The sequence below is a fragment of the Aythya fuligula genome, chromosome 2 (assembly GCF_009819795.1).
Source record: "Aythya fuligula isolate bAytFul2 chromosome 2, bAytFul2.pri, whole genome shotgun sequence".
NCBI classification, from domain to species: domain Eukaryota; kingdom Metazoa; phylum Chordata; class Aves; order Anseriformes; family Anatidae; genus Aythya; species Aythya fuligula.
Window position 1 is genome coordinate 126,564,234 of NC_045560.1, and position 288,358 is coordinate 126,852,591.

Genomic DNA, 288,358 nt, shown 5'->3' on the forward strand with positions numbered 1-288,358 from the left:
TGTAGTAAAGAACTGTCAGGGAGATCAAGGGCTTTGCTTACTCTTCAGGAAGGGTTTGATTTCATTGTCATTTCAGGCCGAGCAGAAGGGGATTCCATATTCCCACAGTCATCCATCTCAACTACTCCCCTTGTGATTTTTGAACCTGCTGTGGCTCAGCCCCCTTCCTCATGCTTGAGAGTGGAGAGATGGCAGAGGGAACAAGAACCTGCTATGCAAATACCTTTTAAAAATGCTGCTGATGAACATCAAATCTTTTAAATCCTGTAACTATAGTTTCAATCAGGTGAGATTACATGCTGGTATAATTCTCTGGTGAATTCAGTGGGGACTATAGCTGAGGGATAAATTCATCCCCATTGTAGGTGAAGGCTGGGGTGGCTGGGGAAGAGCCCCAGAAATCTGTAGTATCCTCTTCTTCAGCTCTGCGGCCCTACTGCTGCTGTGTTTCATATTTGTTGGAGGCAGCACATCTGTCCTTTTGGAAGTCAGTGCCGCATGTGTCAAACTGAGAACAGAAATTTCCAGAGTGTGTCGATTTGTTGACAGGCCAGTGTGCAACTGGAGATGATAACTCAGATATAAAAGTAACCATCTGAATTCTTGTCCTTCGAGTCGTATCAGATACACTCATTCTTCCATGCGGCTTTTCCTGTGCAAGTCCTTAAGTCACTGATCTCCAGAAGGTGTTGAAAAGATTTTCTGAGAGGATACCTAAGGGTCCTATTTTCTCTTAAGCATAATTCCTCCCGATTAATGAGGGTTGTAGATTCAGGACTGATGACAATTTGGGTTCTGAGTGCTTAAAGTAGAGTTGAGCACAGCACTCACCACAGTGCCCTCTGTAGTCTGCTGGATAGGCATTGTTTCCAGCCTTGTTCCCAAGCACCAGTGTGCCCCTCAGCTCCACATCTGTAAAATATGGCATTGCTCATCTCTGAAAGTGCTCTGGGATGGGACATGTGGGATGCATGCTAAACTGGGAAGTAAACTATTCTCAGTTCCTTGCAAACAGAGGATTGACCAAGTCTCTACCTCAAACAAATCAAAAATAAATAAATAGAAATGATTAACTTCTGTCAGAAAACCCAACTCAACCCTTTTAGAACTAATAATAGCATTTGAAACATATTTGAAACATATCCTTTTCCAGTGTTCATCACTAGCTAATTATTAAACAAAGCTAAATAGAAACATTGTTTTGATCCATGTGCCAACTCTTATCTGAATTTGGGAAGCAAAATCAGAAGAAAAAATATGGGCTGCTGAAGGAGAAAGGGAAGGGAAGGGAAGGGAAGGGAAGGGAAGGGAAGGGAAGGGAAGGAAACAACTGCTTTTTAAATCACTGGACATAAGTTCTCCCTGGCAGCTTTCAGATGCTGCCAGCTCAGGAACTAAGAACAGCTGTGAACCAACAGGATCAGAGATGAGCCCACCGGCTGCTGCAGCATCTCTGGTACAAGAATCTTCCTTGGGGTCTCAGGAGGTTGCTAGCGATAGTGCCAAACTACATTTAAAGTGCATTTCTGCACGTGTGTGAATACTGCAGGGTTTTCAAGAGAAACTTCTTGTGTAGGTAGACGGGCTGAAGCCTCTGCCCTGAGACAGGAGCCTCGGAGCGCATTAAGCACTGAAATGCCATAATGGAGATCAGGTGTGGTGTCTGATGAGCTCCATACTATGGTCTCTGTGCTCCCCTCCGTATCTGCAGGGAGCAGGAACTCTTTCTTCAGATTTATGTCAGGAAAAGCTCTGTCTTAGCCTCCACCAGAGCCTCTTTGGTGAGGCTTTTAACCTGTGGCTTGGGAGGTGCTTTAAAACTGCCATCTGTGTGTGCTTTTCTTCAGGCTGCACAAAACTGCCTGACTTGCGATTACGACAATCATTAGTCAGTCCCCTATTTGGAGAGTAGTTAGAAATCCTGCTACTATATGGCCCCCTGATGTTTCTGTAGTTTCAGAGAAGAACAAGCACCACCACCTCCCTCCCCACCCAGTCACTTGCCTTGTTTTTTGCCAGAGTGAGGATCAGGCATGAGTTTGACCAGCAAGAGGACCTGAGATGATGATGGTTTCTTAGAGATGACCTTTCTTTATTGTTGCCTCAAATGGAGGGGGCTGAATGAGCCACCTTGCACCTAGACAGCCAGATGCCTGCATTTGGTCTCAATTTGCTCACTCAGAGTGAGGAGAGCTCCACCACATCCACTGCAGCAAGCCCCATGCTCAGTGCAGAGGCCGTCTGCCATGAATACAATCAAGCAATAACCTGAAGATTACTGGACACATTTTTGTGGCTGTGCCGGGGGAATGGCACCAGGTTGGTGGGGTCAGAGGCAGGTGAGCACTGTGATGCTATTGCTGACACCTGTGCTGGAAATGACAAAGGCTTTGCCATTCCTGCTGTTGTGGAGCATGGGAAGCTTTCTTCTACTGTGACTGAGGATCAGTGGGAGAGAAAGTATCAAGCTGTACCTTCAGCTTCCAAACAAACCAGTACAAAGTACATTTGCTAAAGTGTTTCTCTGTGGTGACTGTAGTGGGAACACACTACAGAGGCGCTGTTAGTGCCAAGGAGACCACACTGGCAGTCTCCTTGTCACATTCTCCCCAGCAAGCTCACCCTCTTGCCCTGAGGACAGGGTCTTCAAGGAACCTGTTTGTCCTTTCTTTTGCTCTTGTTCCCCATGGGAGGAGGCAGTAACACCATTTGTATTTTGTGTGCTGGAAGGTACTGCTAAGGCACAGACTGAGCCTCCTTCTGAACTTAGCTGGCTGCTAAGATGAAGGAGCAGAAGAATTTCTGCTCTTGTTGCCATTTGGGCAGGTAATGTATCCCTGAGAAAGACAGTGTGCAAGAGCTAAGTATTTCTGTATTCTGCTACCTTAATAACTTGAGGCTGCCAGGTGCCAAATGCCTCTGGAAACCTTCCAGTTCTGTGGGAACTGACAGGCTCAGCTTGTTCCCGACTCCTTTGCACGCCACAGAGTCAGACCCTAGAAAAACTGCAGACTCTTAGCACAAAGGCTCCTCATCTGTTGCGGGGAGAGTGAATCATACCCCTGAGAAACATGAAATAGAAAGAAGAACTCCACATTTTTTAGTGACTACTGACTCTGTAAGAACATGATACACATTACTCTGAACGCCTGTCCCAGAGGTGAATCAATGGCACTGTATCTTGCACCATTTCCTTACAGTGCTGCATGAGTCACTTGGGTTTTGAGCCCTGGTTTACACACTTCTGAAATCTCGTGCAACGTTGTCATGGCTGTTAGGCAGTGCTTCTTTATGTGTTTATTACAAGGGGTTTACAAGAGGTATACATCTATTTTGGATGAATAGATGATTTAAATACCGTGTTGACTGATCTAACACAGTAAGTTTGTAGAAGGTGGTGACACGGGGAAAGGAAGGTTGAACACAGGCTTTGGCATGATAGCTAGTTGTTCATTCGTTTTAATTGCTTTTTGTCTTTTTTTTTTTTTTTTTTTTTTTTTTTTTTTTACCTCATTCTTTTAACTGCCTACCTGTGAATGATAAAGAAAGAGACGACACTGTCATTGCACACATGAACTGATGTGGTTTTACTGCATTTGGCCACACACTTCAATGAAATACGCTGGTACAGAGTGCAGCCACAGGTCTTATCTCTGCTGCTACTCCTTTCACAAAAGAACACCCTTAACATCAATGTTTTTCCTTCCTTAGCTTGATAATGTTGCAATCATACCTTTTGCTGTTGGTCAGAATGCAGAGATTAAAAACACTCAGTTGATGCAAACAGTGGGTCGATACAACACACAGAATGGGGTGTAGATGTGCTTCACACAACAGAGAGCAGAATCGAAGGGGAACATGTCACTTGGAGGCAAGACGCCTCTTTAATTGATTATGGCAAGGAAAATCAAATACCATATCTGCTTTTTCCTGGAGTATATCAAGACTGATCATAACTAACATCTGTTCATGTTAAGCAAATACTTGTCATGATTTCAACTTCTGTTTGCATACAACTCTGAGTAGTGCATCTTAAAGTCATACATATTCATATAGAATGAAGAATGCATAATGTCTGCATAAAAAGATAAGCTGTATGACTATATATGAAGACAACAACTACAATTCTCACAGCACTGTCATTGGTTAATTTTAAAATATTCAAGCATTATTTAAAAAACAGTAAGCTGAACTTAAAACTACACTACGAAAAATTGTATAACTGAACCAATGCTGACTTCCTCAGTATTAATCAATTTTAAAGTTTCCTTTTTTTTTTTTTCTTTTTTTTTTTCTTTTTTTTTTTTAACCTAACACTTTTGTTAATTAGTTGTCATTTTAACCTCCACTAACATGATCAGATTTCTTCTGCCTCTGGGCAATTGAGTTATGCTCTGATCTTGAGTTCTAAGGGAAATGTTCAATTTTATTTTTTTCCACAGTTGAATAAACAGTACCATGTATACTATCTCGTGTTAGAATAGTGTTGTCTTCACATAAGACTCAAATAATGGTATTAGTCATTCATTTCCTTGTACACATACACCCTATTGCGTGTTGACAGGTTTATAAGGATGCAGTGGCAGCCGTGGGTGCTGGGAAGCTCCTAGACGACAGCCTTTGAATCCTTGCAGTCCTGAGCAATGGTGCCTGAGTTAGTCTGTTTATTGTCTGCTTTCTCTCCCAGATGCTTGACTTGTCTGAAAGATTAATACATTAACAAGAGTGGTAAGGTCCAGGGTTGCACATCTTTAAGACATGTTTATTAGCAGATGGCACATGAGATTCAAAGGTCACTGTGGAAGGTAACATTTTAAAGTGAAACAACAATATTTATGTTCAAATACTATGCTGATGAGATCATATGGAAAAATGTTTCTGATTAAATTAGTTTATAAATAACCACGATATATCTATCGAAGACTCCAGATGCCACTTATAGTCTTCTTTCTCCTATTCTATTACACCCTAATTTATTTAGTAATACCAGACTTTCTCTTTATATAAACAGACTAACAGCTGGAAAACAACTTCTATACTGGACAGACAATCCCACTTTCCTAAATAATTGAAAATCCAGTGTGAAACCTGGGTCTATTTTCTGCTACTTAAACCTAATATTCCATATAAGACTTTTTAAGACCTGAAAGGATTTTTAACTTACTTTTAAATTCTCTAGGGTAAAATTCACCTTACAGACATAAGGACTTACTGGCAGATAACTATCCTATTTACAGGCAACATCATGTTCTATAACATTTTGACAAAAATCATCTTTTGCTACTTAAAAAGAATCCATACAATAAACAGAAAATCCTGTTCCTTAGGATTTCTATAGGAAGATTGACTGTCTCGTAGTCCATTACCAAATATTATCAGTAACGCTGAACCTGAAATCCTGTTTATCCTCTCAAATTGTCAAAAACTTTATGCAAATTCGAAAGGAAAATTTTTGCACAGGTTTAAAAGGGCAGCTAAGCTCTTAATTAACATTTCTTATCTCACATGCCACACAGGCATTAAAATGCAGAGGATTTAAATGGTACTTACTTTTCAAGTGATCCATTTTCAACTTTCATAGCCCCTTCCACTGGATCCAGTCCTTGTTCTGAAAACTGTTTCAAGGCACTTAATGCTGCCTAAAGAAAAAATGAATTGTTAAAGAAAACACTAACACAGCTGTATTAAAAGCAAACGGAGAAAGGTGTGTATTTTGGTATTTTGCATCTAAATCTTTTCCTGTATGTAGAAACTACTTAGACTGCACAGCTAATAAAGAGGGTACAGAACAGTGCCGTGATAAACAGCTGTGTTTGTGCATAGATTTGGGGACACCTTCTTCCTGGGTACACGAGTGACTTCCATTTGTGTTAATGAAAGCTGCATTACCTACACGAATAACATGATATACTTTTAGGATTCTTGCCTTTGTGCCCTGTAAAGTCTCTCCCGCTTCCTCATGTGTTTTCCTAGAGCTTGCGCTTCCTGGAGCACCTATGATGCCTGCAGATGATTGTGGAAGTGTGGGCAACAGGGCAGCAGGGAACTACCCCAAGACTGGATCTTGAACAATACAGAAGAATGATGTCTTATACATAGGCCAGTGAACTGTACTAAGCAAGGTGAACCAATATGGATTGATTATGAAGCACCAGCAACAGAAGAGTTATCAATTTTTAGCTTTCATTTTACTGCATGATTGCATATTTTATTAAGCAGCTTCTCTCTCAACTTCATGAGTCCTGCTTTAGCTCTGCAAAGCACATTGCTCCTCTTTCCCTTAACTGCTTTGGCAACAGACAAATGATTTTTTGTAATGAATTTAGCAAAGGTTGGTTATGAAACTGTCAGACACCTTGTGCCTCACTTTGAAAACACAGCCAGCACAATAAAACAATTGAAGTCCATTCTGTCTTGAAGGTGAAAGGCAAAGCAGAGTTGAAAACCAGATTTTTCTATTTAATCACTCCCACCTAATTTTAAAGTATTAATCACAGGGAAAAAGAAAAAATAGACACTGCCACCCAAGGTAACAACACAAACACTGGAACTGACTGCAGGCCATGTGGCGTTGTTGTTCACAGTGAGGCCAGCAATTGCTGTTTAGAAAATTGGAAGTCGTTCTCTTTTTCGTTGTTGGGATAGAAAGAATCTGTCTCTATCTTCTTTTCCCATTCCTTTTGGGCAGCAGGGGCTCTGTCCGAAACAGGAGCTGCCATTGTAATGAAGAACTAGATTTGCTCTCATACTAATTCTTTGCCTGGATTCTCTCAACAGCTCCTTCCCTTGAAAGGTATGTTTATACAACTTAAATATTATTAGACAATGTGTATTTTGGCAAGATGAATAACAGTGCAAAAATTGCCAGGCTGCCCTAAACTAAAAGACCATGCATCCCGGATTTGTCTATAGTAATGACTAGCTGCTAAAGCTACAGAAGGCTGCATGAGGTACTCCCACCCATAATGTGTGAAGGTGGAATCCTTCTAGTCTGTAAGGCTTTATGTTTTTTGTCCTAGTAAACAAATGAAAAGCTAAATATTTCTTAAACTGTCTTGCCAAATATCAGATTATTGCTGTTACTTACTCATCCACTCTTCCTTTGCCATGTGTTCTGGGCCCCCTGTATCTGACAGCAACCCTGCATTCTACTTGCTCCTTATTCCCATCCATTCACATAATTATTCCCTTCATTTTAAAATCTCTGCTGCCCACATCTTACTTTTTATTACTTTTCCATGCCATTGCTTGACCCATAAGGGCTGAAGGAGCGTCAGCCCTTCACCTCAGAAACAACTTCTGCCACTAAAGTATCTATCAGTTTTATCATCCTTCAGATTCTTCAATGAATAAATTCTTCTTTTCCTCATTTTTTTTCTGTTTTTCTTGACATTTTGATATATTTGCATTTTCTTTTGACATCTCTTTCTCTACCACCGCACAGTGTCTGTTGCAGTTTCAGACGTGTATTCTCAGCTCCTATAGGCTCTGATCACCATCTGCCTTTCCATTCTTGATCTTGACTGAAGGGCAAAATCACTAGGTTTGCTCTAGTCAAACAATTCCTCCCAGTGGCAACAAGGTTTTTCATCTACTCTTAACTTCTGTTTGTTCCAGTAACACAACACCTTTCTTCATCCTACTTTCTCCCTTCTGCTCCTCTTCTTGGGATTCTTCTCATCACAGTGCAAGAACTACTCAGCAAGTGAAGATGGGGGGATTTGGGCTCCTGTGCTTCCTTGCACAGGACTGCTTCTGTGTTGTACTTAGTTGATCATGGGCTAGCAATGGTCTGCACCAAACAAACCAAGGAGTAAGGACTGGCACACAAGAATCTCCTTTCTTCTCAAATCCATGTTTCATGATCAACATTAGCAAAACAATCAAATCTATAAGATTTATTCTTATGTATGGTATAGCCCAGAAGGCATTCCTAAGCAGCAGTGCAAAGAGAGAAGGAAGCTAAGACATCTGCTCCTCCTACACAGCATTATTGCTACCTCATCTGTTTTTCAAACCCACCTTGTTTACATTTTTAAATACCCATTCTTAGCTTCCTGGTCTGATGTGTGAATTGTAAACTTGTGGAAGAACTGTTTGTTCAGGTTATTTGTTTGTAGAGTGGCTTAGATGGAGAGCCCCTAATCATAGTAATAAGTAGTGTCACGATTTGAGATTAGGTCACAAGGTGATTATGTGAAATGCAGAACAGACTGATGTTGATCAGTGGTCACTGAAATACACAGATCATCAAGAGATTAATTGGACCAACACAATCCTCCTTTCCAGAATTGCTTTGAATAAACACATTTGTTACTTGTTTCTGCTTTACTCATAGAACAAGCTATTGCAAGGCAGATCACATAAATTACAGAGCAGCCTTCATGGTTGCTTTCCAGAAAAAATGCTTTGGAACATCCTGGAGAAACATGAGCCAATGTCTCAACAGGAACAGATCATGAGGGCATCTCTTTTCCTCCTCCATCAAGAAGGGAAGTGCTGAAACACAAAATAATGAATTCCTTTGCCTGTAAGCACAGATTTTTATTATATGGATGTCAAGGATGTAAATATGGAACATCTAGAGGAAATATATAAAATGAAGGTAAGATTCAAAGTGCTGTCTTAATAAGACAACAAGCATTTTTAATAACAACACAACATCCAAATCCTAATGCTTGTAAGGTGTGTCGCCTCGTTTCTCCATCTCACACTTTTTCAAATCATGTCCTTCCCAAGCTCAAATGTTAAAAGGTAAGATCTCAGATATATTTCTGAAACTAGATTCTAAAAGGGGCAAGTAGCAGGAAAGCAGTCCTGCACCTGTATCCCTGATCTTCGAAGTGGAGGTGTCAGGGTGTTTTTGTGAGCTGTGCTGAAGAGCCAGCCCTCTACATTGTCCTTCATTGCTGGGTTTCTCACCTTTGCTGCGCTGGAAGCTGATGATCTCTTTGAAAGCTCAGGCTTCTCACTACTGAATCCCCACTCTCTATCTTCTGCCTCGGTCCCATATCTTTTCCAAGCCATCCCAGTGTCCCTGTTCTTCCCTTCATTAATATCTGCTCCAGAGTTCTAACTTCTTTCACAGCAGAGGAAAAAAACCTCTATTTCTCCACAAATTTCCCTCTGCCTAGGCCCCTTCTTTTTCCTGCTCCTAAATGCTCTCCCATGCAGGAGCTCCAGCTGCTCCCAGCTTCCAGAGCTAAGCTGCCCTTCCTCAAGCCCTCCCAGCCTCCTACAACTTACAGCCCCTCTTTATCTTCCAGTTTCCTAATGTATTCCAGGTTTACATGAGATTTGATTTCTTTTGCATGGAAAAATGTCTCTCTCCCTATAGGTCACCTGTGGTGGAATCCTAACTACTTATATCCTGACTTTTGCAACAACATTCGAATTTTGGGAAAGTTCCTTTCCTTTAAAATGTCCATTAATGGGAGGTGACTTATGGGCAGTAGAGGAATGATAGAATGGGCCTTACAATGCCATTAAAACTCCCCCTTTTCTTTGTTCCAGTTCTCCCATAGCTCGTTCATATCTGGGAGGATCAGCAATGCTGAGAGAGGTAATTAAACAATACTTTGAACCTTAACAGATGTCCTTAATGGTACTCCTTGCCCTGTTGTACCCCTAGACATACATGAAGATGCTGGATTCAGGAAGGAAGCTGGTAGCAGGGAGGCTGTGACCTGAATAATCAGCAGAGTGACACAGAGCCCAAGTAATCCGCAGCGAAGAAGAGTTACAAGCAGACACTGGGCTAATTTAATCCATGATTCAGTTCTATTAGTCCCAACAGATTTACACAACTTGGCTTAAATATAACTTGTGAATGGCAGATAACTTAGGTTAAATGAAAAGGAAAGAAAAGAATGGAACATTTGACAGTGAATCTGGTGAACAATTTCCTCTTTTAAAGGCTCAACACTTCCTTCCATTGATATTTTTCTTACAATAGAGCATCTGCACAGATACAGAGAAATTTTTCTCTCCCCCAGAAGATTTTACAACTGTTTTGTGAGAGAAGCCCCATAGGTTACAGAACAGATGTCCTTACACATTTCTTGTATCACTTGTTTTCTGTGTAGCTACAACAGTGCCAAAAATACGATGCCAACAGGATGCACTGCACTGCTAGCTGTTTGTCTTGGCTGCCATTTCCACTATTAGTGTGTGTGTGTGTGTATCAGGATGGGGATGGATGTTTCCAGTCATTTTTTAGCTTTCCTCAAGTCAATTGGCAATTAGTAAATAGAACTGAAACTTGTGAATATTCTTCCTGTTTCTCACCCTGGGGATTAAGTGTCTTGTAATGACAATCTAGTAACATTAGATCATACTTTCAGCAAGAATTGCAGACAGGCACTATACTACTCCATGTGCATTTAAGCCCACATCCTCGTGATAAATTTTTCATGTTTGTTTTAGTATGTGGCTTGTGTTTTTCCTCTTAAATCTATATTGTATTTCACATTATTCTATGAAATTGAACATTGTAAAAGTTTGTTGTTCTCTGTGGCTCTTCCAGTTGACTTTACCAACGTCTGAGACAATCATAATAAATACTCTGTTTAGTATTGTTAATTTACTGGTGAGATGTCTCCTAACCTCAGTTTTCTAAAAGCATGAAAAAAAAAATATTCAGCTTGGCCTTAATCAGTGTTTTCTGAAGACGTAAAATTAGAGGCAGAAACACTTAGTGGTTCAACACTGGACGAAGTCAGGGTCCAGAGTGGATAATGAAGTACAAGATTTTATTGTATTTAGTTGCTGGTTCTGTATTCAAGGTTGAATCTGCAAATGACTCAGTGTGATCATGATGCCTGTAGCCATATGACATATGCATGAACAAATCTCAGGCTGCACTGAAAGCTGTGGTAAAAATGATAGGCAGATAAATCCCTGGTCCTTGATTTCACTTTCAAGCCAAAAGCCTAGACAAGAGCAGAGTTAGTGCACGAACTAATCTCCCAACTATTATATTTACTCAGTATTCATATGCTTTCTACACTAAGAGAAAAGATGTCCTTCAAAGCAAAGAGGCTCTTCCCTGCTCCCTGACATTTGAGGCCTCAGAAGACAATATCATCTACGAAATAACACTGCAGCAATGCTGCCTGCATCAGTAATGAGATGCACTTCATGACTTTTTAATATGAGGCTTTAAATTTCACATTTAAAAGCTATTGAAAAAAATAATCATCAACAACACAGCTGTTGAGGTGAGTTTGAGGACTTAGTGTCCCAAAGCAAAGCAACTGTTTAAATTTGTATGTATTTAAAATTATTGTTCTTGGTGATTGTTTTTTGCTTTCTCTTGGTGAAGATATTTTTGACCAAGCCTCTACTTTGCTTTAACTTGCCCACACCCAAAATTGCATGCACACACAAATGCACAAAAGGAAGATATATTTACACATGTAGACCTAGATACATACACACAAAGTAGCTAAGATTTGACTCCTCCACACCTACATTAAATCCTCCTTGACTTACCAGGTTGGCAACATAAAAGCTAGCCAGAAATTAGCTGGCAGGTATTGCAAACAAATTCCTTTTCCCAATGGTTTCTGCTGTAAAAGAATTCACTACACTGCATGCAGTAACTTTTGTTAAGAGTTCTTGTCACTTTCCTCATAATGTGCCGTTCTCCCCAGATGATTAGATTTCATGTGAACCAATGTTAACATCTGTTTAAAAATAAAATTCAGAAAGGCTTTTCACACCGTACAATGTAAACCTTAATTAAATGACTTTAAGCCCTTTCCTCACACATTTTATGATATGCATGAAAAATGGAAGGTTATAATCTGATTAGCTCATGTAGTTTACATGGAAGTAGCATTTTCCAAACTGATTAATCTTTCCACAAAGGAACAGTCACCTGATAGGCACTAGAATTAAGGCTACTGATTGCACCTGTCAAAAGAAGTAGGTTAGAGGATAGAAGGAGCCCTTCTATCTTCAAATATCTTCAAATGAAGAATGATGATTCATGGATGTAGCTTAGAACAAGTCCCACGCAGTAGTTAATGCTACCCCCAGGCAACTCATGCAGCCAGCACTTAAATGACACGCAATCCACATAGAGCCTGACCTTGCCAGCTTTCTGGGGGGTAATCCTAACGTAAGGATTAACTGTTCTTGAACATATTTTCCAATATATTACGCAGAGTTTCTATCAAAAACAGCCTGTATGTTACCTTCTTTCAACTAGTTTTATCAGACACGTGAATTCACAGTTTGAATTCCTCCATGCCTCTCAACATTCCAAGAAGTGGATGGAGTGAAAGGAATTCAACATGGAACTTGGTTTCTGTAGATCTTCATCTTCAAATATCTACTTAAGTAAATGGGCTGGTTGAATTAACAGTGGAGAGAATCAGGCACTTGTTTATTTCAGCATGTGAACTACCACGCTAGAAAACCAACCACCATTCTTGGGACTATACAATAATTCCAGAAGTAATGAATAGCAAAGCATTACATTAAAACCCAAGAAACAGCTGCATGATCATCTGAGGTGAGACAGTTCCATTGCTTTAATGGTGATTCAAGAGTTTCTAGCCATGAGGAGAGAAAACCATACTGAAAAGCATCTAACTTTTAAAATAATGAAAAGGCATGGTTTTTTACAATGAGTACGTGATTAAATAAAACTGAATATGAAACTTAATACTGAAATAAGACATTAATCTGGGGCAGAGAGGCTAGTCTATTTTCCAAATTTAGGTTTCATACCTATCTTCAGGTAGGCATAAGAGATGAAGGAATAGCTAAAAGATCTATAAGGCACTCAGAGGAGATGTTCTTAAATCTTTGTTTTCTCAGACACTTTTCTCCTCAAGTGTTCTCAACTGTGAGGAACAATATTTTCAAGTGCTAAAAAATGCTAACTTTGCATGATGGAAACCATCACTTCTTTCTGAACATCTTAGAAGAGTTTACTCTTAGAGTGTCTATTCTCAGAGTAGATAAAGTTTACTCTCCAAGTATTTACTGAGGTCTGTCTACACCCTCTAACAGTGAAGCAACATTTTAAAAGTTCAGCCGAAGTATCAACAGTTAAAATAAGTCCTGATCAAGCCTCTTTTGTCAGATCATTTCAGTACCTCTCCAGTCTTTACTGGATCTGATTGAAAAGTCTGGAAGTTCTTCTAAAGTGAATTTATTTCTCAATTCAAAACATATTTTTTCTTCAATTGTTACAATTGAAAGAACAAAGATGGAAAGAACAATGCATCATCACAGTTTACTAATCAGTACAGGGAAAACAATTTAAAATTTAACTTCCAAGCATTTAGACTTTCACCAAACAGCAATTAATATTCAAATCAATCTTGCTTCTAATTTTGTATCTTCAATCAGAAGCTATTTAAACACTAACTTTCAGAAGGAGGTAGAAACCTAGGTAATATAGGTGCTTTCAGTAATTAGAGACTTCCAAATGAGAGCATTTAGATGGCTAATTAGTGGATGGATAAGTAGAGGTAAATCATAGAATTTAGACAACACTAAAAAATGGCTGAGAAGCTGCAGACAAAAATTACAGGAGATTTTAAGGAACATGGCTTTAAACCTAAAACTGAAAACAGCAGAATGTATATCCTCAGGCAAAATGCTGCACCAGCAGGGAAGAAAGGCCATGAATCACTGTCTCTTTCATCACTGATGGCTGGAAAATATCCTTGTCAGCTGCGTTCTCAGAACAATTTGGTTTATTTAATTATTTATTTATAGGCATTTCTACACATTGCTGTGTAGATTTGCAAGTCCACTGTCATTAACCCTGTGTGGATTGCGGCAGAAATTAAGCTCCTGATTTAAAATAAGTGGACTGAGGTTTTGGCAGTGTAACATTTCTGGGTGACTTTGAAAATGCATTGGAACAGACAATCCCCTTCGTCAGTCTGACCGCCACAGTTCCATTCTGTTTTGAACATTGCTACAACAGCTTTCTCAACATAGCTAGCAGTACATAAATGGGGTAAAGACCCCACCATTCCCCACTAGGGAATGGGCCCTAACCCATATTAGTAGTGTAAACGTAGCCAGAACTTGTTTTAACAAAACAGACGAGTTTTAAACTGAGTTGCATTTTAACAAGATATAAGCATTTACTCTGTTATCTAAGCAGTTTTCTTAGGCAACTGCTGATTTAAAGTCATTTTTAAAAATGGCTATTAAAAAATTGCTATAAATTCTCAGAGAAGATCCACAGCAAAATTGGCATACAACAAAGTAATGTAAAAATTGTTATAGAAGATCCACAGTTAAATTAGTGTGCAACAAAGTTCAAACTATCAAGTGTTACTCAATGCTTATTTCAACATGGTTATATTTCCACATAAAGTAAACTGAATTTGTAAAACACACTCACTAGTGTTTAAATGCTTTTCATCTCTACTTGCAAGTGTCTTCTTCTTCATGAAAGAGTATGGCACAAAGGACCAGAGGTGTTTTTATTATTCTTGTTTTTAAAGATAAGGAAACTAAAGTAAAGGGAGGGTGCATCAGCACAAAAATATATGACCCAAAGGTCAGGCAAGAAAATAAGAAAATAAGAATCACTTTTAAAGATTTACATGCATTTTATCATAGCCTAACATAGACAGAGGGAGATCCTTAAAAAAAAAAAAAAAGGATGTAATGATGGAAAATAAAACCACAGGCCTCACTGTAGCCAGAACCTCATTCCTTTCACTACCACCCAGCAAGGTATAATCTTCCCATTAATGTTAAACACTTTTCACAACCTAGCAGAGAAAAAGACTCACTTTGAAGAGAAGCAGGCAGGTAAGAGCCTCTAACAAATTTAGATTTAGTTTAGACACGGGAGCGATTTCATAAATATCAGATTCCTTGGTTTTAGCAATTTTAAAATGAAAGAATGTTTGTTCTTTCATGCCAAGCCCATTGCCTTCGATTATAAGTGTGTGTCAGTCTAAACATGACTAGAAACCTGAGTTTGAAGACAAAAGCAACAGATTACACTTAATGCAAGGGGCTGCCCATTGGCTCATTCAAGCAGCACATTGCAGCTTGAACAATGGGGAGTTTAGGGCTGTGGATTCTTACATTACAACATCTCTAACGAAGTCCACATACTAAATTGCATGCTATCTCTGCTTCTGTGTAACTCTACTCCTGCAGCCTGCGTACAGGCATTCAGAGAAGGACACTTCCACCCTGAAAGCACTAGGGACCAATCCCCCTCTTCATTCTCCAAGTCTCATTTTACAAGTGTGCATGTATGTCCAACAAAGTACCAAATCTAGACTGACAGCTAAAAGTGTTATATTTAGCATACATGGCATCTAATCAGAAATTTGAGTGTTTCCAAAAGGCAAAAGTTTTTTTGATTCTGATCTCAGTGTATTTTTATACTGCTTTAGCTGGTATTTTTCTCCTAATTGAAGATGATCAGAGTCAGGCTCATTCAGCTACAGGCTGAAAATCTCATCTGAAGCAGTTCATAATGTAATTTTGTCCTTGCTGTCGATGGCTTGTCCTCATCCCATTTTAACCTACAACCATCAGCTCCTTTAATGGAAGTGTCTATAAAGATCTTCTCTAAAATATGCTTTTCCAGCACACTTAATGTCTTTTAATGTCTTTCCAATTAAATCCAGATGTGAAAAGCTTAAGGAACAGTTCTCAGGACTGAAAAAGATGACATAAATCTTGCAGCTGACAGAGATCCCACTGAGCTCAGTTGGGGAAACTCACAGAGGACTTCTTGTGGGCCAGAAAAGCTGCTGGGTATAAAGACAGATGTGTATACTCCTATTAAAAATTTTTAAATAAAAACTGACTCCTACAATGAGGTATCCACAATTATCAGGGACATTACTAACTGAATCCCTTAATGTGCTGAGCACATCCTGTGTGGCACAGATTTCCCTCATCTTTTGGGGAAGCTTATCAGAGTTGAAGGGGGTCACATCTGTTAAGGAAAGAGCACCTCACCTTTCAGGATTGCAGCTCTTAAAGCAGTGCAGGGACTGATTCTGGAAAATGCTGTCTGTCTTCATCTCATACTGCTATCTGCCAGGAGATAATGTGCTCAGAAAAGTGAAACTCTGAATTTCTGCCTCCTTTACCTCCTCCATAATTAGGTTAGCAGATTAAATTGTGGTTTCATTACAGAAGAGCCCTCAAATGTGCTATTAATTAGAAATTCTTACTAATCTGGTGGGAAACTGGGGCATTTCTAGTGACTAACTATCACTGATGGGCAAGTGCTGTTTGTGCAGCTGTCAGTTTGGGGGTTATTTTGCTGTAATCACATGTATACTCTCAGATATTTTTTTTTCTTTTCACAACATTACATTATCTTATTTTGCCCCTCCCCAGCTGTTTGTAAATGCGGGTTCAACTCAAGCCACATCTTTCAGACAGACAGGAAACCTCTCTACTCTCCCTCCCCCCCCCAGCTTGTGTTAAATAAAATTTATAGACAACTGCTCAATGCCTACAGTTTCAATACTTTCCTACCCCCTGCTAATTGTTTATTTTTGAAATTGGTAAAATATCCAGAGAGATCAATGATTTTTAAAGAGTTTCATGCTCATAAGAAGTAAGAGGAAAAAAAGGAAAAATGTTCCAGCACAGAAGAAAAAAAAACATTTCTAATTGAAGATGAAGTTTGGGTCCATGTTTATTAGTGACAGGGACATCAGTAGAGATTCTTTGGATAGTATTACTTAGTTTCACTTTTCTAATGTCCATAAAAAGGTCTTAGCACAGTTTGTTGTCATGAGTGAGTATGTGGAAACATGAAACTAGATAACAATTAATGGATAATCTTGCATACTCGTGTACAACAATAAACAATCAGATATGGGATTTAGACAATAGTGCAGGCCTAACTGAAAGTGTCAGGCTCCTAAACACCTGAACAAAATACTTGAAGATAAAATTCCTGCAGATCTCTGCTTGCTTTATTTTCCACAATGGCCAGCACTTTTCAGACCATCACTCCTGCAGGGCTGAAGGCTGGATCTGACTCCCACCAAATCAGTGTTTCATGACCATCACTCAGGAGACACGAGGAATGCCCTTCCCTTGGAATGAGCTGCTGTCTCCATGAGGATCCCAATCTTGGCTAGCTCGGGAATGAGCTCAAATCTCCTGTGCTTTGCTGCCAGGGACCACCAGGCCAGCTCTGATTTATTGCTTTTTCTTTGCAGTTTTATGATACAAGAATGTTCACTTGTAATTACAATAGCATTTTGTTGGCTCCCTGCCTTCACTTGGGTATGCACAACACCATATCCTTCATTCCAGCCTTTTTATGTCAAAACCCAAAATTTGAGAAGAAAAGCACATCAGAAGTATTATGAAGATGCTGCACATCTTGTTATTCCTCAAAGAGGTGACTTGTATGTATTTGTTGTTGGGGATGCATGACCAGCTGGATAGGACACTGAACTAGGTGTCAGGAGGAGAGCTGGTCAAAATTATCTCTCAGGAAAACACTGAATAAAGAAACAACCCTTTTTAAGAGAACATGTCAGTTTTGAGGAAAAACTTTCTAGGTCCTGGACAGACTCTCCAGTCAAAATATCACTGACAAGTGCCATACACAACCACTGGGCTGATGAGTATGCTTGGGGTGACACATTCATACTTGCTTGTTCTTCTGTGTGAAAAATTCCAGGAGGTCTCTAATTCACTTCAAAATGAATGAAAATACTTGAAATGTTGATGTGTTATGTGGGACAAAAAGTCTGTTTCATTCAAAAGAGTGACTCTGCCACTAATCTGCTATGTGACCTTGGAAAGCAAATTTAGCTAAATATTTGTCAGACATATCCTTAGCTCCTGACTTTGAGATCAAGTAGCATATTTAGATCTTTTTGTGTGTGTGTAAATTTGATTTTGTCAATTTCAGTAGAGGTATGCACTTCTTCATAGGAAATTCCAGGTATTTTAGATACCATTTAATAGTTAACTGTCAAACAATTTCCAAGTCTTTTAAACAAAGAATACTTCTGTGCTACTTTAATTTATAGTGCCATATATGTCCCATTTAAAGTGGCTGTGATTAAGAAGAAACACCGAGCTTAGATTTTTCTACTAAATGAGAAAAGTTTAAAGCCAATAAACTGTATCTAGGGTTTTAGCTGGGAGATGAAATAAAGGGCACATTTGTTCCTGGTCACTGAGTTTTTAACCTGGGTCTGTTGCTCCTGCTGTTAAGCTCCTATACATTCCTTACTAGCACATAGCATCCAGCAATCCCAGCTCTCAGAGTCTGGAATTAGAGGTGAACTGCAAAATAAAACAACGTTTGGGGGAGAGTTACTGTATGGCAAGTACTATTCATTCTGACAGAAGAAGGCAGCTGCAAAGGTTAATTTTAAAAAGAAGACTTTTTCCACAGACATTTTAAAACCTTAAATTAGATGTATAAATTCCAACTCACCATTTGGATCTGAAGATTCTGACAATATCTGGAAAATGTGGAATGTGCTGCTGAATCTGGTGGATAAAATGCCAGCTGTATTTCACCTAGCCTTTTAGTACAGCACAGGAGATGTTGTGCCTTATGTTTCTACTCAGGTTTCTACCTCAGTTGTGCAAATACCTTTCAAGTGCCTCAAAATTCATCTTTACTGTACAACAAGGAGGAAAGGGGAAAAAAAAATGGTTTTCTAGCAACAAAAGAAAGCTATGCAATTTTTCTACCTTGACCCTTTTCCATACTTAAATTTGTATTTTCAATCACATTCTGTTTTTTGTTTTGTTTTGTTTTGTTTTGTTTTGTTTTGTTTCAAATAAAATATTTTAGCCTGTCTTTTTACAATACAGGAGCAGTATCACTATTGTTTCTCCTTTTACCTCACAGTCCTGTCTTTCAAGGGTATTTGAGTATTTCTTAAAGGTGAAATAGAAAATGGAGAAAGCCTAGTAATTACTTCAGTAATTCATCATTTCAATGATCAAGTTAAATGAAAACATTGAAAAAAAAAAAAAACCCTCTAGTAAAGCATTTTTTCTGCCTAGTCCAATGCTGCCATTGTACACAAAAATTCAACCATTTCTTTAGCAAATGCATCTTGAGGTGAAGGACTAGTCCTCTACTAAAATCAGTATAAGTTATTTTCCCATTCATGTCGTGAAGTGGCAGATGAACTTTTTACCATATTATTTCATATTTTCTATTGTGTACAGCTTTCCTTTTTTAATGGAAATGCCAAACCTATCTGAGGATTCAACATCTACTTCCATTTGTATGTTGATTTAAGAAGGAATTGACTGTGTGTACCTGGATTTGCTATACAGTCATTAATTCCTGTTTCTGGCTATTACTGCAACATAGGTAGAAAGATAAAAAGTGTACTTAGTGGTGAGGGGTGGTGACTTTCAGTCACCTCCATGAATGCTGTCCTTCATCCTTCTCTGCTAAGAAGGGTATACATAGGGCACTATGTTGCCCATAAAGTGCTTAAAGTGAGACACTAACGAACAGGAACAAGATTTTCCCAAGAAATCTCACTTCTTAAACTCAGGAACTTCTCCAACTGGCAGCTCAGCAATGCAGATTAGGCACTCCTTGACTCTGATCAACTGAGCTCTGTAACTACAGACCTGCTTTTCCTCCATTTACAGTTACAGTCAGATATACATGTATATATATTTATATGTCCAGTAACTTTACTGAACAGCTGGCTTTTAGTCTGGAAGATCTGCTAACGGCTATTTTGTCATTTCATCCTAGCACCTATTATTAAAATACATTAACCACAGCTGTCAAGAAGAGCTTATGCAAAATCTTGCTAGTTACAAAATAACCTGTCAGGATCGGATTCAATAAAGAATTCAGGTGCTTACAAATTAGGCACTGTAAGAGCAAGCACATCCTTGGAATAAAATCAAAGATCTGAAGTTAAGTACTCGGTTTCTTTATTCAGTGTGAGACAAGAGTCGTGTTTGTCTGGAGGATGACCCAAGAAAGCCACATGCTGAATATGGAGCTACCTGCAGGCCATGAGGTTCTCCAAACCCAGAGGTGAACTCCTGCTCCTCGCTGGAGTTCAGCTGCAAAGACAAAACCACAAACAGAGGACCTGGGAGCTTGGTCAGACAGGATCTACAGACCCAATAGACCAGGATCTACAAAACCTCAAGACAGCTGGCTCTTCCAGGTCTTCTACAGACCAGGCCAGAGTTCACTGGTTTCACTGAAAAGATGATCCCCAGAGGAGGTGGTGGAGGTGAGAATCCCCTTTTTGTCAATGGCATGATATGGGAACACTTGTCCAGCATACAAGAGAGACAGATTTTAGTTTTCTGAGCTTTAAGCAGGAGACTGACTCTGTAGGCTAATGATCACAATGGTTAGTGAGGTGCCCTGGAGAGAATGCCATGATCCCCAGATAACTTCTGTTCTTTACCCAATTCTTAATTTAACACAATGTTCAGAAGTGATGAACGCAGAAACTGCAATCCAGTACTTCTGCTTTTAAGTGCCTTCTTTAACCTGTAGGACACAATAATATTCCTTATTTTGCTTTCTCTGTGTGATCCTGTGTATTTTAATTTATTTTTCTTTATTATTATTATTTTTGTTATACAGTGCCTCTGATTATCTAGGTAGATCGATAAATAGCTGTACTTGCCATAGAGAATCTCCTGTGTTATTATGAATACCTTCAGGCTGTGGAAGGAACAGGGCCTGAGTTCATGTTTCTTCAGTAAGTTTATGTTACTGTGTAGAACATGGAAACCACTAGCAACTTCTCCAACCACCACTGAAAATAAAAGCCTTCAGGATGCTATTTTGTCTAATATTTTTTCCGTATGATTCATTTTAATTACCATACTGCTGTATCTTAATAAGAGATTTTATTAAGATAAATAATTGTAATCCTTAATTAGTCAAGCTGTTTTTATGCAAATGAATTCCAATAAGCCTGCTCGTGTATTCAAACCCTATGAGAAGATTTCCAAGATCAGACTACAAAGAGTTTTACTCTGCCATGATAGAGTGGTGTTGCTTAAAATCAACACACTCACAGTAAAATATATATCTATATATAAAAAACTAATGTAACAATAAAAGCAAAAATACTAATGTAAATTAAATGGCACTAAGACATTATGCCCAATCTTATTTAGCTCTAAGATTTTAATACTTGTAGCCCTCACATAAACAATTCAGTCTTAGCATAAAGGAAAAGCTAGCTTTGTAAGGCTGCCACCAGAAGGGGAAAAAATACACTCATAACCATGCATATTATACAGCAATATTTCTCAAGCACAAATAAGATCTAACTGAAACCATGCTTGAGATAACTGTCATGCTATCAAGTTACAATAAAGAGAGAAGGAGATCAGACTTATTCTTTCCTTCACAATGAAATCAGTATAAACAAATCATATAATGTTTGGACACCAAACTCCTGAAACAAAGAAGCCTAGAAAATCTCTTAAAACCACCCACAGACTCTGCATGCTGGCCTGTGATTATACAACTGGAGAAGATCATCCAAACTGCGATGTAAACCAATGTCAGTCTGCAAATGATAGTACTACAATGGTTCTAACAAAAAGTAAAGCAAGGCCCTGGAACAGTAAGGAATACTTTTTATGTTTATCTAACCATTTTCCCCATAAATGAGGAATACTTTTTTAAACTTAGAGAAAGAAGACCACTTAGTCCCCATACTGAGGATAATAGCTCTCTTGTGTGTCTTTACTAAATTGCAACACACATCCAGCTATACAAAAAGGAGTCTGGGACCACTAGTAAAAGAGAAGGCTTCCTAATGCACTCTAGTGCCTATCGCATTTCAACCTGTCCCTCCGTGAAACCACCTTGTCCTCATATTTACCTGCTATTTGGGAATATTCGGTCTAGTTTTTAGAGATATATATGTGCCAAATAGCATATGTCTATCTCCTATGGCCTACACGCAAAAAGAGATGCTCAGATGATGAAATGCTTTCAGTTTTCTCAGGAAAATACAGTGTTTCTGTAGACAATACTTCCACTTCAGAATTGTAGTTTTTCTCCTTCCATGACAGCCAAAAGCAAATTACTCTAGATCTGAATAAACATGTCCCTGTCTAGAAGAGATGTGAAAGAGTATGGCCAATTCTCTGCCTATGAATATTGCTTTGAAAACATAAAACACTACATACTTCTCAGGTTAGGCTTCACAAGGTGAAAGTCATATAGTACTAAGGACTCTAAAGCACAGGATTAAACCAGTTGCCCTGAAGGCAGGGTCTGTGATCTATCCATTTTTGTCCTGTTTCCACTCAGTTTAACACTCTATAAGGCTGAAAAATATTTTACTCAAATCAGAAGTTAATGATATGACACGCCTACCTTCCTTTTCCCAAATGCTCTGAAAAGCACTGGCATGCCTTTCTTTCTAGCTATGCCACAGAGGAATTTTATCATTCATATATTCATATATACTTAGTAAAGAAACTTACTTCATTAAAATCAACCACCCCTGAAAATTGGTTAATAATTTATATTTCCTTAACATTAATCTCATTCTTGTCTTTAAGCTACAATTGACTAACCTGTAACTTGGTATCAACCATGGGTATTAATCATACAAAAGAAAACAAAAGAAGTAATGAACTGACAAAGCTTGTTAGTCTTCTCCAGTAAGAGTGCAACAATTAACAATACAGTAATTGAATATAATCATTCATATGCGGTAAAAAAATATCTCTGTATAAATAAAAGGAATAAAGAATGGTAGCTGACAAAAACTCAACCATCTTGAGGGAAAAAGCCAAGCCATTTTTACACTTAACAGACTGTGAAAAATACCTTAATTATTAAGAACTTATTATTTGTATTAAAATGAATAAATTGCTATTTCTAAGAGAGTATCTTCTGTGGTATTTACATAAAGGCTGTTCCCTCATATTGTCTTATATGCTTCTTATATTGTATTGCTCACATTTCATCTTTTCTAGGTCTTATTTACAATGTTGTGTACAGCTAAAAGTCATGCTGTTTACAGTAGCACATGTGCAACATGTACAACTTCCAGTTGCATGTTAACAATGCACTTGTATGAAGAGTGTTTTTCAGGAAACATAAGAAAAAGTCTTAGCTGCTCTTAGTGATCACTAATTCTCTTGTGTTTAATAACAAGAAAGCAAGGCATATATGAAGAGCTATAGTCAGTCAATTTTCCCCAGTATTTTGTTATTAATTTTTAATGTGAAATGCTAACTTATAATGCCTATAACTTGAATATAAATCATTTTGGATTCTAAAGGCAAAACAAAATTTAAAAAATTGTATTTTTTATGTTGCACATTTAGTCAGAATGTAATTCCAACCCTTCCCTAAAGAAGAGGCAAGAAGGAGTTTTCAATAAACTGTGACCATCGTATGCTGATATTTTTTGCATCGTAGCTACAAGTTCACAATATACACTGCATATTTTAATAAACAACATGCTTACTTTGCTAATAAGTTCTAAAAAGAGCAACCCCCTCCTTATAGCAGCTGCAGCGACCCAGATGCCACAAAACCAGAATGCCTCTGCTATGCAGGGGAGGGGCTGGCTTTTCCTTGGTGCCGGCACGTGGAGATGCCGGCTTGCACCAGCCATTCGCAAATACATTGTACAATGTGAGGTTTGGACACGGGGCAGGGCAGGAGTGTGTGCAGAACTGGTTTAACAAACAAGACAGAATTAACTTATGTGTTGATGTACAGATGGCAAAGGAGTCTCAGATCTGGTTGGCCAAGTGGAAAATGGCAGCTCCAGCCCTGTGCCTTAGTCTCTCCATTACACCACAGTGCAACTGCCTGGTTTTTCTGCTTTGGCAACAGGATTAAGCTCTAGCCCTGAAAAACTGATTCCATAAAGAATACGATGTGCACGTGCTGAATAACAAATTCCCATGTCATCAGAGTTGATTGTTTCTGATGAACAGCAAAGTTTGGCTGGCAGAGGAACTGCCCCTTCTGTTTGGCTTGTGGGAAGACAACATTGTCTATTGTTTTCTCCACAAAACTCTTAATACACTGTTTGACTAGCAAGAGCAAGCAACAAAAGCCCTGATCTCTCCTGGAAAACAGTGAAGCTTCTTCTTTACAAAGTGTTGTGGAAGGTAGTACTGGAAACTCCAGCTTTTTCAGGGAAGTGACAGCACAGAGCTGCTAGCCTCTTGCCATATTACTCTTCTCCTGCATGTTTTTTACCAAGTCCTTTCAACAGTGAAAAAACAGTCACCATGCCCATTTCTCTGTTGTGCCATCCATCTGCAGGTTGGCTTGGCTGATGCAATGGATATTACATGTATCCCTGGGCACTGAAAGAGCTAAGCACAAAGTCTAACTAATGAAGAGAGAAGAAGCAAATTTTTGCCCCTAACATCCTGTAACAAGAAAAGGGTAAGCAGAGGGTGAGCTGAGTTTTTCAGATCAGACATAAACTGATCTGTGATCCTCATCATGCAAATGAAGGACTTAGTCATGCAGCTTTCTCTTTGGAGAATGCAACCAGGCAGGAGTAACTTGACAGCTGTGCTCTCACAATAGCTAGGTTGGATTCCTGTACACTCTTGAATCCTGTGCATTGTTTTATTACTTTGTATTTAGATGTACAACACTCCATGCACCTGCACTACAGAGCATTAAACCCTGTATCTACTAAATCTGCCAACACAGAAGCCAATTCAACTGGCAGATTTATTTGATGTGGTTGTTCACTGGGAAGTGGAGTGAAAGCACAAACTTCTCTCAAGTCTACCACTGAGGAAACAACTGTAATGTTTTAGTGATGTGGGTAGGACCCAAGTGAGTGACAGAGTAAGGCCAATTTGCTGCAGTAAGTTATTTCTGAAACAAAGAAACAAAGTTCCTTTGTTCAGTTTTAACACTTTTCCTGACTTCTATTACCCACTTGCCTTTTCCCATTCCCAAGGAAGGTTCCATTAATCATCCCTCTAATGGAAACACTTGTGTCTGATCACTGAGCGGTGGACACAGGCATAGTCTTGGGCATGCACTGAACAAGAAGAAGCCCAAGGGAAGCCCAGCTGAAAAGTTTGGGAAAGCAAGGATGCCTTTTTAAAATAAACTTTGGAGAGGTCAGCAGGACAGCAAGGGGTCAGCACCAGGCAGCCAGTGGGTGGATGGCACAAGAGAAAGACAACAACACTTGTCATTAATTATATCTGTTGGAATGCTACACATTTTCCCCCCCAAGTGGTAGTACTTCAGACATCCAAGCACAATCTCTCCCACGTCCTACTCGACCCCAGGCAGGGCACATGCCAAGAAGCTTTCATAGAAGCCAAGAAGTAGCTAATACAAGCAGTGGTTAAAGAATTTAAATGTGTCCCTCCACTTTGAAACATTTCATTTCTAGTTTAAAGCTATCCCATCCTATCTGTCTCCTCTATCAGTGAAACACATTTTTTTTTAGAGGTAAATATGGCTAGATTTCTGTGCCCATCCTCAGCTAACAAAACTCTGACTTTCTTTGGAGAGGAATAACTACTGGAAACTGGACTGCTGGACTGCTGAGAACAAGAACTCTGCTCGTAAAACTGATCCTGCAAGATCCTAATACTATGTACCACTTATTCAGGTCTAGATGTACCTGATTTCCTTTTTTTTTCTCTTTTTTTTTTCTTTTTAAATTTCTACTGATGTCAGAATGCATCACTACATGCAATTTTGCATGCCTTTCTATTGCAAAACTTTGAACTATCCTTATAGTAATAAGTTATATCTTTGATTTTAATAAAATCCCCAATAAATTGTTGATGGGAGAAGAAATTGCAAGCTATTAATTCATGGATAGATCCATTCTCACTTTACCCTGCACTCACCAAGGACTTGCTCAAAGTTCATTGTCTTCTGTGAGCAGAGGGAGAAAGGTATCTCTGGAGCATGATTTATCACATCCCAAATAGGTAGATGGGACAAATCAAACTCTGGAAATGTATCTCTCTGTGCTTTCAATGCAGTAAAAACTATACAAATAGCCCAACTTAGAAGCCTTGCAGCTGAATGAAAGACATGCAAGACATTGACTATATAGCTTATGAGAAAGCTTCGAGTACTAGAACTTTAGCATAGTAGGTTTCAATCATAGCATGGTGTTACTTGTTCATATTGTAAAAATTTCTGCCCTTTTCTGCATCTTGGCCTGAAGTGTCTTAAAATCAGCTAGTGGGGTTCCTTTGTGTAGATGGAACAACAAAAAGGAATCTGGAGGGGATTGTGCTGGAGGAGGGTGGGTGTCCCCTGTGCACTGCAGAACCTTGTTTTGCACTAATGGAACTAGACAGAGATAACAACTTGAGCAGGATTGATCTGGATATGCTAAAGCCTGCTAATGGATTCAGATTATTATTGGGGAAGAAATGAAAAGACAGCACTGGGACCACTGAAAAGCACTGTACAATTCTGTGGCTTAAGGAGAAATTCCCCCATGGTGCAGGGAAACCCCTTACCCTAAATCCAGCTATAAAAATTGTAGCAGAAAACTATATGTATGTATGTATGTATATTGTAGAGAACAAGGAGATCTTTAGAAAAAGAGAATTCTTCAAGTAGGTTTAAAAAAATGAAAAGTGTGACTGTGTTTTCATTTGAATGATGCATCAAACAGTAAATATTCAGACTGAGTATTACAGTCTGTATGCTCGAGATCCAAGATGGAGTTTGAATCCACAGCTCCAGAGCCCAAATTCAACCACCATAAATTTTTGAGTTTTGTTTACCTCTTCCTCTGCAGTTTTCAAGCTTTCATATAGTCATAAAATGTGGGCAAAAATAGGTTAATTCTACAAACAGAAAAATATTGTGGAAGGAAACATATGTTGTGGTACAGCACAGTATCCACAGGAAAGTATTAATCATTTTTTACGGAAAAAAAAAAAAAAAAGCACACCACTACCCAGTGGTGAAAAGTAGTAGCACTCTGGAGTTATTTATCTCTGGATAAAGAGAGTTTTTTACCCTTTGATAAAGAACTCCAGAGTGACCCACACCTTTTGGCACTTAGAGGTTCAGCACTTATTCCCCGGTCAAATTATTGAATGAGAGAGTTAAGAATAGAGAAACAAAAGTTAAACATAAAAATTTAAAAAGCATCACTTCTTCTCTTCTCCTCAGAAAACAGCAGCAAACAAAACAAAGAATAAGCCTGGTTGTGCTTATTTAAACCATTTCCAAAGCTGCACTTGTGAGTTAGGCTTGTATTAACCAGAGACTGGATACCCAGCTTCCTTTCTTACTTTGAGAAACTCATCATATCTAGAAACTGCTTCTGTAGGAGATGGAGAGAGACAGGTCTAAAACACAATGCAAATAACTTGAATTCACTACTCAAAACACCAAAGGGAAGGGAAAAAGAGACCTGTCCAAATAATCAGTTTTAAAAAGAAGCACCTTCAGGTAGCAGAGTTCATTCCTCAGATTTCTTCTGGGACCTCACTATGAAAGCAAGTTGCCACCCCACTTCAACACGCTTCCTTCAATTTAGCTTCACCTCCTATCCGAAAATGTGTATTGATTTTACTGTGTTGTCCTACATGGGCCAGTGAAGGAAGTTACAGGTTAGTGAGACTTCTGATCCATAGTTACAAAACACATACATTAATTGATTCAGAAAGCCAGAAGGCAATCACAGTGTTAGTGCTGTCCTTGTGTGTTGACTAGAGAAACCCATAGAACCGCAGAGATGTTTAGCAGCTTGTTTCCAATGGTGAGCATTTTACTGCCCAGAATTCATTTTTGTCATTTGAATTTGAGAACCTACAGATTTGTGCTATTGGCTCTTATGCCCTTCTCAGGAAGATCAAAGTGTCCCTTAGCAGTCAACAATTTTTTCTTTGTAAGTACTTTGACAGAGTCAAGTCAGCTCCCTTTTTTTCCTTTAGAATGTAAATCAAATGAGCTTTCAAGTCTCTCTCTCACCAAAAGACATTTCTCCCCACTTCCTCTAGCAAATACTTTTTTTAGTGACTGTTTTCTGAACTTACCTCAGTGTTTCCATATCCCTTTAAAAATTGCTGACACCAGGACTGGATGAATTCTTCCACCATCAACTTAGCCAATGATATTTACATGGATATGTACCTTGTAACACACTTACTGTTATCCAAGGCATTTGTGGTCAAGAACTGTAATGGGAACCCTTATTCATTTACCCACCTTATTTGACTCCAGTTTGGTTACTTACTTTTAGGCTAAGATTCTCCATTCTGTCAGCACGACTTTGATCCCTTGTTCCTCGATGAATAATTGTGTGGTTAACTATGTCAGGATGGACGTTGTTTGAATCCACTAGGCTGACTGTGTTGTATTTTATGACTTACCATCATTTAACACTCTCCTGTTCTTGTGCTATCAGCAAACATAATTGAGAGATGATTTCATGCTTACTTCCAGATCACCGCTGTACATACTGCATATAACCCTAGACTGATAAGTAAAACTGAATTTTGAAGTGTTTATTTCTGTGTCGTGTTGAGAAAGAACAATGTCTTATGTACTGGAAAAGATTTCTCAGGATGACTGAGGAAAGGCTGTATAAAATAAAAAATAAAAGGTCAGGTCACATTGTTTAGCCCTGTCTCCAGTTTTGTGTAAACTAATGATAGGATTGAAATGGAGACATCTGCATGTGCAAGGAAGAGACCGCAGGTCAAGCTACTTTCTGTGCAGATTAGGTATGTAAATCTTCTGTTGTTAATTTATAATATGGCACACTCAAAATCTGTGGTCTTCTTGCACTTCTTGGGAAGATTATGCTTAAGGAATACATATGAGATCTTGCCTGTATTTTAATGCCATGAACAGTGTGCATTACTCTCCAGCATTCTCAACAGAGCTAACACAGGAGAAAACAAATAAACACTATACCCAGTCCACTACCCAGTCCACAACCTTGTTACAAAGTGAGAATAAAGTTGAATTTTGCCAGCAATGTAAAATATTAAACTCAAAGCTGGGAACTTTCAGTATTACAGCACCTCATTAACTCAGAATGCCTTATTATGTTGAGCTGAAAAGTTTGGAAGTGTCCAAAGAGATCTTGCTCAATTATGGTGGGTTGACCCCAGCTGGCAGCTAAGCCCCCTCCCAGCCGCTTGCTCACTACTCCCCAGCATTATGGGAGAAAGAACTGGAAGGGCAAAAGTGAGAAAATTCATGGGTTGATAAAGACAGTTTATCAAGTGAAGAAAAAAGAAGAGAACAAGTGATACTGAGGAAATCACTCACCAACTCCCACTACAGACCAACGTTCAGCCAGTCTCTGAGCAATGGCTTCCTTGGAAAAAGTTCACTTGGGAAAACTCTCCTCTAGTTGTTTTGCTGAGTGTATGGTTATATGGCATGGAATATCTCATGATCAGCTTGGGTCAGCTGTTCCAGCTATGTCCTCTCCCAGCCATTTGCCTACCCCCAGCCCCCTCCCTTGGAGGGCAGTGAGAAACAAACACCTTGACACTGCGAGCGCTATGCAGCAACAGTTAACACATCAGGGTGTTCTCAACACAGTTTTGGTCACAAATCTAAAACACAGCACCACCTGGGACACATGAAGGAACTTACCTTCACCCCACAGACTCAGTACACTACTTCACTACTTCACTGAACTTGAGCTGCTTTTTTAAAATTAAGTTTTTATATTAAACCATTTTTTTTCTCTATCGCCTTGTAGTCTTAAACTTTATACTCTGCTAGCTTCAGTATTTGAAAATCAATTATTTTGAAGAATTAATGTATGAAGACTCAGCAGAAAAGATTGCTCTAAAAAGATTGTTCAAAAAATTCAGGCTGCATGAAATCATTTAGGGTGGCCTTACTTAGATGTAAAAATAATGACTATCCTCACATCCTACTCTTTCATTAGCCTACCAGTCCATTTTAATTCTCAAAATTCACATACTTATATACTATTCACTGGATAGTAGCAGCCTGCACTGTCTCAATGACAGGATATTAAATACCCTGCACTCTGTTTTCATTTAGTGTAGAAAGGAATCTAGGTCTGTTGCATCCAGAAATGGAATTAAGTTATCAGAGAATATTGATTTCAACATTGAGAAATGTTGTGGCTCTCATAAAAAAAAATAACTGTGAAATATACTTAAAATAAAAATAAGATAGAATGTCATCTATTAATTTCAAAAAGAGTATTAGAAATATGAGACAAAAACTAAGTTCTGAAAATTCAGGTTTCTGTATCATCCTCCCTCAACTGTGATGTTTTTACTGGCCAAAACCACTTGGTTTTGTTCCCATAGCTTAGCCAGAAGTTTATTTGTTGATATATGATCGCAGAAAAATCATTCTCTGAGTTGGGATAGGAAAACAACTTAAACATCCAGCCCTTCATCTGGAAAGGTTTTCTAAAGGCTCCATTGCTTTGGTCAGACTTTTGTGTCTGGGCTCATAATCTGGGAAGAGCAAAGCCACGAATCCCCCAGAGTTATTATTTTACATCAAGTGACCTGTTCTAGCTGTTATTCCAGCCAGGGAGGCTGGTGAGAGAGATCAGGATTATACCTGCCTATACCATAATAGGTTCTTCCCACTAAACTACTGAAAGCTGAAACACTGTGGATTACGAATATCCAATTTAAGAAGGAAAAAAAGGATCAGGTAATCCATGTATTTAAGTGATGCTGAGATCCCATTATAAGCAGAAACCTTTGGACCTTCCCTGAGGTTTACATTCCATTGCCCAAAGCATTTCTTTGAATTATTTCTTGCAGAGTTCAGTGAATTGAACAATGTGATTTGAAGTTTGGAGGGAGAAGATTTGAATACAGTGGAGCTATCAGAGAAGTGAGCAGCAGACAGGAGAACGGCCACAATCCACATACTTTCAGTGCTCCTGAGGACCAGGTCCTGACCACTGCACTCACCTGGGTGACTTCTCCACAGGTCTGCATCTGAGCAGCTCCTGGGCTGCATATGACAAATGCATCAAGAGCAGGTACCTGCTCCGGACACCTTGCTGCAATCCTCCCCCAGGCCCATGGACCTGGGGAAGGGAGGCTGCTAGGCACCTACTTCTTGTCCCATAAAGCTGGGAGATTGCCAGTATATGAGTCTCAGGAGCTCAAAGGCACTTCTCAGATGTATTTTTCCAAACAGTGAAGTCAGATGCTTTTCCCAGTAGTTATATCGAATGGACAAGAAAGTTGGAGAAAGTAGGTGGTAGGGGAGCTTATTAGTCTAACTATACAGATTGAAAATTATAATATTATGAATTTTGCTCTTTTCTGGACCTGCCAGAAACAGGATATACTGCATCCCAAGTTTCCACGCATGGAAAACTATCAAATCACATTACAAATATTCAGGCAAAGGAGCTCTGTCTTATGATGAGTCATATTCAATTCTCATCACTATTTATCAACAGAGTCTCTCCTCAATTAGAAATTTTTGATTCATTGTTAAGTTTGAAGGAAGTACACAAGATGTTTTTGACAAATGTTTATTTGTATATACCTTTAATAATAAATCATGGTTTTATTTATTTTCCCTGAGTAAAGAAGCACCACTTCCTCATATTCTATTGAAATATTTTTCTCCTACTAGTTCTGATGAAACTTCACTGCTTCTGATGAAGGAGGAAGTGGAGATGCCAACATTTGATGCTGATTCAGAGGCACCCACCACATGTTGTAAAAGTTGTTGCCTAAAAGGGATTATGTGTTCCTTCAACTGTTATACGCTTAAGGAGATATGAATAAACTTCCAAATTCCAAAATGATTAAAAAAATAGAAATACTCCCACAGAAAAGAAGAAAAAAAAATCAAAAAGAAAGTTGATGAAATGGAATGAATTCATGCCAATTTTTGCCAACACATTTTATATGAAAAAGATGTCAGATGTCCTGGAGTTATTTATAAAACTAGTCTACAAACAAGAACTGTCAGTACCAGAAAAATGGGTTTCATCTGCTTATTTTTTAGTTTCAGAATATTTACAAACCTGTAGCAAAAATAATGCAAAAAGACTGTCGTGTTCAGTAGATTATATAATGAAGACTCAGAAGACTAGTTTGTTCTGGCACAATTTAGAGCAGCATTGAAGCTGATTAACTCATGCTAGAGACTGTACAGATCACATACATGATGTGCAGCCTTCTTTGACCTCATCCTCTAGGTTCTAGTTCAGAGGGTGAAACACATCTCAAAGGAGACCAAATCTTCATGGCTTTCTTAGACATATAAGGTCTATTACATAGATGGACATTTTCCACCGGGTATATTTTCACTGCCACTGTTCTCAATTATCTCTTTGAAATACATTTAATAGCTTCAGGTCACTAATCAGTATTTTTTAAAGTGTAAACTATTATCTCCTCCTTGCCTTGAATGGTTTTGACAGAAAGAAAAAAAAAAAAAAATAGACCTTTAACTTCACTAGTCCTTACAATTTATCAGAGGATTTGTTTTAATCAACAAAGAAGCATAGTGGCTGAAAAATCTGAATGTAACAAACCAGGAACTACTGAACTAAACTATTTCATAATATATTGCAGTTCAATTTCAGAATAACCCTAAGCTTTATTGCATTCTTCTCTTCAGAAGCAAATCTGCCTTAGGCATACTATTTTTGACAGTCTACAGTACATCCTTCATAAACCTAAATTCATATGGTAAGCTCTTATTCTTAAATCCAATTTTATCCTTATTTTGGGGGAAAAACTAAAGATAAGGATCAGTTTCTACGCTTGCCCTTAGCTGCTTCAAAAAAAGGGAATGCAAACTGACAAAGCTTCTTTATTTCTAGTTATTATTCTAATTACTTATCCACAGTTTGGATCATGATTGCTTCTATTTATACCAAGAGCCTACACATTGCACTATTTCTGCATGACTGCTTGTCAAACAGACAACTCAAACAACAATAAACAGCTCCCTTTCATAATTAGAAATTCAGAATTTTTCAGGGGAACCAAGAGACACATATTTTTTAGATAGAAGGCAACTGAGCTGCAAATTGGAGCTATATACCTCAAACTTAGTCATAGAGACAGCTAGAAGTAAAACACAGTCCTGAAATTAAATCAGGGCTCAGTACATAAAGTGAACTTTTAGTAATAAAGCATATTTGCACATGTGAAATATTCATAGTTTTTAACATGTTACGTACTATGCTGCTATGCTCTGTAGCCATACTTTAAGAGTTCTTCAAACAATCCTGTTCTGACTGAAAGGTTACCCACAATTAGCATAAAACTAATGGTTTCTTGACAATGTAGAACAACATTGAGTATAGGTAGCTCTGTCTTTGTTTTGAAGTGTAGCAAGAAAGAGAATGAACACGAAATAACAGCTTTGTTTTATAAACCAACCAACATCTTCGGTCTTGATATAAATCTTTTATACAAAATACAGGCTAGCAACACAAAACCTGCACATCGTTACATGTTAGGAAATGATGCAGTTAAGTAGAAGTGACAGTCAACTTTCCATCTAAAAATTAGGGCAGCTAATAGGGAGCATTGACACAAACTGTTTTTAGCTTCAGCGTAAGAACCTGACGTGACAGTGACATGCCCTACAGGTCTGACTCACAGGCTTCTCTGCATGACAAGCTTCCTTTTTCATACGCTGGAGAGTAAAGTATCAGCAAGGAATTACTCGGGAGAAACTTTGGCTACGCCTACAAATTTGGGCAGAAAGAAAGGCACGAATGATTTTACAAGAACAGTACTTGATTTCTGAGGAAGAGAGGGGAAGAGAGAGGTGGGCTGTGTAACATAATGCCATCCACCCATTAAGAGCCTGATGTGGCGAGGTGGTGAGAGCACTCCAGTTCAAGGGGATGCAGTCAGTGGGGGATGCTGAGCACATTTCAAGTTACGCCCTGACTCATGCAAGCATCCAATCTGCTCACAACAGTTCTACCAGTCACCCTGAAGATTTGCACATAACCCACAGCCACACAAAAAGAAGGTTGGAGCATATGGCAAGGTTTCTAAGTGCTCCAACTGACATCAGAGAACTTTACAGACAACTGCAAAACATTACACATCCAAATGCTTCAAAGCTGTTTGTAAAATATCACTATCATGCTGTGGGACTGATCCTGCTGTCCTTCTTCCATTTCAGTAAACTCCTACTGAGAATCTGTTTGAGAACGCGTCGGCCCCGCAGCTCCTCACACGATGGAAAATATTAAGAAATACCAGCGGAGAGAATAGGGAGTTGTAGTTCAGAGTTGCTGATGTAAATGTAACTTTTTCAGACACTAACAAAGGTATACTTATATACACTTATATATAATATTTTGCAGGTCCAGATTTGTCCTGTCATCTACAGAGTCTGTCTGCTTCAGCTTAGCGTTTCCAGTAACACGAACGTGCTCCTGAGCATGTGTTGGGACACCTGCAAAATTCCCCTCTCTTCCTCAGACCCTTCCTCCCCCATTCATACTGTGTGAACAATCAGCCCTGGCTATGCTATCTAATCCCAGAAGCTCCTTCTAGGACTGACTTACTGCCAGTTTTGGTCAGACAGCTGCTTTATCTTACCCTACTCTCAGGCCTCAGTCTCACCCACTTTGACTGACAACATGAAGCAAATTGCGTTGCTACTCTAACCTTTGAGATTGTCACAAAGATTCACAAAGTGTGGCATGTTGGGAGTATGGTTAAACTCAGACCTTCTGCTCGAAACGCAAATGTCCCTTGCGCTTTAGATAAAGGAAAACCTTTGCTAAGCCCTTACTACAGCAATGGGTATTTATGCTGATGCTAATATCTATTTAAGAAGTTCTCTGCTCCTTTTCTATCCACTCCCCTATTGCTGTTCCAGCCACTTTGTTACTCCATTAATTATGCTGCTACAACTGTCTATCGGGACATACCAGTGACCTGCCTACAAAATAATTCGCCAGGAAAGTAGAAATTATGTCTCACATTAGTCCGTTTTCCAATCTCATTCATCCTACAGGCCTGAACAGTTGAAACAAGACAAGGGGTGGCAATGTCAGGCATGCATATATGCAAGTGTCACCATTGTTGTCTGTGCAACCATGTCCTATGAACTACGTTAGAAGCATGATTCATTAGGAAGGTTAATTCAGTTACACAGTCTGACTTATGACAGGAACCACAGGTTTATTGTGGAATAGTGTAATTATGCACTATGAATCTCTACAGAACCCAAGGCTACTTTGAAAAGATGATGGCAAAGCCCATCGGACACCATATCAGTGCTAAAATTAGCTGCTCTATCTATCCCCTCCCACCCCAGGAACACTCGTGCTCCCAGTACTCCACCACCATGGGCACCTGATTGACCCCTGAGGGGAACCTGAGCCGGTGAAACCATGAGGTTGGGAGTAAGATGGCAGGAAAGGGATGAGACCACCTCTTCTGGTAGCAGCTAGCAATTAAATTGGTTGAGCTTCTGAGTCAAACCTCCCCATAATTGCCAGCATAATGGACTACTGAAACACAAAGAAGCACTACCTGTCTGCCAGTCATTCCTTCAGTGAGCACAAAAGGGTCCTAGCAAGGTTCATTCTTCTGGCTTAACCTGGTGGCATGTGTTAGAGCTGGGCAAAGAAAGTGGATTAATTTCTGCTGAGCTCAGAGTTTTGAGAGAATAACTGGTATGGTTCATTAGCTCCGCTGGGTGTAGGGGAGGAGAAGGTGGCTTTTCACCTGGAGGTTTAGGTAAATACAGAATTATGCTTAGAAGTGCTCTAAGCAGTCAAGCTTAAAAAGAAACATCAGACTGAAGATTATATTTTATCTGTCTTTATAACTAAGTGTGGAGATATATTCTATGGCAATTATACATACAGGAATAATTTTGTTTAGTTCTTATCCTTTGCAGGTTTTTACATCTGATACCCTTTCGTTGATTAAAGAAGGTTCCTGAAATTTAACTGCTCTCAGATGGTTGTTTGACAACAGAGGCTCTAGAAGTAATACTAGGTATAGAGTAAGCATCTCTTTTAGCCTGAATTTTCCACTTCTTATAAGTGTCTCAGCACTAAATGAGAGAAGTTAGGCTCTACAGGTGAAGAAAGTCTTGTAATAAAATAATATGGTGCTTGGAAATATGGTCTTCTGCTATAGACATGGACACAGGAAAAAACACCAAAACCAAACAAATAAATACAAGGAATTAGATTGATTTTTTTTTTTTTTTTTTTTTTGGGGGGGGGGGTGGAGAGTCGTCCTCTCAGATTACTTCTCTCTCTCTTGCCTTGCCCACCTCACAGCTTCAGCTGTGGAACAGCTCAAGATTCCCATAAACAGAGGAATCAAGTGCCTGACTCTGGAGGTAGGAGAAGAAAGATCTGGATTTCATTTTCCACTGTTAATACTTGTTGTGTATTTTATCCAAAGTTTTAAATTCTAAATATACAAACAGTCTTAAGTATTTTTAAGGTATACCACTAAGGTGTATTTGGAAATAAGCTACCATTTATAATACAAGACTGTGTATATGGCGAGGCACACAGCAAAAACTCTTTCATCTGACATTTAATCAGAACAACGCCATCTAAGTAGCACCTATTTTAAAACTGTTTTTTCTTTGTCTGCCTGTAACTCTAAGGGCCTGTTTAAAGTCAAAAGACCTGGTAAATTTGTTGCTAATCTTTGAGGACTGCACAAAACGTGGCAGGAACTCCTTCCACCCATAGGTCACATTCTGCATAGCTAATGTTACCTCTATGGACATACAGCAACAAGTTTGATGGGTATAACCTGAGAAGTCATTAAGAGCCTGTACAGAACACAACATGACAGGAGGAGCAACTTGTTTAGTTTTTCTAACCCCCACATAAGTTTACCAATATACTGACCACCCCTATTAGCTGCCTACAGCATTGCACTGGACTTGAAGCTATGTGTTTCTTCACAGATAACAGGTTTTCTCTCAAACAGGTTTTGTCGAGCCAGTTTTTCTTTTTAATTCTTCTAATCAAAGATTTGGGGCTACACTACTGCCATTATAAATGGAATGAGACTGTGACTTCTCTGCTGTGGAATCCAGCCCTTCAAAGTTTAGGCGGTAATTCCACGTTGTTTTCTTATCCAGTATTGCTTATTCACCTGTTACCAGCCCCACAATGTTTTCATTCAACAGAGAAAAATTCGCTTGATTCCTACCTCTCAACAAACAGAAATTAACTGGATGACTTGCAACCATGCATGAAGACATCAGACCCAGCTGCTGTACATCTACAGCAGGCCTTGAGTTAAGATTAAAGCAGTGCACAGTGCCAAGTAAATTGACCTAACCAGCAGTTTTCTCTGGAAAGCATACTGAACACAACTGTAATATACCTCTTCTAATTTTCTTGCGTCAGCACTACAGATAACATTAGATGCTTCACATCATTTACGAAGGAAAAGAAAAATGCATGGGAAAGGGTAGGAGCAAACAAACACGGTAAGAGAAAGGCCACGGTAAGAAAAAGCTATGGGCATTAAACCCTGTACTTCAGCATTACTTTCCCCATGGCTGCACAGCACAGCAACATTCATAATTAAAGGGAAGAGTGTGTTTGTGACAGGTTTTTGCCAGCTTTCCCTGCACGATTTTACCCCATGCAAGAGCTTGCACCAGGTATAGATTTCAGGCCTCTTCCCCATGCAGGTGCAGCAGTGGCAGGAGCAGCAGGCCACCATGTCCCGCTGCTGGCCTGGCCCACCACGCTGAGGCTGGACTTCCACTGCCACAGCAAGGCTGGCTGGCAGAGATGGCTGCCTTTGGAGGTGTGGGTCTGTGACACTGAGCCTTGCCTACCCAGGCCGAAACGTGCTGCTTCCTTCACAGGGCCCTCCTACAGGTTCGCCTTTGAACAGCTGCCACTGACCGGATTCATGCAGTTGACCTACAAGTGCAGTATCTTTCCCGACTAATCCCTAGTAGCCATGTAGGGCTCTCTTTTAACAATGCAAGTTGTCACTCTGCCAAACAAACATGATACTATTTTCTGGTTTTGAGGTGAAAATTCAGTTTTGTTTCCTAGTAATTATTTATGTCAAAGAACAAGAAGAGTGAACTGGTGACCCATCATATGAGCCCTCTGTTCCTCTGGACAACAACTGCCATGGGACTCACAGCCCTGTAGGGCCTGGCAGTTCCAGCGCCCCACAGAGCTGCTGCCTCACCCTGTCTGCAGTTCTGCTCTAGTGAGCAAAGAGCAGCAGGACAGACAGGCACCGAATGGCCAAGGAGACCAGCCACCAAAGGAGACTTCGAGCTCTCTGCTTTGGAGGTAGATGATGGGACAGGCAAAATCTTCCCGCTAACTATGTCTGGAGATAGCACCAGCAGTTGGGACTTCTTAACCTGTACTAAAATCACCTATAAGGTAGAAAACTGAAACAGAACATGAGCCTGAAAGTGCATTAACTTTTAGATGCTCATAGCTCAGCTGGTATGTCAAGCCAGGTACTTGCTCCCTTTGCCAATAAAATTATAAGGATCTAAATACATGTGAGATTACATGTGAGAGAAGTTTTAATGAATACAAGATGGCACCTTATTGTTGCTTATTTTGTATGACTATTGAAATAAAACATAAAAAACATTTAAAAATATAACTGTATTCATTCTTTGGGGAGATAAAAATATTCTCTCTGATGAAAAAAATAGCTTATGTGGCAACTTTTAGTTAGTTTTGGTTTAAAAATGAACTATGCACATATAAAAAAATGTCTTTTTTTTTTTTTTTTTTTCTAAAGAGAGACTTTCAAAGAGCCTTATGAAAATTCTCTATGTAATGGAGCCAAACATTTCACAAAAATAACTTGGAATCAAAATACTGGTGTTCTTTCTTGGATTACTCTCAAACAGAGGCTTCTGACTATAATAGTATGCAGCACTTGCATGATATGGACAATTGCCTTGGGACTGAGAAATCAATTCTGCAAAGCACTAAAAGTGCTGAAGATCAGCACTTTGCAGGATACTGTCAATATTCTTTCTGGGACCAGTTAGTTGCTAAGTGGAGAAACCCAAACTGACTTAGTGCTACTGATATATTTCAAACGTTAAACATGGTCTGAAGATCTGAATACTACTTTATTAAGTAATTGTTCTTTGAGCATCTACAGAGAAATCCTTTTAAGTCCCTCCTGCATAAGACCAGTATTTTTAAGTATTCAAAAATTCTTCAGGGAAAGCTGTGGATTAACTTCATAGGTCATGGTATGTGTACCATGCAAAACTGTTTTACTGGAGACAATTAAATCTGTTGTTTGAAAATGCATTAATTAATCTGATAGAGAAAATATTTAGGGAAAAAATCAGGTAGAGGTTTGTGGCTTAGATATAATCTAATGGTAAATAAAGGATGTCTTAGATTTTTTAATTATGCAGAACAACTTAATCACCAGTTTTTCCTATTCAGCTCCAATACTTCTTTAATACTTCTAATGCTTAAAGATGAAAGCAATGCTCCAGATGAGTAGCTAAAGTCCAAAAACTTTATGGTGAAGATTTTGAAAAGGATTAGTAAGAATAGTTGTCTCAGTGCTGGTTGACTTTCAAATACATACCCATGGCTTGATTTTTCAGAAAATATTTGCTCAGTTCTGAAAAATCAGTGTCTCTGATCACATTTTTGGAAACTGAAACATCTACAATCACTAGTCTCTTGAAGACCTATTCTTTCTTCCTACTAACACTTTTTGGAAACTGCATTCTTTACACTTCTAACTACCAGCAGTGAAACAGTGAAGAGAGAGTTTCTAAAAGCGAATCTTGTCAGCACATAAATCACTGGTATGCCACTTAAATAGCTTCAGTCTTGGCATGCTAAATTTTCATGCTCTGATAAGATTTTGGCATGATCCTTTAATTATTCTTGCAAAGAACACAAATAATTAAATCATGAAGCACTCAGTTTTCTTGGCATTGTTCCCAATCAAAGACAATATGACTATATGCAAAACATCACTACTGCTATTACAATGTAAATAAGGCAGTAAAACCCTAAGAAAGAGATAAAAAGTAAATCATTACAGTGTGTGAGCTCTTCAAAAACTAAGTGGTCAGCTTCGTCATCCGCTGAAAATGGGGAATAATAAAAACTGCTTTAAAATACTTATATAAAGGCTGAGAAGCTAAGCCACTTTCCTTACAGAGTTTCACAAACTCTTCTACAGTACAACTGGTTTTGTGTGTGTTGGGGGGAAAGGGGTCTGAAAGCTTCAAGAAATCTGGAAGTGTTGCAGGGGACTTGTCCCAGAACACTTTGTCCCTGGCTCAACGCCGCTGCACGGCAGTACAGCATAAAGGAAAGCATATTCTGAGGCCCCACAGTTGGTGCCTACTGGTGATTATTTTCTTTGTGTAGATAACCAGCACCCACTTGCTTTCTTCCCATAAGTGTCAGTGTAGGTGCGGAGAAGCACTCTTCACTGCATTCCTTCTCTATTGCCGTGCTGATATCTCTGGACACATGGATTAGGCAGAAAAGGCAAACACTCCAGGCCACAAACTACTTTGTTCCTGCACATAAGTGGGATGCACACATGGAAAAATCTGGCTTTTGAGTGGAACTCACCACCATGTATCTGCAGCTCTGAAGATGCTGTATAAATTTTGACCAGGTACTATGGTGTAGAAACAGATAAAGATGCCTAGTGTGCCCCAGGAACCAGGTCTGGGCAACTCCCTTTCCAGCATACTAATATATCTAAATTACTTTTCTGAGGTAACTAACTCTGCTATGCTGCTATGCCACCTATCTACTCCCAGGACAGCAGTCTGTGGAAGGGGACTGAGAACCTAGGTTAGCAACCTAAAATATAGTTATAGCCTACTTCATAGAGCTTAAAGTGCTTAATTAGATGTAGTCCATAAAACTGTAAAACTGAAGACTGAAGAACATCGAGGCATTGGTCCTGAGATTGCCTACGCAACCCTAGTGTGGTTCTTTATGCATGTCTATGATGCAATCTTTAAATACATGGTCATTCCATTCCTTTACAAGGATTCTCACAAGACAGATATACTGGAAAGATCAGCTCTTTTCCAAACTTTTCCCATCACAGACCCAAAGTTCTGTGATAAAGAATGTGGCAAATTGAAAGGATGCTCTGTATATAGTGGAAAGCAGCAGAGTCTGCTAAGTAGAGTACCAGGATTTATACTTCCAGGTTTGCTGCTGACATGGTGGCTGACTTTTAGTAAGATGCTGAGCATCTTCATGCCTCATTTCCTCTCTGTAATGTATGCGGAATGCTACCAGCTTTCTTGGCAAAGCGTTTGAGATATACTGGTGAAAAGTGCTATGCAATAAACAGTTCTCTCTTTTGAGAGATTGGAGTTACACACCTCATACAACCCTCCCTTGTCAGTGAAAAGACTGAAAAAACTCCACACCTTTCAGTTTAAACAAATCAAAACATTCTTAGTCTTTGGATCGCACCTGGAACTATTTATTACTAAGATCTGATCCTGTGATGGGATTAGTTCAGCCTCAGTGTTACAGTAACTCCACTGTGGTTTCATTCTTGTAACAGGGAATAAAAATACATACTTCTGGAGTTATGTTTCATATTAGAAGGTGAGTGTATTTGTATGAGCCCTCATTTTCCCATTCAGCTTCAGAGGATCCCATTACAGAGTTTTGTACGGTTATTTTCTACTTCTGCATTGGGTCAAGCTTTCCCCAAGGTACACTTCTAATTCATGGTCTTCTACATTATTATTACCCTTTTGACCTAAATGATTAGCCCAAGTTTGAGGCCCTGAGGGTTGTTTCTATTAGGACAAGAAAATTATGAAGTCAAGGATCTTTTAGGCATGTCTAGTTAAAAAAATAATTAAAAAAAAATAATAATAAAACCACCTCCAGTCACCCACCCCCAGCTTCACTCTTGTTTCCTTGAATGTAGGAGATACACAACAAAAAACCTCCCTGCCATCCCTTCTTGAAGTCTTTTCAGCCAGCATGCAGACCTTTGTGGGACTGTGATAATACTTATCTAATTCTTTTTTTTCACATTCTGTTCTTCTTTTAAGTCTTTTGCTATGTGTATTCTCCTGTTTTATGTGTTTTTCTTTCTCATTCTTTTGTCCTTCCCTTCCAGATATACCCAATTTCCATAGAGCTTAGTTGAACACCCAGTCATACCCTTCTTCCACCCAGTTTGAATGCCTGAGCATCCCTGCACATGCTTTTGCTTTGGGATAAGAAGTGGGCCTGAGATTAGGAGGCTGCTATTGTTTGAACAGGTACTAAAATGACCTTACCTGTTCTTTAAAAGACAGATGCAACACCCAACAAATTCCATAATATTGCACACAAAGACATCCAGTTATGGAATGCTGTGGAGAATCCCTTTGGTTTGTCTACCATGTCTCTCACTTAGCTGGCTTTGGGGTCTGCAGCCAAACCAACATTTCTGCTGGTCATGCCAGTGGTGTCAGTGAAGGAGCCAGTCCTGTCCTCCCCCATCCCCATCTCCATCACTGCTGGCAGGAAAAAACAGCTGCAAAAGCTCAAAGGAAAGAGTGGTATAGGGTCAGGAATGAGCAGCCAAGAGTGGGGGAAGACAGGATGGCGCTTTTGGCATTGGTGTCAGCACACCTGGCTTAAAGTATTTATCAGACTAGCCTTATCCACTGAAAACTCTGGCAGTTTTGTGCAAGCAAAAATACTTGTAAAGTAGACACCAGTAGCTGTTGATTCTAACTGGAGAGAATCTGGATATGAACTATATGGAAAAGCTGTAAATTTTTAAATGATGACAGCTACATAGTGTAGGCTCAACACTTTCTACCTGACATATTTAACTATCTGCCATATTTAACTACCTATCCAAACAAACTGGAGAACATAATGGGAAACAAGCTAAAAATGAACCCTACCCTGCACTGATATGATGGTTTTCTGGTATTTCATAGCCTTAGCATCTGGAGCCCTTAACATTTTAAGAATGTAATTATCACCAAAAGAACGTTATGAAAGAGAAGCACAGTTTAAAGGAAGAGTAAGCGACTTGCTCAATGTTAACAGTGATATTTGCAGCAAAGCACCCTTGTGCCCATCGCCCCATCTCCTAGGCTGCCTGATCACAGTACTTCACTCACAATGGGAGTTTAGCTATTATCTTCAAAGGGGAAAACCCTGTGTGAGTAAGCTGTAAAAATAGCTAGAAAGAAGTACATCAGAGAACGCACTGCTATTCTTGTCTCTCGCAGATGTACGTTGTCAAATAGATCCATAGCACCAGTTCTTGAGGCAATACTCTGAACTACTTAAGCAGTTGTGCTGTACCTATAACCCCAATCTGTAACACAAATATTAAAGCTTAAAAAGCTTGCATAAAATCTATATTACCACATTAATCTCAAAAGGACATTTGGCTAATATAAAATTCAGCATCATCTTCATTGATGGTTCAGGGAAATAAAGTTGTAATAAATTGCTGCAAGGGAAAGTACTAATGATTGAATAAGGCTATGCAATTAAGATGTAACTTTTTAAATCACCTTTGAGGTTAAATGTAGAAGAGTTATGAGTAAAAGGGCAATTAAATGCTAGGCTTTTCAATCTAAAGTCTCCTCATCAAAGATTCAGTTACCTAAATTTTTCTTTATTTCAGAGGAAGAGCTGGGTGTAACAATATTTCATCCCCCACAAGAGGAAGTAAAGAATACTCTTTCAAACAAAAGCATTACCAGGCTATCAAAATCTTTACAAAGAAAAATAAACTAATCAAGATTGATCTACTAGGGCTCTCAAGTTTCCAAATTCCTAAATGTTAACATTAGGTTATAAAGGGGAAAGAAGTGTAAAATGTAGCCATTACTACCTTTGTATCACCACCTCAAGTAATATATATCTTAATTCAATGTAAACGGCATGAGCAGTGTACTTGATATTTCTATAATCTGTAACTTTTTGTATAATTTTACATGCTACATTTCAAAATAATTTCCTTCTGAAATCTTTTAAGACATATTTTGGAGGACCGTGGATTTATTTATGATCTGATCCTGAAGACACATCTGACTGACTTTAGTGTATATAATGTCTTTATTGAGTAAAGATATTCAAATATAGATATTTTTAAGACAGTGAAATTACTTTAAGTTTTCCTCAGGAAACACATGAAAAAAATCTAACACTTTCTGACTGAAAAATTAAACTAGAGTAAAGCTACAGTTGTGCATGAATATTATTAAAAAGTACACTTTGCATAGTGTTTAAAATACTAACCTTTTTTCTGTGTTTTCTTTCTTTTTCCAAGTGATGATGTGTTACTATATTGGTCTAAAAGAGTATCAGAATTTTGTATTGTCATACCATTTTCCATCTAAAGCTTCCAGTGTATGTTAAAATGCAGCAATTTAAATAAGCTGCCCTTTTGTGAGTTACTGTGTCTCTATTACTGGCAGGAAACAAACAAACATATATAAGAAAACTGGTTTCTCATTCAAAGCAACTGTGACAAGATCAGGAACATTTCTGTTACTGAGCTGTAAGATTTAGACTACTAGATCCATATCATATAATTAAATAAAAACCTCACACAGTTTCCCTTGGGTAGAATGAAGAAGAGAGAAAAAGAAAGAGAAAGAAAACGCACATTTGACAGATGCTAGTCACATCACTTACTGCATGTCTGGAAAGCCCTTAAAAGGCATAACTATTCCAAAATAACTAAATAAATTCAAAAATCACACCAGTTTGTTACAAGGGCTCACAGTTTTTATTTTAAACTAGGAATGTGCCGTTTTGCTCTAACTTAAAATAGCCATGCACAATACTCCTTTAAAAAATACAGTGAAAAATATTCCCTTAAGATTGATTGATACAAAACTGATTCTCTTACTGATTGAAGTTAAACCTCAGTATGTCATATTAAAAATTTACTTCGAGTGTGAGTAAAAGTAGGATTTAGAAAGATGGGAGAAAAATAAGTTAATTCAAACGTGGTGCTTTATACCTTGTACATAAAGTATGCATCTTTATCTGCTCCTCATTTACACCATTAACCTTGTAGCAACTGCTGTATCTATACTGTACAAGTTTAATTGTACATCAGTTTAAACAGGTAACTTTACTTGCCGTTTGCGTAGGCACTGGGGTAAAAAAATCGAGTTCTCTGACTCAAAAAATTCACAAGCACCCTCTCAGAGCTGTTTACAATGCCCTTTCCATTTTAACATTTCTGAGATACACACACAGCTTTCCTGACACATGGAAAAGAGTGCAAATTGCTTAAGTATTTAGCATCATAAAACACGGTCACTGATATAAAAGCTGAAAATGTGCATACCAGCTTTTTATTGTGCGTTTACAGCCCAATTCAAGTTTATGAATAAAGTTTCATTAAGAGTTGAATTATTACATATCAGGTACACTCGCACTCTATTAACACTAAACTAAAAACCAGAATCAACTGCATTTCTACTTGCCATTTGCCATCAGACTTCTCCACATACATCTGCAATTTTTAGAAATTCCTCCTACTTCCACAACAACCTTCTGCTAATTTTCTTCGATTTTCTGCTCCACTAACTTAAAAGTCATTTCCTTAAGAAAACAGATGACAGACAACTTGAGTGACTGATGATATTGTGCCATCACTTTGTTTTTCTCTGAGGCCTTGGTTTAAGAGGATGGATGTTAGTGTAAATGACAGAAAGGGGAGCTTCGCATAGGATTTCACTTCTGTTCAAAGACAAGCTAATGCAACCTCGCCGAGGTGCAATCAACTTGACAAATGGATGCTGTGCAGCCCTGTGCCTCCCACTGAAACCCGAGAGTCTGATTTACACAATATTCCCCCTGTAAACCGAAGGAAGACCAAATTCCAATCAGACTTAACGCTGCTTGGCTGTATAATGGGTTGATCTGATAATTCGTCCCATATAATGAAATCTGATAATAGTGGGAAAAAACACATCAGAGAGAATGGAATACATTAATGAACTTGTAAAAATACACTTAAGTCTTAACAGATTTAATAAACAGAAGAGAAACAGCTCAAACCGGGAGTCTTCATATGTGGTCAGCAGTTCTCGGGTTTAACAATGAGGCTGACTGAAAATACAGAGTTTCTATTTACAATTGACTACATTCACCACACCTTTTTTCAGATGGCCAGGAAAAGAAAAAAAGCATTTAAATATCAAAGTAAGCTTTGTAATATGTTTACATGTCTTGCCTTGTTCTGCTTCCCCCTCAAACTAAACTAATTCTATGATACAAGCTGTTTTCTCAGGGAAATGTGAGTCAGATAGAAATGTTTTCCTACCCGAGAAACAGCGTTTCATTTACTAACTGGAAAAAATAGGAAACATTTGCTTTTAGACTTTTAAGATTTTGGGGGATTGAAAAACAAAGACAATTCCATTTCAAAACACTTTTTAGACAACTTCAACGGTTGGCACAGAAGTTAACTGAATGTTTACACTGGAAAAATGTCACAGAAATGTCTATTAAAATCAGTACTTTTTTGTGTATCATAATAAACTACTTAGATTGTCATGTGCTCTGCAAATAAACATTCTGCCTTAGCAACTACAACTGCTATCAGAAGCCATTCTCACACATACATGAACTAAGTAGTGCTGAAATTTTAGGGTTTTATTTATTTTGCTGTTGTCACAAATAAATGAAAAAAAAAAAAAAAAAAAAAAAAAAAAAAAGAACTTATACAAACATCTCATGCTGAAGTGAATGGATTTCAACAGCTGCTGATTTGGTGACATGGAGAACCCCGGTGGAGATGTCCCGCTGAATTAACGTCTTGGAAATGTTAAAAAGAAACTTCAAACAGCCCTTGTTTAGCAGGCGGTCGAAGCTCGCTCTCTGTGGGGATCATGTGAAGACTAGCAGAGCAGTCACTCAGTCATGAATCAGCCTTGTCAATAGTTGCCTATTTTCTCAACAGGTGTCTCAATCACACGCCATAATCCTTTCCTCTGTAGGCTTCTATTTAACAGAAATCACTATCACACATGACACTGTTTTTACTTAATGAGACGTATATCAATTTGTTAATAACTAATGCCTTCCTACTGTCTTGAATGAATGTTAGACTTGGTAGGAACACTTCTCTCTTGCCTACTGGGCTAGCAGGGAAAGTGTGAACTATAGCACAGGAGTGAGGACACGTTTAATCCTTTTGTTATAGCTGCAGATAAACACAGCAAACACTGAACAACCATTTTCTGTTCTGTCAGATAATTCTGAAATGCTGCTATATTGAGGTGCTTGTTACGAATCACTATACAGCAATCTTGGTGCTAGGACAGGAAAAAGTATCAGTGACATAAAAGACCTTAATGTAAATAAAAATGTAGGTTAATGTTTCATGCTAACTAGGATATATAAAAAAATGCTTAAATAAAAATCCAGAAAGCCATTTTGAAAAAAGATTTTTTTTCCTGACTAACTTTGTCATGAGTTTTAACAACATTTTTTTGCAAATTCATTTATTTCATTGTTTTGAAAACCTCATTTATTTTACAAGACTCGTACATATATGTAACTACAAAAGTAAATTAAGTGCTATGGGTAATAGCTATCAGATTCCTGACAAAATACAAGAATTCACAGAAAACTTTAATTTATATATGTTTTTTACTCTATTACAGTGCTTATCGGTATGCTTACAGATATGCTCTTTGAGCCACATCAGTGTTAAGCAACACAACAAAAAGATTGAGACTTTTTTCTGACAAAAAGCAACAAGCCAGTAAATATTCTTCAACACTTACTAAACCTGCATGAAACAGACCACTTACAATGTGAATTAGAAATGATTTTGTATCACTGAACTATTCTGGGCTTCCTCTTGTTACCCGTTTTCAAATTTTACCTATATACACGTATACACAAAATACTGATGATCTGATGTAATCTTTTGTATTTTCAGGCCAGTCTCTTCCTGTATCAGTGAAAGAAATACATTTGTAAAATAATGTGGGCAGGTTAGTAGCAGCATGTTTCACTTTTATAGTAACAGCTCCTGTAGAAACTACAGCTTCTGCATGACTCACAAATTAAACATAAAAAGAGATTTACCAAAAAAATATATCAGCTTTATGCAATGTTTTGAGATCATAAGTACCCTTGTATCAAACTTTATAAACAAGTTCCCTGAGGAAGTTAAACTCTCCAAACACAGCACACAATTTAATAATTTCCAAATACTTTTGAAATTCATGTCAACTGAAGTTAGAAAGTAAAACTGGTGTGGTTTGATCATTCCAGCTGTATGTCAAAATTCTTCCACATTGTTGGATAACATGAAAGTGCAGCACCAGTTCCTGTCACCCTCAATTTAAAAACTTTTGATATACTACCTCTGAGCATGGAGTTGTTTAAATACTATCTCTAACATCAGTAAACTGCATGTACCACCTGCACTGTGACTTGAATTACTGAAACACAACACTACACAATTAAAGAGATCATCTCAGATTTCAGCAGAAAAACATTGCACTGAAGACATTTATATCAAAAGAAAATATTTTAAATATATTTCAAATGTGAAATATAATTTGATTGCATATCTGATGTATACGCTGATTATTAATTTAAATGGGATACAGCACAGTGACAAGTTGTTTTAAGTATGTTGATGGATGTGTATGATCCAGGCCAGATCTTGAAAACCCTATGTAACTGAATGACTTTATGTACAAGTAATCTCTCTGAGTCAATTTTAGCTACATGCATAAGTGCTTTGCAATTAGACATATAAGTTTTTGTAACTTCCATGATAATGAACATAAAGTATATACATTACTTCCTGTGTTTCACAGACAGCTTGTGAATACATTTTTTTGTTCTGAGGTAATTTGTAAGAACTTTGTCCTACTCATAGACTTAATTTTATTTTATTTAACATTGTAGAAGTAGTTTGACGTAAGAGTGGATTAATAACTGTTTTCAACAGGACTGTTTAGATATCTGCCACTTTCTGCGGGTTCATAGACAGAAGACTTGCAATTTTAAAGCTTATTTTCTCTGTAATTTTTGACACTATGTAAGGTTATTATGCAGAGAATATGCCAGACAATTATTTAGAGAACACAAATACATCCTCAGCAAATGCACGTTTTAACGACATTTACTTATGAAACTCCCTGGGCACTGATTGATTGATTCTGAATGGGAGCCCAGCCTCACACAGAACACATTCATCAAAAGCATCCTAATCATACCAGCATATTAACATTTTGAACTTTACTGCCAGTACTGAAGGAATGCAACTCAGGAAATAATGAAATTTAGGGTAAATTGAATCTTGTTTACTATACGTAAAGACCTTCTGCTTTCAACACAGATAATATATTCTTGCTGCATTCTCTTCTTTCCTGCAAGCACAGAACAAGAATTAATAGAAAAGCAGCTATTTTGGAGCAACCCCCTGTTGTTGAGATATAAGCACAGTAAAAACTTGTAACAGGTAATCTGCAATGATTCAAACTCCACCTCATTCAGATGTAGCTGATTTATTAAAAAAAAAAAAAAAAAAAAAAAAAAAAAAGGACAAAGTGGGAAAAACTACACAAGCAAAAATAGCATAATGACTACAACAGCAAACCAGACCCTTAGAAACAAAGTCAGGTAATATCAAGAAACAGGAAAGTGATATTACCAGTACAGACATAATTGATACAGAATCACAGAATCGTAGAATCACTAAGGTTGGAAAAGACCTCCAAGATTATCTGATCCAACCATCGCCCTACTACCAATGTCACCCACTAAACCCTGTCCCTAAGCACCATGTCCAGCCTTTCCTTAAACACCCCCAGGGATGGCTGGTGACTCCATCACCTCCCTGGCCAACCCATTCCAATGCCTGACCACTCTTTCTGAGAAGAAATGTCTCCTGATTTCCAACCTGAACTTCCCCTAGTGCAACTTGAGGCCATTCCTTCTAGTCCTGTCACTAGTTACCTGTGAGAAGAGACCGACCCCCAGCTCCCCACACCTTCCTGTCAGGTAGTTGAAGAGAGCAATAAGGTCTCCCCTGAGCCTCTTCTTCTCCAGACTAAACAACCCAAGTTCCCTCAGTATACAAGTACCAGTCATGAAGACTTGTAAAAGAAAATCAAACAAAAAGGGGTTAAAAATACAAATCATTAATTATACTGTAGATATATTGGATATGGTTGGAAACTTCAACTTTCATGCAGTTTGGTGATTAAAAACTCACTGTAGGAACATCACTCGTACACGTACTTCTCAAGATGCTGTTTTACTACCATGCACTTCAGAAAGATCCCAACCAAAACAAAGACTGAATACTAAACTCAGGCAATGTAGCTACATTTGGCGTTTTACCTCAGATCAACCTCCATTCACATCGGTTGAACTTGCATTTCTGACTGTATGTATGCTTGCACAGACCAAGCATCAGGTAATCAGGGACTGCCTATATGCAGACCTGTTAAGTATGACAATGTTTACAGGATCAGGACATTCAGACAACTGAATTGGAAAATCCCAATTTTCTTAATGAGCTAGCAGTGTGGCTACTCATCTGGTATCATTATAAACTGAATGGGTAAAGCTCCTTCGAAAGACAAAGCACAATCTTTTAAAAGCTGTGGGTGCTCTTTGCTTCTGAATACTGTAGATGAAGGCATCTTAAGTCACAAGTCCAGAATCAGAGGGCATGTTTGAAATGCAGCCTTCAGTTTTTCTCTCAAGGCTTTTATTGGTACTCTAGACTTTGTCGCAGAGTCCATATTACTTTTTAAGCTTTGTGACTACCTTTTAACTTTGCTAAAACTGCCCTCATTCTGAGTGCTTCTGTCTTGTTACACATGGCACTGTCCTTTGGGCTGCTGACGGAACACATCTTGCCTAAATATCTCAACAAGTGATGGCCCTTGAAACAACTTCTAGTAGGTTGTTTCACCAAAGAGTTTAATACCTTCTCTTGCTTCCTTTCATTAAAAAATAAATTAAAAAAAAAAAAAAAATCTTTCAAGCAAATGGGAATATATATATATATATACTCTTTTTAATCCTGCACTTTCCTTTAAAATGCTACCAATTTTTAGTTAATCAAACCAGTCTTCAACTCACCTTAATCACTTAGTTTTTTTGTCCAAAGCTGTGGGTTTATTGAAAACAGCCAGTTTGCTCCTTATCACTTTTCTTACTGTTTAGTAATAATCAGATACAAGATGTTCCTTAAGATATCTCAGAATTTCATCAAATTCTATACTTCCTGTTTTTCCAACTGTTTTCAGTACTGTTCTCTTCTTCCTACTGCTTATTTTGTCACATTTCCCAATTTTTACTACAACTCAGAGCTTGTTGTATTGTTGTATGTTCTACAGGCTATTTAGACATGAAGAACTCTTGGCTCATTGTCCTAAAAGGCATAACATGTACACAGAAAATAATCTGCTTCTGAAGTTAACACTTAGCTTGCTCCTCTTCCTTTCAGTGGCATTTGCTGATGTTACATATAACCGTGACAATTTTATTTTTCATTGGCTTAATGTAGGTTATTTTGTTTTTTGACAGGTAACTAAAATATTGCTGCTTTTTTCAGAACTTGCCATCACTGTAAGACAGGAGGATGTATGTCTAAATATATTAAAAACCAGATTCATAAGGCAGATACAGTGTGACCTAGAAAGTGTATTAACGTGATCACTTCTCCAGCTGAAGAACTAAGATGTATTGTACTTAAAATTAATCTGTTGAGGGCAAGGTATGAACCCTTATTGCCATCCTGCTCAGCTGCCTCTTCAAGAAACTCCTTTGCTGCTAAATATGTATTCATACACTGCTCTCAAAAGTAAAAGCTACTTTCACAGAACCGATCCTGTGATATTAAAGCTGTCAGCCTTTGCTTTTCCTTTCCATGTTGAATGCTTCTGTTGGAACATTTGTTGAAAAACAAAAGCTGGGAGTCCAAGTTGTTAGATTTCTTTAAAATTGTCAATAATGTCCTTTACTGGATATTGGTCTTGTATCACTTGACCCTCAGAATCAATTTGACCTGAGGAGAGACACACAGCCACCAGAAATAGAAAGGATGCAGCCAAACTTTTATTTTTCTGTACACTATACATACCACTGTTACTGCAATTATAAGTCACAGCAAAACAGAGCTTCTGAGAAAAGAGGATTAATTTAGACTCTTTCCACCTACACTTGGCTCAGGTGCTACTTTTCCTAAATGGAAAATGCTTAAGTTAAAAGTATAACTTTCAATTTTAAACAAAAATACATATTGTCCCAAACAATTTCCTTACACTCTACTAAACACAGACGGGGATGGTTAGAGGCTACAAATCTTTAGGTTCTCCACTGATGCATTAACTAAACAAAAAAGACAACCTTACTTGTTTCAGAAAGCTTTATTAGAATAGGAATCTTTGAAGACAAACACAAAAGATTCTAATATGTTTAGATTTTATAATGTAAACAACTAATTTAATGCATCACTAGCACTACACAATAGTCGCCATCTTGCAACATGAATGCAAGTAAGAAACTGATGTAATCCATGAGATATTTCAAAATAATTAATTTGAGAATAAAAAAAGAACTTTTATTGTGTAAACTCTCCCTGTTTGCATTTTTTAAAAGGATCAAAAAACTGCAGTAGTTAAACCTTTGCTAAATGAAGGTAACAAGCAATCATTTGACCTGGCCTCTAAATTAAGAGCGTGTAATTGCATGAGAAAAGCTATTGGATCAAAAATGTTTTAAGTGTTACTTATCAGGAGAGTTCCACAGAACTCCACAAGAACCGGTTCATTTAAATGAGGGCCAAAAATCTTTCAACTTTTTGCAAATTTTCTCAAGGTAGTTTGACATGTCTGTGTTGTGTAATATTTCCCAGCATGTCAGACTTCTGTGCTGGTATTTTTGTTCCATAAGGGCAAAACAGGCTCTAAGCATTTTGAGGTCAAGCCAATATTGGATTCCTCCTTTTTACTACCTCAGCTCCCTATCAAACCCATATCTCCTTGCTTAACTACTTTGCGGCTTAGAAAGTTATACCAAATATTCTCCTCCTTTTTTTTTTTTTTTTTTTCCTTTTCTATTGTTTTCTCACAAGGATGGATGCATACATGATGACTGAAGAAGTTCTCTCACACACTGATCCCTGTTTATTTTTTATTTATTTTGAAAGAATGATCCCATTTTCTGGCACACTCCAAAATCAAGCCTGAGATCCTGCAGTGATGAACTGAGGCACCCTGTGAAGCCCCACTCGCATGAACAAAGCTTCATGTAGGTCCAGCTGTCCCACTAAATGAATGACAGTGTATTATTGTACCACTTTACATTAATGACAATGGGGTATTGAATCACGTATAACAACATAGAAATCTCCTCATTTCATAATTTCATACAGCATGCTGTGCTAGAAAAAATAAATAAATAAAATTTCCCCAATTAGTTAAAATGATGTTGAAGTATGAAATAGGACTGATTTGTTGAACAGCCCAACATTTTGAAGTAATGGGTGAACAAACTTTTCACCCAAATCTCATAAACCAGCTGAAATCTTTAAGTTACTGGGAGGGTCTTTGTATTAGCAATAGGTTTGTTTTTTATGTGAACAGGTGAGGCATGACAGTACAGCAACTGCTACCAGCACACCAACAATCCCACCTTCAGCATTAGTCTTACTTCACCACACTGTCAATATCACGGATTCAGCAACAAATGTATGCCAAGATGTCCTCTAGAAATCCACGCCATGCAACTAGGTTTTAAAAATCCTGAAGTAAATATGAAGCTTTTTTATGGTGATGAGGAAGGGAAGGTTTCATCTTGCCTGCAGGTTATGCTTAGAGGAATTACAGAAGGGAGGAAGATTTTGTGGGTGCTGCTGGGGGAGCACAGTGACTCTAGCTGAATGTGTCTTACTACCTGAAATTGCCTTTGTAGCTGGATCTGGCAGCCAGGTGATCCATGTGGCAACTTCCAACCATTACCAGCACATAGCTGGGAGGTTTGGACAATGCCGCCACCAGCTGGATATGTACTGGTGGCAGGGATGTGGCAGGTTGAGAGCAAGGTAAGCATATTCTTCCCTAAAATACACTGGAACAAGCAGCTTTGCATTGAATAAATCTGCTCCCAGAGCTGGGACAAGTATTTTGCAATTTCAGCTGTAAATAGTGTAACAACTTTGGAAACTTTGAAGTTATCTGTTACGCTTTCTTACCTTTGACCATTCGCAGCTAAAAAAAGGTCAAGATTTACCAGATGGCCAATAGGTAGGAACTGGACTGTAGAAAATCATGGCTTAAGGTTCTCTGATTTGCAGGAAGATCCCAATCATTCTCAATTTTCAGAACAGTGCCCTAGCCACTCTCTTGTGGGGTATTACAAGATAAGGATGCCCAAACACATCTGCTCATGTGGATGTGCTGATCTGCTCATGTTCCTGTTTCTACCCAGTTGTACTGCTCTGTAGCATGAGGCAGCGATAGGGACAGAATAAAATTTACATCTTCTGGACCTTGTGCGAGTACCTGAACCATTGAGCTGTTGGGCAAAATAATTCATCATCTTTCCCACCAGTTTTGTGAATCCCAGCCATTTTCCTAGTTTCACAACAAAAGCCCAAGTAAAAAAAAAAATAATAATAATAATATTTTTTTTGGCTAGGACCATTTTTTTCTTTATTTTGGACTAATTTGAACTGTTTTTTTGAGGGGGATGAAGGATGAGACAGGAGATTTTGGACTGTAAAATCAATTATTTGTACAGCCGTACAGATCTGTGGAAAACTAGGTCTCACAGTCTCTCTAATGATGGGAAAGAGAAAGAATGAATATAAAGAAATACGTATGAAATTTAAAGTTTAACTTAGTAGTTCACTGTTTTGGTTTTGTTTGATACCTCCATTTTAGTGTTTATTATCTCAACTACTGGATTCTTGAGAGACTAAATTACTTGGAAGCACTCTTACATCTAGCATATGTGAAGGATCTTGCTGGAATGAAGCATTAGTATTGGAAGAGGGGCCGTCTGCACTGTCTGTAAAGCTATGGAACGGAGAACACGAGCATGCACAGAGCTTGTGGGGTTGCAGTAACTCCTGTATTAAATGAGTGTATCACACATTTGATGCTTGGAAGAGAGAATTGGTTGGTGGCTCCTTCTTTCTGGTCTCAAACAGGTCAATGTCCTCACTCAGTGATTTGAGAAGCTCATCATTACAAAACATTTGTACATGAAATAGTTTGGGGGACATGAGAGGGACTCAGACTCTATGTTAGAGGAGTTCCAGGAAAGAATATAAATGCCTCCTTTTTCCCTGGATATGTCTGACAGTTTCTCTAATCAGGGCAGCAATGGCAACAGTAGAAAAAATGTAAGTGAAATCATTTTCCCAGGTAGGCCACTAGTGATCAAGCTAGGGAAAATCTTCAACTCTTTCTTGATGAGATATTTCTGCTTAAGAACACAAAAAACATTAAAGGAAGCAAGCAGGAAGTTGTTGCACAATGGATGTCTAGGAACTGAGTTTAATCTTAGTGCTCCTAAACATAACTCCACAACTTCCTCATTCGCAGCAGAGACCCAGACCTTTCTTTCATGTACCGATTCGTGTCACAAGAGGCATAGCCAAGAGACTATCTTTAGAACTGAACTTTAAGTGGGACAGGAGCTTGCCACAATCTGCACCAAGTCATGCATGACTACTTTCATGCTCTTCCCAATACTTGGCTATTCCTTTGTTCTTCTGGAAATCCTACCTCTGCCCAGAATATACACGACTTTGTCAAGAAGATTGAGAAAAGTGCTTCAGGACTACAAACAAGGGCCAAACTACATGCAGATGAGTGCTTAAGCTTTGTAGACACAACAGATGATGGGAGTTTGCTATGGGAATGTGGTTTGCTATGGGACTGAAGGGAGTTATCTGTTTTGTTGTTCCAGTGCTTGGCTATCCCTTTGCAATTATTTATAAAACCCAACCTCCTTCATTTCCCTTCAAGTCTGTTGTCTGAAGATTTATTATGAGATCCTGGCCTCTTTGAAATGAAGGGGTGTAGGATGTCAAATTTAGTTTCAACCTGCACTATGTAGATCCAGTGGTTGTATGATGACTATGCAAACAAGAAACTATGAAACTTAATTTGTACTACTTGAATGCATAATGCCAGTCATGTTATTTCTAGAGGAGTGAGAAAACTAGGTGGCAAACATAATTTTGGCAAAAGGACAATTCTTCAGATGCAACATGTGCAAATCATTATTTTGTCCTGTAGACCTGTTAAGGAAATGTATGTTGAATTGCCAATTATATAATTAGTGTGTTAAGCAACTTCATTGAATTACAAGTTGTTAAATGCATATCAACAAACAGACATGGAATTACTTTGATTAGTATGCAGAACATAACTGGCAAGTACAGGGTGGGCAATAAAGTGTATATTTTCCTAATACCATTTTTGCCTAAAATGGAGGTGCCTATAAAACAGGCAACCAGTTTCTGAGTGTTAGCTTTAATTCAGAAGGTTTGAAAAATTTTACCAGACTGAGAAACTGAAATGAACATAGCTATTAGTCTGAAAACACTGTATATCAGAGGTCAAGACGAAAGATCCAGGTCCTTGTCAATTCCAACTGCAAGACAAACTACTAGAGGAGTCTGCTTTCCCTTAATTTTGGGTTCCATCTCTGTCACCAGCTTTTGTCTAGTGGGTGTCTGTCTATCCATTTTTAACTGCTGAGTAGGAGAAGAACCTACCTCTGTTGTCTTCCCTCTGGTTGTTCCTGCCAGGGAAAAAGCTGTTAGATTTCTTGATGCTGCAAGTGGGCTGAATCTCCTGCTGCAGTGTGATGAGGCAGAAAACTAACTGACACTTTTAGCTTTTCCAAGCTTCTCTAATACCTTTTGTGTTTAATCTTCTTGCCTTCCCTAACAGCAATAGCAGCAGCAAGAAAATTCAAGATTTTTACATTTCACCATTGGTCAGATAAGCATAAAGTAACAGTAAAACAAACCAAACCAGAAACACATTACAAAAGATAGCAAACAGCTGGCCTGTGATCCACGAAGGTTGGCTCACTGAGTGTTGCTAATGCCTTTCTTTTCGTTTCCACATGTTACACTGCACTGAAAGCCTGGTAAGGTATTTTAATAGAAGCAACTACTAAGGGTTCAGTTCTAAAACAGCTAAACTTCTCTAGGTCAGGACTGCCACGATCATGCTCTTCCTCTTTCTGTGAGCATTTCTGTTCTTTATGTCAGATCACACTACTGCACAGAGAACAGGTTTAAGGGTGCTGAACAAGCCAAACATTTCAACAATGAAATCACTCTTTTGTAGAGTTATTTTTTGTCTTATCCTCATCAAGTGACATTTTACAAGAGTAAACTGATCTAACAGCTTGCTGCTGTGAATGGGGGATGCCCACTTGTCTTTTCTAGCCTGTCCTGCTGTCTCCCTGAGTTTGGCTCTGGTACTCATCTCACCCCCAGTGGGACAGTTGAACTCACTCAGTAGGCTAAAAACTTGAGCTACTTTCTCCCTGATCCATGGTTTAGGAAGCAGAAGAGCCAACAACTGGGGTTGGAGACAAAGTCAGTGGGAAAATGTGGAGTCTCCCTCCTTGGTGATCTTCAAAAGCCTCCTGGACAGGGTTGTGGACAACCTGCTGTGTATGTCCCTGCCTGAGCTGGGGGACCAGGCCTGATGACCTCCAGACGTCCTTACCGACTTCATTCAGTGATCCTGTGAACCTTACTATTCTTGTGAAAACTCACCTAGAGTTGTCACAGGGATAATTCATGATATATATATATATATAGTTTTTTTAGCAGAGGAGGAAACAGCCCCTCAAATACAGGCAGTTGTCATCGTTTACATGACAAGCATCTAAGATACCCACAGACCGCAACAGTAGCATTTTATATCCTGCTGACATTACTGTGTAAACAAACATACATAGAGAGAGCAGTGAAAAATCCTATTCTGCATCTTCAGAAAAAGGCAGTCACATTAGGAAGCTGCTTGAGAAGCCCCGAATGAGAGCACTGAAAGGGTCTGGCTGGGAGACAGCAGTGCCTTGGTTTACATTTTGTTCCCATTTGGCAGTTAATTAGTAGCTCACTTTTTGAAAATGAAAGATTACACATTCTGAACAAATACAAGCGTTTGATCTTGGGCTCATCAAGGAAAACTTAAGCAGCTGCCAGGGAAAAGCAAATGTTCTGTCACGTACGTCCAGACTGAGTTAATGTGAAACAGAAAATGAAGACTATGGAGAGAGCGTACTAACGCTTCCATACAGACATGGGGAGCACAGCAGACAAGGGAAAAAGTATGAAATAGCAAACAACGTAGTGAGCCTAACCAAAACCTGCTGGGATGACTCCTGACTGCAAAGTCAACATTGAGACGTGCAAGCTTCCCGATGCAAAAGGAGAAGAGTGAAGCTCAGTGCTATATATCAAAAGCAGTTTATATTTCTGTCACAAGTGAACTGTCTCTCTCAGAGCTCCAGGCACTTAGCTATGGCCATGCCTGACCCGCCCTGAAGGTTACGGAGTTGTCAAGGAAAAGGCAGCAGCCAGCCAGATCACACCGGCAGGAGAAGGAGCCTTAGTTGCATGAGATGTTTTTACAAGATCAGGTAGAAGTCCTGGTACTGAAGGGGCTGTGAAAGAACTACGGAGCTTTGGAAAAATGGCTAGAAGGCTTTTACTCAGTCAAATTAAACTTTACTCATTTTATTGGAGAAACCACCTCAAAGAGATAAGAACTGAACTGACAAAAAAATAAAGCAGAAATGAGATGACAAGGGAAACACATAATACCAGTCAAAATAAAAATCGCATGCATTTTTTAAAGAAAATCCTAACATTTCCTCTTATATATATATATATGTCCCATACTAAAATGTTTACTGTGAAGTAAATCTGAACATCTATAAAATACTAATTTCACCTTCGAATTAAATCAATTTTAAGCAGGATTTAATGTAGTATTCAGTCAAGAACCTTTTGTTTTATTTATTTATTTATTTTCTGACATGGAAGGCATTTTAACAAAAATCTCAGTTTATTCATCTTCTTTGGTTACAATATCGGACAAATTCTCATCCACTGTTTACTCACTGACTGCACCAGTTTTGTTTTTCTCAGAGTCAGTGACTCCAGCTGACATAAATCCCCTAGATGATGTCTTCCTAAGCCTGCTCTAAACGCTCAGAACATAACAAATATAGAGATGTGGACCTTTACATGTATTAAGTATTTGCTCTTACAAGCTAAATTTCTTATACCTTGTCGTAAGTTTTGATGCCTCAAACCTGCTACCCATCTCTAAAGTCTTTTGTCCCTAGAGAACTACTTTTTCCTCATCAGGAGCTGCTTACCTCTGGACATCACCCTAAGCCCTTAACCTTGCCCAGGAACACCTGTTTGCAGGCCAACAGTGATGATTTGCTACATAGCACGTTTCGGTTTGTTTGCTACTGCTGTCTTTCAAACTTCTCATTAGCAGTTTCTGAAACTGTTCAGTGCAGCATCTTCCTTTCAGTACAGCCCCTCCCTGCTGAGCTCCCTCACCAAGTCTATCTCTTCAGTAGGTCTTCCACTCCTACAATTTCTGCCCCCACTTATTCTTTTTCCAGCTATTTTTATACTGGAAAATAAAAGTGATAATAGTGGTAGACTATATATAACGTTACAAAATTGTTATCTGTCCTAGCAAATAAAACTGTTCTATTTTATACATTGCAATGTGTAGGAGAGTTCTGAAAACATGATCTAACATATCACACATATAATGGATAGGATAAAAAAGCATAGACTCATTTTAACAACACATGCTATGGAGACTACTGGGTGAAGTGAGCACTGGGTGAAGTTGGCGACAAATAGGCATTATTGCCAACTCCAAAAAACATAAAATCACAGAATGGTTTGGGTTGGAAGGGACCTTAAAGATTATCTAGTTCCAACCCCACTGCTATGGGCAGGGACACCTCCCACCAGACCAGGTTGCTCAAAGCCCCATCCAACCTGGCCTTGAACACCTCCAGGGATGGGGCATCCACAGCTTCTCTGGGCATCCTGTTCTAGTTAACCTGTTCTTAATCTATATCTCCCCTCTTTCAGCCCTTCCCCCTTGTCCTATCACTATACCCCCTGACATAGAGTCCCTCCCCAGCTTTCCTGTAGGCCCCCCTTAGGTACTGGAAGGCTGCTGTAAGGTCTCCCCAGAGCCTGCTCTTCTCTAGGCTGAACAACGCGGGCTCCCGCAGCCTTCATAGGAGGGCTCCAGCACCTTGGTCATCTTCGCAGCCCTCCTAATACTTCCATGTCCTTCTTGTGTTGGGGGGCCCCAGAGCTGAACACACTGCTCCAGGTGGGGTCTCATGAGAGCAGAGTCAAGGGGGAGAACCGCCTCCCTTGACCTGCTGGACACACTTCTTTTGATGCAGACTTTAAACTTTCCACAATTATCAAACAGTATTTAAATAATAAGACTTGAATAAAATACTCTTGTCTGAGCTTTCTTTTGAAATCTGCATGGAGAACTGGTAACCCCTCAATGAACATCATGTTATTGGGGGTTAAAATTTGAGTTATAAAGGCAGAGTATTCTATGTCAAGTATTCAACATCTCAGGATGGGCCTAATCCATTTTTCCCTATCACCAGGACTGACCTTAAAATTATTTTATTTTTAAATGAATTTTCATACTTTAAATTTGTCTGCTTCTCTACAAGCCTTAAGAATGCAGACAACATTTTCTCACTGCTATGAGAACCACAGTGGCATTTACACCCCTGAAGTTCTACAGTTACTTAGAGCTGGAACATTCATAAAAAAAACACCAACCATTATATAGTCACAAAAGATGGTAACATTGCAAGTTTCCAAAATATATATGCAGACATGGAACCTGTCTTTGACATTATTTGTTCAAGATGAAGTAGAAACATTTTTTACCTAAACCATGCTAAATTTGTCTTCTTGTATTTCACAGAACATCAAATTTAATCTCGATACTATTATAATGAGTCCTGTAGTTTGTACTGAGTGAAGAACATCTCTAGTATCTTGATGTTATTGACTAAAAGTGGTGACTATTTTAACTAAACCTGAGTTCCAATTAAAAAAAAAAAAAAAAAAAAAAAAAAGAGAAGTTCAGAAGGATGCTTTCAGATACTGAGAAATCATATAGAAAAAGAAATAATTTGTAAAGAAAATAAAATCTAAAAATCATTAAATTTCTGCTGAGGGAGTTGGCAAACCTGAATGCAAAACCCAACAAAACATGTGGCAGGCTAGACTGCAGCAATAAATACTATAGTCATGTTTCTCTCTTTTTACTGTTTGCCAAAGGAAAGATGAAAGTCAAAGGAATAGCTTAAAAAATACTGTTTCATAACCAAATAAGTCATACCTTGTCATTTAGACATTTGGAATAGACACTAATTAGTGTACCAATATGAAATGTTTATTTTAATCTGCAATTGCTCAAATGGATGAAGCATTAAAAAAAAAAATTACACCTATTAAAATCAGAATCTAAGCCAATCTAAAGAATCAAAAGATGAATTTCCCACAGTATACAGGAAAAGACAAAATGACTTGGAAAAATTCAGTGTTAAGACTTATTAAATTTTAAAAAGCAAGATAATATTCTAATATAGGATTGCAACCACACTGGTATCTATTGGGTAACAAATCTCCCACTAGATGTGAATAGTGAGAGAGATTCCTATACTACAAAAGATAAGTCCAATCTACAAGGTAGACTATAGTGGCATCAGAATCCTGATTTTATTTATTTATTTATTTATTTTGATCAAGGTATTTGGTCAGTTATAGTCCTTCTGCCACAACACGGTGACAATTCTGGTGCAGAGCTGTTTTATTTGATGCACTCACACAACAGATTCTACCACTTTCCCACAGACACTATTCCAGAGTCTTAGCCAGCCAGTCTATCCCTTAAAAATAAACAACCCCCAAAAAATGACCACCAGAATTTATAGAATTTATGTTTTAAAATGAACACAAGAAAAATTATCTTCATAAGCACAGAGGTAGACAAATCCTGAAGTCAAACTATGTCAGGCCTCATAGCTGACACAAATCAGCACACCTCCACTGAAATTAGAGGTGTTCAGGTGACTAGCCTGTCATATTTACTATATAGTACAAAAGAGATGATGTGGAATTAACAGGTGACTTAAAGAAGAGTTTCCAGTTTTACAGCACTATATGGCTACCCTGCATTTATTCCATTTGAAACTTTAAAATGAGGACAATTCAGCTTAACAAAGGTACAGCAGTTCTGCTTTCTATTTTTGTAAGAATAAGGGTATCATATAAAGCTGCCTCAAGGGAAGTTGTTGGAAAAAAAAAAAAAAAAAAAAAAGCAAATTCATACCAAATCGCGCAGAAAGAATAAAGGAAATGGATCTTTTTTTTTTCTAATCAGTCCTTTAAGAGATCTAATTTCATCATTAATTAATTTCAGTGCCTGAAAAATACTCGATGTACTTTGTTTGCTAATGGTTCATTTTTCTATATTTATTTAGGTGATGACAAATAATGCTTCAACATAGTCTTGCCATTCCTCTTATCAAACATAAACAGTCAGTAGCATCCTTCTTCCCCTAAAAGAGGAATGCCTTTCATATTTAGAAAGAGGACAAGCAGAACTTCGTGTCTGCTGACCTCTACGTGGATCTGTTTTGTGACCAAAGGGTTGCCAGTTGACTTTTAGATGATTATTTTCTTCTGTTCCCAGTTCAGATTAAATCTTTGCACAAGTAATGTGGGTTCAGTAATGCAACAACCACCCCATCATGCAATGATAAAACATTTTTCTCTCCTTTTTAAAAACTGTGTGGAAAATTACATAACTAAAAGAAAGAATGAAGGAACAATCTTTAAACAGCAAACCGAAGAAAGATTAGGAAATTCTAGCTTCAGAATGGCCCAGACAGACTTAACTTTACCCATTTGTGTACAAGCTATGCTATAATCTTTAGCTACATGGTTTGATGCAATTTATTTCCTCCCAAAAGAACGTCCTGTTTGGAACTCTGAATGGGTCCACTTGGGATCAAACTAATGCTGCAAATAATCTGAATTTCCTAATTTCTAGGTGCTTGACTTTGCAGACTCAGTAACACTTTTTCTTTTAGACTTCTTAAATGTATAATTATTTAGATGGCTTAAATGTGCTTTTTGCTTACAAAGTCTTTTTCTGTTTACATATCATACTCTAGCCTAAATAAATGCTAAGACAAAGGCCAAGCTGGCTGGTAGCCCAGAATGTAGTTGTTACCAAATTGACAGGGACCACCTTATATTCATGGAAATGTCTAAATATTGTATATGAGATATAAGTACATTTTAAAAGGTGATCTTTACTGAAAGAAAAACTGAGCAGCTTTAGGACAGCGTAAACAAGTTGCTGGATGAAATGAGGACTGAATGGAATACGTCTGTCGAAGTTGTCTGACTTACCCCAGCTCTCCATTACTGTAAAGCACCAAACATTAAAGACGGGAAGTATCTTCATGTTACTATGTAAATAACTAATGGGCTTAGTTTATGTTAACAACTAACTTAGAATCAGAATCCTCTAATATAAGAAAAGAAAAAACAGAACAAAACAAAACAAAACAGCCTAAAATGTGGGTGGGTGTTTGAACCTTTTCCACAAAGATAACAAATTCTGGTAATTCTTAAGGAGACTTTTCCTTTTTTCTTACAGAATCTTACATAGAGTAAGATTTAATCAGACTAAAGACAGAGTCTGATTAAATGTATAGTGAATGTGAGCATAGTACAATGTCAAGATAGCCCACAAAAGTAAATAAAAATGCTATTTTTTCCAACCTACTGAAGATCTGAGAGGTGCAACGCTTGGTTTAAAGTTTTCTACTACTTGACTACTTGTTTCCTTTTTGTTTTGAAAACTTGTGGAGTATCAGTGTTTTGTCTTGTTGTTATACATAAGAGTGTTGGAGGACAAAAGGCTAGAATGGAAGTCCCCCTCAGTTCCCATCTGAAGCAGCAGGGTGATGAGTGATTTTTTTTTTTCCTCCTGGCTATTTGCCAGAAGCTTGATTTAAGCATTTTAAGAATAGCCAAACAAAATGTGAGTTTTAAACAGCCTGACTGAAAATCCTTTTTCTTTCTGAAATGACAGTTTCTTGTGACAGGCAATGGTTAGAGATGGTGGCTTCACTTCTCTGTTCTTCCAGCTACCCATAATCTTCCAGCAAAAATAGGATAGACAAGACCCGATATATATACGAAATTAAACAAAACTTTTGCAGAAACCTTACATCTGACTTTAAAACCAAAGCAAGATCTTCAGGCTTTCTTAATATGTCTTAAAAATCTGTAAAAGGCAACATAGTTTTGTCTCCTTTTTGGGTCACTCTTTAGAGATTTGGGATTTCACTATGGAGAGATAGGCAGATCCCATTGACAAGAACATGCCATATGAAAAACACAATATGTGTCTAAATTTATAATTTAGTAATGCTGACATTCTGGCCTTACTAGATATTAATAAAATCACAGCAGTGTTGGTGAAGGTATTATACCTGGTCATGGCTGGCTTCAATGGAGCTTCCGATACCTTGGAAAGTCATCTGCACAGGAGACAGTGTCAAACAGGTCATACACTCTTTGCCATTTTGTCTATCACTGTAGTGTACCTATAACAGAATAACATACGTAATCTGCTAAACACCAGGTTTGTACAAGGGAGTCATGCTAAAATACTGTCCCTTTTCAACAAGTTTGTAAGAAGAATTCCAAACATTTACATTGAATTCATCTTTAATATAAAACAAGGAGTGTGTAAAATATTCTAGATAGCCATATACTATACTGGGGCCAAATTTTCTGTGAGTTGTCTGTTGGATAATTTTTGTGCTATGTTCTCCAGTTCCTAGGACCCTTTAGACTGAATGCAAGATGTTATATCTACACAATTACAAGAACCTAGTTTCAAGTTATAGTTTCTAACCTAGATGTCAAAAAGTTTTAACAGTATTTTGTAGCTTAGATATAAAACATTCATGTAAGTCATTATACCTCCAAAAAGCTGGCAACAACAGTTTTAAGTTTTCAGTTGAAATGCCATTTCTACTAAAATTCACTAACTTTCTTGACATGGCTAAACAAGGTTGTATATTTTAATTTGATTTTGTAATTAAATCAAAATGACAGATAGTGTGGTGAAGAATTCACTTTCTTCCTGAATTACCTACGCTATCTTTTTCTAAGAGTAACTCATTCTTTACTAATGTCAAGATGTGCATGTTAAACCTGACTCTTGCATGAAATACAGAGGAAGACGTTGCTTCTACTTGAATTATTTTCCTTGTCTTCAGGCCCCCTTCAGATAGTTCTTAAATCCCCTAGAGAAAGTATGGATTTTACTATGTTGAGACAAAAATTAAGTTAAATGTTGCCAGTGTTTCATTATTAAGAACAGGTTGCCACTCATGCTGAATTGTTGAAATATTACAATCTGCTTTGTAGCTCCTGGCTTCTAGACAGGCAGATCAAGCACTTCGTTCTACAGGAGAGGTGGAATTTGGTTTATGGTGGTAATTTACATTGGCTATGTGACCCCTGTCAGAAATGGAAAGAGAGATCAACTCTGCTGGAGACAGACCTTTTATGTTAGTATCTATTTACAGCTGTATAGATTTCAGGCAAAGGTTATATGATAAAGCCTCATCTTTATACTTAGGCTATAAAATTAAGTATTATTATTTCTGAAGACAACTAGGAACCATATTAGAGTTGTTCCCGTGGAACTGATTTATCAACATATATGACACTTAATTGTATACCATGTGTACTATATGGACTGTGCCTAAATCTTTTCTGCCACAGGTGCAAATTGGGAATACTTCAAGTGAAACAAAACCAATGCAAGCCTGGTTAAGTGAGAGGAAAACCAAGTCACTGCTATATTGCAGAATTAATTTACTGACAACACATAATAAACAGTTTAGCTGTGGCCAAAAGTAAAATACAGAATGCAAAATGCATGTAGTGCATATAGAAATATTGATTTCACTGAGTCCTTGTTAAAGCTTTCTGGATTATCCCTGTCCCTCCTCCTCTCTCAACCCCCACAATATGTGCCTACTAAATTGCCTGTGGCTTTCTGCCAGAAAAGCCATACTACTCACTTAGAAACCACAAGGGGCCCCTTCACATATACAATGGTTTAACTTTGATTAATCGAAAGAGGTATGAAGGTATGAAATTTGGCTTGCAAATATAAACTGAAGTTCTTTGAATGTCAAGGACTACTGTTATGACAAGAACTTATCAAGACTCCACAAGTGCAGTATCTAGTTGCAAGCTAGATATTCTGCTGAGTATGTGTTGTGGGAATGTGATGTGGAGAAATGGGGCAGAAAAACTCACAAGTATGGTTCTGTCCCGCAAATGCGATGTTAGCAAAAGGGGCAAAATCTGGTGACCTAGAAATGTGCATGCTGTAGAGTGTATATGGAGAAATGGGAAAATGGAACTTTCTGAACTGCACAGCATGTGGGAGGCTTACTTTTAATAAGAATAATCTGAATAAAGTTACAGTTCACTAATGTTCACTGGAACAAAGCACAGTTAACAAGCTGAAAGAACAAGAGATATTCAGAGGAAATATTGCAACTACCATATAACATTATCATCTGCAAAAGCAGATTTGATCCACAACCTCTTTTGAGTCCCATGTTAAAACTTCAATAAATCCAAAATTTTGGTATCTTTCTAGGCTTAACTTTCCTGAAATAATTTCTTGATGTATTTTTGGCCTCATCTTAATGGATCAAGTCCATTACTTCATAATTTCTTAGACAATAATTCCCTAATTATCTCCTGTTCTGCTGAAGCCCTTCAGTTTAAACAAAATAAATACTTCCCATGTTAATTATATGAAACAGTGATATGCATACAAAATACTGAACTTTGAATGGGGGACAAAATAAAATTTTGTCCTTTCTTGAAATCTCACTAGTATACAGATTTATACAGTCAACAAAACACTCAGATTTCCTCTACATTTTGTCACGTTAATGAATAATTTCCTACTTTGGGGAAGTTATTTATCAGTCCAGCCACTACATTCTTAAATCCTTTGTTTTGTTTCTCTCTCTCTCTTTTTTTTTTTTTTTTTTCTTAAAATTTGATCTATCATTTAAAGTTTGAAGTTTTTTTTTTTTTTTTTTTTGTCAAGTAAGTGTGTGTGGGTATTTATTTTTTGACCAGAACTCTGAAAGAGATGGTAGTAGTGCAACAGTTATCAAATTGTCTGAATAGTAGCAGATGCTTCTAGGTTTTCAGCCAGCACTATGTTGTAAATGTTTCAGCTTCCATGTCTGTGCTATTACAACTAAGCATGGGAGGAACCTGAATGTCTATAAAACTGCTTTAAGAATATCATTATCATCTGAGGCAGGGAAACACGAAGGCATAGCAAATACTTCCTTCAGTATCCACGATCAAGGAGCGGCAACTGAAGGCTGGCCAAGTGCTCCCAGCATGCTTACACGGACGTTACTAAGATTAACAACCACAGTAGTACTTCTCTTATTTAAGTTAGTAAGTGCCTGCAGTTTAAGAGTCATGAGTGCTCAGCTCCAGCTATCCCTCACAGCCCCTCTGCCAGGCAGGTAAGGACGGCGGTGGACGGGCTCCTCCAAGCTCACCCGGTGCTGGCAGTATGGGGCCTACAGCCCAATAAGAAGGACCTAATCATGAGCACTCATTTTCCCTTTCCATATATTATGTAGGCAAAAATAAAAGAGTTACAAGAGTAATTACCATCTACATCTGAATTTTCAGGCTTCAATTTTTTGTATTTAAGGGACTTTCATAAATTAGCTAAGTGCATTTTAAGGATTAAACAGCAATGAAATTTCACTCATTAAAGTTCAGAATGTTTTATTTGGATAACATATAAGCAGAGATTTTTTTTATTTTTTTTTTTAATAGAACAGCATTACAATTTGGTTAGAAAATAATGGCCAACATATTGATGTCTGCAGTAAGGGTTGTGCAAGTTTCTGAGTAAAATTCAAGAATCCAGCCTCAGCCTGTTATGAGGGATTTACATGCAGTTCTGTTCAGAGGTATGTCTACACAGCACCAAGCACTGCCACAATAAGATTCTGGCAATAACTCTAAAAGAGCCTGCCCATTTACTGGGAAAAGCACACGGCACTGCTCGCTTTTCTCCTGGGTAACTGCACACCACTAGTATCTGAGATAAATCATGTATAACCGCTCAGGAACCCCTAACACAGCACTCCATTGTTCTGTGGAGACAGGGCACAAAACCGCTGCGTATAAAACGCAAAGTGCATCCCAGGCATCGAAACAATGAAATAAATCTTACGTGACTTGTTTTTCCACAAGCACATGCTGTGGACTTACTCATACATACATGTTTTTATGTTCGATATTCTCAGGAGATGCAACTGTATATCCTTTAAAGAGATTACTTCAGTCAGGAACGAGCTGTATGGCATGAGTATGTATGCAGGGGTACTACTAACTGGTGTATGCATATAGAAATGTATGTGAAGATCTGAAGACATTTACAACTATGTTGAAATTTGGCCCTTGTTTTTAATATTTTAAATTACTGCAGAGATGGAAATATTTTAAAGTACATTTATAGCTTTGCATAAAGAAAGATATAAAATGAATGTTTACAATGTCACAACTGAATGTGGAATGGCATAGCCAAAATTCTCAACCGCATATATTATTTTATAAAAGAAAACTAAATTGTACTGTATAAAACTACTATAAGTATTAGTTAAGGCTACTTCTATCATAACACTGCTCCCAAAGTAGGAAATTTCCCATTTCTTTTGTACTTATATAAATACATGTCTCTCTAGCTTTACTTTGTTATCATTCATGATAACAAAGTAAATGATATGTAAGTGTTCTGATAGAAACTGCAAAAAAAATTGCAGGATTTGTCTTGCAACAAGCTAGTTTGTAACACTAGATCAATATGCAATTTTAGATAATGCCCAGAGTTAATCTGCATAAATTATTCTGTAGATACATTTACTCTCCTGGACTAAGTGGACACTTCTGAATTTGAGCATCCATCCTTTTGCATAAACAAGGACTTTTTTTTTCTGCCTCACAACCAAGGAAGGTGAGAGACTGGCTACAGTACCACATGATAGTTAAGCTCAACTGCAATGTACTACACTACTGTTAGAAATGAGCTAACTGTGCATTAACAGGAGACTGAAGGGAGACAAAATAAAGGCTACTATTTTCACACACTGCTGCTTAGATGTTCACAGTTTGAAACACAACTTCTGTCTGGCCAAACACTTTCTTTCTTGAACATTTATTAACTTAAAAAAAAAAAATATGAATTACCAAAAGAAAGAAGTCATCTGTGACACTGGAGTTCATGTTTCCAAACCAAAAACTACTCCGAGTCAAAGCATCAGCAGGAGTCTTAGAATGCTAGACAGAAATAAACTAGGTAATAAAATGCCATTATGTTCAGCAACGCACAAATCTTCTGGATTGACAAGCTGGGACTATTTTGTTAGAACAAAGGATGGTATTCCTTTAAATCTGCCCCTTAAAGTGAAAGCACTAAATTTACTCCTGACTTTACAGAAAATTTTCAAAGATTTTACACAGGTTGCTCTGGATTTACAGCTACGAACAAACTATATGAACTATAAAATCAGATGCTAAAATAGTAATCCTGACTTGGACAGCAGCCTTGTGGAAAATTTTTATTCCTTTAGCTTCCTGGTGGAACACTTATCTTTGCCATATTGATCTTACTTCAGCTTACTTTCTCTGTTACTCATCTACTGGTAGTCATATGACCTCATATAAAAAATTTAAACAATCCTGTTTGTGGTCAAACTATTTCATGCATATTTATCAATGAAGAAATACTCTTGGTGATAAAATAATTTAAATATACTTGTTATTTTCAAACCATTCTTTCAAAGTCAGTTCAGAAGCTTACACAGTACAGTATTCTAGTACTTAAACGTGTGAATCCTTGTATTATCTGCAGAGCTTTCCTAACAAACAACAGGTTATTCTCTTCACAAAATAATAGATTAGTCTCTTCAGACACAGAGTACCATGACAGAGATTCAGAATATCACATTGCTTTCTTACTATCTGCTTTACAATCCCATGTATTTTATTTGTAAGAGCAGAACAGAAGAGGAATACAGTAACAACAAAATAAAATTAGGGGAAAATCCCATTGCATGAACAAAGACTTTTAGGAAATGTTGAAGCATAGAGATATATATATATATATATATATATATATATTTATGTATATATGTATATATATATATACATATATAAAAGGAAACAAAACAAAACAAAACAAAACAAAACAAAACAAAACAAAACAAAAGGTAGAGATGAAAAAAAATGTCCCAGATGAAAAAAAAAAAAAAAAAAAAAAAAAAAACAGACATAAAATAAAATAAAAATTTAAAAAAAAATCAGAAAAAAGCATTGAATCAAACTGTTTCCTGCAATGCTGGAGTTCCTTGATGTAGTGCGACTACTAAATATAGTATTTTACTAATCTCAGTGGGGAGCTGGCTAACTGCATGCCCGTCAGATGTTTTTAATGGTCACCCCCTGTGGAACAAATCTAAGGAGCGCATGAAAAACACCCACATTTAAGAAAGACCCCTTGCTAGATCATTAAGGAAAGATAAAGGCCTGTACATTCATATGTGATATATAACACAATCATTGTGTCAAGAAAACATATGTTTGATTAGCGCGCCTCAGGTTCATCAATCGCTATGTCTGCTTCACAGCAGTGGGCCAGGTCTCCATTGTGGCTACTGCAAGGAAGGGGGAAGACACGCAGTAGCTTAAAGACTGACAGCCCAGCAGTAAATCTTGAGAGATTCAAGCATGCTCTTTGCCTACAGAGCTCGAATACCAGCTGTACCATAGTCTTAAATCTTCCCTAAAATACAATCCGAGGTTTTAGACTAAGAAGTAAACCATTACTGTACCATAAATAGATAACAGTAAGCAGACAAAAGACTGTCACAGTTCACTGCAGTCGTATTTTACATTCCTGACTGTAATAAGGCAGACACTTGCCATCTATAAAAGCACGTGAAGTACAAATAAGACTGAAAAACTTGATATGGTTCCCAAAGAGAATATATAAAATAACTGTTAAATGCAAAATCAGTTTATCTGAGCCAAAAAAGCTTGTACATAATTTATTTTATGTTATTTATATATATTCAAAGCTCCTGTTTTCAGTGGCGCAGGGGATCTGGAAAGCTTGGCTGTATATCATGCTCAGTCAGTCAAGGGAGACCCAGCTCTGTCCTACCTCTGGATGTGATGTTTGGTTCTAATTAAAAGAAAATTGGCCAACAGCACGGCTGTTGCAGCAGCATGTGAGATAACCAGTACAGTAAGGTACTTACTCTTTACCTTTTGCCAGTTAAACCTTAACCCAGGTATGCACTTGTATTTGTAAGGCCAGTGTTCCTGCAGAGCACACATAAAATGAGCAACCCTATTTTCAATGGCTAATGTGCAAAAGAGCAGAGAGCTGTTTGTCTGATAGGGAAACTGAAATCACAAGATAGGACGTGGCTTTCTCCAAACAACACAACTATGTTGAAGAGCACCTTGCTCCTCTGTTCACCTACTGTAGTCTACAACTAAAATATTTAACACAGCCATAGAAGAGAGTAGTTTAACTGCAATGAGTTAAAAACACTGAACACAATTACTTCCAAAAACAGAATAAGAAATACCTCATTAAAAATGAATTATTAAGGAATGAAAACACTACAAAGTAATATAAGTTACACCTGATTTTTTTCCCCCAGAAATAGTTGATCTGCCCCTGATCCATTCATACATCATTCATACATAATGGTTCATATAACTACTGCATGTTCAGGGATAGGAATTGAGATTAATTTTGTAATTCACAGTCAATGGAAACATGATAAACTTGAACTTCCAATGAAAGAATCCTCGGGATCCTCTGTTTTCACTACATGCCCTACAAACAAGGATGATGAGAGATGTGTTCTGCTAACAGAGCCATGGAGGAAGAGCTTGGTGCAGAGCACGTGTGGAGGAGCATGTGTCCTGGGTGCCATCCAGAACAGCCGACGAAAACAAGCGAGGAATTTGGTCAGTTTGAAGACAGAAAGTCCTTCATGCCTGAAATAAAGCTCTAGCAACAGCATCAGTGGAAATCTGTTTTCATCATCACACTCGTTACGAAGGTTGCCACCTAAGTGAAGAGCTAAGCACACATTGGCTATTCTCTGTTTACAAACTGCATGTGAAAGCCCAAAACATGACAGTAATGAACAGGGAACAGGGTCACTGTGAAACCCCAAGTACAAAACCAGCTGCCTGAATCTGCTGCAAAGCTGCCAATAGTATAAACACGGTTTGGGTGCAGAATACAGATACATGTCTTTACGCAGAAAGAATCACCTGACTTTAATTAGCACAAGAAGCAATCATTCCTCTTCTGAAAATCATTCTGCTTCACTGTGCTCTGGATGCTAAAGGGGATGGAACAAGATGACAGCAAAAATAACTCCTCTGAAAGCCTCATCTGAAAGTCACAGTGAGAGGAGTAAACCATAACTCGCCTCTTTTCTCCTTCTTCACCCTTTCTCATTGCTTTTTAAAGTCTTTTGCTTCAGAGCTGAGTTCCCTTATTACAGCTAAAGCTGAGCCTACTGTGGCTGCACCTTCACATTGTTGCTGGCTGAAGCTCCCAGTCTTTCACAGTTTTGGCTGTATCCCAAGCCATGGTCTGCATCTAACTTATCAAGTCACGTTAGGATTTGCTTAAAAAGATCTTGGCAGGCAGCAAGGCCTGGTGCATTTAGTGCTGGCTGCAGTATTTTGAGAGCTCCTGATAGCTTGCAAAGTTTCTCATATACATAAAGACCCCAAAATCTAGAATTAGTTATAAAAACATAATTTACATACTTTTTTTTTTTTTTTTTTCATGGACTAAGTTATGTGCAGGGACATGTGGGATGACTTCAATTCTTATTTGTAAGATGCTGAGGAGAAAAGCTAAAATGTTACCAAGGTCTTATACACACTACAGCTGTGGACGCAGGTCATGCCATTATCTAGATGTTCCCCATTTACCTTCCTTCCTTCCTCGTAGAAACTGAAAGAAAAAGCAACACCTGGATTATTTCTGGAGGCAAGAAGAGCAAACCTTCAGCAGCAGTTGAATATAGGGCCTTCTTCCTTGTAAGAGGGAGAGAGGTAACGATGGCCAGAGCAGAAGAGAGCTAGCTGAGACAGATTTCTGGCCAGGAGCCAGGTATTTGGAGACCTCGTGTCAGAAAATTTACTGCCCTTTTCAGATTTGCATTTGCTTTTTCTAATTCTGCATGCTCTTAAGTTAATTCAGAAACATTCTTCCCGCAGCAAACTTTACCTCCTGCAGTATGCCCTCTGAATATTCTCACTTTTTCCAACTTGCACTCCTTGCCTTATGCAAACTGATATGGGAACGATGCTTATGGATATCTCTGGCAGAACGACTTCCACTGTTTTTCTTTGTGGTCAAAAGTAGGATAACATGAGATGGTCTATGGTCAGCAGAAACTTTTCTGCAATAAATTGAAACTAATAAAATCAGTCCTTGAAGATCTTCTCTGGGTCACTGGTATCAACTATGGTGCTGTCTACATTCTCTCTGAAGTTAGTTGATTTAAAAAAAAAAAAAGCAATGAAGTCCAGGTGCTTTGATTTTTACATGAAGCTCTCAAGAACCATTTTTGCTAGCAGCTTGTTCTGTTTTCTCTCTCCCCTCTATTTCACATTCCCAACATGTTTTTTTACTTTTGGCTAGTCACGTACAAATTAGGGTTTGGAGACCTCGGAGCCCTTACCTATGTAACACAACCATTTGACTTCAAGGCGAATTTCAGTGTAGCGGGACACCTGCACGTTTCTGAGAGCCAAGGAAGGATTCTCAGCTAACAGGTTGCCTGGTGTTGTGCAAATCACAGATGCCACTAAAATCCTCAATAAAATCCTGACTGACCTGTTGCCCTTGCTGGGAGGAAACTTCTTTCCCTGTTAATTCCCATTACTGTTAGGACAAAAATAGTGGTTGTCTTGAACAAATGGGTAAGTTTTGTAGTAAAATAACCTGATAAAAGAGTGTAAGTTTTCTCCAGAGCACAAAGACTGTAAGTTCACATGGATGAGAGAGTTCTCCTATTTCCTGATTTCTGCCCAGTTGCACAGAACTGTAAAAATGCCAGTGAAATTTAGAAAGCTGCAGTTGTTTTGGCTGGGACAGAGGGAATTTTCTTCATAGCAGACCATGCGGTGCTGTACTTCAGAACTGTGACCAAAACTGCGTTTTAGCTGTTGCAGAGCAGCACTAACACTAAGTCAAGGACTGCTCTGCTCCTCACACTGCCCTGCCAGCCAGGAGGCTGGCAGGGGACACAGCCAGCACAGGTGACCTCAATGACCAAAGGGATGTCCCATACCATATGGCATCATCCTCAGCAACAAAAGCTGGTGGAAAGAAAGAGGAGGGGGGGACATTCAGAGTGATGGCGTCTGTCTTTCTAACTAACCATTAAATATGATGAGCCCAGCTTTCCTGAAAATGGCTGAACATCTGCCTGCTGATGGGAATTACTGAATGAATCCCTTGTTTTCCTTTGCTTGCACGTGCAGCTTTGCTTTACCTATCAAACTGTCTTTACCTCAATCCATGCATTTTCTCACTTTTGCCCTCCCAATTCTCTCCCCATCTTGCAGCAGGAGAGTGAGTGACTGGCTGTAGAGGGCTGAACTTAACCCACAACAGTCCTTTTTGATGCCTAATGCAGGGCATAAGTGTTATGAGATAATGACAGCTTTGAATGGAGTGTGCTAGACTGATTTTGTAGCTGTTCAGGTATTAATAGGCATGCTCCTGTAGTTACCACAAGGCTCACTTGCCCTATTCTATATTATTACTGCTTATCATCTTACTTGGCTCTATCTGTGAACATTTTGATAACAGATTTGGTCATGCGCCTGGCTGGCAGGTGGCCAGCGCACTGATGCTGTCCATGCCTGTGTTGTAAGGTCGGAACTCCAGTGTGAACTTGAGTCAGTCACAGTACGGTGCAAGCATGGGTAAGTCCACACTGGAGCAGGCACAACTCTGAAGGGCCCATGGCCCATGGATAAGCTCACACAGGAGCAACGAGAAGGGGGGGAGTTCACTGCAATGTTAAACCCCATAGCCTGGTCCAAAGGGACCAGGGAGGGAGATTGTAATGGATGGCCTTTTAATTGTTGTAACCCATGATTTGAGTAGTATGTTATAGGAAGTCCTATAGCAGCAACCACTTGAACCAGTAGAGGATGAGCCTCACAAGATGCCGTGCAAGTGCAGTAGTGACCAGACCTAAGTTGGCTTTAGCATCTAATAATTCCACACAACACACCACCTCTCTTTTCCTGAGTGAATACTGTGATAGATGGAACCCAAGTCACGGACTAAATGAACTCAATGGAAATTTTATAGACATTTTACAGACGTGGCCCACAGACTAAGGAATGTTATCTGTGTATATATCAAAGTATGGGAAGGTGGGCAGTTCTTAATGCAGATGTATTAGATACCATGGGACCTGAGCATGCTGTAAGTGATATGGAGGGTGGAGATTTTATTGGTTTTGGCTGGGATAGAGTTAATTTTCTCCATAGTAGCTAATGTGGTGCCATGTTTTGGACTTGTGACCAAAACAATGCTGAAAATGCACCAATGTTTTCGCTGTTGCTGAGCAGTGCTAACACTAAGTCAAGGGCTCCTGCTTCTCAGGCTTCCCTGTCAATAAGGAGTCTGGGGGTGCACAAGAAGCTGAGAGGAGACATAGCCAGGACAGCTGACACCAATAACCAGAGGGACATTGCTTATCGTATGATATTATGCTCAGCAGTAGAAACTCAGGAAAAGGTGGGACTTACAGCATTTGTCTTCCCAAATAACCATTACAAGTGATTACTAAGAAAGCTCTGTTTTCACCTAAACATTTGCCTGACAAGGGAAAGTAATGATTGAATTCCTAATTTTGCTTTGCTTGTGTGTAGCTTTGTTTTACCTATTAAACTGTCCTTACCTCAACCCACAAACTTTCTCACTTTTGACTTTCCACTTCTTTTCACCACCTTGCAGCAGCAGAATGAGCGAGCAGCTGTGTGGGGCGGAGCTGCCTACCAGGGTTAACCAGCAATAAATGCCTTTATTAACTTGAACATCAGGAAATCATCTGGCAATTGGTAAAAGCACAAACGTCACATTAGGGAAGAAAAAAATATGTATTCAGAAGAGACAGAAATTAAGATAATGATGACTTTGTCACCCATCTCTACAATAGGTGTTTATAATTCCTGCCAGGAAGAGACAAACACTGCTGCTGAGATTCTGGTACTGGCCACCAAGCATGGCATAGGAAAACACACAGGAAGATACCACCCATCTGCAAAAGGCCAGATTGTGATGCTTTCAGTGACAACACAGCACAACACCATTCCACGCATCATTTTACAGGAACTGATCTGACCAGTGAGCAAGTACAGTGCCAATAAACTTTACTAAAACCTAAAGTAACTGGGACAGGAACCAAAAACCCAATTCCAAGGCTTTTGCAGCAGCATGTATTGACAACATACAGCAACACTCTTGAGCTGCTCCAAGGGGTTTCATGAATACTTATATGGATGGAGCACTAATTGCTTTAACGGCCTTCCTTCATTTTTTAAAATCCTATTTTGTCCTGGTTTTTGGAGATATGATTATCTTCAAAGAAGCATTTATATAAAATCAGTTTGCCAGCATAGCCTGCAAATCTGTTTTACATTAATCATGCCAGAAAGACAGATATTATAATTTCAAAAGCATCCTTTAACTATTGTTTATATTTCTCAATTTGAACTAGCCGTGAGACTTTTGTACTCACTGGCACCAGACCATTTGCTTGAACTCCAGTTCCAATCTGACAACGTCCGCAAACCTTTCTACAACTGACAGGCTCAAGGACAGAACAGGATCACCTGGGTTTACATTTGAGTTTTTAGCACTTGCTATACTCTTCATGAATGGCTTTATGGGGACACTTTCTAAAACATACCTTTTCATTCATCTGCAGGGAACTTTGTACTTTCTCTGACAACTAACTAACACTATCATCGCAATTATATTCATTTTAATAGGTTGAATACATCGAATCCTCCCCCCTAAAACACAGTACATTTTACTTTTTTTTTTTTTTTCCTAAGAACTGATCTGGGGGAGCCTCTGAGGAAAATCATGTCAGCATTCACGACTCACTGAAGGTAAGCTTTTGTTTTATTCCAGTTTACCATGGTTCAGCTTCATTTCGCCCCTAGATATATGATCAGTTGAACAAAATCACCTCAAAATGATTTAACTTCTAGCTATAACTTGTGCAGAGTAAGCTCAGTAGATAACTACTGAGGAAGAGTGGAGATGAATGGCACAGTGTGTGTGAGGGGGGTCACCTTATGCAAAGCAGTGAGCCAGGAGAAAGGCTGAAAGAAGCAAAGAGAAGTAGCTGCTGCTTTCTAACCCGAGAAGAATGGCACTGAGGGCACGGCTTAGTGATGGGACTTGCTAGGTCAGGCTGACTGTTGTGCTTGGTGATCTCGAAGGTCTTTTCCAACTTAGATGATTCTATTAAAATGAAAACAACAAAAATGAAGATCATCATATTGAAAAACTGGGACAGGACATTCAGGATGGGAAGATACTGTACTCTGCATCAGACAAAGAGAAAGGAAATGCCCACTGATTTTCTGGGAAACCATGAAACTTCATTCCAGCATGCTGCTTCAAAGGCCTCTGTGGAGAGCTTTCCCCTCCATGACAGCATTATTACTGATCTCTTTTTTTCTACAGGCCTCCTCAGCAGGACGACTCTGCTGAGAATGAGTTGCAATACTCAGCATTTCTCAGACTGCTTTCACCCAATTCCTAGCCACCAGAACAACAAAAATATCTAACGACTCCTACTATAGCTATTTGAATCTGGAGTCAACAGGGAATGCTTGGGGTTTTTAGCTGCTTGGTTTTTATCTCTAAACCTTGCAACCCATACCAATGAATTCATGCAATATGCAGAGCTAATTCAGAGATCTTGTTCTGCTTGCTGTGAGAAAGAGACAAAATTGGACTGAAAAAAAAGTGTTGTTTTTACTGAGGTTAAAAAAAAAGGCTTGAAAGGTAAGAAAGAAGGAGAAAAATAGCTATTTTCAATTCTTCCAGGGAGCTCTAGCAAATTCAGTACACGTATTTCACTAGGCCATGTAACTAAGAAAAACTAATGAAAGGAAACCCGCTTCTATCCAGTGAAGAACAATGAATTTTAATTAAACTAAGTGAGCAACATTTCTTAATTGTGACCAGCTTTGGAAAAGAACTTTTGAATTGAATTTGTTATTTCATCCATCACCAATGAGTTGTCATACTTGGGAACAAAATGTTAACGAAGGAAGCTAAAGGGCACTGCATCAAGTTTCAAGAACATATAAACGAAAGTTGTGATAACAATTTATATCCCGATTATTTTCTTCAGGCTTAATGCTGAATCCCTTGCTCATTCCTTTTGTATTAAGAATTTCCAGTGAACTCAGATTTGATTGTCATGGTGGTCTCTCGGAGATCTCTTTAAGAAATGGCTTCAGATATAAACTCTTTATTATTAAAAAGACCAGGAACTCTTTAACTATCATTAACGCTGTTAGGAAGATTCAAAAACCTTCACATACTCAGGAGGGATTGATGAGAAGGTCATTGTTCTTTATTTTGGAAGCCAAAAGCCCATTTTGTGCTACAGTCTTTAGCAGCTGCAGTTAAATCCACGAAGAGAGCCCACAAAGTGGTCACAGCATGACCTGAACTAAAATTGATGACTACTTCAGATACTACACTAAGTCTGAAACAAGCAGACTTGCCCTTTTTTGCTCTTCCTGTAAGAACAGACACCAAGGAAAGCAACATTATGAATCACACCAGAAGGTCAATCCAAAGCACATGAGAAAGTCCTGGGTATATCTGCATCAGCCAGCACAGTACAGGGCAGAAATTGCACAGGCATTACTAACCTCAGGCAATGAGTACACGGTGTGAACCACAGTTCAATGGTGTGGGACAGGAGCCCAGACTGGCCAAACATTATGAAGGCTGGCCAGGCTTACAACTTAACTTAAAAGTTAGCATCCATAGTGCCTCTGTCAGTTTTTAAAAAGGTATTTAAGTGCTTTTTAAAATTTGACCTATGGTCCTGCTCCAATAAATTTGCAATTACATACAGCTCAGTCCAAAACTATAGCTTTTAACCTGAAATTCAGTGAGGTCTAAATTTCCCTGAAATTCAGTATCTCAGTAGTGATATCCAAACATTCCTAGGCTGATTTCCAAATCCAACCTTCAACACAGTGAAATGAGTATTTGGTTTGTTTAAAGCTACTGTAGGGTAAGGTTTGAGCTCAGTGTGTGTGGGACCCAAACATGACATAAATGGTACAGAATAAGGGGTGGATATTGTCCTATTTTCATCTAGGATGGAGTTAATTTTCCTCCTAGTAGCTGCTATGGTGCTGTGTTTTGGATTTAGGATGAGAATCATGTTGATAACACACTGATGTTTTAATTGTTTCAGAGCAGTGCTTACACTAAGCCAAGGGCTTTCCAGCTCCTTGTGCTGCCCTGCCAGGGAGGAGCCTGGGGGTGCACCAGGAGCTGGGAGGGGACACAGCCAGGACAGGTGAATCAGTGACCAAAAGGATGTCCCACACCGTGTGGCATCATGCTGAGCAATTAATATGGGGTGGCTGGCTGGGGAGGAAGGGATGAACACTGCTCAAGGATGGGATGGGAATTGGTTAGTGGGTGGTGAGCATCATTTTAGGTATTGTGCATAATTTGCTTTGTATATATTATTATTATTTTTACTACTGCTATTATTATTTCTCTTCCTTTTCTGTCCTATTAAACTGTCTTTATCTCAAGCCCATGAGCTTGTACTTTTTTTCCCCCCATTTCTCTCTCCCATCCTGCTTTTGGGGAGAGAGCGAATGGCTGTGTGGTGCTGAGCTGCCTGCTGGGTTAAACCACAACCAAACCCAATACATGTGTGGAAATTTGGTTGAGGCCCACCTCTGCCTACAATTCAAAACCATAAGCTGAAATGCATGGGGCACAGATAAACCTCACTCTAGGGTATCCAGCAGGACTTCTCCTGTACGTGTACTCCCTCAGAAATGTATGCCTGCACTACCTGGGGAAATGAGAAAATGAAAAGTGTTTAGAAAGGCCCAACAGTACAACTTTCAAACCAATCAATAGATAAAATGGAACAGTTAACCAGTAAACAGACATGGGAAGAAAAATAAATAGATCAAATTTGTAACCACTGTAATCAAAAAGAAGTGGAAACGACACCCTGTGTGAGGCCTTACTACCTGGCCGCTACAGACGAGTCAAGATACCAAAGACCTGCCAATGCAGCAAGCCAAGTAGTGTGGCTTCAGCCAAGCAGAGAGACATCACAGCCTTTTTAATTCTACTATCTGCTCTTCATGGAAGCTCCCAGGGGGATTTCCTACTGGACACGAACTACCTGCAACTCTTGTTTTGCATCAGTCACAACCGGAGGCTCTAATTATTCATGTGTAAACAGTTTCTCTAAATGTTTAATCCTAAACAAACTCTCTGAATAACTCACTGCACTGATGTAGTCACCAAAAATAACTGTAACTAATCTAGTTAAAAAACTATAACTAAAATACCACACAGTCGCTTAAAAATAACAATTTTACCAAAGCTGAATTTTCCTTTAAACAATCTCCTGGCAAAGCCTGCAGAACAATTAACTGGTAGATTGTATGCATAAATATGAAGCAAGCACTAAAAATGCTCTATTCAGACTTTGTACAGACTTGCTTGTGAAGTATTTTTGTTTAATTACCACTGGTAACTTGAAGCCTGGGCCTTGAAAGAATCCGAGCTAAACACCTGTGTTTCAGTGACACTGAGCTGCTGCTTATCAATTACAAATATCTTTAGAATAATAAACCATAAACCATAAAAATGTAATTTTTTAGTACTTTTCCATACATTGGTCCAAATAACTTAATATAAAGGGCTTACAATAGAACATGACTGAGATCATATACAAACAGTTTAGGAGAATTTAAATTAAATAATCACATTTTAAAGACATGTCCCCTGCAGCTAAAGAAGTTCCAAGAAACATTCAAATAAGCAAATAACATTTTTTTTTTACATTTACAAATGAAACATCATATGAGTATTTATTGATTTTTTAAAAATTCAAAAATACATTGTAACAGAACAGAATGTATACGTTCTTCAATGAAAGACAAAACTATGGTTATCATCTGGACCAGAATACAAATACATGCTAACAATTTAAAAATCATTTTGGGTCATTCAGGAAACAAGAAACAAGCTATCTGTTTGTAAATGCAGTAGTTTTCTACTCAGTAAATATGCCTGAGAAAGTTAACCTGTAAAGAAATAGGCTTTTAAACTCTTGAACACAAAGAGCTTTCTAGGCTGAAATGGTGAAGAGACCTGTGATATGCACCTGCCAGGCCACTAAGCCATTTCCCACAGAGATTCTGTTCACTGCTCCACCTCAGCTCAGGGATCCAGCAGCGGCAGAGTTTCACATCAATACCACTCATTTGAGCAAGGTGTTAAAAAGCATGTTAATATGATGTAAAACTACCAGTTACAGACACAGAGACATATATATGTCATTAATAGAGATTCTCTACCAAACTTCTCATTTTGAATCAGGGCCAAATAAAAAGTAGTAGTCTAGTTTATGGAGGAAACGGATTATATTTTTGGCTCAAGGTAAGACCCTTTAAAACAATTTCTACATAGGCAACTAGAATTAAAGCATGGAAAAAAAAACAAACAAACAAACAAAAAAAAACAAAACAAAAAAAAAAACAGGACAAACAACTAACATTTTACAGTAACCACATACTGTAGGCAAGAAGGAATCAAAACAATAACATAAATTGTGCATTGGTTCTATGAAAATAAAGTGTTACTAGTAGACAAGCAATCTGACAAGATGTGAAAGCAAGCAGTGAAAACATCAGGGATTGAATTTCTTTTCATCAGAATTCATCTGCAGGCAGGTAACAAGTGGAACTCGGAAAAAAAAGAATTCCTGTTAGCAGCTTAACTCTACATACTGTGAGGCTTAGACTTTTATTGTTTCTTGTATTAAGAGTAATTCAAACTAGTGAATCAAAAATGACATTTAAAAAATGAAGACCAAAAGAAATCTGAATGTACATTTCAGACAGAAACAATGTTAAGTCAAATCCACAACTGGTGACATCTGACATCCGCAAATGCAATTTAACTATGGTGCTTATGCCAATAGTACATCTGACACTGTTTCTTGAATTCTAGCCACCTCTTTTTAATCACTTTCAACAACTGCATACTTTGTAAATTACATGGGCTTTGATGAAAAAAAATCATTATCAGGCATTCAAAAAATTCTAACAGAAACCTCCCATTTCCATAATTTGGTTACATGATCAAATTACACATGCTAGAACATAGGAAGCCAACTTTTCAAATGAAATAGTCATAACTCTGAAAAAGAAAACAAACAAAAACAAGCAAACAAACAAAAAAGCCCCTAAGACAGGGAAAAGAATGTTTCTACATAGCTGGTCCTATCCTCTGATGGTGCAACACAGTAAAATGAGCTACTACATATATGCATGTAATTTTACATGTAATGGTGATCAGGAAGAGGTTTTTCCCCATCTTCCACACTGCAGAAATGACTAGATGCACTACAGAGGTTTTCACCGTCCTATGAAATGTCTGGTATTTGCCATTGCTGGATGCAGGTCATCAGTGCTGCAGGACTAATATGCTGACCCAGCATAGTATATCTTACATTCTCTAGTATTGACTCTGATGTCAAAACATTCTGCATTGCTCTGCCACCAAATCTGCTCTTAGGTCGCACCTTCTGATCGAAACTCTGTTCTACAGGTTACAACTAACAGGTGCAGGATGGAAAGCAGAGGAATGGTTGTAACAACCCAACCCAGCAGACAAACGCAAAGTTAATGTGGTGCGTCAGTATCTTCTGGATCAGAGTCTAAAGGAGAAACCAATTTCAGAGCAGCATGTAAAGTTTCTAATGCCAAGAGGTGAAGACTCTCAAAGAAGTGCAAGTAAAAGCATAATTTAAGCCTGTAACTCTTTATGGAGATCAAACAACAGAGAGAAAGATGGCCTGTAGTACAACAGAGCGAAAGATGGCCTGTAGTAAATTGAATGGAAGAAAGGAACAAAAAAGAGGAGGGACATGTATATTGATGTAGGGTTGTATCTCCTGGACCCAGCAACTGCCTTGGACACCAGCTAATTTTACAAGATAAGTTACATGCATGCCCACATTCAAGAGGGCAAGAGTGAAACCTTGATGGCAATGCTATGACTCTGGCTGAAGAGCTTCATTTTCCCCCTCCCATACCTGAAAGCCTTGAATCCTTGCCAAATACTCCAGCTGTTTTGAAGGCTGCACTGCAGGACAGGGGGAAGCAGGAGATATTCCTTTTAGACCTATGGCTTCGGCAGTTGGGGATGTTCCATTCATGAGAAGTTCCCTGGCAATCGTAGCTGTGCTATTTGTTGTAGGAGATATGCTGAAGAAAGAGCTAGAAGTCTGGCTCATTTCTTTGGACGACAAATAGCTTACAGTGGTACCAGGGGCTGATTTGTTGCGGCTTGCTTCCATCTCTTGGTAAACATCAGGAGAGAGATGGAGTATTCCCTTTGGTGCTGAAAGTAAAAGCAAAGATCATCCTCATTACCCTAGAATAGGCTTGGCACATAGACAATTTTCATTAACATACTTTTCACCAGAAAATAAAGTAAGCACTTAAAAGCAGTATCTTTTTTTTTTTTTTTTTTCCGTAGTAACTGTAAATGCAATGAAATAATTATTTACAAACAAAGCAGATCTCAAGTGCTCTCTTCCTCTCCCACCAGCCTTTTTAAGTAGTTAAAAACTCCTGGACTTGCAAACTGTGGCAAGCACAGAATAGAAAAGATGAACGAGTAACGTTTTGAGATCTACAAACCATAAGGAACAGCTGCTGCTGCAGAATAGCAGCACAACCATTATTTCACTACAATCTTCTGCCTCCTATCTGATACAACAACTTAGGCTGTTTGACAAATAATTTAAGCTAGCCTATGTCAGCACTACCACCATCAGAAGTACTTCTTTCCTCTCCCACCTACAGCTGTTGTTTGTACTCTGCAGCTGCTCTATCAGATGTGCCAGCATGAGCACCTGTAGAACCACGCAGTGATGCTCATGAGAACGAGCGATTTGGAGGCAAAGGAAGGGCAGGATGGCTTCTTGCAGTAGCTGTAGTGCCTCATTTGCTGGCTTAAAGCATTTGCTGAATTACAACAGCAGCCTGTGTTTAAGTAATCTTAAATTGCCCTGCAGCCACATGTTACTGAGCTAATGACTCTTACGTGACTGCCTGCTCTTCAATGAAGAGGAATCTTCTATTTTTGTTACTTTTAGCTGCACAAACAGTATCCTATAGACTGCAAACAGTTACTTTTCTTGGACAAAATTCATGCCAAGCAAAGAAAGTGTGTACGTGTCGTGATTAATATCAACTGGAATTAAGATAAAAAAAAAGATTGAATATATTCATGTGAATTGCAGGAAACATTCAAATACTTCCAGTGACATAAATTAGGAGTAATTTCTCTACATTTCAAAAATGTTAATATATTTTTAGAGAATGTCTTGTCCCTAAGCCTCCTTAAAAACAGGAGTGAGTACATACTTAAGCAGCTTTGCTGGTATTCTTACGTATAAAAATGTGCAGAATTAAGGATGAAGTTTGGTAGTTTCATAAATAATACAGCATTTGTTGGAAACATGAGTACCAGTTTGTTAATATAAGAGGAAAACCTCTCATTGTTATTAAGCTCAAAAACAAACTTGAAATGTTTAATTTCATAGTAATAGCACTCTTTGATCTTCTTGTATATACCTGAAAAAAATATCTGTGAGCTCAAGCCATATGGCATTTTATTTTAAGAATGATAAACCTATTTGTTAACTGATTTAGCTATCCCAAGAGAAATTAAGGGATCCAGTGCTTAATTAATTTGCAGTATATACTAAAATCACCTCAGAATGCAGAATAAATTCAAAGAGAATTGATTTTCAGTTTACTACAAAGGACTCCTCTAATCTTAATAGTGCAACTGGCATTCTTGAAAAAAAAAAAGAAGACTCAAAAGATATTACTAGTGATTAATAACCTCATTTTCAACTACATGGTGAAAATCGAATTTCCTCACTGCTGACTCAGCAAACTACTCACAGGTGAATCTTTTAATCAATTTACTCACACATTTGGCTTTAAATTAACAGTATTTTCAGATAGTTGGAACATCAGCTCACACCCTTCACAAAGTTCGATAAAGCTTCATGAAGGTTACAGGGTTAGGCATGACTTGTTTGGAGAGTGGTTATTAATTGTCTGTTAAGACAATGCAAATTAGAGGATAAAGCTCTACTTTATGAATACCTCTGCTTCAGAGAGAAATGTTCCTGCAGTTGCACCTAGCATAACACCTGTACAGAGGCAGAGCTGGACATTCCCATTACCACCTGCTTGCTGTCTCTACTGTCTTTGTGGAGCTGTGGAGTCTGGCTGGGCTCTGAGCAGTAATGCCAAAACCATTTTATTCCCTTGTACAACTACTCCAATTCACAACAGTGCTATTGGGAACAATGGAGGATGGGGTCCCTAAAGTGCCTTTCCACCTACAGACAATGCAGGATATAACCTTGTAGATAACAGCAACTGCATAAACACACAGCATTATTCTATAGAACACAATCACCATGTAATAGAGTGATAATATACCCTTCTTCTGAGGCTACAATCTCCTAGGGCTATCACTGCTCACACTTTTAAATAGTCTTATACAAAAGACAAGATGAATGAAAATTAAAATAGATACTACGGATGTTGATGTTAGGTTACAAAAGCAAACAGCAACAATGACACTGAGTGGCAGGTGTTTGGCACATCTTAAGACCTGTCTCACTGTAAATCTGATTTCTGACAAATATTTGAGAATCAGAAATCAAAATTGAACAGAACATGAAACAATATACTTGTTTAAAATAAATATTACTTCCCCCCCCCCAAAAAAAAAAAATACACACACACACAAAAAAAAAACAAGTTTAGAAAAAGATCATGCAACATTAACTTAAAAAAAAAGTTTCAAGAAGTTTAAAATGATTTCCAGTACTGCAGATGTCTGTTCCATTGATGTAATATTACTTAAAACAAACATTTTACATGCTTTCTCAGCCATTTCACTGTTTTTACATGATCCACCCAAATATCTAACTGCTGTCTGGAACAATGGTTTGGAATACTTCCAGATTACTAAGCTTTCTAAATGTTAAAATAACTAATATGCAGCATATGATGAATAAAAAGATAGTGAGCACAGTATAGCAAATGCTCCTAAAGTACTGATTTTACTGTAATGCTGATGTTAAATTAATAATAGTACTTCTACACTTATGCAACACCTTTCAGCTAAAGACTTCAAAGTGCTTTATAAGCAATAATTAATTTAAATCATACGTTGGCTCTGAGAGCAGATATTATATTACCATCATTGATTATATCTGGAAACAAAGTAATGTAATATTGCAGACATTACATTAATATAGTTGCAAGCTATTAAGATTTTATGTTCAGGGCCTATGTTTCACGGAGCTTCTTAGAAACTTGCTTTAAAAAGCCAATAAAACTTGCTCTCTTTTAAAACTTCTACCAGGCATGTGTTTACTGTAATTCATTATCTACTTGTAATGTATTATTGAGGATTTTTTTTTTTTTAATATCATGCCTTTGTTGTCTGCTTACTTCAACTCTGTTGAATTCTGTAAGGATGTATATGTAACAGCTTAGTTACTGTGGTAATGACGTTATCAAAAGACAAGAAGTATGACATCAACAGAGAAATTAATGTTAGACCAAAAGAACTCTTCAGAAATTATGATAATTACTCTTCAAACAAGCACTTTAATAAAAACAAACAAACAAACAAAAAACAACAAAACACAGGACAAAGAAATACTGCAATGCAAGAAAGCGTTAGAGCATAGGAAAGGAACATAGAGGAACTATACTACTATTTAGACCAACAACATTGCACCTTCTGCTGGACATAACTTAGAGGTACATTTATGAAACATGTTAAAATAATTTTCATTTATATTATTTAAACCTGTGGGCAAATGTGTTACAAAAATATGCAGGCTAGTTATGCAATGTAATTGTTAACATTTGAAAAACATGTCTTACTCATCCTTGGCAGTAATTATTAGCAGTGTCTTATCTCCTATAGTCTCTGAAAATCCCAAACCAAAGACCTGTCTCACTAAAGAATAAGTTTTTTCTTCCATCATCTACTTTTGCTGCCACAACTGCAAAACAGTTTATACTCCAAGGCAAACATAAGATGCAATATGGCTTATCCTTTATGAGTTTTTCCCTTAGACTGTATATCTGTGCTCTGATTCCACTTCTTTTTCTAGTAGGAGCAGAAGAGGCAGCCGTCACAAGATCTGTTGGAGTCATGCTATTTTTACCCCTAATCCCTTCTCCATAGGGTCTCTCAGCCAGAGAGGACAGGAGGACCTTTCTACAAAAGGATCCCCCACCATTTGGACCTTCAGTCCAGAGTTCATGGAAAACAAAGCTAACTCACCAGAGGACTTGGTGCATGGGGAATGGAGTGGGAAGGGAGAACTGCTGACAATATCACTGCAAGAGCCTGAATGTAGTAAGACTCTGCAAAAATGGAATTTGCAGGACACGTGGACAGTGTTGAGTTACCCCATAGGAGTGGACAAATTAAGAAAAGTTCTCTGGTGACAGTGTTGCCTGCAGACTCATAAGCTACACCACCACACCGGCGTCCAATTTTCAATTTTCTATTTCTGTCAGGAAGACTATAAAACATTAAAAGCTAAGATTTTGATTTTGCCATTCAACTCCAAAAGATGACCTACAAAATCAGGTTTCTTTTATTTAATACACAGCTAATTTTCTCTTTTCTACTTGATCAGCACTGTAGGGATACTCTTCATCTGCCTTTGCTCAATGACTTATTTCAAGGTCACTCAGTGGCTTTTCATGTTTCAAGGACACTTAGTGTACTTGGTCAAAAACACAGCTTTATTCTTTCTTAGAGAACCACAGCTTTCTCCCTGGGCTCATATCTGTCCTACAGGAAAGCTATACTTGATGGTGTGTCAGAAGCCTGGTCAGCTGCTGTATGGTTTCCCCTGACAGTCCTGTAAAGCACATGCTCTTCCTTACACTACAACCAATAGTATGGGGCACAAGCATGAAGGAGTACTTCCATGTCTTATGTAATGATGCCAAGTGAGTGACGATATAAATCAGTATATAATGTACTCATAAATTAAGTTTAAAACCCTTATATTTGAAATAACCCAACGCTTTGTGAAAAAAAGATTGTTCATGGAGATCATCAGTATTTTTTTGGAACTGAATAAAAAACTCAATCAATAACCACCAAACAGCTTTCCTTTAGATTATGCTACCTTTATTCACATTGAGTAGTCTTCCCATATTGCGCTGCTGAAAATAAACGGCAAAAATTTATAGTAAAGTATTAAGCAAGAAAAGTTAGACCCAAATTCAACCCTGACTTCACTATTATTTAAGTTAAAGTGGACAAAATCTGAAGAGGCATGGAGGACTTCCACATGCAACAATTCCTCCAAAGAACTGGCAGGTTCTCAACTTATCTTAGAATTTGGTCCATTACAAATACACTGAGAGCAAAAACGATAATTTTCAAAAACAACTAGTTCAATAACAAGACTGAAAAATATAAATATTATCATAAAAAGTAATTACCTTCTATACTCCACTCATTATAAAAGCCTATTTATATACTAGAATATTTTCAATTTTTATTACCTCAGCAGGAACTCAGAAAACATCAATCAAACAATTGAGTAGGCAAACAGTATGGCCATTATGTTCTCAGTAATAGTCTACACACAATCTTGGCTGGAAAAACCAAGATGCAATCATTATCTACTTACCACAGCTATCTGTGGTATTTCTAAGTCACCAGCTACTGCAATATTCAGACATGAAAAAATGTTTTGTCATTACACAATGCCCTTCAATCAAACAATCTTGTCTATGTGACCTTAAACAAACCAACGTTATGTAAAGTCACTCATTAAAATATTACATTGTTTAACCTTAAAATAACCATGGCACTGAAGTAAATACTATTTAGTTCTTCAAGAAGTCAGGTCTTGGTATCCTTAATTTTGATGGAGAGTTTTCTGTATAGCCAAAAATGAAATTGTAGTATCACATGAGACTTAAATATGTTTTATGTAAAAGCTGGTGTTAACTCATGTGAGGAAAGTCCTTTGAAATCTTCTACAGCTTTACTTCTACTTGGGAACATAAAATTGTGGTAAACATAAGACTTATGGCTTGTAATGGGGAATTTTTACAGGAAATTCTATTACATATTCTAATAGACACAGGCAAAACATCTACAACATTATTTTTACATAAAAAAATCTTAATCATAAGGTTCCAACAATGTATCAGTGTATCAGGCAAGCTTCAATTAAGATGAATCAGGTTCTGAAAAGAACTGATATAAATGCAGAATAAAGGACAGTATTCTTTCAGTAAAGAGGATCAGCAATTTTGGAGCAGAAGCAAATCAAACTAGTGAACTGACACATCAAGGTGCTTGTAAAAACAGCAAGAAAATGATCTTTGAGGGCATAAAGCAATTAGGAGAGTGCCTAAGTGCAAGCAGAGAGTGACCTGTGCAGGCAAGACTATTCATTAACAGATTAAGAAGGGAATGAGAATTGTGATGATGAAAACGAAGGCATGACCTGCATGTAGAAGAGATGAAAGAATGAGAAAGTCTAAGAGACAAGGATAGAGAGGTTGCTGAAGCTAAGAAGGTCAAGGGGGACATCAACAAGCACAGCATAGGTATGAATGAAGATGAAATCAGAGGAGGAAAAAGCGGTGGGGGAGTGGAAGTCATAGCGGTAAGATGTTTAATGTAAGGCAAGAGGATGAAGGAGAGAATGGAGAATTACGTCTTGCTTCTGACAGCAGTAAAGCCTCAGTTCAATTGATTCAGTTCTTCAAGGACATCCTAGACTGATGGAGATGTAGCTGGCGGGTTCCAGGTGAGAAAAAGGATGGAGGTGGGAAATAGAGAAAAGACTAAGTGTTTAGAGAAACACAATATTGAGGTTAATTGTGGGATACTGCTCAGTTTGCTTGGCTGAACAGAGAAGCCTAATGCAGGTCATTTTCAGAAGTAGACTCTTAAATTAACAGTTAACATCAAAAAAAGTTCTGTGGTGCTATTTCACATGCAGATTTTTTCAAAGGAATAGACAAGCAACCTTGAACAAATGTAATTCATACAGAAAATTCAGGGAACTAGGAAAAGCAAAAGCTGAATTTCTCTGAAGTGATCTCTACCCACAGAGCCAGTTATCTACTGTCACGGTGGCTGTTCCCTCTTATACATTTATACATTAAGAGCTTAATGGTTAAGCAGTCTCCAAGAAAGCTAAGGCTTGGGTTCTTTCCCAGCCTGAGGGCATTCAAGCCACAACCCTCACAGCCCAAGAGTACTTATGCATTTCTTACTTATGCACAATTCATACTATTCAAGAACCAGGCAACAGGTTGCTTACAACATTTTTTTTCTTTTAACCTACGTCTAAAATATGAAGAACATAGTATGTGTAGACCACCCACAAAACACCAGAACACATAACCGTACCATCACTTACAAATGCCTTAATCAATAGACAGACTGTAATGTCACGATTCCTTTAGCTCATGCTTTCTCTGCGGAATTTTTGCACTTTGACAACATTTGATTCTTGCTTCTCTGTCTGCAAATCATAATGATATTAGACGCATCTCCACAAGAAGACTGCTGTTATCCACATTGCTCTGTACCTTGTGAGTGGTCTCTTTCTAGTGAAGAAGGAAACTGAATTCAAGTCTCCCAACTTTCTGGGTGTATGTTTAAAACTCTAGGTATGCTACAAATACACATCATAATCTATACTCAGCAAAGATGGCTTCACATCTGAAGATACAAAATTTTCATTCCTTTTATTACCTAACAAAGCATCTCAAGACGAGGGATATGAAAAAATGGAGGAGGATCAATTGCAGTTATTGTCTTGCACACCTAAGTTGTGCCCTAATCCCATACTACATAAAAACATGCTAATTTGGATCTTTCAAGAAACAGCAGTACTTAGCAGTGAGTGAAAATGCACACAATGCACTGCAAGTCATCTCTGAAATACCCTAGAAGGAAATAAATATTTCAGCAAAATATAACTCAGACAAATTCCAATAAAAAACATCTGAAGTACTATACAAACCTTTACTCCCAAACTTTTGGCTTCAGTTACTGTTTATGGAAATACAGAGGTATTAAATTAGCTACTGGAAGGCTTCACCAAAATCCCTAGTTGAAAAATAAACTTACAGAGGACTATTAAATGAAGTCTTTATAAAATCACCAAGTGTCAGAAATATGTAGTTCACACAAATTTTATTTCCTCTAAAGTAAAGATGTATTCATATGTTAAAGCTGATAAATTGATTATTTATTTTGCATTTATTCCTCCCCCCAAAAAAGGATGAAGATGTTTCAAAATACAAATTTGAATAAAACCATACAATTAGGGCTTACAGAAAGACCATATAAGGACAAATGCTGAAATTCCTCATTACAGATTTAAGAAACTCTTCTGAATATCTACTTGCTTTTTTTCTCATAGCCTGTTTTCTACTGAGAACAATTACATGAGATCAAGTATCTTTGTTCCTTAGGAGATCATCTGTTCCTGCTGCTCATTTACCATCTGAAATCATAGTCATCTGTTGGTAACAATCTAATCATCTTCACAGTAACTAATTGTGATGTCACAAACAAATGATTATGATTTCAGGTGGTGAACAAACAGCAGGAGCAGATGTACTCTGAAGAACAAAAATTGTAAAGTCACGCAGGAATCCCTAGTAATAAAATGTTAGGCAAGAAAAACAAAGAGCCTGTCCTTTTCAGAGAGGTAATGACTTTTATGAATGTAATTTTTTTTATCATTAGTTTTTAAAAATTTACTTTGTGACCCCCAAAACTGCTGGAAATAAAGGGAAACCAGTCTATGAAAAATAGGGTGGGGCAACAGAGACTATGAGAGTCATTTTTTCCTTTTAGAAATATAAAATATAAAAACACTCAAAACACTTATTTCTTTTAATTTAAAAAATTTTTGTTCTTCATTTTTAAACATTTTACTCTCGTCTACAGCTTCTCCCAGAACATGTAGTGTATGATATTCATGATTACCCCTATCCAGAGAAATAAAACCAAAAGCTGAATGTTCCCAAGAGAACAGAATTTGCATTAGGACTGTTTATTTGCTTCACATCTTGTTTTTGCTGATACTTGCTTAAGACAAAGCCTGAGAAATAAACGAACATCCTGTTGACAGTAGGTATCTCCTATATGGGCTGCAAACGTCTGGGTTGTGCCCAGAGAATGTTGTCTTTAATGTCACTTCCAGAAGCAACAGGGAAAAAACTCACTCATCACTCTTGTTATTCCACGTGTGAAAAATGTCTAAGATATCCCAAACCAAGAAACAAATAGCTTCTTGTTTCCAGTCATCCTTAAGATTATGAAAGAGGAAAGGTAAAGAAGCAAATCAATGAGAAGAAGCTTTGCCAATGAGTGGGAGGAACAGAAGTGAGGTTTGCTGCAATGGTAGCTGCAAAAGTACATAACAGAGGGGAATGGGAAAAATTAGTTTTCAAGGACATTTAACAGGGAATACTACAAATGCTTCCAGTGAGTATGTAGGAGGATACAGACTGAAGGGTATTTCTAAGCAAAAACTACGTAATAAGAGCACAATGGAATCTGTTCTGCAGATTACTAAAATATATAATTTTTGTTTCTGTCATACTGAAACTTCACTTTACTATTCCAGTTTGTATTTCACACAGTTTCAGATGAAAATATAGTGCAGAATGAACACAAAGAAAGAGTATCTGCCTGCCAAGGGGAACCAATGAATAATATGTTTTCCTAACAGGACACAATAGTTTTCCTGGAATAAAATTACTGGAAATCTGAATAAGAGATGCCAAATGGTAGATATAACAATCTTAGAGCCTACCTTAGGTTTTCAACACCACTGAAAGCTATGTTTTAGCATTACAACAAATGTAAAATGTATATTTCTCTCATAACCAAGGAAATAGAATTGAGGAAGCTGTTCCATTTGTCTTGCATAAAATGCCCTATAATAATGCCGACTCTGCTAGAGTAGATACATACAGTATATACACCTACCAATAATTGTTGTTCTTAAATATAAATTTGCATATTCATACTTGAAAGAATGCAACATTTTTGATCTTAAACAGGGGAGCTTCTTTGGAGCCGCCTCAAAAAAAAGACGTGCTTCACAGGTACAGAAGAGTTCACGCATGCAGGTGATCACTTCTTAAATGCAAAAGAACATACTTCACACTAACTCAGTTCTAGTTAGTCAACTAGCTCTTAAGTTGGACTCTGAGGCTGAGGGGAAGATCAGTGGGTGTATACAGGGAAATCTCTCACTAATTCTAGTTCTTCTTCAGGGTTTCTAGTGCATTTCCTTTGTGGAAAACTAGCAAATAATATTCTACCAGAAGAAGAGTAGGCAAAGTGCTCGCATGTAAATGTATACTTGAAGACAGCTTCCCTACCAAATACTAGCAGGAAATTCCAACATTGACTATGCCTATGGAAAGCAGGTGACAAATGTCAAGTGAATACTATCTCCAAATGTTGCAATCCTTTGTCCTCAGTCATGTCCTGAAAAAAATGCCTCTTCATAGAGCCATTCAATAGGAAGCTATCAACTGAACTTACTGGTTCCCTAAGTAACATACAAAAGTGTTCAATGCATTTTCTACCCAGGAGTATGTGGTTCCTTCCTGTACGCTGCTGTATATTCAGAATGGTGTGATACTCGTATATTGAAAGATCTACAGTACAAAAGATACTACAGTGATTTTCTATGTATAAGAATACCTTAATAGAGTGCCAACTGATGCAGCAGATTCATAAATCTATCATCAAGGCCATTTTAATTTACAAATATTAAGAGTGTCTTCTATTAGAAACTAAAAAAAGAAGGCCTATTAGCAAGTTCTTCAGCCAGGGGTGATACCACAATAACACTTAGAAAGAAAAATGCATTTCTATGTCTTCCACAAATCCTAGAGGAGACTATAAAGCGAAGAAAGATCAGTCTGTCCTCTATGTAACTATAACATATTCAAATCTCCTCAAATGCTATTGTTATAGCTAAGCTGTAGGTTTTAAAGAAAATACTCTAGAATCAGAAAGGCTCTTGAGTTTTAAAAAAATCAGTTAAAAAAAAAATTATATGCCTGTTTATAGCATTCAGGGTTCAAATATTTCCTATTTTGCAAAAGGATAGCCCAGGCCCTCTGAAAGCAAAAATGATACACTTTAATCAGTTGATTATCATTCATGATAGACTGGGAAAAAAAAAATAAGGATTCAAGGGATTAAGCATTGTGCTCTCTGAACAGCACTGTCAGAAACGCTCAGTGGCTACTATCATGTTAGCTATGTATCATTTGATTTCCAATTTACTTGGATATCACTAGAATGGAAACAAGAGCTTCTAGAAATGTCTTCCACGAAGCAAAACAGACTGTAAATTTGTTCCTGTACTATGGAACATGGTGGCTGCAAAAAGTTCTGTGAACAGGTCCATCTGTGAAAAAAGAGTCCCATGATTACCACAGGTTTAAAATACAAATAATTGATACAATTTTCTGTTGAATGAGTGTGCTTTTGCTCTCCTGGATTTGGATTTACACATGTGACCACCAAAGTATTTTTGCCAGGTTAAACTAGGGAAAGACATCATTTTTCCTTCTTGGTATAGTAGATGGTCACACTGTCATCAGTACATATCTTTGCTACAAGACACTGGAAGGATAGCAGAGAAAAGCTTGAGATCTTATTCTGCTGTCCTGAACTGTAACATGTTAACATTTGAAGACGTTAACATTTGCAGATGTTTCACAGACCGTGTCCTTAGGGATTCCGACAATGCAAACAGCAATAATCTAGAAGTACTGATGGGGACTGAAGATAGGGCTGGAAGGAAGCAATTAATAATAAGTCTTAGATCCTGAAAAATCCTTCCTTTAAGTGAAACACAATGGCATATGCTGAATCCAAGATAATTTCAAATACTGGCAACCTTTTGTGTAAGTTGAACCACAAATTACTTCCCAACTCCTCCATAGTTCCAGCCACTGAGAAGACTTCATATATAATGGAACACAACTGAATCCCCTTAAAAACTCGATTTTGGACCAAGTCATTCGGATGCAAATTGGCAAAAAAGACAGCTAACACGTGTCCATCTATAATACAATCCATAGTTGAGGGAGATAAGAATTTGTACTCTTAAGAAGTTCAAAGCTCAAAACTGTTCTAGAGAAGAATATAGGACTCGTGGAAGAGTGAAGAAAGTGCTATTTATATTATCTCTACCACACTACAGTAAGTCCAAAGCCAGGAAAAAAATCTAGCAGAATCGCATAGGCTTGTTGTACTAATAGAATCATAGAACGGCTTGGGTTGGAAGGAACCTCAAAGATCATCTAGTTTCAACCCCTCTGCTTGGGCATGGATGCCAACCACTAGATCAAGCTGCCCAGGGTCTTGTCCAACCTTGTCTTGAACACCTCCAGGGACGGGGCACCCACAGCTTCTCTGGGCAACCTGTTCCAGCACCTCACCACTGTCTGAGTGAAGAATTTCCTCCTAACAACTCATCTAAACCTCCCCTCTTTTAGTTTAAAACCATTCCCCCTTGTCCTGTCACTGTCTGCCCAAGCAAAAAGTTGCTCTTCATTTTTTTATAAGCCCCCTTTAAGTATTGAAAGGCCACAATGAGGTCTCCACCAACAAGTCTTCTTTTCTTCAGGCTGAACATCCCCAGCTCTTTCAGACTTTCTCCATAGGAGAGGTGCTCCAGCCCTCCGATCATCTTTGCAGACACATCTTTCTTGTGCTGGGGGCCCCAGACCTGGATGCAGCACTCCAGGTGATGCCTCACAACGGCAGAGCAGAGTGGATAAAATCCCCTCCCTCAACCTGTTGGCCAATCCTCTGTTGATGCAGTCCAGGCAAGTTGGCCTTCTAGTCTGCAAGCAGACACTGCTGGCTCATGTCAAGCTTTTCATCCACCAGAACCCCCCAGTCCTTCTCTGCAGGGCTGCTTTCAATGAGTTCTTCTCCCAGTCTGTACACGTCTGGGATTGCTCCGATCCAGGTGCAGCACTTGTACTTAGACTTGTTGAACGTCATTAGGTTCACATGGGCCCACTTTTCTAGGCTCCTTTGGTGGCTTCTCTTCCTTCTGCTGGATTGACTGCACCACTCAGCTTGTTCTCATTCAAAAACTTGCTGAGGGTGCACTCAATGTCTATGTCACTGATAAAGTTATTAAACACTACTGGTCCCAAGACAGACCCCTGAGGGACACCACTGCCCTTCACCTGGACATAGAGCCATTGACTACCACTCTCTGGGTGTGGCCTTCAAGCCAATTCCTTATCCACTGAACAGTTCACCCTTCAAATCAATCTCTCTCCAATCTGGAGATCAGGATGTTGTATGGGACCGTGCCAAAGGCCTTACAGACGTTTGGGTAGATGATGATAGTTGGTCTTCCCTTGTCAACTGATGCAGCCACTCCATCACAGAAGGCCACTAGATCGGTCAGGCAATTCATTAACTACTGCAGTGAAACTGAAGTTGTTCTTCATAAACAAGGCCTCACAGGCCTCTGGGTCTAAAGAAAGAGCTCAGAGAAGAGAAGTTACCAGGAGCGGATGGAGATCACAGTCAATGATTCCTAGAGAAATTTTCAAGCTATAATTGGTCACCAGACCAGATGGGATGTGTCTCAGGGTGTAGAGTGAACCAACTTAAGTTCTTTTGAGACCACTCTGTCACTTTTGAAAAGTCATGGAGATTAGGGGAAGTCTCCAATGACTGAAGAAAGGCATTATCATAGAATCATAGAATAGAATTATCAGCCACTTTAGAGAGTTATATAGAAGCAGAACTGGAGATGATTATCAAACAAACAGGACATGTTCCAGCTGGATAAAAGTGAAAAACAAGAATAAAAATAAATTTTAAAAAGATCAGTGTGAGTATAATTAAGCACTGGAACAGGATGCCCAGAGAAGCTATGAAATCTCCATCCCTGGAAAACAGGAAAAAGACACAAGCAACCTTGTCTGAACTCAGTACTGGCTCTGCAGTTTAGAAAACTTGTAAAAATCCCTTTAAACCTGAAGGATTTGATGATTTAATAACACCAGTCTTGATTTTGTTAAAATAGTAAATAATAATAAAAAGAGGGGTAAATAAGAATCTTCTTGTTCCTGCACTCACACAGAGGATGCTCAAGAGTTAATTAATTTAATTGCAAATTTATAGAAAACATTTTATTTGCCTTGAATAATCTAAATCCTACAGAAACAAAAATAAGCAGGAATAAATAAAGATTTAGAAAGTGATACTTACTGTTACTTGTTGGCTCAGGAAACCCAACATTCTGGCCGTTCCAACTCTTGTTTTCTCCAAGCTGAAACAGGTAGAAAAAGACAAATAAGTAAACATCAAACAACTCCTTAAACAGAACATTCAAAATTACAAATTTGATTGAAAGACTCTAAAAAAGGGTGACTTGGGATTACCACATCTGCTTACACATATTTGCTAACATATCTTAATTTTGGTCTAAAATAGGTTATTTGAGGAATGTACCCTTCAAGAATAAACATTAACAACTATTGCCTAACACTAAAATATAAATGTTTCCCCAAAGATTAGGCTCAACACAGCATGTTACCAAATCAGACTTAAAATCAAATATTTTAAGTAGTTCTCAACTGCAAATATACACAGATGACAGAGAAATTACATTCTAAAACAAGAAGATCCTAATATCTGCCTATGAAAGAATGCATAAACACTACAAAGTACTTTGGGTGTAATTTTAAAATATTTACTTGCTGGGAATCCATTTAGTTACTGAAGTAGAAGCAAAATTGACTCTTGCAATTATCCATTATTTTAATATCTAGATATTTTGAGGAAGTTATTTTTTGTTATGTTTAATGCTCAGTATTATGCTGACACAGAAAAGGGAAGCAATTAACATGGAAGATCAGAATAAGGCCATTCCTAAAGTCTACACAGTAAGTAAGGTACCCATGTTCTAGATTTATGTGTAAATGCAGAGAAACAAGTCCACTTTTTCTCATGAACTATGAACTATTGACAGGCATCTCAATTAATGTGATGCAGATGATCCTTTTCAGATTTCCTTGGGATTTATCACACAAACAGAAAATCTTGCAGCAACGCAGCCTATACACCATTAAAAAGTCATCATCATTTGCTCCGGAAGAGGGGGCTGATGGGGTTAATTGTTGAGTGGAGGAGATGTGAAGGAGAGAGCCAGTAGTCCGAAATCTGACAGCAGCCTGTCCCTAGGACAGAACCCATCTGGTTTGCCAACCAGGACAGAGTACAGTGTTGCTGTCCTGTCCTTGTCCTTCTATGTCTTCTACCTCTGAAAACAGGTCCATGGTTCTGTTACATCTCAGAGGTTAAGGCTGCATAAATTACTATTCTGTTATAAGGCAGACTACTAGATGATATGTTTTCCCTGGGGAAAAAGGAGGGAAGAGCACACTATGCAAACCAACTATTCCAAAGATTGTTTCCCTGCTTTTCTTCATCATGTACATACCAATACGCTTACAGCATAGGCAATGTGCAATAAAAAGGGAGATATCTAATAGAAAAGAGAGGATAGGTCTTAGAGTTGCCTCTCAAACCGGTCACCCAATTCCACAAACTTTATATGAACAAAGAAAGTTATGTGAAATTAATGAACCACATAATAAGTATATCCATGGAAAACATCACAAAGACAGTTCTTCAAATGAATATACAACCTGAAATCTGTAAATATATTTGAACTTACAGCTGTCTGTTACAACAGCATGGTTTTAGTATGAATCCAGAAGAAAATGATTGAAAAATCTGCCAAGTGCACTATTACAGTATGAGAAAAACTTTTCCAGCTCTCCTCTCATTCCTCTCTTTTTGTTGTTTATTAGCATCATCATGATGGGGGATTTATCAAGAATTCAATTATCGGTAAACTATCTTTGGTTATGCTGTGTCAAATGGATGCAATATACCCTGGTTTTCTTCTAAGATAATAAAGGGGGCAAGGAGAAATTAAAAAGTGAAAACATGAAAAATGAAAACACTACAACTCTTCACTCTCATCCATAGAACTAAAATTCTGGTAGCTGCGAAAAATCTCCCATGGCACTTTGAAATTGCTCTCCTCAGTGCTCTACACATACACTACTGATTTATTCCAGCCAGGTACAGGATTACCTCAGAAAAGAGCAGAGCCTTTTTTTTTTTTTTTTTTTTTTTTACATTACCTGGAATACCTGTGCTGCCATGGGCACCATGCATGACTCTTGCAACACTCTGAGGTCTTCACTGGAAGAATGAATACTGCAGCATTTTATACATCAGGGGTTGTGGAAGAAAGAACATTGACTTTGTGGTTTTTTTTTTTTTTTTTTTTTTTTTTTGGTTGTTGTTGTTGTTTGTTTGTTTGTTTTTTGTTTGTTTGTTTGTTTTAAGGAAGGAGGAAGGGGATGAAAGGACTCGGTGGGTAGGGGGTTAGGAGGAGAAGTTTCCTGTTGTTTTTTTTAAACATCAAAAACAACAGAAGTGACAATTCCCCATTTAGACACCAACTTGATACGTCTGCCTAACCTGCACTGGGCCCCATTTGGGATGCAAATCTTCTAATGACAGAACTTTATGGTGCAATTTATATGGAAGAAATTTTACAATGGTCAAATTGGTAGAGATTTAACTGCTATTTTCCTTCTCCTCCAGCACCAGACATATTTTAGCTGAGAAGACTATCTGAGCAGATTTGACCTAACCAAGTCCCAGCTACTGCAGACTCTTGAAGCAAGGATGCTACCAATTTTCAATACTGAATTAAGGCACCCCTCAGATCACTCAGAATACATTTCATTCATACTGTGTACAGATATTCAACCGCATATTTGTCAAATGAAATAAACCCTGACACTCCAAATTTAATCAATAAAATTTCCAATTTATTCTGGAAAAAGAAAAAAAAAAAAAAGGTTTTCTTGCATTAACTCTTTGTTTCACGGATCCATTGCATTCTGATCTGGTAATAAAAACCCCAAATCCAGATGGTACTTCAATCTCTCCTGCTGTGTGATAAGCTGTCTGCTAAGTTTGAGAACTAAAATCTACACAAACTAACTTGTTTATTGGTTTTACATGTTCATTCTGTTGTATAGAGAAGATCACTCCAGATGTTCTAAAAGTATTTATGCTCTTAAACTCTACAAAGCTATGAAAGTGTGTTTTATTATCTTGAATATTCCCATTTCATAAAATTTGAGTAGTTCACCTTTTGTGTGTACAGTATCATATTTGCTTATTTTGTTCAGAATAACATTAAACCACGATGCTTTATCAATTCTAAGATACCTTCTTCTATCTTACTACTTCAAGTATGTAATTATACCTGCTTTGTTTTGTTGTGTTTTTAAAGGCAACGCACTTGTAAGCAATAGGTTAATGAATGTAAGAAAACAAAGCAGCAGCAGCAGGCCTTCTTAACCACTCAACAGTGCTATATACAGATTTATCATGTGGTCCCAATAAAAGCCCAGCAGAACATTCTGTTGACCTGAGTCAACAGTTGGCTGGTGCAGTCACAGCAAACATTTAAGCTGTGATCAAAATATACACATGCAGTGACTTTGGGTGTATGTATCACAGAAGCTGTCCGGAGTCCACAGCTTAGCCAAATACCTTGCTCTGATCTTTTCAGGACACAAAAACCAAAGCCTTAACATCCCATTTTGCTTACAAAACCTTTCATCAATAAAGTCAAGATGGGCCAGAAGCCTGATCTGCACATCACTAATACAGAAACATATACCTGTAACACATGTGAATTTAAAATATAATCCCTTCTCCAGAAAAACACTGACATGCATTTTCTTTCTCAGCCATCAAATCTGAAAGCATTTTCTATAACGTTTTTATTGCATATTCAGTGAAAAAAACAAACAGCTATGACTATTTCAGATATGAAAATTAATAAAATCATTTGGTTCTCACCTTTTCTGTCTGGTCTTGAAGAGGGGTAGAGGCTTTGTAACCCAGCTGTAGCAACATTGCTTCTGCTGCATTTCTTTTAGCTATTTTCTTGTTTGGGCCTGTCCCAGTAGTAATCTCATTGCCTACTTTTACCTTAAAAAGAAAATATTGATCATGATCATAATAAATGCAAGACCCTTTAATATCACCATGCGATAATCTTGCTGATCTACCAACAACCATCAGCTCTTCTGATGCAGAAGCAATCTGGAAAAAGTCAGAATAGTGCAAAAAGTGGACTACAATACTGCTTCCCAAAGATGAGCTTGCTTAAATTTTTCAGAAAGTCCCCAACCTCATACCAAAGACCTACATTTTTATATATCTGTGGTGTGCATACAGAACTCCCTCTTTTCAGCCAGTTTCTGTGTCAACCCTGTTCTCCCTTAATTTTGCTCCCCCCTCTTTCTTAATGTGGAATGTGCTACAGGATCTGGACTTCCTCTTCCTTGAGGGAGTGCTTGTTCCCCAGCATCATCAGGAGAGTATCGAGAACAATGGAGAGACAAACAATGACCTGGAAATATAAAAGAGAGGCTTCTATAGAAATATGAAAACCATATTCGCATTCCTCCCACTTCATTGCACTGCAAGAAACACAGAGGTGGGAGCTGTTTTCTTTTCCTGCCCTTACACCTGACAAGATTTTATCAAAATGGTCTTTGGAAAGAAGAATCTTCATTGCACCTCTGAGCTGTACTGCCCAAAGGATTTCCAACAAGATGCTTTACATAAAACAAGAAGAAGTTAAAACTTCAAAATAAACACAAATTATAGGCAACGAATATCCAGAAAGAGGCAGTCCTTGAGGTATGAGCACTATCACTGCTATTAATTTGTGCAATATTTATAGTCTTTTAATTATTATATTTCAATTTGTCCATTAAGCCATTTTATTTGCCAAATTATCTCTAAAAATAGCTTATGATCCCAAAACCAAGTTACAAAGTAAGCCCAAGGTAAAATAAAATTAATAAAATACCCAAGGCAATCTGAATAAAAGAAACCTTAGAGGTCAATGAGCTGAAACATTCTGGAAAAAGCTTAAAAAAATATGAAAAACAGGCACACGATTGTTAAATAAATAATATATGATTCAATCATTTATGTTATTCAATAAGTAATCATTTTCCTTAAATTATCATGTATATATTTTCCTGAAACCTTTATTTTTTTCTTTATTCAAATACCTATTAACTCAAAATAGAAAGAAGGGGTTGTAAATAAATAATAATGATCATGAATATCCCTTTGGAATACATATATAATTAAACAAAAAGATTCAACTACATAAAACAGAAATATTAATAACCTTGAAATAAACCCCTTAACTTCTATGCAGTTTTACAATCACAATTAGAAAATAGCCACTCTGCTACAAGTTTATATGCAATAAAATTGAGGGACTTTAATGGGACAAGACAAAATGATAATTTATAACATAGCTCACAATAAATCAATGTGCTGCTATTTCTCAGACCTGTAAAACTGGTTTAGCTATTATTATAACCTCTATCAAGGATTAAAGGTCTGACTACAAAGAGAAAGAGCTTTCTGAAATTAACTTTGGGAACAGAACACCAACTAATGTCATCAGAGGTTTTCTTCTGTTTATCTAGTGGTCAGGACAAGTAATTGGATCCATTTCATCACATCTAAACTTGCTCTTTGTGTGACAGATAAAAATGAACATATTATCTCTGGATATTTTACTTCCACATTCAATTAAATTAAATGAAAACATTGTTTAAGTAGTTTATACAAAGGCTTTTTATTCTGATAAGGTTTTTTGCATGTCATAATGAATCCACTGAGACTTCCTGAAGGCAGGAGAAAGAGAGGGATGATCTTTGTGTGAAAATATTAGAAAAGGGTAAAAATTGGGCTACAGTGAAAAGCAACTGATCTATGGAATTTCTTTGATTTTTTCTTTCACAAGCCTTCTCAGATTGGGGAATCCTCTGTGTATTCACTGCTTTTAAGATTCCATTTTGATTCAAACCAAGTATTTTACCACTACTGAGAATCCTTCAGTGGAAAACCAAATTCTCAGCCCATCTTTCCAATGCATACAGATCAGATACAGATCTCTCACTGGAGGGTCCAAGCATGTGAAAAGGGATGGTCTATGGCAAGATCACTCTTTTTCAAATAATTTCAGATAGCACAAAAACATGGAAATCCAAGTTATATTCATAAATCTGAACCTGAACAAAAGGAACACGATTATATATATTATATATATATTATATATATATAATATATATATATATATATATATTATTATTATTTTTATTTTTAATTTATTTTTTTGGAGAGAAAATAAATTGTCAAGAAAGACCACTGAGATCCAAGGAAATGATTGCTAGCCTGTCTAGATAGATATGAAGGAAGGATTTAAAGACTTAAGTTTTTTGTTTTTTTTTTTTGATTTCTGGAGAAGAAGGTGCTTGAAAAGCATATTCTGATTGTGATCAGAACTTAAATTTCGGTGTTGTTTGTGGTCAACAAGTCAAAACATGCTCAGGTTTGCTGTTCTGGATTGTCCTGTCACAAAATTACCTCAGTGAAAACATAAGAAAGAAGAATCCTTTCCCGTTCCTTATTTTTCTTAACCTGCTGTTGTGCTATCTAACACAATATATCATGGCTACATCAAATCTTTGAAAATGTTTCTGATTAAAAAAAAAAAAAAAAGAAAAGAAACATTAGTGCATTAGTGATCTACAGTTTGTGTATTATGTACAAATTCTTTAACTTAAGAGGCTAAAATGTGTGATGGAAGGCTGTTTTTGTTGCATTTGAAATAGGAACAAAAGCAACAAACAGATGAAAATCTGAAAGGAGTTCTTAGAAGATTTACAGTGCTACTTTTTAAACCCAAAATGTTTGGTAACATGTAGCATATTCTCCATATTTCAGAGTATTTGTTTGTAGTGCAATACTCCATTCAACAACTGCAAAATTTTCTAAAAGACAAGTGAAAGTAAGTAAATCATTTACAAAGTGTAACATTAGGGATAAAATCAGAAACAATTAGGTGAAATAAAAATAATAGCATAAAAATGTAAAACCACTGCAAGGAAAACTTCCAGAGGGCAAATTATCTAATTGCTATTCATTTCACCAAAAGAAAGAAGGCAGTTCAAACTGCTACTGTGTTTCACACTTCTGTTGTATAAATAACCATAAATCAAAGAGATAAACACAGAGGGATAAGCTTTATATTATGCCACCATTTTTCTTGTGTTTGAACATGACATAGCAAAGGCACTATCTGTAACACAACAGCAGATGATACCTGCATAACAAACTCTCGACGGCGAGGCATTCCTCTCTCTGAAAGAAGAACATATTCTGGCTCCTTCTCCTTTTTGGCCTGTTGGATCTGAGCCAGACGACTAATGGGATTCATTCCTTGACCATATTCTGGTCCAGTCTAAAACAGGTTTAAGAGAAAGAACCATAATTTCATTGTGCATTAGTATTGTAGATCTGTACAACTGTTGTGCTACCTCTTCTCTAATAGAAAATAGAGAAATAATAATAGAATATAATAATAGAGAATAGAGAAAATAATAATTTTCTCTAATAGCGAAAAAAACGATACATTTTATACCATCTTTTGATCATGAGACAGACAGGAGAATTCCTCAATCTCAAAACCATGGCACATAATATGCACCTACTGCCTGCCACTGCTGCAGGTAGTGGGCATAGCTGTCATTGGTAAGCTACTGATGCCTTCATCTATCTATTTACTACAGAGATGGATAAAAATAAACGCATTCATCAATTATATTTCATTGTCCTATTTCTATGACTCATCCCTCTAGCCCTTAAAAATAGGTTGCCACAATACTGAAACATGCAGTAATATTAAGAGGTGGATTTATATGGGGACAAAAAAGATTTGCCATATAACAAACTGCATTTCTCTCAGCCTTCCATCTCTGCAGTCCTATCTTCCATCCTACAATGCAACCAAAAGCTTAGGGATATGGTTTAGTGGGGACTGTTAGTGTTAGGTCAGAGGTTGGACTCGATGATCTTGAGGTCTCTTCCAACCTAGAAATTCTGTGATTCTGTAAAGGTGAAGAAAGCTTACTCTGTTTGCATGCTATAGGAATTCAGCCTCAAATGCTTTTAGGCAGTGAAGATAGAGAAGAGAAAGAGAGGAATATCTCCAATGACTAGAAATGTTGCACACTGTGAGCCACCCACAAAGTATTACAGACAATAAACCTCAAAGTAATGTATCAAAATGCATTGCTAATGGGAGAACTGATCTGATGGTAGAAAACAAAAGATCTGAGAAACTGGTCTGTCCAAGATTACAAAGACAGGTGAAAAACTACAGTCCTTGCAAACTGTTTGTATTAGTTCTAAAATCCTTTTAGTACGTTATTATTCTTAATGCTCTGTCAAAACAAACAGCTATGAAAATATTGTTGGTAGAAGGAAAAGAGAAGAAATTAAGATTCAAACACATTTATCTGTGGTTATATTTAGTATATTTATATGCCACAACACAAGAGAAGTACTTACAAATATAAATGGCATTTGAATGCAAAATTGTCTTTATGTTATTGCAATATTTCCTCTTTCTGAAGGTATTTGCAGTATAAGAGAAGATGTAAATTAATGCGTATTTGAGGTTCTCAAATAATAGCAAACAAGTGGTCAAGAACCTAAAGAGATGATCAGCAATTGAAGGCAAAGACCGGAGAGGGATATTATATTAAGAAAGCTGTGCAGCAAATCCTTCCTAGTGTAACTGCTGAAGTCATTAGAGAAGATGTAGGTGAAAGAATGAAGACAATGTCATGCACAAGGGCAGCTGTGTGGGCAAGGAGCCAGGTGCAGACAAAGGGAAAGCAGGCTAAATAAAGTGTAGGCCATAAGATATAGCCTCATAAATATATATATATAGAAGTAAAAAGAAGTTATTGTCACTTTTTTTTTGATGCTCAAAGCACGTACAGGTTAAATTAAAAGAAACAGACACAATAAAAGCATTTCAGGAGTCCGGATATTCAAAAAATAAAAACTTCCTACGTATTTGGGTTATTTTGACTATTAATGTCTGTTTCTAAGACGACCAACTTTGGATAATTCAGTTTAAGACTGTAATGGTAAATGGTTTATAGTAAACTGAGAAGTTTTTACATTATTACACCCTTAGCATCTTTCATTTAAAATGAGACAAGCAGAGAAAATCACTCTTTTCAGATCTTGCAGCTTTCAGATCCTTGAAGCTGAAATGATGTTGATGGTTTTGCATGTAATAACATTTTATGATGATTTTTTCCTAGAAGTTTTTTGAGAATTATATCCTCTGAATATCAGTAGGAGCCAGGTATCTAATTACCCTAGATTTTCAGGAGAAATCATTTGTTCTGTTTTGAAGGCAAATGAAAAGTGAAAGATGATGGAGTACTTTGTACACTTTCCAAGTCCAGTTTTGCTATCTCCAAAGTATTTGCTTACTCTAGATGGCTGTTCCTGCACTCAGCATACTCAGTATACAGATACTGTATACAGCATACAGTATACAGCAGTCACTCATTTCTTATATTTATTTTCACAATCCATCTATGCAATACTCAATGAGGACTGAGTTCAAGCCATATTTCATACTCACACTGTGTTGGTGCAATGCTGCCTAGCCTAATATAACACAAGCTGTGGACATAGCTGTGCATTTCATCAAAACCTGTGCATCATTCCCATTGTTTTCTAATTCAGAAAAATTAAAAAGCTTTTTTTCCTCTCAGGAAAAGAGATGAAATTTAGGTCCTACAGCTATATTCCAAGGTACAGGGTTTGGACATGAAAGTTTCCTGATATTTCCTGCAGTTCTAGTCTTGAGGTTGCATATTATGAAGCAGAAGTAACTGTGTAACACTAGACAAAAAGTGACCAACTCTCCACCAACATCTACACCAATCTGTCATGAGTTTGAATGGTTAGGTATACATTACATGATATTATTTTGTATAGCTGTAAATGACTATCCAACATGCCAGACAATAGAAAGCCACGTACAAAAAGTTTAATTGCTGCCTCACAGAATAACACTTCCTAAAATAAAATGCAATGGAGAAGATTTTGACCATTTGCAAAAGCATCTTCATCTGGACTGAGGAGATGACAAGTTAATCCGATTAGCTGTACAATGCTGAGACTAGACAGTGATGCTTCATAAATATATGGACACTATGTGGCTGCTTTTGTCAGGTCAAGTGAAAGATTAATTAGCTCAGATGGTTCTTTGTTTCTATATGAATTCAGGATGAATACACAAACCAGGGCTAGTCACTGCAGATTGACTGAATTCTAGAAGTGGTAATAAATCTACTGCCACCAAGAGTAAAAGCATCATTTAAGAAACTTGAGCTCAGAAGAATTCAAAGCTTCTGAACAAAGCCTCATCAGTGCAGCAAGAGGCATATTAACATCCTCTGAGACAGCATATATTTTAATGGAGAGATGTTTCAAGGTCCACAAGTCCTCTGTGGGCTGGTCTGCAATTTTATTTTTTTTGAGCTGAAGAACAAATACTAACCTTAATACAGCCACATGAAACAAAGAAATTATTTTCCTTCAGAGCTTGACAAGTGACACACAAGGCTGAGATGTGAACAAACTCTTGTGTTTTGCTTTTTTTTTTTCCCTAAATGTTTCAAGAACTACAACTGATTGAAGCTGAGCTCAGAAAACTCCCAAATCCAGCTCCATGAGAGGAGGAAGCTGGACTGTGCAACATTTTCCCAGATAACTACTATTTCATATTCTTCAAACTGAGGAGGGGAGAAAGAGAAGGGAGAAATCATATATTCCAATAAGGCCTCTCAAAGAAGATGATGCTTAAAATCTACACGACTGTACAGAGCTGCTCGGAGGGTTCTATCCTCTACTACATTTGAACAAACTTCTGCTGATGTCAGTGATGTGAGCTGGGTTCTTAAGGGACAGCACCTTACAAGCCATTATGTCAGATAATTTCACAGCGCTGTAAGAATTTTTTAAAAAATACAGGTGTATTAGCACAAGCAGGTAACTATATTGACAGAAAATAGCAAGCAAGTCTTTACTGGCTTTAAATCTGAGTAACTGCTACTTTCTAAGCAAATATTCTTAGCTCTGACAGGGGCAGACACATACCTTTAATATTGTTTTTGGACGTTTTTTAAAGTAAAGTTTTGGCTTTTCAATAACAGGAAGAGGAGGAAGCTTCTTTAGTTCTTGTAGGACAGACATTGCAGCACGTTTCTTGGAGAGTTTCTTACTGTTCCCTTCTCCTTCTGCAGTGAATTCACCTACTGTAACTCGTGTAACAAAGCTCTTCATGTGAGGAGGTCCACTTTCTTTAATCACCTTTTAAACAAAAATAAATGGAGACAAATCACCCTATAAGAACATAACAATGTTTATATCTCTGCAATGTACTTACTACCAGTGCATTCTTTCTGGTAACTGAAGGCAACTGAATAGGTTTTCATAAAATCTGGACAAGTGTTAATTGCAGTACCAGGTTTGAGGATAGAAAATTAACACTGATTAGATAGCGCAAATTTAACTATCATATTCAGTGCTTCACAGAAAATACAGTAGACCTACATTTTCAAAATGTTTTATACATCAGTAACACAGTACATGGCAATAACAGATATTTAAACCAAGGCTACTGTTTTCTCCTTGCAAGGTGCTTCACATAGTGAAGAATTTTAATTCATGAAGGTCCACTAGGCTTTGCTATAGTCCATACAACCTATCCATACAACATATTCAAAACTATGTTTATATGACATCACTTTAATCTGTTCATTATTTTTTTTGTTATCATTGAAATCTAGGTTGTTCATGCATGGTCCCAAACTTCCATCTTACAGGCCTGTATTTTTTATTAGGATATTTTATGTCCCAGCTGCAAACAGCGTTGCCTGCTCTCAACTCTTACCTTGCCACATAGCTCAGACAGATACCATGCACATTTGCAAGGCTGCCGTAGCATCGTCTCCACAACTCTCAGCTGCCCCTCCCAACAGTACAGGAAAGAAAAATCAAGAGAACCACCACAACTCACAAAAAAAAACAATCAGTTTTGAAATCTTTCATTCATTCATCCCTTTCTAAACATAACAAGGATGAAAGACAGTGAGAAAACCCATTTGAAGTACTCATCCTCTACTAAAAGTTGCAATAATATGAAAAAAATAAAACTGAGATGTTCTGAATGGTGCACCCTCCACTACATTTTTTCTGTTTTCACTTTTGCACACATGCAAGTCTCCTTTGAGGCGGTTATACTTTTAGAATGTAGTTACCCAACAAATCACAGTACTGCACGTGCTAAGATAACCATATATTCATGTATGCAACATTTATTGGTCTGGATAATGTCTATCAGGAATTAGAGACTTCATCTGGGAAAAGGTTCAGCTACTTTGTTTGATGGGCGGAAACAGCTACCTAATTTAATCTTTGTTGCATGTAATGTTTATAAGGAGAGATTAGAGCATCTGACAGGCACCTCGTTTCGTTGTCTTCAAAATCAATACAAATGCATACTTTTTCAGGAGGTGCAGCAACATCAAATCATTCATTGAAAAAGTGTAATTCTTGAGCAGAAGGAAATGGACGTAAAGGTGCTAGGGCCTTCTTGGTGCAATAACTGTTTTTTTAATGGGTTGAAACCTTCAACCTTAATATTATTACAACATGTTTTGTATTAAAGTTCTTTTTATCAAGGTCACGTCCCTTGCATTATTTAGTTTTGCTGTTATACTGTAATGAGGTCTCTTTAGGCTTGTATTTCTTTTTTAAGCTCTCTTTTGTGGCAATTTCACCCAGCAAATACAATTATCAGAGCATATATCAATAAAAAGACACAAAATGAAAATTAACAGACAACTTTGTCCGCATTTTCCCAGAACAAGACGGCATCTGTGCCAGCATGGGATTTTTACGTTGCAGTCTGGGAGTGTTCCCACTCTAAGATTCAAGGTAATAATTTCAGAAGTGTTTTCAAGATTACCTCACTTGAAAGTTGCCCACTAGCATTTCGCCACATGAGAAGGCGGATGTGCTTTTGTGGCAGCTTCAGCCAGGGGATGCTGCACAGCCCGCACCAGAGCTGTGATGAGCCCAGTGCCAGGATTTCCCACCTGCAGGCACACGAGGGCTTTGTACCTGTGCTAAATGCCTTCAGCACGCTGCTTCCCTCTTTGTCCTAAAGGTGTAACCTTAATCAGTTGGTGCACAGGGCTACCCAAGTATTACAACACGTTGGCTGTAAAAAAGCAGGGCTGAATTAACATCACTAGGGTCCTTAATCTTTTTGTGGTCTTACTAATACCAGTATATAGGTGTTTCTACTTATATGCAATACAGTGCATTAATAAAATATACAACAATGCGTATACTGACCAGATGAAAAAGGACAAAATAACTTGCTTAAGAAACATAATTGCTGGGTTCCTTAAATATTACTTTTATATAAGTTTTCTCATATATATAAATGCATGCAAATATATATATGAAAAAGAATTTTAATACAAAACCCAACTGTATTTTCATATACATTAAAACATATATATGAAAATATATTTCTTAATATAAAACTAATGTATGTCGGCATGATTTTCATCTTTTAAACTTTTAGGTATGTGACACAAGGTAAATAATAGGCTGGAAAACATTCAAAACTGTTTCTTTGTTAGTGAGTACAAGAAAAAAAGAAAAGTCTGTATTGTCAAAGGAATGAACCTCATAGGATTTGGATAGGATCTGGATCCAGCTAAACATCCAAAATTGGTAATTTAGCAAAAAAAATATTTACCTAACAACATTTTTGGTTAAGCCCAGATTTTAGATCTTTTTATTCCATATGATTTCAAACAGTTGTTCTATAAGCCTTGGCACACAAAACACTTAAAAGAAATTCAGCCTTTGCTATCCAAGAACACTATATGCATTAGTACATTAAACCATTTCCTCAGTTGAAAGATATGACCTATGGATCAAATCATGGCTAATTTAAAGTTGAGAATTTGATTAAGGGTGACAGTTCAATACACTTTTCTTTTCTGTTCCACTGATTTAAAGAATAACTCTAGCAAGAGAAAACACATGGGGCCAAAACACATCTAAGGTCAAGTTACATCAAGAGTGAATTTGGCTCAATTTAATGAATCATGCTGACAAATGAAAAACAGCAGTATGATTTCAATGAAAGAGCAATGCTGCTTCAATTATTAATGAGGCTACAGGTAGAAAATTCAAAAGACAGTGACAAGATTAAACAGACATTAAAAAAATAACAGAAAAGACAAAGAATGGGTCAACAAAAACATGTCACCTACATCCACGGTTATTTAGAAAATATCAATGTATCTCCATGTGCTTGTGTGGGCTGACATGCCAGATTTTCCCAGTTTAAACTAAAAAATCCTGGATGGTTTACTAAAACAGGAGAAGGAGAACTACTCAGTACGTCTATCATCCAGTCTGAAAGCCTTCATGCCCAGGAGGCCAGATGCCAGATGGGTGCAAAATGTTGAGAACTGGCTCAGCCTTTCAGAGTCAGCAGTTTGCTCCATTCCTGGCTCAAAATAATAAGCCTCTGCCTCGCTGCGATCAGACTGGCACGCAACAAACTTCCCCTCTTTTTCCCAGCAGAGCATTGGAAGGGGATGATAGGGCACAAAATTTGTCTGTTCAGTCACTGCACCCCCTCACTTCTGATTCCAAGAATGAAACTGAGAATGAAAATAGTTTATTTTTCAAATCCAAATCCAAAGAAAAATACTGAAAATAAAACAGCAACCCAAAACATCCCAAGGCATCTAATGCCTGATATGAGTACTGTATCATTTCTATGTAGCTGTTCTAACACCTTAAGCTGTTGACCTCAGTTATGTCTTCTAGACTCACCTAACTCATTACTGGCAAGTTTGGAAAGAAAAAAACATTTATGTTGCAAGAGAACCAAAGAGGCAAGAATTCAGACTGTTTCCAAGGAGGAAATAATAATAAGAATGAGCATCTCAGAGCTATTATAACAATTCCTACAGAAAACAGTTTTGTATCCCTCTTAAAAATTGTTCATCAAGAGTCCCACATATGCTTTGAAAGCTGTATTTTGAATGGTAAGTTGATAAATAAAGGTTAAGTAAAGATACACCTATGGTCGGTATGGCATAAAGCTTGTTGTTTTTCAGAACTTTTATTTTAGTTATTGAATTAATAGATAGAAATTCCTTAAAATTCTTCCTAAAGCTCCAAGACAATTAAAACTATCCATATTATACAAAACAGGATGAACAGAATGAGTGCATAACTCCTTGTGGCAGAACAGCTGAAATGAAACCATGCACTGGTTCAACGTTCATATTCACACTGAAAAAAAAAAGAAAACCACTGGGTTCTGCATGCTCTCCTTATTTTGCACCCCTTATGCAATTCTGAGAATGTGTTTACATAGAGCTTTACATATCTTTATGACCATTACTTGGTTGCATAACACAGCACTGTTGGAACATTTGCTAAAGCTTCATGAAGAAAAGGCAGATCACTTTATAGCTATCGCACAAAAAAAATGCTAGAGAAAGCTTTGATGCCTGCCTGGAATAACACAAAGCCATTTGTAAATAAAATCCTATTAGAAACATCAGATCCTGGGGATTACCCATAATTGCTTAGCAGATTTATTGAAATATAAGCCAGTACCAAGTTAAATCAAAACTCTATTTTAAAATGTCACCTACACTTAGATTTAAAGGCAGGAAATAACACAAAACTTGTCAGGAGAGCAAGAAAACGTCTTTTTCAACGTTGTTAACATTCTTTGGCAAGGGACACATTAGACTTTTCCCATACTGAGCATCTCTGCCTTCATTCTCTCCTTACTAAATGCTCTCCCTTAAACAAGCTAAATCATAGGAATGAAGTTAAGAGCATATTCAAAGCACTACCCCTCTTTCCATTCCAATATCCAAGCTATTCTTTGATCCATGACCATTCACCTCGCTGTATTTTAGTATACTGACTTGTATGGAACTATTCCAAGTACTTTTAAATACTTAAGGTAGAAAATGACTTATGTGAAAACTGAAACATTAATTACAACCTTCCTTTTTGAAACACAGGCATGGATTTCCATTTCGTCTGATCTTACACAGAAATTGCATTCTTTCCACATAGCTGCAAATTGATACACCAACACCCCAGACACCTCAGTTTTACCCTTCAAGATTTTACTTTCTTAATATTTTAGTTAGTTTATATGGTATTTATTGCAATTATAGACCATATACATAAAGCACAAATCCATTTGTTAAACCAAGGAATTCCTTGGTCAAAATCAACAGTCAGTATCTTTGGCTCACTTACCTCCCTTCTGACAGATTTCTCAGAAGGTCCAAATAGCTCATCTGACATTGGCCAACCCATGGATATGGGCCAAACACAGCAGTAAATTGTATAAAGCACACTGTACGAGATGCCACACCATTATTTATTTTTTGGTATGCAAATATGTGCATATACTTCAAACGGAAAAATGACTGGAGAAAACAACCATCACCAGTATAGGCACTACCCATGTCCTTTTCATAGTTACTCAGTATACATGCACAACAATACGCAGAAAAGTAAAAGCCAACAATTTTAACATACCACTTACATCAGCTTTTTCTGCATTAATTAAATAAATAAATAAAAATAGATTGGAAGTCTGGTGGTTCCTAACACAATAACATCAGATTTTTACAACTAGTTTGTGTAAGAACTTTCTCATCGGAAAAATTCTGCTGTTGCGATCACTCACTCTCCCAGCCAGTTCATTGATTGCATTGGAGCTATTCCAAATATTCTTTGTTACTTAAGGTAAACAAAGGTGTCAGAGGCAGATTCATAGATAAAGGCTTAAGTAGAGACAGATAAGGAATCAAACAGTGTAGAAGATAAAAAGATAGTCTTGATTTTCTGAAAACAGAGCATCACATGCAAAGTATCTTAATGGGAACTTTTGTACTGTATGAATGCTTACACAAAGATTGTCTGACTCTATTTTGAAGATTATTTCAAGTCAGATTGAGCATGGCCACTAATTCGAATGTTTAGCATTATAAAACAGATACTTGAACTGTCTTTCTACCATCCACTGGTTTCCAACCAAATATTAGGGTTATAATTCTTTTGAAAGAGCACCTAATTTAATAATAAAAAGTCAGTATCTTAGATTTTGACATTATCTACCTGGACTTGTGCAAAGCATTTGATACTGTCTCACACAATATCCTTGTCTCTAAATTGGAGAGACACAGATTTGATGGATGGACCACTCAGTGGCTAAGGAATTGGCTGGATGGTCACGCTCAAGTTGTTGCAGACAACGGCTCAATGTCCAGGTGGAGATCAGTAGCAGTGTTCCTCAGGGGCAGCATTGGTACCACTGCTGTTTAGCATCTTTGTCGGTGACATCGACAGCAAGATCAAGAGCACCCTCAGCAAGTTTTCCAATGACACCAAGCTGTGTGGTGCAGTCGACGGACACACTGGAGGGAAGGGATGCCATCCAGAGGGACCTGGACAGGCTTGAGAGTTGGGCCTGTGCAAACCTCATGATGTTTAACAAGGCCAAGTGCAAGGTCCTGCATCTGGGCCAGCGGAATCCCAAGCACAAATACAGGGTGAGAGAATAGATTAGGAGCAGCCCTGATGAGAAGGATCTGAGGGTTTTGATGGATGAGAAGCTCAACATGAGACAGCAATGTGAGCTTGCAGCCCAGAAAGCCAACCATATCCTGGGCTTCATTAAAAGAAGCATTGCCAAAGGTTGAGGGAGGTGATTCTTCCCCTCTACTTTGTTCTGGTGAGACTCCACCTGGAGCCCTGCATTCACTTCTGGGGTCCTCAGCACAAGAAGGACATGGACCTACTAGAACGAGTCCAGAGGAGAGTCACAAAGATGATCAGAGGGCTGGAGCACCTCTCCTGTGAGGACAGGCTGAGGGAGTTGTGGTTGTTCAACCTGGTGAATAGAAGGCACTAGGGAGGCCTCATAGTGATTTTCCAATATTTGAAGGGGGCCTATGTGAAAGCTGTGGAGGGACTCTTTGTTAGCAAGTGTAGGGATAGGACAAGGAATAATGCTTTTAAACCAAAAAAGGTACATTTAGATTAGATATTCAGAAGAAATTCTGTACTATGTGGTAGGCACTGGCACAGGTTGCCCAGAGAAGCTGTGGATGCCCCATCCCTGGAGGTGTTCAAGGCCAGGCTGGATGGGGCTTTGAGCAACCTGATCTGTTGGGAGGTGTCCCTGCCCATGGCAGAGGGTTGGAATTAGATGATCTTTAAGGCCCCTTCCAACCCAAACCATTCTGTGATTCTATGAGTTTGATACATTACCAAAATTATCTATTTATAACTTACATGAATTTAACTGTTATATTCATAAAGAACTAACTTCTCAACTGTGTTAAATGTTAGTGTTTTTTTAATACCTTCTAAGCAAACGTACATGTAGAACACATACCTCAAAACTGACGGGTATATTGCGCTTCAAAGCAATTTCAAACACTACACTTATCTCAGACTTGTTTGCATCTTTATCTTCTTCTGTTTCTTTTCCTGCTTCTCCATTCTGAAAATGAAGAACATGTGATCATAATAATTTTTTTAGAAGATAAAAAGTAATATAACATGCTCTTTTCCCCACTTCTCAGACACTTCTGAGTTCTCTGGTCACACTGCAAATCAGTGTTCATATACCCATCTCAGCACCCCACTACCAGCCACCTGCTGACCTGTGAATATACATGTATATATATATATATATGATGCAATTACGCTTCACATTAAAGTAGCATGTACACATTATTTTATAAACTAACGACAGATAACAAAATAACTTGTACAAATTAGCCATTAATAAGGCACGGTTAATTATCATCTGAATACATGCTTCAAACATGAGTATTGAAGAACCTGTGACCTGCTTTATAGTCTCTCTGTGGGTACCCCTTCCAAGCAAGTCTCCTACACTTGCTAAGAAGGGCTGAATACTGTACTTCTCTCAGAAGAAATTCAGTGAATCACCCCCACACTTAGACTGGGTCACCAGGTTACAGGTGTCCTCAGCAGGTCCAGCTGTTTAATGGCCCCTCCGTAGACTTCCCTCTGGGAGTTATGACCAGTATGAAAAGGTAGTGACAGAGAACAGCTTGCTCAACACAGAACTTTATTTATTTATCCATAGGAACATAACAAACAGAGAGGATAAGAGAGAAAAAAACAAAAGGCATATGCAAACATTATCCTGCCTAAAATTCAGCTTTGCTTTGCACTTTAGGTAAGTCCTATTTTTCTCAGACAACCAACAGCATGGGGACCAAACAGTTATCGCCTTCTGCAACTGCTGCCTTTTGGTGTTTGCCCCCAGGACACGCTTTCCTTAGTTCCCAGAGGTTTATCTCTCAGCTACTTTCAAACTGCAACACTCTGAATGTTTCAAACTGGGATCTCTCAACAACCTTCTAGCCTTGGCTAGAATCCTAAATTTTTATTAGTGGAGGTAAACATCAAAGAAGTTTGGGCTGAACTAGGTGGATTCCTGCAGTTTCCATCTTACATAATAAAGTCTGATCTAAATCTTCAACCACTAGCACAGCTACAAAATCCAGACACTGAAGCTAAAAAACAACATCAAAAAGCATTAGGCTCTTCACAATAACAATGACATTTATCAATATTGTATCTACCATTTGTTAATTCTTAATGTCTAGTTTATCTAACATAAAGCAGGACCAGATATTGCAGCTGTAGTCAAGTATAACATGGAGACTTGGAGCACTGTTTGTCTGACTGGTTGCAAAATTTTGACTCTGAAAAAGCAATTTAGTTCCCTGCAATTGATCTGGAGCTAAATACAAGACAAAACTGATAAATTCTGTAGAACCTGCTGAAAATAAAGGGTACAGTGTAAAGCTGCAACAAGGGCAGTTAGAATGAAATTATGTAGGACCTCTAGCTCATTTCATATAATGGAATGTAAAGTACTATTGAAATCAGGAATGTAGGTCATTATAGGACAAGCAAAGCATTGATTCAGTGAAGGACTTAAGTTTGCTGAGAATAATCATCTGAACAGAGTTAAAAGGACAATATTTAAAAGTCAAAATGTATTTTCAGATACACAGAATATCAAACAAAAAGTGGATTAACAACCTTAATGAAAATCTTATTCAATATGATGTTCAATTAAGTTTGATATATAAAGGATGCTGATAATCTGAAAGGCAGATAAAAAAGCCAAATGGATGAACAGCTGGTTAGAGAACAACTTTACACAGAGACACTATCAGTTCTACAAAAAGAAAAAAAATTACTTAAGCATAAACTGTAAATACATATAGGGGACAGATATTGGATAGCTCTTGGCTAGATTTAGCAAAGGCAAGAACTATTACATAGAAAATGAAGTTAGATGAATTTAGCTTCATTTAGCTTCAAACCATATAATTTATCTTTGAAAGACGGAATAATTAGTCACTTGCATAATTTGCATAACATAATATACAGTTCCCTGGTCTTGACATTGAGTGCACTTGGCCAGCAAGCCTTTAAGTCAATAATTTTTAGGTTTTCCAGCTACACTCTAGCTTAACCAGATATATGGACTCCAATGTAGAAATTAGTGTTTAAAATTTCCCAATTAATACAAACACACTGGTACAGAAAATCACTGAAAGTCCCTTCTGCCCTTAAAATTTCAGTCCTCGTATTTTTTTCCACCAAACACAGCAGAGAGTTTTAACTGCAAGTGGAAACTAGGGAGGAACACAGACTTTAAGGCTCAGGCCTTAGTACTGAGCAATGAAGTTTCAAGCCTTAGTCATCTGACTTCCCCAGATTCAGGAAGGTAAAATACGTTCAGGAGTGTCCCAAGTACTTTGAATTTAAATTTGATCCTCATTCCAGAACTGACACTTTAATTGTAAGGCCTTTCTTAGCCTCAAATCTATGAGACAGCAAGGTGCTTTGGCAGGCACACAATAGTTCTTTCATGAGAGCAGCTTCAGATTCACCTATACTGCTGCGCTGTTCGCTGCTTGTTTCTTCTTTCTGCTCTCACCTTCTGCTTTCCACACATTTGTGCAGGGAATTATTAAAATGATAGTATTCTTTTTCAATGGTTTAAAAAGGGTAAGTAATTTTACCCTTAACTAAGTTTAAAAAAAAAAAAAAAAAAAAAAAAAAAAAGGAAAACATAGATGGAAGAAGAATATATATAAGCATCATAAAGCAAATACAGTTCTGAAGGCCAGAGGTTAAAACCATGTACTTATTGCGCTATTTTCCACAGATCCCATTCCAGTGAAGTTCACTGAGTTACTAATGGGATGCAGGGCTAGATCAGTCTCAGCAGGTCTGTTGTCAGCCAGGTTTTGGTCAACAGCAAGTTGAAGTGTCCAGTGACCAGTGTACCCTTGCAGCCCAAAGGGACAAGAGTACCCTGGGGTGCATCAAGTACAGCATTGCTAGCTGGTTGAGGGAAGGGATTGTCCCGCTCTACTCTGCTCTGGTGTGGCCTCACCTCGAGCACTGTGTGCAGTTCTGGATGCCATAGGACATAAAACTATTAGAGGGTATGCAAAAGAGGACTACAAAGATGGTAAGGGGTCTAGAGGGCAAGACAGGGGGAGTGGCTGAGGTCCCTTGGTTTGCTGAGCCCAGAGCAGAGCAGGCTGAGGGGAGGCCTCATGGCAGCCTGCAGCTCCATCACGAGGGGAGTGGAGGGGGAGGCGCTGAGCTCTGCTCTCTGGGGACAGCGACAGGACCCGAGGGAACAGCATGGCGCTGGGACAGGGAAGGGTCAGGCTGGGGGTTAGGGAAAGGTTCTACACCCAGAGGGTGGTCGGGCACTGGGACAGGCTCCCCAGGGCAATGGTCACAGCACATAGACCGTCAGAGTTCAAGAAGCATTTGGACAACACTCTCAGAGACATGGTCTGATTTTTGGGTGGTCCTGTGTGGATTTGATGGTCCTTGTAGGCCCCTTCCAACTCAGGATATTCTGTGATTCTCTCTCCCCACTCTGCTCTCAGTGGAAGCACAGTGGAAGTGCCTAGGGCATATAGCTTTAATGCATGCATGAGGTGTCATGAATCATGCATCCTCGCTGGCTGATCCCAACAGGTCACTTCTGCTGAAGGAAGCAGGGCTCAAGTGAGCTGGAGCAAGTTCCATGGTGAAGACATATCCCACCACTCTGCAATTCACATGACCAGCAATAGGGAGGTACCCAAACCTTGGCACCATGAGGTCTTAGCTCTGCTTCAACCTGACACTTCTCCAGACAGCTGCACCCAACTCTATACAACGCAGCTCTCCCATGCAACATTTTCCAGTAAGCCATGTCTCTTCATGGGTCAGAGTCAGAGATGATTCTTCATCATCACTGCCCCACAGCCAGCTCCCTTTAGCCTCAGCATGACCAATCCACATGTGTTTTATTTAGGACTTCAGTTTCCTACACACAGACACCTGATATTGTCATCCTATGTTATCCCATCTGGTCTTCAGCTGCTGAACTCCCACAGATCTTACCAGTAACTACATGACTGTATTGCCTAACCCACAGTATTCTCTCCTGACAATTCCTCCCTAATTTTTCGCATAGCTTATAGTGGACTTGATTCATTTTACATACATTATTTATTGTGGTAAAGAGAATACAGTCACTTTGCTACCTCATGAGAGAGACAACAATAGAGAATGCTACAAGAAGTTAGGAAACTCAACGTGCCATGACTACATCTTGTAAAAGCCAGCAAATCCAAATAGACACTAATTAAAACAGATACTAAATAGACCTGATCAGACAAGAATGTTCATTAAAGATTTTACTTCTTTTGCTAGGTAAATACCATACATACACAGGCTATAAAAACAGTATATAAATCAGGCATGCACCCATGTTACTTATATATATTATTTACTTCCATTTATGACTTACTATCCAATGCAGTTGGATAAGAATAGTCCACTTTCTAATCTCATTAACTCCTATCTTGAATTCAAATAATCTTCTTATAAAATATGTTAAACATAATTTCAAAGAATTTCAACTAAGAATATGTTGAGCTGAAAATATGTTTCCATAATATGAGATTCCAACTCAGGATTGCACTTAAGATTTATCATCAACTGATACATTTATCTGGAAACCAGAAAGCAAGGAAGGGAATGAACACTGAAAAAGAAACTGATTCTTCCTAAGACTTCCAGTATTATTTTTTTAACAAATTTTCTGTTAAAAAAAAAAAAAAAAACACAAAAAACACAAACAAATGATATGAAATAAGTGAATTTGAAGAGAACTTCCTGATCCACAAAAATGACATAGCAAAACAAAAGGGTGAGTCAAAGTCTCTTTGGATCTAAAGGAACAAATAGATCCAGGGTGAGGCAGAAAGAACATGTATCTTTCTATGACAAAAAAAAATTCCATTCTTAAAAAGTAGCTTAGAACAACTATACAAGACATTGAAGATACTTTCAGTAATGTTTTGTATTGTGCACAGGATTTTAGCAGGCATCATCAGAAACAGCATAGAAAAAGAAAAATAAAAAAAGTTTGTCTCGTATTGCTCATTTTTTAAAATAATTTTATTTGTATTTGTCCTTTTCATTTGCAAAGATTATTCTGTGATTAATTTTCTGCTAAAATATTTTTTTAATATGCCACTATTTTCATTTTAAGTAGCAATATACACCATTTATATACACAGCAGTGAGAAAGCTAATTATTCAAAAAAGGACTAAATAGCTGAAAGACTAAACACATCAGACAGCTGTGCAGTAGATGTCAGTGAGCTCTGTCACGGTCTTAGGTACTCTGGAGACAAAGTCACTTTTATGGCACAACAGACGTTTAAGATTAATAATTCATTCTTCATGAAGCCACTGTTTAAATCAACATTTTCTGGACTTTTGGTATGAACTAATATTTTTTTCTTCTAATTTTTCTTTAACCTGTTGGCAATCTCATCTTTAAAATACATGCTTATTTTTACTATTTAAGTCTTGCTCTATGGTAGATGTGCAGTCATAAAGAAATAACACTAACCATTTGTTCATATTGCTTCTCTGTTACTAAGGCTAATATGAAAAAAAAGCACTAAAAACTAAACATTCAAAAACTGGTAAGTAGATTGTTGGACTTGGTACCTTAATGTGAAGATTGGGAACAGTACGCTTTCTGAAACACAAACCTGAGGTAATTTTTCTGGAATAGGCTCATTCTGGAGAGCTTGAAGGGCCTTCATTGCAGCATTATGTCTAGCAGCTTGACGAGTCTTTCCTTCACCAAAAAACTCACTGTTGCCAACAGTTAACTGGACATAGAATATTTTAGGCACTGGGCAGTGATACCTGTAAAGAAGTCATGAACAAATTAATGTAAACCTATACGTAAGAAAGCAGCAATGCAAGTCATGAATTTTAACCATCAACTGTATGCAATACAGAGCAGTAGTTAGGAGTACAACCAACGTTATCTTTGCTCACGTAGTAATACCCAGCACTCAGATACATGACCATTCATCATCACGGCCACTGGTAATTCTGATGGCAGCACGTACATGCATGCCAGATCTTCACCCACATTTCCATGCCTCTGCAACAAGCTGTGCTTCATGTCAGCAGCCCACCTCTGCCCTGTTTCAGGTCTGAGTTTTGAGAGGATTAGCCCCAGAACTGAAAGTTCCTGTTGCAGGAGAAAGTGGCATGGAGGAAGAAGAAACATAAGGTCTCTCACACAAAGGCTCTGAAACAAGCCTGCGTAGCTCAGCTCCTGGGGACGACAGATGGAAAGCCAGATGTCAGAGAGTGAGGGACCTGGATGATGTACTTCTGGACCCTATAATGTCAAGTATTTAAATTGTTGTAGAGGATAAGAAGGACTTCTCTTCCAAAAGTGTAACAGAGGGTAGGGAGAAGCACTCCTCCAGCACTGTGGTAGCCAAACATTTTGCAGGCACTGAAAGAAAAGCATCAATCACCACCCCACTGTCTTCCCTTTTTCTCCCCCTTACAGAAAATTTTCCAAATATGATGGCAGGGTTTGTTGTTTTGAATAGGTTTGAGAGGAATTGAAAAAAAGGTAAAGCAAAAAAATGAAAAGTTTTCCTATGAAGCAGCACAGCTGGTTCCTCAATGGAAGCACTACCTTTATTCATATCATCAACTCTATTTTCAGTAATAAAAACAGCTAACCCAATCCACGCTCCCTACCCTGAAACATGTCTCTTGCTAGCAGAGAATGAAGAAAAAGAGATAATGCCATTATTGGTTTGGGGAGGTCCTGTCACAGCACTGTGGCAACTACAAACATAACAACTTGTCTTCATAAAAGTATTCCCCATCACTACCACCCCTGACTCAGAAAAAGTAATTCAGCACAGATTTTTTTTTTTATTGTAGTCACTGTTAAAATTATAATCTTAACAGAAAATCATGAATAAAGTCCTCGAATCGTACTCTAAATAGGTAAGGGAATTTGCTTCATGCTCTATGGTCTAGTCTGCCTGAGGCTCCTTTCTCAGTGTCTCTTCTAACACACTGGAGATTTCTTCCTTGGAAAAAATACACGCATATCAGAAGTGTTTTCTCATTTATGAAACATAACTTTACAACAATGTAAAAAAAGCCTGGAATTCTGAAAGCTTGGCCAAGAGCTAGGTCCATCACAACAAAATTAGAATCACTCAAAAGCACAGCAACATACTACATTTCTCCTTCTTCCTCTTAAAGGATCCTTATTAAAATGTGCTCTCTTTGTTTCTGTCTTGACATAGGTAGTGATTTTTGTATGAATACTTTCTTAATTTTCATTAATAACTGTAACTGATTTGTTTCGATTATAAAATAAAATACAATCTTGTTCAGTTAGCAGCACACTACAAATCAAATCAAGTGCGAATAAGCACTCCAGTCTCAGTGTCCCTGAACTTTGTGCCTAGTTCTAACAATACATTTATATGGAAAGAGCAAAACCATAACACTGGCTCCAACAAGCCTCCAGCTATAGGGCCTTGGAGGGGTGAGCTAAGTTGCCTTTATGACATGCAAGAAGTGGGTACTTTCTTTGCTTTCCTGTTTACAGTTTAACACGGTTATAGGGAATTATTAAGGCTTGGAAATGCATTTTCCTATGTAATATTTTCATAAAATTATAGAATAACTTGGGTTGGAAAGGATCCTGGAGGTTATTTGGTCTAGTACAGTGCCCAAAGCAGGGTCAAACTCCAAAGCTACAGCATCTTTTTCAGGCATTGTCCAAGGTGTTTTGGATATCTCCAAAGATGGAGATTCCAAAGGCAATTCAACACATTCTCTAGGCAATCTGCTGTAGTTTCTGACTGCTCTTTCTGGAAGAACTTCTTTTTTTCTCACATATAGCTGTAACTTCCCTTGCTGAAACACGTATCCGTTGCCTCTTACCTTCTTCTTGTGCATTGCTTTGTCTTCTTTACAACCACTCATCTTACAGGTGAAGACCACAGTCAGCTCTCCACCCCTACTTAGTTTCCTCTTCCCCAAACTAAACAAACATGGCTCTTTTAGCATCTTCTCATACATCATGAGAAAGTCATGACTGATGCACTCCAGAAACCTGGATTGCTTGTGCCCTGCTGTGCTGTACCTGCAGATACCAGGGTGGTCAAAGTCTGCCCCATGAGGATCAGGGCTTGTGACCATGAGGCTTCTTCCAATTATGTGAAAAACACCTCATCTACTTCTTCACGATCATGCAGTCTGTAGGAGACACCCACCACAATATAGCCCACATTGGTCTGCCCTCCTGTCCTAACCCATCAGGTGTCTCATTATTCATCCCGTGGCAGAGCTCCGTGCATTCCCACCACGCACGCACATGTAAAGCACAACACACCGCCCTTGCCACGTCGACCTGTCCTTCCTAAAGATGCACACATCAATTACAGCACTCCTGATGCATGAGCTATCCCAACACATCTCTCTGATTCCAGTGAGGTTGTAGCCTGCATCTGCATGTAGTCCTCCCTTTCCTCCTGTTGTTCCCTGTGCTAAGTGCATGAGTATACTTGCGTTTCATGGCACCCAACACTGCTGATTTCACAGACAAGGTGTAAGGCCTTCCTCCTCATGCTATCCTGTAGGCTCTTTCTTATTTGTGTGCATACACTTGGGGTGAGCCCCATCACCCCTGCTTTGCTGGTTTCAGGGCCTCTCTTGTCAACATCATGTTTGCTAATAACTTGATCCATCACTTCCTCACTTGACTGTAGGTCAATTCCACTCTCCACCACTCCTGCTTTACAGCTCTCTTCACTAGATTGGCCAGCCTATTGATAAAGGTGCTTGCCCTACTTGGTAAGGTACACCCTGTCTCTTCCAAGCATTGATCCTCAAAGAGGGTGCCACAGATGTAAAAAGCCCATCTCTGTAGTTATGTAGCCATGACTGTTAGGTTCCATGTGTCCCCTGGTGCCCACAATGAAGAGCAGCAGGTAATGCACAGAAACAGACAACCCTTGGCAGTCTCTCCACAATGTCTCAATCCAAGCCCTTAGCAAGCAGCAGACCTCCCTGCACAGCAGGTCAGGTTCACAGACAGGGGTCTCCATCCCCTGCAACAGAAAGTTGCCCACTGCTGCTTCCTTGTGGTGATGCTGCAGGGCTCAGGCTCAGCTGGATTGGACACTTGGAAAGACCCCAGGCCCTTGCTGCCATGGCACTGAACCTGTAGATGCAGAGCTGCTGGTGGAGCAGGAGCCTTCCTCCTGATACTAAAAGTTACAGGCTTCCAGCCTTCACCATCACAGGACTCTCCACCTCCCTGCCCAGTAAGCACTGACTCCTCTCCCTGCTCCTCCTTTGGTACAGTTGGGGTTTCAGGCTATTGTACCTGCAGTGTCTCAGAGAAGAATAATCCCTTACTCATTAGTGATGTTAACACAGTTTGCTGACCTCTTTCTGCATCTCCTTTACATGGTAACACAGATCCTCTGCCAAACCACAGCTCCTGTAGAAAAAAAAAACAACACTGTCTCCTCCTACCCCAGCTTCAGCACTCCCTGCAGCTGGAGGTTTGGAGAGCTTCATCTTCCCTCTGGAGCAAGGTCTGACTCAAGGCCTCAGATATACCAGGGACAGCTTCACCAGATGGTTTTCAGAACTGTGCTGTGTGGTGTGTCACCACCACTGCTGAACACACAAACATTGTTCTCAGCAATGCCTGTCCCCATCCTGTGTGAATTACTGTGCAAGCTGCTGCATCAGCTGGCTGCCTTGGAGAGCAGTGCTCTGAGAGGTGGGAGTGCTCCGAGTGCTGGGGCTGCTAGAGCTTGCTAGACACAGCAGCATCCTTTAGCTATCCTGTCCCTGCAGCAATAGACAACCTCTGTTTTTAGACAGAAGTAAAAAAAAAAAAAAAAAAAAAAGGTAGTGCTATTAGCTACCTCTGTTTGAGGAAATTCCAAATCCATCAGAAGATCTTGCTTCTCGTTCAGCTAGCAGGCTTACCTTTCTCTCCACTACAAGTGATGGAGGAAAGCCTATGAACCTTAATCCATTTCACACATTCAGATCCCACAACAGGCCCTCTCTCTTTCCGTCACCCCTCCCCAACTTTTCTTTTAAAGAGTGTTTAGGGAGCTATTTATGTGATAATATGGAAAAATGATATTCAGCCTGTGGCTCTAGAGCCTCATGCAGCTCTTTGGCATTGGCAGAATGATTAGGTTTTTACATGGTTTTGATTAAATTTTTCTTGTTCTGCATGGCCTCAGGCAGAATTAGGAGCACTGATAACATGAACATTGCCAGGGACGTGCAAAGGAACACCTGAAATCCTTAGAAAATGGCCTAAATCAGAGAGGACATTGGCTTCTCTACAACATGGAAAGTATCAAATAGAAACAAAACATCCTTAGCTTTCCAGTGTGAGGACAGTGTCTGCATTAACAAAAGCCTTAAAAGTAATCATAATATTATGGCCTGAAAGTAGAGTGCAATGATTAAACTGAGTTTTAATACATGATGGCTCTGCATCCTAGAGAGGCACACTCACTGGAGGAACCACACCATGCAAGGTTAAGATGTCATACCTGCCACTGATCACTAGCAAACCTTCCCAATACACATTTGAGTTGCCAAAAGGCCTGAAAATCAATCTTCGACACTCAGAATTTGTTGATTATTACACAACAACATAGTGGCACAGTATTTTCTGTCACAAGCAATTGACCCCTACACTTGTTAGCCCTTTATAGATCTGTTTGATCACTGAGCCGGAGCAGGCAGGATTTCTAACAGCAACACTTCACACACAGACACGTGAGGCTTCTGAAAGTTTTTTAAACCACCTATATTTAAAAAATACACATCTCCCTGCATTCCACATTGCAGCTGCAAAGGTTGGGGTTTTTCTCTGGAAAAAATCCCTATGCACAAAAGATTCCCATGTGATACTGACACAATCCACAGAGCAAAAACTGTCATGCACATCCAAAGGAAAAAAGACTACAAGAACAGAAAACAGAAGGCAATACATATATGAAATAATACACTCAATCAGAACATGATAAAGGATAATACTTTAACGAGAAGTCAGATATAACCTATTAAAACAAGTTAATCTTCATCTGGCTTTTCTGGACATTTGAGATCTCCTTAAGATCTCTGACATATGAGGTCTGGAGAGCAGGTTCTCTTCATTCCCTCTAAGTTCTATAGCATCAGAAAACCACACTTTAGCAAATGCCATTGGTATCAGAATTGAATAGCCAAACCTGAAAAAGGATATTTGATCTATGACTGTGACCTTGAATGCCAAGTTCCAGCAATGAGCAAATATTTACAACTAGTTATAAACCCCTAAAAATAGGGGTTCATAACAGAAATGCTGACAGACCTTAACTAAGTCGGTGTGAGCGGGCGCCACTATAATTAAATAAATCACCAAGGTCTGTTGACAATTAGAAAACTCATTTTGGTTTGCCACAGAGACAAACAAAAATTCTGTTCATTATAATTTTACTGGAATATGATGTCATAACATGTAAGCATACTGAAACAATCTGCTGTTTTTCTAGCCAAAATATTAATTGCATACTAAGGAGCCCTTGGGGCCTCTTCCTTTTTGGCCATCAAATCCACACACACAAAGACAAATAAAGTATTAGTACATACGTTAAGCGTTCATATTGCATTTCCTGCATTTCTTTGGATTCCTCAATGGCATAAATGTTTCTGATAAATATTGTTACTTTATTCTTAGAAGGGGGAAAAAAACAAGTGCAAGCTGAAGCTCAAGGAAATCAGAAAGTTTATTTAGACTTAGCCTCCAGTTTAAAACTCCAGTGAGATTTTGTCTAAATTCTAATGGCCCACATATTCTTCACCTATGTAAAAAACAGTAAATAAACCCATTAATTCCCCACTACAGAAGTGTTACAGTAATCATTATCCTATTCCCATTTCGTATTGCAAGTGAAGAGGAACGAGGACCGGTTTGGCCAAGATGAGGGCCGCTAAAACATGAGATGCAAAGTGGTACAGCAAAGTCATTCTTCAGATGCCAGCTCCATGCTGAAAGGGCCATTCTCTGCTCCCGTCCCTCGGGCTCCTTTTCCACTGTGGTTCAGTCGAGCTGGCAGCCCCGCAGACATGGCTCAACCAGAATAACACTGGGAACTGTGCGAGTGGAGGGACAGAGAGCCACAGGCTGTGCAGGGGAGTAGGAAACAGCATTCACTGCGAACAACTCCACAACATCTGAAATTTCTCTAGGGGAGCAAGTTGCTTAGTGCAGCTGTTCCCTGGCCATGGCCTGTTTTTCTAAGCAGTCCATTAGCCACTTGGATTTCTTACAGATGTGAGTTCTACGTTTTGAAGAAGGAAACATCCAGTATAGCCACTTTTGTCTTCATACAGTCTACCTCCTGGTTCTTTCAGCAGCTCCACAACAACACCTGGGAACAAAGAGACTCTTTTCCAGGAATTCCTTTTGAGAACCAGAGCCCACTATCCCTGAATCAGTCTGGCTGTCCTCTTCTAGATTGCCTCCATGTTCTCCAAAACCATTCTTCAAGCAAGCAAGACAGAAATGTTTCACTTTCAAGCCACTCACATCCCTTTTTAGATAGAAAAATTTTTGAAGTTTCTCTTCAGCTGATTTATTTATACAGCCTATTACTGTTTTCACTTTTCATAATGTTGACATTCTCTCAGTCACACAGATGAGATAAAAAGAAATACATATATAAATCGTGCAAACTTGTCCCAGATTATCCTTCATTCACCAAATGGTTTAAACTATAATCTGAGTCTTTAAAAATCTGATAAAATTAATGTAGGTAATTCTGGATAAGTCAATATTTTTTCTCTATTTAATATGTCCTACTATCAGTTTATGAAGCCAGTTTTGATCCAGCTATAGAACCCTCTTCCTAAGGAATATCATGTTTAATTGCCTATGTCAAAATTGTAAAGAATAATCAAGTGGTGGAAATATGTTATTAAAAAAAGATTCAAAAGCATCTGATTTTTTTTTTTTTTTTTTTTTTTTTTTTTAGGAATAGTGAGAAAACATATGAAAGAAGCTTTCTATTTTAAGAAATTCAAACTCCCAAAATTCTGTATTTCAAATGTATGAATATAAGCAAATCTTGAACTAAACAATCAAATGCCATGAGTTGCAGGCACTATATAGTCCTCTCTGTCATCAAGGTCTCTTAGAAAACAAAACAGATGCATGCTTCCAGTATTTCTACTGGGAGGATGACCTAGAAGCTGAGATGATACTTGGGAATCTTCTAATGTCCAGCCTGGCTATACTTCCATGTCGTGTTTTGTGCCAACACTACCCTTTCACTTACATAGCTCAGTTACTTTTTTTGTTCCGTTTACCTTTCAAGGTCAGCATTTCTGTTCCCTCTCAGACTTTGTTTTGCAAGTGGGCAAGTCAAGATATTTTAGAATTCTTCTGCTGAATTAAGGGCTACCCACTGTCCTCATAATTCTTCATAGCTCTTCCCTATAATTGCTTCTGTTCCTGAACATAAGGATTAATCACAGTTGATGATAAACCATATGAAAGACTGACAGTGTTCAGTATTACAGAAGTAATTTATATACTTTTATATAATGCATCAGTCCTCACAATTATCCAGTTCTTCCTGTGCGTTTTGATCTTCCCATGTAGTGATGATACTTTCTACATTCCAAGACCATTTTTCTACTTTTTTTTTTCGTGCAAATACCTTAAACAAAAGCATTTTAAAACACTGATTCTAAAACTGGAAGAGGAATAGCACTTAATGATCTCCCTCCACGTTTGATTTTTTAATACTGATTATTTTTCTTCTCCTTTCCCACTCTGCATTTCTTATACAAACCCCCATCTCCTTCAGTTTAATGAAAACAGTATCCTTATCTAATGCTATAAAATGCTTCACTGAATCCCACTAAATAAGGTTTACTTTACTCTCTACCTAAAAAATGAGCTAACACATGCAAGGTTAACACATTAGTCAGACATACTCTACCTTTAGTATACAGTAACATCAGGCTGAGTTTTATCCTGTTTTACTTCCCTGTCTTTATTTAAGCTTTCTTTTCAATTTTGTGCTGACTCTGTGAATATTTCATGAAGTTAATGATGAATCACTTTTCTTTTTTCTTCTCCTACTGGGCCAGAGACCATAGAGTTTTTTCGAACAATATGATTAGCATAATCAAAAAAAAAAATTGACTCATGTTTTCACGATCACATTATCAAATCTCTTCAAACATTTCTAAGTAAAAAACAAAAGGGAAGGGGATTCAGTTTTACGTAACACTATCTAGCTTGGAATCTTCCCATGAGAACTTGTGATGACAAGACAATAACATTGCCACACCGCTGTATCTCTGAATTCCAAGTTGCTCAATACTGACTTTTGACTGAAATAAATATTTCAGTATTTACTCTCTGCACACACCATTAATTTGCTTACCATTTGCAGTAAAGCATATATATACGTGGACAAGTAAAAAAGAGTTCCTCATCAAAAGTAATTAGAAGAAACCAACACAAAGCTACAGACATCATAAATCACATACTTCAACAGTCACGGATTAACCTAACGAGTACTACAACAAACATACTGAGCCAGCTATGGAGCACTAGTTCTAAAGAGGTGCTTACATGCACATTAAGTTCAGATCTCTGCTTCCGCTTTTATTTCTCCCTATACTAGCAGATTCACTCTAAAGCCCTTATTAAAAGAAGCACCTTTCAAGGTGGAAGAAGGGTCTCAAAGCTAGCCTGAGCACGTTTTTTTAAGAGAAACTAGTGCAAGACATATGGAAGAAAAATAAAAAGGTTATGAATAAATAAAAGAGGGGGGAAAGGTGGGAAAAAAGGATCGTGAGATGAACCTCCCAAAGTACTGTACAAGGGAGACTAGGGTAGGAAAAAAAAAAAAAAAAAGGAAAAAAAAAAACCACACCACAACTAAAATCAAGAAGAGAGCACAGAACAAAATGTTATGTTCCTCTGGAGAAGTATTTTTTATCTGTCAACCAAGTAACTAAGTCATGAAAATGGTCAACACAACTTCAACTTATTCTTGACTGCAGAAATAGCATAAACACTATAAGAACATAACAAGAACACTGCCTCCAGTGTTTAAGGCATTGAAAATGTCAAGTGGACAATGCTCAAATGGGATGGAGACTGGGGAGGGAAGAAAAGATAAATACAAGTAAAAAGAAAATGTTCTCTTCTGTGACATAAAAACAAGTACAATAAGAATAAAAGGGAAAACATAATGAAGCTGTGATGTACACTGCATACTTAAAGGTTAAAACAGACATCCAGAAGACAAACATCTCAAACTCTTATCTACTTCAGCTCATAAAATTTCCCATGAACTGTATTACTCACTAATCTTTAAAAGCATGCGGAGTGCTTACTGAGAATGCCGTCCAAATACCCATTACGGTAAAAGAACATAAACAATGTTGCATATCTGACTACAATTTCATTTTCTTTCTATATAAGAAACTCATGTTGAAAAAAAAATCACGTCACTTGCCAGCCTCTGGACTAAGCAAATTTAAAAATAAAGTACCTCATTCATTTAATTTTATCATAAACTTACATTGGTAATACAATGCTAATAAAAATGTTACAAACAAAAGCATCTAAGGGCTAGGACTTCACAGAACTTAATTAACGCTGTGACTTAAAAGTGCACAGAGGAAGAAGGCCCAAGAAAGCTTAAAGAGTGATTCTCACCATCCAAATTAACTTAAATTGGAGTAGCTGGTGTCTATCTGTGTACGTTCTGTTCCAGCTTGTAGGAATGTAAACATAGAGACATTAAATTGCATTACCCTGAGTCAAAAATGTAACCTATCATTTCAAATTTGGCAATTAAATTAACAGAGAACAAACTGAAAAATCATACTTAATTATGGCTTAGCATGCCTCCCCTCAGCAGCTGAGCATGATCTCCTAGCTCACCAGTTATCATCCTCTAAACGTGCACTATCACGGCCAGCAACAGCTTCTGTCTGGAAATCCTACCAGCTTTGCCATCAGACTTGTACAGAAATGAAATGTGAAGACAGAGAGAGCTTGGCCAATTGGGAACAGAGTGCATTTTGTATTGCCCGGCATTGATCCTATCAACAAGTTGGAAACAACACGGATGGCCTGACAAAGGAAGCTTTATCTACACCTAGAAAGGGAAGGGAAGAGAAGGAGGGAAGAAGCCTGTTAATCAATTACAGCAAAGATTGGAATGGGCAAAATAGTATAAGAGTGCTGAAGTCTTTCAGTGCTTCAATTCTTTTCTACACAAAAGCATAAAAAGTGCAGTATTTGCTAGGGAAGCTTACTCATGAATAGCATGAATAGCTTTCAATGCTTCCAATTTTCAAACCAATGGATTTGCAGCAGTGACTGACAAGGAAATACAAAGTCATTGCTAACAAAATGTATAAATGACTGCAATGAGGGTGCAGTACTAGTGGTCACTGATGCATCACGACTTGCCTCAGCTGGTCCACTGAGTACAATTTAATGCTGAATACTAACATGGAGATAAATGTTGGATTGTCTTAGCTCAATATTCTAAAATATAACATCTTAGACTTGCTAAAAAGCAAGAAATGTTTATCAGATGGTGGGGAATTCTATTCTAGAAGGCAGGGACTCTGAAAAAGACTTGGAGTGTAGGGATACCAAAGACACTTGATCAGGTGTGTACCCAAAATGTCTGTTATGACCTTTGACTTAATAAACAAATTCAGTATAGAGAGTAACCACTATTGAGCAGAAATAAGGTTCAGCTGCTACTGGCCATCTTAAGAACTGTCACTTCTGTTTCACTGGCATGAACGTCAGACTCGAATCTAAGTTAGTAAGATGACTGGACTCCATTTTCTCCTCTTTTGTCATGGAAAAGAGACTCAAAGGGACTTGAAGACAAGAAAGGTTGTTGTTGGTTGGGTGGTTTTCGTTTGTTTTTCTGAAGATGATTTTGCTTTTTTATTACAATGCTGGAGGATGCAGCTCTGCTCCAGTGAAACAAATCATCTAAACACCACTTGGTGCCAAAGTACATGATGCTGTGAGTTCAGCTGTCCTTTCTTTGACAATAACCAAATTAAACTGTCCTTCTTTAAAAAGATCCTAGAGAGACAAGCAGACCTTCAGAAGATCCTGGGAATTAGCATTTTGGAAGAGATGTTATTTGTACTTTCTTTCACAAAAAACAAGCAGCTACCAAAATTACGACTTTAGAAAAAAACATAAGGAGGAACAACAATATAGTAGCTGCTCATGAGAAGTTTTGTGTTTAGATTCCTTTATAAAAGAATCTTGTTATAAATGAATCTTAAAGAACCTTTCTTTGAGAAAATTTTGTACTTTCTTAGTCTGTGGCAAAACTTTCAGTACAATAGGGACATAGACCTCCACCTAGGAGAGACGCTGTTTCCATTACAATTCCGGTCAGATGTTATTGAATCTGGTAAAAATTATCCACTAACATTCTTTTACCTGCTACCCTCAGGAAAATTATGATAGCTTCTCAAACTATTGTTGGAGCTTTAACAGCAGTTGACTCGTGGCATTACAAAATGTAGGCAAAGAAAAGAGAACATATTTATTGGTTACCAGTGTTTAGGTTCTGGACACAGCAGAAAGGCCGTAACAAGAAAGGAGGGCATCTGGGCTTGCTTCCATTGAGCCTAATGTCTCACAGATCTCTCAACTGAAATATCCACAGTTCAGCAGAGCCACAGGACAAAAGCATGAATAAAAAGCTAGCTGTGGAAAGAAAGAAATATAACCAAAATGTTCCAGCTGCTGGTAGAGCAGTCTGAATAAGCATTTGTTTTCATACACACCAACAATGTTAGTCTTCTGTCCATATCCTCAAAGTAAAACTGCCTTACAACAACCAGATACAGAAGAGGGAATGGGGGACACCCAACAAATTGCAAAGCCAAGATATGGAAGAAATTCCAAAAGTGTTGGAAATTCCAAGACATTGGCTCTGAAGATTTTTGAGTCAGAAGGTTTACGGGAACCCTCCCAACTGGAACAACAGTGTTGAAAGACACGCATTAAACAAACAAAGATGAGGAAGATCTGTATGTCACCCCTCTCTGTTTTTCACACTAAGTCAGAGAAAGAAAAATCACAGCTGACAGTCAGAGACATGGGTCTGGAGCCAGAGGTACCTTCTCCAGAGCAGATATTGGAGGAAGTGTAAAAACCCAAAGAAAGGAATCTACTAAAATCCTGTCCACAGATGGAAGCTTCAGGAGAAATAACCAAAACATGAAACAAGGACCACAAAAGGAAAGGGCAGTCCTTTTAGCAGATAGAGCAAGAAAACAAGTGGTCAGGGGAGCTCACAATATCTTGAAACCAACTGAAAAAAAATTGAGAGAAGAATTAAGAATTCCAACCCAGGAGCTCCTCTGTAAGTAGGGCTAAGAGGTCATTGACAAAATTACTAAATTTTGAGTGAAGAGAGTTTAGCAGAATGCAATAGTCTGAAATGCCATGTCTTTAGCATCACATTTTAGGCATGAAGAGGTATGAAGCACCTGAATGCTCTGCACTATCCACAGAATTTGCCCTGTATTCCATGTGATCAGTTTTTAAGCTGTTATATTATTTTTAACAGCTATCAATGAAATATTTTAAATACAGTTAAGAGTATATATACTATTGATTTCCGGTAGGTTAAACGGACCCATTAACGTAGCGGATAGCCGCAATAGCATGAATTTGTTGGAATGACTCCACTGCCCATGTCAAGGCGCATCACCTAACACCATTTTGTGAGCGCTGTGAAACTTCACCGTAACAGGGTGAGGTGACTACAGAAAAGCAGCTTTCGGGAAGAGCTTAATGGAGCCTGTAGATTCCACTGCAGGATCTGGGTTTTCTGATCCCAGACACTCAATGTATTTTTTATGATTTAAAACGCTGTAGAAATTAAACATGAGCTGTCAAAATTTTTATTGCAAGAATAAATATCCTCTGTCATTTTCTGACAGACTTAGGAATTTTTATTTATTTTTTTTAAGCCAACCATACTAATCACTATTGTCTAAACTGATAGCTACTGGCAATGGCAAAGCTCATCACCTGCAAGCTCCCTTGCCACTGTTCTTTTGGGAAAACTGTCTTAAGACAAACAGATGTTTCTGCTGTTTTAAACCAACAGGAAATGGACTGACTTTCTCCCTTTTCCTTTCCTAGAAACAAATACTAGCAAAGAAAAATCCTAGCACAGCTGTACTCAACACTTGCCTTATAACAATATGTCTGTGTGGGAGGCACGCAACAACTGGGAACAAACAGGACAGGGGAAGTGAAATGTAGCATGCAGAAGATGAACACAAAGAATTCATTTATAAGTCTGTGAGTGGATTATTACACTGTAACGTTGATGCACCAGGAGGGTAATAACGCTGTGATGCACAAGATTTTGCTCTGCATCCTGTCTCAATTGGTAACGTATAAAACCTAATAAATTATCAGTTGGCAACCTCAATCCCCTTCAAGAGAATATATTTCCACATCATCATACAGCTTCATTGCTATGAACCGACTACAGGCTTGGTGACTGAAATTTCTTTAGGTTAAGCCTGAGAAATGAAATAATACAGTGAAACACAGAATTCTTGCTGACTTTCCGTAGATATTCTTCACTTCAGCTTTCACTGCTGACAAATTGGCACCTTTCACATGCACCAGATTTATACAGAAAAGAGAAAATGACATTAAAGTTGTTGTATTATAGCCTCAATCATTACAGGCGAAGAAAACTTAAAGAAAATGATGACACAAAATGTTGTAGTAAACCTGCTTTAGTTGTTTTATGCTCGAGTTACAACGTTTTCAAGTAATGAAATGCTTTAGTATAGGAAAAGACAACTTTTTAGAGAGTACTTCTGTTGTGAAATTCTTGCACCAAAACATAAATTCATGCTGCCATCTAATGGTCTAAACCAAGTGTTTCCAGCTGAACAATTAGACTGCTAATCTGAACTATCACTTTCACACTGTTACGACTACTATTTCTTTCCTTGAATGTGAACTTTCTGAAATCCTTAGTTGTTGTTCAGAACAAAATTACACTCTATTTAAGGAGCTATAAACTATTCTAACCAAACTCTTAATTTCTATTTCCATGTGGTTTTTCAAATTTCTTCCAAAAGCGTTTTTGTCTATTAGTCCAAAAGGCTGGGAGGGGAGATGGGTAAGGATTGCAGAAGGGAGTTCTCTCAAAGTCAGACAGTAAACATCTTTATCATTACACCTCTTATTCCATAAAATGCAAACTTTACGGACAAAACTTTGCTACGCTGAATGGAAACGTGAGGCAAAACACCTCAGACTCCTTCTGGCCATTTTAGGGGAAGAGATGTTGTACCTTGTGGATTAAGCCAGAAGCCAATAATTATAACATGGTGAAAAATCCCAGTGCCACCCAACCCTGCTGGTGGACCAAGTGTTTTGTTCTCCTGTTTGTCCTGGGATGACCAGCTTAACGCACCAAGCTTCAGAGCTGAGAGTCCGCATCAACCTGGAAATTAGGGCACTGGTGTCCAGAGCACAACAGCATTTTGTAGTAAAACACTACTTAGTTAAACCAAAAGCACTTCAGTAAAAAGTGTATATGCTTGCCTGCCTCCCGTTAGAGCTGTTATTACCCAGATACAAGAAAATATTTCGCTCTTTCATATATCCCTGAAGAGTTGATTGATCTGATACTTTTTCTCTCTAGGGAGAGATTTTTATCTTTTTACAATCCTTCCACTATGATAGTTTGATGACTCCCACCGCAGCATTCATAAAATTATTACATATCAACATTCTTAGAATTATTTCTTAGAATAAGAAAGGGAGGATTCAGCTCTAGATTCAGACACGAACATTTATATATTTAATTATGTGTAGAAAACTAAGTTCCCATCAGAGTGAAGCCCTGGAGAGAACCATATGAAATGCTGACATCTTAGCTTATGGTATGACAACTGGCATTCTAGGCTTGTGACTGCACTGACTAGACATTCCAGTGGTTATAATGGGAGAACAGGCTTCTCCTGAATAGGTAGAGACTAGGAAGGTATCCGAGATTAGATCTGAATACCACCATCAGCTGCCTGAACTCAAGCACACCATATCATTAGGGCTGCGGTCATGTACCTGTGAGATATCCACATGATGTGACACAGGACTCCTCCACAGAAATTACAAGTTTCCCATGAATAGCTGTAATCCTGGTGGATTATCTAAAATAATATGCTGACTTAACCCTGCTTGTAGAGATTTATTCAATTGACTAAGCATAGATATGCAGGGACGTTTGAAATGCTCTATAGCACCTTGCCTGGCCTCCAGCTGCCACTCTGGAAAGGTCTCCTCTAGGTGTCCTGCCAAATCTGCCAGTCCCACGTGGGTATCTCAGAGACCCTACTGAGTGTCTTCCCACCTGACACAGTATATACATTTGAGATGACATCTGCTTCGTACACAGCTGTGCATAAAATCTACCTTCAACGCAGAAAGCCTCAATAATTGATTTTTAGCAAAAGATAATTAGCTAATTATATGCCTGAATTCATGAAAAGACATTCTTCCACAGAATAATCTGAATTCTACCCTTTCCAGGCTACTAGCTGATGTAATCAATGCTCGATTGGAGCCTCGGATAGATGAGACTCTCTGTACAGGCAGAAGTCTCCTTCCAGAAGAGGTTCTGGTAGCACAGTATGATACCTAAAGGCCTGGACAATTTCAAACTTCATCCTCTTTTTGCAAATGAGGTAAGTGGGTTGTATGACTGCAGGTGTACTTCTGAAGACTGTCTCAACAGATTTGGTATTGCATCCTGCCTGCAGTGCAACCTACTCACTTGGAAATTTGGCTTATGTTCTCCACATCTGTTCTTCTGGCTAGATTCTCCTTTCTTTCCTCAAGATCATGTAACTTTTGTGAAATAAATGAAGCTGAGTGAGGATTTATATTGCACTGCTAAACACTCAAAATTGAGTAACGCTAGCTTCCAATCTGTTCCCTTTGATGCGTGTATTTAATCTTTAACTCAGCATTTGTAGAAGAAACAAACTTTTCATTTTTTACTCCATTCATTCTCCATACAATCTTTTATTCATGTGATCTGACCATTTTAGTAATTCATCCAACACTCACACCGTCTATTTCTTTTTAATCATTAGATTGAATTTGGAGAACATGTTAGCCCCCTATGCAGCTAGCAGCTACAGATGGAGTTATCCAAAGGCTAATCCCTCAAACCTCCTTTTACTATACCCCGTTTTTGAAGTGCTGATTCATTATTTAGGGCACTGGTCCACAGTACTGTTATACATAATTTCAGAAGCAACTAAGCCTAAGCAAACAGACCCATGCAGCCTAAGGTAAGTACTCAGCAGGGTAACTACCGACACAACAGGCAGGAAATACTTGCACACTCAGGGAGATGCCCTGTGCTTTGTGGCCTGGCAGCTTGGCTGGCTCCAGAAGAGGCAAGAATATGCTTCCTGTCTGTCTGATGTTGTAAAGAAATGTTCACTAACAAGAACTGTGCTCAGAATGACAGAGCTGTGAAGAAAGAAACACGGAGGAATGGTCTGTGCACCCTTTCCCCTTGAAGAAAGGCAATCATCTTCTCCTTAGTCTGCAGTATTCAATGGATAGGCAGGAAGAAACAACCCTAAACAAAATGAACATGAAGGCTTAGTGCAGCAGAAACTGTCAAAGCACACAGAAGCTGCAGTTTATCCCAGGGACATTACCACTTTGCGTGACATGTACTTATAGAACACACCATACAATTTTCCCAAAACCAAGCAAGAAACTGCTTTAATTATTTTATTCCCATCATTTAGCTTGTCATTGTTTTTCTTTTTCTTTGTTCCTATGTTTCACAAGTGTTACTAATTTTGAAAGCTTCTTTTTTTTTTTTTCTTTTTTTTTCTTTTTTTTTTTTTTTAATAAAGGTTTTTCAAGCTCTCTAGATTGTGGTGAGACACATTTCCAGGGAATTTTATATGGTAAGCAAATAATTTCTGAACTCTCCCAGAAAACAAGGGTTGCATTTTGTGATCTCTTTGACACTACTTTCCATACTGAAACATCAAAAGCTGGTGTTCAGTTTCTAGTGGTTTTATTTCTTGGTTGAAAACACTTGGTTTGGCAAAGTCTGTAAGATATAATTTCTTTTCTGTCATTTACAGACATTCTACATTTGAAAATACTGCTGGACAATTAAACTTCAGGGATGATTCTTTTCAGCTCTAATTGAAGACAAAATAGCTTACAAGACAAACAAGCACTCAGTGGCACGACAAGGCAAGCTGGATGGCCATGGAGGCAGAACTGCTATCTCATTTTATTGTTTAATCACTTATTTTACTGTTTAATGGCTTAAACCAATTGCATGCTCAAGGATGCAACAGAGTACTAGTTGTAGCACTGGCTATTGCTATGAGTAGTTCACACATTTCATCCTCAGTTCTGCCAATATTTTTCAAACCTGCCCTACTCTTTGGCCTCTTCTGAGTAGCTTGTCAGTGCCAAATGGTGGGCTGACAAACGCACACAAGATGCAAACTAAATCAGTTAGCAAACAGTCCCTGAAATCACTAGCACTTACTTCCCTAGAGTCAGTTTATGAAGTTTTCAGGTAAAAGAAGCCATACAAACGCAATGTTCACCACGTTAGCTTTTCTGCAATGTACACCACCTGAACTAAAAGTTCCTCATACGCCTTTATTGGAGAATTGCTCATAACTCCAACTTGTGAGGCTTTAAAAGAAAGCATATACCTGGTTAATTATGAGTGCCGAAAAGTCTTTTTTTTAATTTTATTTATTTTAACTATAATTCAGTAGTTGAACCCTTTATTAACTACAAAGTTGTCTAACATGGCTGGATTCAAGGTTGATAAGGCGAGTTTTCAAAAAGAAAGCTGTCAGAGGCCATCAAGCTTCCTAGTACCGAACTTGTATGGACTCTACTGGAATAAAGATAATCTGGAGAAGACTCCCAAGCTGTCTCATCAGAGATGAAAAAACTTTAAAGGTCTTATCTATACTGTGAAACGAACTGCAGTATACAGATATCCAGCCTACCAAAGACCTAAGCTGATAAATCCACATGATTCAGCACAGACCATACAGATTTCATCAGCGTGGGTGGAGATGCAATGTAATAACAACAGCCCAGTGATGTTAACCTAGTGAGTACCACATTCACTAGCTTGAGTGAAAAGCCATGTTAGTACATCCACTCCAAGCAGGACTGTATTTTAACTGTTTAGGTACTGCTAAGAGGGGAGCAGATTCCTTATTTAGCACAGGGAGAGACTTACCCAGGGCTGCCCTGGTGTTACACACAGCCTTAAAGGCCTTACCTTGTGCCATGCTGAGAGGTTTGTATGTGTAGTCGTGGAGCCTGCCTGCCACTTGCAGCTCTGTAACTTTCTACCTGCACTGCCTGGACAGCATTTTCCAGTTTGTCTAGCTGGATTTTTCCCTTGCTATTCTCTCCGTGCTTCTATTCTCAAGGCCTTGCACCTGGAAATGCTGATAACGTTGATACTCAATTTGACAGTTGAATCTGTACCATACCATAGTCCTTCTCTCCTCTGTCCTCTCCCCTTGGCAGTAACTTTTGGTATACATTGCTGAGCCCAGCAACATGCATGTACAAACCTCAATAAGCAGTTGACATTCAACACCTGCCCTGATGCAGCATGAACACTGTCATAAACTGGAACAAACAACAGGGAGTATGAGCAGGTCCATGTGAAAACCACAGAATAACTACAGGAAAAGCAGAGGATGCTCACAGAGGATGCGCCGTCACTTCCCTTTCAAGCTGGCCAGTGGGAAAAGTTTCTCTATTTCCTTTTTCTTCCTCTCACTTGTTTCCCCCTCCCTTTTTTTTTTTTTTCCCCCATAAAAGTCACCTTCACCATCAACTTAAGCTGTGGACCTTACTAAGAAAAAGTGAAAGAACCCTGTGCATTGAGGTGTCTGTGATGCATGACGCAGTGAACCCAAGCAGCTTTCAGAGCCATGCCAGGCTGCAGGGTCAGCCCAGCTACCTCGCTGCAAGCAGCTCTCCCTCAACATCTCTGCGGCCTTGCCTTTATCTACCAGTGCAGCAGGAAGTTCTCAGGAGAACAACGTTTCTGTTTTGACTGTAGAAATAACAGAGTTGTCTCCTTCTAAGAAAATCCTATAAAAGTTTGACTGACCAAAAAGGGGAGGATAAGGTCTGTATGACATGTTGCACGTGGGATGGAGACCTGTTTCTTGCCACACTACTGGGGGCTCCCAGCATCTAAAGGAACATAGGATTATCTGTGCTACTCTCTTCTTACAGCATTTGCTCTAAGAAATGATACCTTGTAAGTGCCTTTCTTACTGGGATCATAACCAGCACCTCCCGATGCAAAACAAGGTGATGAACAATTATTTCCAACATAGGACAAGTCCCTAGACATTACAGGATGGCACCACTTGTCTTTCATCTGGTATGACTGTGTGCACAGGTAGGCAGATGTACAGGGTGTGCGTGCACATGCAAACAGACAGTTATTTATCAATTAGTTTTAGTTATTCATTAATTTAGGATCCCCTGTATTATTAACCGTTCTGCAGAGGCTGCTGTATTCAACTAAGTACAATGGGGCAGACAAGCAGAGATGTAGGCTTCTTGTCCCACCCTACCTGTTTTGTGATCAGAAAACAAATACCCTTGCTAGCTACCTAATGCACCTAGAATAGTAGTGTCCATGTAACATTGCACCCTAATATAGGAACAAAGTTCAAGAAAGAAGCAAACAATGACTGCAGGAGACGTGCTATTCTTTTTCATTAAAAAAATAAATAAAAAAATCTTAAGAGTTAGCAACTGCTAAGTGTTTGGAGGTTCTGTTTCCATGAGTTTGTTTCAGTAACTAAGATCAGATTCTATAAGACCATGTTTTGTTTTTTGCTAACCTGCATTTTTTCCAGTCTAGCCTTTTTATCTGTTAGTCAAACTAATATCATTATAAAAGCAATTAAAATAAATGCAAGATTCCTAAATATCAACAAAACTCATTTTAGGCACCACAGCCAGCTATTTAAACCTGACATATATGAGTCACAGCTCTAGTCAGTAGCAACAAGAAATACAACAAGTAATAAAATAATCAGACAATCTGTAGAGTAATGAAAGTTTATCATTTGTTTATCATTTACAATTCAGGTATTGTTCCTATTAAGAAGTCAGAATGAAATGCTAGAATACAAAAGTTACCACAATTTAAAAATCTAGGGAAAAAGAAAAATAAGAAGCCAACTGAATTTTCCTTAGCATTATGAAATGCTGTCTTTTCATTTTGCATTTTCACTTCAAACTCCCTAATTTTTAAATATTGCTATAAATTCAACTTCTAACAAAAGAGTAATTTTGAGCAAAAACACTTATCCAGCAATCACAGACTCATTCCTTTTTACAGTTATGAGGTATATAAAAATTATTAGGGACTCCATTGAGCACACCCTCTACAAGAAAGGCAAAATCTTTCACTGCAAAAATATTCCGTTGGAAATTCCTCATCATTTTTTTTGTTTGTTTTTGTTTTATTTTTTATTTTTGGTTAAAATACAAAAGAGCTGATCAAATATAGTTCCTCGGGGAGGGAAGCAGAGGAGGGGAGGCACGCAGGAACTAAAATCTATTTCAGAGAACTAGCCCTTGGGATTCCAAAAAATACATATATTGCCTTAAGTTACTCCTATATTTTTGCATTAGATACAAATTACATTTTATTCAGGATGAATTAGAACAGGTTTTCCATCTGTACTAAAATCATACAAATCCCAAAGATTTTTCAAAAATCTTTTTTTTCAAAGATGTTTCAAAAATTTAGAACATTTTTCAAGAAGATATTTCAATTATCATTTAGAAAACTACTCCTCCCAATTGAATTTTCAATTTTTTTTAATTCTTTAAGAATTTGACTGTTTAAAAACAAATTTAGACAGAATATTGTCTTTTCAAAGATTACTCCAAGTTACTAAAGTAATTACAGTATTAATGGAGGGCTCTTAATGTAGGTTTATAAACTGTGAATTAAAGGATTTTTCATGCGTCAGCACTGAATATTAAGGAACTGAGATAGCTAACATCACAGAATGGTAAAAATATGGAAACTTGACAGTGGTTTCAAGCCCATTTTCAGAACACAGCCCTTCTAATTTTATAAACTACTTCTAAGAAAAGAGCGCTTCATGTTCAGTGCTACAGATTCTAATCAAATGACACAAAATATCAGCAAAGAAAGGAAAACCTCTCTCTGAGGATAATGTTCTGCCTCTTTACTGCTATGTATGGAGACCATAACTCCAGTTTTACACACTGAAAAGTAGAAACAGTTGTTTTACATGCCTTTATTCCTTTTGACATGCTTAAGGCACCTGTCTTCTTTAAAAAGGAGGTTGTGTATGTTTTAAAATGAGGCTGCACAGACTTCCCTTAGTAAAATCTTGGTTTTATTTTACTCTGAAAAAATCTATTAAGTTTATAAAGATTTAGCACAGAATAAGGAAGCATGAAATAATAGAAAAAGTACAAACCTCTGATTGTACATGCCCCGAAAATTATAATTTGCTCTATAATTGGGGATTGGCTTTGGATCTAACGGCCTGTAGATGGCAGGCTCTCCTCTTTTCATAGCCAGACCATTCAGTTCTACTGTTGGAGTTATACTGCCTGGAAAAAACAAAGAGTACACGTAAGGCACTTACACTACAAATACTGCAAAACACACGCGCAGGATTGAAAAGAGCAGCAAGAGAGCTGTAATACACTCAGAAGGTATTTTTATGCTCTTAAATTAAAAAAAGAAGCAGATAACAATTATATTTCACCTTCTTTAAATCATGGGAATATAGATGCCTGCTTAATCAAAAGCAATGAAAAAGAACATTTAAACCTTTATCTCAGTGTATTCTCTATGCAGTTTCAGTAGATTAATCTTCACAGATGAATGAGAAAGTCAATGCTATAATCAAGCTGGGTATTCACCTTTTCAAAGTGCTTATGCATTATGATGCTTTCTGAAACTATAAAGAGTAATGTTTCTTTCCACTGAACACCATTAAATAAAATCAAAAATCAAACAAAGAGGCATTGAAACAAAAAAGTAGTAATTTACATTACTGCAGTCATTTAATAATGTTACATTAGAAGTTAGAAAAAACTTTTTCTTTGCAAGACTTGAAACCCCAGAACTATGACTGAAAGTGATCTAACTAACGGGAATGTTCTAACAAACTGGAAATATAACTACTGGACATTAGTGTTACTACAGCCACCTACTGGTAACAGAATACAAAAATAGCAAGCAGGCACCACTTGCCCACTTGCATCGCCTCCAAAAATTCCAAACATGAAGCTACGCTGCAACTTCATTAAAATATTTTTTTCTCAAAAATAAAACGTCCAGGTACAATATTCTCCACTCCTCTGTTGTACAGAAACCTTAAAGGGGCTAAATGCACATTTGAATAAAAAGGAGCTAGTATTTACTTAAAATATTTTCTTGGCAGTTTCAAATGAATCTAGTCTTAAAACAGTTACAATGGAAGTGCCAGTCTGACCTTACAGCTCTATATGCCTAATGATGGAAGTTTGTACGTAGTATTGATTCAACAACTTTTGTCCACTACAATTTTGGTATTTTACAGAGCAAGGAATAACTGTGAATTCAACTAAGTATTAAAAATCCAAAAATGTCATTTTTATTAGAAGATACTTGTGCATATACAGTATACCTTTCTTAAAGCAAAATTACAGTATTGTGTGATACAAGTTTTAATGAATTCTTTTAAAGCCTGTTTCTTTTGTTATCACCTTTTCCCTTTGCAAATATGCTAAAAGCCCAAAAAGGCTAGAAGCTGAGTGACATTGCAATGTCAAGAAACAAATCCAGGATCCTTTTGTACAGAGATCTGAGCCTCCTGCTTCCTAAACAGCAAAAGCCACAGTGTCTGCAAAGGACACAGGGTAAAACCAGTGTCCCAGAGAAGCAATGCATTGATCTCCAAAAGTGCAAGAGGATACTGCCACTTCACTTGCAAACAATCCTTAATGCCTAATGTGCTGGATAATACTCATAAGCTCTCAAGGAAGTTAGTCCTGCTTTCTTCCTGAAAAATGAATCCATTTTTAAAAAGTGCATGAAATGTTTTATGTTTTTTAAAGGGGAGTGGAACCAAAGGGAAATAAAAAGAGAAAAGAGGAAAAGGGAAAATATAAAGTGTAAAAAAGAAAAAAATAATGGAAGAATCCATTTTTCCTCACCAGTTACTTTCTTTTATATTAGCGTGAAATGAAGCTAGGAATAATTCTTTTTCCAATTAATTTGCCGAACAAGACAGAACAAATCACCGAGGATGTAGCTGAGATGTGTACCTCAAAAGGCCTTGTATGCATAGAAGGCAACTCACAGGTAACAACTTGAAATGAAGGATGCAAGACAGCAACATATGTTCTTTTAATTGCTCAAACAATTTCTAAAGCTGTTTGAGGGCTTTCTGAAAGCACAGACTGTTAAGAAAGAAAATCTGTCATGCAGGAAATTACCTCTCAAAGCTGCCATGCCAAAACCTGACCTTATACATGTATTTACACCACAGATATAATTTCACAGGATTGGACTGGATAAAATTTGGCTCTTCCATTGGAAAATTAGCTAAAATAACTTCCCCCAAAAAAACACAGAACTTTACTATGGTAATAATGGTCAGTTCAATCTGTTTTTGTCTTCTCTGTCTATGGTTGATCACATACAGTCACTTTGTATACTGCTGAATATTATGTAAATAATATTCACTTAAAGTTCAATCGTTTTAAGTATGTGCATTAAAAATTCTCCTACACAAACTCACTAGAGTTTCTTTATTAACTACCTTACCTGTAAAACAATCACATTGATTCCCATCTGCCAATTAAACCTATATCTTGTTAAACTTATTTATTAGTGGTATAATATTTCAACACTTCAACATGTTTTATTACACAGAGGAAATTGTCATACCTGGATTATTGTTAACATTATTTTTGGGTGGTCTAGGAGTTGGCTTGGGAAGGGTAGTTTCATTCAATGCTTTGCTAGCAGCAGCATGTTGGGCCTTTTTAATACTGCTTCCTTCAGCTTCCCACGTCTGTTCTCCAAGAGTCAGTTGCACTGTGAACATCTTCAAGACAAACAACAGGTAAAACTGGCAAGACTATCACAGCAGATCAGATCACTCTGTATGAAAATCTATGGGCTTGAAGAGAAAATGTACCCTCTTTTCATTATAATTCAATTCCCAGATAACACATCTAATTCTTAAAGAGATCAGTGGGTCCTTAGCAGAGGGCAACATTTGGCCTTATAGATGAAAAGTAAAATAGCATAATGCTAGCATCAGCTATGAAAGAGAGAATACTATTTAAACCAAGTAATAATAACCATGCAAACCAGCCCTTTGTTCTTGGATGACTATACACAGGTCAGTTCAGGTGACATTTCTTTACATGTTTAAACATATTCAGTCACTTTTGCTTGTCAATAACAGGTAAAGATCGCTATTAAAAATACAATTTTGTAATATTTCTGAATGGATATAAATGACTGCACACTCTTCAGGAAATTTGAAGAGAATTTGGCCCAAATACTTCTACACAGGTAAAAGATTTCCCATGTAACCTGATTTCCGAAACAAGAAATTGTATCGCTAGGACAGAGTCACAAGTCAAATATATTCAACAATATATAGTAAGAAAGAAAAAAAAAAGTTATCTTTTTGAATGACACTGCAGTTCTTCAGTGTGGATTCTATAGTGAAGACAGGAACTGTAAAAAATTCAGAGTTCCGTAACTGCTGATAAAACCATATACATTGCAAAATCTGTGATAATGGAGTATTTCAAGCAGTATCTGTGCTATGCAGGCTGTGAAGATAAATCTCAAAGCATATTTAAGATACTACATACAGTATATCTTCTGTATGATATGTACATGTTTTGTTTAAATTTGTGCATCTAACAAAAAGAGGATAAAAAATAAGAAATTATCTCTTTTCCATATGAATACCGAATAAAATAAAGCAGGATTTTATTGCCAAATATACGTGGTAAATGAAGATATACCCACCTGAGAAAACAGGCTAACTTACTTGAGGCAACACAAAGATATTGCACATATTAGTATCAGTAGTATACAAAGCAAATGTTTTATTTGGATAGCCATTTACTCTATACTTTTTAAAGTGATTTAAATTTGCTAGATTCAGAACCAGATATCTAGAGATAGGCAGGATGTACAGCCCTTAAATCTGCCTTCACATGTATTTTTATTCAGTAAGTACCTGCACACAAGCATTTGAATACAAATATGTATGTGCCTCCCATCACATGCACATAGTACATTTGAATTCTATAAACACATGCTTTTATCTTAGTTACAGGCCTGAATTTTTGCCCACTGTAAATTTCAGAAACACAGTGCAAGACTGTGGATCACAGCTCCTAGCACCATTTCATTTTTTCACAGCAGTCATGACAATTTCCTTGTAAACAAGGGGGAAGCAAAAACCTAGTCTCTAAGTATTGCATTCTGTCAAATGCTACCCCTCAGACTTGAAAGTTAAGCTGGGTATGAGAGCTAAATATCCATATCTTATATACATTACCTATGAACATACATCCTTATTACTAACAGAACTGAAAGAAAATATCAGTGTATTATTTTTACAGGAGGAGAATAATCTTGAATTTTAATAAAAATATGTTTGGTAACGGCTACTTATGTACTTGTAACTCTCTTCTTAGTGCTCAGAGCAATAAATTAGAACAATTTAAGTTAAAAAAGGGCTTGTTCAGTAAATTTCTGGAGCTGGAGCTCTAGCCTTCTCACTTATCCTATCTGAGAAAAACCTCCTGAAAAAAAAAAAAAAAAAAAAAAAAAGTAGGTTGCAATTTAATTAAAGGAATACAATTGGCTATAAAAAAGTGTAGAGTAGCCAACGAATGTTTAATTTCTCAGACCCCAGCTGACAGTTCTGCTACAAATGGACAGGCATTTCTCACCTGTTTTTGTGAAAGTTTTTATTCCTTAAGTCTAACCTAATTACCTGATGGCAACAGAGCAGAAATGCTAAGGCTATCATGCCTTGCCCTTATTTTCATTCCACCAAGTTCCTGAGGTCTGGAATTTTTTTTCCTCCTCACTTCATCTGCACACCAAACCCTCTCTCCTGCTTCCCAGCCTTTTGAAGTGCTATGTCCCTCAGCAACCTGCTCTTTTCTCTGTGCCACTCTCTAATTTCTTTTGCCAGTCTTTCTTTTAAGTTTGTCTCCTGAGATGCCACTGACATAGAAGCATACAAGAAAGGATCAGCCTGACAAATACACTTGAAAACGTAGTTAATGCTAACAAAAGACCTGATTTTTCTTATGATGAAGAATCTAGTTGGAGAGCAGGCTCCTAGGCATCCTAACCACACTGTCAAGAAGTACCACTTCTTTCACAGCTCCGCTGTTTCTAGCTTCACATTTCATCCTTGTCAAAACTTACTTTCCAAAGATAACTAGAAAAAAGGACATGTAAATTTACTAGCATTTTTGGCCATGACACAAGCAGATGTCCTGTAAAGCATGCCTCTGAAAATAATGAAAACCACCAGTGGACAGGAACACAGTTTGTGTAAGAACAAAGCAAACTGAGAAACTCCTTAAATGGTGAACAGCAGCAGCAAAACATCCTTTAGGTCATATTTTCTAGAGCAGACTCAGCTCTGTTTCACATGTTGTATCAGATAAATCATCATGTTGCTAGCAATACATTATCCAAAACTGCCAACACAGTCGTAGGTTTTTGTCTCTGCTTTCCATAGACCAGAGGTATACTAGTCTGCATAATCTTATTAATATCACCCTTGTTCTTCATCCTCTCCCCTCCTGTGTTGTTCTCACTCGCTGCACAGGCCCAAATTAGACTTCACATTCTTCTGAGCAACAACCATTCCGCACAGCATGTCATATTTTTTGATCACTATGAACATAATTAAAAGTAATGAGGTAAATTGAAAAACTGAAAAAATAAGAAACCCTTGTTAAATCTGGCTTTCAAAAGCACAGCTAACACAGACTCAAGTAATTTCAGTAATTCCAGTTCCTTTAAAAACAGTAACTGTATCAGAACAGTAACAGTATCTGAACTACATCTTATCCTGCTACACTGTAGTAGAAACGTAACACAACTCATATCCCTTTACTGTTGAGAAATACAAACAGCGCCCACCACACCTTTTGGCATGACTGAAGCACTTGAATTGCAGTCATGGAAAAAAGTAACAAAATAAATATGCAGCAACTGGGTGAAAAGCAACAGAGAGCACATCAGATTTAACATGTCACAACCTAAAACCAACCAGTGAATCACCTGGTCCTGAACGCTTCCAGGGAGAGGACGAGTACTTCAGCTCCCATTACTGATGGGCAATCCTAAGAGCTTGCTGATTTCCGACAGCCCCGCACCTGCTGACATCATTTCCACCAGCATGAAATATGCACAAAATCAGCCAAATTACACCGTCAGGAGCCTGCATCAGCTCTGTGCTAGCTGACAACATAATGGGCAACAGAAACAAGGGCTGAGAGAAGAGCCCACAGATAGCTGAAACTTTTTACTGATCATGAGAATATCCCTCCGTGTTCCTTATCATCTGAAAGCATCCTAATTTCCTACCTATTAAATGAATCTGGATATCCAAATTGACATGATAACTGACAAGAATTAACCGCCAGCTCACTATAAACTTTAATGCTATGATCATATTAGGAGGCTTAATATCACTGCAAACCTTAAGGTTGCACAAAATTTAAAGGAAAGAACAATAAAAAGAGTTTGTGCCCTACAATGTAATATCCATAGATACAGCATCAATGGACTCAGAATATATCAATTGAAAAATATCATGGACTGTCTTTATAGTAACCTGCACCACCATGAAAAAAAATCAGAGGTAATTATCACAGGCAAGCCAACTGGAGAGAAGGATTCACACAGCTTAAAAAGCAAAAACCCCACAGAGATTAACAAAGGGTGGTGATACTCTGGAAAGACCCTCAGAAGGTCTTTATAGAAACCAACAAATATAAACTCAAAGCTGTAAGTCGAAGTAAGGTACAAAGTGATGTAAAGGGCTCCAACAGAATCACAAACATACTTTCTGAAAGCAAGAAAAATAAAGACAAATAAAAAAAAATGTTAGAAGCCCTTTACACTAGAAACACGGTTGTGTTTGACAAGTGAACTTGTCAAGATCATGACATTATTTGTTCAGCATTTAATGCTTGGCTCATAACCTGGAAGTGTGACCTTACCTTGGCATGAGCAGGCCCTCGTTCATTCAGAAGCTTATACTGGGGTTGAATTCTATTGAAACGGGCTAACTCATTTACCAGACACATTGGAGTTTTCTCTTTGGGGTTTGCCATGTTATCTTGGAGAGGAGCTGTAAATAAAGAGTCTGTAAAGTTTTTTGTGTATAAATGTATTCTTCACAACTTTGCAATACTTTGCAAGAGCAATAGTATGCTTAAAGAAAGAAAACTTTGGCTAAAAAATAATTTTTGCATATAAGCTAAATACAATGTTTAAGTACCATTTACATATTAATTGTAACAGAATATGCATTATATAATGTTGATTTTGAATACATGCAATTAAAAATATATTTTTTCAAAATGTCTCTGTAAAAGATGACAGTGGAGATGGACATATATATATATACCACATTTTCTACATCACTGAAATGTTGTCAGGAGTATGCTTGTTATATGAGTTGACTACTCTTTCAGAATGATTTCTCAACACCTTGAAGCAACGCTGGATAGCATAAATGTTGCAAGATAAATACAGCAGATGAAACACTGTGATCCTCACTTGCTTCTCCCTCCTTCCCAGTTCTCAATTCTCATACTAAGTCACTCTCTGAGCACTCCCAAAGAACATCTCCCTACTCCCTTTAAGGATTCTGTTCTGCTTTTCTTAGACTATTTACTTCATGTATACTGCCCTAGCATTTTTTAGCCTCCTCCTATTTCTTGTATTTATCCCCTACACTGCTTGCTTAACTTTTTAGGATAACATTTCTGTATTTAATACCCTGTGCAGCATAGGAACTACAGCATTTATTAGGCTACAAAGGAAACACCAAATACTGCCAAGCAGTCTAAAGACATTCTGTTCTAGGGAAGAGAAGTACACTTGGAGACCTTCCTGCACGACTAAAACTTCTCTGTAAAAGATACACCCAGAATTTGACAAAATAGACATGTTCTTTTCTGAGTTTTTATACCATTAACCAACACTTTACTGTAAATCTCAGCTCTGTTAAAGAAACTTAATGTAGTAAATAGTCAAGTTAACTAAAATATTTTTCTACAGAATTTTCTTTCTTTACTTTTACACTCTTTAAGACTTTTTTTTTTTTTTATTAACACTGATGAAAAGATTCACTTGAACAACAAAGCAAACAGAGCTGGACCAACATACCTGGTGAGTTGCTAGCGGGAGCAGGATCCACGGGGCCAGCAGTAGGACTGCTACAACTGGCAGCCGGTTCCGAAATGGATCCATTCATGGCAGGTGGCAGACCCAGCGTGTTTGTAGTTGTTACTGGGAGGGGTAGCACCATAGGGGACATGGTAGGTCCGGACAGGTTTGCTGTAGTCTGCATCTTAACTTGTGCCATTGTCTATTGCTGTAATAAACAAAGTGCTATGAGCAGGGTGCTTCACGTTTTGAATGCCGAGTGACAGTATTGATATTAACAACACTTCTTTTTGCTGCTGGATCTGGGTCACAAAACTATTCACCAAAGTCATGGCCCTGCAAAGATTACTTCCAAACTGATGCACAGAGAAACAGCTGTTGCTCGCAACCAAAGAACATGACTAAAGCAGAACCCGTGTGCCCCGGCTCTAGGTTTTGTTGCTCAACAGTGGGATGATCCTGCCTAAAAAACAGCAGGAAGAATGATTATTCTAGAATAAAATTCCATACAGATCTCCTGATGATGAGATTAGCACTCGCCAGTTTCTCCAAGAGCTGATCTCTATGCAACTAATTGCAGTAGCAATAGTTTTTCGAGTAAAGTGCACATAAAACATCAAATAGGGCCACTAGAGAAAAACTGTTTGTTTGTTTTTTTTTTTCCTGCCTGTTACCGAACTAGAAAATAGATTAAATAAGAAAAAAAAAAAAAAGTTAAAAAAAAAAAAAAAAGCAATAAAGCTTACTTATCCAGGTTACAGATGGAAATTACTCATCCAGGCTACAGGTGTAACACTTCAATCCTTATATAAATTACAAACACAAATACCACAGATTTCCCATATTTGCCTACAAAGCAGTGTATAAACCATTTACCTGGAATATGCCTGATACCAATTATCTCCCTCCACCTACCCAGCTGGGTCTCTGTACTGCCAATAGATGTTCTCTGGATTAGTCTGTACTCATAAGCAAAACAGGGTCAGAGCACAGCTCCTTCACACTATTTATTCACTGAGAGGATGCTCTTTGGTTATGTTTTGGCTACCAACAAAACCTCTTGCAAAAAACACATGGTAACAGTTCAGAGGACAGCCAGCATCCCAGGCAATTCACTAAAGCAAGTTCACAGGTAGTCATTATCCAGGAGAAAGCCATAGGTTTCTCCTGTTGGCATCAAAAGCAAACAGGACAACCTAACGCTGTCACCTCCTACTACTCAGTAACAAACACCAGGCGTGGTTTTGGGGCGTTGTATGCACTCAGTGTAGTGGAGAGACAAATCCCATAGCAGCCAGCAAGCAGTCTGGTGACCAGGGACCTTTCCTAGCTGAAGCTTTGGTCCCTCTGGTGAAGGAGGACCTGAAATTCATCCTCCTCCCCCACTGACCCGCGCTTTGACACTTTTCCTGGAGTAATTCTCTCTTCTAAGCATAAAAGCCTATCCAACACACCTGAAAAAAAAAATCTAATTAGTGTCTTACGGAAATGAGCATGGCTCTATACACTTTTATGTGGTTAAATCAGTATTTTCCACCCCCAAAAAACAGTTCAAAAATACCAAAGTATCTCTACCGAGAAGGACATAGTTGGTTAAAATCCTGCATCATTAGATACGCCATACAGTAAGACTTCATTATACAAAAGCAGCTGTGCTAAAGTAAACTATATTGCTGCTTATCTATGCTTTGAAGACAACATTCAGATTGGAAGGACATTTTTATTACGCAGGGAAGATGGAATGATTTTAATCTCTAGAAAGGCAAAAGTAAAAAAAAAAAGAGCTGAGATGCAATCATTTGCCCTTTTCATAAACACCATAAGTAAAATGCTAACAGTGACAGAATTTAAAAATACATACACAGTCCAGCTGAGATACATTTAAACACTTCGTGTGTTCAAAAATAAGTATGAAATTCAGACTGCAAAAATTCTACTGTCATTTAACAGAAAGTGCTGTTGGAGGGACCTCACTTAAAGATGGAGAAAGAGTATAGATATAGAATTCATGGTATACTGTGTATTTAACTCTGATTCTAAATCCATTACAATTCAAAAAGTTTCTTAATTGTAAGAATCAAAGTAAATAATGGCACAACCAGGCCATGGTTATTAAATACTTTTTAAATTAAACCAACATAGAAACTATGAAAAATCATCACAATAATTAATGTTTAAGAAACACCTTAACAGTATTCACAGCATTTTAGCTCGTATCTGTGAGTATAACAAAGATCACTCATACAGTACTGTATGAGACACTACTGAACACCTATTCTCAGGCCTCGTCAGCTGTCAGTTATCCTTTTGACTTCCAGTATTGAATGTTTATTCTTCCTTTCAAGAAAGCAGAGCATACTCATAATCAAATAAAAATCAAGTGCTTTATGAAGTATATTTATGGTTGTTATTGCTGTTATGTTGTACTGCTGTTTTAAAGGGACACATCATAGGATTGATCCTTTTCTATTAAGGATAAAAGGCAGTTTGGTAATAGTATCAAGGAACAGGAAAAATAAAATAAAGTTTAGGAGAAAAAAGATTATTTGTACTGCAATGCAGGAAATCTGAATAAAATTATAACATATTAGATGTTGGGGTCTGTTTATTTTACTAGCTTTCTTAGATATCTAAAGCTGGAGAACTCCTACAAGAAACCACAGATGTTTTGTAAATTAATCTGCATAAACAGAGATGCTCAGGAAGCAAATATAAGTGCAAGGAGTAACCCTACAGTACATGAAATATGGAGATTATTGATTTGTAATCAGTTCTAAAATCCAATTAGAGACAACAGAGAGAACACAGTTGACATGGTGTTGTAATGTCATTTTCACATTACCAAGCAAGTAATCTTTGATGTCGTCACAATAACAGGCAAAAACTTGCATGCTCCATCTTCTCTTTACACATATTTATACCAGTGTCACAGTATTTTATGAAGAGTGAAGCACAAATATTTTGCAGCCCCAAGCACAGAACCGTTCACCACCACAAAACAAAATGCAGGACTCGGGGAGAGAGATTTTACCAAACTGGGCAGAGATAAAGCATCATTAAAATAACTCTAAATCTGCTACTTGGATATTTTTGAAAAAGACAGCATATACGAGAGGGATAATTTATTAGGCTATTATGAGTACGTCTGGAATAGCCCCCACACCTCATTTCAAGTGGCTAACCAGCTCACATCTATGGGACTGCCACATCAAAGAGCCTACAAAGGAGTTTTTCTTTATGCTGCGCAATGGTTACAGACACTCGGATCTTTGTTGGATATCTTTGTTGTGCAGCTGCTGACTGCCGCCTTTGTTGCTTTATAAAGTCACCAACTACGACGCCAACACATCGCAGCAATGATATTACTTGAAGTCTTAATCGCATACGTGTCTACAGAGCTGAAGTCTGTAAGGCACGAGGCTGCCAAAGCTTATGGTGCCTTCTAAAATGCTGCAATGTTTTTCCTCTCTCAGTCCAACCTGCCCAGATACACTAGAAATGCTCCAGCAGGCACTTAAGGGGAGCTAAATACACTATAACTGCATTTTTCTTGTGTTCAGCTTTTGAAGGCATTTTCTGTATAGGCAATTACACAGGTTTCATTAGACAGTTTGGTATGAACTTTCTAGTTAAACAATGTGTAAGCTGTGATTTTTTCTCTCATGCTAAAAAGCAGAACAAAAACCCCTCACACTTTGAAGTGAAAATATTACTGTCAAATATTCCATTCATTTTTCCCATAAGCTGGGAAATATGTTAGCTTAGTTACACTCACAGGTTCAGAATATTTTTAACAAATGCAAACAAACCTGTGTCATGCTAAAAAGCTCCACATGGCAAAAAGAATAACTTCTTTTTTTTTTTTTTTTCCTTTTTTTTTTCTAATGATTATTATTTCCTGTGCTTTTCTGGAACACATCAGCTTATTTCCTTAAATCTTATGACATAAAATATGAATGAAATGCTGAGGTGAAACGAGTCTGAGAGTATGTCAAACTAATCTAATAAGCAAAGAAAGACAAAAGCAGATAAGACAGCAGAGAAAGCAGAAACATGAGCAAAGAGCTTTCATGTTAAATGTACTTTCAAATTGTGGAAAAACTGAAAAAGCAAAATCTTGACTTGAAATAGCAGCTGCTGGGTAAAAAAGCAACACAGCTGTAGAGACTAATGACCTGAATAGAAAATGGAAGACTGAAGTTCATCTGTGCAGAATGTGAAAATACACATGAGCATGGTGCTACCATGCTTTCACACTACTATGCCATACAACTAAATGTACACAATCTATTACACCTACAGGTGTGTAACCAAATATATGTTCCACTTACTTGTGAAGTGCTTTACAAAGACTAAGAATTGAGGGCCAGATTAAAAAAAAATCATTAAAAAAATTGACTTTTTTTTTCTTCTATACTTCCACTTACATATTCAAATTAGTGCCTATTTTTCGCAACAGTATCACACATAAAGGATTCCAGGTCCTTTTCTGCGGAATTGCTACTCAGCATGCTGTATGCCATATTTTGTTTGTGACGCTGACTGTTTTGCAGCTAATGAGACTTTGTTCTTGTCTTCCTTGAATTCCCTTTGAAAATAATAATAAAATAAAAAAAATGGAAAGAATTATGATTTCAATTTTTCAGGATTGCACTGATTTCTACTTCTAGTTCTAAAATGCCTGCAGTCTCCTCCAACCCTGCTTTGTAGAATCCACAAATTTAACAAAAGTTCTGCTTATTCTACCATCCACATTAATGAAAATATTGAAAGGCACAGGACCAGCATTATAACAGACTGTGGGCAGTGTCTAGCTACGCAGCATCTCAATGCCTTTTTTTTTTTTTTTTCCAGACCAAGCCTTTCTTTGGCTAGCATCTTGTTAATGCAACTCTTCTGCCAAAAGTTCACAAGTCATCGAACCCTAATACAGCTGAAAGTTTCCTGACCAAGGAAGGTTTGGTTTTAGCCTATAAATCCATTAAACTCTCCATTCTCATGATATGACTTCATTCACTGTTACACAAAAGCATACAATACTGCCAAAGGTTAAATGTTTATCTTCTGAATGCTTCTTACGTTTACAGTAAATATTTTGATATCCGTGTATCATCTATACAGCTGAAGTATATTATCTGTATATGCATATTATATATATGTATAAAGTGTATATCTATGTATGTAATATATATATATATATATATGTATAAATAAAGTACTACACAAGTCCTAAGCTTTATGCATCTTCTTTTTCTTGCGGTACTGCTGCATCCAGCAGCTTACTTGGGGATGACAGAAAGCATACAGCTCCGCATTACCTTCCGAGCAGCCGCTAATTCAATCTTTTCTGTTCTATAAAATCAAATAATGAGATAGCCACACACAAACAGTTTAGCAAGGGCACAACTTAAAGCAACAGCGAGCAGATGGCTATCTAGAATTACTAACAAAATTTATCTTGTGTATACATTTCAAATAGGCTAAATTGACAAACTGCGCATGAAATCAGTGTGCGCAGAATCCCCGTGTATCGGTGCTGGTCCCCACTCTGTTTGTGCTCCCCATTTGTCTCTCCAACAATTTGTTGGTTTTTGCCTTATGAGGGGTGGCTCGAGAACAGGCAGAGCGATCCCACGCCTCGCTGCCGCAGCAGAGGACGACCCTGTTTGTCCTCTCTCCCCCCCCCAGCAGAAAGCTAATAGCTCCCTGATAATTCACCTCACTGAACCTGCTCACATGAGAGTGAGGGGAAGATCAGCGGAGAGCCCGTGCCCGTACACGGAGGGCCATAAACTCATGACCTGGCGTGGGTGCGAGGAATTAGCCCTTTCAACTCGTGCTAATCAGTTTAGCATCCCTGCCAAACCATACACTCAAATTCAGCTCCTTCACGCTGTCCCACATAAAACCCGCTACCTCAGCCCCAGTGATTCAACCTCCAGACACCTGTGGCATTTAAAACAAAACAAAACAACAAAAAAAACAACAATGGCCTACATTAGGGTGTGGTAATTTCAGTGGAAATCTGGACACAGCTGCAAGCTAGTTAACAAGTAAGTAATATACCACAGCAAGTGAAATTAGGGCTTAAAAGCATGTTACTCTCCTGAGGCATAAGAAAAAATAAATCACTAACTTTTATTATTCTTATGTTTATTAAATAATTTACAACCAAAGATAAAAAAGCACACAGTGAGGAAGACATCACAGGTTATAGACTAAAACTCAAATGCAAAAGAGCCACAAGGCTTACAGAAAAGTTCACCCACTTGCTCAGCACTAAGCATGGTGGGGAGGAATGAGTAGAAACTACTCTTTCTGCAAAGTGCCTTCCCTGGCTTTCTGAACATATCGGGAGGTGGCACACACAAATCCTGGAAGGCCAGGCAGACGCAGGCAGAACGAGCAGCTGCAGATTTCTTTGGGCTTTCGCCAGGCCAGAGCATGAAATCCTATCACACTTTCAGAAAATACAGAAGTTATTTTTGTCGGGGTATTATCATCCACAGAGGAATATCCTTCGCAAACTCCTATTTATGATCAGTGAGAAGTTTTCTGAGGAGTGTTTCATTCCTGGCTGAGAACTTGAAAGGCGGGAAGGTATTTTTAGAAGGAAAAAAAAAAAAAAAAAAGTAGAAAAAATCTGCGCTCATAATAATTTTCAGCCACTTCTTCAAACAACAGTCAGCTTAACATACTTTTTTAATTACTACACAGGACACATTGAAACAAAAAAGGGAGTTCAGACTAGGAAAGCTGAGCTAGAAACTGTTTCAACTTGCAGACTTCTTTCACCATGAAACTATATGGGTTCCCTAATCTCCAAGACTATGTTGATCCAAGATGCTACATGAAGCATGAGAGTCCCTAAATCGGTGACTAGATTACAGTTACTTGGGAATACATCTTCCATCTGTCCCTGACTCGATCCTTCTGTAACAGCCCTCCTTACAGAGGCACTGTGCAATTTTGAGAACAAAGGAAGATTTCCAAAGAAAAACAAAACAGACAAGTAAGGTAACTAATTATGGAATCAAAAAGCAAAGACTTTCTCAATAAACAAAGTGGTCAAAGCTGGGGATTGTTATTGTTACTTAATTATTACGTGTCAGCAAGGGGACTGGAACAGAAAAGGGTTGCCCTGCAATTGTGGTAAGATGGGTACAATTTGAAATACACAGTATACATCAGAAAAGAAACAAATATTATAAGCAAACACTTTGCAACTAGTAAATTGCTTGGTCCACCACAGCAAAAGACAAGTGACTAAAATGAAAGATGTGTGACCTGCAGGGCCATCCACATGCACAGTGCATCTCACAGGGGAACAGCAACCTGCACCTCGGTAGGCGCAGTAGCCCACTCAGTGGTCTATCCACAGTTTACCAGCACCATTTGAGATATCACAGGATACCACACCTGGATACCTCCAAAAAAGCAGAAGTCCTTTCGCAAAAGACCCGTGCCGCATCTAGCACTGTGCACGGCAGAAGGTTCAAATAAACCATGGCATGAAAAGGCAATGAAATGGCGCAAATGTATGTGTTTAAACGAATGCATTATGCCACTAGTCGACACAGGCAAGGCAATCAACAAGTAGGCATCTACCTAAGGCTGAATCACTCAGCTGAGTGACAGCTGACGGCCAGACAAGGTAACTACCATCTCACTGCACTAGATGTCGAAATACAGGCAACTGAAGCGTACTCAGTCAAACCTGTCTTAGACAAACAAGTGATCACGGACCTTATTAAAACTAACAGGCATAATTACAGAAGCAAATAAACTCCCATGAGAAGCGCTGCAGACAGAAGCGCCACACCTAATGTATTTGCCAAAGACTGACATTCTCCTAAGGAATGATAGAAAATGCAGGGGTTAGGGTGCTGATTATAATTTGCACATGCAAACATATACAGAGTGTAAAAACAGGAGGACCTTCGCAGAAAGCAGAGGATGCTGACAGGAAAGACAGCATGTAACTCTTGCTCCTGTGGCAAGAGGAAGGCTGAAATGAAAATACTGAGAAAGAAGCAACTTGGCCTGTGCTGTATCTCTCTGTACACAGCAAAACTGAATCACCCCAGAGCATACAAAAGGAGATTTTCTTGCCTAGCAGAAAAATTATGGTTGGGTCCTGTGTACACTGAGCAGCCACCTGGGTGAAATGGAAACTTCACTGCTTACTGCGGATATGTAGCAGAGTTCCTAAGAAGAGAAACTTTATTAATATTCATCTTGAACCACGATGGAAGAAAGGATTGCCATTCTCACAAAACAATCTCACTGATATCAAAGATCACTGAAGCTGAAACAAAACAAAAAACCCAGACATCTGGGAATTCCTCAGAGAACACGGTCTGTGACCAGAGCAAACACCTCTTGGGGAAAGCGACTTGGCATGACGGCGGTGTGAGAAGCATAATTACAGAACTCCTGCTTGAAATGACGAGGGAGATCAATGAGATTATCAACTCAAAGATTTCAATGCCAAAAGAAAACTAGAAGATAATGAAAGTCAATCTGTTGCATCAAAAACGGAGCCAGCCAGACATTTCAATGCTTTTCAACTTGTTTATAACCCAAGGGGGAAAGATTCGGCTGTTTCATAGAAATGCCCACCATCTTACAAAGATAAACTCATGAGGAAGTTTGTTTATCCTGTTTTATTATTGCTGTCCAGAAAACAGAGAAAATGTGAGGAAAAAAAAAAAAGAAATTTCCAACAGCCAATACAAGTTAACCTAGTTCTCATACTGCCACAAATTTTATGCCCAGAAAATAAATTGAACCAGACAGACAGAATATTGATTCAGACACAGACATCAATTTGAACCAGCCAAGATATCCTGAATTATTACGGAAAAGAAAACGTGAAACTTTCCCCCACCCAAACAGCAAGACGATCTCCAGAGCCTTCTTTGTGGAAGGCCTTCCACATCCCAAAGCCATCGTGGTTTGAGGTATATCCAAAAAAATAGCTCATAGATGCTTTGCAGATCAGAGGCAGAACATCACAAGTACTCCACAGCACTAGAGGGTCATATCCTTCCGAGTATGTCTAACGTAGCTAGGAGCAACCACTAATCCAAAAGACAAAAGCAGAACCATCGTAACTCATAACAATCATGGTACAGAAGTGACTTAAACTACCTAGGACTTCTTTGAAAACTGAAAATGTGAATCTCCCTAGACAATCTGTGATAGTTTTTCAAAATACAACCTCACTTGGTTCCACAGCCCTTGGAAAAGGAAGGGAGAGTAGTACCGTCATCATGAGAGACTACGTAAACTAAGCTGGATTTCCAGGGCTACCTCAAAATTTATCCATACAAAACACAGCAGAAAGCCTCAAGGATATGATAAATTAGTTTAGTTAGTCTAGAAATTGTAAACACAGAAGCTGAGTTCCATGGAAAGAATTATAAGTTTCTGTTTGTTCATTTTTTTACTTTCTGAGGCAGGTCATTCAAGTGAATCACTGATATATTCCACTGGGACTCAAAAAAAAAGGGTACACTGAAATGGTTATTGGTTGTACAGAGAGGTTGTCACACCATCTCTTACTGAAGTTGATGGGCAGGTAAACCACATTTGCCTTAGGTTAAACAAAAAGGAGTAGCTAAGCTTTCTCACGAAGGAAAATAGCTGAAAAGAAGGGCAGCCTAAGCCACTAGTTTAACAATCAATCATCAGCTTAAAAGTGCAGAAGGAGATTAAGTAAATGAAAAAAACATGACTCAGACTTGACATGCTGCCACTACAGAATTGTTCGCAAAGCAGTAACTGGTTCCTTATTTGTAATATCAGAGTCTAAACTGAACTCCTTCAAATTTTCTAGCTTCTTTTAATTTCTCTGATTTTTATTTCTAAATGCTATATTTTTTCACTTTCTACTAGCAACTAGTAGTTTTATTCCTACCATCTCAAATAAGCTCTGATTGACTTTGAATTACAAAATACTCTTATTTGAAGATTATTCTGAGTAAAAGACACAACACTAATTTTGTTCTGAAGCATGCAAAAATTACTTCTCGAGTAAAAGCTCATTCCCTAACTACAAATTGCATATTATTAATGGAATTCAGAAAATGATCGAGGTTTTCCTTGGCTGCCTGTGACAAGCTACTACTCTGATCATTTCAAGTAACATAGCTTGGCGAAGCAGCAGAGACGTGACTTTTTCTTCAGAAAAAGTTACAGCCATTGCAACCAGCCCTCCTCAAAATGTAATCACTCCCCTATAACAGCTCCAGGACCTTCAGAGAAGGATATTTCAAAGTGGCAGATGTTATGCTTCATTGTTATAAGTAGATGCTTCATTGTTATAAGTAGATCAAAATTCTGATTTATGTGACTTTTTTTAAATTCTCCATGAGTGTAGTGAAATGCCTAAAAAGAGCATTTCACAGCTAAAATGGTGAATTCCCACCTTTAAGTCTCATGCAGTTTCCCAAAAGTTGCAACTCCCAGACACAGCTTGAATGGAATTGCCATCTCCTGTTCATGAACCACTCCTGGAGCTCCCCCTTCTCGCAGATGTCCCATCTACATGTTTTGGGATGCGCAGCTCCTAAGACTAGCTCCCTGCTCATAATTGTAGCACATCTTGTCAGATCAGTTCTGCAGTGAATCCAGAGAAAGAGACATCTTCCTACTTTGCATGCAGCTCTCATCAGCTGGTGAATAAAGGCAAAATAATTACTGAGTACTGCACTACGTTCTCTGACTGACGAAAAGCACAAGATGCAAGTTTTCAACTGGAGGAAATTAATGGTTCTGAGATGCTAAGTTTTGGGGCAAGGTCATGAACTGTTGCAAAACCGGTGACACAAGCCTGGTACAAAAACCATGAAAACAATGAAAGTGCAAAAAATAAGGAAGTGGACAAATCTTCTATAGCTAGCAGTGACTTGGTGATACCAACCCAAGGCTCCAGCAGACACGATGGGAAGAGACATGCACCTGGAAGAGTCGCAGAGAAAGGCAAAGGGAACAGAGCTGAGTGCCCCCACCACAGGCAGCTATCAATACCGGCTCTTCAAGCATCCTGAGAATGCAAAGAGTCGTCAGCAACAACTCAGCACAGTATACAAGTACTGCAATGGCCTGTTGACTCCTTGTGGCAAAACCACGCTTTGGACAGAAATTAGGAACTGGTGTGATGAAACATATTCTAACAAATTACTTATCTCCACAAGAAGGTGCAGATTACGGAAGATTTTGGCAATCCTGGAAGGGGAAAAAATCCTAGTGGTACAGTTACAAATCCTTTCAGTCGAAGCAAGTTAGCAAAGGCAGAAAACATTGAAAAAAACTGCTGCCTATAAGATCATTGAGAAGCTAAACATTAAAAACTTGCTGAACACTGAGCACACACATTCCAGCACAGCAGAGGCTACATGCATCTGGCAGGATGGCAAAAGGTTAATCTCTACAGTTGAATCAGCGAGGAGGATATTAAACTAACAACAAACAGCAGAAAAGAGGCCAGTAAAAAGAGATCTGGCTGAAATGGAGCACAGTGTGAGTACACAGAAACAGCATGACAAAAGCATGAGACTTTTGCTTCCAACTACTTACGTACTAATGATTAGGAGTACCAAGCAGGATATATAGCAAGACAGCAGAGATCTCAATCCATGTAGTTGCTGATTCAGAATAACTCGGCTTCCCCAGACTGAAGGGAGTTATAAGCTTAACTATTACAGAAAAAAAATACATGAACTGAAACAGTGAATAAAAATTTGGAATTGAATACTTTTGCAGAAAGAGACAGAAATAAAACAAAGGACAACCTTGGCTAAAAGTGCAACCTGATTCAGTGGTAACATGAAAAGATTCACAATAAAAGGTAACAGCACCTATAGCTGAGTGACACCAGAAAAAGAAATTTGCATACAGGAGGAATGCCAGAACTGCTAGCAACAGCACCCTGACTACATGGAGACAGAGTGGACAGGCTTTGAGCTCCACTTTAAAGGAATGTCTTTCTCACCACTCACTATGCTTTCAGGACTCCTGGGCCATTAACTCCAGCAGGGTGAAGTTAGCTTTTGTGAATCTGGAATCACCCTAAATCAGGGTGAAAGAACAAACTTGCTTTTGAACTTCCAGGGAGCTAACGCTCCTGTTCATTACTGAGCTAAGAATCCTGTTTCTTACCTTCAGAACTAGAATCAAATACATAAAAAACACTTCAAAAGGGAAGAAGGGCCCACTTTTCTAAGATCTCCAAGAGAACACGTGCTTTTTGGTTATATATACATATATATGTGTCTAATGAAGTCTTGCCTCCTGCCAAGACAAATGCTCCTCATTAGCAAAGGGAAGGAGTGTTCCTAGCCCAAAAGCCATCCAGCATCTAGGCTGTGATGTGTCAGAAGCAGAAGTTAGGGGAGATGTGCACACCCTGAGCAGTGGAGCAGAGGTCTGCAATCCAATGCAATGGCAGAAACACACAAATCTGAAAAGCAGAACGGGCCCTGGAACTAGAACTGCCTTGGCTGAACAAGTTCAGCTGCAGAGTTCTGCCCTGCACTGTCTTTCTGAGGACCTTTTGTGATAGTGAAATGAAGAAAAAAAATGCACAAACCGTACTAAAATATTTGGCTGCCGGAACTGAAAATGCGAGGAAGCTGATAAAGACCCGGGCCATTAGGTATATTAGATTGATACCAGCTGTGTTTCCCTTGCTCCTCAAGACTATGAGGTGTCTGAGCAAAGGTAAACTGCACAAGGCAGTATTTGCAATGATAGCAAAGAAAGCTATTGCTTAATTTAATGGTCACATAAAAGAGGTGACTCCAAAATGTGCCTCAAAAGCACCTGCTCTGGTGAGTTCCCATTCACAGTAATTCCTAGAGCAGCCAGTTTCAGAAGAGCCCGGTATTACAAACAATAGCTGGAGAAAACTGTTGGATTAGTTCTTCTCCAGGAACCTGGCAAATACCTACGGTTGCCTTCAAGTCCACATTCACAGTGTCCTCATGAATGACAACTCCATCAGACCATGGAAATGGGATCCTCTCCTGGTATCTTCAATGACTTTTCACTTGTGTAATGCTTTGCCTTAGTGATGAAGGCTGTCCAGCTGAAGAAGGGTGAGAGAAGACAGGGTGGGCCATCCTCCCTTTCACAGAGGTCCAATCCCATATATAACCTTATGGATTCACCTAAGAGAGAGTTTAGAGAAGTCCCTGAGGAACCAGGGTGGGCTTTACCTGCCTCCTGATCTAGGACAAGCTTCTCATCCCCCTTCATGAAGGACAGACGGTCTCAATTCCCGCACAGAAGCTGAGAAACCCCCTATTTCATGCAAGACCAGTAAGCATGCTGGACCGAGTTACAGACAAAAAGGGTTTTCATGAAAACCTCTCTGGAGTATTTTTGGTATTCATCAAGATTTCCAGCCTTTCACAACAGTTACAAAAAGAGACGTCTCTTGGGTGTATACTCTTGAGGAAAATTACTCATTGGCAATGTCTTTTTGAGGAACATTGCCACCACAGATGGAAGATGGTTCAAAGCAGGGCAGTTTAAGTACTATCAGATACACAAGACTGAAACCAAAAGCAGAGGAAACATTTACCACATTGGAGAAAGGAAAAAACCCTGCAAGCTAGTATCCAGGACTGAAGGATGATCAGAAGCGAAAAAAATAGAACAAACAAAAATAGGTGATTTTTTCACAAGACCTTTTAGATTACTTCATGTTTTTATCTTGTCTAACATAGCCGGAGTTCCTATAGACTGTTACTTCAGTTCATTATTTGTCTCAGTACAACTGGATATGCTAGAAACTGACCCAACGTTGCCCTGTATCAACTCTGCTATTTCACCTTGGGAATAGCGTGTCTCAGTTTCTTCACTTCAAAACTTATCAGCTGTATGGATGCGTCGTCTGGATGACACAGGAAGAGTTCTCTTTTCCAAAAAGTCAGATAAGCCAGCTGCTTATCTGATCAACTTTAGTTACTGACAACAAGCCACATGTTTACTGTACTGGAATTTCCTTACATTGTCTAACGCCACTTTTCTTAACTGAGTTTATTGTACAAGAAACTGGAAACCATAAACGGATGACAGCTTCAAAAAAAAAAAGAAATTAGGAATAGCAATAATAGTAACGATTAGATTCCTCATCTTCTGAAGAGCTCTTCTTGTTCCCACAGGTGCCCATTTTCACTGCAAGGAGATTCCCTTGAAAATCCAGTCTCCTACCCTCAAAAACATTTCCTCCAGCCAGGAGGCACACAGCACTAATTCCCTGTTCCTCAAAGCTGGCAAGCAGAGAAATTGGAAGCATGACCAATGTTAGCATGATCCTTTGGAGCTATTCAAGAGAAGATGAGACTGTAAACATATCCTTTGAGTGTGAGGTATTATTGTAAACATCTTTGTAAGCTGCCTTTTTCCAGAAACTAAGGATAGCAGGTTAACCCACACACACTGTAATACTTAGCCACCAGCTATTAGCAGGGCCTTCCCTGAACACCACCTGAAATCTGTGCCCAAATGCTGACTTCCAATTAGTCTAACAAGAATCCCCTTCGTCATTTCAATGGTGACTAAATTAGAAGAACATGGGGATACATAAACATACAGGAGTCACAAAATTAAACATTTTGTATGCAAAAAAATATTTACCAGGAAAAATAAATTTCTGATTTTATTTAAGCATCAATAAATTTGTTACAGACCAGTCACATACTATATGGGAGCGTACTCGATTACACCAAAATAAAAGATGCAGCGTGACACAGGTGAGCACCCTATAACCCTGGAGCGCAGATCTCACTGCTGGGAAACATTCCAAATGCTGCCAGCTTAAAAACAAACAAAAAGGTGCTGCTGAGGTGAAGAACGAACCAACATTTAACAGCTACAGGCATACATGCGACTTCAGTGTTACACTACTACAGATGGTTTTTCAAAGTTCATTTTTAGAAGTTGTGACAAGCAATTTTTCTCTTCTCAATAGCTTCCAGAACAACGCATGACAAGCCACCTCTCAGATTTTTCCTGAACTCTTGATCTTTTAACACAAACACACTTTGGATAATGCTGATCGTGACTGCTCCCTGACAATGAGCAGACCCGAGCGATCTCTGAGAGCAGAGCCCTTGGCTCACATTATACACTAAATGCTACAAGCAGGTTCCGTTTCTTCTCTTCCCAGGGTCTGCCGCAGACTCCCACCAGCTCTAACTCCCAGATTTACACCATGTATCCTCTTCACTCCCCTGGGCAAAGTTGTCCACCCCGTTCTCCACCCTACCTGTTTCACTGCACCCTGATCTTGTGCTTTATACTCCCCTCAACCAAACCAACCCCCCAGCCTTATCCTTCTGAACTGCTGCTTGTAGATCCGAGGGACACAGCAGCAGTTAATGAACAGCAAGTGGGTGAAAGAGGGGTGGCCGGGTCAGGACCCCCTCATCAGAGCTCCAACAGCCCCAGTGCTTACAGGGATGTATTCGCAAGCCTAACACAGTCAAAGCAGCAGAAGGGATGGCTGAGAGGCGTGAGCACTTGAAAGGGTCTCCTTCCTGCATGGATTCCAGTAACAGTACCCAGAGCAGTTTTAAGAAAGCAACATCTTTCTTTGTTTCTCTTCCTCTTTCAGGAAGAAAGAGAGAAATCAGGAACTGCTGTGAGAAACAAGAGGCTGTAAAGTGATCCAAAAATCAGAAACGCAACGCAATTGGTGCTGGTAGAAGGCAGGGCTAACTTATCTGACAGATCTCGCTGCTGATGAGAGGAAATCAATATAACCAAGGAAGGAAAAGCGAGGCCTTGGTAGCATATTAACTGAAGTCGTGTTCTGAGAGTTATCCTAGAAAGTTGCAGGTTTGAGTCCTCCCCCACCACATCTGTGTGGCCCACGTGAAGAAGCAGATATTTGACTCTCTGATGGGACAAGATCTGTGCAGATGGCTACGTGTATGTATGAAGTATACGCAACTTAGCACTAAAAACCTGCCCACCTTGTAAGGCCTGCTCCCCTGTTACATGATGTTGTAATAGGATGCATTCGGGGCTGCAGGCTCAGACGTAACTGACCTGAGCGTTTCTCTCCTTTTCAAAGACGGACAGATCAATAGCCACGTACTTCAGGCAGGTCAAAGCAAACTATCTAGACAGAGCACGACAGGTGCAGCCTTCCTAGTGCCTGGGGAAGCAGCCTTGGAATCGGAGGACCTGCTCTTACTCGGCCGGTTGTCTAACCTTCCCAAGGTCACTCCTCGTGCCACTTGGCAATTGGAACGCACAGCATCCGATTCGCTTCCCACATGTACACCTACATCAGCCGGGATGTCTGTGGAGTCATGCTCATAACCCTCTGCAGCAGACTCTCAACCCCGGTATTTGCCTCCAAGGAAGGGGCTGATTGAGTTAATTGCTTATTTAAGCTTGGTCAGGTCATTAAAACACCTCTGACAAAGTTTTCCTGCAAGTAAAATTAGGAAGCTCTTTTGCAAACTACTTTCACAACTCAGGATGAAAGATTATTCAAATTCATTATTACTTCGATGTTGTTCTTGGGGAATGAGGTAGCTTGAGCTGGCAACGAGGTATTTGAAGACTTTGGCCTCCGAGCTGCAGTCTGAGCTGAACCCAAACCGGATGACTTCTGCCAAAGCTGAACAACATCACTGAAAAGTTCTCTTTCAAGCAAAGAAAACCTGAATTGCACCTTCCCCTCAAAAACTATGACCAAGCAGCCGGTCGTAGTCCAGCTTCTAGTTGCCAGCAACAGGAATCTCAGCAAACACAGGCAGAAACAGAAATCTTCCTCTCCGGGAGCTTTTCTAGGGCAAAGCTAAGGTTGAGCGATTGGAAGTCAGTACTGGAAATCTCGTGCTGCTGCTGGCTTTTCAGCAAAGAGATTTCATTCAGAGAGCTGTCAGACCTGGCACTGTTTATAGGCAGCGATGTCACAACAAAACCTGTGCAGAACCTCCCTATATTTAGAAAACGGCTTCAATACATTAATATTATTACATGGGTGTCGATCCCTAACCCGGAGTTACTACACAGCTCGGGGAGGCTTCGTGCCTGCACATCTTGACGCCAGCAGTAATAATGTCAGTGAGATAGAGCAACGTGTGCGGTGCAACTCCACCTAGTTACACCAGAGCAATAGCCCTGCTTGTGCCTTACGTTGGGGCAATTCAGGCAGTACTGCTCAACACCGTGAGCGGGGCAAAGAGAGGAGCCACAGCAGCGATACCCCATCCGTTATTCTGTCTAAGAAACTTTATTAGTACCGAAATAGTTGCATGGGGGACGCCCCGCATGCGGCCCAAGATGCTTGGCATCCTGCGAGCCGGCAGCGGGTGGATGCACTGCTGGGGAGCTGCTGCTTGAGCACTGAGGACTTCGAGGGCCCTGAGCACGAGGGCTGTGGGATTCGTGCCCCAGGAGGGCACGGCCGCCGCGTCCAGGCCCGGCTGCTGGCAGCACCAACTTTTTCCACCCGGAGACCTCGATGGCAGCACGGCCGGCACCGCCTGCCCGGCCTCGGCCTGCCTGACAGCCGCGGGGCTCCCCGGCCCCGCAGCCCCGAGCCTGGGGCCGCCGGGGCAGCCGGTGCCGCCGCCGCTCCGCGCTGCCATCCATTTTGGGAGCGCGGCGCCGCGGGTCCCGCTGCCCAACAAGTTTGGGACCGGGTCCGGAGCGCAGATGGGGGGGCAGAGGCAGGGGAACGGGGCGAGGCGGCGGCCGGGCCGGGCCGGGCTGGGCTCCGTGCAGGGCTCCGTGCCCTTCACACCGGGGGGATCCCCGGGCGGCCGAGGCAGCTCGCAGCCGGCTCTCGGGCAGGCCCGGCGGCCAAACGCAGCCCCCGCCGGGCCGAGCCCAGCCCAGCCCAGCCCAGCCCAGCCCCACCGCCCGGCCTCGGCGCAGCGGCGGCGGCCCGGCGGGGGCTCCCGCGGGGTCCCCAGCGTTGGGGCTCCCACCTGCGAGCCCCCAGCCCCCCAGGGGCGGCGGCGGCGAGGGCCGTGGGGCGGATGGCGGAGTTGGTGCCTCCTCCTCCTCCTCGTCCTCCGCCGCCGCCCCCCTCCTCCTCCATCCCCGCCGTGGCGCAGCGGCGCCTTCCCGGCCTCGGAGCCCCCGCACCGGGGGAGCGAGGAGGAGGAGAAGGAGGAAGAGGAGGAGGAAGAGGAGCGGGACGGGGCCCCGGCCATCATGGCTGCAGCAGCCCCCTCCCCTTCCTTCCCTTCCTCCCCTCCCTCCCCTCCGGCCGGGTCCCGGCTCCCCCGTCCCGCGCCCCCCCCCCCGCACCCCGGGCGGTGCTGCCGGGGCTGGGTCCGGCCCCGTGCCCGGTTACCTGCTTCCCGGGGACGCCTCGGGGACGCCTCCAACATCGGCAAACACTAAAGAGAACTGACCCCGCCGCCGCGGCGGCCGCCGCCGGCCCCAACCACTCCGCCCCCCCCAACGACACCCCTCCTCCTCCTCCTCCTCCTCTTCCTCCTCCTCTTCCTCCCCCTCCTCCTCCTCCTTCCCTCCACCCCCCCACCCCCGGCCGCCGCCGCCCCCCTCCCGCCGCCTCCTCGCCCCCCGCCCCCGCGGGCTCCCCGCGCCGCCGCCCCGGCCCCGCTCCCCCCCTGCTCCGGCGCCGCGAATGGCCCCGTCCGCCTCCCTTCCCCGGCCCGCAGCGGCGGCGGCAGCGCCTCTAGCGGCGGCCGGCAGCGGGGCTCCGGGGCTCCGCAGCCCCCCGCGGCCCACCCCGGGCACCGCGGGGCCGGCCCCGAGCCCCCCTCACCCCCCCCGCCCCGGTTGCGGGGCGAGGCTGAGAGGAGCGGCCCGGGCAGGGCAGCGCCGGCCCCGTTCCCATTCCCGGTCTTTAAACTTGGCAATACGTGGAGGGAGTCCCTGGAAAGCACCGGGTTTTACCACACGGCTGGCAGCAGCCGCCTTAGCCTCGCTCGTGTGCCACAAGACGAGCCGCGAGGTTTTTATTCCATTTTTTGGAAACGGCCTCGCAAGGTTTTACCTGTTTTTTGTTTTTGTTTTTTTTTTTTTTCCTCCCGTTTTCTCTTTGCAGGGACCTGACCCCTACCGGCTGCTGGGTGGAAGGTGGCGTCTGCACCAGGAGCAGCTGCTGCGGGCTCGCTGGAGCCCTGAAGAGCACCACAGCCACCCTCAATGCACGGGAAATGAAATGCAGCGATGCAGGGAGAGGTGAGCAAACACAACACAACAGAGAGACCCTTTTTTTTTTTTTTTTTTTTTTTTTTACTTTTTAATTCGTTTTACTCCTCTCCCTTTGCCTGTGCTGTTAACACCACGTTGGTTTCAAACAGGACTCCTCTCCCCTCAGAGGCACAGGTTGGGAGAGGAAAGCAGAAAGTCATAAACGCGACTTGTGTCAACAGTTTGGTTGTGGCAGATCCAGCAGGAGACGTGGCGGAGAGAGGAGGGCAGCTGCTGAGCCTGCTGGGCCTTGCCCCACTACTCTGTGGTGGGAGGCCACAACCCGAGGCCGTGAGGTGCGGAGGTGGAAGCTGGTGCTGCACCACACGAAGCCTTGGCCCCAGGTGGGATGTGCAACCTAAAAGGTTTCCAAACCCTGCAAAGTTGCCACAGCTAGGCTAGACGAAGCCATGGCTCTGGTTCTGCTTCCAACCAACAACACTCCTATGACCATCTTTACCACGATAAAGAATGAAAAACTCAAGTTTTTGGTTTATTTTTCATGAAAAGGGGAAGAATTCTGAGTTAATCAACAAATATACAATTTGGGGTGTAAAAATCTGCTTTCTTGATTGGCTCAAGTACTTTTTTATCCAGTAAGACAAACTAAACACTTTTAAACCCCTGCCAAAGCTAGCTAGAAACATTAGAAATTGGAGCAATTAATTTAGCTGATTAGCAAGGCTGCAGTAACTAAACTTGCTATGTTTAAAAGTAGTAGCATTTTTTCGTGAAATTACTATCTTTTTACTACGCAACTGTATTTTAATGATAGCTTTCAGAGTTAGAACATGAGATGCATCAAAACTAATTTACAAACTAACATACTGAGGATCAGAATGAATCCAAAGTTCACATTTCCTTCAGTGCCTGTTTATGTTATTCCATGTGAATTTTTTAAAACCCCAACTTGAAACCAAGCAGTGGACTGGTATGACAGCTGGGAGCAAAAGAAGGAACAAGATGTAGCCTGACCGGCTTCCCAAGCACTTACGGTATAATCGCATCTGAATGGCACATCCCCCAGATGTGCTTTGTATAAGTTTGTGTATTACAGACAATAATTTATACACCAAATACACATACTGACACTTAGTGACAGGACTGTGTTGTGAGTAACTAGGTGACAGCAAGGTTTTATTCACACTAACAGAACGCTGCCATGACATAACTTCTTTAAATACACTTTGGGAACACAGCATTTGCTACAACAGTTTTATACATACCCTTTTTTCTGCTGGGGTAGCTTGTCATCCTTCCCTGCTTATTCCTTCATTGTTTAGTTTTCTTAGATTCCTTACCCCTTATTTCATTTAAGAACTGAGCTCAGAAATACACAACATGATACAATTTCTTACGTATTCTTCTCGTATAATGTACTAATGAGCAATAATGCAAATACTTTTCATAAGGCTGCTACAAAAGTTTTTGCACAAGCTCATTTAGAAGATTAATCATGACAATCTATAAGCATTTTTTGTTTTAATTTATGGCAACTTTTTCTTTCTAGTTACTGTTAGTAACTTGAGGAACCCTATATTATAGCATGTACTTAGTGTACCCAGCATAAAAATGCATTCAGTGAATGTCAGCATCAGATTACAAGGGAAGGTTTTTGAACTTCCTGCAATCGATAGATACAGTTGCAACAAGCCTCTAAAATCTCCAGTCTGTGCTATTATTTCAATGTTCAATGCTTTTATAATATTACTAAACAGGTAATAGCTTAGTTTAAAAATACATCTTGAAATACTTATGAACTCATGCATCTCATATCTTAATATACATTCTGTGCCACAAATGGTATATAACTGAAAGAAAACAAGACAAAAAAGAACATTTTATCCATAAACGTACCATATTTTTATATTTTTTTATATACACAGATGAGTTCTGGATCTATTTTTTTCCAGGTATAAAGTAAAGGATTACGTATTTTATCATCTCTGAGATCCCATGATAGTTGTTCATATACATAAAGTTCCAATCACGTAAGAGAAACTTAATAAACAGCAAAACACTACATACATTGCATTACCAGTTGTAGTTTGGATTTACTATACCTTTCTGATTTTTTTTTCCCTTTCCACTCAGTACCTTCAGTACAAACAGATTAATAGAAGCTAAAATAATCTCACTTTTTGAAGGTAAGAGATGCAGTTTGTATATACGTATCTGCTCTACTCTGTGTACAATGGGAGTGCCCTGACTTGCGCAACATTTTAGCTTCAGTAGGTAAATTCTGAATAGGCGTGATTAATTCAGTATGCTATTTGAAAACAAGAGGAAGAAAAAAAAAAAAAAGAAAACCTAACACCTATAAATGCCTGCACAAATGCCTAACTGGGGGAAAGGGTATAAACATGTTCTGTTTGGTCTGTAAATATGAGCAAAGGGTATTTGAGGACAGCTGGCCTTGTTACTTCTAAGCTCAGATTCAGAAAGAACAAATTGGCACTTTCAAACTGACTTGCAAAATAATTTTTTTTTACTGATATTATTATTACTGTGGGTTTTCTTTAAGTCATCAAGAAACAAATTTCTACCCCTCAATATAACCCTGGTGCACTCAGGAAAGCCCACTCTTACTTACAGTGATGTAGTCAACAAGGAGGAATTTGACAGAGCCACAGAAGCAGGAGCCTGCTTTCAATCCATATATAAAAAACAGTAAAACTGGTTGGAGGGGACCTCTGGATGTCACCCGCCCTACAACCTCCTTACCCCCTCAAAGTACAGATGGCTTTAAAGCTGGATTTGACTTTGAATTTAGCAGGTTTAGCTCAGGGCCTCATCCAGTTTACTTCTGAAAATGTCCAAGGATGGAGAATTTACACAACTCCTCCTGGCCACCTGTTCCAGGGTTTGATAAAAAGTTCTTTTAATTCTACTTTTAAAATGTGTATTAATGAGCTTAGATTATATTTTTATATTGAAGTTAAGATAGTAATTAAGCTAATACAGAGTGCTCATAATATACCAATGGGATGTTGATGCTTTATATTAGTCAGAGTCATTTATCTGAATTAAAAACTCTTAATATCTTAGAAGAATGGGCCACTTGAATTTTTAATTACTTTTTTTTTCCCACAATAAGTAAAACTTCTTAGCACAGCAAAAGTCAAGTGTTTTGGATTCTATTTGATTAAAACCCAGGATTATTAACAAACCTAAATCTAATCAAACTCTTGTTCTAGCCAGATACAGGTGCAGGACTATGAGAGCAGACCACTATGAAAGTTGGAGGACAATGTATGTTATAAGTGACTAAAACCATTTAACATCTTCTGTAGTACACAAAATGAGAGACATGAACAAAGCAAGATACAACTATAAAATTTACAAGTAAATATTATACAGAGCTTTCTCAGCTAACAGAAACCATTTATTCTCTATACTCCAGTAAAGATTTGTGAGCACCAAATTTTAACAACTCACATACTCTTTCATGATTCACATCTAAAATGCAAGTTCCCTACTAAAGTAGATGAATCACGTAATCACTTCGAAAATCAAAATGAAGTGAACTTGTGTTTGTCAGCATATATTCAGCTTTTTCTGTGACTTCAAATTAACACTAGTGCTCAGTATGCTGGGCAAGCACAAGGTCCTTATCTCCTCTAGCAAACATCATTACTCTAAAACACACCAACAAGGTGAATCCAACCAAACTGATTTGCTGATTTTGCAACGTGACATCAAAGTATGAAAATCAGTTCTTCATTTGTTGGCCCAATGACCCAAATTCTGATTGCTGTGCAGGTAGAATTGTATTTCCCTGTAATTATTTGCTTCTATTACTCTCATACATCAATGCTGTAAATAGTAAGACCTTGCCCACATAAAAACTTCATCCTTTTAATAATGCTAGTGAAATTTAAAAATTTTACTGGCAAATTATTTAGCACTTAGTAGTAATTGTACTTACACATTAAGAAAACTTCACATTATTCATTATCCTAGTTCATTTATCTAAAGCTCCATGAAAGTGAGGTCTAAATCTCTGCTTTGAACTTGTACATTTAATTTGTTTTGGGTTATAAAGACATGACTGCTTTTGTGTCAGCTGTTTCCATCATCACACATCTTCATAATTTATTTTCTACACAGAGAACTTTAAGAACTTAACATACAGTCATCCCGCCTTCTTACAACTAGAATTTGTAAGTATTTCTTATGTTTTCCCAGATTTACAAAACACTTGGTTTGGATTATCCCTGTAAAACAATCATTGTATAGCTTTAAAACACAGATAATTCAAGCCAATCATTTCTTTCAAATTTCCTTACTCTAGGCAATGTAGACAGATGTAACTACAGTTTGACGAATTACTGAGAATAATAGAGAACCACCAACCTGAAGATCATGGTGCCTCAGTTTTCGATTACAAATTAGCCCACTTCTGAGTTGCAAGGCTTTGCTACCTTGTGAGAACACATTAGCTTTACACAGAACAAAGTATGGGAAAGCTGAAGCGTAATCACAGGCCAAAGCAGCAATAGATTCTGTAAGATTAAACAGGAATGTTTACAAGCTTTTTGTTTTATATTACTGATAGCATTCTGACTATATAAAGAAGTGTTCAAACAAGTTCAGACCTGATGCTGTTTTCATTGACAGTGTTGCAAGAGAGCATCGCGCCCATCTTGAGATGCTTTAGATTCTGATTAGCGCCTCTCACCGCAGCAGCGGATCATAGCAGCACCCTTCAAACACTCACAAAGCTTCACCACCAGCAGCACTCATCTGTCCGTATGCCAGCGTCCACACCAGGCACATTTATTGTGCTGGTGCCAGGGTGCACCTGATCATACCTATTGACATGTTTCCTAAGTCATAGACTTCAACAGACCAGGCCACATTAAAAAAAAAAAAAAAAAAAAAAAAAAAAAAAAAGGGATCAGGCCTTTTTAAATCTTGAAGTTCAGGCCAGGACAGTGTTGGACATGAAAATTAAGTATTTCATTCACTGCCAAACATATTCTTGTATTAGCAATAAATTTACCCTAATGTATTTAAGTAGATGAAAAAGATCACAGCTAGTCTGGACAGAATTGTATCAGTAGAAAGGTGCTTTCCATGCTGCACAGTTTGTTTGCTTTTCCGTCCAGCTATGTAAGGTAAACTGATACAAAATGTATTGCATACTACATTAACAATTTTAGCTACCTTGCTATGGTATGGATTATAAGACAAACAAAGCCTAACCATTCAAAAATACTCCTTTTACCACAAGACAGTGAATGAACTGCAAATACAAATCCTTTTCAGTTTGCTGCAAGTGACATTAAACCATTCTCTAGAATTAAAAAGAAATGACTTAAGGCAATTGGACAAGATTATAAAATTATACAGTAATTTAAACCTACAGTAAATGAGTAGGTTTTAAAAAGACTTTTGGAACAAGGACTGTCTTAGTCATATATGAAGTCATGCAGTAAGCAGAAAAGAGAAATAAATCTTCTGTACACAGCATTAAGGAGACATACAGAAAAAGGGTTGATATAGAGGGTTTATCACAGTCAATAAGACAACAATAAAGCAAAGTTATTGGCTACATGCATTCATAACCGTTAAGTGATATCATGAATGGAAAAAATAAATGCAAGGACAACAAGGAAGCATTGCAAATCAAATGATGTTTTGTTTTTAGTTGATTATTGATACCTTTAGTTTTTCATTAATGCTACTTCCTGGCAGCATACAGCAGCTTCAGTCTCAGCTTGCCTGGTTTTTTTGTTGTTGTTGCTTTTGTTTTGTATGTTTGTTTTAAGGGACAGCTCTTAAAACAACTCAGTGCCTGCCACTTTTAGGGATGACAGCAACATACAGCTTCAAAACATGCCAAGCATTACTGAATAAACAGTAATACATAAGTTAAAAATACAAAGTCTAAGCATTTACACCTATATCGTATAATTTAACTATTCAGATTCACCTACAAAGTAGCCATATCATGCCAGAATTTTGCCATGTTATAGGAACTAATGCTGTAACTTTTCCGTAGGACAACAGTGAATTAATATTATGACAATGTACTTTGAAAAGACAGAAGAATAGTATTGGAAGAATAGTATTTGTTAGATAAAGTTAGTTAAAGCTGTTCGTCTTCAGAACATTCCTTAGCATAACATTCAAATCCTGTCAAAATGAAGTCTCCAACCCTCAGTAAAGGTTTTTTGGGGCTGCTAATAGAATTATAAATTACATATCCATAAGCTCCACAGCAAGATTTTTTTAATTTTAGAGTTTGGATTACTGGAAATAAGGAAACACAAATATTCTCATGTATGTCAGACAAGAAGAGCAGGACTAAATTCTGTTGCTATATGAAGAAATAATAGCATTGACAGCAGTTCAAACTTTATTTTGCAGCAGTTCAAACTTTATTTTTTCTATGAACAGTGCAACATTCTCCCATTAAGAAAAAAATCTTAGCGTGCACTGTCACCAAATCATCAGTTTGCAATTATGTGCTATCAGGGTAATGGCAATTTGTGGGTTACAGGAGTTCCACTATATATTAAAAATTGACAGGAATGCATTAATTGGATGTTTCTATACTAAAATGCTGCTGTACAGCACTCAACTTAGCCAGACCTTTCTCACCCATTAAGTAATTAACCAAAAACACCAAAAGTGCTTGTTCTGTGATTATTGAACCTAGATGAGTTTGACAATTTAAGCAAAAGTAGAATTCCACATAATTTGTGGAGTTCAGTGTTCACTTAACAAAATAGTACCAATCTACATGAGCAGAAGTTAAAAATGCTTAAAAGGGAGCATCTATGCCTTCACGGTTGTTAGCAAAATCACCCCATGTCTGAAAATGTTTTTATCCTTCAAAGCCATATAAGACAAACCATAAGCAAGCTATAATGCACTGCATCTTTACAGATCAATGAACAGCATCCCAAGATTTTCAAGTTTTTTTTTTTCACTGCACATAGTTCACATTGAAATTAATTAAATTATTGTTTGTATATATACACACACAGATTAAAAAAAAAAAAAAAAGAAAAAGTTAAAAGACATCTTATATAGTGAAAAACAAACTTGGAGGGAGACAGCCCTTAAGTTTCTACTTCAAGACACCAGCTAGCAAACTCTCACTTTCCTCAGATTCTTTTTGATGCATTATTTTTACTTTTAAGAAAACAAAGAACGGAAATGTAGAAGTTGACAGAAAGCCATACTTCCAAAGAAAATGAAAAGTCCATAATAAATACAGTAAAATATAACATACATATCAAGATGGAAATACACAAAAATCAACTCAGATTAATGCATGGCCTAAGCAAGACTTCTAAAGTATCTTTTAGCACGTGCCTGCACGTAAAACTATCGTGGAGATCATAACAAGAAATAAAGCTCTAAGCTGGAAAGCAACCAAGTTCTAGCATAAACGATACAGCAAGATTCCTTTTCCAGAGGCCAAATTCAGCAATAATGTTTTGTAAATATAAGAAAGAAAAAAATCAGGTAAATGCTTTGTATTGAGACAGACTCCTAAGAGCAGCAGGACACTTACTCAAAATCAAGCAAAGGTGTATAATGGCTTTCTATGCACTTCAAGGCAGTTATCTCACCACAAAACAGTATGGCTTATACGAAGTTTACCAGAAGTTTTCCCATTAAATCTTTAATTTACTCTAAAGAGAGCCCTCAAGTGACGGAACCCTGTAGGGTTTGTCGATGCTTCAGGCTGGGCTGGCTGGCACAAGGCAATCCTTGTCATACTTACCAGGTACATCCAATACCGTATATAAAAATTTTAGTAGAAATCTTTCAGCAACATCTAAAGTATATTGCATGCTACCGTCTCTAAGGTAAGGAAATTTGCTTTCAGGATAAAACAAATTCACATAGCATCCAAGTGGTAAACCATTAAAATCTTTCAGAAAGTGTTACACAGAAATGAACTTAAGAAAAATTACAAAGTAGCTGATGTGGATAGTACAAACATATCTAGATGAGTATAAAAACTCTTTGCAGAATTTGTGCGGTTCTTATGAAAAAGGATCACAAGCTTTTCTATATAGTATTTCCTGTCAACACCTGGGATACCAGGAAGACACTAGTGATGTCCAGATAATGATTTGGTCTACTCAAACAGACTAAATAAAGAAAGGAAGCAAACAGAACTTGCAGAATTACAAAAACACATAGCAACAGATCTATTTTTCATCTGCAAGACTTCAGAATCTCTCTCCTGTCTAGCATAGCATGATTTTTTTTTTGGCTCAAAGTTTGCTAGGATTTCTGCAGAAATTACTGCAAAGGCAAAAAGAAACCTATTACTTCTGCTCACGTAGAAGGTTATCCATCCTTTGAGTCATGGCTTGCTTGGACCAATGGTTTTTCTTAGTTGAGCATATCCTGGCAAACTCTGATACTGGTTTTCCAACACCGATTTGTTTGACATCAATCAGAAGTTTAAAATCTCTGGCCTTTCCTTCAGTTGCATCATTATCACAGTTGTCTTGCATCTGCCCTTGAAGAGCTTCACTACACGAGGTTTACAGCTTGGTGCAATTACTGACGTCCTCTTCAAAAAAAACCTTATAACCACCACCAGCCACCACCAATTACTTAAGAATCTTTAGAAATCCATCAAAATTGATCTTCAAGAACCGGTTCTTCCACCCCTCCCAACCTCCTTTGCAAGTACAGCTTCTTTCCACATGGCATCCCTACTCTTCACTAATCAACAGGAGTATGTGGAGATCAATCACAACACAGGATTGTCTGGACTATTACTTGAAGACACCAAAGCCACCCATTACCCAGCACGATGCTTAAGATGGGAATTGCTGCTTGGGGGTCATGATAATGCACAGATAGGAAACAGACTAAAAAAAGCCCAAAACTCAGTGTGAAAAAAACACTTTAGAGTGAGATGCCCCCAACTTCTTTTTTCCCTGTAAATTCAAATAGTGTTGCAAATCAAGACTTCAGGTTAGGTATGCTCTAAATCATTCTTACAGATCTTTGTCTCATTTGCCTAGTGATGTCTATTTCCTCTACTACTACTTTCAAAATACTAATCTTCAATAAATTACCTACATTCAATAAAAACGTGTACTTTATCTCGTGCACACAAAATACGGGTACCAACTTGTTCTGTAGACACATGAACAGTTTAGAGGGAAAGAGAAGGAAGGGCTCTTCCTATGCAACCAATGAGAGTTCACTCTATTCCCCTTCACCAGTCAGAATGACAGCTACCATTCTTTACTGACCCTTAAACTTTTTACTAACCTGGTATAAATAATAAAATACAGATGAAAGCCAGCATATTCCATCTGCCTTTTGAACACGACCTTCAGAGGAAGGGGTGAAATGAGAAACAGCCTGGACTCATCTCAAAAACCACCTACCTCAGTGCAAGAGTCCTGCCCTCCAGTACAAATCTGGCAAGCTGCTGACCATGCATTAGCTATCTCAGCCCTTTTGGCTAGCAGTTCTACCTAATCCAATGACAACAAGCTGAACATAATTATTCTTTCCTTTTCTAAAAAAACACGTCTGAAATAAAAGCAAGCATAAAGATATAAATTATGGATCAAGAGTTGAGATAATCGTAAGCCGAAACATGAGCTTTCAAGTATTCTGGAATGGATCTGCACCAGAAGTGCTGAGGACTTTTTTTTTTTTTTTTTTAAAAAAAAAAAGCAATAGTAAAAAATAATAAAAAAAAAATAATAAAAAAGAATCAATGCTAGCAGCCTCGATATAAAAAAAAAAGTGGGGCTCATGTGCACAGATACTAAAGACATCTAAACGGAGAGGTAATAAGGTAATAGACAACTTGAAAGCTCTGGAACACCTTTAGGGTTTTTACTATAAAAGAGAGTTAAAACAGACAGAAAGAATATCCTCCAGCAAAGATGGCCATAGTCCAAACCTCCAGCTCTCAGGATTCTCAGAGCACATAACTCAGCTTCTCCATAAAACAAAGCTTCTAGTACTTTACACCATGCAGAAGTCTAAAGATACGAATCAGATTTCAGTCACTACCTTCCAATGCCCAACTGCACAATCCTTTCAGTTTCTTGTATTAGCTCCAAAATTCTTGATCATGCAGCAAACTGATTCAATTTGCTTAGAAGAAAGATTTTCACTTTTTCTTCTCAGCTCAGTTTCTGACTTAACATCTACCAAATCATCTCAGCACAACATGGACAAAGGTAGGTGCAAGGTAGAACATGAAGCTGGAAAGGAAAGAGGAGTACAAAGTCTTCCTTTTTAGTAGCAGTAAACTGAGACACCGAACGGCTGTAACCCTGCTCTTTTCATCTGTAAGGATGAAACACTATGCCCTGGACAACTGCATTAACATCCTCCAGACAGTACTGTAGTCTGGGAAGAGAAAGGGCCCAGAACATTCATCTGAACAGATTTAACCCTGACCTGCTTGGCAGACCACACTCCAAAGTGCTCCAACAAATATGTTCCCAGCTGCTGAAGAAAAGACAGAAGTTTAAAGGTCCTACCGTGGAGCTTTTAAAGACAAGAAAACATACCAGCCCAAGTCAAGCAACCATCATTAGTGTTACAAAACTCCTTAAAAACCCTCAAGCACTAATTTTAAAAAGTAGTTAAAATGTGGGGAAAAATCTGGCAAGTGAATAAAATATCCTGCATTGTTTTTATCAGTAGAATTAAATAGAGTGGCTAAATATTTTCGATTTTTTATTTCTGAATTATGTTTTAATGAATTAAAAGAAAGGCTCATACTTCTACTCTTTCGATTTTTTTTAAGATATTTATGAGCCCGATGGTCTGGAAAGCTTGGGTAAGTCCTGGAAACAATAGGCCAACAAGTACCTGCATTATAAACCAAAACCTAAATCAACGTTCCCATCCTTCTGGGTAGCTGGAAGATGGAAACTTTTCATGACAGACATTTGCCTAATCTGTTCTTTAAAAGTTACTGGCATGGGAAATTTATGGTCTCTTTAGACTTTATCTTTAAAGCCTTAGATATTAACTATGCTTGGCTAGACTTTCAAATAAAGTAATAACTAAAAATCGAACATCCAGATGAGGATACTGCAACATGTATGCATTAAAACTTTTTTTTTTTTTTTTTTTAACAGTTTTTTCAGGTATCAAGGTGGTGTCTTTTTCCAAAACAGAAGCCATCCTATCTTGAAGAAAACACACATTCCAAGAAGACTTATTACCTGGTAATTTAGTACATCTTAAGTTTTTGTTTGTTTGTTTTTAAAGACACTATTTTCTTCAGCTGTACAACAGATATCCTCTGGAGAAAAGAGAAGACATCTCAGTACTATACACTTCCCTCTCTGGATATCCATCACAGCTTTAAGGAACTACTGGCAGCTTTGTCTCATGAGTAGCTAAATGTAATGAACTTCTGCACTCCACCATGAAAAGGTCCACACGTATTTCCATTCAAGGGTAGTAATCTATTTTAAAACAAGAATTTATTGTGTTATAGTATAAAGACACTAAACACGAAACAAAGTGTTTAACAACATCAACATTGACACAAAATAAAAGCAAGAACATTTCAAGCCAATTCTGTAACCATTTGATGTAAGAAATTCCAAGTGAAAGTTACATACACAGGGTCACCCTACAGAAAGGATGGCACCACCTTCATCTAATTTAAGCCCCTTCTCAGGGCATCATAGTATTGTCAGAATAGTTGCATTATTTTGAGGGCTTGAGTGGTATATAGGTTTTGTCCTTGCCCTCTGTATATAGATGAACTTACCAACACATCTACGAGAGAACCAATGGCTGCATTTCTACTGTAAACTAAAAGACTTGAGGTAATTTCTCTTCTAAACTATCTTGGATTTCTGCTTCTCTATTATAGAGGGTTTCATAAAATTAAAGAGCAGCATAAATTTGGTTTACTTCATCGTAGTCCACACAATAGCATAGGTCAATAAAACATAAAATGCTTTGCATTACAACGGAGATCTTCAACAACATACATACAGTAATAAAGCTTCTCTGAAACCACGTATTGTACTAGGGCAATCCAACATATGAAAAGATGTGTGTATCTGAGAAGATGCACTTGAACCAGTTCTTCAGACACATTACCTTGTGTCACAATGAGGTCTCTTCATTGTGGACTATTTGATAGGATCCATTATATGAACCAGCTGTATGAAAATACATGAATTTCTCAAAGATGCAACAATCTTTTCAATCAATAATACAGAGCAGCTAACATGAACATACAGATTAAGTATTCAGATTACTGCTCTTTCGTAAGAACCATTTTCAAAAATAACTGATTTGATTAACTTAAAACAATAAAATTTAGCTAAACAAGAAGTTAGGAGCACAACTATTTCATTTTCTTAAAATGATTATTTTTGGCTCTTAAAAGAATCTGAATTCTATGTTTTAAAGGCTCACTGTGAAAGTACATATACACATCAAATTTATATCCAAAGCTAGATTTTACCATCGAGTTTTAAAGGCCAAGAAATATTTTCAATACAGTAGAAAAAATAGCAGTTCCTGAAGAATATTGTAGCCTTACTTCACAGACAATATCGATAATTAAATTGCTGTACAAAATACTTCTCTAGAGTAAATCCATTTGACCTCTATCTACCCTGAGTTATGTATCTATGTTTTTTAAAAATGTTTTAAACATTAGGTAACAGAGAAGTATGTACAAGGCTATAAAATTTGTCAGTTATTATACAGCAGTAAAAAAAAAATAATCATCATTATCAGCCAAATTTTTGTTTGTTATTGTAGTTACTCATTCTGGGTTGTTTCATTGTTGTTTTTCTGTTTTGTTTTTGTTTTTTTTTTTTTAAATCAAGTAGATACTTGTTTAGACATTCACGTATTGACCACTTTATTTTTATTTTTTGAGTGCAACAATAAGGCAACAGTAAAAAAAAAAAAAAAGTCATAGAAATTTTGCATACGTCGTAAAGGTATTACGTTTATAAAAGTGCTTCCTAAAAAGACAACCTAATTGCAGTATCAAAATATTACAGAGTGGTGAGAACAACTATTTATTATTTCAATAAATGTTGCTCCATAGAAAAAACGTTAATCTGGTTTTAGGCTTTTTCATCTTTTTTTGGTGAAGTAAAAGCCTGGAAAAAAAAAGAAAAAAAAAAAAAAAAAAACACAGTATGGCTGCGTGGGACAAGCAAGTTTAAGAAAATATATTTTAGTCTAAACTTAAATAAGAAGGTCCACACTTTTTTGTCAAAACATTAAGCCTCTGTCAAAAATGTATTTTTTTTTTCTTTTTATAGTACAGGATTAAAAGACAAGATGATGCTTACAAGGTAAAGAAATAATTTACATGAAAATATCTTCTGACAAAGCTTTTCAATCAAAATATTGTTTTGTAACATTCAAACATGACATACAACAAGAAAGGAAACAGTGAATGCAAACAAAAAATGTTATATGGATTGCTTTCAAACACATAAATAAATGAAATATTGGTGTAGGCAGTAGGGCTCATGCTGATGGCTAGCCAGAAATAACAGTGTGCAATCTATTTGGAAAAAGCTCTAAAGTACAAATTACAAGCCCAATTACGGACTGCAGCAAGTTCAGTTATATCACTGCCATCCTCTCTTATCTCCAAAATAAATTCTTGATTAAATCACTCATACCCTAAATTACTCATACCTTTGCTTCAGAGATATGAATAACTATATACAAAAAGTAGTTTTATTTCACCATAGGGATAACATTGTACCTCCCTGCCAACGTCACTTGAAAAACCTTCCATGTCAAAACAATTTGACAGCAGATAAACAATTTAATAAATATGCAATGATCTTATTACAGTCCTTCAGCTAAGCATGTTAACTCATGCTGCTAGTTTTGTGATCACAGTGCATAGAATCCAAATATAAAAGAATGGGGTGGCTTTTAAGGTAATGGTAGATCCCTTGTTTATAATCCAAATATATCTGGAACTTTCATAAGTTCTGTCATGCATCAATCTTTTTGTGGCAGGAGCAAAACCTTTCCCTGGTACAATGTCCATTGCCGGCAATGGATGCACCAAAACCGCCAAGGAGCTCAGTGTTATTGCACAATATATGAAGACCTGGAATTCTTCCAAAAGCTTAAAATAAAAATAATGGAATTATTCTGACATTTCTGGACACCTGCATTAATACTGTATGACTAATAAAAGCATGTCAGTTGCATGGACTGAACCAGCGATCAACATGCGCCCAGAATGCACACTAGTAAAAATGCAGTCAAAAGAAGTAGTCTTCATTGCCTATAGGTCACTTCCAGTCAAAGGTTAAAGTTCAAAGACTGAATGATCAAAGTGCTCATTTTCTCAGTAGGACTATCTTCTGCTACGAGGATCACAAAATGGTGGCATCAACATGTGTCATCTTTAAAATAAAAAAAGAGTATTTATGGAAAACATGTAAACACTCCAAGTCCAAGTTAACACGGCGCTGTACGCAGAAGCAATTCCTGGCAGAGATACTAACATGCAGCAGTAACACATCAACTAAGTTTGCAGTTTTGTTCAATAATGACTTAAGAAAAAAAGGCAAGAACATAAAAAAAAATTTCCAAACCACATGTACACCCCCTGAGAACGTTAGTATTAGCAAATATTCCATTAAAAGGACAATAATTTCCACATTTAACATTTAGAAAGCTACTCATTAGGAAAGTGAAATACCAAATATGCTTAACATTTTGCACCCCTTCAAGTATAGCAGGTCCACATCAATTTACTGAACTGAGAAATCCTTTATAAGGAATATGTAGCGATAAGAGCTGGCAGAGTTGGCTTCTCCTGATGCTTCTGCTCTCAACCCTTTTTTTTGTAATTCTGAAGTGTCAACACAAACTATAGCTGACAGAATCACGCCAAAGCAATAGATTACAACTGCAATACTAAACATCAAATGCGAAAATAACTAATATTCATTAAATTTTAGATACTGTGACTGCACATATTATGAAAGAGTCTTCTAGGCCAGCCATTTTTGTGCTATGCTTTAAGATTTTAATGTATGCATTTGCCTGAGAAAGCTCTTCCTTTTAAACCTTCTATTCCTCACATCAACTTGTATATTTGCAACTGGCAACAGTTGTTATTAAGTTTATTAATAGAAAGTAAACTTCCTGTCTGGTTATTTTTAATGCACTTACTTGTAACCTCGCAAACACTGAAAAAGTTGTCCTATAAACCATACAGATTACTAAATCTGTAAACAGTAGAAATAGGAGTAGCAACAAACGATTCTACATTCTCACTGGAAAATACTATGTCCTCAATACTATTACTTAAAAGAAAAAAAAAGGCCTTTGTTCTGGTAAGAAGGCAAGGAACAACAATTTTACATGTTAAAAAAAAAAATGGGGCAAGGATGCAAGAGAGAAGGGGTGTTTAAATGGTGTACTCAAAGTTTAGAACAAATACGATGGAAAACACTTCCTTATTGAAAAACTGAAAGCAGTAAAGAGGTGCTAGTTGAAAATTAACACCATTGCACAATTCTTTTTCACAAAAATCTACCTCCTGACAACACAAAGAATAAAGAACAGCTTTATGAAACCAATTTCAGCCTGGATGACCAAGAAAATCTTATCTGGAAGATCCTCTTTTGTCTTTTAACACAGCATGACAAACTTTGAAATTGTCAGCATGAAACTCAACATACAGCTAAAGGAGACATCGGGTAGGGAAGATAATCTAGAAATATTTTTAGTTATCAAGGATATCATTAGTAAGAGGAAGCAAGAGTTTTGAAAGACAGCTTGCAAAGACATTGAGTTTGTAGCAAGTAGGCTCTGTAATTCTGCTCATGGAATAAGTTGCTTTGCTGAGGAAGGGATGAAATGAGAGATTAAAAATTCAGTAATAAGATAGATGCACACAGAACCACATTTACATGTCAGAGTGTAGCTTTAAGTGCTACTTTATGCCTCTATGTTTACATTGGTTTGCTTTACATCACCTCCCAGTCACGCACTGCTTGTTCCCAGCTAAACAAATCCCAGGCACCTACTGGAAAACAAAATAATCTTCAAAGGCATACATTAAAAATGATGACAATCTTCCTCCTGTCTTTTCACTATACAAAGATTCAATTTCACATTAAAGCTAAGCCAGTTTAATGGCTACCTTACAACAGAAGCAGCAAAACCACTCTGCATCTCCCTCACATATTAGCACTGGCACTTAACTGTTTTTCTTTCTGGGCTTTCAGATTTTTCTCCCCTAATTTACCCAGCCCAAAGTGGTAACCACAAGGTTAGATAGGCGAGACTTCAGCTGAAGTAGAAGCAGAAAAGTAAGATGACAGAGCCACCTCTTCTAAGAGCTTGTAGATTTTTTCAGCTATATCTCAGGTTGAATATGGATCTTTTCCAGAAAGAAAGGGTTAAAATTAGCAGGCAAATTATACTTCCCATTTTAGTGTAATCCACCATTTCTTCAAACCAGTTTGGAAAGTACCAAAAATTGAAAGATCAACCTCTAGAAACTTTTTTTATATGACCAGAAGAGAAACAAAATTATCATTACTTGGGAAAAGGAGCAAGGGGTACACAAAATTTTAGGGGAAAAACAAACAAAAAAAACTCCAAAGTTTAAGAAAACTTTTGTCCAACAGACATCAATGTTTTGTCTTCATATATATACAAATTTAAGGGGGGGGAGGAAGCGCAGTGGGGGGGCGGAAGCCCAATAAACTTGAAAATATGGCCTACTTTGTAATTAGTAGTTAAAAAAGGACTTAAAAAACAAATGAAAATATTATGAACAAACCAGCAAAAGTTATTTAAATAACTGACTTGTTTTCTCTTGCCTCTTCGGTTGCCTTTTTAGGTTACTCTGACTTTGTGGGGGAGGAAAGGGTTTCCTACTTTCAAAAAACACCCATTGAGTAATTACTTTGAAGTAATTAAATGATTTGTTCAGTAGACTATAAGAAGCCTGATTTCTTTGAGCCACAGTTATATAGCAAATTTCAGAGTCAGATAACCACATTTCTTCTCATACTCATTTGGAATTTTGCCTGTTTAACTCAAATTGAATTTCATGAATAAGAAATCAAAGTAGTATCTGCAGACTGTTCTCCTTAAGAGTTCAATCCTGAATCAAAAAGAAACTCTAGTACAAATTCAAAGTAAATAGAACATGTTTTAATCACAAGATAAAGCCACTAAATTAAACTTAACTCATTTCTCTTTAGAAATAACTAGCAAGTGAAAACAAAATTAAAAGTCAATAAGAATTCCCCCAAAATTGCCAATAAAGAGAAAGCAAAACTAGGAACAGTTAAGGACCAAGCATATTGCAAGAGTGAGAAAACAGAAAATGAAGAGAAAGCAATTACTGAGTAATTTAGTGAAGATGAAAAATCCAGCCTATTATCCTTGTAGACAAGAGTATTATTATTCTTGGAGCCAGTTTTAAAAACAGCGTAATGTACAACCACAGGATAAACAGTCCTAAATTTCTTACATACTTGTTGACCCCATGACATACAGCACTCCTCTTATTGTGACTGAAGTCAACTTGTTTTAGAGAGACTATTGGAGTATTATGAGAAACACAGTTTCATTCTGCTACATTACCATTTATCAAAAAAACATGGGTATCAGCAAGTTTTATGAAAAATTCAATTTTTTAATCATCATGGGCGCTGTGGGTTTTTAAGAATTTAAGCATGAAGCCCTTAGCCTCTCCATTCCCGTTATATCAAACTACCTGACCTCATTTCACATAAAGGACAGAACGCGTCCTGGGGTGGGGAGACAGAAAAAATTAGGATGTCTCATGACAGAGGCTGTAGTGAAACGTAGCAATAAGACCTGCTCTTCTTGCACCATCCTAACAGACAGTATTTTCTACTCTAATACAACCCTTCCCCAAATACACAGGCTTCTGATAACCACCATTTGATAGTATTATCCTAGGGAAAGCAAAGAAAGTACTGGCCAACAGGAGAAGAGAGAAGGAAAGCATAGTCCATCTCTACCCTCTGCCCCGCTCTTCCTTTCCTTTCTTACCAACAGACCAGATAGGACAAGCACATACAACCAAGCCCAGCTCTGGGAAGATGACAAATGTTGAGCCAGAAGAAAGAAACAACACAGTATAAAGTCAGAAAGAGAGCAGATGGTAAGGAAAAAGAGAGGAAAAAAAAAACACAACACTAGCACTATTGACCCTGCAATTTTGGTATATATGTATCACGTACGTGTAGAATCTTACTACTACATCACTATAAGTTCCTAAGAACCTTTAAGTCAGCCAACTGTCTCACACTGAAAATTCTGATGAACAATGGAAATTACTGAAAAAAAACAAGGCTGCTTATAAACATACAGGTGTATTTTTATTGCAGTGAAAGCTTTTAAAGTGTTACCACCAACAAAAGAAAAAAATGGTTTTAAAGCTACACCTAGTTCAATTAAGGACATTCCCCACCCACACCTTAAGACTTGTCATGAACTGATGTAGTTCACAAGAACTTTTGTTCAAATTCAGTCCTACAACCTAAAACACGAATCTGTGTTGTTTAAATTTCAGTCAAGAATCATTAAAGTGTGATATAAAGAAATTCACAGCAGATATCTCAGAAATGGGATTTTCATAAATATTGGAAATTAAAGAATTTTAGGCTTTGAATGCCTTTACACTGCCTTCCTGCATTTTAACTGCCTTCAATCTAAAAGAGCTTCAAAATTTCTGGTCCTAGTTAAATACTTACCATGATACCACCATTTTGTTTTCTTTGGATTCTTGTTACATGTTCTTACATAAAATGAGTTATCTGGAGGTCGCCTCTGCAACAGAAGAAAAGACCTACAAATAATCAAACAATCCCCACATTGTAAATACATGAACTATTTAATAAGTTTAGGAAAGTGAATGCAATGAAAACAAGGTAGCAAGCAGGGCTAGGGCCCTTGCAAGAAAAATCCAGGTAATGATTCTTACTGGAGATATTCATGCCAAGATTCCATGAGAAATTCCAAACCACTTGAAGACAGACTGGGGTTGGGGGAGGGAATAATTAAAAAAAAATAAAGCACATAAGAAAGGAACATCTGTTGATTTTTTTTTTTTTTTAAAGAGTAATTTCCTTTGCGGTTTAGATGTCATTTTTATATATTAGGTCCAATTCACATCCATAAATCTCAGCTTGGAGTGGGTGAAAAATGGGCTTTGTTTAAGCTGTCATCAAACAAGTATCTATGTCTCATCAACACTTCATATTCTTCAGTTGTCTTTATAAGTATCATCAGGAGGCAGAGAATATAATACAAAGCAATCGGGTGGTATTTTTCTACCAAATACACATGACTACGAGTGACAGGGATGTAATAAATACACGTTTGGATATCACAGATATAAAAGCTCAAATTAACTTCCATGGGAATTCCACTCCAAAACAAATGGTCATGAGTAAAAGAGTAGCCTCCTTTACAAAAGAAGTCTGAGTGCCATTCATTTACGAACAAAAAACATCTTAGACATCTGCATTAAATACATGTAAATAGTCACTTTGCACTGCCTTTAGAGACAATCAATTTACACAGAATTGTAAGAATTTAACTTCACTGTTAATACAAGTAGAAGGGTTCTATCCATGCTGCTTTTCCAGAAATGTGAGCAAGTCACCATAAAAAACGTTAAAAAGTACTTACTGCACTGCAAGTTTGCAGCTCTAGATTAATGCTTTTTCAATAATAGAAATGCAGATACAGTACATTTGCCTATTTTAGAATTTCAGAAACAAACAAACAAAAAAAAAAACTTACTTTGCAAAAAAGAAAACTAGTAATGTTCACTTGCTCTACTCCAACCGTGCTAAAAAACCCGTACCTTTTCTTTGCAGCTGGAAAGCATGCTAATAATGCTAAGACAAACGGATTGCACTGAGAGAGCTGGAGACCAGTCTTCTGTTAGAATGGACAAACAGATATGACCGTTGCTATAAACATGTGGATGAACAGGAATATTGTCACCAGTAAACATGACCTAAAAAAAAAAAAAAAGAAACCACGAACATTTGTAATTTTTTTTTTTTACATTAATTGTTATTTATTGTCCCCGTTTTATTTAAAACTGCATGGCTTTTGGAAAGACAGCAATATCTTATTTAAGAAGTGGATTCTGCCATTTTCACTTACAGTAATAATGCAATTTACCACATCCATTCATTCTTGCATTAATTGAAATGTAAAATGAAATGACAGAAGCCTTATTAGCTATGAAGATGAAGTTGCATAGATGGTTAAATGGCAGGTTTTTTTCCTACAAATATCCACACAGAGTAGAAAAAATGTCAAGGCAACAGCGTAAAGATATCAAACCAAAATATTTAAATCTTGTAGTCTCAGTCTTTTATATCCTAAGAAATACAGTTGCATAGCCAAAACACTGGATTTTAATTGTTTCATAAGCCACAATAATATACATCAAGAAACATAATGAGACTTATAAATGAGTATTTCTATAATCCTGGACACAACAAAGTAAGTTCTGGACAACTCATAAAGAGTTAAATGAACTAACCCAATTAATTATAACTTCTACAACCACAGTATGTTACCACATAGGAAATGCTTTAGATCATTATTTTAAATAGAATTTGTTTTTATTTAACATGGGTGAACAACAAAAACAGCATTGAGAATCTTAACTCTTCTCTATTGAAAAATAACATCACAATCAAAAAAAAAAAAAAAAGTAAGAAAACCAGTTTTAACAATTATTGCTCTAACAGAAGGTTTTGTCAAACACACAGTTAGCTCAGGACCAATGGAAATGGAGTAAAAGTGATATCCTCACAGCAGCGTTATACTCCTGAGCTCCTTATCCAACACAACCACTGTAATCTTTTATGATTATGAATGGTAGAGATTTGTTATGTCATTGTACAATATCCCGCTGCCTCTTAAGCATTTCATAAGTTCACGTACATGCACACACACACACCCATCTCGTTGTTGCCTACAAGAAGTATCACCTTAATCACATGTGAACCTGAAGGCAGAGAGCTTAACCTGTTTGCCTAATAGTGTAGAGACTTCTGTAACAGCAGAAAAACTGGATGCAGAATGATCTTTCATAGATCTTTAACAGATACTTCTTAAGCACTGAAGAGCTTACCTACATAACCTGTAACGTATTTAATTTCTATCTAATGTCTTCACTTTAAAGGAAAACCAAAACTAGGCAACTAAGTAAAAGCATGCATGTTCTGACAGATAACATATTTAATGTAGAAAACAACCGACTGATTAAGCAGAGGACATGTAAATTATTTTTTGTAAATCTAAAATAGTTTACAGGAGGAAGAATTATAATCCAAAGGTTTGTAATATAAATGAACTCAGCGTCTAGAATTTTCATCATGCTGCTGGACATTACAGCAATCAAATACTCAGTACTTAAATTCTTAATTGCCTTTTGTGCTTAAAAATAAATACATCTGTGTACGTGTACTGATCTACATTGCTGTTTTACAATAAATTGCATACAGCCACACATACACATTGGGTAATGAGCACAAACAATACCTACTTGGAACCAAATGAAAGTGATTAACCTCTCACAGATCACCTACAAGTAGTTCACTGCAAAACTGACAAAATGCAGATGTGCTGGTGCCAGTTTGTTCCTTAAAACCCGAGACTGAAAAGTCAGCATTCCAGTTTTTAACATAATGCCTAAAGATATGTATGTTTAGAGTTTAAGTGACTCTCATAGCTCCTTGCTTGAGCTTCAATAGCCATGAGAAAAGCATCAGAGATCCCTCTTTGAACTTCAAGCTGAAACAAGGCAAGAATTAAGGCACCCTCAATTTTCTTCTTCCCTTCTGAGGAGATCAGAAGTGACAGCCTAACACCTCTTACAAGCCAAAAAAAAAAAAAAAAAAAAATTTCTCAAAGGTAGTGGACAGATGGATGTACAGAGCTCATTCTGCATCCTGGCAGTAACGCTGCAATTAATCAGCAATTAGTGTTACCATGAAAGCAATACATGAGTTTATCCCTTAATTCTAACCACTAGATTTGTAGGCTTCTCAAAGAGGCCAGGTATTTATGACAATTCCTACCACAATAACGTGGGTTTTTTTTGGCAGCCATATTAACCATGGCAGCAGAGAAGATGCAGGAGTTTTAAAAATGAACTAGCTAGCTTTCATTTAAAAATGAAAGGAGCTATAACCTAGAGATAGAGTTAAGCAAGTGGTAAGAAAACAATTACCTGAGGCGAATCAAAAGGATACCGACTACTGAACTTAAATAGAAGCTGAAATTTCTCCCCTTCATATAGTGTTCCTGGAGCACCTTCCATGTCTACAATCCACCTAAGGAATTAAGAAAAAAATTAGTATTATAGACTAATAAATTATAATTTCACTCCTGGAGCACAGGACAAATAGAATCAACCACTAATCAGCAAATTTTCTAAACTTTCAATGAGTATCATAAGAGAATAATACATACAGCCCACATTTAAAAGAAACAAGCTTAGTATTTCACATGCATGCATTGCTATAGCACTACAAATTATACAAGTAATTATGACTTGAACTCATCATGGATCCATCAGTTCCCAAATAAATGGCTGTTACATGAGCCAAAGCTGACACAAAAGGCTTGTTCCAAAGTTTATTCCTACATAAAATCGGGCTTGGAAGGGAACAAAGTAGTATGCATCTTTTTTCCATGTTGTTTTCATTTTTCTATCATTGAAATCATCGTTATAGTTTACTAAAATAAAATCAATATCCAAGAGGGAATGGGGAATGCTGCTCTTGAACTTACAAGAAAAGTCAGAAACTAAATATTACGCAATCTGGCGTGCAAGGGAACACTAAAACTGTAAAAGCTAGTAATATAAAAATGAAAAGGTCACAGTAAATTGAAAGCAGAAAAAGGATGACTTGCAACTGGAATTAAGATGCAACATATCAAAGTATGTTTTTCTTCTGCATCTACTTCTTCCACTGTAACATGAAATTAGTGGTTTTTTTTTAATCTAGTCAAAATAGATTCTGTATAGTGTTCAAGATATAACAACACCATGCTATCTCACTTCTGTCATTTTGGAGTTCTGTTGTTCATTTAATACAATCCTCTGTAGCATCACTTCCCCATTTTTGTCTTTCACCCTTGATTGAGTTTTACACATTTAAGGAATACAATAATGTAAAGATTTATCAAGAGACTACAAATGTCTCAGACAAAAACATGTACATCACTCCCAAGTGAGGCAGCTGAGATTTTTTAGAACAGCAATGCATTCAGAAAAGCCAACGTCCCCTTCCACTGGCAGTCCTGATGATCCTTTTCTCAACCTCTCTCCACCCTCATACCACATAGGCTGTCCCCGTATTTAAGTGGTGCATATTTTTCATCTTGTCTTTTTTTTTTTCTTTTTTTCTTTTTTTTTTTTTCTTAAGGAAAATTACTTCTCCACTGATCTGCTGTTGCACTCTTCGGGAGGAACTTATCTTTAACAGTAGGAGGGTAAAGGAGGGCAATGACTGTCCTTTGATTGCAGGGCAGGTGGCATTGAATGTAGCAGAGCTGAACTGAACGGCACTTACAGGTGGCAATGACACTGTTGGGAGCCTCTGGGTAAGGATTAAGGTAAATAAAGTGTTGCTGTAGGAGTTCATCCATCCAACCCATATGACAACACTGATGAATATTCTACAAGTAATTAAGGGATATCTCTAGCTCAACTGCCCTTGTCCTTATGGGTGACTTCAATTTCCCAGATGTTAACTGAGAATATCATACAGCTGATAGCAGTGGGTCCAAGAAATTCCTGACGCAGACTGAAGATAACTTCTTGGTACAGCTATTAAGGACGCCGATTAGTGCCCTCCTAGATTTGTTTTCAAATCTAGAATTTATTGAAAAAACACTTGAAATAACACAATAATTTTTTCCATGATGGAAAGTTCTGCTTAGTAACTTAACTGCCATTTATGAGGAGGTTACTCATCTAGTTAACAAAGGGAAGCCAGTAAACATATCTTTTTGGATTCCAGTACAGCTTTCAATACTTCATCTCACAGTATCCCTCTGGAAAAATCATCCAGCATACAGCTAGACAAGTACATGGTATGATGGGTGAACAATGAGTTGATGGGTCAGGTTCAAAGGCATACAGTAAGTGGGGTTACATTGGGCTGTTAGCCAGTCACCACTATTAGGGTTCTGCAGTGCCTCTATTTGAGGTCCAGTTCTCTTCTTCAGTGTTTTTATAAATGACCTGGACGCAGGACTCTAAGAGCACTGAGTACATTTGTGGATGATACTAAATTAGGAAGTGCTATTGACTCTGTCAAGGGTAGAATGGCCTTGCAGAGAGATCTTGATAGATTAGAGGGCTGAGCCATCACCAATTTTATGAAATATACAGAAAGCTTTGGATTCGGTACCTGGGTGGTGCAACTCTAGCTATACATTCAGACTGGGGAATGGGAGGCTGGAGAGCAGCCCCATGGAAAGGGACATGGGGGTGCTGGTTAATGGCAAATAGAACATTAGCTAGCAGCGTGACCAGGCAGCCAAAAGGGCCAACGGTACCCTGGGCTGCATCAAGCACGGCACTGCTAGAGGGTTGAGGGAAGGGATTGTCCCGCTTTGCTCTACGCTGTGTGGCCTCACCTCAAGTGCTGCGGTATAGAAGGGACACAAAACTATTAGAGTGTTGAAAAGAGGACTACAAGAATGATGAAGGGTCTAGAGGAGAAGACACATAGCAGAGCAGGCCGAGGGGAGGCCTGCTGGCAGCCTGCAGCACCCTCACAAGGGGAGCGGAGGGGCAGGTGCTGAGCTCTGCTCTCTGGGGACAGCAACAGGACCTAAGGGAACGGTATGGAGCTGGGACAGGGGAGGGTCAGGCTGGGAGTTAGGGAAAGGTTCTGCACCCAGAGGGTGGTTGGGCACTGGGACAGGCTCCCAGGGCCGTGGTCACAGCACTGGGCCTGCTGGAGTTCAAGAAGCATTTGGACAACGCTCTCAGACACATGGTCTGGTTTTTGGGTGGTCCTGTGCAGTGCCAGGAGTTGGACTTGAGGGACCCTGTGGGTATCTTCCAGCTCAGGATATTCTGCTCTGATTTATTCTAGCTGCACTTGAGATGACATAGCTTGCTATGCCTTCTGCTTTTACATTTATACACACGCTCCACCAATACCATTCAGCTTTATTGGTCTTTGTGATCCAGAATCTCCACTTTCAAGTTTTTGAACTAGTTTCATTTATGAAGAAAATTCTGCCTGGACACTGTTCCTCTTAAGGTCAATGAATCACTAAAACCCATCTTCCCTGTGTTTTGTTTTTTTTTTTTTTCTTTTTTTTTTTTCCTTTTTAAGCCATCTCAAACTTCTAATTATTGGGTATTTAAAAAGAAAAGATTGCTTAAAGTTTCAAATGACCCAGTTACATCATATGCTCCAATTAATTTATTCAGCTCCTTTTAAACCCCAGAGTATTGGTACACAAATCCATTTTGTGCACCAACACAAACTTCAATTTGATTAAAAATCTGAGAACACGCTACTTTGCATCAAAAACCCTTGAAGGGCGAAATATGATGTTTCTAGCATCGGGAAGCTAGTTAGTGACAATTTGAAAAAAACTCCATGAACTGGAAGTTTTTACTTGCATGTATGAAAATTGCACGTAGCAGAAAAAACAATGCAGTCGCACTCGTGACAAAAACATCCCAAGAAAAATGGAAATCCATGAACAGAAAAAAATTTTCTCCTTTTACATCTCTTCACCTTCTGTAAACTTTCCCTTAATTGCTATTTTTGTTTAAGCAAGTGAAAAAGCTCTTGCAAAATTAGATTGGATTTTCTTTGAGAAGCAAAATACTTTTTTTTTTTCTCCTGAAAAAAAGGACTCCAAGTAAAGCAAGAAACAATTTTCAATTCACCAAATGTACAATTGTTTGCTATTAGTACCAAATTCTGGGAAGTGCTATTTCAACTTGTTTCAGTCACAGTCTTCAGCATCAAGTATCACAAAATACAGTTACCACTTGAAAGCAACAGCAGTATTTAACTCAGTATACCAAAAGCACTGAAGGCTTATAAAACCTTAAGTAGCATAGTCAGAGTGCCAGCATCAGAAATGCAAATGTTAAGAAACATCACAAGTCAGCTCAACTTATGTATTTAAATTGATCCATCAATCAAGGCTACACCTTGATCCACCATCAGGCTACATGTCAAGAACAAGTATTCTGAAATTCAGACTCATTGATTTTTGTATCTGCAAAGATTTTTCTAACATTTCTCTGAATTAATCTAAGAAAAAAAGACAGTAAATTGCCTAAAAAAAAGGTCAACACAGTCTTTGAATTTTAGTCAATTGAAAAAAAAATATTAGTTTAATATAGAGAACAACACCTGTGAATTTCAATAAAATGCACAGAATATTTAACCATATTTTTATTTCAGTTTTGCACAGCATAAATTACAGCAAGAGTCTCAAAAAATGAATTTGGACAACTTTGCTCTTTAAGAAGTTTTCTCTGCTTAGAGTAAGATGATGGAAATTAATAACTATGAAATATACTCATTATAATGGTTTGGGCTGGGACAGGGTTAATTTTCTTCACAGAGCCTTACACTATACCTGGTTTGGGACTTTTGACTAAAATAGTGGCACTAAAACACCAATGTTTTAGCTGTTGCAGATCACAGACAAGGACTTTCAGCTTCTTGTGCTGCCCTGACACCAAGCAGGTTGGGGGTGTGCAAGGAGCTGGGAGGGGACACAGCAAGGACAACTGACCCAACCTGACCAAAGGGATGTCCCATACCACGTGGCACTGTGCTCAGCAATAAAAGCTGTGGTAAAGAAGAAGGAACATTCAGAGCGATGGTGTTTGTCTTCCCAAGCAACTGTTACACACAATGAGCCCTGCTCTCCTGGAGAGTGGCTGAACACCTGCCTGCCAATGGGAAGCAGCAAATGGATTCCTGGTTTGGCTTTGGTTTAGTGTAGCTCTTGCTTTACCTAGTAAACTGTCTTTATCTCAGTCCATGAATTCTCTCACTTTTACCTTTCCAATTCTCTCCACCATCCCACACAGGGACAATGAGAGCAGCTTTGTGATACTTAGCTCTCTGCCAGGACTAACCCACAACAATAATGTATGAAGTCTAAACCAGCTACTCCATTATTTCATTAAATTTAAAGGAGTTTCACAGGTTAGTAGCTACAAGAGGTTGTTAAATTAAAATATGCAGAAGCTTTGACCAATTAACATTTTGTTAATGCCTAATACAAATTTATTGAATTCATTATTTGTGTTCTGAGAGTGTCCAGCACATTACCGCAATATGCCCATTAAAAAAGTTTCATTCTCTGGATTAAAAACAAAAGTTCACAATGTTACTTGGAACAAATTGTGAAAGTGGCATGAGGAGACTTTCCACAACATACTTTTCAACTTAGCAGCAAAAAATTGAACAATACTTACTGTGTAATTGAATTTTGTACACTCTTTTCATTTAGAGTCATTCCTGGAGGTGGATCATTTTGCAACGCCAATAGTTCTTTTTGTAATCTTTTCTAGAAAGAAATTGTATAAAATAAGTTCAAATATTAAATGAAGCTCAAAAATTAGCACATACACCAAAGTAAGCTTTTAATCAATTACTAAAAGGTAAAATTAGTTATTTAAAAATTAAATCCATAGTGAAATTGAAACAGGAGAAGGAAGAAAGAATCCTCCCCAAGAAATTAAACTGAAAATTCACAGGCTTTAAGTTTAGTGTTTTTTCATTATAATTTTCTGTAAAATTTGCAACACTACTAGGTGAAGCACTGTTGCATTATGAAATACACAGCAGTATCAAGGATTTTGTCATGCTACACAGATGTCTACCACAGCTCTATTGTCAGCAGTAAACATTTCAAATTCCCCAGATAGCATCGGATTCACAATTAGTTCTCCAAGACCTTAACAGAACAACTCTTCCTTCTCTCCATTATTTAAGATGCTTATATTTGGCATCTGTGCAAGTATTTTCCTTGTTCCAAGTCATCCCAAAGGACATAAAGCAAAACTAAACAGGATTATGTGGTTTTGTAGAGCACAAACTACTTTCTAACTATAAAATAACTCTATCTTCAAATCCCCAGATATGCAATATTTAGAGAAGCATTATACTAGTAGCTCAGGTAGTTCTTACTTCTTTTGACAGGGTACTAAGGTATCTGATCAGGCTCTCACCACAAGTTCTCAAAACAAGGTTTGCTCTACCAGGCACCAGCCCAGTTACCTCTGCAGACGACCAGCTGCCTGCAGACCTCTTTCAGAAGACGCTGTCCAGTACTCTAGAAACTGGACCAAAAGGTAATCGTGGCTTACTAACCAGAATTCATACAACTACCAACAAACTGTTTTAAGAGGGGGGCTAACTAGTATGCAGAAATTTGTCTTTTAATTGGCCTGTTTGGTCAACTCATTCCAGTGTTGGACAACCCTCATGGTATGGAGGGTTTTCTTTGTGTCCTACCAGAACGCCTCACGCTTCGATCTGCCTGCTGCCCCTTGTCTTCCTGCTGTGCATCTCGGAGGAGTCACGCTCTGTTTTCGCTGCACCCATCAGGTCGCTGCAGACATCAGCAAGATCTTCCCTTTGCCTTCTCTTGTGAAGGCTGAGCAGCCTCTTGTGAGTCATGTAGGTCAGCCTCACCACCTCAGAAGCCACATGAGGTACTCACTACAGCACACGAGGCCCTTCCTGTAGCAGGGCCCCTGACAGACGGCGCTTCAGATGTGGCCTCCAGTGCCAGGGAGGAGAATAAACACTTTCCTCGTGCTGCTGCCTACATTCTTGCACATAGCTGCAGCTAGGATGCAGCTAAATACATGTATAATCAGGAGATTTTGAGGATACTCTCCCAAAGCTACCATGGAGGACTTTTTTTTCTATCCCTTCTCACTTACCACAACTTAAAGTTGCCTCACGTAGCATCTCATTAGTATCAGCAGTTAGATCTCGTTTAAAGAAACAAAACAAAAAAACCCATACACACTTAAATGAGGCCCTTGAGGCCCACATTCATGCAGTTCAGTTGGGAAATTGAGCTCCTTGTTACCAAAGCAATTCAGAAAATTTCCAAAGTTTAAATGAAACAACTTGAAATTGATTCCTCTTCAGTGGTTAGAAGTGTTTGTACTAGCTGATCAAATACATTTCAAAGAGTGTTGATTTCCTCAGAGTAACACCAAGAACACCTAAAGACTACTGTAACATCATACAGAAAACTAGAAATCTGCACTGGTAGCATCAAAACAGCTTGATATTCGTTTAGTTACTTTATTTTTTTATTATTTTCTTATGTTTAAAAGACTGCTATACCAAACACACACACACACACACATTACACACAAAGGGCTCACTGAAACTAGATTTCTGAAATTAAACATTTGGAAAGGGAAGGTTTCAGAGGGAGAGATTTCCTTGTGTTTTAAAGACATGAATATAGGAAATTGCTTTTCAGGCATGAAATTACTATTTTTTTTTTCCCTAATGAGGGGTGGCACAACTAGAGGGACAAAGGACACTGGATGAAAACTTTTCCAACAATCTTGGCCATCTGTAGAATCTTAATAACTTAGGGCTTGCTGATACCTCGGGGAAGTCACCTCCATCTTTCTAACATAAGGATGGATCAAAGATATGTAAAATATTCTTGAAGTTAAAAGCCTTTAACATTTCCCACATCACCCTATCTCTGCCTATTCCGCTGCTTTTCCAACTGGAATAGTTTTCTTCACAATAATAGATCCAGGTGAGTGAATTATGCCAAACCACTTTTTATTCTTCGTGGAGACAGAATTATTTGACTTATTTTCAACTTACGTCTCTCCTTGCCCAATCTTCCCTAAACTAAACCCATGTAACCCTCTCAACTTCCTCCCACCTCCAAGTCTCATTATCTGTGCATTTCATTTTCGCAGCTGACTCCTTAACTATAAATATATATATATTTACGCACCACACAAATATATAGACATACATATGCATATACAGCAACGCAACACTCAAAACCAGCCACTTAAGGCTCAAGTTGCAAAATGTTTCATCATTACCCTTCCGTGCACATCCCACAGATTTACTTTTCTTTGTAGCAGCACAACGCTTTTTACACACTTTGTCTGCATTCTGTACTGGTTTGGGCTGGGACAGAGTTAATTTTCTTCAAAATAGTTCCTGTGGTGCTATGTTTTGGATTTGTGATGGAAAACAGTGCTGATAACACACTGACATTTTAGTTGTCGCAGAGCAGTGCTTGCACAGAGCCGAGGCCTCTTCTGCTTCTCACACTGCTGTGTAGTGGATGCCAGGGCTGCATGAGCAGTAGGGAGGGGACACAGCCAGGACAGCTGACCACAGTGACCAAAGGGATATTCCACACCGTCAAATGTCATCAGTGTTAGCAATTAACAGCTAGGAGAAAGGGGGGGAAATGTTTGGAGTTGTGGCTTTTGTCTTCCCAAGTAAAATGAAGCCCTGCTCTGCTAGAAACAGCTAAACACTAAACACCCACCTGCCAAAGGGAAGTAACAAATGAATTCCATGCACATGCAGCTTTTGCTTTACCTATTGTCTTGATCTTAATGCACAAGTTCTCATTTTACCTTTCACATCACACAATGGAGCGAACAAGCAGCCGCGTGGGGCAGGCTGCCTGCTGCAGTTAACCCCGCTCTGCATCTGCTCACTGCTGCACTGGTTAGTCTGCTACTCCTTCTGCTTCTCTCCTCTCCTTCCCCACTTAAACACGCTGTAGCTTTCTCTCCTGAAAGCCATTTTGCTGATTTTAATCCTTCTTCAGTTGAAGCTTCTCCATTTGTTGTCACTTTTCTATTTTGTAAGAACACTTGCACACAGCTTGGATGATGGGGGTGTAAGAAAGCACGAAAGCCAATGCAGACTTGCCCTCAAAAAACCCTTTTGCAGGTCTGCTCAGCCCAAAGGAACAAAACACCCTTTATCAGTCAGACTCTCATTTGAAACAACAATTTTACAACAACCAAACTACTTCTGTGATACCCTGAGATACCTCTGTAGTTAACAGGAAAAAAAAAAAAAAAAAAAAAAAAACATTCAAACATTAATTTATACTACATTTTTCTCGCCGGCTCATTCAAAGGCCCAAGTAACACAAGCAAAAAATACATATAATTTGCATCACCAGAAAACACCTACTGCTCTGTTTTCATAGTAGTTACTACACAGCAAAAGAGGAAACCATGGTAGTTCAATACAATTTGCTCTAAAAAAAATAGCTAAAATGGATTTCCTATCTATGTACAAGTTAATTGTCTATTTATAGCCCGTAGGTATCAGACACCATTCAGTTCAGTGATTTTCAGAAGCCACTTTTTTTATAGGAAAGCAGAAGAATAAAAATAGTATTTGCCATCTGGAAACTCACTCAAAATAATTGCCAAAAAAGCAAATCAGAATCAGTTGCTTAAACACTTAAAAACAACAACAAAAAGCAAACACTAAAAACTAAACAGCTGAATACTAGTGGCAGACACAATATCCAATACCAGAAAGCTATTAAATCTGTCCCATTTGTTTGCCATGATTTACTGCCTCATTGTTATTAAGTATCTGTGTCATCTGTTCTTTGCTTTCCTTTTCCATTAACAGACTCATCCCTTTCTTCATCTTTCTTTTAGGTGATTTACAAAAAACTTTCTTAATGCTTTTTCAGATCTATTTATTAATTTAAAACAAGGAATCACAGGTAGATTTCACACTTGCATGCTTCCCCCTTCCTTTTATATGGAGCATTAAAAGTGACAACTTATTTTCACTTTGTTTTGTACAAAGTCTTTTCAATCTTCAGCTCACTAAATAGCTCCTCACATAGCCACACTTATTACACTTCCTCTATTTTTCCATATTGAGACAACTTGCCACTGTAAAATAGTATTTTCTAGAAACCCGTAGCACTACAACATTTATCAGTAGTCCATCTTCATTTACAAATCTCCACCTCTGTTGAGAAATACACATCTGAAGTAAATACTGTTATTACTTTTGCTTTTTAATTACTGCAAATCAAGAATGATAATCCTTTCATCACACATTCAAGCTGCTTTCAGCCTCTCAGCCAGCTCCTTCCAGTCAAGCTACAAGACAGTACAGCCACTCGCTCCCACAACAGCCTCCATCACTCTCTCAGATGATCTCTCTATAATTTATATGCTCTCGGGATCAGTGCTTGCCGTATCATTCTTCCCAATATCATAAGACCATCATTCCAATGCTTCTGCTACTCCACCGCAGATTTCCTATAGGCATTCCCTTCCTGCTTGTCCACTTCTGATTTAAGGCAACTGAGAAACAGAAATCAGACCGCAAACATCAAGTTACACAGGCAATCTCAATTTGAGCTCTTCCTTATTTTTGAGATAGAGGATTTTGTGCTAAACGTTGTTTTAACACAACTTCCAAATAAACTAAAAAGTATGAAATTGGTACTACATTCACTGCCTAGAGGGAGAGGGAGAGCACGAAAATCAGAGACCCAAGAATGGGTAACATCCCAGTCCTTCAATTAACCAGCTGCAAGACAAAGAGTAACAACACAACCAGCAGTTTACGTAAGTGTTTTCATAAAGGCGGAAGCCTTTGAAACCATGATTACTTAATTCACCTACCTCTACAGGAAAGGGTGATTCAGGGATGAAACCAAAGAACACAGCTTAATGATCCAAACATCAATTCCAAGGAAAGCTTACTGCAGTGGCTGAGTTGTCTGACATAGCAATGGCTTGTATCCTACACCTAGTTCTGTCAAATAGGATTCATGCAGCCCGCTCAGATATCCTCCACAGATTTTCTGAAACGTGAAGCTCGTAAGACTTCTCAAAGAACATGGAGCAAAGAACAAAATTAACCAGGTGTCAGTGCAGCAGAATTCCTGCCAACTCCTCACAGAGCTCACAACAAACTACCATTTTAATCCAGAAATATGGCAGCCACTGTCTGTTACAGTTTAGGTTTAAACATATCTCCAAAGCCAATAGCTTCTAGCACCTTTGCTAGGCAAAAATATACATTCTTCTTTCTCCAGTGGGGTACACATCTCTCTTTCTCTTTGCCAACTCTGGATCTGGCGTGGTAACATCTCAAATGCCACAGCTAAATTTCACGCTTGTATTGATTCCTGGAGAGTCACATAAAGAAGAAGAGGCAGGGCATATAAAAAGATGTACTGTAAAAACGGGGACAGGGTAAGAGTTTAGGACAGGAGAAGATTTGGAGGTTGGTGATATGAATGTTTCTGAATCCATCTCCTAGAATCAGACAGTTTGGTCACTGTGCACCCTTAAGCCAGACAGTATGTTACAAACACCTATTAACAGAATCAAAATTACTTCACTGGTCTCACAAGGGAGTAACCTGTATTCCCAAAGCATACGTGACAATACCACTGTCATATTCCCTAAGCCAGGGATCTTGTTTCTGATTCTACCACAAACAAGGCTCATACCCAAGGCAGACAGCCTTTAACCCTAATTTCCCACAAAGAAACAGGGCACTCAAATTCATCCCCCACCTCCTCCCATCACAAAAACTTGCCTAGCTCTTGTAGGTAAGTGGAAAGAACCCTTCTCAATGTCCTTAAAAATGGGCATCACAGTATCAGGCGTCTACTTCCAGCTCTAAACTCCAGCAACAGCTTTGCCCTTCCCTTTGAAAACTGGAGCCTAGAAAGAGTTAAAGCATAATAAAGCTATATGCAGAAAAATATGTATGCTTCCAGTGAAAAAGTAAGGTACCCTCAGTTATATGGGTCACTGCCAGCTATGAATATATGTACATGCTGTTGAGAGCTATTAAGACAGCCAACAAATACTGCTTTGGTTAAGGCACTGTACTTCATAACTGGAGTGGGCAAAGCACACAAAGCACACACAGTGTTACATTGGCCTTGTCAATTAGCAGTAAAATATTGATGCCATAATGCAATCAAATTCGACTGTGTGCCCATAGTCCTGGCTTACTGTATCCTCAGAGCTGAATATACTTCATAAAGGTAAATGATATACAGAAAATAAAATTGAAAAAGAGCTCAGTGCACATATTCAGGCATCTTATCTTCGCAGTTCTTGAATATTCTACTTTTTGGTGTTTCAAGAAATGTTGCACGAGATGCGTAGTGTCTGAAATGGGTAATCTGAGAGCTAAATGAGTTATCTTAGTAAAATACTTTACCTATAAGCAACCTTTCGAATAGATTTGAAAATTCAGAATACAGAAAAATGCTGAGCTGACTAAACCAAAAGGAGATTCAGTACAAGACCAGATATATTATGGGCAGTGATAAGAGCTTGGCAGAAAACAGTGATGGGAAAGCAATTCTTCTCTAGCAAGAGAGCAGAAACCAGAGTGGAAAATGTGTAAACAGAGAAGAACAAAGAAAGCAAGGGACAGAACAGCGATTACAAAATATCATGCACTAGGAAGGATGGGTATCCAAAATACCTGCTCATCAATTTTGTTAGAAACCCATTTCGAAACACTATCTCCTTTCCTTCTCTTTGTTGTGATGATATATGAAAGGAGCAGCCTTCCAAGGCCGTGCCTTCCTAAATACCGTGAATTCAGCTCTTTATCTAGTTCGGAGATCTGCAAGGAAGAAAAGCTAACTCATAAACAGGAGTTAAAAATTAATCCCACAGGGGCTCCACTCTTGCTGCATGCTAGTCAATGCGCTGCATCCCAGGGAGACCCAGCAGTATTTCTTCAGTAACTGCTAATGATTCTCTTGCACATCCAGAGACTTACATGCACCTAGCAAACCGCTGGCACAAAAGCGCTGACAGGCCTAGGATGGAGCCTTGGCAAAGAATTTACATTTCACTTATGAGCTACAAGCTGTCACCTCCTCCCCCATTCAAGTTACTAAGCACTTCACAGAAACATCCTTTCTGATTTGGAGAAGTTTTTATATCCAGGAGATATCCATAGAGGTATCTCCTTCGTGAATGGAGGCAAATGGTAACCTCGTACCAGAGCAGGAGCTGTCACTAGGCTGCACCACCAGTGCTGAGACAACACACCTTGCAACAAACCTTGCTTCCCAGGCATAGCTGTCACAGGCCTGCTAGGACAGCCTCCCAGCCTGAGAGAACGAGACCAGGGACAGCTCTATTTTCAGCATCTTCGTTCTTCCCTTTGCACATTTCTTACTGAAAACAATCTCAAATCTCAAAGCGTATGAAATTCTAAACACTGGGTAAATAGCCCTGGTTTTAAGAAAAAAAAAAAAAAAAAAAAAAAAGAATGAAAAAAAAAAAACACTTCTATAGAAAATACATTATTAGCACAAGCACTGCTGCAACTGATTCCATGTTTCTATATTTAGGTATTCTATTCCTAAATAGACACCTAAATTTAAATATCAAAAAATTAAAAATGCTGACTTCTAAGTGTGTGTGTGTGTGTGTGTCTGTGTCTGTGTGTGTGTGTGTCTACTAAAGTCAAGCAAACAACAGAAAAGATGAAAGAGACTGTTCCTAAAAAGCTCTGTTTCCTAACAAGCAGGTCATTCAAAAAGCCCCCGCAGAGTATATTGCATTAACCAGGTGAAATCATTCAGCCCAGACTCCCAGGCACACAAGCCATCCAGATCCTCAACTATCACAATCCTGGGAGAATTTTTCCTAATCAGTGGAAATTTACTTATAGTAAGTTTTAATCAAGGCCCAGAGGAGGAGGGAAGAGAGACGAATTGGCTGGATGTGCCCAATTAGAGCTTCAGCAGGACACAGCAAAACTGCTTTGCAGAATAATATGCCCATAAAAAAATAATGCCAGGATTTGAGTTGGAAGAATTGTTTTTCAGTTTTATCTATTTTTGGCTGAATATCAGGTTTTCAATCTGTACTCAGAGTGCAGAAGCAGATTAGTATCCTCCTCCTTATTTCTAATAAAACATGTTAACATCTGGCAACCCAGTTCTACAATGTTATTTTCCCAGACCAATCCGCAGTTCAAGTCCCCAGCATCAGGCATTTTGTGTGTCTCTCTCTTTTTCAGGGAGCCTAAAGGCAGTGCAGGAAGCCTTTTAACGAGCTACTTGTAAAGAAGTTCCCACCACTAACGGTCTGTTGTTCTGAACGTTTTAAGGTCTCACTAGGGCTGGGTGGAGGTTGTTGATTTCTCAGTTCACTGACGAGGAGAGCTTCATACGCTCCACCCCAAGGAGCTCTAAAATAAAATGAGAAATACTGCAGGTTGGGGATTTCTCAATATTTGACTGGAAGGTCAAGGCCATGCAGCACTCTTCTAAAGGGAATTGACTTCAGGTCACCAAGACTCGAGAGCAACCTGAAAACAGAACTACAACATAATTAAAGAGACACCAATAACCACACGCACAAAACCACTCTGCACGCCACAGCCTGAAAAGCTTTTCCCAGATAATCCCATTTTTGACACTAAACCTGTCATTTTAAAGCAAATTAAGTGAAATCCACTAATGAAGAATAAAAGGAACCCGACAGCTAGTAATCTGCTTTTTCAAAGGATTCTTCAGACATAACAATGCCCAGCACAAGCCGCAGACAGTACTAACAAGTCAAACACAAATAATTCAGTCTTTTAAGGACAAGCGTTTGACATCATTTAAACTGCTTCAGCTAAAGCAATGACTTCAAGATAACAGCAAGGACTGGCATAATGAGGGCAACCATATGTCTACCAGGGAATTTCTCATCCTCCCAAAGAACGTTCCAGAGGCTGATAACCGAGATAAAATGCTGACAAAATACCTTTTGGGAAGAAAAGGGAGTAAAAAAAAGTCAGAAACAGCCAACTGTAACAAGATTTAAATACTCATCTAATCCATATCCCTACGTATGGCAGGGAGAAAATTTAGGAAACCTCAATCCATTCAGTTTCTTTGTCCCTTCTTCTTAATGGCCACCGATTTCTAATCAAGAAAGAATATACCAATGTAAATACGTGGCACAAAATTCAATGAAGGGTTTTATTCCAGCAGATTTTAGAGACAGTATTTGCTATACTCCAGTAAACTAAACAAAATGTATTGACATATATACAGGATCTTTTCTTCTTGAGGTTGATCAAGCAGTACTTTTAATTAAACTGAATATAAAGATGACAAGTTTGGTCTTATCACCCTAAAGACTTATTTTTAAAACTGTGCATTAAAGGGTGAATAGCATTCTCAACAACATCATTAATTACCACCATAAAAAAAAAAAATCAGTAATTCCTGCTCTGCCACTGTTACCTTCTGTCCTTTCTCATTCAACTTTTTAATACTGGTGCCAACGAGGTAAATGCTGGGTTCCACCTCCTCCTTTTCACCCCCAAGACCAAACCCCACTCTTATTTTAAGTGCTAAAGGTCAGGGAGGGGACAGACAGACAGGACAACCTGCAAGGACTTGCACAGATTCCAGAAGACCTTTTGAGACTTCTCATTCTACCATGAAAGGTTGCGTAGTGGTTCTTCTTGTTTTAAAAGACTTAAAATGTATTTGTAATTTGCTATTAATTAACAAAATTTCAGCGGATTTAAATTGTAACATTGCCTTTTCCTCCCTTCCAAAGGAAAAAAGAAAACAACCCAAGTTCCCAGCTGTCAGTCCGACTTCAAAACCATGCAAGATGCATGAAATTTTTGCCTCCAAGTCCAGAGTGAAAGACTTTTATCCTCGCCACTACCACACCAGCAAGAACTTCAGCCTCCAGAAGCTTGCAAGCTTCAACCTAGGTTGTTAAACAAGGCTACGTCAGACGTGGTCATTCTACCAAGCACATTTGGGTTTGTTGAACCTGACCACAACAACTGAGTTCCACAGAAGCTGGGCCTCACCTCTGTCATAGTAATAGTGGTAATTTAATCCCATTATCTCCTGCAGCATTCACCCATATAGCCTATGCCTTTATATTATAGAAGCGAAGATCCTTTAGTCTTAAAGTCTCAGCTTAATAGAATTTGACCAAACAATTGAAGAAAGTGCTTGATCCACTACCTTGTGCACATTATTTGAGCTAAGCTGCTTTAGCTTATTATTTACAAGCTCCCTGAGCTTTCCAAGGGTACAGCTTAACAAGACAGCATTCCCTGGCTTTTGCAAATCTATTGTTTTCTCTTTTCCCCTTCTCAGGGCTTGAATAACTAGGCCTAAAAGCAGGAACAGGGCATTAGGAAGCTGAGCAAGAAATATCTGCAATCAACTGGGATAAGAGTTGTTTCCAGTATCTGCCTGCTCCTATTTCCCTGATTTAAATCATACCTGTGTGGATCAGATAGCAACTTTCAAAATACCAGGTCGAAAGCCTTCGTGGTCTTCCATATTTTAGCTATACAGTTGGCCTATTTGGAAGAAAAGTCTGCTGGTACCTAAGGTTCGTTTTTAGTAAACTAAAGTCTACCACTGCTTTCTTTCTATGAAGTGAATTCTTTTGTTTTAGCCCCCAAATTCTGCAGCTGCTGCACAGTACGGCATTTCCCAAAATATTTTATACAGGCAGATGCAAAAAGTGAGACTCCTTAGGGCCTAAAGCCACGACTTTTATTTTATTTATCTTCGCTGAACTAATAGCTGCAAATTTTAAATTTCACTGGATTTTTCAACTCACTTCAAAAGTTAATTAAAAAACAAGATTAAACTCATCTTGGTAAAACAAACATAAATTCTGTATTTATCTCACCTTACTGTAGCATGGCTTATAGCCAAAACTAATACACTGCGTACCGGTACAGACTGATAACTGAAGGTTACACAGAGGACTAACAACCATTTAGTGGACAGGAGAAATGGCATTTCCTCTCCCCTCGTTCTGGTTTCAGTTACAATACATCCATCTTTCAGTTTTTAAAAAAATATATATTTTTGTTTTGTTTTTTTAACCTTTCAATGGTATTTCACCAAAGGCACCACTAAATGTTTCACACAGTTAGTAACTACCAGTAATCTCTTTGTGTTTGTATCCCAGAATTGATTGTGTAGCCACTCATTTTCTTTTTAAATACTTAATTTGACATAACACAAATAGTATCTTGCACCGTGACCTTCAACAGCACCAAACACACATGCACCAGCATTGAAGTCCCAGTCAACTGAAAGCTTTACTCCATAAAGTTGTCTTTTTTATTATTATATAGATTTTAAAACTTCTTCATGGCCAAACTATGTCAAAGAGAAAACTATTCCCCAACTACTAAATAAAACTGTCAATACTGAAGAACTATTGAGCAATAAACAACTGTCCTGAGAGTAGCTGGAAAGAGAACTTCTACCGACAAGAAGAGCAGGTGAAGAATAGAAACAAGGAAGTTTAGATGAAAGTGGGCATATTCAGAACATATTTTCTTATAATGCCATTTTTTCCTTGAGATTTCCGTGGCTTGTATACTGTTTCCCCATCCCATAACCCACTGATAAAAAAAAACACTGGGATGAAACTTGTGGGCAGCTTCTGTGTTACTACCAGCTTGTGTTTTGTGATCAAGCCGCTGATGATCTCAACTAACACAAATTCCATGTTGTCATTTGGCACAGTTATTTTGTTAAATGCCTTTTGTTACAGGTATTTAGAAAAAAAAAAAAATCTGTTGCTGAAACAAGACTTTTTAAGTAGCACTTTTTACTTTGACGTGAGCATGTGCTTTGATAGTGGCGCAACAGTGGGCAGTTTTCAAGGGCAAAAAAAGTCGTGATAACATAAAAGCATGCACAAACACAAGGCTGACATTCTACACTACAATCTTTACTAAAGCTGTTTGTGTCATTAATTACATTACCCCTGAATTTAATCAGATTTCAATATCTGCATGTACAAGCCCCGTGTGCATACCTTAAAGAAAAGACGAAAGGTTATTTTGGTGATAAACACCTAAAACTGTCCCCATAGACAGGTTTGTGAAATCTCCTTAAATATATCTGGTCTTAAGTCAGAATTTCAAGAAACTCAGTATTAAGAAGAGAGGAAAGGTAAAATAGCAGTAATTCAAGTGTCAGCACTATCAAGTGAATCTTTCAAGTTTAGATGCAAGCAGTTGATACCTGTGGGGTTAGGGAAAAGCATTAACTGAGTCTGTAACACTGTACAGAAACAATGCATTTTCAGCTAAACTACCTTGGTTCTGTTCTTTACCCATTCTTCCATTCTCAATGGAAGTTCTGTGTTCCCAGCTGTTCTGAGAACAACTGTTTATTACCTAGTGTTCCTGCAGTATTTGCCACATTTTTATGTTAACTCTAGCTTTAAAACTAATGATGCTACACCAAATTTTCATACGAAGTCCGTTCTATTTGCTTGTTCTACTGTACTCACAACTTCTTAGAATATTTTTTCTCCCCTTCACAAAGAAGTTACACAAACTTGCACTTCTGAGAAAAATCTCCACACGGGATCTCATCAACATGGGCTTCTATTATCTAGAAAGAGTGTTATGGAAAGCTACCATAACAAGTGTCCGTGCAGGCAAAAATCATAATAAACCTAAACGATAAATACAAAGGCTCATACTCCCAAGTTCTGAGTTACAACACATCAACTGAACCACAGTAGCCGTTCACGTTGCTCTTCATTAATACTGCCAAAAAGCAGTGATTTGATAGAGTTTCAACACTTTCCTTGTAGGATGACTTAGAATGTGCCAATCAAATAATTTCCCTTTAAGTTAATCACAGAAGTTTTGGTGGATATGTAAAAACAATGTCTAAGCGACTGAGGGCATCACAATGTCATAGAAATTATGGCATTTGAGGCATTGTAGCTCAAATAAATTTTCATCATTTTTTGATGTAGCATTTGTATCAGAAATATCAACAACACTGCCATAATGGTACAGCAATAAGCTATTGGTATTTTACAGACTGCAATCAGTTGCACAAACATGTCAGACATTGAGTATTAAAAAAAACAAACTGTAAATAATTAGAAAAATTACTTTTTTTTTTGAGTGAGGCTACTTACATATTAAATGTTAGCAGCAATGAATGAACATGAATGGAAAAATCACTCAAAATTATATACTTTGTAAAATGTTCTTCATGCTGAAGATTTAAACGTTCTTCAATAGAAAAGTTCAGAGCTTTGAAATCTTGTTCACCTGTGAAGGTGCCCAATAATGGGAAACTTACTAATTTTACTGAAGTCAGTTTAGGTTTCCTGCTTATTTACAGCAAAGGTTCCTAGGCAATTCCTTTTCCAATTCTCTAGTTTTTGAGCACAGCATAAATGAATGTCTAAAACTCAGGAAAAAGTCATTATTTTCAGAACATCATGCAATTGGTAAACAACATCAACAAAAAAAACATCTCCACAAAATTCCTCATCAAAAGAAAACAGAACAGAATTAAAAAAAAAAATATGAGAAAGAAGAATGATCTTACAGCAAGTATTTCTAAAATGGAAGCAGTTACAACACGAGAGTCACATTTTCAGGAAGAGAGTATTACCTCTGCACATAACTGATCTTTTAGACAACATCTGTAATTCCTGTCTCCTAAGCAATGATTTTGTAATCATGATTTCCCTTTTACAAAGGGATCAACAGGAATGAGGGTGAGGCAAGCTGCAGAAGGTCATTTAATAGGCCAAAGACAGAGCATTGCCTTGGTTTATAAAGCCCCACAGATAGACTGCCTCCTCCAAGTTTCACAACCATCACTTCCTTATGTTTTTATGTAGCTTTATAAGAAGTTTCTACTTAATGAATGCCTGTCTCTATTTTGCACTTGGGGAAATCTGAATGTTAAAAAAAGGATCACAGAAACGCGTTCGCCAGACTGAGCGGCTGAATCGAAGACACATCAGCCTCTCTGCCTAAACTGCTGCTAAATCAGGAACGTTCTGTACAGCACGTTCAACTACGTTCAAGTTCTCAATCCCATCGCATTTCAGTAACTCAGAAAGACCTACAATTTCTTTTTTATGCTTCTAATCTCTGCCAGCAAAATTTTTACCCCACAAGGCCCGGCGTTTTGACACTTTAACTCTTGTGAGCACTAAATCCAGGCTATCAGAATTAATCTGATTGTTCGTACGCTCCTTCTGGGTCGTCCCGTTACTGGTGACAAAAAAAAATAAAAATAAAGAGTTATAGTGGATGGGAACGCAAAGAAAAAAGAGATTTGAAAAGGAAAACGAGAAGTAAGGGTCCGACCGCGTTTAAAGGCGAAATGAAAAGATAAATAACGAGGAGGTGAGGCGGAGCAGGTGAAATAGGCAAGGCCAGGCCCACAGCCGCAAAGCCCAGCGCTCTTTTGTCCCGGGCACGCCGCGGTACGCCCGGGCAGAAGCCCTCCATCCACACCGCCCCCAGCAGATCCTGCGGCTGCCATCCCCGCCTGCTCCGGAGCGGGGCCGAAGGCTGGCAATACCTGTCGGCAGCAGCACCCTGCCTGCACCCCGCCGGCCCTGCGGCAGCCGGCTGCAAGCACGCAGAGCCGGGCGCTGCCGGCCCGCAGCTTCCCGGGGGGGCACCCCCAGGAGCAGGGCTCGGCCCCTCAGCCCCCTCAGCGCCCCCCGCGCTCAGGGCCCCGACCCCGCTCCCTTCCCCTCCCCTCCGCCTGCTCCCCTCTCAGCCTCCCCTCAGCCCTCCGGGCGCCCCCTCAGGGCCGGGCCGGGCCGGGTTCCCCCTCGCTCCCCCTCGCCGCCCCGCAGGCCGGGGCGCGGCTGGCGGCCGGCCGCTCACCTGCATGGACGCCATGATGGAGCCGCCGCCGCCTCCTCCTCCTCCTCCTCCTCCTCCTCCTCCTCCTCCCCCCGCACCGCGCCGCGCCGCCGGCCCTCGCAGCGCCCGGCTCCGTCCCCGCCCTAGGCCGTCACGCGGTGGCGCCGCCGCGCAGGCGCCGCGGAGGGGGCGGTGCGGGCGGGCGCAGGGAGGGAGGGAGGGAGGGAGAGTGGTGAGGCGGGCGGACGGGTTTGGGGTCGGAGGGCTCCATGAGCTGTGCCGTGTGGGGGTCGTGTGTTAGGTGGGGGTGTAGTGGGATGCGGCGATTTCGTTTCCTGGGGTGGAATATGCCTTGTGATTTGCACCAGGTGATTGGGTGGTAGCTCTGGAGGTGAATAAAAGAGCCCCGCTGGGAGCTACAGTCGGTGAATTAAGCACCTTGTCAAAACACTTCCATACAGCAGCTATATATTCCACCTGTAGTGTCCCATACCTACCTGATCTTCAACATAAACCTACAAAATAGTGGTTTTGAAGACAAATCTATCAAACCCGTAATGTTAGAGTATACATCAAACCAAGGGTTTAGTAGGCAGTGATGGCTGGACCAGATGATCTTGGAGGTCTTCTCCAACCCTAATGTTCCCATGATCCTGACTTTATAGCTCATTATAGGTCCATCTCCCCGCTGACCTTGCTGTATGTTCCAATAACTAATCTTATAGTACCTGTCTCTCCTTGCCCCTGCACACCCACACTTCATAATGATGCCAAAGAATCCCCTTGGATCACCTCTGCTCCTCGGTAACACCTGAATTTTCTTGTGGAGGTGGCCTGATACAGATCCAATTCGATGATTAAACAGCTGTTCTCAGCTTGTATGTGCCTCTGAAATCTGCCACCTTAATTCTAGGCCTAAAGAAGGGTTGTGTATCCATCTGAAAGCTTGCCTACTTTCTTTAACCATATTACTTGGTGTGATACGGGATACTGCTTCCTCATACAAGCTTAACCTTCCGGGATGTATTTTTGTATCCTCAGCTTTAAAGATGGCTAACTGGAGGAAACCAAAAACCCAGTGTAATGCGGCATCAGATTCCAACTCATGTCCAGCATGGACAATGTTGCTGTCATTAAAATGAGTGTCCAAACTCCTGTGGTTTGCATAAAAGGAGCAGCAGAAGGCAGCGGGAGCATCATTCCTCCGTGAGCTAGCTGCAGGAAGGAACAAACCTATGGGCTTTGGAGGACTTTGCTGATGACAGAACTGAGTATGTGTTGATTTTTGAGTAGGAAATGAGAATAGCCTACTAAAAGGGTGGAAAAACCTGCAATGTAAGCTGAATCCTATACTTTTTGGCCTCTAAATCCAACCTCAATTCCCAGTCACGGCTCCTGAAGCCGTGCAAGCTGGCTTTGCTCTATTGCCTTCATTTAAGTGACATTGAAGTGTCAAGAGTCTTGCCATTGCATTTTCCCTGGAAGTCAATATTAACATATGATCTCTCAACTCATATTAGGTTGCAGAGGATTTATTGCATTCAGTAGATGTGGAGGTTTCTTTTTCCTGTGGTTCTTCAGAATTTACTTAGGCAGTTACAGTATTAAGTGGCACTATTACTGTTTTACTAGATGTTGGTTTTTTTGCATGATTCAAACATATGTTTATCCCCAAATACATTTGTGCCATATGCCACGAAGATAGCAAGAACATCAAGTTTAAGCAGTGGACATGTGTTCAGCTATAAACATGGACATATTGACTATTCGTGTTGTTGTCACCACAAGGAGATAAAACTGATTGGAGTCCATTGTATTCAGTTTCTTAACCATGTTCTAGAAAACCCTGTTCAAGGTCAGAAGATACGAAAAGGCCTAAGTGTCTGAACGCCAGCAAGCTAGTTTTGCAGGAAAAGAACAGCTTTGTAGCCTTATGCTAACTGTAACCAATAAAAATACAACTTCCACTCTGTAATAAAGAAAAATCATCTCTGGCCAAGAAGCTGCTTTAGCAAACATTCTTAACCTTTTAACTAGCCTTAAGTTCCAGAAGTCTTTTTTTTTTTTTTTTTTTTTTTAATTTTATTACAGTAACTTTTTGATCTTAAAAATAAAGGCACCTACCACATTTTGGACTAAAATATTGTTTACTGAGATAACTTCCTCCAGTTGCAAATTCCATTCCTGAGGATAGCAGACATGAAAAGCAAGGAACAGGGTCTGCGCTTTGCATAAATGATAAAGCACAAATGGACTACTTCCCACCCTATCTTAACTGAATGTGTAAGAAATTGAACAGACATTCTGACCAGAACCCATCCGCCTTTCCTAAATTCATTTTGAATAGTTTACTCTTGTACCAAAGGTATTTTTTCTACTACACATTTATTTATTATTATAGTATTATTATTTATTATTATTTATTATTATAGTATTCTTTGTTCTAAATTGCTCAGTAATCTAAACAACAAAAAGCCCCAAATCCCAGAGTGAGAAGATTTCACAATAAGTTGGTTATATTGTAATTTGCTGTTCATTTCAGCATTGACCTTTACCTATACAAAATATGGGAGAAAACACTCGTGCAGTTAACTCTTCCTAATCTCTTGCAGGTGTAGAGACAGCCACAGCAGAAATGAAAAATTTTTGGTGGCCTTTTTTTTTTTTTTTTTTTTTGGTGGGGGGGGTGGGTGGGTGTGAGGAGTTGTTTGGGTTTTGTTTTTTGTTTGTATATTTGTTTTTAATTAAATAAATCTTTAGTATTTGGCCAGTGCAGTCTCATCCTGCACAAGTAAACTTAAGTTTTGCCAGGAGCTTCCAAATTTGGAGTCCTAGATCCCAAATACTCAAAACTTTAGAGGTAAGAGGACTTTAATTTGGTATCTACATTATTTCAGGAGGTATCTTGCATTGATCTGATCAAATACATGATTATGACTCATATCTAATATATATATGTAGTGCAAATCATGAAATTGCAACCTCCTACTGAAAATGTACCTGAAAACATTCATGAATGTGATCTAAAAACCCATTTCATGGTTTGCATTACCTATATTTACAGAAAAAAATGCAATCAACATTCAGTCTGATTTTATTAGATAATCTTCTGATGGATCTAACCAGTTTCACAAAGGTCAGATATGTTTCTTGATTACGGTTCTTATAGTTTTATATTCCATTCCCTCCATTATTGTTACCAAACTTTTTTTTTCCCTCTGGTCTCCCTTTTCCTATATCGTTCTTCTATATACCAAGCTATCACAGCCTGTTTCTTTACAATTTCTGCCACTATAACACGTGCTTGATTTCTTTTGTCTTTGTACACTGTACTTTTTTGTAGCTTTCCATATTATCTCTATCTTACACAGAAGTTAACTGTGCATTGACATTAACCTCCCTTTGTTACTCCAGTGACATAGCAACCATAATCTGCAGTGCCAGGAGACTACGTCTCAGGAGCATGGAGGGCTACATACTGCGCAGAGGACTTGTGCCAACTTCTTCCACTGCCAGTAAGGGCACTGAGCTTAAAAAGTCTGAACAGAGATCTGATAAACACGTGTGATGCACCTGCAGAAAGCGGTCTGCATCATGCTAGTAAAAGGTATGGAATCAAACCAAGACAAAATTGTATTGAGAAGACAAATAAATTACATGCTGTCCTGGTTTCAGTTAGGACAGAGTTAATTTTCCTTCTAGTAGCTGGTAGGGTGCTATGTTTTGGCTTAGGATGAGAAAAGTGCTGGTAACATGCTGATGTTTTAATTATTGCAGAGCAGTGCTTACACCAAGCCAAGGACTTTTCAGCTTCTTGTTCTGTCCTGCCAGCGGGCAGGCTGGGGGTGCAGCAAGAGCTGTGAGGGGACAGACCCAGAACAGCTGACCCAAATTGACCAAATAGGTTTTCCATATCCTCTGACATCATGCTAAACGATATATAGGGGTGGCTAGCTGGGGTGGGGGGGCAGGTGCTTGGGGTTAGGCTGGGCATTGGTCAGCGGGTAGTGAACAATTGCATTGTGCATCACTTGTTTCGTACACATTATTATTAGTAGTACTATTATTGTTATTATTATTATTATTATTATTTTCCTGTCTTAATAAACTGTTTTTATCTTAACTCACGGGCTTCACTTTCCTGTTTCTCTCCCCCATCCCAGAGAGGGAGGGGGGAGCGTGAGCGAATGGCTGTGTGGTGTTTAGCTGCCAGCCGGGTTAAGCCACAACACATGCGTCACTAAAAATGAAAAATATGCTACATTTTCATATGTGTTTGAAATTGTGTTGCTGTTTTATTCCTTGCTGGTAATGTAGAGTTTTCATCAATGGCTTCTTCCAATTTTATCTTATTCAGTTCTGAATAGTAAGAGGCACATTTATTGCTTCTGTCCCAGGTCTGTTAAAGGAATGAATGGAAGCAAGGGGAAAGGTTCATGTTATTCCCGATATGAGAGAAAACACAGCGTGAATGATCCCATTCTCAGATGTCATGTGCTTCCATTTCTTCTCTTACACAGGATTTATCAATTTTGGAAGTGATCTGTGGCTTTCAGTTTAGCCACAGGAAGACTGAAACCATTTTGTGGTTTAATCCTGGCAGGCAGCTGGGCACCATACAGCCACTCACTCACTCTTCCCCCAGAGGGATGGGGAAGAGAATCAAAAAGGTAGAAGTAAGAAAGTCTTACTCCTTCGAAAAGGTAGAAGTAAGAAAACTTGTGGATTCAGATAAAGACACTTTAATACATAAAGGAAAAGCTGCGTGCACAAGCCAAGCAAAACAAGGAATTCATTCATTACTTCCCATTGTCATGCAGATGTTCAGTCACTTCCAGGAGAGCAGGACTTCATCATGCATAATGGTTACTTACCAAAATGTTTTTCCATCAGATCAGAAAAAATAATCTGGCCTATACTGTAGACGCACAGTTATAATTACTGCCAGGGAAGGAGAACACATGGCCATGGAAAGAGGAACTGCGTCTTTTAGTAATATGCTGCAATCACCATTTTGAAGTAACTGTCAAGCCGTGCTTTTGGCACCAGTACTCCTATAACTCTTAGAAATTCTGTAAAGACAAATACTTATAAAGATAAAAGCTATAAAAATGTAAATAACGAGGATGGTGTAGGACCTGTAACCAAACAATAGATAAATAGATTTAAAAGCTTGTTAGGTAATTATGAAAAGTTCTGCCACATAAAAAAGCATCATTATCCAGAGCCCATGTAAGCAGGTTGATTACTGCATCTATCAAAAACAAGGGTTCAGACTCTGCTCAGTGATAATAAGTACATTTAAGATTCAAATAGCATTGTCATTTAGGTTGTTTGTTTAATCTTTATAAAGACTCTGTACAGAAAGCTTCTCAGGTAAGCCCAAGGGGTATGTGAATACCTACTGATTTGGTTATCGGAGATGCACAGAAGTGACTCAGACTCCACAACCGATGTAGAAGGTGCTGACAAGAAATTCTCAGATCTGTGTAGCTGTTTAGTTATGCTAGTCCAGAAGCAAGATATATTTGCTGGAGAAAAGACTTCTCGGGTGGCTTACAGAGCCGTACTATAAGCTATCACAGCTCCTGCACGATAAAAAGCAAATCCTCCAAATGTGCATATAGCACTGGGCGCTGCCATCACCAGACACTGCCTGCTATGTACAGAGTTTACAGAATTTCAGTTTGCAGGCTTGTGCACCAGGATGTCACTGATTCAGCCTCTTGGTTAGGCTTTGTTTTTTTTTTTTTTTTTTAACATCCCTTGGAAAAGACTTCATATGCAGTATGATGTTAAGAAAAAAAAAAAAAGGATGAGCGGTTACTTGACTATTTCAGCAAATATTTGCAGGCAATTCTCTTGTTAAGTCAGTTATTTATTACAAGTTAAATATTTCTCATAATTGAAGTGCTCTATGACAAATATGACAAATCTGGAAACAGCTTCAATGATGGTGTGATATTGGGATATGATTTACATGTTTCAAATAATTAGCTAGAAATAATTCTGACTCAAATGAAGTCTCACTTCTGGAAAGCATTATATGTCCAATCTAGTATGGTAATGCAGGAAGCTTTTCCCTGTTTAAAAAGATGGATGAAATGCCAAATGCAAATAGATCCTAGACGTTTTTCAGGCTCAGTGATACCAAACAATTTATGCAAAAGAGAATTAACCTGCCTAACAAGTCTTCTGTTGTTTTACTGAGCAGAATAACAACAATTTGTAGCAGCCTAAGACATTAATTATGCATTACTTATGGTTTTGTGTAGTCGGGATTTTGAAGATAACAGCTTGCTATTATTAGGTGCAAATAGGATATCCATAGTGTTTTTTTTACATGGGAAGAAAAGGCTAAGCTATGAATTCTCATCTTAAAAAAAAAACAAAACAAACAAACAAACAAAAAAAAACAACAAAAAAAAAACCAGTTTTAATTAACAATTAATATTGAAAGAATTCACAGTCTTTGGTTTTAACTTGAAAAGAATCTGGAGACCAATATATAAGGAGTATATATAATATATACTTTATATATATATAAATTTCCCCCCTCAAAATGCCTGTATTCCCCCAGACTCATTAATTGCATGAAACTATCTTGAAAACCAGTAGCTTTACCATTGTACAGTAAGATTTTAATTTATCTAAAAGCTCTTGAGTTGTTACTTTCTCCAATGTAAAGTGCTGAACATATTTTAAGGACAACATTAATTTTCCAAATTCTACCCTCAACAAGCGAGGCTACAAAATCCTACATGATTAACGTCTTGAAAATCGTCTGAGTACATAAGTTTAAGAGGAGAAGAAGTTGAAGTAGGCTGTTTGTCACAGAGTAATTGTGATCTTACATCATTATTCTCCTCCCACAGAGTGTGGGAGGAAAATCCTCTACACTGTAAACATAAAGCATTAACGTGGTAATGAGTGAACTTTTTTTTTTTTTTTTTTTTAATCTCAGTGACCTTTCTCCCACAGAAGAGGGATTGCACCATAACCTGTGTTTGTAGAAGCATCGCGCTCAGAGCTTTATTTCACGACATGCAACACTCATTAAAATTGAACTGATAAAGTCAACAGTCTTCCCTCTTGGCTGCCCTACTGACGACGCTCAAGCAAGCCTCGTAGATGACTAATAATCACAAAATCTATGTGCTCTTTTCTGGATCTTCCCGCTGTTGTGCAACACATCGAGGTCACAGTGTTGATATATTCCCATAACATTGCCACCTAGTGAGCCACATTTTAGAAGAAATCCTACTTCAGTCCAGTTTATTGTTTGTCAAAAAATCTTTCAAAGCTAGACATTTTCCATGGGAAAAAGCACCAAATGTCTCATCTGCTAATTACAGAGCTTTGATCTGCCTGTATTTTAAAAACAGCATTACAGTTTTATTTCCAGATTCACTCAATCTTAAAATAAGAGTTCCTGCTATCTTTTTCTTTTCAGCTGTTGAAATAAAGCTTACAGCCTAGACTTCGCTGTTAGTTTCAGCTAGGAAAATCTGCTATTTCTCACTAGCACCGACACACTGGTGTTGTGATTTTGTTGACTCTGCAGAAGCTGGTACTGTTAAGTTACAAAGCAACAACTGAGACCAAAAGGAGAAAAAAGAGAAGGGCAGAAACATGGCCTGGTAAGTTACTACTTCTGTGCCAATAATTTCCTCGTCCACTTCATTCTATAAATCAGCAGATCTAGGTAGGCTTGGGTATGGTAAAAACTATCCCTTTCAATGGGATTGTAAAAACAAGAAAGGGGGAAGAATCGAATAGCCACTGCTGCTATTTATAGCATTGATGTAATTCATAAATGTGAACAGAAGCAACAGATTTTCCACATATAATACCATTATTTAAGAAAAGCCTTTTAAATATTGTGTTCGATGCAGTCGTTGCATATAACAGCCTGGTGAATCTTGATGACAAGCTCTCTTTTCTTGAACCTCAAAGCCAAAAGGGAATTTAGTCTTGTAAAACAGAGTTCGGATTATTCTAGACACATAGACTGTTTCATGCTGGGAGGCCACCAGAGACTTCTTCACCACCTTATACTATAAAAAATCATAAAGCTGCAGGACTTTCCTCACTGCTTAGTTGGTAAAGACTTTGCAACTTTTTATGGGTAAATCAGAACTTGTTTAAAATTTTAATCATTGGATACAGGACTAGCTTACCAAGCAAAAGAGAGTTCAATATTACGGGACTTTAATATTACGAGTCTTTAAAGGCTTTCTTTAAAGACTCTTCAAGGCTGTTTAGGAATACCAGACATTTACAGTATGCCATCACTTCTTTGGAGAATTGTGAATAGTTGCCATTAGAAGCAGGAAGAGATCTAAGCACTAACTAAATCCATGAAACTCTTCAGAACTATGAAAAAACCTTTTAATATTATCAGTGGTCATTTACCATCTTTCACCCAAATACTAGTTTCAATATTTGCAGTTCGCTCACCACACAATTCACGAGGACTACGATTCCACAGCAGAACACCTGCTCTAAGAGGTCACAAATCAAATCACCAGAAACACAGTTTTAAAAATTTTCAACTTTGAAATTTATTTAGAACTCAGGGGTTAAGCGTGGCAAGTTTCCAATTGTCTGTTAATAGCATACCCATGTCACTACCAAGTAAATTGCACTAATTCCCTCTGCCCCCCTCCCCCTTAGAAATCTGCAGGTTAGTTTGCTTAACAGCCAGTGGTTTTGCAAATAGTGTATTCTCGGACACTACTGCATTTCCTGAGTGTTCAAAGCTTCTGTATGATACATTAAGCTGAAGAAAAAAAATAAAAAATAAAAAACAAACAATGAAATTATCATTCAGAAATAAAATAGCTATTTTAACTTACTGCTGAAGTATGGAATCATGAAACGCGATGCATTTTGACAGGAAATTGTTTTGGGTTACTTTAAAAAAAAATATTTTTAAAATGACATCCTTTTTCCTTGAATTTTAATCTAAACAGTTTTGAGTTTCAATTCGTTAACCTTGAGAGTATTAAAAATGGATGAAGAACGTAAGATTTACTCAGACAGAAAAGTAGTTGGGACTAAAATATCCACATCAGTACTCCTTTAACTTTTAGGGTGTATTCCTAGTGGCTCTAACAAAAGCAGCATAACAGGGTATTTCTGGTTTTGTGTTCATTTTTTTTAGTGCTCTTGAAAATGAGTTACTAATAGCACTGACCAGAGTGCTCAAACATAGGATTTCAGACAATCGCTTTGCAGTACACTTCAGCTTTATCATGCAAAACCAATCTAGTTATAAACATCCCCACACTAAACACGATAAATTGTGCCAAAGTATGTGATGTGAATAAACGTCAGCTAATCTATCAACACATTGACATATGTCAGCTTGTCTATCAAGCATTGCTCAAGTCCAGAGTAAGATTTCATTTGTCAGAACTGAACTCCTCCATGGGCAGACTGCATAGTCTATGTATAAATATACCAGTTTTTGTATGGAAAACCTCAAAAGTTGTACTTATGTTGGCAATAAGGTTTAGAGAAGAGTTTTAACCCTCTAAATTCACAATCAGTTAGTACATCAACGACGAGGTCCCACTGTCTGTCAGCAGGACTTTTCCATAAAAGACCACAATCATTTCTTAGTCAAAAATCAGAAGCAGAGACAGCCGATGGAAATGCTAACTACATTGTTCTTGCATCATTTTTCACAATACATTCTCATTTACAGATGACTTTGGCAGAAGGGTTCTTCAGGCTGTGACTGAACAAAAAACAACTTCTTGTCTCAGTTTAAGCTTTTCTTTTTTTCTTTAAATGGAAATTTGTTTTAAACAAAGAATTGATAGTATAGGCAATTACCAACAGGAATTACCAAGAGGTGATGTGTTTCACTCTAGTATTATGCGAGTGGCTTGCCAATCCTTTTCCTCTAAAATATTTGTAAAAACATTGGAAATAACTATTAAATTTATTTTTAAAAAAAGCTCTATAAACATCTGCTTAATGCCCTTTCCTTCAAATACAAGACCTCCGCATTTCAGGGTCTTTTTTTTGTGGCTTTAAGGGAGAGGTCAGGGAAGAGGTAAAAGATAGGATAACTGCTATCTTTTAAGTTGTTATGATAGAAAATTTGAATGACTACTGCTCTAAAGATTAAATACAGACTTCACATAATCCATCACAACAGTGGAAATAAACCATAACTGAAACCATATAAAATCCATATCAGGTCAAGTGACGGTACATTAAGAATAACCTTACATGTTACACAGAAGGTAATGCAGATAGATTAAAAGCCACTGTCAGTACGATCATAGTCTTACTGTAGACAGGTGACTCGAATATTTCTAATTACTAAAGGGGAAAAATTAGGTTATAAAAGAAAAATGCATCAAACACACTTTCTTCAAATGTCTATACTATGATTTAAATTAAAAGCCTGAAGCATTCTCCTACATACTCCACTTCCAACTTAAATGGAATATTGCTGTCAATATACAAACCTTAGAGAGGGCACTTCTAATCTAGTTAGTATAACTATGCTAAAGGACAGCTATCTTACAAAGGAGATTAAGTTCAGATGTTTAGAAACTTTAACAGTAAGAGAAAGTTATAAACTCTAAACAGCTACTTGTGTTTAACTATAATTACCTTTTAGAGAACATTAGACTAAACTCCAGTATTTTATACGGTCATTGTATTAAAAGAAACTTCTACCACACCTAAAGGATAAGGCATAGCCATCTACTAATTGGCATATTTGTTTATTTGTCGGTTGTGAAAAGGTCCTTATTTGTGTAAGCAGCAAAACAAATTTCAACTGAATGATTGCTATATGCAAAAGGACTGAAGGCAATTGCCTCTGCAGTGAACTTTACAGTTCTCAACAGCACACACGCAACATGCTATCTGAAAAAAGTTACTAACTGAACTACATGTATTAAATACTGAAAAAAGTTTTACATTTTTATTATAATTTATTTTATTTAACAATCTAAGAAGTTTGCAGCCATCAGAAGTTCCAGTGCAATTTCAGGTGCAATTGGGAATTCAGGAATCTCCGTAGAGCTGTTAGTATAGCGGACCTTGTAGGTGAAATACATGCATACTTTGGATAGGACATGGGATGGGATCTCTCTAAAATTCACCTCATTTGTTTCATTTTCTGCAAACTGTCCTGTAGAAGAAAAAAACAACAAACCAAAAATCAGAATCTCAATTCACTGCAAAAATGAAACACTTCACTACGCTAATACAACGCATTCCAAATAGACTTGCTAGGTCCCACATTCCTGGGTATTACACTCTTCAATGCAAGGCAGGATGTGCCACATTCACAGCCCTCAGGAATATAAAGATCCCTTGCATTTAAAAATCTTTGTTCATTTTGGCTGGAAAATACTAACAATATTCTAAACAACGACACCAGAAATTTAGGTTTAATTCTGATGCTTGCTTTCGACAGGTGCTCTAAAGTTGTAGCACATTCTATGCTAAAGTCTACACTAACAACATCTACAAATAGAGGTATCAATCCAACTTTTTAGCTAGCTTTCTCAAGAAAACAAAATGGTTTAATATATATTCCATATTTGCATAGGCACACATATCAGTTTTGTTCCCTTTGTCATCCCACTATCTTTGAATTTCTTGGACAGTTTCAGTTGAAATCACAAAAGTTAAATTCACTTGCTGAGCTGTGAGAACAGGCAGGCAGGAGAGAAAGGAAACCCCAAGTACGGGAAGAAAGGTTACATTTAGCAGGGGTTAATCCTTATTACATTTGAAGAACTTATCCAAAGCTCAAATCTCAAAACTCAAGTATATTTGAACCTTTCTTTTATGTCCTCTAAGGATGAAATTTAGAAGATATGACATCATCTCATTGTCAATCCCACTGCCATCCTACTGTTTTCTTTGTCACCATTATTCTCATCTCTCAATTTCAAATTCATTAAGGTGAAAGCCTACTAAAATTTATTAAAGCCTACTAACATCCACATTTATGGGAGACTTCCAACATGCAGTTGCCAAAACCTCTATAGGAATCCCTTTTATAGTAACTACAAACCAGAGTTATTTACAATTGTCTACACTTATTTGTGTAGAAGTATCTGAACACATGTACTGAAGCTAATCTGGCTTGAATTCTATTACAGGAACAGTAGGAAGCAATACAAATGTTAGCATATTGAAAATGTCACAATACTGAAGTACAGAACACACAACCATCAGTGAAATGATGACCTACTTAAGTGGACAGCAAAAATGGGTTTGCAAGGAAAATTATTCATCTTGGAAGTATGTATGTGCTTAAAAGCTGACTCCTTTAGGAGCCCGTTTTCTAGCCCTCTAAACAGGCTACTTTGCCTTTTACTTCTTCACATTGTTACAGATCATGGAACAAATTCAGAGCAGATCTTGTAACTACTCTTCCTCTTACACACCTGCGAGGCTGACACAGGCTGGATCAGACACAATAGATCTGCTACATGTTTTCAAGCACAACCATAACAATGACATTTAGCAGAACATTAAATTGAGAACTGTAATTGCTCAAGTTACCCAACTTTGCCCAATTGCTGAGTAATTTCAAAGTATAGTCAGCAAATAGATCCTTCCAGCAATCAGAGGCCCATGTAGACCACTGTCCACCACTCAAGTGACCAAAGATAAATATATGGCATGAGGATAAGGAAGAGGGAAAGCACAAATGTTAACTTCTTCCCAACATTTCAGGCTTCAACAATTAGCTCAGACACTTCTTAAACTGGAGGTAGTCTCATGCATCTAGCAGAACATGAGGGCTTTCCCTCTGTAAATTTATCTCCCTCCTTCAAACTTAAGCTAACTTTTGTCATTAAGCTCAGGAACTCCTTGCCATAAGATTTTGTGAATACTCAAAGTTCCACCACGGAGGAGGAACTCCGAAGAGCTACCAACTCTTGCTTGTATTGAATTTGACAGCTGCAACTTTCACATGATGCCCTCAAGTTCTTGTAACAGAGGAAACAAGTAGCAAGAACATTGTAAGATTTCTAGCTGTCCAGAAACAGAGTCCAATTATATGGTATACAATACTCAACAGATGTAGACTGTTCCAGTGGAAACAGAACTTGTCAGGTTTTGAACAAGTAATTATTTGTTCCAGCTTTCACTCACTACATGATATAAATTTAAACAGTCCAAGAGAGAAAAAGGACATTAAGGTATTAAATCTTTTGTACTTACCTGGTCCACTCAACATAGCTTTTATTGTTCCTGATGTTAACGCATGCTCTCTTTTTACAATGAACTCATGGCCATCAGAAGATATTAACTTCACGTACATAGCATCTGGGCCCTCACACCCACCATATGTTTTCTCTTCTCCATCTATGATGGAAAACATTAACAATTTCAGAACACAACAACTGATTCACATTACCAAAAATGCAAGCTGCAGTTTTTCCTGTGACTATGTTTGCAGACAGAAGAACCACTGACTACCACCAAAAATAAGACAGAAGAATCTCCATAATTGAAGACTTCTCTGAAGAGTTCAGCAACCTATTTAAATGGAGGAATTTTTAGAAAAAGATAGGATTTTTGATTAATATCTCCCCTCTGTTCATCACCAAATTCTGACATTTCAAAAATCTAGGCTGGAAAGAAATCTTCCTTTAGACAAATTCTCAAGTGAAAAGTATTTACTTATTTTAAGAACATGCTACTTCTTCCAGTCATAATGCTATCACCTTGCCTGTCATGCTAATACTTACTAGAAGTCATAAATACATCTAAATACTTAAAAATACAGACTGCAAGAAAAAAAGAGCTTTCTGAAATACAGCAGGAATGAAAGCAGTCAAACCAGGTATTTTTGTACTAGAGTAATGAAATAGGATTCACTCCTTCCCCACTGCCCAGTCACGTCAAGAGCATTAGTGCATACCCACATTATGACCTTTGGTGAAAACGCAAGGAAATTTGGAAAGCCCCTCCAGCAGTTTTGACTATGCTTTTTTTATTTCCCTTCTCTATCCCATTATGTACCTGTTCCTTACTTTTGCTACAAACCCTTACCTTCCTTTCATTTTTGTTTATTCATTTATTCTCTCATAAGTAACAGCACTACCTTTACGTTGAAAAAACAGTATTATTGTTGCCACCATTGCACTGCTCACTCTGTACACTCACACTTTCCCTTCTTGCACTTGCCCTGCCTGTTCAGGCAGCGTGCTCTCTGGGGTACGAACCACTGACTATTTTCTGCCCACATTGCACTATATGACCCCAGAGCACCAAGATGACTGCATCTGTACTTGGTCTTCATACATTCCTGTAAAATGCTGAGTAATTAAGACCATAGTAATTTTAAAACTTAAAAAAAAAAACCACAGCCTTTTCAATGCAAAAACACCCACCAACCCATTAGTTCTACCATTTCTATCATATTCAGACTGGACAGTTAATGCCTTATTTCAAAGGCTATTTTCTAAGGGAGTCGAGAACTGACATAAGTCTTGCTTCGGTTCTATTAAAAATTAATACTTGAACTTAATACTATACCATAAAACTTAATTTTCAGAACAGTATTAATTTTGGCAGAGGGGTAAAAATGGAAGTTATGAAAGTTCTTACAGCTTCGGAAAGTGTAACAGAAGAGATCTGTACACTTCTAGAAAAGTAATTTCAAGTATTTCAGTATTTCATCATTGCACGTAGAAGTACAGAAGATAAACCAGAGACTACAAACTTGATGTTTGACTGTTAGTGTTGTTTCTCCTTCTGACAAAATAAAAATAGAAATTATATTAATTATAATATATTGCCTTTCCTTGTATATAGTGCTACAACAAGCACAATATTCCCCCCTAACAATTAAGTTGCTTTGTGAATTACAAGTTAAAATAAAATTATCATAGAGTTATTGCCAATTTTAAGAAAGTATTTTCAAGTGCCAAAGAAGCTAAAATACTTTCAGGAAAAGTGTAGCTAAATCCAGAAGCTGTCCAACTTTGTTTCATTAACCATCATTTGTAGCAAGCCAGATAATGACAGTTTCAGACAATTAGTCAAGTCTCACACTAATTTATCAGTCAGTGCTTATTATGATCTCTCAGCCAGAATTAGACAGGCTGACCTTAGTAAACAAAAAAATATTTAAGTCAGTATATAGTGAGATTTTCTTGTCCTCTATCTAAAAGTCTTTTGCTATAAAACCTAGAAGTATCCCGTTTTACCATATACATTTTCATCACTAAACATAATAAGCTCAATGAAATTTAGTTTGATAGATACACTCTGAACAAATTGTTCAAGAAACAAACATTCACTTGAGGAATTCCTCTTAAAAAAAATAAAACATATCTGTAGGAAGTTCCACTGAGGTTTCGGGCTACCAGAAAAATTAGTGACAGGATCAATGTTTAAAATCTTACAATTCACTTTCTCTACCAGAGTAAGTGAGAAAATGTTTCACATAGGAAATAAAAGTCTAAGAAAAATCAACTTACCCATTCTCTTATAAAAAAATTATTTCTTTTCAACAGCAGCTTTTTCAATAGGAGCGTCTGAAAAACACAAATGGCAACATTTGCAGTCAGTAGTCCAATTTCTTACATCAGCATTAGTTACTAGCCTTTATATTACTATAAACACTATTGAATAAAAAGAACGACAACATACAACATACAATTTTATGAACACTTAAAGTTTACAAGATGTTTTTGTTTTGCTTTTGTTTGTTTGATTTTTGCTATCCAGATATCCCTACCAGCTCGCCACATTCTGGAATCTCTAAACTGTAGCTTTTGGAAGAAACTGTTCCCCTAAGGTTTTTAAAAGCCTTTGACTTTAAAGCCAGAGTCACTTCAGAATCTCATTACTTTTATTCCTATGGACACCACCTGTGCAATGGTAGTGGGGAGGTGAAGAAAGTAAGTTCTACAAAAGGCACTTAAGAAACTGACCAGTCTGTCCACAGGAGAAAAGAAGTGTGAGAACAGCTCAGTACGATGTGAACAGAGGAGGAAGATTTATCATATGGGTATCCTGGTATTCAGGAGAGACCTCGACAAGCTGGAGAACGGGGCCAGCAGGCATCCCCTGAAGTTCATCAAAGGAAGAGGCACCTTTGGAAGAACTGCAAAGTAGCACATGCCCCAGTACTGCCTGGGGGCTGACCAGCAGGACAGCAGCTTTGCAGGAAGAGACCCGAGGGTGCTGGCAGACACTGTGTTGAACATGTGCCAGCAACGTGCCCTTGCAGCAAAGAAGGTCGACAACAAACCAGGTGGCTCGAGGAGGCATGCTGCTGGCAGGCTGAGGGAGGGCATCCTTCCCTTCTGCTCGGTGCCAGTGGGACACATCTGGAGTCTGGATCCTTGGTACAAGAGGGACTGACAGGCATCCTGCAACTGACCTCAAAGAAGGGCAAAGGATTGGAGCGCCTGTCACATAAGGAGAGGCTGAGAGAGCTGGGACTATTGAGGCTCGAGAAGAGATGGCTCAGGGAGCAAGCTAATCAGTGTGCACTAAATACCTGGCCTTCCAACCTGTCCTTCCTAGAAGATTGAGGGTTCCCGACACAGATGCCAATGTCACCTCGATAATCTACTTGGATATTTAATGCAGGTATTCGTGTGGTGTGGAGCCAGGAGCTCCACTGCTTATAAGCTGACACACAGCCTGCTGCAGACATTTTTTGCCACAGAAATGGATCTGAAGGGTGATAGAAACAGAACGCTTATTTGTATAACAAATATGGTATTTTCAGGCTCAACATACATTTCTTTACATCAAACTGCATCTCTGCTGAGGAACAGAAAGCTTTGGGAGAGAAATTCCACCCACCTGCTGTCCTCAAATTCCTTTCATGTCTGCAGCTCTCTCCAAACATTAACCCAGCACAAATCAATGACATCCTGTTGTGTGCCCACGGGTCCAGGAAAACACGACCAGCGATTCTGGTTGGTTTCTCAGCTGACACCCAGGGTCAGGGGCAGCACAGAGACCGGTAAGGATTCTGGTAATTCATTTCTCTGCTTCAAAAAGCAATGAGCAACAGCAGAAGTATGAACTGCAATTACAGTAAAAGACCCCAGAGCATGAAGGTGTGAAAAACCAGAAGAGAGACTGCTTTCCTTATCTTCTCCCTCCTATAGCTGTGGTAAAAACCTAGCAAAAAAATTGCAAGCAAGTTGAAGGGGGACCTGAAAGATCTGGGGGAAGTTTTACAGAGATTCCTGAGCAAAGTCTAAAAGAATTACCTCGTTAGAAGATTCAGCCCCTTGCTATTGCAGATGGCTTCACTACTCAAGAATACTTTGGTGCTGAGTGTGCTGATTTGTTCCAGCTCTCTTTTTCACCACTATTTTGTGCAAGCAAGTATGAAATGATCTGAATGGTTCCTCAAGCTTCCACGAGAAGGCACTTTGTTAAGTATACCTCAACCTGCACAGGCATTACCAGATTAAATAATGTTTTTTAGGTATCTGTGAAACACTGAGCAAAAAGCATCCTGTGTCTACATTGCTGTTGTCTTTGAAAATGATCCCAACTTGACCAAAATATCTTCCTTTCCCGTTGGCAAATCTTTTACCAGGTGAAAAGTTCCTGAACATAAGGCATATTCCAGGATGTGCTTTGAGAGTTAATTTGTGTAGATCGTCACACCTCAACACTGAACGTTAAATGCCTTTGTCACTTTCAAAAATTCCAGCAACTCCTGCAAGGAAATTACATTCGGATGCTGGAACAGTGGCAGCACCAAAGCTGATGACATCTTTCACCCGTTTCAACAGGTTCTTTACATGGAAATCAAGCATCCTGAAGAGTATCTGTTACTCAGGACCAGAAAAGATACCTTACATTGTTACTCCTATTTCACGGAAGAGAGCATCACTTGTGCTACCCCTTTCTCTAGCCACAAAACCCTTCCGTATGCTCCAAGAGAGTAGTGAAACTGCTTGTTTTTGTGAATAAGCATAAGTGATGCCATCCATACCAGTGGATGTACTGCTGAAAATAAAGTGTGCCTCAGTTTCCAATACAAAAAATGCCACTAAATATAGGAAGAAGGTCATGCTAGTTAGTGGGAACACAGTTACATTAACGCTTCCCATGGTGAAAGCATGATTTGAGGGCACAATAAATCAATGTTTTGGGAAACAATACAATGTCCACACCAAAATATTAGAGCTATGGCAAAAAAAAAAAAAAAAAAAAAAACAGTGAGCATTTTAATGACATCAAATGCAATGTGCTATCATATGATTAGAGAGCAAAAACACAGGTATTAACACCTAAGGGGGGGGGGGGGGGGGGGGAGAAATGATCAGGCTTAGTGGTCAGTTGTATGAAATATAAAGGCAAAGAGGATACAAGTTGGCATGCTGGACTAGCTAATACCTAAAACCAGTCATTTCCCTGAAAACAGGAAAGGAGGGCAAATTAGATGGAATCTGGACTAAGCAAATCATTTGGGGTTAAATAAATAAATGTGGCAACAGGATAATCTTGAAAGGAGAAAAACTATCCAACAATACCATGTGACGTTGCAAACGTGGAACACTTGGACTGCAAAAGAACTACTAGTTCCTCCAAAAATGATATGAAACTTGTTATTTTAACAGTGTTGCCAGAAAAAAAAAAAAACAAAACACATCAGGTTTAGATGAGACAGAAGTGGAAGGCACACGAAGAAGTGACTGGTTTTGAAAAAAGGCACAGAAGAAGCTACACAAAATGAAACTATGAAACGCAAGAGCCCTGCATGTAAGAACTGACTTCTTTTACATAGCCATGGCTCATCATTTGGAAGTGTTAGTCTTTCTGTGGTCAGCTGTAAGCTGATGCAGCTCTGAAGTATTTAAAAAAAAAAAAAAAAAAAAAAAAGGAAGGGGGGGAGGGTGGAGGCAAATGCAAATCAAGGAACTTTTTGCAACAGAGACAGGGAAACATTAATGCTGTTGTATCACATATCAGTGACAACTTCTCTGGAGTATCACATGCAGTTCTGATTACCTGTTTTCAAGAAAAAAGTTCAAATTGGAAAAACTACAGAAAGGAGATACTGCCATGGCCAAAGAGGCTGTAGAAGAGAGAAATTGAAAGTCTTGCTTGCTCAGCTTAGCAAAACAAAACTGGAATGAAGATAAATGTAACAATTCATTAAAAGGATAAACAAAGAGGGAGAGACATTGCCAAGATTATCCCTCAGTTTAAGTCTAACAAATGAGCATAAGCTAACAAAGAATAAAGTTTCTATCAGAACTGCACAATCCAAGTTTGGTTCTGAATACAGAACAAAACCAACATTGCATTGCTTAAAGCGGAAGATGCAGAAATCCTACCTACATTAAGAAAAAAAGATCATACATTCCATTATATGACACATGCAACTTGCAAGCAAGGCACAGAGCCTTGTTCTTGCTATCACAAAGTCATTAAGATTGGAAAAGCCCTCCATGATCATCTGGTCCAGCCATCCCCCTACCACCAGTGTCACCCACTAAACCATGTCCCTAAGCACCATGTCCAACCTTTCCTTCAACACCCACAGGGACAGTGACTCCACCACCTCCCTGGGCAACCTGTCCCAGTACCTGACTGCTCTTTCTGAGAAGAAATGCCTCCTAGTTTCCAACCTGAACCTCCCCTGGTGCAACTTGAGGCCATTCTCTGTAGTCCTATTGCTAGTTATCTTGACACAAAGTATCATTTCTGAAAAATATAACTGTGGATAATGTTAGGGGTTTAGATTTACTTCTGACAAAATATGGTAAGCAAAGAGCATGGAAAGATCATAGCGTCAATGCAAAAAGAGAGCAGGAGATCAGAGAAAGAGGAAAACAGGAATCTCGAAAAGCTAAAAAAGCAATAACAAACTGTTAACATCTATCAGTTCTCTTCCACATTAAGAAGCGTTCCATGTGTCAGGACACATTGTGAAGGTTTGAACATCCTGCTGCTTGAAATGATTTTGTGAAAACCATCTTCTTTCCAACAGCTACACCCAAGTTATCCGAAATGATACTAATTTAATCCCACGCATGCCACAGCCTGTTTTCTTCAGTTAATTCAGTGCTTCAGAAGCTTACAGAAAAGTTTGTGGGAACAGCAGATGATTTACACCTTGGGGTAGAATATAGCTAAGTACTATAAACCACGATAGCTAAACAACACAAGGCGAGTGTTCTTGTTAGCATGTTTAAATGCGTTCTTGTCCTCCTCATAACCCCAAGCAGAAATAGTACGGTACAGCACAGTTTGACTTCTCTCTCCTGTTTCTCTTGAAGCATCAAGTGCAAGAAAAACAACAAAAAATATGCCCACGACCCTCCTAGTTTACTGCCAAAAATGCACACGCATCTCCCAGGCTTCCTACAATTTTCAGAGTACCTATACAAGTGTACCTGGTGTATCTACAAGACTGGAAAGCACTTGATAGACATACACTAATTCAACTGGACACGTGCAAACACCACACAGATTCCAGAACCCCAACATTTTAGTCCAGCTGGCACAAGAAGCTTAAACGGACACAAACATTTGCAAGCACTCAGATTCTTTGTTCCCACAAAGAACTCTCTAAACCTCACATTCTGGTGCAGGGTAACTTCCAGTTCTTTGCTGTGCAATGCAGATGCACGCAGGGCTTTTGTACACTTCAGTTGGTGCCATTTCTGCATTCGACGTGATCAACTTTTGGAAAGCGTGGGGCAAATAACACAAATGCCTTCACAATTCTTGGGTCAGTTGAGACATCAAATGTGAAATTTTCTGGGTGTCATTTGTATATTAGGAAGAATTATTCAGTAAACAGAAGCTGTTGTGTGCTAGAACAATAGTCCCTTACTGTTTAATCCTAAACTCTAGTCCTATTCTGGATCCTATACACTATTTAGTTTAAAAATAGAGCTTTTCAGTTTAGCACTCATTCAGGACACACCAAAAAAACATTAGTGTAAATAAGGATTGAAGCATACCTAGAAAAACCATGAAAGAAAATTGGTACATGGCAATTTCCCAATCAGCTGGTTCACCATCCCATGCTTGTACACTCCAGTTCCACCATTCAGGGACAAACTGACAGGAGGTGCACTAAAGGTGAACGCTAGTTCAGACAAGCAGGAGATGAGCTAGGATGCTGCCTGTGCACGGAATATCAAAGACCTCACTTTGTTTAAGATATCCCTTATCAAATAAAACTTTCCAGTGATTCCCAAAAAAGGAAAAAAAGGGGTTATTGTTTTCTTCCTAACATACAATAGAAGTCCTGATTACTGTATACCTCTTGTTATTGGGAGGGATAACAACCTGATAGCATATTCCATTTTTTTTCTTTATAGGGCACAGATCTCTGCCCTTTCATTATAAGCATTCATCAAAACCTACTGTTATGCAAACTACCTTATAACAAAGATGACCGAATTCTGAACCCTTCCAGATAAACAAAAACTTGTCCTACATCCAAATTCCTTTATTTCAGAATTACAAAAACGCGTAATCTGAAGCTAATTAAGTTTTTCAAAGGTATCAATTTGTCCCCACGCACAGCATAAGGGACATAAGCATGAAGACAAATATATCAGAAGAATAAATAAGAAGGTGGGAGACAGAAGAATCATCTCAATAGAGAATCATCTGGATCTCCTCACTGTACCAGCATTAAGTCTTTACATTAAGACCGCAAGAAAGTAGCTAAATCTGTTCATCACCTATTCTAGCATGAGCAAAAAAAAAATAAATCTCAAATGACTTTTCTCTGAATTAACAAGAGAAAACTGCCAAAAGTGTTTACAGTGTGTAAAGGTTATCTATCTTAAGCTTCCCAGCGTTGATGGTAAATCTTAGGGAGAAAACTATTTACACCACTTCAAAACACCGGACAGCTGATCCCCAGATGTATTAGGGAAAAACTAGCGCTTATTCTCTTCTAAGTAACTCTTGATTTAACGAACAGCGTTTCGCTCCCAGCAGTGTTTTTGTTTTTAGTACGTCAAAAAGAGGAAACTCGAGCGCAGAAGGGGATATTAACAAACACGGGCACAAGGCTGCTGTTGCTCCGAAGGTGCCTCAGCTGTCTGCTACTTACATTTTCCTGGCCTCCTTCCAAACTGAACTTTTGCGAGCGACCCACGGCGAAGCAGAGTAAACAGAAAGCCCACGGCTGCTTAGGGCGTCCCTATCGCGCAGCGGCTGGCTTAATATCGCGACCTGCGACACCGAGCACCTTCCCTGAAGCCCCTTCAGGCTGCGCTGCGCGTTATAAGATAACGCCGGCTACCGGAGGAGCCTGCTGGTGTCACCCCGTCCCTCCCCACGCCTGTACCCACAGCCACGGACACCCCCCCCTCCTGGCAGCCCCATCCCCCTCCCACCCGCGGCCAACGAGCGCTGAGAGGAGCCGGGGAGCGGCCACCGACAACCGGGCCCCCCCCTCCCGGCGCCGGCCCCCACCCCTCCGGGAGGCTCCCCCCCGCCTCCGGCCCTCGCCTCCCCCTCACCCCAGCACCGGGAGGGACCCGCCGGAGGCCGGGGCCCTGCCCCCGAGCTCCGGGAGGGCCCCGCGAGCTCCCCCCGGCCCCGCCGCCCCCTCACCCGTCGGCGCCGCTCCCTCCGCCCCGCTCGCAGGGCCCCCGCCGCCTCGGGCCGAGCGCTTCCGCCAGGACACGGCGCAACTTCCGCTCCCCCCCCCCGCGCCCTGCCCTTGGAAGAGGAGCGAGGCCGCCCGGCTCCCGCCGTGCCGCGCGGCGGCGCGCAAGGCACGCTGGGGGATGTAGTTTCCCTTGGGGGCCGGGGGGCGGCCGCCATGTTAGGAGCGGGGCGGCTTTGCGCTGTGTCCTCCGCGGGTGCCGGGCGGTGCCGGCCTGCCGTGGGGGGCTGAACGCGGGGCCTGCTGCCATGCTGCTGCTCCGAGCCGCCGCCTGCTGCCGCCGGGCCGCCTCTGGCCCCGCCTGGCTGCGGGGGGCCGCCGCGCACCGAGGGCTGCCCGCTGCCTGCCGCCGCCGGGACAGCGCGGGGGGGGGGCAGGTAGGGGAGGGGGGGGGAGGTTTGATGTGGGGGGGGGTCTCGGCCTCGCAGGGTTTTCGTTTCGGAAAAAAAAAGGGGAAAATGCAGGAAGGGAGGGCTCGGAGAAGGCACGTGGGAGCTGCTGGGGATCGCCGGGCAGCGGGGCTGGGGCGGTTGGGTTTCCCTTGGCGGTGCCAAATCCGTGCTGTGGAGCAGGGGGCGCGCAGCGGGGCTTGGAGGGTTACGGGTTTGGGAGGCCTCCCCGAAGCAAGTGTAACGTTTGTACATCGCTGTGTCGGTGTCCGACGCTGCTTTGGAATAACTAGTTGGAATATCGTGAAAATAGCCAATCGATATTTGGCTATTTGGAATTTCCGTGTGCCTCATGGTGCATACCCTGACTGTAATTCCTCGTTCAGGATGCTGGGGGTAGCTTCAGGACAAGGAGAAACCTTTGTGAAGTGGATTGGTACTGATGCTGCTTGCTCTCCTCTTCCAGGTTACCTCTTTTCAAGCGCTGGCTGTTCGCAGCCTCAGCACATCTGCCCCTCCAGACCATCCGGAGCATGGAAGATTACTTTATAAAGGAAACTTGGCAAAGGCGGTGTTAGGTATGTCACTTGAAGAGATTTACTCTTTCTTTAAATATCTTTAAAATGCAGTGTTACAAAACTGAACGTTCTTCTTTCCATCTCTGCTAAAACCCAATTTCTCAGTACATCAAAAAAAAATCTTGTTGTGTTGCTTGATTTTATGCTTCTGTACAGTGTAATGATTAATGTTAATAATTTTTCTATATTCTAGTTAGTTTTAGGTCTGTGGGGAGTTCTAATGGTATGGTGCAACTCTGTAACCCCTCAGCCTGTTTCTTTTTCTCTTGCAGCCTGTGGAGTGCATTTCTCAACCCAGGAGCCAACACAGACTAGCTGTACCTGATATTTGCATTCTGTATGCTTTTGAATGTTACTGAAATGCCTATGAAGTAGGCACAAGGACTGGGGGTGACCCACAGCAATGGTTATGGTCTTCTAAACTGTATGCAAAGATGGCTGTGGAGTACTTGTTAGTATTGAATAACCAAGATTTTTCAACTTTCAGCATAGCGGGGGACCAAGCAAACTTTTCTCTGTAAAGCTCACTGAATGTCTGCTTTGGCTGTTGGGGAAGGCAGAAATGCCTGGCCATATCTGCGTTGATTACTCCTGCTTGTGAAGTGAAAACTTCATACTTGTGCCTAATTGCATAATAGCTGAGTTCATCGTAGAAATAGAGCCAGCTGCTAGCTTTGATAAACCCAGTGTGAATACGAACCCAGTGTATACACGAACCATAACAGTAGAAGGAAGAGAGTACTGAGTTTCCTGGTTCTTGTTAATGGCTCCTTGTATTGGAGAGTTTTTTTAAAAAGTGGATTTTCAATAACTTTATTAGTTCAAGTAATGACATAAATTTATAGTAGCAGAGCATGTGCAATTATAGAGATGATTTTACTCCTAAGTATTAACCTTGGTTTTCTCTTGTTTTATGTAGGTGTGAGGTTTTTCTCTTACTCCACCAGTGTATTCAACCTGTTCATGGTGCCCTACATCATGCTCAAAACTGGCATTGGATTTGATAGCCTGCTTATACAAGCTGCATTTTATGGGTTGATAGGGTTTTTTACATTTGTAACGCCAGTCACTTTGCATATCCTTACAAAAGGCTATGTGATTCGACTCTATTATAAGGAGGAAATGGACACCTATACAGCTATTACGTACAATGCAATCTTGACAGAGAAAGTGACTGTCTTCCAGCAGAAAGATGTGAAGATTCCAGACATCACCAAGATGTTTACAACGTTTTATGCTAAAACTAAGTCAATGCTTGTTAATCCGCTGCTTTTCCAGAATCCTGAGGATTTTAACCGTCTCATGGGCTATGACAAATCCTTATATTTTGATTTTGAGGAGGAAAAAGAAAACAGTGAAAGTAAATAACTTGAAGATCAGGAATATCACTTATTACATGAATTGTTACTTATTACCCGGTTATGATGCAGAGCTATATATTTAAAAGCATGTTGTGTTCTATTATATTTTCTTAAGTATCAGATAACATTTGAGTTCTCCAAATGTGTTTTGGAATGTACTGAAAAAAAAAGGTTCTAAATAATGTGCAGTCTTTCTTCAAAGTTAATGACACAAAACATACTAAAAATGCTTATGTCTGTCTTCTGCTTGCTATTCTTGATTTAGTTTCTATTATTAACTATCCAGGAGAATGGTAAAATGCATGGGCTATGCTGCAAACTCACAATCTCTTGTAAAATTCAGATTAAAAAAAATGATCAGCATTCACTACCTGTCAAGTAAATTACATTTAATTCCAAAAGAGAGGGCTTTTTTTTTTTTTTTTTTTTTCCTCCTGATGCTGTTCTTCATACCCTGAGAGTGGTATTGGCTTTTACGTAGCCAGGAAAAGTCTTCGGAAAGCAGACGGGTATTGCTATTAGTTCCTGCTAGAGGTCTGGGGGCCTCTGGAGAAGTTAGAAAGAACAGCTGAGTCGCAACAAGGTATAGTCACAGGTACTAAATGGTGTGTTAAGATAGAGTCCCATTCCCAAGGAACACTGCTCCCAGATATGGAAAACAAGTAGCCTGTCTTTTCTGTGTGTACTTGGGGGAGCATGTTAGCATAAGAACTGTGCTGTCAAAATCCTGTTAAAGCATACTGTATTTGGACCAACTTAAAATGCTAGCAGCTACTGGTTAAAATGGACTCTTTCACCATTTTTGAAAGTTGGGGATGCAAAAGGAAATCTCTGATAGAATACTGTTTAGACCTTGTGCCTTAAAAAGTATACTTCTTGATTTCTAGCTCTGCAAAGAAAGACATCTTTAATTCAAGTAAAGAGCATTAGGTTTTTTCATGTGACTGGATTGCTTAAATTAGTTCTGCACTCTGCATATGTGAAAATTGGATTTAAATGTTTTTAATCCAAGGAGAAGTTTGTTACACAAACTGACAAGTACTTGTATAAAAAAAATAATAATGAGAGTCCTAAATATTTGCAGACTTAAAAAATTGCTGAATCAAACAAGAATACATACAAAATTCAAATTGATCCTTTCATATTAGGAGCTTACTTTGTAAATCTGATGCTTGCTACTTATTCCTGATTAGTCATCCTGATCCTGTGAATAAAGAAAAAATAATTATAACTACTTTCACAGATGTTTCCTAAGTTGTAGCCAAGGAAAATTATGTACTGAAAAGTCTAAATGTATTCTAAAACTATTACTCCAATTTCTTCTTGTAGGTCGACACTGTAGATCATTTTAAAAATCTGTGTTTTTAAAAATTGTTCTTACTGTTGAAACCACTCTTGATATAGTTGCTAATTAAAAAGCAAATCAGTCCATTGAGTTATTTCTGAGGCATGTTTGTGTTGGAACAGTTTTCATTCAAAAAGCCTGATCTAACCCTGTTAAGCCAGTATCACTCGGTAGGTAAGCGGTAATATACAAAAATGCATTTAATGCGTCATACTGAAGACAGGAGGCCAGTAACAAGCAATTTTGATCATGTGGTTGTAGTACTCGTCTTTACTAAAGTGATGTTTTATATCTAATTAAAAAAAATTGTCCATTCTTTCTGTGTCTCTGCTCATTCTCATCTTTTTGTGCTCACTGATGATCCCTTTTCTTCTGATTAGTAAGAATTTTCACTGTTAAAATTTGGTATCTTGCTGAGTCAGATTTAAGCAGCAATAATAAGAGTTTTCCATCCCAGTGGTTAAGTTTCTCAAAAAAAAGTAGAGGCAGTGAACATTTCTTCTACCTGTTTGTCTCCTGACAGTGAAATGCAAGTTCAGTGAGTAAGTGGCTTTTGAAACCTAGATTATTTTAAATAAATAAATAAATGTCCAGGTTTTTACCAGCAGGTAGGTGGCAATTCTGGCCACAATGCAGTCTCAGAAGAATATTTCATACTTCCAAATGTGTACCTTGAAAATAGTGGTAATTCCATAGCTTTCTTTTAAAAGTACTTTTATATTAAATACAATCTTACTAAAATTTGGAAAGAGTTTTTGCTTTCTAGCACTGGGAAAGGTCAAATTTCCTAGAGATGCACAGTATTCCACTGGGTCTACAATTTATTTGCTGCTAACTTGGCAAACTGTGAATTCAGGAAACAAACTGTAAATCTTCAAATCGTATTTCTTTTTATGGTCACCAAATAAATGTGCCTTTGACCTGTTAGCATTTGCCTGTCCTTGTGTATAATTCCAGGATTCTCAGACTTGGCTGTTTTTGCAATTTTTACTTGCAGTGTGTACTTGAACATATGTAACTGTTTTAGGTCCCTTGTGGTACTTGCTGAGACCAGAAAAGACTACTACTCAAGCAACAGTAGCTCATTCTTCACATTAGCAACAAAATGAAAAATTGAAATGTAATCCAAAAACACTTCTTGATGCATTTTCATTTTACTTTGGGTACTGAATAGCCTGTCTTAATACAGGTATTTCAGTTTAGATTGCTGTTACTCTCCACTTGCAGAAGTGATCCTTATACAGTACTACACAATCTCGAGGTCCTGAAGTTCAGATGCATTCCATAGTGTACTGAATGCATTTCCAAGTGGGAAACTGAAATTTTTGGTGTCCTAAGCTAAGAAATGTGCATAAATCAAAATATGCCATCCTACTGCTAACAAATTTTGCAAGAGAATTAATTACACACACATATATATAACTATTGAGTGTTTCAGTGAACTGAGATTGCTTTTAAGTCATTCGTAGTGCCAGATTATGTTTTTATTTATTTATTTATTTTTATTTTTATTTTTTAAATATCAGCTCCATGTTCTTCACAGTTCTATTAATTTTGTGAACTATCATTTTCTTATTTTTCTTCAGTTTTATATGTTTGGTGAAAAGCAGTTCTAATTGCAAAGGTTTTCCTACCTGTTAATGTTTTCATCCCTGGTAATTACTGGTGTTTTTTTCTGGTGCAGGTAACTCGTGTACAACATGGAAGAAAAGTAATTTGGAAAACCTAGTGCTTATACATGTGGGTAGAGATTGTAGAAGCCCGGTCTTCTAAAATAGATGCTCTACAAGCTGTCATATTCGCAAAGCTACACCTACCTTGGAAGTTGCCAGCTCCTGCAACCTTTCAGTGCTAACCCATCACTTGTTACTAGCAGCTGGGTCTCACATCTTACTCAAGTTAGTACTAGGTTTTCTCAATCTGGTGTGAAGAGCAGGAACATATGAAATGACTCAAGCCTTCTTCCTAGACACTCACTTCCTATCTGCTTCCAGCCTTAAGAGCTTCCACAGAAGGTCATAGATGACTGCTGTTTTCCCTGGGAAAGGGAAAGTACAGATTTTTCTTTAGAGTCTCTGACTATGTGGTGTTCTCTTGCCAGCATTCCTCTCCTTTTTTTCTCAAGTTTTTGACTTAGTCGAAAATACGACTCATTAGTACCTATTTGTTCTTAGTTATAAAGTACATTAAGCTCTGAGGTAGTTCACACTCTTAACCATGCTCCCTAAGATTAAAAGGTGACTAGTTTCACTGGAGCATGCAAACCAAAAGTCATTGCATGGGCAAAGATGAAGAAAAGCTGCATAGACTTTTTGCACTGTACTGTGAGAGCCTAATTAAGGTGATAGAAACTTAAAGTAATTGTGCAGTAAAAATTAAGGGCACACAAATTATTACAACTTAATTAGAACTTAATAGGTGGAAACTTGGTAAACTGTTGTAATTTTGTTGCCCTAGAGTTCCATGGTTATACTACAAATATCTTCGTGACCCCATGTACAGCATAGCCTGCAACAATTCAGCCTCGCTAAGAAATGGGACAAGAGAGCCAGCTAAGAGTTGGATCCATGGTAATAAGATTATACCACAGCTACACAGGCCTCAGCGAGCAGCTCAAAATAAGCTCAAATGAGCAGCTATTTTAAGAAGAGAACAAGAGCAAACAGCCAGAAAACATGTCCAGCTGTCTCCATTTCTGGAATACCAGGGTAGATAGTGTTGCTGTGGTATGCTTTCTGTCTATCAGCCGCAGGTAGGACACACCACTTTCATCCCCCTTTGCCCTCTGCTTTCTATTCTTCCTGCCAAGTTAATCGTTTAATGTATACTTTAGAGTGTAACTACAAGTTTTGATCCTAAACTTGGCTTAGAGAGAATAAACTTTAAGCCTACTGGCAACAGGCAAAGAGTTATTTCCAACATAAATGTTTCTACAGTGTAACGCCTAGTCCCTGTTTGCTTCACTTTTAACAGCCTTTGATGGCTTAAAGTGATATATTCAAGTCAAACCACTAAGCCAAAGTGCATACAGCATTTTAAAATATATATTCAAAATAATGCACATCGCTCCTTTTCTTTCTTTCCACAACTATTTTCATGCTTCCTCAAAAGACACAGACCTAGCAGTGGTGCGCTGTTCTGGGATTGGTCTCTCCTTGGCACTCTGAAGTACTCCATCAGGTGCATGTAGAGGACCTGAATCCTCTAATTGTTTCTAATCTACCTGGTCATGACTTTCTATTTCCACTGCAATCATTGTCAAAGATGGGATGAGAGGATTTGTAAAGAGAAATTTACCCATGAATTGCTACAATTTTCTGCTTTTCATGTTGATTGCCAAGTGGGTTTTTGTTTTGTGAATAACCACCTTCTGCCTTACACCTTACATATAGTCCCTTTATACTGGAGTGTCTTCAGAAGCAATCCTAAATCCATGATCAGAAGCAGTAATAATGTCGTATTCCAGCTGCCCAGAGATTTTACTTCAAAAGATTCTACTTAATCTACTTTGCAGATGACATGGAAGCTGGGGGATGGCTGACTCATCAGAGCGCCCTGCTGCCATCCAGAGGGACCTTGACAGTCTGGAGAAATGGGCTGACAGGGACCTCATGTTCAACAAGAAGCGCACAGTCCTGCAACCGGGGAAGGACACCTCCAAGCATCAGCATATGCGTGGAGCTACCCAGCTGGAAAGCAGCTTGAAAGAGAAGGCCCTGGAGGTCCTGGTGGACACAAAGTTGAACAACATGTCCTTGCCACACAGACATCTGGTAGTATTCTTGGCTGCATTAGGCAAAAGTATTGCCAGCAGGTCAAAAGAGGTGATCCTCCCCCTCTGCTCAGTGTTGGTGAGGCTGCAATTGTAGTGCTGTGTCCAGTTCTGGGCTCCCCAGCACAAGAGAGACATGAAGCTACTGGAGAGAAGCCAGCAGAGAGCCACTTAAAGTATCAAGGGACTGGAGCACCTCTCCTGTGAGAAGAGGCTGAGATAAAGCTGTGACTGTTCAGCTCGGAGAAGAGAAGGCCCAGGGGCAATCTTATCAATGTCTATAAATATTTGAAGGGAGAGTGCAGAGAGGACAGATCCAGGCTCTTTTCAGTGGTGCCCAGTGCCAGGATGAAAGGCAGTGGGCACAAACAGGAACACCGGAAGTTTCCTCTGAACACCAGGAAGCACTTCTTTACTGTGCGGGTGATGGAGCACTGACATGGGTTGCCCAGAAAGGCTAAGGAGTTTCCCTCCTTGGAGATCTTCAAAAGCCAGCTGGACATGGTCCTGGGCATCCTGCTCTGTGTGGCCCTGCTTGAGCAGAGGGGGTAGACTAGATGGCCTCCTGAGGTCCCTTCTAGCCTCAGCCATGCTGTGATTCTGTGAAAAACTGTTACAAATGGTCCTGTGAGGAAAATCAGAAGAAAATTCCCCTTTCTTTATTGAGTCAACGTGTTTGACATCTTAAAAGAATTTTCCAACAAGATGAGGTTTTGGGAACAATCTTGGTACTTGCCAAGAACTAAGACATAGCATTTAATTCTCTCTGACTAACACATTGGAACAGAGTGCTTTCCTCTGCTGTTCTGAAATACTGTTTATTTTATTTTATTTTATTTTATTTTATTTTATTTTATTTTATTTTATTTTATTTTATTTTATTTTATTTTATTTTATTTTATTTTATTTTATTTTTTTATTTTATTTTATTTTATTTTATTTTATTTTATTTTATTTTATTTTATTTTATTTTATTTTCTGTGATGGGATATTATGATAATGTAGACTACAAATATTTCCTGAGAGAAATTTCAGTGACTTTTAATTGCTCATTTGGTCAAAGTATTCATCTGCAGCCAACAATCCAAATGCAGGGTTTTTTTTTTTTTTTTTTTTTTTTTTTTCAAAAAGCATTCATATGTAATCTAAGCACTTTTTGGATGCACTGAGAAAAAAGACAGTCTCATAAATTAGTTTGAGGGTTTTAAATGCAAGTCAGTTAGGAGGTTTAGAGTTAAATTTTGCTCTCAGCACCTTACATGTAGACAAACTGAAAATTCCTAGGCATGAAACCCTAAATTCTCTGGACTTGAAATTATGTTATGTTCCATTAACTGGACATTCCAGCCAGTACCTACTAGATGTAGTTATGAAGGATTTCAAAATGAAAGTAAATTGTCACAATGCTCTAGAAAAATAACAAAAAGAAAAATAAAGTGGGGAGTATAGCTCTCTCCACTGCTCTTTCTCACGTTCTTCCTCCTGGATAAGAGTATAAATATATGTATGTATAGCGAAGAAAGAGTATCTAGCAAAAATAAAATATATAGAAGTTTATGCGCTTTCTCACCAGTGTCCTTCATACTGACTTGAAAGAGGCAAAGCAAGTTCCTCATGCCTACAATACACTAGTTTAAGGCTTTTGTCAGTAAGTGCTACAGGAGATCAATTCTGTGAATGCCATTGATACAGGCATTTGAAGACACATGCATCTAAAACTGAATTTTCCAAAAAGATTTTAAAAAGACTGAGGTTATTTTGATTTAAGGACAGTTTGACCAGACACAACAGTAAAAGTTGAAGTCTTTATAATCATCAGTATAAGTGGTATTTTAGCCCTGATACCAGTAGAACTTGGTCAATTTCCTTCATTAGCCAGTCAGATCCTTTTTAAAAGGGAGTCTAGTTAGTTTTTTTTATTATTTTTTCTCTATATTATTATTATTTTTAAAGCGTTGAAATAGTCTGGTGCAGAAGAACTACGATAGGGAATAGCAGAAAATGCAGAGGTTTCCCCATGTGTCTCAACAAGCCACTAGGGGGGACTGCTTCCTCATGTATTTCATGTACTGCAGCAAGTATGAGAGAAAACACCTAGTCTTGAACCAAGTCTGGAAAGTCACAGGATTCAGCAGACAGCTTATCTTTATTTTAGGTGAAAGAGCTCTTGTAAATCTGCTGTGCTCTTTCCAGTGGGTCCATCAATTATCCAGTGTGCTGTGCAGCAAAGCAAGTCTCAGCCTAGCAGCACTGGGACATGCTTTCAGCTGGGTCATCTTGTGTCAGCACAGTGCAGTCAGTGCAGTCTTTTTTTTTTTTTTAATAAATTTTTATTTTAATTTAATTACACATGTATATTTTTAAGCAAAATTTGGCCATTTTGAAACATAACTATTACTGCTATAATTGTAAAATATTCATATGTTTTCTGGTGTCCTATTAAACAACAGGTAAAATCTGCGCATGGTGTGTGTACTCTGGATGTCAGGGAAGTTGTATAATTCTGAATTCACACTTAAAATCCAAATGTTAGAATTTTCATTCAGTCTTGAACTCTATCAGGCCAGTGAGACTCTTCTTGTGGTCTCTACAAAGATTTGGAAATACTGAAGGGAATTCTTTAGCTTCACTAAATGTTGAAAAAAAAAATCTCCTTTGTGAATTATTACATATGTTTGCTCGTTAGGGGCACTTTCAGGTACTTTCAGTAGAATCCTCCTACAGCAGAATTCCTTACCAACCTGTGCCTTTGCCCCACCTTCTGGGCAGAGTCAGTCAAGTTTTCTGTGTGTGTCTGTTCCTAAATTATAATGTTCAGTGTTATATGTTTGGACTTCTGAAACCCAATTTCTTAACCCTTTGCTACTTCACCTTTACAGTGTATAAAATATTGCCCTAGTGTACACATAAGTTCTAAGACTAAAAGCTTTTAAACACGGAGATGGGGAGTGGAGAGAGTCAGGACAATCAATTAAGTTATATTTGTTGTGTCTAATTCTTATTGTTTCTTGCTTAACACAAAACCAAATACCTGCCTGTTGCGTGTGTGGTTTCTTTTTCATAACAAATGCAGTTTCTGATCTAAGAGTCGTCTGCAGGCATACATATCAATCAAGAAGGTAACTCATGAAAAATAAATTGATCAAAAATAATGTAAATTCTGTAAGTCATTATTCCATATCTTCATAACTTTCTGTAATTTATTGTATTCAGAAAACAAATGTAACCATTCCCTACCAGTTAGATTGTGATTGTACTTTCTTGAATGAGGTATTTTTATCTTTCTGACTAGCAATATTAAATTTTTGTGTAGCAAAACTGACTGTGTTTAGTCCACAAAACTGGTAGAGCAGATAAATGCAAAATATGTTACTCTGTGTTTTTATTCATTTCTCTATTGTACTGAGAGAAATGTGTGTGTGTTTGAAATCAAAAGTGCATGAAATTTGTTTGTTTTAGTGTTTTAAATATAAGCACCAAAATCTGCAACCTAGGCTGCTTTCCAATGTCCCAGGTTAAAATCAGGCTCAAAATCTATCTTCAGTTATGACAGGTAGATTCTGTTTTCTTGCAGAAACATCTCAATCTAAATTTGACAGCACTGGCTGTTATTTGCCTCATGTTCAGTATCCTTCTGGATGCATGGCTGTGCACTACACCGGCAAAACATTCAGTGTTTGGACTTGGTGCTCCTGTACAAATCAGGTGGTGCAGCTACTCTGATAGAGATTGCAGGGAAGAGAAGGTCAGAAAGGTAGAAGGGGGTCATGGATTTTTTAAGGATTTTTAAGATAGTTTTCACTAAGAAGTATAACTGTAATAGATACAGCTTTGAAGGGAGTAGCTGGCAGTGCAGAACATCAGTGGTTCTGGTTGATAACGTGTTAGATGGTTGCATTGAGCTCCATCCTTACTGACATTTGGAAATATGTCATTGATTAAACTTATCCATAATGTCTGAGTATACAGAGTGTACTTAAGGTATAATAAACTTTGCAAGAAATTCATTCTGAAAATGTGTGAGAACTCTTGACTAACCCATCAATAGGAGTGCACTTTTTTTTTTTTTTTTTAATCATTCAAATATAGCTTTTCCCTTCTTTATTATGTACAGGAAATCTCGTGGCCATTTGAAATTATGCCTTAGCAAGTGTTATTTCTGTTGAGTCAACTCAACTTGCCTTTTACACTCTTCTGGTAAACATAAGTTTAGTTTTTCTCACTTCCCTATTTCACACAGTTTTCTCTTTCAGTTTTCACTCGTGGCTTGAGCTACATAGTCTGGGGAAGACATAACAACGAAGGCAGAAATTTTATTCACAAAATTTATTATGATGATAACTGATAGTGCTGCAATAGGATTAATTAAGATTGTAGAGAACGTGACAAAATAACTGAATATTCCCTGAAGACATGTGACTGAGGATGACTATGCTGATTTTTTGTTCCTCTTTCCCCCAAACAAAGCGTTCTGTCCAGTACCGATCAAAATAAGTAACCATGTTTGGGCTTGTTTTTTTCATTTTGTTCACCCGTGGAGTCAGAGGATTTTTTTGTACGTCGTCAGACCTAGAAATGTCATATACTTTTTGTGGTAAGTAAAAAAATAGTTTATTCTTTTCTTACTGGCTTGTACACAATAAATGTGGCAGTCTAAGGAAAAGTTTCTTTGATGAATATAGGAAAATATAAATAAGAATTTCAGCTGATGTATATTTCTGTTATTAATCACCCGATTATGGGAATTATGCTGCGTTGGTGTAAATATTACCACAATGATGGCTGCAGCAGCTAAGAGAGAAGTTGTTTACTGCTAAGTAAAGCAGACATATTTTGATTCAGGAAAAACTGAAAGATAAAAGATTTAAACTTGTTTTACAAGTGATGTATTGTATAAAATATCCACATTTATTAAACCAATAACTTACATTCAAAAGCTTTAACTTTATTGAAAAAAAAAAAAAAAAGCAGAAGACCGTTTTGGGCTGGGGGATCAGAGAAGCTCTGGGTCAACAAAGCTTCTCTCTTCCTCACTTGCCATCTCTGAGATATAGGCCACTGGATCTGTGTAGTTTACTGTTTTTTTTTTTTTTTTTTCATAATTCTGCAACAACTAGGCACCTCACAGCTCTGAGTGCTAGGCAGGCTCAGTGTTCCCATGTGAACTCAATGGCAAAAAGGTGAGATTTTTAGGAGATATTTCACAAGGAAAGGACTATGCCTTTTGAAAATCTATGTGCATTACTAATGTGTATTACCCATAAAACAGCTTTATAAACCAAGGCTCAAGAGGGAATGTTTATTTTGGGTACTTTGCTTGATGCTAACACACATTTAAAAAATGTAACAAGTGTAAAAGTGGCTATACCTAAGCTTGCAAATTGAGCCTTTGGGACCAGGGTGTGTTTTGTTTGACCTTTTTTCTATCATAAGTTCCTGTATGTAACTATGATAAGAACGAGTGCCAATTACCAGCAGTCAGACAGTTTCCCTTGGCACATCCCTTGCTTTAATCCCCAAAATAGAAGACAGAACTCACTGTAATCATGATGAAATAAATCACTGTTGCTACCTGAGGCCTTCAGCTAGCCTCGGGCAACATACAAGCTTATAGTTTCAATGGTTAGTATAAGTCAGCATATGTTCATCAGAGGTCCATGTTGGCATAATGCTAATAAAAAGTGTGTAACTTCAAAGTAGAAGTAAGCATAGTTTTGCCTCTGAGTGTTTGAGTACAAATATAAATGACCCTGAAACTGTTTCTTCTTACTAAATCTCAAAGTAATGTGATACTACTTTTGTCTTCTAAGCATGTAAATAATCAGAAATATCACTTTGAGATATATTTAATGTGTACCATGGATCATTAGATAACATAACTTTATAGTATATACCTTATATTAAATATATTTTTAATATATTTTTGTGTTTGTATATATATATGTGTATACATATGTAAGTTTTTATCATTTCACTGGAGAAGACTGTTCACACTAATAACATGAAATAATTTTATCCTGTAGATTCTGCAGCTCATGATTTCATGTTTAATGTGACACCTTGCACCATGCTGAACACATCCATCTGGCATGCTGCTCTTACCTGGATTCCAAGTGAGTCACTCGTGCCTAGAGAGTTATATTCTCCAAATGAAAAAAAAAAAAAAAAAAAAAAAAAAAAAAAGAGAGAGAGAGAAAGAGAGAGAGAGAGAGAGGGTGAGAGAGTGAGAGAGAGCGCAGGCAGAAGGATTATACTTTATACTAAATGTCAAATTATTTAGGAGATAAGTTTATGTGATTAGCAGTGCAATAGATGAAATGCAGCGATGGACAGAAATTATGATTTCTAGACCATTTGTGGGAATACGTGTGCCTGAGTTTGACTTGTTTGAGCAGTTGCCAGAGCTCAGCACACTGACTGGTACTGTACATGCAAATTTGAGACAGTTCAGGTATTTATGGAGAAAACAGACAATATTTTGCAGCACATAAGCTCTTCTGGTCTGAAAAAGACACAAGCCATTTTAAGGAGAGATAATATCCTGGCAGGAATTCTACTAAGAACATGCATACTCCAGAAGCTGGAAATGTGGTAACGGACTGTGTGTGCAGACCCAGCTTTAAACTACTCTTTAAACACAGCTTTAAGCCAGTAAATTGTGTTAGTCAAGAAAGAGCTGTATCACAAATTTCACATAATCTGTAAAAGCTCTGGAGGTGTGCTAAGATTGCTTCCAAAGAAAGATATCTTTACAAGGGCTACAAGCAACCAGCACAGATTGTTTGTAATACTTGTTCACAGCTACATGTGTGGGACCTCCAGAGTTCTCTTCTGGGGATTTATTTGGATGAGCTGTGGAGCTGAGTGAACTCTATTGTCTTTGCTGAATGAATTAGAACAGATTGTGAAATTTGTCACTCAAATATTTCTTAAAATTGATGCTTTTTGATAAGAAAACAACTTTTTTTTTTTTTTTCTTCTGGATATTAGTTTTCAAGGTATGCATTTTTGTTAATTTTGGGGAATTCTAAAAAATCCATATTTCAGAGAAAAATAGTGTTTATTTAAATAGTGTTTATCTGTGCATGTGCTTTTCCTATCTCTCAGTTACCTTTTTCTTACTTGTAATGTCTCTACTAGAAAGTGACATCGCCTTTTTGAAGGTAGTCTTCACTGTCTGGTATGATGGTGCCAAAGCGTTACACTGGAAAGAAATTATTTGCAGTGGGGCCGACGATGAGTACTATGTGTGTGAAATGCTGAAAGGAGGTCAGTATGAAAGCTTTTCCTTGCCTTGCAGGTTGCCCTCTCAACAGGGGCATAACCTGTTCCTTACTACTTATCAGATTTTTTAAAAGACTAATTGATCAACCCATGCAGATAGATAAAGTGGAGTTTCCAACTTCTGTTCTTTACTGTTTTCATGTGGTGGTTTCCATCTCTTTAAATTGGGATTGATAATATCCTTTATCACATTATGACACTTTTATTGTTAAACAACTTTAAAATGACATGGGAAGACCACATATGACTGGACTACACACAAAACTTGAGAGGATCTAGGGACACTACTACCTTACAGACAACAGCTTGTTCAGGTAAATGTATGGATGGTGTTTTAGAGATACTCTCTCCATCTACGTGTGTCGTGGTTCCGCTCGAGTGGGCAGCCAAGCTCCACCACAGCCGCTCTCTCACTCCCCCTCCTCAAAAAGGAATGGGGAGAAAATATGTGAAAAGGGCTCAAAGGTTGAGATAAGGACGAGAAAATCACGCAGTAATTATTGTAACGGGCAAAACAGACTCGGCATAAGGAGATAGTAAGATTTATTGCTTATTACTAACAAGCTAGAGAAGTGAGAAACTAAGGAAAGAAACCAAAAGCACCTTCCTCCCCCCCATCCACCCTCTTCCACCTCCTCCCCCCGAGCGGTGCAGGGGAACGGGGAATGGGGGTTATGGTCAGTCTACAGCACTTCTCTGCCGCTCCTTCTCGGTCACTCTCGTCCCCTGTGCTGTGGGGTCCCACCCACGGGATGCAGTCCTTGATGAACTGATCCGGCGTGGGCTTCCCACAGGCAGCAGCTCTTCCAGAACTGCTCCAGATATGGGTCCGTACCACGGGGTCCATCCCTCAGGAGAAAACTGCTCCAACCTGGCTCCCCCATGGGAAGCAGCTCCTGCCAGGTCACCTGCTCCTGTGTGGGCTCCTCTCCAAGGGCTACAGGTCCGGCCCGGAATCTGCTCCGGCAGGGGTCTTCCACAGGCGGCAGCCTCCGTCGGTGCAGGGCCACCTGCTCCACCGTGGTCTCCTCCACGGGCTGCAGCGTGGAACCCTGCTCCACCGTGGTACTCCATGGGCTGCAGGGGAACATCCTGCTTCACCATGGTCCTCACCACAGGCCACAGGGGACTTCTGCTCCGGTGCCTGGAGCACCTCTCCCCCTCCTTCTTCACTGAGCTTGGTGCCTGCAAGGCTGTTCCTCACTCCTCTCACTCTCCCAGCTGCTGTGTGGTGTGGCATTTTTTCCCCTGTCTTAAATATGCTCTCACAGAGGCGCAAAACAACATCGCTTATTGGCTCAGCTCTGGAAAACAGTGGGGACCTTCCCAAACACGGGGCAGCTTCTAGATCCTTCTCACAGAAACCACCCCTAGAGCCCCCTGCTACCAAAACCTTGCCATGTAAACCCACTACGACGTGTAATTTATTTATTTATTTATTTATTTTAATTAGAGAAGAGTCTATCCTGTTTCAGGTGCTAACTAACATTAACATGCCAAAGGCTCTGATGCAGAGAATTCTGTATATCATTTTAAAAGCCAAAAAGATCAGGACAGTGCTTAGAACATGCCTTCCACATTTTCCTTTCTTTGTAAGTGAATATCAGATCTCTTCAGTTATCATTTGTCTGAACTACTATTACTAGTTAAATTATTGGATTTATCACAGTAGGATGGGATGGTAGAAGATGTTGCAGTGGCTTTCTGATTATTCTCTGTTTTCTAACATGTAGTTTAGACAAATAGGCAGAGTTGTAGAAGAATAAAGAGGTGAAGGCTTTATGCATGGAAGAGTAAATGGCATTGGTAGTGCTGCTGAGAGATACACTATGTTGAAGTTATTCAGAAAGTTTCATTTATGGCTTGATGATTAAATAACCATTTATATTGTAATTCTCTCTGTTTTACAGAAACAATTACAACAACATTTGACATTAAAGGAAAAAGAACAATATTTCCAAAGGTACTTTTCCACATTGTATATAAATAGTGATAAAATAACATACTTCATAGAATCATGGAATCATAGAATCACAGAATTGTAGAATCACAGAATCATAGAATCACAGAATGGTTTGGGTTGGAAAGGACCCTTAAGGATAATCTTGTTCCAACTCCCTGCCATGGGCAAGGACACCTCCCACCAGATCAGGTTGCCCAGGGCCCCATCCAACCTGGCCTTGAGCACCTCCATGGATGGGGCATCCACAGCTTCTCTGGGCAACCCGTGCCAGTGCCTCACCACCCTCACAGTAAAGAATTTCTTCCTAACATCTAATCTAAATCTCCCCTTGTTTAATTTAAAGCCATTATCCCTTGTCACCACACCCCCTGAAAAAGAGTCCTTTCTTTAGCTTTCATGAAGGCCCCCTTTAGGCGCTAGAAGGCTGCTGTAAGGTCTCCCTAGAGCCTTCTCTTCTCCAGGCTGAACAGCCCCAGCTCTCTCAGCCTATCTTCATAGGAGAGGTGCTGCAGCCTCTGATCATCCTCGTGGCCCTCCTCTGGACTCACTTTAAAAAGTCTTATGTCTTACATTAATATATTTGGTGGAAAGATAAGTTCACCCAAACTGTAGCAACTGTCAGAATTTGTTTTTATGCTTGAAAGGATGAGTCCAGATTAATAGTACCTCTAGAAATGTTAAATGTTTTCAGGTTATTATTCCCCTATCATTCCTCCTTTATTTTATAAAAGAAAAGATCAAAGATATAAGTTAATGTAACTTCTATTGTTCCATTTCATTTGGTAAATTATTTCTGTTTCCCTTTTGAATAAATCTGTCCATATTCTTTCTGCCCATTATGCTTTCTCTTAGTTTCTTTTCACATGCTGATCTCTTCCTCCCTGAAACCCTTCTCAAAGATTAGAAGAGGGCTAACAATATTCAAAAGTAAAAGCAATGTTCCAGTGTTAAACCAGGAACTCTGCTCAAGTCCTGGAGCTCTGCTCTGTGAGGGAAGGTGAGCTGGGAACTGCTGGGGACTGCTGGGCCACCAGTGCTGGCACTAGCAGCGCACTGTCACTCAGTGCCCAGTCAAGGCAAGCAATGCAGGGCTGGTAACTGTGACCAGAGCGAGCTGAAAGCCCTGGCACTGTGGTTTAGGCTAAAGCGAAAAGATCACTAGGCAGCTTGAGACTTCAGGTAGCCCCTTGGCCAAGAATGGGCAGCACTAGGCACTAATTTCCTTGTTTTCTCGTTGGAATTTAGGGAGATTATAGCGTTATTATAGAAGCGTTCTCTGATGATTCTGAGAAGAATATGGTCGTGTGTGTGAATTACACCATGATAGTGAAGAAAGATCCTTTCTGAACGTGACAGACATTTCAAATAAATCTGGAACACAGAGGCTGCTTCTGCAAGCAACTGGAATCCAATCTAGGAAATATGAAACGCTCTAATTTTCCTGAAGCAGAAAACATCGTGTTCTGTGTGGAAAGCTACAATATGGAGAGTCTTAGCAATTCATAGCATGGCTGCAATTGGATCCTCAGCCAGTGCACACAAAATCTCTTGGAATCAAGCATCCTGATGATCCCACAGGATAACTCCACGTGGATATCAGAGAGCTGCATTTCAGTGTGGTGCCTTGGGTTATAAAAAAGCCAAGTACTTCAGGTTACACTAAACAAACATAAGAATTTTTGAAGCCTTGAAGTGCAAGAACTAGACGTTTGCCAATACTCAACTTGAAATATAACAGCATTTGAATCTGGAAACACTGTGGGTTTTTTCTTTTGTCTTTTTATTTTTTTTTTCTCTTTTATTGCTTTTTTCTTTCTTTTAACAATAAAATTTGTTGGTACAATCAGCTTGTGAAAACCCTTTTATTCTTGGTCCTCTTCTGATGATTTTTAGATGTTTCCTAATGTTCCACTCCATCTTCATGGAGCTGAAGAAGAGGAGCAATGATCTGTTACATGGCTGACGTTAATAAAATCCAAAGTGAAGTATGTTTCCAGTTGCACTCATCCAGTACAGCTGAGTTCAGCCAACCAGAGCTATAACCACGAACACACAGGCTCATAGCCTGTTTTTATGTTTTGTTGAGCAAGGAGCTAAAAATCTGCTGGGCAGAGAACCTGCAGGCTGTCTCCTTCAGAAGCAGGAGGGTGGTTCTTGCTTGAACTTTTTCTCAGTTACCAAAAGCAAGCTGAAAGGTCTTACTGTGGCTTCTGCCTCTTGGGTAGCTCAGTGTTCAGTGCCCACCTTCCATCCCTGCTGCGCCTCTGTGCTTAAGACCTTCCACAAAGCTTTGATGGAGGACAAGGTTTGGCCCTTAGGAAGAGAACCAGAACTCCTTCAGGTCTCATGGCCCTTTGGTGTCATGCACGGAGAAGGACAGCAGACTGGTGCAGTGTGCAAGGGCTTTCTGCTTTCAGACGGGTACTGTACGTACAGCATCATGATGCTGTGTCCTCACACTCGACTTTAGGCTTGGTGAATTAAGGCACTTTTTCCCGCTACAGGTCCCCGTGTTGATGCTGTGCGTTGTGCTGGCCGCTAGGTCGTGCTGTGTCTGACAGATTGTTTCAAAATGTCCGAAAACGTGAAAACGGGAACTATCCATCCCTCCTCTCCCAGGCTGCTAAATAGCAAACGTGAAAATTAGCAGAAGCAAAGCTTTTCATCCCACTTTAGAATATTTCAAGTTGGGCACCGCATAAAAAAAAAATTAAAAAAAAAATGTATACGAAAACACATGTACACAAATATATTTAGTCCTTTTAAAATAGTTTTAAAATAGCTAGTTTGGCAATCCAAGGTAAAGTCACCAGGAATCAATAAAAATATGAGATAGGACTGCATTATGGCTGCAGACAAGAAGTCACAATGACATCCAAGTGGCAGTGTAAAACATCTGTGATACATTCATGTATCACAGATCGTGAACAGCCCATCACTGTGTTACTGCTTATGTTTGAATGAAATTACCAGCATTGTAACCCATTTCCTCTTAATCTAAAATAGCAGCCAGACAGACTGATAACCAAGTTCTACTTTTCTTCTTCTATTTTGCTTGTTAGTATTACCTGCTTAGGGAAAGGTTTTACTTACTATGATGATCTCTCATACTTATTTCACAAAATTGTCCAACCAGATGAAACCTCAAAAGAGTTTTTAGTGACAGTGTTCTGAGATTGTTTTTGTCCTGAATTATTTTGCAGGTTAGATGAAATGTTTTATTTATTAAGTACCAGGTACCACAGGTAGGAGAAACTAACAGCTATTGGAAATCAAATATATTCATGTGCCCCATGTTTTTTTCATAAACACGTGTTTTAATGCCTTATAAATATTATAGACATTTACAGTATATGCTGAGGTAGAATTAGAATTTCTGTATCTAAATAGGGATGTTTACAGATAAACATATTCATTCAGCAGCTTACATTGCAGACTTTTATAGTGTAGCTCTAGCTGAAAGGTTATGGTTACACATGCCAGCAGCTAGGATTGCGAGGCAGAGAGCAGGAGCCACAACTTTATAAAGCCAAGACTTTTCAAAGGCCTCCAGCCTCTCTCCTGCACATGATCGAAGGTTTCCACTCACTGCAGTATTGTTGGCTGTGGTTCTGTGCTCCCTTGTGTGCAAGAAGAGACAGAATTTCTGTAAGGTGCAAGATCATGCAGGCAGCTTGCCCTGACATTGCCCAGGTACCACAGTGTGCATGGAGCAGTGGAAGGCAGAGCTTTGCTCTCTGTATCTTGCTCTCCAGGAGTTGCTGGTACAGTACTTTTCTTTCTTCCCTTGTTGCCTGTAGTTGACAAAAGTTGTCATTTAACTTGCTTCCTTTCCAAATTTTTTCTGAGCCCACACTCAGGACTCTCCAACAAAGAGGAGTCTATTTAGGACGAGGGGAATTGCTTGAACTCAGTAAAGACTGGTCTGAAATTTTCTTCCACTTAATGGGTCAGCAAACATTGATCCATTTTTTCACTTCTTCATCTCCTGGCTCTTCATTCAGAATTTGAATGGTGTGAATGCTGTGAAGTAAGCCATTCACTAAGTAATTTTGGCTTAAAACATTCAATGAGAAATACAGGTTCTGATATATCTGTATTTTGCCAAGAGTTCCAGTGAGCTGTGCAAACCCCCATCCCCCAGCTATAAACCTAAACAAATTGAGGAAGGCCTGGTGTGCAGCTATAGCATGAAACTAATATCTAAAACCTTCACAAATCTCTTTTTCTCTGTCTCATTACCGTTGTTTTTAAGCGGTTGTCAGGATTTGCTGCAGATGGGAAAATAGCTTTTCTTCACCCCCTCACCCTCTGTCGCCAAATATGCAATTATCAGAAGAAGCAGTTCCTGTAAAATGTGTTTTTCAATAAGAGCACACACTTTCTGAGCTGTGTTATTATGGTTTCATTTGATAAAAACAGTAAAGCACACATAATTTTACACAAGAGAAGTCCTCCTGACCAGAGTAATGCACACATTTGCTGGCTCAAATAGTAACATCATTTGGGATGGAGGTAGAAAGAAAATTCCAGATAACTGAGATTTTACGAAAGCATATCGTGTTTCTAGGGGTGTTTGGAAAGACAAAAGCAGTCACTCAGTCACCAGTTGGCTTGGCTGGTAAAAAGCACACATAGTTCTCCTGAGGGAATAAACTATATAGTGCCTGCAGCAAGAAGGAGTTGGACTGGATGATGCAGGAGATAGGTCCTGATCTGCACTACAGGCATCAAAAGAGAAACAGCAGCATTAATCCCTTTTGCACATTTTTTTTTTCCTCTGTGGAAAATGCTAGTAATTGCCTTTGAAGCGTCAGTGTAGCGCACGGTGCTGAGTAACCTCAGCTGCTGCATTCTGCCCACATGAGCCTGCCAGCACAGCGAGTTCAGGGGCAGCAGATGGGGATATGACATTTACAATGGGAAGAGATGGGAAAGGAGGGCTGGCATGCCTGGAGAGCTCTGGGGAGAGAGGACAGGAGAAAGGAACTGTGGAAACTCTCTTTGCTTGCATTAGAAATGAGTGGACTTTAGCAATCCCAGAAAATAGTCACCGTGCACGTGCACTGAGTTTTATGGATCCTAGACACGGGCCTTGCTGCATGCTTCCTGTAGATAAGTATGTCCGTGACATCTTTTTCTTGACATACATTTCATACTGGCAAAGAGAGGCCTTATATGTATATAAAAATATATATATGTATATAATAGATATGCATATACATATATGTATGTACATATACACATACACATATGTAGTTGGCCCAACAGTTTCCCAAAGCTTTTGCCTGCAAAAGAACCTTTTTCTGTCTTGTGATTTAGACTAAATACCTGTCAAAGGTGTTTTTAAAATTAAATTTCTTTCTGCCATAACTAAGAAATCAAAACTTTTAATAGCAAACCTGTTTCTTTGCTCACAGGATGGAACAGTCATTCTTTCTGAGTATTAAGGTCCCTGTATGCCCCTGTTTTCCTGTTCTGAACAAAAACTTAATGTACAACAGAATAGATTTTCCTAAACTGGAACTTCTGTTAGTCAGGCACACCCACTATGTTTTGAGTTCTCCATGACATTTGACATCTCTCCAGAAGAAATGCCTCCATCCTAATTTTGAATTTGGATTAATTCTCTTACACATTCTGTTCAAGCAGAATCAAGTTAGGCACTTCACTGTATTATCTATTTTTTCTTAAATTTTTAATATAGTTATGTAGTTTACATTTTCATTAATTGAAATTAAAAAACAAAACAAAACACTCAACTTCAATAAGTAAAGTTAAGTATAGAAAACATAGCAAAATGTCAGTGTTAGTCCTCTGAAAATAATTGAATTGAAAAACCTGCCCTTCACTTACAAAATACATTAAAAATACAAAGAATCAAACAAAACATAATACATACAGTGAGCTGCTGTTCATTTTGACCCTAAATTAACTCTGTTTTAGAATGTCTTGATTTTGATTTTTTTTGGTAGCTATCTTTTATGATCACATGTGGTACTGAAGAAATCTGTCTTATGTGTAGGGACATTTCACATAGTGCAATTTGATTTATATGTTTAAAGCTTTAAAAATAGATCAACAAGCATCATTAATGAAATTTTCACATACAACTGTCAGAAAAAGAGACTGTCAGCAGCAGTATGCCTTACTGATTCTCCAAGGTGCATATCAGGCTCTGACTGCTAGATATACAGTTTCTCTAATCTGTAAAAGTTTTGAAGATTTTAATATTCTAATTATGGAAGAAAGGATTTCCTAAAAAAAAAAATAAATAAATAAAAAAATTAAAAGAAATAGTTTATCTACCGTGAATCAAACTATTAAAATAAAGAAAAAGGATTCACAAATGGTTGTGTAAGAATGGTTGGGGGAAATAAATAGTTTTGATAATTTCAGAATGTTGTCTATTTATTTTGACCAAATAAGTTATAAAAGTATTGGGCTGCAACTCACTTAAATATAGAGGGGTCAACTTGTGGTAGTTGTACTCATGCTAACATCTACTTGACAATCTGAGTTGTCCAATAGGATGCAAATGCATAGTCCAGTTTATATGCTTATATGACTTTATATGCTGCCTTCTGGAATTGGTATGTAAAGGGCAATCTGAAGACTTAAAAAAATATAACAGGAAGCAAGGTGACTGGGGGAGCAGACCAAACCATATTTTTTGACATTTAGCATTTTTGGGTCTATAACAAGCAAATGCTATAAGTATATAAAATATGACTGACCTATACAACTCCTTCTTTTGCACCAGCATTTAATTGGCTTGTTGCCTCTCTGCATAGAGAGGGGAAACCACAGACCTCACAGGGTTTGTTCTTGGCTTAAGCTGAAAGATGGTGCAAGTCTTTTAGAAGTGATATTCAAAAGCCTGTGAATGAGTCACCCGAGCATGAAGATGATTAACAATTCACTGCCATGACTGGCACTAGGATTTTAGTGAAATCCTGGACCTGACTTGCCAACTTCTGATAAGCCATACTAGAGGTGTTGAGCGTCTCCAAATCTTATTGGAGGTACTCAGCAGCATACATTTTCGTATGTACCAGTCTTAGCACAGTCCTGCAAGTATAAATGAGAAGTCTGTGATAAAATAAACAATATTTCCTTCCAGGCTGGTATTGGTTCTGCTACAATGTTAACTCGATTCCCGTGCATGGGAAAGGGAAGCAACACAGAGAATGCCTTCTTCTGGCCTCTGTGGAGGGACACTGATCAGCAAAGCTCACCATCACAGTCACTGTTGTGAAGGGAGCAGAAACACAGCTGCTTCATTCTTCACTGCTTCTCCCCCAACAGTCACAGGCAATCTTCATAGAATTCTACTCTTTCACAAAAAATCACAGTGTTCTGGGGGAGAAAATGTGGAATAAAATGATGATTGTTGTTTCAGCTTTGAAAGTATGGAAGAATATATGGAAAAAGCATAGGTGGGGTAAAGAGTTACATAAAATAGATAATCAAATGCAGCAAGATGTTTAAAATATTTATAGATCACAGTATCAGTGAGTCAGGCAGTAATATTAGATTCATTTGAAAGAGAAGATTTTCTCCAAACATTCTGTCAATACAACAAGAATGACTAAGATGCCATAATTCAGTGAGAAGAGCTAAAATTCACCATAAGGTCAAGGTATTCAGCAACTACAATTATAATTATTTGTTTGATCACTTGTTTGTTTTTGGTATTTGTATTGCATTGATGCCTTCTGTAAGTAGCTTGTAATCAGGATTGTTGCTTCCCTGCTGGTTACTGTATAAATATTTATGAAATTAGTGAAGTAGTATTCTAAGGCTTCTTTGAAATGATTCATGGCCAGATCCAAAGCACATACTACGCATAAAGCCCCAAGAAAGTGACCCAAAAATCCCTTGATTTTGTAATGGGCAATGAGATTATTTGACATCTCTGAAGAGCATCGCAGAATTTAACCAAGTGACTGTGGTAAGATCTGAAGGTAGAGAAACTAATACAAGAAAAAAGCAATGCTTTTTGAGGCACATTGCTCACTGTAATCAGGAGGAAACCTTTTTGACTACTGTCTCTTATGGGCATTTCATAGTTTACCCGTTTCACAGAGGTTATTCGCAGGAACTTCTGTAACTGGTGCACAAGAGGAAAGCCAGTATCTCTCCCCAATGGACCTGACTGTCTACTTTCAGCTAAAACCCAGCACCATCTACTCTGCAGGGTGGTGAGCTTTCACCAAGGTATAGGTTTGAAGTAGTCTGATCTTATAAATTAGCCTGAATTGCCTAAAATCACAGTAATAATGGATAAGTATAATTAGGTATAATTTCCCTATATATTGCAAGAGTGACCTTAGAGGAAGTAAATGATTGGCACTGACAAGATGAAATTGTCTTGTCTCCTAGTCTGTTTGATTTTTACTCAAAGATAATTAGAGTCAGGCTCACTAATTACATAACAAGGTATTACATAACAAGGTATTATTTACATTTTGGCCAGTTACAAACTATGAAATACGAATGCATCTGGTCCCAAAGTTCAAGATACTGAAAACAATAAAAAAGAAGGTATTTTATACCAGGGTAAGTGTCTTGTCATGTGTGAAATAACATAGAGAGAACATAACAATTACATGGTCACCTGACCAATCTACACATGCCATGTTTTTCTACAAAGAAGAAATAAATATCAAAAGGTTAAAACAACAACAAAAACAAAACACCAATCTGATGGTTATCTTGCATTTCCAAATTTTTCAAGTTCTTAATCTTGAATTCCATGCACGAGGTTGTGAGTATTCTCATTTCCTCCCTCCCCTCACGCCATTTTAAATTTGTGAAGCAATTTGTGCACTTGTAGTTGAAGCGAAGGCCTCTTCGAGGGGTGAGGCTTTTGCCCCATTCCTCGGGGGGTGTTAGTTATAGCAGAACAGCAGGGATTTTCACACAAACCAGCAACTGCTACTTTATATGCTTGGTAATAAAACTTATCATATTCTACAGGGTACATTTTTTGTGTTATCAAGCATTATTCCCTTCTACATTTTATGCATTATTCCCTTCAGGAGATCTTGTTGCTCATGAAAGCAAACTGCACAATGTTGACTGAATGCTTTATATACTTTATTCATTTCTGTTGTAAAAAAGGAAGCAATATTTGACTATTTAAACTGGTAAGATAAATACTAAATTGTTCAAGAAAGAAATGGAATTTGCTTTGTTTAGGCTTTTAAATTCTTAATAACTCTTCCAAAGTTGGTACAAAGCCTGGAATAAAAGAGGGAGGTTGGCTGTAAGCTAGTGCCTCACTTTGTAAAATCAACAACTGCTCTATGAATTGGAGTGTTAGGAGAGCTTATTCTCGCTGAAGATTGACAGGTTATTATCTTGCTGAATAAAAAATGAGCAATCAAATGTGAAAGGAAGCTCTGTACTTGGAATCAAATTCTACGCATCCTCAAGCATGACACAAACTTGCTTAAGTCAATGAAGCCATTTTTTAGACAGACTTTTACGTCTTGGCCCTTGATAAGTGCCTACACATAATATGCACTTGTCACTAAGCTCCTAAATGGCTCAGAAAACTAGTAACATGGCAGAAAGCTGTTCACCTGTAGACTGTCAGTCTGAATCTGTCAAACAACCAAAAGTCCCTGCTGCAAGAAATTTTATGCAAAAAATTGAAACAGTACAGAGAATATTAAGGCTGCATAGTTATACACTCAAATCAGGAAGTGTTGTCACTCATTTTTAATGTGCTCCTTTCTGCTACAGCCTTGCTATTCAGTCTTTAATAACCTAATCACATATCGCATTTTAGGGAGTGCAGTGCAGGCATTTTCCCAAAATCTGCAGATATATTTGCTTTGATGAAGAGAAGTCTTTATGCAGTTTCTGAACACCTTGTAAGCTTATTACAGTCTAAGAGAAGGCACTTAAAAATAAGCACATATTTGAATAGCACAAGCACATCACAAGCCCTGCCTCATGATCAAAGTTTAGCTGTACGGGAAATGTCTTCACTGACAATCAATTCAGTTAAAATACCAAAGCTGAAAGGAGGAATACCTGTTTAAACTGTGTGTAAGTCTGTCCCTTATATAGTCAGCAATATTAGAATTCAGTAGGTATAGATTAAATAGTTTGTGCCTCATGGGATTTCATTGACTATCACCAAATTAAATACCCAGGTGCTAGCATCCAGACCTAGATGTTCCTTTTGCATTTTCAAAGGCAAATACAACTTATTGCAGCTTTACAGATAAAGAAGAATCTCCCCTAAAGTTATATTGCCTTACTTTTTTTTCCCTGTTACAGGTCTCCTTTTTTCCTGAAAATTTCTCTGTATTAGCAAATTTCCTCACCTCCCCTTAGCACATGAACTATGGTATAAAAATCTCCTACAACATGGTGAGGTTTTTTGCTTGTCAGATAACTCAGGGTCACTCAACTCCATGAACAAGTTAAAGTTTTGAAGAAGGCTTTAACATTGCCCACTGGCTGAATCGTCACCTTTATAGGCTCACTATCAAAAGAAACCTAAATGGCAATTCCCATAGTGATCATGTGTATTTCTCCTGAAACAGACCTGAAATTATAATTTGTTGGGAGTCTGATTCCTGGCCAACACTTAAAAGGATTTGCTATCAGGTCAATCTTTTCAAGAGTTGTTGAGTTGAAGGCAAAGTTCAGATTTAGTCATACAGCACTGAAATGAAAAGAACTATTATATATTTTTTTTTTTCTTAAAAAGTGGTGTTAATTATCCTACTAATTAGATCCAAACTAATTAACTTGGAGAGTGATTGAGATCATACAAGAAAAGTTGTAAGGAAAAGCAGTAACAGTGATACTAAGCCACCGAGGAAACAGGCAGCAGAGCATAGTCAAGAATCCCTTACTTGGTTTGTGCTCTGTTTGTGACTAAAACTGCTCGTGATTGCTCAAGCACCTTCAGAGCTTGATGATGAGGCCTGTGGGGATCTGACTGACTTGGCTGCAATGGTGTAAGTGTCTTGTCACCGAGGTCAGGAGGCCTCCTGTGCTGCATGCCTACCAATACCTGAGCTGCTTCTGTGAGCACCAATCTGGGGCTGTTACCACTCTTCTCTCTCGTTTTTCTTCTACTCCCATTTTGCTCTGAAGAAGGAAGAGGAGGCTATCTTATCCATCAGCATCTAAATGGAGAGTCATCTGGATGTAGAGAGAGCTGGAGCACCTCTGCCCATAGTTCAGCATCAACCTGAAAGTAAGGCTGTGAAATAAAGGACTTGAACAGCTTCTGTTGCCTTGGAGCTATTGTTTCACTCTCTAGCAAGGCTGCTTTGAATATTAAAGAAACTAATAGCAATTCAAATTAAAAACAGTGATTAACAGTATGTACCAGCCTAGTGTGCTTACACTGTAAGAAAGCAAAAGACAATAGAGAATTGTCCAAAGCCTGCATTGCAAAGGTGAAAAAACTAAGTGGTACAGTAGCTGCTGTAATAATGGTATTTTATACTGCAAAGTGACCCCTGTGTTGGCATTTCACATAAAGCCAAATTCTGGAGAAAACAGAAAGTATGTTTTATTTAATCTTTAATTTTAATTTAACTAGAAACACATTTTCTTTGATTTTTTTTTTTTTTTTTTTGTGGGTTTTTGTTGTTGTTTTGGTTTAATTTGTTTGTTTGTTTCCCTGGGACACTACTGTGAATATATCCTGCAATGTCATGTCCATTAATATTATTTTCAGATGCAGTTTTGCCATTCTCTTTTATAGGCTTAGGATTAATTTTAATTGGTTTTGCTTCTGCTATTGTCTTCAGTTTCCAGCCCCATGCCAGCCATACGCCCTTACACATTCTTTCAGTTTTTCTTTTCAAGACAAGCCCTAGCTATTCTATGTCTTCTTTTAAATCTTGTTTTATTTACAATATCTGCAATAAATTTGTTCTGCATGCAGCTTTTGAATATGATATGTATGGTTAAAAATTATTGTTCTTTTAATCAGCATATGCTACAGATATTTATTCATAAAGACAAACAGAAATAAACATAATAGTTTGTTAACAAATTATGTGTGTGTACAATATATATTTGTATACATAAAAGCTTTAGCAGCAGACATAGCAAAGGAGTGGGAGCTGCTTTTTAACACTAGCTGATGTAGTTAAAGCTCCTGTACTGCCTGATGTAGTCACAGGTTCTCCTCGCTCTTCCTATTTGGATGAGGCTGCAATTACCCTTACTGCATGAATATCTTGAGTTTGTTAGGATGGAAGCCATATTAGGATAAAAGAATATCAATAGACCTCTGTATTTCCCCTCTGTACAGACATGGATCTCATCCATAAAGTAAAGAAATAACCTAAACATTTTCTAAATTTCAATTTAAATCAATCAAACAAACAAAAAACAGACAAAGCCCCAAATCCTCTGACCGGGGGAAAACCAGCAAGAAGTTATTTCTCTGTGTAGGCTGTACCTTGTGTTAAGAGGTGTTAAGCAGCCACAGCTTAGAGTATTACAACATCAAGGGTGCTGAAGAATCCTGTGATAAAATGAAGCCAGCTCATTTGAACACATGTGTTAGGGATTTTCAGAAATGGCTCCTGTGTTTGGTTTTACTCATCACAGTCTGTTCAAAACTGGAACAAACACAACTTTTTCTATTCTCTTACATCTGTTGGGTAAATTCCATGTGCTGAAAGCTGATACAGACCTATTAACTTTATTTAGAGCTGGAAAGTCTTTGTCCTTCTTCTGGTAAGCCAATGTGACACTGCAGTTTGGATAGAATTTTTTTGCCTCTACAAAAATATTAACAATTAATCAGAACTAATGCTGTTGCAGAAATTATTCTAATAGAAGTCCTACACCTATAGGACTTTCCATAGCTTTGGAAATCCTACATTCACCTACTTGCTCATAGGCTATGTTTTTGATAATGAGCAGATATGGGACTGCAGGGATACTCCTTTTAGTATCTGTCCCATGAAATGTGAAGGAAACATCACCATATGTTTCACTGAAGTGCTAAGAATAGCTAAATGTCTATCTGTAGAAAGATTTGTAAAATTCTAACAGTGATTTTTCTAAGGTAATGTCTTCAGTCTTGGGATGATCACTTTCTTGATGCTGCTGCTGTCAGTTGTGATGGGGAGTGGTCCTTCAGATATGCTGGTAAAGACATCCTGTGCTACTGCTGGGTTGCAGGGTGTTGGTTGCCAACCTGCTTTTGCTCATAACATGCTGGATCAGAGCCATACAAAAATGAGAAATTATTGTTAGGCTTCTGGCCATGCTGCCCAGAAAGAGGTTTCACTAAAAACCTTGCTACTTAGGATGGCCAGGCACAGAGAGTTAAAGAGTGTGGAGACCCTGATTTTCTTCCCTTAACACGGGCACCAACGATCTCAAGCAATTTGGCAGACCACAAAGCTGGGAACATACTCTGACCACACTGGACTAGGCACAGAACCAAAGCTCTGTCCCTGACTGGCTGGGTGAAAACACAAGTAATTAACCCCCCTCATAGCAACAAACAAGTAACCCAATGGGACTGGATATATATTTAAAGGCAGAAACTTCAGTGCCTTATAGTCTTGTTGGACTTGTATGTGTTCCTTCTCTAAAGGATTTTCTGGGCAGCTTTCTTGTAACTGAAGTTTTATATCTCCATGGGTTGGTGTTAAAATTGAATGCAATGTGTTATTCTGACCTGTTTGCTAAGAAATTACAGGCCTGTGGGCTGCATGTGGCTTTGAGTTTGGAGGCTGTTCAGCAAATGGGGAATCCTTACTCTCTGAAATGTAAAGAAACCTTTTCACTGTGTTCATAAAATACTGTACAGCAGTGTTAGTGACAAACAGTTAAGTGTTTAAAGATAAAGGTGTTGATGTTGGCAAAGTGAAATGAAGAGAGAAGGTAGTTCATTAGACTTTCCAAGTTAGCACTTCATTTACTGAGCTTTGCCTTATCTGTTTAATAGCCAGCAGTGATGAGACTTTTCATTTCATACCTAAAGTGTTTTACTTTTTTTTTTTTTTTTTTTTTTTTTTTTTTCTGGCTACTCCGTGGAATGTGAATTTAACTCTACCCTGAAGAAAGAGGTTCCACACAAAATTCTGCCACAATAATATTCTTAGGTTTCTACATACACAAGAGAAGGAAAGTCTTTTGACTTGAATGGAATATTGGCCAATTTATGAAGGCCTAAGAAAAAATAATTCAGCATAATCTACAGCCTTGGGGTTGGCTTGAGTCTGAATTTCCTTGCCTAGCCCTTACCTGCTACAACAGCTTTGCAGTTCACTCTGGAGACCCTAAGCTACTTCTGTAGGAAAGGTCATTGGTATTCCCAGTGACTACATCGATATTTCAGGTTGGAAATTTGGAGAAAATTCTTCTCAGAAAGAGCAGTCAGGCGTTGGAATGGGTTGCCCAGGGAGGTGATGGAATCAGGTATTCAAGGAAAGGTTGTACATGGTACTTAGGGATATGGTTTAGCGGGTGATATTGGTGGTAGGGGGGTGGTTGGACCAGGTGATCTTGGAGGTTTTTTCCAACTTTAATGATTCTCTAATACTGGTTGAAAATGGACTTACAATTTGGACCGTAACCTTAGGCTCAATATGTGACACAGTGTATTCTCAAAATGAAGAACTTGAAACTTTAATCACCAAACATGAAAAGGCTATTATTTGCCAAAAACAGGTGGCCATTGCTATCAAACACGATGCTGGCTGGATTGTCAGAATTGCAACAGAAATAGAACAAACTGCTGGACATCATTGGTATGACGTTTTTATGAGATAAGTACCATCTGCAAATGGCACATTGCATCTTGTGTTACATCGTATGATCATTGTATTATTGTGTTGTATTTTATTAGTTTTGCTATTAATATGTTTTTATATCCATGTTTATCACTTATCTCATTGTGTTGAAAGCATGTATTACCAACTGTTACCTGATAATCAACTGTCAAGCTAGACTTGAGTGCTCAGATCTTTCTTATGTCTTCATCGAGGCAAGAAGAACAACTGTACCTACGCTGTCTGAGATGTTGGGTTTGCTAGGTATTTGGTCCACAGCAAGGGGTGCATGTGAGTGCGCCAGCTCCTGGTCATGCCAAAACCTGGTGTACACTGGGAGCACTGCCATTAGGTCACAGCAAGAGCAATGTGTAGGCAGGACACAGGGCAGGAAGAGCTAAGGGCCACTCTGTTGCCCTTGTCACCTGAGCCTCTTGTCCCCTGCAGCTCTTCTCTACTGAAGCTTTGCATAGAAGATGTCTGGCAGTCTTCAAAACCCACTAACCTATGGAAATGTGTAGATCAGCTATCTGAGCTGGGGTATAACCATACCAACTTACCCCCAAAAAAGCCTCTGGAGTGGATCCATCATCCGAGGCTTTTATGCTTCCAGTGTGACACAAGGGATGCCTGCACTGTGAGGGAGAAATTTGTGAATTAGTGAAGGGATAAATTAGAGAACTCACATTAAACTCATCTGTACAAAGGGGAGTGAGCCCACATTTGATTTTCTTTATAACCTAATGACCTCCTGAAATAAAGTTTAGTTTGCTGAGTATATTGTCCTATAAATTGGAGAGACCCAAATGGACGGCGACATTTTGACATGTGACGGAGATAATAAAGCAGCAGAGAAAGGGAAAGCTGGCATATTCATTCCTTAAATTAATGAGTATCTCTGATTGCAAAGGTCCACTATTCAGTGTAGATATGAGATTGATATACCATACATGGCTTAAGACAGCTGTAAATGATTGTGGATATAGAGTACCAATTTTATTTATTTATTTATTTTTCTTAAATAGAGGGAACAATGTTCTGGCTTTTCGGGAGAATAATCTTTGCCAGACACCAGATCACCAAAGCCTTTCAGATAAGAGGTAATGGTTGTTTATTTATTTATTTATTTATTTATTTATTTTTGTCTGTTACTGTTTCTGTCAGTGTTAGAAGATATAGCTCAAGACATGCCTTGATCTCAAAAGACCAGAGGTAAATTAAGGTTACTTGCATTTGTGCTAGTGGGGTGTATTTTAGGTACAATTATTTAATTCAGGTGCTTAAATGTTCACTCTTTGTTTTAGCTTAAGAAAATTACCCCTAAAAGATTAGATCCTCACACATACCTTAGCTTTCTCTGAAGTTCTCTACTGCTGTAAGATTTTTCAGTTGGTTCCTCCTTTTCTTTCCTAGCTTTGTCCTTATCTAGGGAATTTTCCTCTCCCGAAGGAGACTACAAAGCTTACTGCATACCACGCATATCTTACATGCTGTCCTGGGAGTCAGCTGCAGAGTCACCCTTTCTGTCTGTTGTCCAGTCAATGAAAATAGATTCTCAGTCCCACAATTACGAATCATAACACAGTTCCTGGCTGTGTCAGCTTACTTTGCTTGCTTCACAATAACAAAAACGAAAATGGCAGGGGCAAGGTTTTCAAAGAGAAAGGCTGTGCCATTAACTAGTTAGTGAGTCAGATAAGCTCGTTACAAATCTACCTGGCAGATTTCAGTGAAAATTTTGCTTTCCCTTCTAAAAAGATGATCAACTCTATAACTCCTTGGTGTTTGGCAGGAAAACTGGCTGGCTGGAGGCACTCTGGAAAAGCTTCATCCCGGCTCTCTAACAGAACGTATTTTTTCATTAGTAGGTATTGCTTCTCCAGCACTGTCTGTCAGTGGCTTTGATTGCTGGAGATTTCTAGAAACAAAAGCGACAAATGTTTCATTTCCCCTGATGCTGCTGAGAAAAGCAGCAATTACCAAAATGCTATGTTTAAGGCTCTTGGCTTCTGTGTGCGAGGTCAATTGTCTCTCTCTGAGATTGAGAGCAGTTCACTTTGATAGATCTGGATGTACAGGCACTTCAGTTTCAACTGTTGCTGCTGTGTTTGTATTAGGACTACACCAGCAGTGGGTTAAAGCATGGGTGGGGAACACTCTCAAGGAACTTTGATTACAAAAGGGATTAATAGTCCTGTTACACAAAATTGGAGGCTTAATTCAAAAGCATGCCAAGCCCAACACTTGCTTTATGTCTGACACAGCAATAACTCACAATAACATCACTGCTGAGGATAACTGAATAAGGAATTCACCTGCACCTGCATTTCCCTCTTATGTTTTATTACCTGTTCCTTTTGAACTTCAGGAATTAGTTGGCAGAGAGATAGTAGCAAGAAAAGTAAATATATACTGAAAGATTGGTGGCTATATTCAGTTTCTTTGCACAGGAGGAAATAACACGTATTAGAAGAAATCTATAGTCCAGTGAGAAAAAAGCAATTGTAAGAGCAAGCAAGCCAACAGCAAAGTAAAACAATTCTACAGGGAGGTGACAAAGGAGTAGCAAAAAAACGGGCTGTGGAGAGGTCTGTAAGGTCTATCTGTTAGTGGTCTGACAGCTCCTTGAGCCCTGTAATGCTGGGCTGACCCTGCAGGAGCTGAGGCTGGGGCTCCTGTCCCTTTTGCTGACTCTGCCATGGATGGTTATCTCTGACAGAGCAAGCAGCTGAGGGCAGAAATCCTGGAGCAGCCCAGGGAAACTTGCCAGGTTTCATCTGTCAGCGCCTTTGATTTCTATTGCATGGATCTATGGAAAGTGGCTAATGAAGGTCTATGAGTTGCACTTACCATTTCCTGGCACAGGAAAACTGACGTGGGGATACAGCAATTCTCAGCGGCCTGCAATAAATAAATAAATAAATAAATAAAAATGAGGAAGTACCCTTTGTGGTCCCAGCAAGGAGTAATAAAGAGTGTGGGGAGGATCTGATCTGACATCTGGTTTGTGTTGTTGCAAGCCATCCCTCTGCATCCTTTCCCTGAGGGCTGGGGTGACCTGAGGGTATTCAGAGATACGGTTTTGGTTTGTCCCCACTGGGACCTTCAAAGTGACAGTTCATTTAGTTTTTTTGTTCTTGTCCTGTTGCTGGTGTCACAAGTAGTTTACACAATGGTCTTCAGAGAGTGAGTAGTAAACACAAAAATGCAATTAATTATCCACAGGAAAGATTGGCTGATGTTTGAGGCACCTTCCCAGGGCTCAGGGGAAACTGATTCAACCCCTTTGAATTGAATCCCAGACCTCCTGCAAGAGTACCAGGGAAACTGTTGAGTATTTCTGCCACCTCATGTCTCTAGCACCACAAACATGTCTGACTGGTGGTGTAGCTGTGGGATAGCAGGTTCTGTCACCCCACATGTGGCAGGATGGCTGTGCATGTGCTACATAGGGGTAATGCTATGTGGTGCTTCTGGGGATCACATACCCTGGGCAGAAGCAGACTTCTGGACACACTGAAAAATGTGACAGCCTGGGAAGGGACAGAAAGCATTTGGGACTGATTGTTACGTGGTCTTGGACACTGATGTGATTTCTGCTGTCTTCAAGTGGAAGGATTTTGTATTGTCCTAGCAAACTAGCAAAATGCTCCAACAAAACAGCAAAAACTGTCCTCGTTCTGAATAAAACAAGCTGCAAAACTCTGATTTCTTTGACTGGTTCTTTTTGTAAAAATGTAGCAATAAGTAAGAATTAATTGTGTGCAGGTAGTGATGATGTAAATACTAGAGTTTTAATCCTCTTCTGAACAACCCTCAAGGAGGCCAGCTAGCCAGAAAAAGTCTGCATAGGACTGTTCTGGACAGGAACCCCAAAACAAGTATGAACAACATCTTACCTGAGTGTATACTGTTGACTTGTCAGCAAGTAACTTTTTGAGGATGGCATTTAATTGCCAGTAAAACTCTTGTAATGACTTTCACAAAAAACAGCTCGGCTGAATGAATGATAGACAGTGCTTGGGATTTGTTGTGGGTGTAGCTGCTTCTTCAGCTGACAGGCTTTTTAGAAGCAGCATGCAACTTTCTGTATATTATTTGTTATTCCATTTGAGTGAAGTAGGACCTTAATTTAGGAGCAAACTACAGGTGTTATGATGAGTTCCTTGGGATAATCTGATCCTGAATTAATCTTTATCCTGTCTTTTCTCCCTAAGAGGTGGAATTATAGATAGTCCAAGATTGACTGCTCACTGTATGGCTGTAAGTAGTCCATGTGTGTGGTGTTTTGGAACGTGGTGTAGCTGGTAGATACCTTCAACACTGGTAGTCAGAGAGAGGCTCAAATATTAACTCATGATTTGGCACTTTTTTCAAGAGGAAGGGAGCATGGCAGAGAGAGGCTGATGGAAAAATTTATAGTGTTTCAGGGAATGTTAAACATGTTTTTTTGGAATAAGGACATCTTGCCCAACTGTTATTCTCAAGTGAAATTGTAATAAGAGGTGTTAACTGGCTTCCGTCATATTAATATTCTGTCATATTAATATAGTTTCAACTGTGAAATATTTCACAATGTTGTCTGCACTTCTCCTGTGCTGGGATGCAGTTGATACCTTTTGGGAGTTCTGTCTCTGCACTTAGTGGTAAAAAAAATAAAAAGTACTGAAGTTGCTTAGGAGTACATGTTTCATTGATTTTCCAAGAACACTAATGGAAAGTATATGTCAAAAGCTCAGTCAAAGTTTACTGGCTATCATGACATGTAAGATATTTCCCTGAGGCTTTTATATTGCTTCCTACCTAAGCACCTCATAGGTTTTTTTTGTTTGTTTGTTTGTTTGTTTGTTTTTTTTTTTCTATTAGGCAAACATGAATGGTTTTGCAGGAGTATAACAGGCTGGGGCTGGAAAAATACAAAAGTGATGTTGCAGAACTGTGCCTGAGATGTTATGTCAAAAGGAAATGTGCTTCTGGACTCCAGCAGTACAGCTAGTCTTTGCTTTGGGCTCTTTTTTGCTTCTCCTTCTCAGCATAGAGAGGCCCCAGAGGAAGAGGAGAGGGTTTATATGTTTTTACCCTCTTAGACATATATATAGACATACTCAAAGTGATTTTTCTGAAGTCCATGGGACTGCAGTGGAAGGAACCCAAATCCCCCTGCTTGCACCCTCAACATTTTATGCATAGGAAAGAAGAGAGAAAGAAGAGAGAAAGTGTGACAATGTATTCCAGTTTTGTCTTGCCTCCAGGTCAGGAATAGGTTATATGCACTGCTTGTGAAAAGACAGCACATAGTAGAATGCTGAGACTTTTTCTTCAGTTTTCCCAGGTGGGAAAGTGAGTTTGAATTTTGTATTCAGTCCCTTCTTCTCCAGGCAGCATCATGGTGGCACTTGTCACACTTCAGGGTAGTACAGCGACTTGTTTATCTGCTGCAGCAAACCCTGCTGAGTCCTCAATGGAGTGGAATTACACACTGGATGGCAACTTGGGCTGCAGCCACATTACTGAACATTTGCTAAAATTTCCCTTGGTTGTTGCCCTCAATCTAGACCCCACCAATGATAACATTGTTCGGAGAAGTAACACAGAAAAAAAAAAAAAGGAAGTTGTTTGCTTTTTAACCAGATTCATCTAGCTGGAGGAAACTAGATGCTGTAAATATTAGCCTGTGCTCATGTTGCTTTCCCTGTTCTGGCAAAGCTTGGGTTTATTTTTATTGAAGGTGTGGGTAGAGTAACAAACCATTCTACTCCCACCCAGCACCAGACTGCCATTTATTCAAAACTTATAAAGAAAGAGATCGATCACAGTGTCTGGATTCCTCAGGGTTTTCAGTGTTAGGCTTCAGGAGCTGGTGAGGAAGGCTGCCGTTGTACCATTTTAATGCATTTGCCCTCTTTGTGTCAAATCCTGTACGGATATGGAGGAAAGTGCTTGTCCTGGTGAGAAGCTGGGACTTCTGCTGGCACAGCACTAAGCAGGGTAGCTCAGACAAGAGGGCATGCGGGGTGAAGAGCAGCTACAGCAAACAGTTCCTGCAGCAGAGAGGGGCTGCCTCCTGAGGACATGGTGGATTTTAATTCTTGTTTTCATAACACAAGTTTGAAATTTGTTATTCAGCCAGGATTAGGGGGCAGGGAGTTTCACTGTCCATAAGTGAAATAATAACCACGCATGGCCTCACTCCATGGTCTTCAGGAGATCACAGTCTGATGTCCTGCCATTCATGCCATGTGTAATTTGTGTCATCAGGGGAATTATTTAGACAGAGGAAGAGATTTTAATTAGAAGGGCAAAAATCCTTCAGGATAAAAATGGCTATATATTAGTGTCAAACTTTCCTGTCTTGGCACTGCAAAGAAGCAAATGTGGATTAAATATTTCATATGAAGAACATAGAAATTATATAGCTAAACAAAAATAGATGCCTTTCTTCTTGGTGTATCTCAGTCAATTCCTTACTTGGAATTTGCATATCCACTTCTCCATCACTCGTACATGCACAAACCCCATCCCACTGCCTTCATCAAGTCCTCACAAGTCCTGGGACTTGCAAGAATGGACCATGGAAGTGGGCACACCAGGTGAAGACAGTTTGTTTCAGTCACTAGCCTGCTGTATAACAAGTGCCGTAGACACTCACTAAACCTTGCTTGTTTCACTGTGGCTCTGGGTTCTTTAAAGCAGGTGCTAAAAAAAGACATGAGGGTGGAATATGGAACTTGATCCTGTGTGCCCTCCATTCCCCTGGAGGTGGCAAGAGAGACTCGGGGGAACTAAAACATAAATAGAGCTTTTTTGCAAGGCTCACAGTTAATGTGTCTGTACAATAAAAGGGGGGTGAAAAGAAGGAAGGAGATATGCAAAGCTGATACTGATGGAAACCCTATTACTTAGGCAATGTTATTCAAGAACAAATTATCTGTGAGAAAATATGACACTTGTAATGTGGCCAAGGCCTTTGCAAGCTGTGGAGCCAGCTGCATAGGCTTGCCTGAGGCACTGACTGTGCCATCTGAGCAAGTTACAAGGAGATCTCTATTTCAATAAAGAGGAAAAATAATAGTGGTTCATGAATATTAGGCACTCTGTGTCCTGCCAGAATGTTATTTTTTCATATCAAGGGTTTGATTCTTCAGAAGTGTTTTTTTGTCCCCTTTCAGAATGCTGACCAATTCAGTAGAAAGAGAGTGTAGGAAGCAAGAAACATTCTCATCCATGAAGTATCTCTGCAACAGAGCTTTCTGGATTGTCCTGTGTCTCAAAGACTAGTTCATGGGGACATAGTGTGTGATTCAGCCACGAACGGGATGAGATTCCTTTTGCCAAACTACAGGCATCTGCAATGCCTACATCCAAGCTAGCTGTCAACTTGTCTATAATAGTCAATGGAGAGAAATAAATAGCTACACAGGATTGCTTCTGCTAAAGTGTTTCAGATGTCAATGCACTATAGGGTGATTGGTGCCTGAGGAGTGCCTGTTTCTTTCTCTTGACAGTAGAGACATCTTCAGGTGTCTACTGTAAGGTTACGGAGAATGAATTCCACCATGAAAGAATATGTAGTTTTTAAAAGGTTAGCTCACATCGTCTGAACAGCTACAAGGCATCCAAGCCTTGTCTTCTCAGCTTTTCTCCTTTAAATTGTCTGTGATAGATTCTCAGTTTTCCACTCAAATCAGTTTTCCACCAGAACATCTGTCAAACGTTTCTCCTGCCTTTCCTGCACATGCAGACAGAGCAGTACCTGGCTTCTGGCTCTCAGCACCTCCCCAGTGGTGCCCTGCCTCTCTCAGGTAGCCCCTCAACCTAGACTGGCTGACTCTACAGGTGTCTTACATACTATAAGGTGAGTTCTGATGTCCCAATGTGTAGTATGTTGATAAACTGGGATGACAGTGCAGCTAGTCAGGATTTTTTTGATTAATATTCCTTGCTGGAAAATGAGTGTTCACAGAAGTAAAAAGGACTGGTAGGAATACACTAATTCCAAATACATTTTTCTAGTGAAGCCTTTTGCTGTGTGGTACTGGGAGAGACAGTGAGCTTGGTCAACAAATACAAATAACCTGGGTTCATGTCCTGGGAGTATTCTGTTTAGATTCTGTTTAGGTAGATCCACTATCAGCCATTCTGGTGAGTGTGGAAAAGGGAACAGAAACATTTCAATATATATATTGAAATATATATATATAAGGGTATGAAGGGACCTTTCATGAGGTCCAGGACACCTCATGAAAGAGGCTGACAAATTTAAAAGCACCTGACTTTTGCTAATAATACAAGAGTGACGAGCAGGGTAGTTTTAGGTTTGACTTATGTGAATGAATTACCTTTAAAAATTGTTTTAAATGATGGTAGTCCAGATAGACTCAGTTCTAGGTGAAGTATAGTTTACATGTTGTCCATGGTTACCTTCTTTGCTGCAGCAACCCCAGGTTGTGGAAAGTCTTCATGAACTGAACAGAAATGACACTGGGAAAGTAAAGGAGAGATTCTGCAATAACTTCAAGTCTTTTTTTTTCTTTTTTTTTTTTTTTTTTCCCAGGCTGGGAACATATACTGTGAGGAGGACATGTACTGTGTCTAACACACAAAGCCCTGCAGTGAATCCCCACTGAGCTGGAGGTGCACAGAAATGCTGGCGATGCTTCCTGTTGCTAGAAATATGTTCATCTTTAGATGACCGGAACAACTGTGTTTGTATTTAAAACACTGCCTTGCCCCAAATAATCCAAGTGCTGTAAACTGCCCTTGGAATAGATGAGATGAAATTCTATAGCAGTGCAGGTTTTAGAGTCTATCTTTTGTGTGTGTGTGTGTGTAAACTTACTAGTGACCTTATTGTGTGTGGTAGGTAGCCAGTAGCCACTTCAGTTAGCATTCAGTGCTGTAATTAACTATAAATAGCCTTGCCAAGATCAATAATTCACATATTGATCTTTTACATTCATTATTTTCTATATCTGAAGAATGCCTAGTGTGTAGAATTATATAAAAAATCATTTGGATGGCATCCTGTGAGATCACTGTCTACTTCCCAAAAGGTGAGGGAGGGATACATCATGACACAGCTGTTGGGGGAGTTGCTTGTCACCCCCCTTGTCCATGGCTGACTGGACCCTGCAGCAGCATGCTACCCTCACCACTATTGATTGTAGCTAGTGCTGTGTTCTCTTTGAGTACCCACTGAGCTGTATAAATCTCCAGGGCTGACCTATGCTGTTCTCTGCTTAAAGGCTTTGGCTATGACCAGATATGTCTTTCTGAGAGCTTTGTTTGCTGGTCAGTGTGGGAGATCTGGAGGTGCAGGGTAACAGCATCTGCCACTCTGAATGCATGAATGTTTGGATGAAGGACAAAAGGCAGGTGGCAAATTAGGACATGAATTTCTCTCTGCGGCACCCACAGCCAGTTCCCTGTGTGGCCAAGAGACACAGCCAATCACTGGGATTTGGTACCTCCCCCTCATCCTCTCTTGCACCCACCCACAGTCTGTCTGTCCCTTCTGCACACCCTTTCTAACATCCTCAGTGACATTAAGTGTAGAACCATCAAAACATGCTGTTGAAAGTCCTGTGAGGAAGACCCACAGTGACAGAGCTGGAGCAGGATGGGGGGGTGGTGTGTGGTGCATCTGGCTCCAGTCTGCTCCAGCACCAGGACCCCAGCTACAGACCTGGGCCATCTAAAGGCACCCCTACCAGATCTGAATTTTATCTTTCTTGCTTCTTGCTTGATGAAGGAAAGCAGCTTCCACACTGATGTTGCCATGCCAGCTAATGCTGTGCACATTCACCAGCTAAGGACATGGCTGTCTTCTGCTCATTCCTCAGCACCAGGAAAAACAATCTCCCCAGGACCCTTCCTTCTCCAAGCTCAAACCAGAAAACTAGTGGTTAAGAAAAAATAAATATGAAACTTGGAAATATGTTAAGTGACAGGAAAAACAGCTGAAGAGCAGCTAAACTCCAACTGCAGCAAGTCTGTATTCCTTGTCCCAACTTCCTTCCAAACACCTTTGGAAATATGCCTATTTCATGCAAGCCGGATTTGAATTTCGGGGAATGCATGTGCACTACTACTACGCTATAAATAAGTCTGTTGTAACAGGTCCACAGGCTGAGCTCATCCAGCTCCTCTGAACCCTCCCACCCGTGCTTCTTTGGATATGCCTTTGGATTTGCACTGACAAATTCAATAAGGAGCCTGACCAAAGCAAAACTCACCTGCCCTATGTCTCAAAAACAGAACACTGAGGTCAGGTCTACTCGCAATACTTTTGTTGTTTAAATAATGCTGCAGTCCTTCATCAATTCAAATGGGATTTATTTTATTTTATTTTATTTTATTTTATTTTATTTTATTTTATTTTATTTTATTTTATTATTTTTTTAAGATTGGCTTATATCACTTCAAGTTCTGTCAGTTGTATGGAAGTAATTCATGTGGACTTGCACTCATGAGAGTACTGCTGTACTGGCAGTAAGGCATACCTTTTTTTTGTTTCTTTCTTTCTTTTTTTTTTTTTTTTTTTTTTTTTTTTCTTTTTAAGAGTAGAAATTCTGGATTGTTACAGCTAAATTTCTGAATTCTGAGATATTTCAAGAAGTCATTAATTCAAGCGTGTAGAGATTTTTCATCTCCATGCTATGTTTTGGGCCATGAATTAGGAGGCTTACAGTGACAAGTTTAAGGTTCTGTTTGCATGCATGTTGTAGACAAAAGAATAGTCAATTTGGTAGGAATGCTTGCTCTCTTCAAAGATGGATTTTGGGGCATTAATGCTTGGAGTGGCCAGAAAATGATGTTTATCACAGAAGCCAACTTGTGATTACACCAAACTTTGGAAAACAACTGAATTTATTTTCTGGCTGTTGTTTGACACGTGGAGCAGCAACATAGCAAAAAAAAAATGCGGGGTTTAACAGTTTATGCTACTCTCAGCGCATTAAGTCTTCAAGGCTGAAGAAGAAAATCAAATCTAGTTATTCAGAAAAACAAAAACACACCACCAAAACAAAACAATACTAAACAAAAACCTTTTCACTGTTTCACCTTTATAATCTTAATTGGTGTGAAGGCTGGCATCTGAAACAAAAATAAGAGTGCATTTAATTTCATGTTTTTGTTTTGTTCAAAGACAGAAATGTGTCCATGCATTAGACTTTTTTTATTTAAATATCCATGGGAAGTTGCATTATGTCAGTTTGAGGTCAAATTTAACCGTTTTAGACCGTAAAAATCTATGATAAGAGGTTTCTAAGATTTTATTTCATAACCCATTTAAGTAATTTATTTCAAAATGTCCCTTTAAGTATTTACAGCACAACTGCAATGTAGGCTTGCTGCCTGACAACAAAACTGACTGAAATACAAATGAAACTGTCATCATTCAAGTTGAGTGAAACATCAAAAGAAAACAAATGACACAAATGATGGAAACTAGGTTAGCTTTTAAAGAGTTCCGATTATCGTTGATCTAACATGATGTTAATGCAGGTGGTTTCGAGTATCTTGCATTCTCCATCTTTCTGTATATATTTAATTATTTCTTATTTGTAAAATCCTCATCTGTAAGATCATCTTATTGCATTTATGCACAGCTGGGTTCTGATCCAAGTCTGATTCTACTGAAAATTGTAGTGATGTATGTAACAATAATAATTGCTTGCGTGAGACATTGTGAGAAATATGTTCCTAAGTAACTTTTCTATTATAAAAGATAATTCTCTTGTATCCTCAATCAGTTTATAGTAGTATTAATAGTTTATAGTAGATAAAGGGACTTGGACATACTGGAGAAGTGGACCCATGTGAACCTAATGAAGTTCAACAAGTCTAAGCGCTGCACCTGGGTTGGGGCAATCCCAGACATGAGCACAGAGCAGCAGAAGAACTCATTGAGAGCAGCCCTGTGGAGAGAAACTTGGAGGTTCTGGTGGATGAAAGGCTCAACATGAGTTGACAGTGCATGCTTGCAGCTCAGAAGGCCAACTGTATCCTGGTTCAACAGAAGGCCAACTGCATCAACAGAGTTGTGACCAGCAGGTCAAGGGAGGAGATTGTCCGCCTCTGCTCTGCCATTGTGAGGTCCCACCTGGAGGGCTGTGTCCAGGTCTGGGGCGCCCAACACAAGAAGGATGTGGGGCTGTTTGAGCGGGTCCAGAGGAGGGCCACAAAAATGACCAGAGGGCTGGAGGACCTACCTCTCCTACAAAGAAAGACTGAAGGAGCCGGGGATGTTCAGCCTGGAGAAGAGAAGGCTCCAGGGAGACCTCATTGTGGCCTTTCAATATTTAAAAGGGTCTTATGAAAAGGACGGAGAAGGAATCTTTACTCAGGTAAATAGTGATAGGACAAGGAGAAATGGTCATAAACTGAAAGAGAATAGATTTAGACTAGACATTGGGATGAAATTCTTCACTGTAAGGGTAGTGAGGCACTAGAACAGGTTGCCCAGAGAAGATGTGGATGCCCCACCCCTGGAAGTGTTCAAGGCCAGGCTGGATGGGGCCTTGGCCAACTTGATCTAGTGGGTGGCATTCCTGTCAATGGCAGGGGGGTTGGAGTTGATGATCTTCAGGGTCTTTTCTAACCCAAGTCATTCTATGATCCTATGATCTATATCATCCTAGTCCTTCTGAAAGTAAGAGGAAAAGGGTACAAGGAGTCTGGATGCACTGTACTCAGTGCAAACAGAAGTAACTTTTTCAGTCACAGTGTGGTAGAAATGGTAGCTGCAGCTATGAGATTGGTTTCATAAATCTGTTCAGTCAGTTTTGCTACCAAGTCACTGCAAAATAGCCAAAGCTTTTACTCTGAGGATTGAAATAAAGACTAGAGCTCTCTTTGAAATGGGCTGCAAAGGAGATGAAGCTCCACTTCAGCAAGAAGTCTGCTCTGTTTCTTTTGTAAACCTTACCCTCACTCTCACCTAGGTCACTTTGAGTATGCTGCTTTGACTTCAGAGTACACGGGGATGTAAAAGACACTTTGAAGGAAGAATTTAAATAAAGGATGAGGTTCAGTGTCAGAGACTGATAGACTTAGCTAGACACCTGCCTTTGACAACCTTTGCTAGAGCGGGCAGTACCCTGCTGCCTTCACTGATGCCTTTGATGCAGGACCACGTGAGAAGTTATTATTTCACTTGGAGAGAAGAGCTGAAGGACTAGCTATATGAAGACAACTGTGGGTTGTGTTGGAAGGATCTGTGGCAGACCAGAAAGGGGTCCTGTTTGCAGTTCTGGCTCCGGTCCTGTTTTATCTGTTTGTTAATGACCTTGTCACAGAGAGCAGTTCTTTGCTAATAGAATTTGCTGACAACATGTTTTTAGGACAGAGATGAGTCCTAATACAAAACAAAACCAAAACAAAACAAAAACACCACCAAGGGGTATGACTGTGATAAATAATGGGGTAACAGAATTAGAGTTGAATTTAACGCTACAGAGTGCAAACTCATGGGTTTAGGAAAGAATAGCAGCAGTTTCTTGCAATATGACAGGATTTCATCTGTTGAAAACTACAAAGTTAAAAAAAAAAAAAGTCAGAAACATCTATGGTGGTAATGGGGGAGAAAAAGCACTGAAGATATTGAAATATATTACATAGCGCCTTTACAGCAGATATTTCCATAGGGATTAGCTCCACAGGGATAAATTCCACCATGTATGACCCTCTGCAAGGCACTGTTTAGACTTTCCCTGTAGAGTGTGTATTGTGCTGGTCATGCATAATCAAGAATTATCAACTCATTTTATAATACTTGCAGAAAACAATATTACTGTGACATTAACGATATTTACAAATGTATTAAAAACATGTTACTTAGTCTAGCAAAATGAATTGCTTTCTGGGAATTGCTCAAGGCTACAAAGGACAGGGAGGGAAAGGACTACTTAAACTAAAGAGCAATGCTAAGATTGCAATAAATGCATATATAGATCAGAAAGAAGATCAAAATGATCAGAGAAATGAAGATTTGGATATTCTACTTAGAGTAGTAGGGACAAAAATCCTACCCCTTCCTCCTCAATAGCAGTGTTTGATGCAAAGAGCTGCAATGATCAAAAAGCAGACTACAGCCCACGGAATAAAGATTAATCACAAAATATCAAATGTGATTTCATTATATGGCTCCACTGCAAGAGCTGCACTGCCAGTTCATAGCTGGTTTTGCCCCAAAGTACCACCAAGATGTGTTGTCTTGGATAGATCCAAGAATGGTGCTGTTTTCAGAATTTCATGGCAAGAGCTGGGAAAGGAGTGAGACTGATATGCCAAAAGTACAAATAAAGTGCCCAATTACATCAACAAGTGATGTAACCGAACACATCTCCATTGGCTTGGTGGAGCTACACCCACCTAAACCATCTGAGAACTTCTGCTAGCTATTAGCTGTGTAAGGCCCAGAACACAATGCACAGTGGATTTGATTCTGCCCAGAAAAGGGCAACAGTATACATATACAACACATCTAGCCTAACAATGGTATCTTGTTGGAAATTGAAACATGGATTATTAGCCAGCCTCAGGGTTCCAACAGGATATATTTTTTTTTAATCTAGCCCACTCATCTCCTCTTCGCTAACAAAAAAGGCAGAAAAGATCTCTTCACCATGTCCAAGGCCAGACCCCTACAGACATCCTGCCTTTCTTAAAATAACTGTTGTTGTACCCTGATTAAGGAAGTTTATCTTCTCCAGATCCTGTTACACATGGTCCTTGTGTAACCCAATGCACAAATGCATATTAACTGCTACTTTTGTGTATGTACCTGGGAGCAAGTGTGTGTGCATGAGTGGGCACACTAGTCTCTATAACAATTTTGTTCAGTTAATGATATAAATGATATAACAGTAGTTGGGTTCAACCAAATAAGCAGATTTGAGAAAATGGGAAAGTAGATGGCCATACACTCAGATGTCATTTTGCTCACTGAACTCCCCTTATCTGACTGACAAGTGTACAAATCTACCTTACTAATGGATATGTCCTTCAGATCTAACCATGAACTACTAGAGAACAGCAGAAACAAAAGCTGGTTTCATTACTGATCAAAAGCTGGTTTTATTCTGGAGTCAGATTTAGGATTATCAATGTGATTCTGAAGAAGCACATGCATGTTGTGTGGTTATGTGTTGCAAGGAAAAGGGAAGTTAATACAGGGCACAAATGACTCTACTTTGGAGAGCTTTGAGGTTTGGTTGGCATGAGTTATGAACTGAGGAACTTCTTACACGTGGTCTCCTCAATATATATTTTGTTTTATATTTTATATATTTTTGTTTATATTATAAATAATATATATTTTATATTTTATATATTTTTGTTTTATATTTTATATATATATTTTTTGTCCTTCTTATATTTTGTTTTGATGGGAAAAGTTTAAGAAACTTTACCTTCTAATTAATGAAGAATGCCATCTAGGAGAAGTAAAGAAAATGCTTTTATTTTTCTGTCACATTTCTAGATTTTATTATGAATTTACAAGACCTTACAGGTATGTAATACAACATAGATAATGTAACAGATTAAGATGCATAATTATTATTTTGATTAATTTAGATATTAAAATGAGCTTGTACAAGATAAATGACATTATTAAGTAAAGTTGATCTGGAAGTGAAAAAAACAAACAATAAATCTAATCATAAGATCTTTGAAAATGAACTATTACTTTTAAATTTTGTTCACCTCTTTGCCTTGCTTTGCTTTCCTTTTCTTGTCTCTTTTCTTTTCCTTCTCTCTCTCTCTTTTTTTTTTTTATTTTAATAAATATATATATTTCATTGTAAAAATAGAAGTTTTAAAACCTGAATAGAGTACATGTAGCAAGATATAGCAATTATTACACTTTTTTTTCAGGACCAAAGTGTAAAAAAATGTACTTGGAAATGTCATATTTACTAAAATTATTAGTTCTAAAATAATTATTTGCCTCAGTTAATAACTCATGATTACCGGAGGAGTGGCTGTGTAAATACAGTTTACTTCATCTACCACTGTGTAATAACATTCAATCTGTTTCACAGTTCCTACTTAAGAAGTCACTAATAAAAACACACAGCTGCCTTGAATTTTACTATTTTCAAATAGCAAATTTAGCCCTCAGACTTTTTCTAAACAAATGGGAGACATATCTATTCTCAGGGAATTGACAGACTAATACTAATGCATTTGAAAATACTTTATACCTGAATGGTTATATCTGCCATTGCTGTGACTCAGGGGCAATAAAACTTCATTTGCAGCACTGTGATGGAGCATGTTGGTCACTTGCTATGTGCTGTCACTCACAGCTGTGCTGACTGAGAACAGGAGAAGAATTCTGCTCATTTCATACACTATACATCACTTGCTTATTTAGCCTAAAGCAGCACTCCTTACCATCTGGGAGGCTGCATATGTCTAAGGTCACTTAAGGAAATTCTGTTCCTTATTAATGAAAACTGTTTTGAAATAAACCCACCATGCATAAAAAAAGAGTTAAGCAAGGTTATGAAATCTCAAAATGTGTGTTCATCCTTTTCTTCCACCCTAGAGGGAAAAAGCATCTTATAGGTTTATTTTTTTCCCTTCCTGGGACTTTGGTGCTCACTTAATAAACCCCAAATTATGATCACACTTTGCTGTATAGGTGAAAAGCTGTATCTTCAAATGACGTACGTTACGGAGCAGCTCAGCACTCTCCACATTTAATTCTGACAGGCAAGGGCAGGTGGATGCCACGCAGTGTAACCTTGGAAAGATGACCCCACATGACTATTAATTTACATTTGATAGTTGTAAGATAAAGTAAGGGTTAATTAAGGAACTTCTAGAAGGGGCACAGGATGTTCAGGTGAAAGGTGGAGCAAGGAATGTGCTGACACAGAAATAAACCAGCTGGTTTATGTTATTATTTTATTTTTTTCTTAAGTCCTTCAAGTGAATGGAAATCTTTACAATAAAATGTGCTCTGTGATAATCTGAGGATAATGTTTCTTTTGAACGCCAGTGAATTAAATTATGTGTGTCTGAGGCACTGTTGCACCATAGCGCGCTGTGAGAGTATTCGTCTTTCAGAGGCTATGGCACTGCCATGTAGACAGAGCATGTAAACAGAGCACAGCACAGGCACTCTTTGATGTACTTTGTATTACGAAACTTTAAAAAAAAATATTTTTAACTGCAAGCAGGCTTGAAAAATTGGACAGGACAAAACAAAACAAAACAGTTTTCCTCAATTCCTTTTCTGCCTTTGTTTGTTTGTTTGTTTGTTTGTTTTTCTGCCTTTGAACATCTATGTTTCTCAGTACCAGAGTAAAGAAGAATAACTATTCTTGCTTAGCAGAATACTGCTGGTGCAGCTTGTTTCTTGTGCATCATATCTGCTCATCTATTTTGCTGTTAACATCATCAGCTGAAGAGTTTATACTTGGAGAGGAAGAACAAGTTTGCTTTGCTTTAACTTATTTTTTTTTTTTTTTGCTAACGAATTATTAAGATAGTAAAAATATAAAAAAGCAGTAAGCCCTGATGCAGAAGAGACATTTCTCTGTGTGGTATTCTGTGTCTGTGTGGTTTTATTTTGTTCTGTTAAGAATCAATAATAAATGCACCTTCCCAGGAAGTGGGAAAGACTTTGCTTATTAGCCAGTGACTCGGATGACTCTTTTATTGAGAACAAGCCTAGAATCTGCTAGGCTGTGGTTTCTGCCTTTCTGATAAATATCTTCTTCCCTTTCTCACTTGTTCCCAGGCACTGCAGCCCTCCACGTTGCACCATCTGGACTGCAGACGCTGATTCACTTTGTTGGAAGTAAGAGATACTCTTGCTGTTACAGGCAGAACCCTCTTGGTCTTCTCTGAGTGCATCTGTCAGCTGACATTTCTGCTCCTGTATTCCTCTCTGGTGGAACTTCATAATCCATCTAGTAAAACTGACTTCCTGCTTGGCACAACTGTGATTTTCTAACTGTGGTATTGTAATAGGCTCAGTGGGGCTCTGCACCTGAAAGTCTTCCTTTCCTAGAGAATTTCAAAAGTGTGGAGAGTGATTCAAAAACACCTGAATCACAGTCAAAACAAAGTTCATAGTTATACTTCTATCACCTAAACCTTCATCTTTCCATACATGAGAGTCTCGTAAGAGAGTCAGACCTGTTAGCCCAAAGGTCAGAAACAGTGTTCTGCTCTGCAGTGTTTTCTCCTTTCCCATTGTGCATCCTCAGGGACTACTGATTGCTCTGGTATTTATTCCCAACTTGGTAATGTATTTTATCCTTTCCTGCTCCTTTGCTCTCTGTTAGACTGTTGATTTTTCTTAGTTAAAGTTTGGTGCCAAAACTTAATTCAGATATTTATGTGAAGGTTTTCAGTATCGTCATGTTTCAGGTATTCAGCATTTGGGCAGGTTGACAAACACTGTGAGCTGGTGTCTGTCAGGCACCCAGACTAGACACTGCCTTGCGTCATGCCTTCAAGGAATTCGAAAGAGCATGAACATCAGCACTTCCTCAGTTCCCAGACTATATGGATTTTCTTCTTTCCCAGGAGATGCTGGGCAATGCCAATGTCTTCACTTATGCTGAATACTGAATGAAAAGCATTTCATCAACATTAGGTTGACCGACTTTTCTCTGCATCATTGTACTACACAGCAGACAGTATTTGGTACTGAAGCATTAAGGATCCCCAGCAGCTTATTTGTGAAGCAAACCACATATGCAGTTTCAATCCATTTGTATCTCCACATTTGCTATCATAAGGTAATTGGAAAGCTTCACAGACATGAAAATTTGTCAAGTAAGTGACTGAACTTCTTTATAAGTCAATAATACAGAATTATATGGCACTAAAAGTTTTCCAGTATCCTTTTGTCATCACTAACTCATGAACAACAAATACTTTTGTCACAAAGTAACACATTTCTGTTAAGTTCCTTAATAGGATGCCATAAAAGATCTCTTTTCCTACCCCTAAGTAGTAGCCATAGTATCAGACAAATATTAAGGCTTGCTTATTAATTCAGGGCCTGGATCTAGTGTATGCCTGTGCATGAGCTACTGGTAAAAGGTCATGTTCTTATTTCAAGTTGTTTTGAGGCTGTTCAGTGATTTAAGGATGGCTTTTAGTATTTTTAAATGAATAAATAATAAATACATGTGTGACAAAAATTTAGGCTCCAAAATAGGTGACTCCTGTATGTTAGAGAAGTGGGGTTCTACAACAATCTTCCAATCAGATTGGGGACAAAAATAGGAATGTTAGCAAGGAGGTTCCTCATCTGATGAAAGGGATTGTGTGATGTGGTTGCTTGTGATATCCTGGGACTCAAGAGATCCCTTCTAATCTTATGCTAAGTGAACAGTAAAAGGAAAAAATGCCTTTGACTGCAATAAACCATCATAGCTAGAACCTTTTTCAGGAGTTTCTTTTATTCAGAAAGATGTGGGGATAGGCTTTGAAATGTCAATGTAAAAAAATCCAGGTTTCATGTAACATGATTCTGTAAGGTTTCATGTAACATGATTTCTAAGGATGATTCTGGGGAGAATCATCCTGGAAGAGGTGAACAAAACACAAATACACTTGGTTTCCTTGAGGAACCCCTTGGCACACAGGTGAACAAAGTTCAGAGGGTCTGTGCCAGGGCTTTTAGGCAAAAATAAGTGGCCTTGCGGTCACAGATCTGAGGGAACTCTGTGCGTGGGAGCAGAGGGAGAAGCAGCATAGGTGGTATGGTTAAGTTGCTTGGCCTTCAGCCCCATCAGAACCCTGGGAAGCTGACTGCGAGCAGAGCAGGAGAGCCCAGGAGGCCCCCATGCACACCACCATTTGCCAGCCTAATGGGGATTTTCCTTATATGTGGTTTTTGAGACAGGACTCTCTACCTCATCTGTGTATCAATACTGACCATTTGACATTAAATCTATGAAAACCTTAAGAGTGAAATACAAGTGTTTCCTAGACCTTATGGAAGTAGTGGTAGCACAGGGACTACCTCTTCCATCCATTCTAACATCAGTATTATACAAATATGCATTGGCATGGTGTATTTTTAGACAATATTGAAAAGTCTCAGAACTTTTGATAACTTAAGTAGTCAGTTGTTATTTCAAGTTCTACAGAAAAAATAAATAAACTTCTTGGTCTTTGAAATTATTTTCTTTTTATTTCCCCCTGTCTTTCTTTCTTTTTTTTTCTTTCTTTCTCTCTTTCTCTCTCTCTTTCTTTCTTTCTTTCTTTCTTTCTTTCTTTCTTTCTTTCTTTCTTTCTTTCTTTCTTTCTTTCTTTCTTTCTTTTCATCTTTAGATCTTTAATCCTTTATTAATGGAATTAATAAACCTGAAAAATTGTTAAGGCTGGTGATAAATATCTAGGTTTTCTTAAGCATAGCCAGAGAAGAGAACCCAGTGTTGAAGAAGAATTTGACCTAAAATGTCTGAGGATGTAGACACACAAAGTAATTGGCCTGCAAATAACTTAAAGAAATTACGTCTAGGTATATTATATTCATCTTTCAA

At 38.6% G+C, this 288,358-nt stretch overlaps 5 protein-coding genes across 7 annotated transcripts; 2 read left to right on the forward strand and 3 right to left on the reverse strand.

Moving 5' to 3' along the window:
- Nucleotides 1-3,558: 3,558 nt before the first annotated feature.
- STAU2 (staufen double-stranded RNA binding protein 2) lies at nt 3,559-170,246 on the reverse strand. Its single transcript, XM_032182097.1, has 15 exons — nt 170,153-170,246; nt 151,819-152,026; nt 150,645-150,775; nt 146,308-146,467; nt 143,843-143,978; nt 121,897-122,056; nt 116,157-116,264; nt 108,779-108,991; nt 104,913-105,050; nt 101,573-101,704; nt 97,883-97,943; nt 83,583-83,890; nt 64,524-64,637; nt 5,551-5,639; nt 3,559-4,700 (listed from the first exon to the last, which is right to left on the reverse strand). The coding sequence occupies exons 2-15, from the start codon at nt 152,015-152,017 to the stop codon at nt 4,607-4,609; spliced, it is 2,043 nt and encodes a 680-aa protein (XP_032037988.1). The 5' UTR covers nt 152,018-152,026; nt 170,153-170,246; the 3' UTR covers nt 3,559-4,606.
- Nucleotides 170,247-184,165: 13,919 nt separating this feature from the next.
- UBE2W (ubiquitin conjugating enzyme E2 W) lies at nt 184,166-213,785 on the reverse strand. Of its 2 annotated transcripts, XM_032182366.1 has the most exons (6): nt 213,756-213,785; nt 198,512-198,603; nt 193,262-193,364; nt 190,871-191,026; nt 189,753-189,828; nt 184,166-185,405 (listed from the first exon to the last, which is right to left on the reverse strand). In XM_032182366.1, exons 1-6 carry the CDS (start codon nt 213,768-213,770, stop codon nt 185,392-185,394), a joined length of 456 nt encoding a protein of 151 aa, XP_032038257.1. In that variant the 5' UTR covers nt 213,771-213,785; the 3' UTR covers nt 184,166-185,391. The 2 variants fall into 2 exon arrangements, with proteins under 2 accessions (XP_032038257.1, XP_032038256.1); XM_032182365.1 differs by having other exon boundaries at nt 184,166-189,828.
- An 8,488-nt stretch (nt 213,786-222,273) lies between these two features.
- ELOC (elongin C) lies at nt 222,274-236,376 on the reverse strand. 2 transcript variants are annotated; one of them, XM_032182063.1, is made up of 4 exons: nt 236,307-236,376; nt 229,217-229,273; nt 226,950-227,093; nt 222,274-224,895 (listed from the first exon to the last, which is right to left on the reverse strand). In XM_032182063.1, the coding sequence occupies exons 2-4, from the start codon at nt 229,218-229,220 to the stop codon at nt 224,705-224,707; spliced, it is 339 nt and encodes a 112-aa protein (XP_032037954.1). In that variant the 5' UTR covers nt 229,221-229,273; nt 236,307-236,376; the 3' UTR covers nt 222,274-224,704. The 2 variants fall into 2 exon arrangements, with proteins under 2 accessions (XP_032037954.1, XP_032037955.1); XM_032182064.1 differs by lacking the exon at nt 236,307-236,376 and adding an exon at nt 235,801-235,875.
- Nucleotides 236,377-236,518: 142 nt separating this feature from the next.
- TMEM70 (transmembrane protein 70) lies at nt 236,519-239,073 on the forward strand. Its single transcript, XM_032181797.1, has 3 exons — nt 236,519-236,738; nt 237,217-237,328; nt 238,248-239,073. Exons 1-3 carry the CDS (start codon nt 236,610-236,612, stop codon nt 238,694-238,696), a joined length of 690 nt encoding a protein of 229 aa, XP_032037688.1. The 5' UTR covers nt 236,519-236,609; the 3' UTR covers nt 238,697-239,073.
- A 9,017-nt stretch (nt 239,074-248,090) lies between these two features.
- On the forward strand, nt 248,091-254,586 carry LY96 (lymphocyte antigen 96). The gene is made up of 5 exons (XM_032182733.1): nt 248,091-248,400; nt 249,830-249,919; nt 250,947-251,075; nt 253,001-253,053; nt 254,299-254,586. Exons 1-5 carry the CDS (start codon nt 248,307-248,309, stop codon nt 254,398-254,400), a joined length of 468 nt encoding a protein of 155 aa, XP_032038624.1. The 5' UTR covers nt 248,091-248,306; the 3' UTR covers nt 254,401-254,586.
- Nucleotides 254,587-288,358: the final 33,772 nt, after the last annotated feature.

Excerpts from the sequence above, each read along its gene's own strand:
- STAU2 (XM_032182097.1), bottom strand. The coding sequence starts at position 152,017 with ATGGCACAAGTTAAGATGCAGACTACAGCAAACCTGTCCGGACCTACC. Across the intron at positions 116,265-121,896 it reads TTCCAGAAAAATTACCTCAG|AATGGAGAAGCAGGAAAAGA; the intron begins GTTTGTGTTTCA and ends CTTCATTTTCAG. Across the intron at positions 83,891-97,882 it reads TCCTGAGCCAACAAGTAACA|CACCAAAGGGAATACTCCAT; the intron begins GTAAGTATCACT and ends TTTTACTTTCAG.
- UBE2W (XM_032182365.1), bottom strand. Across the intron at positions 193,365-198,511 it reads GTACAAAATTCAATTACACA|GTGGATTGTAGACATGGAAG; the intron begins GTAAGTATTGTT and ends TTAATTCCTTAG. Across the intron at positions 189,829-190,870 it reads TTTCCAGCTGCAAAGAAAAG|AGGCGACCTCCAGATAACTC; the intron begins GTACGGGTTTTT and ends CTTCTGTTGCAG.
- ELOC (XM_032182063.1), bottom strand. Across the intron at positions 224,896-226,949 it reads AGCTATGTTGAGTGGACCAG|GACAGTTTGCAGAAAATGAA; the intron begins GTAAGTACAAAA and ends TTTCTTCTACAG.
- TMEM70 (XM_032181797.1), top strand. The coding sequence starts at position 236,610 with ATGCTGCTGCTCCGAGCCGCCGCCTGCTGCCGCCGGGCCGCCTCTGGC. Across the intron at positions 236,739-237,216 it reads ACAGCGCGGGGGGGGGGCAG|GTTACCTCTTTTCAAGCGCT; the intron begins GTAGGGGAGGGG and ends CTCCTCTTCCAG. Across the intron at positions 237,329-238,247 it reads CTTGGCAAAGGCGGTGTTAG|GTGTGAGGTTTTTCTCTTAC; the intron begins GTATGTCACTTG and ends TGTTTTATGTAG.
- LY96 (XM_032182733.1), top strand. The coding sequence starts at position 248,307 with ATGTTTGGGCTTGTTTTTTTCATTTTGTTCACCCGTGGAGTCAGAGGA. Across the intron at positions 248,401-249,829 it reads AATGTCATATACTTTTTGTG|ATTCTGCAGCTCATGATTTC; the intron begins GTAAGTAAAAAA and ends TTTATCCTGTAG. Across the intron at positions 253,054-254,298 it reads AAAGAACAATATTTCCAAAG|GGAGATTATAGCGTTATTAT; the intron begins GTACTTTTCCAC and ends GTTGGAATTTAG.